The sequence below is a fragment of the Drosophila willistoni genome (genome assembly GCF_018902025.1).
Source record: "Drosophila willistoni isolate 14030-0811.24 chromosome 2L unlocalized genomic scaffold, UCI_dwil_1.1 Seg196, whole genome shotgun sequence".
Lineage (NCBI taxonomy): Eukaryota > Metazoa > Arthropoda > Insecta > Diptera > Drosophilidae > Drosophila > Drosophila willistoni.
The window spans coordinates 5801954-6046762 of record NW_025814048.1 but is presented as its reverse complement, the minus strand read 5'-3'; the positions used below and the strand labels follow the sequence as shown (position 1 = coordinate 6046762).

Sequence of the window (244809 nt, the reverse complement as noted above, 5' to 3'; positions counted from 1 at the left end):
GGGATTTCTTGTGGTAAACATAAACACCGAAAAGAAAGACTCGAGGAAATTAAATGAAATCACATGCAACACACGTTTTGCTCGTAAATGTGCGGCCAAAAAGACAGAGAAGACACATCAAAAGCGGTGTCATGTATGGGGGTGGAGGGGGGAATTTGGAAGGGTAACGGTAAAAGGGGAGCACAGCTGGTACAGACTATCTCTTTTCCTCTCACGCAAACTAAGCCGACCCTATTTTGATGGCTCATAGCTTTCTTTGGTTTTACGAGTGCGAGTTTTTACTTTTTATGCCCTTTAAGCATAGGTTACTAAATGGGTATATTAGTTGGAGCCCAAAAAGAAACCAGACCAAAACCATATGTAACTTTGCACAGGGTATTTAACAGTCGACTCTAAATTAACGTATTTGCACATACATTTTGAGCATAAAACATAAAACGCAATAACAACATTTTGTGGCGTCATCGCCAAAAATTTCGAACTGGTTTGTTAGTTTTCCTTTTGATGTCGTCATCATCGTCATCATGATCTTCGGTAGCTATTAGCAGTGCAGTGGGTGTCTTAGTGAGCTAAAAGGCAAAAACAACAAATCGAAATTAGTCAATTGATGCAATTTCCGTGCATCTTCTCTTTCTAGCAACAACAATAACAAAAAACCAGCTGCAACTTCGCGTGCCAAGTGAAAAGATGATGCAGTCAAAGAAGAAGAGACAAGGCGACGCTTGTAGGAGAATGTGATGGTGGGGTGTGAATAAGGTAGATAGGGGGGAGGCATACGCGCGCGCATTTGCGCCAATAACCTAGTTTCAGTTCTTTTTCTCTGTTTCTAGTTTGCACTTTGCGCATACATACAACATATACATAACATGTACATATAACCAAGGAGAAGCAAAGAATGGGAGGAAGTGCATCGGCTGATATTGTTGTTGTAAATAACAAGTTTTTCTAGTGATGACATACTTTTTTCAGTTTTGCTTCCTGCAAAGCCCCCTCCCTACTCGCTCCCTTTGTTCACACCACATAAAAACAACTAATCAAAGTCTCTCTCATTCTATCTATCTCGCTCTCTCAACTGCCTGACATACTTTTCATAGAAGTTTGAGTGGAGAAGAAGAAGACGATGAGTAGTGTAACATTAAAAAGATTTCTTAATTAGATTTCGGGTTTTTGAAAGCTCTTCTTTGCATACAAGGCAGCAACTACGCCCACTCGTAAATCTAGGCAACTCTTGATGTTGCTGCCGTTGCTGCTGCTTCTGTTATCTTTAGTAATTTATCTTGGGCATAAAGTTAGCGGTTTTACATGGTTACGTGCTTAAAAATCATTGCGTTTCAATGGAAAAACATCAAAACGCGGAAAATTTCAGTGTCCAAAGTGGGCTACAGTGCCACAGAACTACAGAACAACAAAAACGACAAAAAAAAAAAACAAAAAGAGAAAAAGTGAACAGCAACTTGAATGTGTGTCAACTACAACAACGACAACAATTCATCGTTGCTTATGTACAATTGCAAAAAGCTTTAGACTCTCTCGCACCCACACACACACACATACACACTTACACTGTATACAATACATGCATACATACTCATTCGATATATGTATGTATAGCTTATATTTACTGTACTTGCGCTGTCTTATATAAAACTGGTTTTTGTAGCCGCGTCGCCCCTGTCATCGTCAGTTTTTATTATTTTTTTTTTTTCTTTTTTTTGAACACAATTTACATGCGTTTTTTCTAGTTCGCGTTCGATTCGTGCGTTTCCCCTTAAACTTACAGACAAAAATACAGGGAGCGGAGAAACACTACGTCAAATACAGGGAATGTTAAGCGAATATTGGTCGGGAAACTAACTAACAAGCAACAACTAATATTATGAAATGAATGTTTTCTTTCTTTCGTTTCTTCCATTTTCCGTTCATTCGTGCGTTGAACGTTGGACGGTGCGGTTCGCTAAGCGCTTGCAGCACCTTTGGAAATATTTCAAGAGAAATAAAATGAAATTGTGTGTTCAAAAAAAAAAAAAAAAAAGGAGAGCGAACAAAAAAAAAATAAATTAAACATACTCACATATAGAAGAGAAAACAAGCAAAAGAATCTCCGTTGTTGCTAGCGTCGAAAATAGTCGGGCTCGGAATAGTGGCGCGACGTCTGTTGTTGTTCTTGCTTATAGTGTGGTGGTGGTTTGGCTACTTGGTGGTGGTTTTTCTAGTGAACTTTGACTGGAAACTATAAATCATGTGAGCAAAAGGCATACACAAAATGAGAAATAAAAATTTAAAGACAAAAAATAAATACAAATTTACAATGTACAAAAAAAATAAAAAGGGGAAAAGCCCGCGTGCATTACGTAAATCAACGGTGTGAGAACGAAGCCAAGGAGAACAAAAGAGAAGGCAAATTGAAGAAGAACCAGGAACTCGGCACTCTGGATGACACATTTTTGTTGAATTACGCAACTTGCAAATGGCGCAAAGTAAAGGGAAAAAGAAACTTGCTCTATCTCGCTCGTGCACAGCGAATTTCGACATGTTTTCTAAGACCTTTTTTCTTGTGCTTTTTGCTTTTTTTATTATCGGAAGAGACGAGACGACGGCAGCAAATCGGAAAAACATATATACATTCATATATATGCAAGTATATGATATATAAGTATGTAGATCTGTCTGTATGTATTTGTTCACCTAAATATTCGCTGAACGAGCGGACAGAAAAAAGCTCTGCCGCCAACGTCATATTTTTTATGGAACACCAACACATAGTCGCGCTCTCTCTCTCTCTCTCTCACACACACACACACACAAACGCGCGCAAATTCTAACGAAACATGAAAGCGCGTTCGTTCAGTTTTGACTCTTGGTCGTCGTCAAGTTTCATTCGTCATTTGCAGCTGAACAGCGAACAAAGTTGGCCGCGTTTTTTGGATTGTTCGTGGTGTACGCTAGTGGTGCTTGCTGCTGCTGCTGTTGTTAAGTCTGGCGAAAGGAATGAGAGGGGAGGCAAACGTTACAAAAGAAAAAAAAATCTAATGGAATTTTTTCATACGTTGTGCGCGCGTATGTGTGCGTCTGTGTGATTGTGTGTACTGGTGCTTGTGCAATTGTTTTTACAAGTTTTTCCAATTGATGAAGGAGAGCAAGCGGCGTGTTTATTGGATTTCTTCAATTATTCTATTTATCAAAACGTACTGCAACCTATGTGGGAGCGAGACGAGGACTCACTGTGCTTTTTATATAGTCAGTCTTTTTCTCTCTCCTATACAAATTGCGGGCGTATCAACATGTTGAAGCCGCCATCGCGACGGACTTGTAAGTCCTCGTCGTTGTCATAGAAAAAGTGTTTATCTGATTTAGAATGTTATTAAAGTGTGACTATATACCTAAGCTGCAATATGTTCATGTAAAAACAAAAATAAGAAAAAAGAAAATACAAATAAATAATGCTTTCTCTTTCAACAGAAACAGTTTTCTTTCCATTGTGTTTGCTGCTGTGTTGCCCCCTCATAAATTTATTACACACATTTTATGATTCCACACGCAATACATACATATATACACACACACACAAAACACTAAATGAAAAAATTGTATTTCTAGCTCTGTCACACTTACGCATATTCTCTAAGCTCCCTCAAATGAGCGCTTTTTTCCAGCGTAGCAGGCACAAAACCGTTACGAGTTTTTGTTGCTAAGTCAGTCAGTCAATGATAAAGCGAGAGAGAGAATGAGTTAAATGAGAACAAGGGAGAGACAGAGAGAGAGGGAAAAGAAAAACTGTACGATGAGCGGTTAGAATTGGGGGAATAAAACAGAAACTTACGTAAACACGCATGTGTTTGTGTCATATACATGTGCACATTTGTATGTGTGTGTATGCATGTGTTGGAAGATAAGGTCGATTTCAGAAACTAGAATTATGAATCACGCAACAATTTGTTATAAGATTAAATGCCATTTTCGTTTCACTCGAAATTGGCAGAAAACTAACAATTACACAGCTCACTCATACAATTCTAGTCATGACTAAGAATTGCAATTTTATTTTTTTTGGCTAGCATCGCGATGATGCTGCTTTTTCTGAGAATGATGATGCAATTTTATTTACCATTTGAAATTATATAAATTGGCAGCGTGTGTGGGGTTTTCAGGTGAGTGCGTGTATGTGTATGTGTGTGTGTGTGTGATCACTCATTAAACGAAGCATTCAGTTGGAAACGTATTTGCATAGTCTATTGCAGTGGAGGCGGAAGAACGCTAGATGAGGGTAAAGAGGAGGTGACGACTGGGAGTAAGAGACGAGTTTGAATGTCATTTACTACTACCATATAAAAAAAAAGAAAAAATATTCCCCCATTGTGTTATAAATTGCCTTGAAATGACGAATACAAATATCGTACATATGTATGTACATATTTATATTGTATATACTACAACTTTTTGTTGTTGTTGTAGTCATGTATAATTAACCAACCACAAATACTGGAATTTTGCATTGAAAACTTGAAGTTTGTGTGCAGTTACGTGAATCGTTAGAGCGAAGTTAATTTTTTTTCCGCTGACCTTGGCAACTTAGCAACTTCAAATACATAGACTGCTCTGATCTCTGGCTCTCTCCCTCGCACACGATCTTTCTGTCTCTATGACAAAATGACGCCATTTTGCATCCCATAGTTAGAAAATTAAAAAGATAAAACTAGATTTTAATAAACCCATGACACATTTTAAAGATCTTTAGAAAGCTTTTTTTTTTCTTGAAGGAGTTCTTAATGTTAAGCGAACTGTATTTGGGCCCTTTGATCTTTTGCCGCTCTGCAGAAACGCTGTAATTATAATCCTGTTTCAGTTTAACTTTTCGTCAAGATTTTTTTTGGGGCCTTTTCTTTGCTGCTGGCTTCTATTCTGATTCTCTGTACAAATGCTCACATTTTGGCATTTAAACAAGAAGTTGGCCTTGGGAGCAGCAATAACGAGTTATGTTCATATGTGTATGTGTATCTCTGTAGATGTAGATTTTTTGGGGTTTTAAATTTTTGGATTTTGAGTGGTTTTCTTCGAAGTGTGTGTTTGGTCTGGCAGTGAGTTATGTATAGCAGAGACCAGCCATTTGATAAATGGCTTTGAAATGCCTTCAGTTTTAGTTCCAGTTAAGTAATAACATATAGAGAGATACATATGTATGTACATATAGCATAAGACTGACAACTTGAAGGTGAATGGTCATTGAAAATTGTTGCTGCTATTTGTTATTGTTGTTTATCATTGACTAAGACAGGTGCAAATGCAAATGCCAAAGTGCATTATTACGTTAATTGAAGTGACCCTAACTAATTTAGACTTTTTTTCTCCACGTAATAATAATTTATAGAAGGCCAATAGGTTGAACGGGTTTATAAAAGTCGCCATATTATCTCCCGAAATATTTGAAGTAACTCTTAAAAATTTAAGACACCAATATTTCGTATCAAAAACCATAGGCATACTAAGTTTCATAAAAATCGGTTAAATCATAACAAAGTTATACACCGTAATACGTTTTACTAATTGCACCATATGGAGGAATTGCAGTTCGTATGCATGTAAAAGTAATCGGAACAGCCTGTTTGCAAAAGTATATCAATTTGGTGTTATAAATAATAAAAACTATTTTTAAAAATACTTTTCTAAGTGCGAAATTGGCGCTTACTATTAGCTTATTACTGAGAAGATTAAGAAATTGAGTTTTCAGCCAACTATATAAGCTGCCAGGGATTTCTGCTTAAAATAATCGCTCGGTAATCCCAACATTTGATAAAGATCCGTGGCCAATTAGAGGAAAATTCGAATTTCAGTTTCGAATTCCAAGTTTCAATTGTAATAGAATTTCCAATGATCTAAACACAATGACGAATTTGAAATGCCCAACAGCAATGTAGAAAAACCTCAAATATATTATTAATGTGAGTAAAATTGTCAAGTGACTGTATAACTTGTAATGATGAATATTTATTTCTAGTGTTCGACTAATTATGAAAACTATTTGTACTACAAAAATCCTTGTAAATGATGAATAGTTCCAGAATGAGGAAAAATGAAATGAAATATCTTCATTAATGTGATCTAGTGTATACTTAATTGTTATTAATCACATGACAGTTCCGTTCAATTCAATCACTAATTATGCTGTGCCCTATTGACCGCAGTTACTCCCACATAGTTTCCCCCATTTCTTCTTCTCTCTCCCTCTTTTTCTCTCGTTGCTGTCTAACCGCAACGATTCCAATCACCAACCACATGACATATGCTATATATGTACATATATAGCTTTCAATTATCCCTCCCTACTATATAGTCATTTGTAAAAACAATTCAAACAAAAAATTTAAAACAATTTAGCTTATGTCACGTCTGCTGGAAACATTTTTTTTTGCTTTTTTGGATAAGAGGGAATCAGAGAAGAAGGATGAACGGGAAAACTTTTAGAACAAAGCGCCACAAATGTTTTTCCCCCCTTTCGTTTGGGTCTTTAATAGTCTTTTGTCACGCTTGATCTGTGGCTATATGTAAGAGTAATATGTGTATACATATGCATATAATAGATATGTATACTATATCTAAAAGTGTGTGGTTTTATTTAATACTCTTATAAAAAGGGTATATTTATTTTGATTAGCAATTGGTAAACCATATAAGTATGAATCGTCGAGTATATTAGGTATATATATGCATGTTCTTGATCAGCTAATTACGTTCGTCAGTCTCGTTGAACTTCTAATAGATCCTTAGGGCTTTAGGAGTTGATTAGAGTCTTATTTATACTGCGAAAATTGGTAAATATCGTTTTAAGGCGGATCAATATACTATATTATATATGTAGCTTCCATAGCAATGATTGATGTCTAACAGAGTTTTATATCAATAATTTCTTTTGTTACTCAATTTCTTTGGAATAATACTTAAGCATATTTAAATTTTATAAAGATCGAGTGACTTTATAGTACAGATTCCATAGTATCGCTCTTATATATACTAATAACTATGTCAGTATCAAAGCAACTGTTTTAAAAGGTTGTTAGTTTAATAGACATATTCATAACTTTGCCATGTTTGATCCAGATCAAATGCTTTGGCAGATATAGACATCGATATGGAGGCGTGAGCCGATCTTGTACATAATATTGTAACACTCGGCCGCTACTAAAAATGCTCTTTATGAACTTTATGGTCAAGTAACTTTATATTATTGATCAATTTTAGGGGAGAAATCGATCTTGGTTATCGAAATTAAAGCGGTTTTGAGAAGAATCAAGTATTTTACCCTCATTTCCTCTCCCGTTTATGCTCTACAGATCGAATAACTATATCATATAGCTCTAATGGTAAAAATTGTTCAAAAAAAGAAATGAGATATCAATAAATATGTAATTTTTCAAGCAAAATTCGTAAAAGTAATATGTTAAACGCATATTAAACAATATATCAAACCATATTGAATTTGGTGACGATCAAATATAGTATCATAGTATCATCATATATAGTATACGGAATGTACCTCTATATATGAACCTCTGATATAAAAACTAAGATAAGATTCGTAAGATAATATTAGCAAAATTGGGTAATTAATGAATACACATTAATCAAAATTGTTCTACTAACTTGGATTTAAGTAAATAAAAAGCAAACATGCAACCCAAGGAACTAAAAGGGTATACAAACTTCGGCATGGCAATAGTTAGCACGTCTCTTTGGTTATTTTTTTGCCTTTTGCTATTTATACGTTTATTTATTTAGCTCAATAGTTTTAATTATAATTAACGCCGCATTGCAAATTGAAGATGAGATGTCTGTGAATAAAACAAAGAGAATAGAAGGAAATATATACATCATACCTATAGAAAATGGTGATATTGTCGATGGGAATATATGTGTAAGTATGTATGTATGTATACTCAATATGTGTGTCAAGTGTCGACAATTTCTATGCAATTTAAATAAGTTTAAATAATTGATCAAGCCGAATTCAAGCTGATGTCGCTGATGACAGGCACAACGGAGGGCCCAACCCAATCCCAGTCATAACCCTCCCGGTAAGCATTTGGGACATGCCGTGCGGCAAACGCATCACAGCGCCAGGGCAAACACAACACATGAACGAACCAAAGGAAGCGTGTGAAATCCCATTTGGCTAATGGCCAACAGCGTTGAGAGTCGTCAACGACGACGACGACGACGACAACAGGAAAAATCAACCTGTTTCAAAGTTACCTGAAACCCAAAACCAAACTCTTTTCACTTCCCGCCTTGCTCTGGCGTTTGTCCATGGCCCTAGATACTTGGCTCTGCTCTGCTCTGTGACTCAACTGGTGCAAGGTGCGAGGTGGTGCAGGGTGTTGTGGTGCATGGCTGCATGGGGAGGATGAGGAAAACTTGATTCGCCAACTGATTTTCCCACTAGGAAAGTAGGGCACAAGTACAATTCGCGAAAAACTGGTTTTTTATTCTGGTTGTGCTTGGTTGTGTTTCTTTTGCAATTCGCTGCTGGCTGCTATTTTCCTCATGACACGTTGGCCTCCTTTTTTTTTTGGTCGTTTCAGCTGGGCACTCCTTTTTCCACTTGCCACAAAACACAGAGAGCGAGAGAGAGGATCAGACTCTGGGGCTCTTTCTTCTTCTTCTGTTCTTTTCAGGAATTCGTTTTGCGCACGCAAAAATTCGTTATACAATTTCCAATGACTCCTTCCAGTGCGGGGGTTGAAACAGGGTGTGCCTATGGTAAGAGGTCATGGGGGTGTTGGGTGGTGGATACCAAATTTTTTGGGGGATGTGGAGTCGGTTTGCTTGTCGCCAGTTTGCCAGTTGCGTGCCATTGTGTGCTATCATAAAACTTAAACAAGACTGCCTCTGCCTCTGACTTCGGTGCTTGGGCCTGGGTGGTTTTTGGGTGGTTGAGTGAGTGAGTGGGTGGGTGGTACGATGATATCAGCGTTGACGTTGACTCCTTACTTGTCCGCATTCTTTAGGGGTGGGAATCGATTACAGCTCCCCCCCCCATCTACCGCCCTTTAAGCCATACCACATCTGGCTACCAAAAATATATAATCAAGTTCTTCTTTCCAATATATTGCTTATACGCCACGTGAGAGAAACTTAATTATTTGCCCTGTCCTGTTCTGTCCTTCTTCTCTTTCCCCGGCATCAACATAAATCCGATCAATCTCTATTTCTGGCAAATTTATGCAAAATGCAAAATGCCAACTTCTCGACTGACGATAACAAATATGTATTGTATACATACATAGATGCTCGCTGACCCACATAAGTCTTTTCACATATTTGAAATTCCAATTGGCCCAGAGTTATCTATAGGAGGAGGATTCAATTCAACCAACAAAACAGAAAAAAAAGAGTTCAATAAACCTCCTCCCAAAAAAAATGTAGGCTACTCTCGTCACAATTAACATTGTGGGAAACAAACAAATTCAGATCAACAACGGAAATAAAGTTTCTTGTACAGTTTTAAAAAAAAACGTTTCGGCATACAAAAATCTACAATTCAATTTATTCAATTCGAATTGAGATTTCATGATGAACGAGTTGTGTTTTTTGATTTGTAAATGATTTCAATAAATTTACACAAATATGAAACCTTACGGGAAAAAAGCAAAATAAATTTGCAATTTGTATTGATGTCAGTTTTAAATTGATTGACAATAAAGATTTGAAGAAAGTTATCGCATTGAAATTTTCTACTTAGAGACTTTATTATATCTTTTCAAAACTAAAGATATTAGTTTCTTTTCAAGACATCTGCATCATACAGTAAAGTTTTAAATGTTATTGAACGTTTCGGATCTTATTTTTAGAAGTTAGATTTCGGTTTTTGTGATAATGATCCTTTTTATCCTTTTTAGTCCACATCATTTTTGCGTACCTGAAATATAGCCAATTCGTGTAAAATTGCATTAAAATGTTACATTTCATATTTTAATGAAAAGGAAAACATTTAAAAAGAAATATCAATGATAAATGAGACTTGTGTTATATGAGTTTAATGTTTCCAGGTTTTCAAATGTTAAAAAATAGGAAAAGCTCATATCAAAACTGTCGGAATGTACTTTGCAAGGACGAAAGACTAATCTAAGAAAGTCGACTTGTATTTGTTAAAAGAAATAGGCCGACAAAGGACGTTATAGAAGTAGTTTTACGTTTTTGTTTTGATTCGCCAAGAAACTTGCGAAGTGTTGGCTGATTTTTAAAGCCATATATTCGTTTTAGGTCGACTTTCTGCAGGACTTTCCCAAAAACTGATAATAGATGTCAATGGTAATCAATAAGGACTGTAATTTCTCATACCCTAATGCAGTTTGCTCACAGATTATCCTTAATTCGGTAAAACTTGAATGGTGATCCTTTAAAGAAGTGTTCAAGAGAACAATCCGGGTCGAGAGATCTAAAAATCGTCATAACGTATCGTAAATGACTTTTATCAGTAAAATGCGATGGATAATCGATTGAGGACATAACAAGAGAAAGATACGATTTTCAAAGATACCACAGATATCTCCAGATAGTATAGTACGTTATTAATGGGCTAACAATCGAATTTAACCAGCTCTGGTTCCAGAGATCTATAAGAGAAAGAATTTCTTGCTCTTTATGAACCTAACGTTCAGAGACTTTAATAACTCAAGGCTATGCTATGACGATTTTCTTTGGGATCCTTTGGAAAAGTTTATTTAACTTTGAAATATTTCAAAACATATTGACTTTTTGGTTTAGCGAAAAAATAACGTAAAGAGGCGCTCTAAATAGAAACCAATTTTTTTAAGATCTTAAAATTATAGATTTTTGTCGATCTATTGACTTAAAATTCGGTTTGAATACATATACTTTAAAAATTTCTGTTTGGAAGGAAACATCAAAAAATAAAAATGTTAAATTTGAAATATTTTTAAGAAATTTTTAAGTCAAAAAATTTGCCAGAAAATCAAATCAAATATTTAAGTGCTATAGATTTTAGGATATTGTTGGTTTAGTTTAGTTTTTTGTGATAATTTAACAAATAAAATTGTAATTAAATTATACTAATGAAACGTATTCTATGTTCTTGAGATAAAATAGGTTTAAAAAACAAATTAATGAAATAACTTATAGTAAAAATAATCAATGTTCATTATTAAAAATATTTTTAATAACTGCTAAAACTCTTCGCCGATAGAATTCGAACCTTTTGGATTGGAAAAACTATTTAATTAGAAAACCTCATTTCAAATTAAATAATATCAAACAAATTTAAACATTTTTATATTTTACATTCTTTATATATTTGTATTTTGTAATTTTGAAAGACGTTTTGATGGCTCTATAACTTTGCCCTTCATTGACGACTTATTGATTTGGCAAGAGACCAAAGGTTGTCATTCAATATCTCTCTTAGACTACACCTTACACTTATTACCTGTTTCGATGAGTGAACCCGAAAGAGGAATTGGTTAGTGGGTGGATGGGTGGTAAGTTGCTTCTTTGGATAGTTAGCCACCTTCCCCCCACAAAGTGTATCTATTACCTTTTCTCTCGGCAGGTCATCAAATTTACGGTCTTCATTGTGCAGCTCCAATATTGTAACAATAAGTAGCAATTTGTGTTGGTGTGTGTGTGAGTGTGTGTGTAATTTATGAGCTGGAATATGAAATCTAGGCGCCAGGCCGCAATACGTTTTGGTTTACCTGAATTCTCTATTTACTGACAAAATATTTCAGCAATTTTATGGCATGCAAAAATATATTTATTACAAAACATGTTGCAAAAGGCACAGAGGCATATAGAGTTGGCAAACAGAGAACCACGCCGGAAGCCTCGGGCATCAGAAAAGGGCCACATACATAGAAGCCAGTCAGGTGGCCATTGAGAAAATTTGCATGTGTCTGGGGCCCCCTCTACACCCCACGGCTCCCCCTCTGACTCAGTTTGGGTTTCGGGTCTTGGTCTGGCATTGACGTCAAAGACTTTTCCGTTTACAAAGAGCCAGGCTAGTTGATTAAAAGCGCCACTGGGCTTGGTCTGACATAATAAAATGGCAATCAGTTATACGGGTCAGCAGCCCAGAACATGGACATGGTCTCTCTCTCTGCCTCTCTGCAATGCACATGTCGTATACGTAATATAACTTTGCCAACTTGTTTGTTGGCTTTGTTGGTACAATAGGTACATATATTTTTTTTTGCCAGGCACGTGAATGGTTGGAAAATATTATATGTCTTCAGCTAATCAAACGGTCGATTTGATTTAACGTCTTTAGATTACTTACAGTCGTCTGATTAGATTTTTAGTTAGTCAATGCTAAAGATAAGGTCTTTTTGGTCTTTCGATTAGAATCGCCACCAAAATTTCAGTGCAATTTTAAAGGTTGACCTCAACGCTTGTCTCAAAAAAAATAATATTTGGCTTGCCAGGATCAATTGAAATGGCAGTTCTTCGCTTCTTAGTGCTGAGCCTCAGCCTTGTACTGCTCGGCCATTCGGTTGGAGGAGATGAATGTAAGCAAGGGCAAACACACATTTTTGTGATCAGAAAAAGAGAGAGAAAAAGAGTTTTATTTAGTGAAAATGTGATGAAGATAATTAAAAGGTTAATGCTGATAATAGCTGCAAAAATTGTGAAAAATTTTCAATAGTTTAAAGTACTTTGTACTTCCTAAAAGTCGGAGATATATTATTTGTCTTCTAGCAAATGAAGAGACACTTCTTGAAAGATCCTTTTAGACTCTAAAATTAAGATATATATTTAACGAATCTTTGAACATAAATTTTGAATTTAAAATCTTTGAAATTTATCTGAAATTGAGACATCCATTCAATATGTAACCTAAATGAAGAAAAAACACTCTTTGAAGGTACTTTTATTTAGAAATTTCAACACACGAACCTCAAATACATATTTATCATACCTTAAAAACATTAAGAAAAAACTTTCTTCTATTCAGTTTGTAAAAATTTCTAAGATAATCATTTAAAATTTTTAAAACAGAAATATAAGGCGTTTTTTAAAGAATTTTTAAGATTTAAAGATAAATTCCTTAAATACTTTAAACATTTAAGATAAACTTTCATATATGTATCTAAAAATATCAAAGAAGCTAACTTCGGCTATGCCGAAGTTTATATACCCTTGCAGTATACTTGGCAATAATATTTTTCCTTTTTGAAATTTCTTTCCCTGCAACTCAATTCATCAATACACAAACAAAATATTATTTCTCTTTTTACCACAAGTTTTTCTTCTTCCATCATTTTCTAAGCAAAGCACGGCACGCATACACATACAGTTCATGTAGCGTTGCGTCTGTGTGTGTATGCGTGTGCTCTGTTGATTTGATGATGGCAGTAGTAGGCAGCAAGCAGCGCTGCCGGCAGCGTTTGAACCGATTTATATTGACTGTAACTTGTATTCTATTTATCGGATCAGATTCAAATTTTGGGATCTGAGATTTTATATCTATTACTATCATATTGGTAAATTTCATGGGGATACTCCAATTTTTGCAAAAATGTTTCTTCTAGAGCTATATGATATAGTGGTCCGATCCCAAAGATTTTCATACTTTATCTCACCCGGGTAAAAAAAAGCTCCCAAAAAAAATCCCGATAGCATCCCGATAGCTCTTAAGATGGCTGAGTAAAACGCGTACGCACCGACGGACAGACGGACAGACGGTCAGACGGACAGACGGACATGGCTATATCGACTTAGCTTCTCATGCTGATCAAGAATATATATACTTTATGGGGTCGGAAACGTCTCCTTCTGTGCGTTACAAACATCTGACCAATTTTATAATACACTCTGCAAGGGTATAAAAAAACAGATAGAAATAGTCTTTTATCAAAGAATTTTTTAGATATACAGTAGAATCTGGTTATAACGATTATAGCGACTAAAGTTGGATGAGTGATTGGTTGGTCCCAATACAAACTTATATGAAAGGGCCTCCGGTTAGTACGTCTTCCCGATATAAAGACGAAAATCGTCGGTCCCTTGAGCGTCGTTATAACCGGATTCGACTGTATTTCTACAAATTTTCGAGTCAATCATACACAAACAGAAAGAATGAATACTTTTAACAAGCTTATTTGACTTTGAGACAACCATTTAAATATTTTAAAAACAGAAAGAATAAGTGATCTTATCTTTTTCTTTGGGAAATTGGATATTGAAAATTGGGAAAATCACAGTAAAATCCTTAAAAATCATTTCGACTTTTAAGATAACCATAACCATTCAGATAATTTGAAAACAGACAGAATGAGGGCTCTTCAAAGAGCTTCTTAAGGCTAAATTTATTGAAATCAAACAATGGAAATTTTTTGTAACTCTAAGTTCTAATAAAAAATCTCCGAAAATTCCATGACAAAGAAAGTGTCAAATATAGAAGGGGAACTTTCTTAAGACCATTTTTTCTTGGTATTATAAAATTTTTGACAGGAACTTATAAATATTTAGTATACATATATACTAAATGCATGTACCTTACTTCAGCTTGATTTAAAGTACCTCAGTTGGGGGTTTTTACTGGAATTTACTAATCCTTAGCCGCAACCTTGGGCAAAACTCTTAACTTGTTTCGAGTATTAAATTACTCTTTGATCAAGTGTTGGTTCTTTACATCGGGGTTAAAAGCAAAAAAAAAAGAAGAAAAACTTGAGAATCAACAAACAAAATAAATTTCTACTTGGAATTTAAGTGTTTAATAGGATGAATTATCGGAAGGGTCATAAAAACGTGCTGGCGATAAGCACGTCAAGATTATCAATAATCATTGGAGCACTTACCTAGTCTCTTCTAACTAATTGCAGACCATCAACGTTCCAATATTCCGATTGAATCGCATAACGTCGTTTATGAGTATGAGGGAAAGGCAGCCTATTGGCAGGAACAAGCTCAGGATACAATTTTGGCCAAATTGGCAGCTGTCGATGCTGCTCACACGAAGAAGGCAAAAAATGTGATCTTATTCATGGGCGATGGCATGTCTGTGCATACAGTTGTGGCCACCAGGAATCATTTGGGTGACAGTGCCAAGCAAGTGTACTTTGAGCAATTTCCCACCACAGGATTCGCCAAGACATACTGTGTGGATCGCCAAGTTGCGGACTCGGCATGCACATCGACTGCCTATTTGGGCGGAGTCAAGGGAAACTATGGCACTATTGGAGTAAATGCCAATGTGCCTCGTTATAGTTGCACCGAAGCCTTTAAGAGTGAGAATCAAGTGGACAGCATTGCCAAGTGGGCTCAGGATGCGGGCAAAAATGCTGGCATTGTGACAACCACCCATGTGACTCATGCCTCGCCATCTGGTGCCTTTGCCCACACCGCGAATCGCTATTGGGAGAATGATGCTGAAGTGGCAGCGGCCAATTGTAATCCCGAAGAGACGATCGATATTGCCCGCCAACTGGTCGATTGGCCAACTGGCAAAGGTCTTAAAGTTATTCTGGGTGGTGGCAAAAGGAATTTCCTTAATACCACGGTCAACGATGAGGTTGGCTATCCTGGCCATCGCACTGATGGACGCAATTTGATAAACGACTGGTTAACCGATAAGAAAGAGCAGAACGCTTCGGCCAGTTATGTTTGGAGTCGCAAGGGTCTTAGCCTGGTCGATTTGGATAATACCGACTATTTGTTGGGTCTCTTTGCCACCTCACATCTGCCCTACGATGGCGATCGTGTGAGAGGTCACTCCGAATTGGCCGATCCATCGCTGGCCGAGTTGACGGAGGCTGCCATTAAAGTTCTGCAACGCAATGAGAATGGTTTCTTCCTGTTTGTCGAAGGTGCACGCATCGATATGGCCCATCACTCGAACTATGCTCGTCGTTCGCTTGAAGATACGGCCGCCTTCGCTGATGCTGTGGCCAAGGCACGCGAAATGACCTCCGATGAGGATACACTGATTGTTGTAACTGCCGATCACGCTCATGTCATGACTGTCAATGGTTATCCGGTGGGTTAACCCTTAACTTAGATCTTTCTCCTTTCGCCATCTAACTTGAACTGTTTTCTTTTTTAGGAACGTGCAAAGGACATCACTGGCCTGACAGGCAGCAATGGCGATGATGGTCGTCCATACACCATTCTCTCCTATGCCAATGGTCCGGGCTTCTATCAAAGTTTCAGCACGGCCGAGGGTCGCAATGTCCTAACCACCAAGACCACGGACAATGTCAATTTTAGATATTCCGCCTCGATTCCCTTGTCCACCGAAACCCATGGCGGTGATGATGCCCCCGTCTATGCCACTGGGCCATATTCCCAATTCTTCAGTGGCACCTACGAGCAGACCAATATTCCCGCTCTAATGGCCCGAGCTGCTAACATTGGACCCTATGCCGATGTTGAGCCCTAAATGAGGCGAGGAGTATGTGTTTATCATTTCTAGTTGAAAGAAATTCAATTAAAAAATGCAACAGATCTAAATGACTTTCAACTGTGGGGAAGGGGGATGGTCCATTCCAATTCAATTCCTTCTAATTGAATGGCAATTGACGGGATGGTGCAACAGCAGCAGCGCAATTTCCTGCTACAGCTGCAGCTGTACTTGCAACTTGGTTGCCACCTGCTGTCTGCTGGCTATTGCCACTGATTTTATGCCTTACACTGCGACTTCAAATTCAATTAACGGCCAACGGGCCAGGTGAGATTCGTTTCGAATCGTACAGGTAGCCTCAATCGGTCAATCAGTTGTCAACAGTTCGGCTTCCACTTTTGGCTGGCAGCAATCAAGTCTTGAATCAAGAACGTGTAAAGGTAAATTAATCTAATTTTTTTTGGTCGATTTAAACAAATTTTCAGCGAACATTTGCAATTGCCATTGGCAATATAACTTGCAATTCTAACCACATTGATCTGAAATAGTAAACTAGACCAAAACTAACTAATAAGTAGTAATAGGCTCGTCAATTGTCGAATCAGTCTTACTTCCGATATATAGACAGAACAGCCCCAGAAGAACATCAGTTTTTGGTCCTTCGAGATAGTTTCAAATTAATTTTAATATGCAAATAAAACTTATATTAACTTAAAATAAGTCAACACTTAATCGTTTTCGAAAGTCCAAAGTCTGAATTATTACATGAAACTCTCAAAAGGTTTTAGCACTAAAATGTAGGAACAAAAATAATTGTTTTTTTGGTTTTGGAACGTAGTGGATTAGGGTATCCCTTAGAAAAAATGGGAACATTGCACATATCGGCGATTCTCCTGTGTCGACAGTTGTACGCATTCAAAATAAAAGAAAACCCTATATATAAACACCTTTTCATTTTGAAAAATGGAAAAACCTAAAGTTTTTGCAGTTTTTTCAGTTTATTTTCTAGAAAAACGAAGTAACTAGTACGCTACAAATACAGAATTTCCAGGAGAATTGTCCATATTTTCAAATACATTTATTTTTGTATTCCCTGGAAGTGTCAAATTCATCTTTTGATCATCTTTAACTATCGCCTAAAAGGTCTACAAGACTAAACCGATGGTTCTTTCAATCTTTTCAATCTTTTTAAATATATTAGACAAATATGGGATAAGAAATTTTTTTTAACAATTTGGAGCAAAAATTTTGACCGAAAAACTTATGTTTTTTATTAAAACTAGCTATTTTGTCATTAAAGAAAAAGTTTATTGCATATTAGTCTATTTTTTAAAAGAATGCATTATATTTTTAGAATTCAAAATTTGTTAAAAATCAAAACTGAATTGCATTAGTCTATTCCTTGAACCACCAAGCGTCGTAAAGGATCCTCAATTGAAATGGCACGAATTAATATTGATCATTAATTATAAAAAACTGTATTCTCTAGCTTAAAATCTCAACTATTAACAGTTTTAACTGGAAAATAAACTATATCTTTCTATCTGACATCTCAAAAATTTTCATTGGAAAAATATTTACGATATGTGCAAAGTTAGGATCTGAAAACGGTGTACAAAGAGTTAAATTTCTTGAAAATTTTAAAGATTTTTCAAGCTCAGTTTTTAAATTCTAGAAAATTAAGCAATTATCGGTATTGAAAAATGTTGTTATAAAATTTTGAAAAATTAAGTAATTATTGATTACATTACAAAAATATGCACGAATTGAACAAAAAAGTTACATTTTTAGGTTTAAAATTTAAATTTTGAAGTTTTTAAACAAAAACTTTTCAATAAAATTGTTTAATTTGTTTAATTTTTAGAGCAGGAAAAAATTTTTACAAACATTTGGAGCAAAAAAAAAAATTAAATCGATGAAAAATTCTGTACACAGTCCTGTCTACTTAAATTGACTCTTGTGACGCTATCATATTTCAGTCAGTTAATGTCCTTAGCCAAATATTTAGCCATTGCTAAGTATTCGAGAAATTCAGAGGTAAATTTTCAACCAAATTAAGTTAACGATGCGTAAATTTTCGACAAGTTAAGGTATTTATTCCCTTTGAAATCAGTTGAGTTATCTATAAGTTTGTAGGTAGTTAAGGAAAGGAAAGGAAGATACAAAAGCATATCTTAAATTATTAAATGGACAGATAGTTTTGGGATGGCATACACACACACTAACACACACATATGCTATGGACATCCTATGGGTATCTACTATAAATGCAAATGTTTTAGTTAAACTTCTCCGTTTTGGGTTGAAAAGCATTTAAATTCATTTTCGTAGCAGGACGTAGAGGATTATTTAGAAACAGAAGCGGAGAATGGTGGACTGGGGGGGAATGGAAGGGGCTGTGTGGCAAATTTCAATTAGAATTAGGCACCCAACCGGAGTAGAACAGCGGCAGGTGTCACTCGTTGTCGTCATCATATGTGAGGAGGAGAGATTGGAGATGAGAGTTTAGAGATTGAGTTATGTTTTCCAATTTGCTCTTCGTATGTTTGGTGCAATTTTTGGCCAATTTCCGTTGCCCATTTCAATCTAACGAGATTACTTTTTAATTTGTATACCAAGAAGCAAAAAAAAAAAAGAAAATACGCAGAGGAGGCGGAGGACATTATGAAGAAGAAAAACTTGTCTTCTGCAAGTGGCCAGTGCAAGAGCCTAGAAACTGGGTCACCAGCAATACATACATACATATGTATGTGTGTATGTATGTACATGTATTTATGTGTGTATCTACACTCTAGCAACAGCAACTGGGCCAGGGATGGAGTGAGGAAGTTTCTGTTTCTCTATTACTTTCTATGTGTATGTACATATGGGTAGATAAAAAAAAAAAAACAAGAAATAATATGTATAAAAAAAACAAGAAAAAAATACTCTGTGGCAACAGCATATACAAAAGAAACAAGAAGCAAAGGAAAGGAAAAAAAAATTATGCTCCCAAACTAATGGCGCTGACTCAGCCAAATGAAAAAGAGAAGCGAAAAAAAAAAATACTGAAAAAGCTTTCGAGCGCTACAAAAACTAGCAAAGCAAAAGCAAAGAAACAAATACATACACACACAAGGCTAAACACGTGACTGTGTGCTATGGCGTTGGCGGTGGCAGCGGCAGCTACTGGGGGAGGGAGAAAGCTTTTTAACGAAACTCTTGCTCTCTCTCTCTCTCTCCCTCTTGCACGCTCATTCTCTGTAAGTAGTGCGCGCGCGTACTTCTAACTACATTCAAACGCAATGAAAAAAGCTGCCGCTGCTGCTGCCAACGGGCTTTTTGTATCTTACGGATACACAAACACACATACACACACATAAGCATAGCATTTATATACCAAATACTGGGCAGCGGCAGCAGGGGAATTTTGCGCAGCGACGTCGACGTTAAGTGTGCCACATTTTTTTATGTTGTTGCTGCCGCTGCCCGCCCTTGTCGCCGACGTGGTCGTCGTCGTCGTTGTCGTCGTTATGGTTATGGTTGCCAAGCGGTCATACATACAGATACATCAGATACAGATACAGCTACAGCTAACAGTCATAGCTACAGAGATACAGATACTCGTTGTCGTTTCGAGTATGACAAATTCATGTGAATTGGCAAGCAACTATGACTCTGGCTATGACTGCAGCATTTCAATTAATGCTGAATTCGTGTCACACACAGACACACACACACATACACACCAGTACAGTGAATAACACATTCTCTTACAATAGATACATTTGTAGTTGTTGTTGTTGGAACCAAAGCTCCCTTATGTGTGCATTTTATCGACATTTTCGTTGCGGGCCTTGTTTACTTAACCCAAATGCCAGGTCCCAACCCATGTCGACGCCTCCCACCTTCTCTGGTCTCCATCGTACACAACTTTCCTCTAAGGGGCCTCTACTTATGTAAGCCTGGGTGCGGAAATGGGCTACATGTATGCTTATGTATAATATATAAAGATATACATATATATATACATACATATGTATATAATAGTCCCCTCCACATACACAGAGAAACACATCTGCTCCAATAAAATGAGCTTTTTTAAGTGTGCTTACTCCCACTCCGCGACCTACGCCCCTACTACTCCACTTTATCTCTCATTCTATCTTTTTATACAGCCCCTCATCCCCCCACCACCTCAGTCAATCGCTTTTATATATACACACAAAAACAAATGGATATTTTTTTAAAATTTTGCCATTTATACATTTATTTATATATATATATATTTATATTGGATTCACTTAAATAATAATTTTACTTATTTCGATAGTAATGGGTTTTTTTTTTCTTCAGATTTACTTTACTTTTTGTCGTAGCTTTATCGGTTTCTTCAGATGAATGTGTAGTGTATTATCGTTTTTTTTCGGGTGGGGAAGGGGGAAGGATTCTGCTGGTGATAAGCCATGAATGCCTGTACATGGGTAGCGTGAGGGGCAGGGATAAGGGACGAGAAGGCGATATGATATCCGCCAATGACATTGAGTTTAGAATATTCGTTTTACAAATTCCATAAAATTCAATATATATTATATATAGTTAATAATAATAATTATTGTTAATTATAAAGTTTGTATTCGTTTAGAAAACAATTAATGGGTTTTTCAGGCATTGTTGTTGCTGTTGTTCTTGAGTTCTTCATATCGTTTTGTTTTTCTTTTAGTCTAAAAACATAGGAATAAGCTTTAAAAGTTACTGATTTTCGGCTTCCATTTTGCATCTCTGTCTATATATATATATATATATATATATATACTCAATTCAAATCGATTTACATTTACGTATTTCTATATATATAATTTGTTTGCGTTTTTATATATATATATATATGTATGACTTTGTTTTTAACTTTACATTATGGATAATATATATTTGTTTAACAAGCATTTTTTGGAAAAGGAAACTAAAGAATTGTGTGTATGAGGATCAATAATTGTTTGTTGGAATAGATTTTAAAGCCAGTTTCAAGTGTATTAGGTATATGCTAAAAATATGAATAAAAAATTAATTAATTACACAAAAATCGTTCATAGGAAGAATATCAAAAATATTTGCGAGTTTACAGTTTAAAAAATAATTCGAGAAATCATTTAAACTCTGAAGGCAAAAAAGAAAAATAATATATATATATGTATAAAAAGAAAAGACTAAAAGAATCAAAAACTATATGTATACCTATACGTTTGTGTCATACATAGATGCTATGACTTGCTGCTGAGGACATTTTCTTGACTTTACACAAATCATATATATATATATAATATAAAAAGAGAAGGGGGGGTCGGGTCGGTCTTTATCATTGTTTGATTTTTGTGTGTTTTTCAGCTATAAATATATGTATCATCTATCATCCATCATCTCACCCTATAAGAGAGGAGTTACAATGCAAATTGTTTATGAACATATGATATAAATACATATATATATATATATCTCAATTTATATATATATATGTATATGTGTGGCGACTGCTGCTTGCTTGTTTGGCTGTTGCAACATATTTACATTTGAGTTTGTTTTTGCTAGTTTTTCTGTTTTACTTTTTTTTCCATATACAACATCATTTTCGTTTTGCAATTTTTTTGGTTGAAAATATTTCGTTTCAGTTTTTTCTTTTTTTTTGTTTACATTTTGTTTTTCTCGTTTTGTTTTTGTTTTTTTTTTTGTTTTTTACACATAAATCCATCCATTTATCCCTAATTCGTATATTTCTTTATATAATACAATTCAATTCAAAATTTGCATCGTTTTTTTTGGTTCTCGGATTTCTTCTTTCGATTGTTCTTGATTCTCCTCGAGGCCTTGATTTCTCATCCGTGTTGCTGTTGCTGTTGTTGTTGTTGATGTTTCTTTTTCCCCTTTTTCTTTTGTTGTTGTTGTAAATACCACTGTTTACTTAAAAAAGAAAACGCAAAATACCAATCACTAAAAAACTATAAACACACACACTTCATTCAATTGTGAGATAATTGGCCGGCCTTGGTTGTTCTTGGTGAAGATGAAGATGATGATGCTGGTAATGTCTACGTCTCTGGGCACAGACCTCCAGACAAAAGCGTCGAACTGTAGCGTTTTCTCAGTTAATATTGACCACCTCCTGATTCTCGCCATCAACAACGGCCATGTTGAGCTGTTGATTCACACCCGATTTGGCCAAACATGAACGGGCCACAGATTCGAAGAGTCTAAGAGAGAAATATTTGATAAAAGGGATAAGAAAAAAAAAACCGTTTAAAATTTAATTGGATTTGCTTACACTAAAATATTTTGTACACTTATGACCAAAATTATCGCATTCTCCATTCATAATTGTTAAAATTTCGTAACTAAGATATCAAAAATGTTGGAAATGAAGGAGAGGATGAAGGATGAAGGGGAGGATGGATTGGAAATAGGGAGAGGGTAGGTATATAAAAATGCCTAACTTAAAATCCTCTAAAATCAAACGATTTCTTGCGATATATAATTTTGAAAACATACAGCTAAAATATTTTTTAAAACTTAAATTAAACGAAAACTTTCTTAAGGTTTGACTTAATTAAATTTATACGGCATCTTTTTTTCTAATTTCATTTAATTCTCCATTACGTTACAAAGGAATTTAAGAAAAAATGTTAAATTGTTCTCAAAATGTGTTGTGGGGTTCATTGGTAATACATACAACTTATAAATATAATTGAGTCGAATGAGATCGATGTTTCTTATATACACATATATATTAAATATATATATATATATCGAGTCTTCGTTTATGCCAATGTAAATTTCTTAGTTTATCCTTAGCTTTCTAATTAACACAGGTCACCCTCTACTCTACTCACTTGGTTATCTCCGGTGCACAATGGACGAAATCATGATCCCAAAATTTGTAAATCGGATTCTTGATTAGCTCAATGAAGGTGATTAACAATCCCCATGGATGTGGACGATTAACAATCAAACGCTCGAGCAGAACACGTGTAATTTGCTCCTGAATGGCCTCTGAATTGGCTTCGGCAAACAGATGAAGGACCGCACAACTAAAGTAGTGCGTATGACTGTTTGGATAACGCAATTGATTGGCAATGGCATTGAGGAACAAATAACGTCCTTCGGTATCCAGATCGACAGCTAAATTCTGGAAAATATCCATGTGTGCGCTATGGGCAATATTTGATGTGTTGGGTACAAAGTTTTTGTTTCTAAAAAAAGAAAAAATAATTATAATTGGCTTGAAGTTGAAGCAATAAAAGATTTTACTCACCTGATGAGAGCTATGGCCTGTGTGCCCACATACATGACGAGAGCATTCATTAGGGTCATGTTGTAGCGCGTTGCTGGTTCACTTGTGACCTGCAGATGACCACGCAATTCCGATAGGAAGGTGACCGGCGCTCTGGCCTTTAGATATGAATCCAGATCCTTCTTAAAGTTGGGTGGCTGAATGTTCATAATGTAGCTACTAAGGACCTTGGGAGCATTGCTGCTGTCCGAGAGCATGTCCACCTTAAGATTGGGTGTGAAAGGATCGGGTAGTCGCATATTCCGTGGAAAGGCCGACAATATAATATTGCGCATTTGGACACAATTGGGTGGAATGGTGTCACAGAAGCCAAAGTGATAATCACACAGGAATTCAGGGAAATCATGGAGCAAAACAAGAAGAACGCGCAGCGTTCCTTTGTAGAGCAATTGAACGGGTTTGCCCAATTCGGTATTACGCAGGAATGGGGCCAAATACTTGAAGAGATCCTGCAGCAATTGGGCATACAATGGCCAACCTTTTTGTCCGGGTATTTGGACGAGAATCCGTCCCAGGAAGACACGATGGGAAATGAGCTCCAGCCAGGCAAAGCAAAAACCAGGAGCCACACTTGGATTCAGCAGGTGATAGGTATAGGCAAAGGCCGACACAATGCTATGCATCAGGGACTCCATAACGACATCAGCCGAACATAATTCCATAAAGAGCATCATGAAGAATCGATGATAGCCAACCTGCTGGAAACCAACGCCACGCATCTCGTGATCCTTGAGCAGTGTGCCCAATACAATGCCCAATACCTTATTGAGCAAGTTGATTTTTGTTGTCGGATTGCCAGCTTCGCCAGAGTGACGCACCAGCATGGCAATTAAATGGACAAATGCATCGATCCATTGGAATATCTTGTTCTTGGCCTGATTAATGGGAAGTGTTGGCTCGGCAAACATGCGATACACAACATCCGTGCAAATGTGTGTGGCCTGACGGAAGAATCGTGTAATCAGATCGTCTGTCTTCAGTATGCCATAGGTGTTCATCTTTTGGACAAAGGCGCTGAAATTGCGAGCATCTCGATTGGTCTGTTGATTCTGTTGTGTATAAAGAGCTACCCAATCCTTGAGTAGAAATTCGGTCTTCTCTTGCAAACCAGGTGGATCATCTGTGTCGCATGACTACAAAGAGAAAAAGAAGCAAGTTTAGTATAAGGAAACATCTAAATAAAGACAAACTACTCACCCTTACATGATGCATGCCAGAGTGTATGTAAGTGGAGGCTCCAGCCAAGTAACGTTCGCTGGCGTTGAATGGACTGTAGTCGTTGGTATTATTGAAATTGCCCGACCACAGTGTCTCGATGGCATTCACTATACACTCGGGATAACGATGCCGATGCTGAGTCAATCTGCCCAACAATTCGACAGTTGCCATGAATTCATTATCGGAAACAATATTAATGGCCCGATCTTCCATAATCAAGCGCTCTAGCAGAGCAATGCCAAACGATATGGCCACATAATTATTGCCATTCTCCATGCAATCTCGCAGCATGCCATCGAATTGATTAAGATTCACAAAATGTGAAGTGATCAGGGCACGAGCCGCTTCCACGTTGTAACGAACTTCTTCGCGTATATCAAAGAAACACTTTGTGACGGCCCGCTCAGTGTTGGGGGCACCGAAGCTGTTGTGCAACAAGCTGAGAATTCTCAAGTGTATGTCCCGATAGAGCTTCATCTGCTCCATGTGATCTTGCACATTGACCAAACCCTCGGTAAGGCCCTCCACTGCTCGGGTCAGGAGATTGAAAGCGGACTCATGGTCACGCAAACGACGAGTGGCCATCAGGGCATTAAGGAGCATATGCATCTTGCTTGCCTGCAACTGAAGAGTGGGCATATTGATGGCTGTGTTCATGAAGGCTTCCATTTTACCAGCCACCTCGGCATAGACCATGCTGCTCTCATCATTGGCAAACACATTCGGTGGTGGCAGATCCTGCGGCTTGGGTGTGAACAGAGCAATATCCCTATCACTCATCTGTTGAAATCCCGGAATGCTGCGGGCAAATTCCGAATAGACCGCAAACAGGGGAGCCGGGGCGGGGCCCACCTTTAGACGCACTGCCTCGGGCAGGCGCTCCTGCTGGTAGTTTAGAATTTGCGTATCCACAAACCGATTGCCTTCTTCGCGGGCAATTTTGCGTGTCTCAAAGTCTGTGGATAGACGTCGATCAATCTCAAGGGCTGACTTCTCAGCGGATGTCTTTTGAATGAAGGCGCAGACCAATTCAACATTTTCATTGGCTAGCTGAGCACAGGCGGCCTGAATTTCTGGCACACTTGGCATTCCAGTCAATGGTGAAATGAAGGCCTTGTGCAAATTTTGACTTATGGCCCGAGCAATCTCATCTTTGCCCGTTATCATGGCCATGCCGGCAGCTAGATTACGTACCATCTGGTGAGCAGCGGTCCGCATGCGATTCTCATCCGCATCGAGAGCGAAATCTTTGCGTATAATCTGTTCGGTGGTGGCACAGGCAATCCTTATGCTGCGATCTACCACCGGCTGAAGCCAATCGGTAATTGTGCGCTCCATGGCATTGACCACAATGTGTTTGATGCCGGGATTGGCGTGCAGAAATGGTATATTGGGTGGTAGGACCAACTGCTGGGCAATCAATTGGAAATTGCTCACATTCACATCAACATAAGAGTAACGCGGCTCGGGTGGCGGCAAAATCACTTGACTGGGATCTGCTGGAAGATTGGGTGAAGCCACTGAACCCGAATTATTATTTGCTCCACTCATCATCATGGCTGCGGCGGCAGCTGCTGCTGCCTGTGCGTCCACATCGGTGGGCGGTGGTACTTGCTGCTGCTGCTGCTGTTGAGGTGGAGGCGGTGCTTGTGCTTGTTGTTGCTGTTGAGGTGGTGGTGGCTGCTGCTGTTGTTGCTGCTGTGGTGGTGGTACCACTGGCGGTGGTGCTACTACGGGCACTGGCTGCTGCTGTTGTTCTATCTGCTGTTGTTGTTGTTTGGGCTTTGGCTGCGACATTTGCTGCTCAATAAGCAAAGCTCGTTGGGGATCCTTCAGGTAGATCACTGGCTTTAGCTTGGCCAGCTCCAGATTGAGTGTCTTGCACAAAACTTCAATTTCAAATTTCAAATTCAATTTTAACTCTGGCTCCTGATGCAATTCACCAAGAACATACATAATGCCCATGGTCCAGGGATTGGGTGAACGGAAGATTCTCGATTTTGCCGATGATTCGAGAATCTTTGCCACAAATGGCACCACAAAGAGTAACTCTTGCTGTCCCTTATGATAGGCCTCGGCAAGCAGGGATTTCAAATCCAAATCCAATTGCAAAATGGGTCGATTCCGTCCCAATGTCATCATGCCCAACCAATGGCCCAGATTCTTGAGCAAACTGCGATCTGAGAAATTGATGACACCCTTGTCCGAGCGTAGCAAGACTTTAATATTGCGCAATGTCTCCTTGGTCACAAATCGATTGATTTCACCGTTTTTCAGAGCATCCAGAAAGTTGTAGTAAAGCGTATGGAAATTAAACTCCATGGAAGCACGCTTCAGCACCAGATATTGAGCCAACCAAGGCCAATACTCTTTGGTCATAATCTCCTTGATCTCATCACATTTCTGGGGTATATTCAATTGGCTAAGATTGTTGAAAATGAAAGCTGTCTTATCCTGCACTGGCTCCGGTGGCACAGTCACCTTCTCCTCCTGATTTGCCACCAGCAATGTGTCTATATTTGTGGCATTGGCTATGGATTTCATCCGTGTGGCATGGGAGACAACAAGCGAAGTCTTTTGGCCGATTGCTACAGCGCCACTACCACCAGCGCCCGGTGGAATTGTAGCCGGGGGCATTGCATTGGTCCTATAAAGTGGTGGTTCTGCAGCCCCTCCCGCTCCTGCAGAAGCTAGCACCGATGGTATAGTATTGCTTAGACCAATTAATTTCTGTGGTGGAGGCTCCTGGCCATGGATACCATATTCCACATACTGAATCAGATGCGGCGGAAAGTCATTGAAGTGGGGTATGGAACGGATATGTTCGCAATATTTGTTGTACGTATGCAAACGGGTCTTAAACCGATCCAGAGCTGTGACTCCAAAATAATAGAGTTTAGAACCATCGGGTTTGCGTAATGCATCCAAAACACATCGTAACGATAGACCCAAGGCCACAAAAGTCGGCACTAGATTGCGATCGATAATGCCGCCAAAGAGTTGGGCTGTGATTTGCAATTCCTTCTCCGGGTACTGGCAAAAGAAGCGATACTCTTCAAACAGATTCCGAAGCATGCACAGAAACACATCCTGTTCCCGGCGACTGGAGGACTCTTTGAAACGCTGCAATATGTCCAAGACCTCATCGATGGAAAGCGTTGGATTTGGCTGATGATTGTAGATACGTTGGAAATATGAATTGACCTCATCTTCCACTTCCTTTGAGACAGGTATTTGTAGATCACCCATAACTGGATTGTTGGGATTTGGTGGCGTCGGTGTGGGTTGCTGTTGTGGATTTGTTGGTGGTCCAGACGGGAGCATTCTTCCCAAATTTGGTCCTACTTGAGGCGGTGGTGCCGGTGGCATTTGCATAGGATTCAATGGATATGGACTAGCGCCTGGATTCATAAGTCTTGATGGAGATGCTGGAGTAGTAGAAACCAAGTTATCTAAATGAGATACGGATACACGGATAGGATGCCAAATTACAACACACGCACACACACACACTCGGACACAGCGACTAGAAACTACATATATATTAAAGAAGAGATGTACTTACTCAGCATGTTGTTAAAGTTGAACGCTCCATTTGGACCGCCGCCCAAATTGAGTCCAGATAGATTGTTAGACATATTTGTAAGGGGATCCATGCCGGGTCCAAACATTTGCTGAGCATTTAAATTTCCTGAGAATGATGGCTGCTGTTGCTGCGGCGGCGGCACTGGTGGTGGACCAGATCCTGGTACAATGCCTCCGGGTAAATCCATACCCCGATGGCCACGTAGGATATTTGGCGGTGGCACCGGCGGCACTAGACCCACTTGTGGACCTCCTGGCTGCTGTTGTTGTTGCTGCTGCTGCTGCTGTTGCTGGGCACGTGCTTTAGTTGCCATTATAGCCATATTGGCTGTCATTTGCATAATAATCTCGGGCATTTCCGGCTGCATGCAGCTATTGATACACGACTGCAGGCAATTGATCATTGTGGTCACTGTTTCGGGCAAGAGTTGAGCCTGCTTGGGTGGCAACTGATCTTCTGGAATTTTCGCATTGGCCACTTGGGGGCATCGCCTTTGCATTACTTTGATCATTGCCTGCATAAATGGTTCGCCATGCTCTCGAATCTTATCGCTTAGCCATTTCTCTAGCTTTAAATACTCTCGCCTCGACGCAAGGCACGCCAAATCGATTATAAACAAAAAGGATCGAGCATTAAGGAGCGACGACAGCGCCTTCAAATCCTGGGCGAGATCAAGGATACGTGATAATTTCACCTGATCAAACTCACCGCCCCTAAGATACCATTCGGACATAGCATTCATAATATTTGGACGCAGCACGAAATTCGTAGAGCTCCAGGCGCTGGCCAGTATCACATTTGAATTGGGATGATTGCCCAAAAAGGTGGGTATCAACTGATTAAAGAGATCCTGACGCAACGGCGTCAGCGGGGGACTGATTTGCAGGAGTGCCAGGAATAGGACATCGGGGCAATTCTGTGCTGGGAATTTGAAAAGCTCATGGACCTGTGTATAATAACCCTTGTCGGCAATAGAGAGCAGTAGTTCGATCAAATGCATGGATTTCCATGCTGCTATCTCCTTGTTGTCAGCATCGGGTGCCGTTTTCAATACATCCAATGACGGCTGACTGAACACATAGTCGGCAAAGGAAAAGAGATCAGGATTCTTTAAAATTGTCGTTATCAATGACAATTGACCCTCAATATTTGCCCAATAGCGATAAATGCATTCTGGATGTGGAAAAACTGGCGATTGGGTTGCCAAACGAAAAATGGTTAACAGCAAATCAAGGCCAATACGATCTTTCAGAATAAATTCGGGATGATCGAGTTCTGAAACGGGAGGGGGAAAACACAAAAATATTCATTAGGCACATTTGGAAATTCACAAAGGTAATAGAAGACCTACCCATGCAAACATCTTTCCAGTTAAGCTGGGGCACAAGCTCCTTGAGTGCCTGGACAAAAACATCCGGCTTCCAGGTCTGTGTTGCATCGGTCGTCTCCTTTTTGTCCTTGGCACTCTTATCACTGGAACCAGTGGATAAGCCATCAGTAGCTCCGCCTTCATTGTTGTTGCTACTGTTGCTGCTGCTGCTGCCGCCGGCATTCTGTTGCTGCTGTGTCTGATTTTGTGATGATGCTGCTCCAGAAGCGCTGTTACCAGCATTGCTACCTCCTTGTCCTTGGCCTGGCCAAAAATTGCCTGGTGTCGGTAAATTTACATTACAATCGAGCAGCGATGAGTGCCGCCGGCACATGAGACCAACAATTTTTGCCACATCTTTAGGCTGTAGGTCGGCTCCACGTTCCCGGGTAGTGCTGCCTGATGAAATATGGTTCTTGCACTCTTCAACGCTTGATGTAAAGTCGTAACCGATTTCAAGGATTAAATTCATCCAAGATGTGTCCATAATATTATTTTTACCCTGTCAGAATAATTATGTAAGTATTAAATGAGCACAAAGCTGCTGCTAACTGTAGACAAATCTAATTACCTGGCTTGAAAATATTATCTCGCATAAATGGTCATAGATATCCTCAATTCCAACTTCATTCAAAGTATCCGCATCTGTAGTGACGGTGGTATTATTGTTGCTAGTTGTGCTGCTACTGGCCGTCGTTGTTTCAATTCCAGGTCCAGTCTCCGTCTCTGCATCAGTTTCGCCTGGTGATGCTTGCACTGATCCTACAATCGACTGCGTCGCCGTAGTTTTCGTTGTTCCGTATAGAAACGGGGCCAATATTAAGGGCACCGTCTGTCGCGGAAACTCTTCACGTAGTTTATTTAGAAATTGTCCCTCCAGTTGCGGTGTGACAAACTCGTTTAAGCAACTTAGCAAATATTGCAATAAATCAGATGAGATATCTTGCAGACCACTGGCTGCAGCCGATGCTGATCTATTGTTATTGCCCAAATATGAATCAAGCAGCTCTGGCAACGAACTGCGTAAGTTATCACGGGCCGATTGCTGTAACTCTGGATACGAGGAATGGGTCACAGCCAAGGCAAAAATGCACTCACAAAGTTTATTAATGCCAGTCAATCTGGATACTTGACCAATTAGCTCTGTTGGCTTAACGGTCTACATAAAATAATGGGAACAGTTATATATATATATAAGGATGTACATCTTTTTAAAAATCTTACCTTTTGGTTGGCGGCAAAATGCTGATCAACGGCAAAACAAATACTGGACACAAATGAAGAGCTCTGCAATTGACGCTCCAAAATTGCTCCAAGCAGTTTGGCCTGCCACTGGGAGGTGCTATTCGGTTTTGGATCACTAAAGTTGAGCACGGTGAACAGATGTCGCAGTACGCTGCGGTCCGCCTCGAGGCCGAAATCTTGTATGAACTAAACCACAGAAAAGAAATTAAATCAAATATTTTTGAGAATTTATGATATAGATATTCAAAAGTTCGGTTTGATCTGTATCTATAGGCAAAAGTCCGTTACCTTTGCATGTATTTGCATATTTACTCGGGCAGCAGCTTTTGGTGCTGCCTGTGAGCAAGGACACAGACACATTATAAAAAAAGAAAATAAAAACAAAACGAAATAAAATGATCGAAAATAATATCGTCTTTGTATTTTTTTTTTTTTTTTTAATTTTAATTTTTATTTGATTTTACATCTCGCACAACTACAAATTTTGTCAGGTTTTGAAATGCCTGTTGAAAAGTGTTTGAAAAGTCGCCATCTCCTACGATGTACAACACTGGATTTTGGCCTGAAGAAAAATTTCTATTTCATCTTATTTATTTCCCTTTAGAGTTTTTTTTGCAATTTGTTTTTTTTCGTTTTAATGTTGCCGCAGTATCTAGATGGCTTACGTTTGGAATATTGAACATACAAATAACTTATCGCTTGGAGTTTTCATACATACATATGTCCCCTTTTTCGTTTTATACCTTTTTTTTGCATCGTACAAGAGCAGAGAAAGGGGCAAAGGGGGTTCAACAAAAGAAAGGATATTACAAAAAGCAAACATATTTTAATTAGCCTTACCTATACTTTGTTTAACCTGTGTATACTTATACGAAATCCAAAAAAAAAAAACGAATTTTAATTGGTTTTTTTTTTGTAGGGGGCAAAAACCCCTTCCTTTTTTTTTGCTTTTGCGTTTCGCACTTTCAAGTTCAGTTTTGGTTCTTTTTGCACAATTCCAATACAAATTCGATAGTTTAAAGGTGGCCAGAGGCCTGATTATGGTTTATATTTAACAATTTTCCTAATTTGATACATTCTAAATAACTTTTAACTTAACAAACAGCAACTCGCGCAACGCCGTGCAGAGAAATTTTCGGATACCAAGAAACAAAAAAAATAAGAAAAAAAATTGTAATGGCGTCGGCAAAAATGCATGAGCGAGTGAAATGGCAATAGTGCTGATATGGCCAAAGCTTTACAACACTGGAAGCTTGCCCCTACCCCCTACAAATGAGCTGTGCAAAATTCTCCAACACTAGGACTTGGATGTTATTGTTGTTGCCCAGTACACTCATGCAAACATATACACTTATATATTTAAATAAATACATATATGGTATATGTATATATGGCTATGGACATGTGTGCGTTATTTTTATTTAAATGCCAACAACAACAAAGGAAACAAGGTTAATAAAACACGTTGGAGCTGGGTCTTTTTTTTTGTTTTTGGGTCACGGAGAGATGACATACCTGCTTTATACTTTCGTTGGTTTCATTAAAATTTCGCTTGTTCACGTATTTGACCAAACTTCGTATGTGAATTAGCGGTATCGCCTCCTGTCTCATAATTCTACGTATCAAATTGTCAATTGTTCAACGGATTTCTACGTCTCTTTTCTCTTTCGCTGTCTCTTGTCTTGGCCGTCTGTGTGCTTCAATGTGTGGGGATGTGCGTATGTGTGTGTTCACGTATGTGTGGGTCGGGTTGGACTTGGACGTTAAAAAAAAATTGTTGCTTCTTCTTGGCCTTTCCGTTTTTGATTGCGGCGCAAAAGAAATTTATTTAGTATAAGTTTTTTTTTGTGTTTGTTGTTGTTGTTGTATTTCTTGTTCTTGTTTGTATGTTCGCTATAAGCAGGGCCCAGTGGGCCCTCCAGCATATCTACATAGCAATTGACTGCATTTATTATATTTGTCACAAATTCAGCCACAAGTGGAAATCACAAGTCATTCTCATTTTCACTCGCTTTCTCGTTTCGATGTCGTTAACACTATATAATACAATAACTTTTTTCTTAGTTGTAGCTCACGTAATGATTTTTCGCTTTCAATTCCGACAACAAAATAGACTAGGGCTGCATAAACATCGGTTGCAAGTTATCGATAGTTAGTGTTCTATCGACGCAATATCGATAGTTTAGCAGTACTAAATTACACTGAAAACAATTGCTTTAAAAAAATTATAGAAATTGTATATTATTATTAAAAAACAAAAAGATCACATACCGAAGCTAAAGTCATATTTTCTTGTTCATTGCTCGAGCTTAAGTATTATCAGTGTAAGCAAATAGTACACATACCATTTAATAATAAGAAACTAAAAGTACGGAATTTTATTCTTGTGTTTGGGGATCTACCTATTCTGGAATAACGAAAAATATTTAACGAAATGTCGACTTCAACAACAAAGTTAAAAGAATTGTTCTTAAAGTTTTGCTGGATCACCCCAATTTTGGTCAAAGCTCACTCTACTATCGATAGTAACAATACTATTGAAATATCGATATTACTGTGGGTGGCATGCCAGCTATACCTCTCACCTCATCCCTCACCCACACATTTCACTCGTGGTACACATAACACAAAAATAAAGCTCAATTAGCTATCACAAAATTTTAATGTGTACGGCAGTTAGCTCGTCAATTGTTAGTACATTATACAGGGAAAATGTACTATTACGTCGACAAGTGCTGTCACCGATCCTACCCCGCACCATTCAATGGCTTCAATCAAAAATCCGTTGCATTTCCGGAACAGCCGTTACAAAGGAGGCAAATCCAAATTCAACGCCAACAACTGAGGCTGATTTTCAATATATTTATGAGTCGACTAAGAGGAAGTTTCAATGTAAGAAAAGAACGGATCAAAAAATCATGACAACTTAGATTAGGACAGATTAATTCTATTTTTTTCTGAGGCTCTATTCTCAAAAAATCGATCTCAAGTCTTTATAATCTTTATTTGAGAATAGTACTCCAGAAAAGTATTGAAATTTCTTGCAGAGAATGTGAATCCTTATACTTATATCCCAATATGTGTTTCTTTTTAGCTAAAAAATTGCCCGTTAATGTAGATCCGCACGCTGTATTTGCATGCAACGAGCTGGATTTATCCGAGGTGGTCGTTTACGGCTTTGACTATGACTATACGTTGGCCTGCTATAAACCAATTCTGGAGGATTTGCTCTATAATTTGGCCAGGGAAATGCTAGTTAAGCGATTTCATTATCCGGAGGCAATTTTGGAATTGGAATATGAGCCGAATTTCGCTGTGCGAGGACTTCATTATGATGTCGAGAAGGGCCTTTTGGTGAAATTGGACTCGTTTCTGCAGTTGCAATTGGGATCAGTCTATAGGGGGAGGACAAAAGTGGAGGCGGATGAAGTATTGCATCTCTATCATAATCGCTTGTTGCCCATCGCCTATGTCGAGGGTCCCAATAACAGCTATAGGGTATGCAAAAATCAATTAAGTTTGGAGCAATAAATTTGATCGTTTCTTCTAATTTAGCATAATACCAATTCTAAAATGGTTCAACTGGCCGATCTATTTTCCGTACCAGAAATGTGCCTACTTTGCAATGTTATCGAATATTTTGAACGGAATCGCATTGACTACAATCCGGAAATTGTTTTTCATGACACAAGAACTGCAATGGGTTCTTGCCATCCGATTATGCATGGAAGAGTAATGCATGATACGGAAAAATATATTGAACGTAATCCCAAGCTGGTCAAATATTTAGAGAAACTACAGCAGGCGGGAAAGAATCTCTTTTTGGTCACCAACAGTCCATTCTCATTTGTGTAAGTATAATGCCAGATAATTTGTGAAAACGATTTTGAAAGGTTTTCCTTAATAATTTTGATAGGAACTGTGGCATGTCCTGGCTGGTGGGTCCACATTGGCGTGACTTCTTTGATGTGGTCATTGTGCAGGCCAGAAAGCCAAAATTTTTTACAGATGAATCACGGCCCATTCGTTTGTTCGATGAGAAAACTCAATCGCATCTTTGGGATCGAGTTTTTAAACTAGAAAAGGGAAAAATCTATTATGAGGTTGGCTTTTAAAATTAGCTCACATACCTTTTCACAATATGTTAAATATTTCATCAATTTTTAGGGTTCAGTACGTCAATTACAGGAGCTAAAAGGCTGGCGGGGACATTCTGTTCTATATTTTGGTGATCATCCATATAGTGATCTAGCGGATGTAACATTAAAGCACAGTTGGCGTACAGGAGCCATCATAAGTGAATTGGCGGTATGCGCATTTAAAGTTATAGTAAATGAAAACACTAAACCAAAACTTCTTTGTTTAAACAGCATGAAATCAAAACTCTAAACCGTGAGGACTTTAAAATGAGCGCCAATTGGCTACAAATGTTAACTCAATTGATTGAAGAAACCCAGGACAATGAAAGCGATGGAGCTCAGATATGTCTGTCTAGATGGATGGAGGAGAGGGATCAGCTAAGGTAAGCCCTTAATTAAGGTATTTTATATTAATAAATTCTACTATTTCTTTTATTTTTGTCATTTCAGAAACAAGACCAAAAACGTGTTTAATGAACAATTTGGTAGTGTTTTTCGCACGTATCACAATCCCACGTATTTCTCGCGACGTCTCTTCCGCTTTGCCGATATTTATACCAGTGACATAACAAACTTGCTCAAATTCTCCACCTCGCATACCTTTTATCCACGTCGCGGTGTAATGCCACATGAATATGCCTCGCATTTTATTTAAAATGTGTGGAGAGAGGGTGACAGAGAGTGTAGCTTTTTGTTTTTTTTTTTAGTTTGTAGTATTACAAAAAAGTGCCAGTTGCTCGAAATTAGTGAATTTATTAAATATATATCTCATTATAATTAATGTTATTTACATTGTTGTTGTTGCTCAATAAAATCGTTGTAGTAATTTATGAAAATATCACGTATCTCTCGGGCTAAATTTTCTAAAAGTTTTAACATAGTTTCCAACTCTTCTTTATCTAATTTACATTTTTTCAAGGCCATTAAATCCCATAGGTAAGTCATTTTGCCTAAATAGTTTAATGAATGACTGCCTTTCTGGACTGAAACGGCAAGTAATTGTTGTCTTATAACTTTCTCCAAATTTAGATAATCCTCAGTGTCCAAAGAGTAGCCATCTAAGGGGAAAATAAGTAAACTATTAAACTCTCAAATAATTAATTATTATTATTAATACCTTCGCGGGCCTTAAAGCAGGCCTCAATAAGCTCTCCAGCCATATTCAGTTTGAGGCTATTGTGATCCAATAAACAATTATTAAGTTGGTAAAACGATTTGTAAAGCAATTGTCTCGACGATTTGTCATGGATGTTCTCTAAAAGCTGGAAAAATTGTTGATACCAAGGAAAGACCTGTTGGACCTTACAATGCGTACAATCTATGGCCACTTCCAAGTCGGATTCCAGCCACCAATTCAAATTTGTAGGAGCAAACCATTTGCCACAACTTTCGCACTTATATTGATGATAATTCAACTAAAATGAGTTGAGTTAATGAAGAATGATTAACAAAAATTGGTAAATATGTACTTACATATGCCTCATCGTAGTCTGATTTCATACACTTCGTGCAACGACATTGAAATTTGTAAACATCTTGCAAATGCTCTGTGCGCTCTTGTCTTAAGCTGTTGTTGTAATCCTGGGTATAACAATTGAAGATCTCATCGCCCGCTTTGATATTTTTACTGGCATAAACGATTATTTGGCGACCATCGAATTTGGTCCTTATGGAAGGATCACATGCATGATTACATAGACTCAAGTATGGCAGATTCATTGCAGTTGTCAGCTTTATTTGGCTCAATTTGTGAAGACAACCCAATTTTAGTCGCCAGGTTGATTGCCAAATGCTTGGCTCTAATAGAGGTAAATCCAAGCTAAAGCTGAGAGCATAGCCCACATGTCCATTTACTAGTAGTTGACCAGCATGTCGCAAAATAAGAGCAGATACAATGATTTTGGAATCTTGTCTTTTGTTGAGAGGAAATTGCTCGAAGAATTTCGTATGCTTTTCCAAATAGACTTGGAGTAAGTTAGCACTCAAGGCATAATACATTAGCTCATTCGGTGAAACTTTATTCAGGTGGCTAATCATGCCGAGACTTGTTGCATATTGTGGTCTTAATGGGTCAACTTTGCTGTGGCCTTTCTGATTTAACTCCAACAATTTCGTCCATGTCTCTAAAGTGTTTGAGTCTTGCGTAAAGTGGGTTAATATTTCAGGTAGGTAAGTGAGTACCAAACGCATGGCCAAATGAGAGACCCCGAGCATCTGCAGCAGATTAAGCCTGTAGGCTGCACATTCGTATTGATGTATATACAGATGACTTTGTCGGCATGCTCGCGAACAGTATATTACCCTGTGATGGCAATGCGGACAGGGTATGGGAGCACACATGAAGCTGGTGGCACATTGATGGCAAATGATGTTATCCTCGATGGGCACAAAGGCCGAGGCCATTTCCTGGAAAATAACTTCATGCGCCGCAATGTTGTTCTTGGCTATCATATAGCGATTATCACAATTGGAATCTATAATGCTATCAATCAGATAAGTCTTAAATGTGATAGATCTCCGAGTTCCACTTACATTTCTTGTTTGTCCAAATGCTCCTCTTTTTGAGTCTGCTTATTTGCAGTGTCTTTAGATTCCTGTAAATCTGTAAGAATCTCTTCTAGTTCCAGCAATTGCTTTATATAGCCATCATTTAAATCTTTTTCTCTTAGACATTCGAGATGTCGTTCCAAATCCTCAATATTTTTTAATTTAGCTGCACAATATGCTAGTCTTATGACAATTTTGTGTTGCAATTTCTGGTTATAACCAAATTCCAAAGCATGGCAACAATCGTCATAGGCCTCTTGGTAGTAGCCAAATTCCTGGAGTGCCATGCCTCTATTGGCAAATGCAAGACAGAGCTCATCATAAGCACTTTCGGCTTTAAAAATTGCTTTGGTGTAAAGTCGGCAGGCCTCGAGTAAACGATTCTGATTTGACATTGCTTTATATATGCGATTACCCTCCTCTCTAAGGAGTCGCGCCTCCTCTTGACAGGATTGATGGTCATGTCGTTGGTTTTGCTCTTCCTTTTCCAGATGAGCCAACAATTGTTTGGTTAGTTGTTGAAAATGTTGCTTCTTGGTAGGTTCATGCAAAAGTTTAATGGTCGCTAATTCATTCTTATAAGGACCCTTGAAATCCACCAGCTGCTCTTGCAGAGAAAATACTTTAGCTAGTTGGTCCATTTAATGAAAAAAACAAAACTGAAACACTGAGAGAAATAATCTTTTCGTGAATTAGTTGTGCCAGTAGTTCTTATCGATAGTGATGAAATAAGCACTAATTTAGGTTATCGATAACCACACAGTTTAAAGAAAATTCGCGCGCGGAATCGGTTATCGATAACATTACATTTTATAATTTTTTGCGCCATTTGTAATACGCATATTCAAATGCGACTAATGGCCATTTGTCTATAATTTGGTTATAACATGGGGACCCACAAGTATTAAGTTACTATTTGTCATGAATTTCGATGAATTTCTTTCTTAGCCATTTGCCTATAAATTCACGTGCCGAACCGGCTTCAATTTAAATAATATTCGTCAGCCGAAGAGATAAGATCGGCATCAAAAAAAAAAAAAAAACAAAAACAAAAGGAAGACTACTAAGCAGACGAAGTAATTGTTTTATTGTGCATATTTTCTTGGGCAAACAAAGTGATAGTGCGAAATTGAATAAACACAACACTATAGCCTGGTGTCAAAAAGAAAAAGTCATATTTAAATTACCTAATTACTGGACAAGAATCAAGACAAGTAAACAATTTAAACATTTTTAAAACTTATTGCGAAATAGATTTTTATGGGACACATAGATATAGACGAATGTATCACAATGTCATTTTTATTCTATAAAAAACCAGATCGACAATGTTTCAAAAATATGTATTAGGATGAAATCACGATTCATATCTTCTTGAATTTATTGTATTCATTAAATTGCGTGAGCAAATTTGTTTTCGTTCTTTAGTTCAAACGTGAGCAAATTTGTTTTTATTCTTCAGTTTAAACAAGGGTCAACAAGGTTGTTTTTTTTTTTTTTTTTGGCAATAATCCATGTGTCATTATCACAGAAAACAAAAATATTCCACTGGAAAATAAGATTTTACCAGAATTATGATTTCTATTTTTCTTGTTTTGTCATTCTTCATAACATCTTGGACTAGAATATAGAAAAAAAAAATAACCAATTATTTATACCTTTGAACTGATTGATAAGGAAAAAAAAATCACTTTGAAACCGACTCAAACTGGTTTTGCCATCTATAATCACAGATTGTCTGTGGACCATACGCTTCTATATGTTGCCTAGATTGCCAGTCAGATTCGACCTTAAACCCATGATAAGGAGCCAGGCTTCGATGCTCATTAGTTACCAGTTGTCTTGAAACCGGATTAAAGCGGTTCGACCACATTCGAGATTTTTGTGTTTTCTTCTTTTCAATTAAGTAAAAATTACAAATTACAGATCAAAAATTATGTCAATGGTTAACCTTTAATCCTAAAATTGTTATCAAAACTCCATACTGTTGGTTGTCATCTCTTCGTCAATATCATCGTTTTTCTCATCATTTTGGCCTCTGGCTTCCGTTGTCTTGCGCACACTGACGGCAATAATTGAATCGGACTTTCGATTTTTGGCCATACGTTGTTGACGATTCTCTTCCCATTCCTTACGATGCATTTTCTTGCGATGGGCATGCATATTTGCATTTGAGTTGAAGGTCTGGGTGCAATGGGGGCACGTGTACAGCACTTCACCCGTATGGGTGGTCATGTGTTCCTAAGGGAAAAAGATGGAGAATATTATAATCCATAAAAGGATATAAAAATCTACATACTTTTAGTTCGTTGGGTCTCTTGAAGGCTTTTTCACACATGGGACACTGATGAGTTCTGGCCGTCTTATGCGTATACTTAATGTGATGCTGATGGGATTGTAAGCTAGGTGAGATTTTCAAACAATATTCACATTGCATGGGTTGCAAATTCTCCTCCGTGTGCATCATTTTAATGTGACGGGCCAAACCGTATTTATTGGTCAATATGGAGTCACAGAGGTCACATTTGATCACCTTTTGCGGAGCACCGGCATGCTCCTCCATATGACGGGCTAATGCTTCGCGACCTCGTATAGATTTGCCACAGATTTCGCACATTTTGCAATAGAGATTCAAGTGGACAAGTTTCACATGCTGCTGCATGGTATAACGATTGGGAAAGGTCTTGCCGCAAGTGGGACACTCATCGTTCCAAAGTTCCTTGGGAATGTGGGTGAGCTTGTGGCGATCACACACTTTAAGGCTGTAGAAACTTTTCATGCATACATCGCATTGATAGAGACGACCTCTCTCCTTGACCTCATGCATACGCATATGCAACTCTAGGCTGCGTCTTTGACCCATTACCCGATTGCAGATGTGGCACTTGAATAGTTCAGGATTCTGATGATGCTGCAAATGATCAACCAGAACACCACGCTTGTAGAACTTTCGATTACAGCACATGGCATAACCGCGTTGCTTATGCTCTTGCCGCATATGAACTAAAAGTTCGGAAAATCCTTCTTGTGGCTTGCTGCAAATGCTGCACTGAACTTTGTAATGTTCACGTAGATATTCGTTAAATTCTCGCGACTTTTCTATGATGGTTACTCCAGTGGCTGTCATGGGTCTCTTGGCGACTCGTCCACGCACTGAGCCACGGGGTCGACCACGCTTCTTTTTGGCAACTTTTTTGACTTGTTGCTTTTTGGATTTTGGCTTTTGCTCTATCTTTAAATCCTCCTCCTCCTCCTGTTCTTCCTCCTCGGACTCTGTATTATTGTTGACGTCATCGTGCTCAAACTCTTCTTCGTTGTCGTGCTCATCAACATCATCCGCCGCTTCATCATCATCATCCTCTTCATCTTCTAGTACATCGGCCATGGTTAAATCGGCCTCGGGATATTCAATTTTAATCTCATTTAAATTGATCTGCTCCAACACAGCCTTAAGCTCCTCTTCATTGGCTTTGACCTCAATGGCCGAGGCTTTGCGAGGACGTCCACGTCTGCGGGTTTTCACTGCCTCCGCCACGCTTTCCCTGGGTTTCTCCTTCTCCCTCTCGGGTTGTTCGCATTTTACCATTGGCGCGTTCGCCTGCAGAACTTTGTGGGCTTGCTCCACTTTTTCATAGAAATTATGAAATAGCAACAATTGCTCCCAACATGGGCCACACACAAATGAATCGTCCAAAGCATCATTGTCAATCTAGGAAAAACATGGACAACTAGATGAGCAATTTGTTGTTATATTTTTCACAGCGCAATTGTTTACCCTAAGCCAAAAATGCTTTTCAATGATTTCTTTCAATCGCATCATTTTGGCCTCATCTGAAGCCAAGTCGATGTGCCCAATGCTGTCATCCGCCTTCTGTTGTGTGCACAAATAGCACAATTTGTTCATATTTCAGCAAAAAAAATAAAGAATTTTGGTAAAGTTATCACTCGTTTTTGTTGCCATTCAATTAGAGATGGAACTAGTCCACGCTTAGGGTGACCATATAATTCTTGAACGCATTCCGCTATCATCGTAATATCGAAAGCGTTAGAGATGGTAAAAAAAAATAAACAAACAAACAACGAATCAGCTGATTGGCTTGTGGACTTTAGCAGATTCACCGCCGTCCACTGTCTTTGAATTAATTTAAACAATTTAATTTAATTTGTTAATAAGATGTTGTTGACTATTGAGCAACACCTCAAATGATTCGAAGATTAAGTAAATGTCATTCTGTGTCTAGCCTTCGCATAGGCAAGGAATGAGTAAGTAAAATGTCTCCACTTCCATTGTTTTTTGTTTTTATTGTTTATATTGCCCAATCCTGGCACAGATAAGGCGGCTGCTAATCAAAGTAAACATTTTAAGCCTCTACTATATTTACCCCTTTATTGTTGTTATCTTTTTCAGTTAATTGCGACAAGGTCTATATAGTAAACCATTGAAATCTGATTGGGACAACGAGCATGGACGGTCAAGTTAATCGGGTGCCCGATGGTGGGTTTGGGTGGGTGATAGTCGCCGCCGTCGCCATCATAAATGTAAGTACCAAAAACACTACAGAATCTAGACTCTAGACAATAATAATGATATGGTTTTAATTTATAGATGACCAATCAATCCATATTGTCGGTGTTTGGTCAACTTTTTGGTGGTGAACTTCGTCGGATGAATGAGGACACATTCACAGCGGCTTTAATAACCAATCTTAATAGCTTGGCTTTAAACTTTTCGGGTCTGTTTATTGGTCCGGCCATCAAGAGTTTCAAGCCTCGCAATGTGGCAATCTGTGGTTGTCTTTTTGTCTCCTTGGGCCTTCTTATATGCTCCATGGCTACAGAGAGTTGGCATTTCATAGTGGGCTATAGTTTCTTCGTTGGCTTCGGTTTGGGTCTCATTTCACCCTCAACTTTTATGGCCATTAATTCCTACTTTAGCAGTAAACGTGGACGTGCCGTGGGTGTATCATTAGCTGGAGCCGGAGTGGGTCAGGTCTTTATGCCACATGTTGTGCGCTATTTTCTGGATAACTATGATTTCCAAATAGCCGTTTTGGCCATGGCTATGGTTTCATTGACCGGGGTAAGTAAAAAGAAAATGATTTCTATTTAGTATCATTAATCGTTGGTTTTCGGTTTTGTTTTTAGATCTTTGGTGCCATGTTCTTGAAACCTTTAAATCCTCCGCTTCAGCATAACAACCGTAAGCATATACGCCTGCTGTCCGAGAAAGATGTAGAAAAATGCCAAGTGACTCCACAGGCTGAGACTGTGCATCAACCATCTGAAGAATCGTTTTCCAAGAAAATGCTATCCCGTTTAGTGCAAGCTCTGGACTTGGAATTGCTTAAAGATTTCGTCTTTTGGAGCATCATAGTGGGCATGGCCCTAGTCTATACGGCAACTATAAATTTCACTATGATCTTCCCGAGTTTCCTAAGGCATTCTGTTGATCTGAATAGCCAATTGGTTGCCACCTGCATGTCTGTGGTGGCCTTTGCGGATATCATTTGTCGTCTTCTTTTGCCTTGTTTGACCGATTACCTTAGAATACCCTACCGTGTGGTCTTCCTGTTAGGCACACTGGGCCTATTTGTGGCACGCATGTTCCTAGCGGAGACCAAGGATCTAAGGGTTATTATTGCCATGTCTGTATTAACCGGAATGATGAAATCTGCCACTGTCATCAATAACAATCTAACCATTTCATCGCATTGCCGATCGGAAAAACTGGCTGGAGGTTTGGGTCTCAGTATGATGTCCAAAGGATTGATTGTCATCACAGTTGGCCAGCTATTGGGCTGGATTCGTGACTACTTCGATTCATATGTGATATGTTTGTATGCCCAGAGTGTGATACTATTCCTGGTGGTGATTGTGTGGTCTCCGGAAATTTACTATCGTTATCGCAGGCAAAAGAGAACCACAACCAAATCCATAGAGACTACTATTGAGGCAGGCGTGGAAGAGGTTGCCAAGCTCAATGCTTAAAATGAAGATATAAAATGAGTTTGGAATTGAATGGTGGTCGGGGGAGAGGGGGTTTATATGTCAAAGATGTGATAGTGAAATGGAATCTCATGTGGATAGCTCGAAATTTTTCCTACCTTGCTAAAAAACTCTCACAAATGCCAATTTATATATCTAAAAGTCAATTATATTGTATAACTTTTGATCTTCCAACCAATTGAAATAGGGCATCCACATTGGACTTTTGAATTCAAGTTGAGATTCAATTCATTGTATGTTAAATGTAAACACTTGTGTGCTATGATTAGAAATGGATATTTTAGTATAACCAAATAGTATTTAAGTCCATACTCGACTATTTATATACCCATCTGCATCTATATACATATTAGTATTCCCATCATAAATTAATCGTAAATTAGCTTTTGTACTGCTCAAAATGAATAAAAGACATATACAAAAAAAAAAACAAATTAAATTCACACTATGCCGAATTTCTATATATTTTATTTTTATTGAAAAAGACAGTTTAGAACTTTTTATGATCCCAGATTTTACGCAGCGACAATAAAGGAGCTTTCACTTCGCTCCGAGACTTCGGGCAGGCCTGTTTCGGTATTGAAGAATAAACGACGCTCGATTCCATCTTCGGTGATGATGCCAATGCGTACAACACCGCCGGAGCTACCATCGTGGTAAATGGCATGTTGGACGGCTGCAAATATACAGGAATTAGTGTCCAGTTCTTTAAACGATTACTGCCGGCTTACCCTTCTTAACGAACTCAACGCACTCCTCCTTCTGCATGCCCTCGCGGTAGTGTTCACGAACAAAACCATAAATGAATGAGGAACCCGAACCGCCAATGGTGCAGGCTTCGCGTGTCAACATGCCACCCAGTGGAATGCTGTAGACCTGACCTCCACGCTGTGCATCCCAGCCAGCCACAATGATGCCGGCCATCAGAGAATCACGATAGTTGTAGCAAAAGTTACGGAACTCAGAGGCAGCTTCCCAAACTTCGGCATCTCTGTTGGTCTGAATTTCATGATAGTTCAATGAGTAGGCGACAATATCGGCAATGGCCTGAGTGTCGGCAGCGGATCCACTGCGACAGCAATAGATTTTGTCCGTAATGCGTGTTAGTTTGTCTGTGACACGATTGGCCACATAAGCTCCAGAGCTGGTACGGGAATCGGCTCCAACAACCACACCGCCATCAAACTCCACGGCCATAATTGTGGTCTGGAATAGGTATCAAGTGGGTAAAGTTATAGTTATCTCTGAGTGCAAACTGCCACAATTCTTGTACTTACTCCAGTGCTGACGGGTTTGTCGGTTACATTAAAGTCGTCCATTTTGGCTTATAATTTTTACAAGATGAAATTTATTGCAAACTATATTAACAATACGAAAAGCCGAACGAAATGACTGGCTTGTTTTGCGTAAGTGTTAATAAGTGCTAAAAAATCAGGGTTGCAGAATGCAGTGTTGCTCAACTTGTCATAACATGGCTCCATCTACCACTATGCACAGTGGCTCCGTCTATCACCATGTTAATGTTGTGCAACCCTAAATTTCTTCAAAACAAAATCAGCTGTGCGGACATGACAAAGTAAAAAAAAAAACACAATTGTCAAACAACAAGGTATAGAAACAAAACACAAATCTCTGATAATGCTATTTAAGCGATATTAATAGCCATTCACATTCATAGCTCTTAACCCTCAATACACATATAAACAAAGATACACAGAGAGAGAGAGTGGGTACTCGTAAAAGATAAATATATATAGGAGCGATAAGAGAAATCAAAACCAAAAAGGTGCCAACAACAATATGCTGTCTTACATCAAGCGAAAACTCTCTGAATCGGACAGCATTGGTGGAAACAACACCGTCGCTGTCAGTAGTAACCCAACATCGGCCGCAGAGATAGTGCGGAAAACGAGCCAAATGTCTTTGGATAATGAAGCTATTGCTTATGGCGAGGATGCATTACTCCAAGAGCTAGGCTATAGGAATGCCACTGACCTACAGGAGACTATTTATGGTAGCTAACCAATTGAAATGAATGATTTAAAAACAATTATGTAATAACTTGTTGATTTTATTTCCGCAAGATCTCCTGCGTACAATTCGTGATCCCGAGAAGCCATGCACACTAGAGGACCTGAATGTTATCTATGAGGATGGCATTTTTGTTCTGCCACCCACGCGCTCCAATGTATCTGTTGTGAGTTTTTTATCTTTTGCTTTTATCTATAGTATTTAAACATAACTTTTTTTAGGTACGCATCGAATTCAATCCCACAGTGCCCCATTGCTCTCTGGCGACCCTAATAGGCCTGTGCATAAGGGTTAAAGTGGAACGTGGGTTACCGCATAATATTAAACTTGATATTTACATAAAAAAAGGAGCACATCAGACAGAAGAAGAGAGTAAGTTCCCAAGCTTCCCCTTTCGCAAAGAAACTAATCTAAAAACTCCTCATTATTATAGTTAATAAGCAAATCAATGACAAGGAGCGCATTGCAGCAGCCATGGAGAATCCAAATTTACGAGATTTGGTTGAGAATTGCATTAAGGATGAGGAGTAATCATTTCATCATCTCGATCCATCTTTTGTACATAGAGTCTTTAATTTGATTAAGGGATTAGAATAAGTGTTAAATTGCCTCTTTGACTGGAATAAGTGTAACTTTTGTGTAGCATTAAACAAAAAAAAGCAAAACTCTTTTAATTGATCTACATCTAAGGCTTATCAAGACAATTGATTTGGTGAAATTCCCCATATGCTTATTTAGCTGATAAGGCTAACCAGCTCAGACACACATTCATATCAAAATTTGTATGGTATTTGACCTATCGACAAGTCCGGACCGTGTGCAATGTGTGTTAGCCATTACGTCTCTCGAATGAATGAATTTCGGTTTTTAAAAATGGGCGGCAGCCATCATTCTTTTCTACTTCTTTCGTAAATAGATTATGACGTTGAAATATTAGTTATCAAATTTATAAACAAAATGAAACAACAAAAGCAAATCTGAGCTGTTTACTTAAGAGAGTTGTGATAGTATATGGAAAAAAAAAAGAGAAAATTCTATTATCTAGCAAATGGAATCGGAGGTTTTTCTAGACCTTTAAGAGAGAGGCAGGGAAACTATCCCGTTCAAAAATTTCCATTGATAGGTAAAACTTTTCAGTTCTTTAACTATTTAACCTATCTATTTTGGGAGTATCGTCCAGTTTAGAAATTTATTTTCATAGGTAAGACAAAAGTGAAATTAATCTGTTCTTTAACACTTAAATCGATCAGTTTTGGTTTGGTTTGGTTTTATATAAAAGATGAGTTGATGTAGCCATGTCCATGAGTCCTTATTAACTTCTCTACCTCAATTAGAAAGCTACTGAATTGAAACTTGGTATTTAAGATATTATTATCTAATTGAAATCAAGTTTGACAATTCGTCGGATCGAACAGTATAAAATAAAGCTGCTTTATAGCTCGAACGAAAAGATAAATATTTTAGTACAAATATCTCCTTTATAAAATACAAAAATATTTGGAAAATCAAACATTTTCTTGGGAAATTATTTAAAAAATAAACGGAGGATGCAAAGTAAGTTTCTTTTTCCTTTATTATATTTACTTATATTTCTTTTATTTAGACATGATATAACGATCAATAGTGTTCTAATTTGTTTTGAAATGTAGACTTTAACCCTGTAGCAGATTGAGACGTAGAAAAAGTATGTAGTATAATAAGAAATAGATTGGCATTAACTCAAGTAGATTACTTATGATCGACCATGTCAGTCATTAAATTTTGAAGGTAAATTCTGGATTCAGTAGCGGATTTATGATACGACCAGTCCACCCTCACAAAAACTCAGGAGCACTCTAAGGCCGCCACTAGTGTAGGCCGTAGGGCCAATTCGGCCCTTATGGACAGCTTTAATATACCATTTTACCCTATGGGTGGTATAACAATTTCTTGCCACTTTTTGGGCGTTGAACATTGGCCCATTCGAGAAGTCTAAGTTCTCAGTTTGCGTCGTCATTATAATAATCTATCGAACATTACTTTGAATGTTATTTTCGCTGGCTCATCATGCGTATACGTAATTATTATAAAAGAGTAGAGTAATTTCAATTCAATTTAATTTGTACTAAAAATCATAATACCAGAGACAAATATTTTAATTTAACATTTTTTTTTTATTCTGCCCAAAAGGTGTTTTCTTGTATTTTTATTATTTGTATTTTGAATATTCTCTCATATGTTTTTTTTGTTCATATATTCCGAACAGATCTTTGTGTAAAATGTTATTATGTATAGTTATTGTTGCTGCGCTTTTGTTCTTAATATTGAGTTTTCATTACTATTTTTCAAATATTGTTAACAATTGTACACACGATCCTGAGTGTGTGTGTGGGTGTGCGTGTGTATATAAATATTTCTTTTAAACAATTTGCCTATTCCATCTGTCTATATTTGATTTTTGTAACATTCAATATAATTTAGGATAGATATTTTTATATATATGTTTAACTATATAGCAACAACAATTTACTTGTATGATAACATGAAAGAAATAAAATATTGCAAAAATATTTTCATTGTAAACTAAAAATAAATATGTATGGAAATACTTAAGACTCTTAAATGATGACATGGTTATTCGTTTCATATTTTTTTGTTTTTTCAGGGGGTTCTTGAAAATGTATTTTATAAATAAACATATTATAGAAAAGGAAAAGAAAAACGCATTAATTGAATACAAATTCATTTCTAACTGGGGTGGATAGTTGTTTGATAGTTGGTGTCATCGTCAAACAAACATTTTGAGATTGATCTTTAAGAAGGATAAGAGGATGACGACTAATTGATGATGATGTGCCTGGGCATTATATATAGTAGTAGGGGGGTAGGTAATATCTCTGTACTATATCTCTGAATGGTGCTGCGGAATTCATGCTTAGGCTACAGCATCAGTGGCGCATTCCTCCTCCACGGTGATGTACATGCCTTCCTCCTCATAGGCCGAATCGTGCTTGGCCAGAATTCTAAGAAGAGGGCGGAGACGCAACCACCATTGCTTTTTGGGGATGCGTTGACTGGAAAATAACAAGAAAAGTTACATTAGAATTATCTTTCACCTTTGATATGAATGGAAACTCACTCAAAGTTTGTCTCGGCAATGAGATCCACCAGTGGGCTAAAACGATATTGGCGGGATACAATGCCCAGCAAGGTGGCTGTTTCGGGTGACTTGCAATTGACCACACCATTGGCATCGATATTGGCCTTGATTTGAGTGGCCAACCAGTCCACGCATTTGGCGGCCATCTTAGTGCCCATATTACGATCGAAGGGAGTGGGTGAGCCGCCCTGTTGCATATGGCCCAAAATGTTCATGCGGCAGGTGAAGAGACCTTTGCCCTCTTCCGAATACAGACGATAGATGAAATCTGTTGTATAATTCTCGCTGGCCTTCTCATTGCGCAGGATCAAACCACGCGAGACACCCTCAGCCATCTTGGAGGCCATGTGATAGACATCCTGTTGCAGATCCTTAATGGAGAATTTCTCTTCAAAAATGTAAGCAGCATCAGCGCCACCAGCCAGGCCAGCCAAAGTGGCCAAATAGCCGCAATAGCCACCCATTGTCTCAATGACAAAGACACGACGCTTGGTACCCTGGGCCGATTGACGAATACGATCACAAATCTCGGTGATCTCGTTCAAGCCGGTATCGCAACCCAAGGAGAATTCAGTGCCAGGCACATTATTCGAAATGGTTGAGGGAACCACAACAATGGGAATACAGAATTCGGGATAATTATCACGCTGATCGGATATCTGTCCAGCGGCATGATAACTCTCAAAGCCGCCAATAATGAGAAGACCCTGGATTTTGAACTCCTTAAGGCGTGCGGCAATTTCCTTGAATTTGCCCTCGGGCAGGGTACGTTTGGTGCCCAAAAAGGCGCCACCCTGGCCAACCCAACCGGACACATCGGACCTGGAAGAGAAAATCAAAGTTAATCGCTTGAAATGGATATTGGTTTTTCTTTTTTCGACCACTTACCATCCCAATTCTCTAACATTTCCAGCAATCAAACCTTCGACACCATCGCTAACACCATAGACAACATCACCACGATAAATGGCATTGCGTACAAAACTCCTGACAGCTGCATTCATGCCACAAGCTGGGGCACCAATATGCATCACGGCTAGCCTATAGCCTTCAATGCCCTTGCCATCGGCATCGAAGCACTCCTTGGGTGGCTTCAAGCGTGTCAACATTTTGTATGTCTCCAGATTCCTTTCAAATGAACGGCCACGCAATTTAACAGCATCCGCCCAGCGGCGCTCTTTCATGGCCTTGGCCACGGCCTGAGTGCGTTCAACACACTCCATCAAGGGGACACGCACCGCCTGATTGCCATCCAATGAGATAACAACTGGCACCGAATCCTTGGTGGCCTCCATCAAAGCCAAAGTGGCTTCGGCACCCATACGACAGGCCTACAATAAATTGAAATCCAATTCCAATTATACATATTAAAAAGGAATATCTTCTATCATTATTAGACTCACCAAAATACGATCAAAGGCGCTGGGATTGCCACCACGTTGCACATGACCCAAGACAGTGACACGGGCATCATGATGCAGACGGTCATCGATGACCTTCTTCACATCCTCGGCAGTAATGGGATTACCCTCACGATCCATGGCACCCTCGGCCACAATCACAATATTCAAACGTTGACCAGCTTTACGTTCCTAAGAATATTAAATAAATTAGAAATTAAAATGTAAACAAAATCAATTTTTTATATAGATACGATCAGTGCTGGATCTAGGACCATTAAATGGAGCAAAGCTTGCCCCCTAAAGTATGCAATAAGTAGTCTATGAATGGACTTCTTTTAACTATACAGTCGTGGCTACAAATTTATAACCATTTATATTTTTTTGACTTTAGTTCATGAAATAATTTTTGCTGTAATTTATTGGTTATTGGATTCAGATGATGAGCCGTTAAAATGGTCTTAGTTCATATTTAGTATTCTTTATAGGTAAGAACAAAGAAGAAAGAAGAGAAAAAAGAAAAAGTCCGTTTTTTGGTGGGCATATATTTAAGACTTTTTTGCTAAAATCGTTAGTATGATAGGTTGAAGTGTGAACTCTTTGAAGTTGTAGATCTATCAAAACTAATTGTAAGATAAACTGCATACCACAAATTTATAATTTAGCCCCAACTTTCGATTTGGAGCCAATTGAAAATCTGAATTTTGTATGGAAAGTTTAGGTCCTTTAGGCGAGGCCATTTTGCGATACTAGTTCGTACTAAAGTACTTTTTTCCTTGAAAAAAGTTCCTACTAAAGAAAGTGAATTGAATTTCCCGTCAATTGACATATATTATATTAAAATAGGATAAAAATTAGATAGTTTTTTTGCCTATTAAATAAGGGACACTGCCTTCTATTCATTCATCTCTTTCTTTTCATGCGTATGAGCTTTCCGAAGGCCACTGTTTAGATTGGCAAATTATTCCATTTAAGTAACTTAAGCCGAAAAAATGAGAACTAAAGTCAAAAAAAAAAAAACGTCATAAATTCGTACCCGCCACTGTATAACTAAATTTTAGAATGAACTGTGAAAAAATAGCTTTAAGTTATAAACTTGTTGTTAATAATCAACTTGTGCAGCCTATTGCATACTTTAAGGGGCAAAGCTTCTACCATTTCACAGTCCTAGAGCCAATATATGAATGAATTACGTGTATTTTTTGTTTTTTAGCTTAAGCAGTACGAAATGTTTATGTTGCGTAAAATAAAGTAACAAATTGTTTAATGTAAAAATGATGGTATTAAAATTTTGTAAATTGTTTTAGTATGTGGTGGGTTGGGTTGGGTAAAGTGAGGAAACATTGAACAGATTTAGACACAGAAAACCAAAATTACCCCAAAATAACCTTTTTTTTTGTTGCTACGAAAATTTCAGAATTAAACCAATTAGTAAAAAGCGAGATTTTTTTTCGAAATCAAAACAAAAGAACAAAGATTAAACGAAACCAATTGCTTTTTAAATATATTGAGAGAAAGAGAACCACTCGCTGACCTGTACAAGTTTCTGACATAGTACATCCTGCCAGTCAACTGGCACCGGTTCTTCGGGAATTAACATAAAATCTGCTTCAGTAGCTATAGCAGCTGAAATGGCTAAGTAGCTAAAAAAAAAAAAACAATAATAAAAAATAAAAAAATTCAAAACCACAAAAAAAGGAAGGGAAAACACACAAAAAATGAAGATAAAATGATATTATATATAATAAAATTAAAGATTATTAGGGTTAACTTAAGGTTAATCACAATATGATCAGTTGGTAGAGGAAAGGGGATAAGGATAACATGATTGAGGAGGGGTAAGAGGAGGAAACCCGCCCATTAAAAATAAGAAAAATTTCTATCAAGTGCAATTCAAATGACAAATGTTGCGTGTCTCGTAAGCAAAAGCCGATCTGTCTTCTCTATAGCTCTTGTAAAATATATTGTATTGTATCTGTGTGTGTATGTATGTGTGTGTGTGTAGAGTATTTATGTGTATGTATATAGAAAGTATCATAAAATCGTTCGTCTTGCCTGAGCTAATTGATTGCATAGCCTATCTGGCCAATCAACTTTTGGTGGCATTTCGGGTATGAATATAAAATCAGCTTCGCCAGCCAGGCCACCCACAAGTGCTAAATAACTGTAAAAATATATATTATATATATATACAAATACATATACACATACATAGATATTAAAAGGGATAGATAGAGTAAGTACATAAAGGCAAATAGGGACATAAAATTGAAGTCAAATTGAATGAATGAATGTGTGAATGAAGACAAAGAGAAAGAGAGATATAGAGAGATCTAGAGAGAAAGATATAGACATTCACATTCAACATTCAATCATTCGCCTTGCCTGTTCCAATTTCAGCACAAATCTATCGGCCCAATCTTGAGGCGGTGGATACTCAGGCAGAAAGACATAATCTGCCTCAGATATAATGCCAGCTACCACAGATAAATAACTGTTTGATCAAAAAACACAAACATTGAAATTTACTTAACAAAAAAACCCCTAAAGAATCCTTTTTTTACTTAAAAACTGTAACTAAAATTGTTTGAGAGACAAACCCAACCAGGGAAAAGTGAAACTCTTTTCTTACCCACAATGACGACCCATAACCTCCATAATGAATGTACGTTGATGTGAATACGCCGTACTCGAAATGGCATCAATGGCCTCGATGATACGATGCAGAGCCGTATCCGTGCCAATGGTCATGTCCGTGCCACAGAAATCGTTGTCAATGGAGCCAACCTAAGGACAAAAGAGGAAATGAATTGATTTAAAATCGGAAACATTTAAAAAATTATATTAACTGACTTACCAAACCAACAATATGCAACACATTGAACTTCTCCTGCTGCTCGGGAGTAATGGTACTATTCTTGACGAGCTCCTCCAGCAGACTGGACCACTCCTGACGGAACAAATTGGCACCAGTGAGGGAACCATCACCACCGATGACCACCAAATTGGTAATACCACGTTGAATCAGATTATTGGCTGCCTTCAAGCGGCCGGCACGTTCACGGAAATCTTGACAACGGGCCGAACCAATGATTGTGCCACCGCGATGAATGATCGAGGACACTGATGCCCAGGATGCCTCCTGAATGCAATCACCGCCATCAACCATGCCCTGGTAGCCCTCGCGAATGAAATAAACCTGTGGAATAGGTAAAACTTTTAATTGGCAATTGAAAATAATAATATCGCATGGGTTCAAGTGCAAGGCGAAATCAACTAGTCGAAACTGGACAAGATTTAATTGCTAGTTGAATGCCAAATAAAAACTACAAAAAAAAGAGCTATAACATCTCCAAAAATTGAGTCCAATGAATTTCAATTAATTGTCAATTTGTCTCGGCTAAAATTTTGCACTCGTCGAAAAAAATGTTCTACATATATGTACATACATACATATGAATTATATTAAAATAAAAAGAAAACCATATCGGCAAACGCTATCTTTTGAAGGGCCCTACAACTAGATTGTAGTCAATATAAATAAAATACTAGTTAGATTATGATTAATGCTAAAGCTAACTTATCTTTGCCGGCACTCAAAACTACAAAAATGCTAAGCGAGTTTCCCCCCATATAAATAAAATGAAATTTAACATGACATATTTGTTTTACAGGGCAAATGTTTATGTATGGACATTTTCAAAGTTTTTAAAGGTTTTTACTATAAACAACAACTAAAAAATATGAAATTTCACGATATTTAGTTAAAAATCACTAGGATAAGAGGATCTATGGCCTAAGGCTATATTGATTTTAAAGGTTTTTACTAAAAAATATTAAATTTCACTACATTTCGGCACTGGGATGAACACTGGTGTTGTAAGCCTTTTCAAAGTTGTTTCACTCCATTTAATTACGATTCCCAACAAGTTTTAGCTTTGAGTATATGAATTAATCGTTTGATAATTAAGTTCGATCGAAGGATCGAATTAAAAGAGAAAAATTTGACTCCTTAAGTAAATAATAGACAATAAAAGAAACATAGAAAGAAATATTGTAGTGCTTTGTGTATAAATAATATATAAATAAATAAAAAAAAATAAATAAAATATGATCCTCGATGCAAACATTGTTTACGTAAAGTTTTTAGAGTTTAAAGTTCTATACTTTATATAAACAATCAGAATTTTTGCAGTCTTTTGCCTACTTTAGAGAAAAATTTCTCCTTTCCTTGATTGCGTTCTGTTCTTAGGAATCAAATATATATAAAAACTTCTCATTTAAAAATTTCTTCTAAACCAAAATTAAAAAAAAGTTCAATGAAATTAAGATAGGTTAAATATATACTACTATATACTACATTTTCAAGGATGATGCAATAAAATGATTGATTTTGAATAACCCACAATAAAATTTTGTTTAATCAAATCATAATACAATAATTATTGCAACAATTCATTATAATTTAGATTAATAGAATGAATTTATTAAAAAAAATTTGATTCATTTAATTTACATAAAGTTATTCTTGACTTTAAAATTTAATTAAATTCATTGTGAATGTGTATTTTTTTTTTTTTTTTTTGTACACATGTACAAATTTCTAATTTTCACTTTCTAACCCGAAGAAAAGTTATTTTTCTAAAGTGTTTCTAACTACAGCTAAAAAAACTAACTTATTCAGTAAAAGCTAATAATACATAATTTTTCTACTTTTCTGCCATAAACTAAACAAATTTTTTTACCATATTCAAAAATGTGTAAATTTGCTGCTTGAAAAGTTAAACAAATTTCAATAAACGAGTTGAAAACGTTTCTTGAAAATATTGTAACTGAAAAACGAAAACTACAAAATAATATTTCTTTTGACTTGTAGGACTTAAATTAAAAATTGTATTTTTAAAGGTATAATCGTATGCAAGAAATTTGTCTGTCACAAAAATAAATTAAAGAACCTTATTTTACTTTACAAGCTTCAAAATTATACAAAACAAATATATGGGAATTTTTAAAGACTTTTCTTAGATTCTTAAATTATAATTATATTGCATCAAAAAGTAAGATAATTCCTATTTCCATAATATAATTAAATAGAATTTAATCATTATCCAAGTCTGGACAGAATTGAAATATACTAAATATTACAAAGTAAATTTTTTACAATTTTCTTTCTGATATATATAAAAGAAACAAATATGATGCAATAACAGAAACTTTAACTAATTAAATTGATATATAAACTTGAAACATATGACATTTAATAACTTTTATCTTATCTAGTTACAAATTTCTTGTCTGACTGTTTAAAATTTGAAACGAAATAAGTCATAAGTTAAGTTAAATTTTAGCGAAAATAGTAAATGAATTTAGTTTCAAAAGTGATTACTTTGACTGACATTAGTTTAAATTTACATTAAATTGAAGCTAATTTGTTATCAGCCGGTTTTTGTTTTTTATTTTTGTTGGCTCTCTTTTAAATATAATATATGCATGTATATTTCTTCTAGTGTATTTGTAAATTGCCCGAAAATAAACTCAATGTCAATGAGCACGTTCATATATGCGCGACACTCACATGAATAAGTAAAAACCGCTTTCATTTCTAGCCAAACAAAATGTCTCTTTCTGTAGATTATCTAACTGAAAATTCTCAACTTAATTGGCCATAATATACACATAAAAACATTGATACCTATATATAAATATAAGTATTTATACTATATAAATAATATCTGTGTGTCTGTGGTCTCCCCACTTAACAATTGAATCATGCCGACAAAGTTCAATGTCTGATCTACTTAAACAGTTGTCTAGGGCCAGTAACCGATAAGGAAAAAGATGGCCTTAACTAAATATATATATACATATGTATATGTAGTACATAATTTTCTTTATGATTTTCGTCTATATGTAGCTGCACTTGACAGAGGTCAAAATTGACTTACCTTGCATCCCAAATAGATGGCCATACGCACGCAGGCTCGTACGGCGGCATTCATGCCTTGAGAATCACCTCCGCTGGTAAAGACGGCCAATCCCTTGTCCCGCTGCGAACCCCGGGCCAGGAAACGTTGATTAATATCAGAATTCATGATGACACTTTGTAATCAAATCAACACACTAAAAACACACAGCAAAAAACACACACGACGCGTTGCACGTTAACACTTTCGATTCTTAGATATAGCTCTCAAGAAGACAAAAGAGTTTCTCAAAACTCTATATATCTTTGCCAATATCTAATTGATTTGATGAAATCTATATGTGTGTTTTCTTTTATTTTCTTTTTTATCCGTGGTCCGTGTGTCTGTGTCTGCCACAAGAGACGATTTTCAGTAACTGGCTGCCAAGCGGTATTCGGGCAGCGTTTCGTTTGGTATTTTTTTTTTTTGTTAACGTTTCAAGGTGACCTTTACAAAGCTTTCTCACAGCAGCAACAACGCAACTGATACGCCTACTGATGCAATGAATGATTCAGGGGGACGATGACGAGGGCAGAGAAAGGACGGCTATTCCTTTGGAAAAACACCAACAACAGAAAATATTTGTCCACTGAGGTGAATGATTTGAATATTATTTCAAGTGATAATAGTTAGCTTTTCACTTTTCTTTTCGTTTCCAGTTGTAGAGAACCATGAAAATTAACCCACTTTCCCAGTCGATGGGATTTTTTCTTATTGTTTACGTTTGGTTCGTAGCAGGGTAACGACAGCTGTTTGGACAGCTGTTCGTTGAGCTTGAAGAGAGAAAGCTTTCTGCAGCTTTCTAGCAGCAGCTAGAGATGTGCATTTCGGAAATCGTGAAATTAAATGAAATGCACTTTCTTAACATTCGATAACATTTTAGGATAATGCGCTTACGTGCCCTTATTATATCTTGTTAGAGAGATTTACTATAATTATGTTTTGAACTTACGTGATATGGCCTGCGATACGGTCTCACATGATCAATCACATCCTGAAAACTACTAACGCATTTGCGAAGTTCCATTCTTTCCTTTTCACGTTTCTCACATTGTTCTTTAGTTGGATTTTTAAATTTTTTGCTCTAACAAACATTTAAGACATTTCCAATTTAGTTATAAACTAAAGTTATTTTTTTTACTTACATGTTTTTTCATTATCCCCACATGCCATTGATCGTATTTAGAGTCCGTAAATTGAATAGATCCCGTAAATTTTTGACCATCCCAAGATAATGATGATGATCCCACAACATTAAGGGGACTATCTGCTGTGGGTGACAAATTCATTTGACTAACCTTATTTAATTTCTTTAGACCCAAGGGACGATGATTCGAAGCGTTTCCATTTTCACTGATTGCACGTATAATGCTCAAAAGTTCAGGAACATTTTGCCTCACATAACGATTATATAGATCCTCATCACGATTACTTAGACTCAGCAAATATTGATATTTTAAATGGGGATCCTTCAACATGGAAAGATATATCTTGATTTGAAGTAGCTCCCTTGTTACATCATTCTGATTACTAGATTTGTAGCGATGCAATATCAAAGATTTATCAAAGACCTATGGGAAAAATGTGAAAAATAAAATTTCAAAGTGTTACCAAATTAAAAATTTAGCTTACCATTTTAATTGGCTTAAAAGTCTTAAATCCATTTGTGATTTGTGTTGTATAGACCCTGACATTTTTTAGTCTCTGATTTGGTTGATGTTTAGAGTTTGATTTTATCTGTACCCATTCGTTAGCACTTTAAGATTTTGTTAATAGGATTTTGTCTCATGAGATTATTTTTTAGGCTTACCAGTTTTTTAATTTATTTATTACTCGAAATTTATTAGAATGCATGCCAATGTTTCCATTAATTTTTAAAATTTTGCACTTGATTGCATTATTCGTTAAAAGAAACCTACAAAGAGAACATTTTACAATCTCTGTGGAAATTTATCAATAATATAAAGGAATGAATAATAGTTTTGAAATTTTTAACAAGGGCAACCTTAATCGAAGCGAATTGACTTTGATGGAATAAAATATAAGAAATTATCTGGGAAAGTGAAACATACTTATAATTTTTTAAACCCCCTTGAACTTTAATGCTTTTAAGCAAGAGGGATTGGTCCAGCGCGGTATTAATAGAATTTATCGGGGTTTTAATAAAAATCAGAAGATTAATTTTCAATATAGTTAGTACATTAATGAAAATTGATCAAAAACTATCACATTTACAGATTCGCAAAGATAATGGTTTTTTAGAACATATTAAACATAGAATTTTGATCATTCTTTTTTTAGGCTGTAACAGGCCATTTCTAATCGATTTCAGTAAGTAAAGTAATAATTCTTAATTAAATTGGATTTTATTTAAAAAAGTGGCACTCAAAACATGGATATTTAAAAAATTAATTAGTGGTAATTATAATTTCGAACTGAATTTAAAAAAAAAAACCTGGCGAAAATATACCATAACTTAACCTTTTGAGATTTTCAAATTTTAGAAAGTTCATGTTTAAAAATAAAGCTATTCATTTTTCAAATACTGCAGGTTATTTAATAAATTATTACTTCAAGAAATTAAGGTTTATTGGAACACTTTGTTGCTTTTTGAAATTTTTTTGTCCCAATTGAAAGATAACTTAATAATTATTAGCTAATAACTATATATTATTATTAGCGTGACTAACACTCAAACTTAAAACTGAATTTAAATGCACTAAAAATAAATAATTCTTCAAACGATTAGGAGTTTTAAAAATTTTGCGCAATTTTTAAAATAAATTTATCTATTTTGCCCAGATTATAGTTTGGTAAATGATCGAAAAATGAATCTTGGAAAGTGCAGGCCCTCTATCGGCGTTGTGTCCATAGGATTTGTTAGTTCTTCTATACATATGTCTGCGTTTAAGAAAAAGTGAAAGGGGTTATAGGTGTGGTTTTCGGGGCCAATTTCGAAATACTGTTTTACTTTGTAAATTAAAAATTATGTGGTAATTCACAAATCCTTCTTCATTATATCCCCGATGGAACTACCTTTTAAGTATTGCTTCATCGGGGAAAACTGTCATCTACACTCTTAACAGGATTAATAGATGCCATCATAAGAATTTGAGAACTGTACATAAAAACATTATGCTCTAAGATTAGAAAACTAATTTCCAAAGATTTGTGGGTTTATTATAGAGTAAAATAAGTAATTCCAAATAATATTCACATATAAAATTTGTCAACCATCATTCGTAATATACCCACTTTTCCAGTTGGCATAAATAATAGGCGTGATCAACAAATCCGTTGATGATTTGAAAAATTTGTCAGTATTTTTCGCACTCGAGAACAACAATATTATAGTTTGAGCAGTACTTCATTGAGCTAACGAAAAGGATAACATAAAAATACTTTTGTAGGAATATGTGATACAACCTTTCGTAAAAAAGGCTTAACTTTTGATCAAATTATCATCCAAAATATTGAAGGCAAAGGACATTGTACATTATAAAACCCTTTAACATACTCTCTCGCAGTAGTCAGGAGACTTTTGGACATATGTACGCACTTCAAATTTAAACAGAACCCGATTTGATCCTGTTGCAAGATGCTCTTAATTAAGATTAAAGTTCTTGACAAAACGAAAAATTTTATGTTGTAGAATATTCAATATGCTCCAAAGGCTGTTTCACTATATAATTTACTCCAAACGTTGGTAGTTTGTTCCATTTGTATAGAATAATATTTGGATGTATAGAAGTAAACCTTACGTTTTTTTCTGAAATCCTGCAACTGCTTCTTAAGTTCCTTCAATTGATAATAACTGTCAAACTGTTTACCTTTTACCGTATCCTTCGGGGTTGTTTACCTTGCCTTAGGTAGAATAAATATTAATACTTCACTTTGTGTTGTTTTTTATTTTAGTTTTATTTATTTTTTTTGTTTTGGTTTTTCATAATTAAGAAACTGTAATTTCAATAAACTTAAATGGTTTTCTTTTTCCACTCATACACATCAATCTTTGCCTCTATTATAATATGCATACAATTTATGTCTATATCCTTTTTTTTTGGTTTTATCTTCATTCATTTTATGTATTGCAAATTTCCGTTTTCTGTTATATGACCTTTTACTTTTTACTTGACTTAGCGTTGCGGCAAAAAAGTTGTTATTATTATTATTATATCATTCACATTAATAATTTGTTTTTTTTTTAGCATAAATTCAATTGCGAAAATATACAGTTACTCGTTTTTATACACACATATATATCATATATATATATATAAAGGGTATATTCTTTATATATATTATATATATTTGCTGAATTTTTTCCTGTTTTTTTTTTTTTGTTATTTTTCTTTTTTGGACAATTAGTTTTTTTTAATACACATGCATAGATTTTTTTTTGTTGGTTTTTAGTTTTGTATTTAAAATGAAAAATTCGAGTAGATGCATTTTTTTTATGTTTTGTTTTGTTTTGTTCTTTTGATTAGTATCATTTTTGTTTCTTATTCTCTTTTGTTTGTATGTTTTGGTTTTGTTGTTTTATATGAAGAAGCTAGCATATAACAATTTTGAAGATTAGGAACAAAAACATTTTCGAAGAGAACTCAGAGATAGTTACTAGAAAATTGAAAGAATTGGAAAAAAAACGTATGTAAAGAAAGCCAATCCCTATGGCTGTTCACATTTTCGTAGAAGTAATAGAAAAAAAAAAACAATTTGATTTCAAACATTTTGAGCCATACACACAATAAAACTCGTGTTCCTGCTCTCATGATCGGGCTCTCTTTAAAAGCTCTTGCCTAGTTAGTTTTAGTTTAAGTTTAGTATGTATTAAACACACACATATTCAAGGTGTCCTTTCTGCTATCTATTAAAACCAACAAAACGCAAATTGACAAATCAAGAAGACTCATGATCAATTGATTGTATGATGTATGTGTTTGTATAGTATGTATTAGATTTAAGCATTTTGATAATAACTTTTCATAGAGTTACATGAGTACGATGTTTTTTTCATAAATTTTTTATATATTATTTAATAGCAAAGTCGTATAGACAAAACAGAGATTACATATATTAAGACCTAACATTCTCATCTCTGTTTAGACTCTTGTAATCCTTACTTCATAATAAAGAATTGTAATACTCCAAGCATCGAGGCGATGAGAGTCAATAATATTTGTTCTATCCTTTTAATCGTTCAAACTTTCTACTATATATCTTTGCTATTATCAAAGACAATTCTGGACAATCGATCTTCTACTACACATTTGGCAATGTTACAATAATTTGTTTTTAAAGTTTGTTTAAGTTTAAAACATTCATAGTTATGCCCAATTGTTAGATCGTTTAATGCATTAGCTTAGAATTAAGGATAGACAGAATATTTTTGTTTGTCATTTGGCCATTATATATATGTATAATCTCTTGATTATGCTATACTCTTTGATTTATTAATAGCAAAGAAAATAAAATCTTGTAACTTTTATGTTTGTTTAGTTTATGTAAGACATGTATAAAAAATAGCACGAACAATATTATTATATATTTTTGTTTTTGTTTTTTTATAACAGATATTAATCCATATATCCATATATATATATATATATATACATATGTATATATGGTAACAAACCATTTATTTATTTTTGCTTTCAATTTTTTTTTGTTTCTTTGTTCTTATCTGAATGTTTCTGTCTGGCTGGTGAGTGTAACCAAAAAAAAAATCTAATGGGAGCGGGTTGGGTGGATAAAAGAAATTTGAAATAAAATTTTAGGTTTTTGGTTTTATTTGTTTTTAGAAAAAGAATTACAAATAATACATAAGAGTTGTTGTTGTTGTTGGTTGGTTTTCTTTTGGTTCGCTTGATTTATCAGATGGTTCCAGCCGCTGCTTCTGCTGCTCTCAAAAGGAAACGAACGAAAACAGAGAAGGAGGAGGAGGATGACGACTGATGACTGCACCTTTTTTTTTTTGTTTCTTGTTTTTGGACACACCTTCTGGGCATTTATCTCCAATTGAATTAAAAATTAAATTTTTCATTTCTTAAATAAATAAAATGTTCATGTTTTGTGTTGTTGTGGTTAATATTTGCAGTTGTTCTTCTTTTGACATTGACATTGATTGATGGATTTGATTTTTGCATTTGGTTTTTGATGGATTCGGGCCTAAACATTGGAATATTTAGTGATTTAACTAAGCAAACAAAATTCACTCATCTCTCATTGTTCTTCTGCCTGGTTGGTTGTTGTTGTTGTTGCTTTTGTTAGCAGCTTTAAGTTTCTCTTTTTTGTTTTCTTCTCAAATACAGAATATTTATAGCATGGATTTATATACTTTTATATATATATATATAATTTCATTAGAGAATAGTTTCTCCCTTCATAGCAAAAAGGAAGTTTTCTTTCGCAAATGGCATAGGTAGAATTACAAATGACTGACTTTGACTTTGCAGCTGAACCAACAACTGACTTGTGGTTTTGCTTTCTTTTTTAATTACAATTATTTAGCCTCCTCTCCTTTCATATGCCATTTCATATTTATTTAAATATAAATATTCCTTTAGACGCCATTCTTTATTTGTTTTAAAAATCCTTCTTCTCTGCTGTGTGAATCCTCTTCTGTAGATGTTGTTGTTGTTGTTGCTGTTGTTCTTCTTCTTTGTTGTTGTTGTTGTATTATCGACTTGAAAAGTTTCTTTCTTTTGTTTTATATCATAATTTGTTTGTTTTCTTGTATTACTGAATAATATTTGCATAGTCAAAAAGGAAACATTTTTTGTTTTTCTTGTTGGTTTTTTTGTTGTGGTTTTTTTTTCTTTAGTTGTTTGGTTAGTTGTCACCGCCCTCCTGTGGTTCATCACCATCACCCTGGGTATCGGAGGTCCAAAGAGTCAGGTTATCCCTCAACAATTGCATAATCAGTGTTGAGTCTTTGTATGAATCTTCATTCAGTGTGTCCAGCTCGGCTATCGCATCATCGAATGCCTAAATTGGGGAAATTTAAAACATAAATACAAAATATTTAGTAAATTTTCATAGTTTTTCTCATAGTGAAAAGTAAAAGAAATGGTAAATTTGTTGGCAAGCATTTTTCAATTTTCGTTTTTTAAACATCAAACACATTGGCTGGGTTTTAGTATTAAAAAGTTGGCGGCGCTTAGGTCTTAAGTCTGAAATAGTTACGATAAGCTTATTATTAGCGGAATTTTATCTTATTTAAACTGGTTTTTAAGCACAAACTGGAGGAATTTGCTGTCCGTCATATTTAAATTGTTTTTAAATGGTAGTTGAATACGAAAAGTGTATTTTACATGAATTTTTATAAACTTAATTTAATATCTACAACTTACAGTAACTGTGAAACTTGTTTTTAAAGTCAATATCAAGTAATTGGTTAATTCATTTCATCGAGTTGATTTCTATTAACTCCAAAAAATGTTGTTCTTAACGGATATTTCACCAGCAAGGTAGATACATTAAACATTTATGTGGTACTCATGCGGATTAAATAGAAAGAAAGAAAGCATTCAGCGAGTTTTCAGGTTTTTTAGTAGTTGAGGCTGTGGGGCAACATCTAAGTACATATTAGTTAATCGTATCATTACAAGAACAAACAAGAATATCGAACAATAGAAAAATATATAATATATATATATATATTGTTTGTAAAACAAATCAACTTGAACCTGTTTAGCTAAGTGACAAGCCCTCGCTGGTGAATTGATTATTTCGTAATAGAAGACGGAAAAGTTGAGTGCTAGACCTAATCTGATTGGATGCGTTGGCTGCATTTTCGTTTTAGCAATATCAAATGCCTCTTGATAGGCTTTTTTCGAATCCTCAACGACGGCTTAATAAGTAGTCAAAAACAAAACAAAACAAAAAAAATTATATATATATATATATGTGTCAATAAAATTAAACGTAAATTAATAGAGAAACAGAAATTTCTTATACAATTAGTGTGTGAAAACAAAAAAGAGAGAATGTGTTGTAGTTATAGAGACTTAGATTTCTAAAACATTATTACTGCTGCTGCTTGCCATACAATTTGCCATTTCTTTATATAATGCTTGTTTGTTATTAACCTGTTTAGCCAATTGGCAAGCTTTATCTGGAGAGTTTAAGATCTCATAATAGAAGACAGAGAAATTAAGTGCCAGACCCAAACGAATGGGATGTGTTGGCTGCATTTTACCCTTGCTTATGTCAAATGCATCCTGGTAAGCGGTTTGCGAGTCATCAACAACGGCTAAATTGAAACGATTGATGGATAGGTTTTTTTTGTTTTGATTGTAGGTTTTTGTTTATGTATTTTTTTTTGGTTATAGGTAAAGGCAAATGGCAAGTGATATATATATATAAAATATTCTCTCATTTGGTAATACTTACTGTTGCGTGCATCTCCTGTGGCAACCTCAGCTAAATACCTGTAATAATCACCCTTCATCTTAAGATAGAAGACCTTGCTCTCTGGATTGCTGGCTTTTGGAATAAGGTATTTGTCCAGGAGACCCTATAAATAATGGTAAAAGAAAAAATAAAATTAGTAACCAATTATAATACAATACAATTTAAATTTCAAATCAAGGCCAAAAATCTTGCTCCATACTATAGAATGAGTCGATTTGTTTCGCTTGTTCTATAATTGACATTATTCTATTTGTACTCTTTTTAGGTAATTAGGTTATCGGGCCCAGTTTTTATCACACATGAATGGCATAGTTCAAAGGCATGGTCGGAAAGGCAGGCACCCCAACAACCCATTTTAATTATCGATTAACTGGCCCTTTATTTTATTATTTATAAAACAGATGAGCGAGCGCGCACCCATTAAAGACCTCGAATTACTTATAGACCAACGGATTTTAAATTGTGCTAAAGTATTTACTAAAACCCCATAGACTTTCTTTACAACACAAATTGTGGTTGTATATATGTGTATGTATAATGTATGGAGCTAAACTGACTTGTTACCAATGGAAAATTTCATTTTAAAAATAGATTTATTGATTAGAACAACACAGCAGCAAAAGTAGCAGCACCAGCCCAACAAACACAAGAACTCAACTTTTGAAGAGTTTATGTATTATATTGTCCAGGCCAACTCTCAAGCATAAAATAAGTATAGTAATTACCCACCCTAAATAAATCATAGACTTGTCCGGGTCTGCGCAAGACCCAAAATTATTATATGTATGATTTTTCAACGTTTCAAAACTTTTCTTTGGCTCCCTTTCTCTCCCCCCACATTTACATTTCATTGTACTTACCAAAACTTCATAGCAGATTTCCCTAAGCTCCTTTTCTACTCGCTCTCTGTACTCGCGGGCGAGCTGTTGTTTACGGGCGGAGGCTTCAGTTTTCTGCTCAATGGAGGAAATGACGCGCCATGATGACCTGTTGTTGTTGTTGTTCCATTAAAAAAATTCGTATAAACAAATTGATATGACTTATATGAATGATTTAAAAGGCGCGAAGGGAGGTGGGTACTTACCGGCGTGCACCAACCACATTTTTGTAGGCAACCGAGAGCAGATTTCTTTCTTCATTTGATAGCTCAACGCCTGTCTCTGTGACTGATTTCATAGCCTGGGCCATGTCATCGTAGCTATATATACATTAGCAGGTGGAAAAAAGGGAGAGAGATGGAGAGAGAGAGAGAAGAACAAGTTGATTATGTATATGTAAATGGATGAACCTTTTGCTTTCTGTTTGCTTACCGTTCTGATTGCTCGGCCAATTTTGCCTTCTGGACCAGTTCTTCCTTATCAACTGTCGACATTTTTGCTGTTGTTTTTTTAGTTACTTGACCAAACTAATATATGAATCTATTTGTAGAGGTGTAGGTTTTTGTCTGTGTCTGTGTCGGTCGGTGTTCGTTCCCCAGAGGAAAATCAATTTACAAAAACAACAGAGAGAGGAGGTAAACCGCACAGTTTGGATTAAGCCGCTTTCTGTAAATATACAATGTAAGGGGAGGAAAATGGTTTTTTAATTAAGATTATTGTGTCAAAAAGGTCAACGATGCAACAGGCAGACTTATATGTACATATGTCGGTACATATTATCGATTTGAAAAAAAAAATTAAATTTTTATATCGAAAACTTCAACCTTGCAGATGGTCGATAAAATAAAAACAAATTCTACGTACAGTTTTGCGGTAGATGTCGAGGAGGAGGAGAAAGAGAAGAAAGAAGGGGAGCGATATGATAAAAATAAACCATGAATAAAAAAGAAAAGTGTATTTTTCGAGTGGAAAGGCGCGCCTGCCTCCCTGCCTGATCTCTTAGCCTTCTCATCCTCCGCTACCCCCCTTGTGTGTAATGAAGTAAGCATGGACACATATGTATGTATATACAACACATACATACATATGTATGTGTGAGCCAAAGATAGATATTTATGTGGGAGTGTGAAGCGTACGAGTGAGATGACCAAATGAATCTTAACGGGTTTTCAATAACTTCTACGCACAGTCTCCAGAACTTCTTTAGCGATACAAAAAATAATTAGATGCGAAACACTTTTAGTAAGAGAGATGAATTATCAATGTGGGCACTACATATTTGAGTAATTACTGAAAGGCGTCTCGTTTTTAGGTCAATTGACAAAAAACCAAAACTAAACGAAGCGTAACATAACCTAGGCCCAGTGTAGTATAACTACAGCCCCCCTTCATCCTTCTCTCTCTCACAAACGCTCTATCATTCCAACTCTACACACAGGCGCACATACACCGTATATTGGGCTGGTAGATAACGGAAAAAATTAAATTCGAAACCGTTTGTAGAATTTCTATGCGTTCTGCGTTCTGATGTGATGACGGCAGACATTCGTCGAAACGGCTCCCCTTCTTTCTCTCTCGCTCTCTCTCTCATGTACCCAAAGAGAGTGCATATACACATGTATAATATATGTATGTATGTATATACATATATGGAATTGTAAATCTACCACACCGGGTCGTTCCTATACTGCGAAAATTCACCATACCGGCCCCATGAGCCGTACAAATGATTATGATTTGTGGGCCACAGCATGCGCAGTAGTCAAACTCAAAGAAGGAAAACCAATTCACTACCACCCACCCCCTCGTTTTCACCAAAGAAAGGCAAAATTCCGATACACCTTGCCGAGAGTAAAAGCCAAGATTTGGGTGGTGAATGTGGGGAATGGGAGAGAGAGAGAGAGCGAGGGGGCTTATAAAACGCGTCACTGTGTGTGTGTGTGTATAAATATAATCCCCTATTCTTCTCAATGCAAGAGTGAGATAGAGCGAGTGAGAGAGAACGTGTGGGAAGAACTAACTCAATCAGACAGATGGGAAGTGAGCGGGAGCATAGTGGGGACCAAAAAAAATTTATCTACCACACATTCAGACTATGTTGAGTTCAGAACACACGTAACCGCGTGTCCCCCTAGTAAATGTACAAATGTATGACTACTGCACGCGTACGTGTGTGTATGTGTATATGCGGTGCGCCTATATATGTATTCCCAATTCCCACATACATTCATACCATACATTATAGTATAAAGGTGGTGAATTTCCAAAAATCCAATAAAACTATATTTTCAATTATATATATAAATGACCGCTTTGAAGCAATGTTATTGGTTAACACCCCATTTAATAATCCGGCTTATTGAAACGGAAAAAACAGTTGACAACCATTCAAAATCATAAGTTCTTTTCGTTTCGGCCATGCTATTGCCGCCGCCGCCTACAATTTAGCCGAGAACTGAAACCGACGGACATCTATAAAAAAGAAAAAACGAATCTCACCGTATCACACACACACACACACACACTCATTGACTCACACACTCTCACACGTTTACATATACGCAGAGCAAAAAATACCCATACTCATGCAAGGCGGGCATATTTTTGCACAAATTCACAGTTCGTCTTTTTGCGTAGTATTTTTATCGATCGCTGCTTATGGCAGAAGAAGAGCAGAATACTCAATTTTTTTTTTGCGGCACCTTTCGGTTTTTAATATAATTTTGTACATGTCATAACTTTTCACATAATTTCAATTCGATTTGCAATTATTTTCTTTTTGTTGTAATACACGTGTTCCTTGCAGAAAAAAATTGTTTTACAATTTTTTTTTCACACCTATGCAGCAGCTACATACTTAGATAGGTAGGCGTGTATATGTGTGTGCGCGCACACAGATACTTTTTTCTTCGCCCCACACAAAATTACTTACATTCGGTATCTTTACTTAGAAACGACACGACACTACCAACGAACGAAAGATGAACGACTAAAAAAAATTTTTTTGAATCTCACAAATGTTCGATATCTCCTTGTGAACAAGTGTTGCTTAGTTCGCTTTTTTCCCGTCAAATCTAGCTTTCATCGACAGCAGCAAGTTGCGCAGACAAAATTTAAGAAAAACATTTACTTAAGTGATGTTTTTACCGAAATCCAGTTAGGTGCTAATATTTGAAATGCTTTGTGAAAACTAATCTCTTTTTCAGTAAAAACACAAAATATTTGAAGTTGCTTTTGGGGAGCAGGCCTCAAAACAACGGCAGTCAACAACAAATGCTTCGAAAGTTTTTTTTATTACCAATTGGTAATAATTGGTAACCAATTGGTAATTGGTAATTGGTAAATGGTAATTTAAAAGATAAATTTAAAAACTATTTTGAAATAGTAAGGCTAATGATTAAGATCAAAACTACCCTGTTTTTAGATTTCCATTTCCCAAAAAACAGTCAAATGTAGCTTTTTTTTTTGCTTATCAAAAGTTGGCATCACTGTCATGAACCTTCATGCGCATGTTCGAAATGTATCGATAACGATAGTTAGGTGGAAATGAACAGCACTTGTTGCCAGGTGTGTCAGCTCTGCTACTGCAGTTCGTTAACTTTCAAATAATTTATATGAAAGCTCAATGCCTTATGCTTATCAGCAGCAACTGAGAAGAAGTAAAAAAACAAGTTAATGACTAACTGAAGCAAATCTGTAAATGTCAGCACGTGATATTTATGAAATTAGTCTATTTACACGTTCCTTCCAACTACATTTATTTACTCAAATATGACGCATCAAATACTTGTTGTTCGTCAATTGTGCGCAATTGCCGTTTTAATTGAGTAATTTGAATGTGCCGCCATAAAGACACACAAACACACACACACACAGAGCCAAACAACAAACTACTATGTGTATACAATTCTTAAATTTGGAATATATGACGCATACAAAGAAGGCCACACAGTAAGGGAGAGCTGGGAAAATTTAAATTCCAACGGTCTTTTCATTGTTATTTCCACAACCTGTTGAGAAAACCTTTATCTCCGCACCCTAGAGATTACGTCCATTTCCCAACTATGTATGTGGACAGGTTGAACTGCTCTAATCAGTAAATTGTGCGATAAGCGAATCACTAAATTGCTTAAATATACAATTGTTAATTCCATTTAATTTTGCTGTGACATTGGATTTTTTTTTTAAATGCAACAGTCACTATTGCTCATCTCGCAATAATGCGTATATATGGTCATCTTAGTATTGACCAATTTATTGAATTAATCATTGTACCAATAATTTTAGTAAGAGTATACGAATTACGTCATCATCGGCGTCCCACACAATCACTTAAACCATATGTGGGAATGAATTTCCTTGGCACATCTCTTACACACACACACACATACACACACACACATAGAATTTCCCTTAAGAATTGTCCATATTTGAAATATTTCACAGACATGTGCAGAAATCAATAATTATTTATGTACATTTGTTTAATTTACATTGAAGTAAGAAAAATGCCGAAGCTCTGCAATATGGCGGCTTGCAGCCCCAAATTTTACTCACTGCGATGATTCTACTTAAAGTACTTTTACTTGGGCAATTATCAATACCATTAATCAGTTAAGCACATAAATACTACTTGCTTACACTTCAACACTTAGCTAATTAATTAAATTACACATTAATTAAATTCACCTTTTTCCGTTTTTCTGTGAATAACACCGTGGCAACACTAAAATTTTTACAAGTGCTGCCAGACGTTTAGGCGGCAACATGCAGCTCCAATAATGAGCTTACGGCCAGAAATGTTTACACGCTAAAATGTGGTTAATGAATTAATATTGAAACAGAAATTGATTTAATTAAATACGTTATATTAGGCTTGAAGTTTGGAGCGCAAGATTTCTCCGATTTTATAGAACTTGCATTTAAAACTAGCTAGTTTTTCTTGGCATACAATGACGCAGAACTGTCCAGAATGGAAAATAACTATCGATGCGTATTTTACTTTTATTGTCCATCTCTAAGCGGTCGCACGTGTTTACCAGAGAATTCGAATTTACTAGGGAGAATTTTGGATTTTTTGAAAATAAAAATAAATAGCAATGCCACGCTCCAAACGCGATAAGAAAGGTGAGAATATAAAATTATTTTGTAATCTAAAATATTTGCTAATATCTTCCATATTTAGTCTCTTTGACCAAGACAGATCGTAAAGGATTGGCTTGGAAACAGAGGATCATTGATGACATACGTTTCTGTGTGGAAAAGTACCCTAATATCTTTGTGTTTCAAGTGCAAAATATGAGAAATAACTTGTTGAAAGACTTGAGACAAGAATGGAAGAAAAATTCGCGTTTTATATTTGGCAAAAATCGCATAATGCAAATCGGTCTAGGCCGGACAAAGGCGGAGGAAACAGAAACTGATCTTCATAAGGTGAGAACGAACATAATACTCAAAACTAGTTATTTCTTAACATGAAATTTAATGTTTTTAGCTCTCAAAGCGGCTCACCGGACAAGTCGGTCTCCTTTTCACAGAGAAAACCAAGAAGGAGGTATTGGAGTGGGCAGAAAACTATTGGGCTGTGGAATATGCGCGAAGTGGTTTTGTAGCCACCAAGACAGTTACTTTACCAGCAGGTCCCCTGGAGGAATTCACCCACTCAATGGAGCCACATTTGCGATCATTGGGTTTGCCCACAAAACTGGAAAAGGGCGTGGTTACCATATACAGTGACTACACAGTATGTGAAGAAGGCAAAGTGTTAACTCCTGAGCAGGCTAGGATCTTAAAATTATTGGGAGATCCAATGGCTAAGTTCCGTTTGACTATGAAATGCTCTTGGACAAAGAAAGACGGCTTTGAGTTGCATGTTGAGGATTCCGTTGACGATAATCAAAGCGACAGCGCCATGGAAGAAGAGCCAGAGGACGATGATGAAAAGGAGGAAATGGAGGGTGATGACGAGTAGCTTAAGATTAGCTTGTAAATTTAACATAAAAACCAAAATATAGTTGAATATATTTTATTCAGAGATTTCTTATGTTTTCTAAGCGGATGATAAATTGCCACTACCACTGCCTCCACCGCCACCACCTTTTTTAGTGGGCCTATATGCTATAACATAGCGTTGTGCCACAGGCAGAGGTTCCGCATATCCATTCATATATGATGAATCCTCAAACAGCACTTCATAATCTTCGGTAGCTGTCTGGGGCAAGCGATGCACGATTGCCTTGTAAAAACATGTGGTCTGCGGATATAGTGCCATAACAACAGTGTCCTTGGGAAAGAGAGCATGTCCGTCTGTCTCGGGATTGGCCCGCATCAATGGCAAAGGTATTACTTTTCGTTTGCTCAGCACATGCCTATCTTTTTGCTCCTCATCAATGTCTATCACATCGTATTTGTTCTGTCGGTGTAAAAATTGAACAACCTCTGCTAAAATCCAATTTTCCTCCTCGTCAATTCCCTTGGCAAGGGCAGCCACATTATCACCCACTTTGGAAATATAATTGGATTCTGCAGGTATAGCTCCACACAGTGCTGGAGCCCTTTCATTAGGTCTGCTCACAAAAAGAGGCAATGTCTGTGCTGATAATTGTACCATTTTCATTAGTGCTCCACGTCGGATTGCTTCCTTGTTGCCAGCATTGCGAGCTAAAATTACATGCGTTTACATTGCTTTCTTAAATGTTTCGTTTAATGTATGCTTACCTTGTATTCTTCTTTCGTTACGTATGTTTCGGATGTCATTTATTTTAGCCAAAGCTGATCTAATCGTCGCCTCCTCTTGAGTTGCATCCACCATGCTAGCCTTTAATAAGGTTTTCAGCTTAGGATTTGTGACTTGCGATCGAACTAAATTTGATATAGAATTTTCCGCCCGTCGCCGCTCTTCGTCGACTTTGTGTATATGATGTTGAATATCTTTCAGTCGATCCTGAATCTGTTGAGCTGCACTCTCTGCTGTTAAAGGCATTGTTAAAAACACAAATTTTAACAAAATATAATAAAATTATTGTTTGGCTTGGGCAATGTAATTGTGATGACAATGGAGTGTACTGTTTCTATCAGGGCTAGAGCATCATGAATAGTCAAAGTTATCGATAGATTTTTTTTCTGTTTTTTTTTTTCGTCGTTTATTATTGTCGTAATGGTAATGTTGGTATATGGTAATGTTAATACTTAGAAAATTAAATGTAATTTTTTTTTTTTATTCTAGTAATTGTAAGGTATTTAAACAATTTAAAAATGTTAAACAATACTTTCAACTATCGATAACAAAAGCTGTTGTCAATACTATGTCAAGAGTTCTCCATCTCTAACTCCTACCGGCCCAGTTGAAATAAAATATTTGAGAGAAACGATTTAAAAAGTTAAAAGGCGAGGCGACTTCTAGTCGCAGAGTTTAATAGGTAAGTTCTTACTTAGTAGACGCAATGCAATGAAGACAAAAAAATAATATTTAAAGGTAGAATACGGAAATGGACGTTGGAGCTAAGATGACCGCTACCCAAAAAATGTACCGCAATGTGCCAACACCGGCAATGCCTCTTGGCCTGGCAGTGAGCACACCCGATGGCGGTTTCCTTTATGCCGGCAACCGATGCATAAATTTTATAGCAAAACCTCCCGGTCCGTGCCAGGTTAAGACGATGTCGACACGTATAAATGTCAATGCTCTGGATGTCAGTCCATTGTGGGGTAAACCAAATGAGAAGTCAAAACCATTTGCAATTTTGGCAGAAGACCTGAGTGTTCAGGTATGGGATTGTGAACTAGGCGAAGCCGTGTCTGGTCACAAGGCCCACCAGCATCAGCAGGAGTCGGCACGAAATGTGAGATCTTATGGCAACCACGTGAAGATTGTATTAATGGGTTATCTATCGAATGGTAACATTTTGTCTGTCGATGCCAATGATTTGGTCATTTACTGTGTGGCATCTAATACGTACTGTCGCAGGCCGAATTTTATTTCGCCCAAAAATCATTCGGTTAACCTTTTGAAATGCTCGCCCTACAGTGAGCATGTTTTTGCCCTTGGAACGGTTATGGGTAATATTTTGGTTTGTGATCTTCGCAAGATGACCATTTTGCACAAGTTCCACGGCCATAAGTCAAAGATATGTGGTTTGGCGTGGCGTGAAATTAAACAGGATCAGCGTGAAAAAGATAATAAAATTGGTCAGTTAGCTCATCAGGTAGAGCAATGGCGTAGCCGCAATGGACAGAATGTTGACAAAGCTCCTTCTGTCAAGACTTTGGCGGCCGAGGAACCTTCCAATGGACAGAAAAGCGAAAAAGCCTCGCCTTCATTATTAGTGAAGGCCAATGCAATCGAGGATGCATCCGAAGCCTTTGATATTTATAATTTTGATCATCTTAAGGATGAGTTTGGAGCTCCATCGGATAAAAGCTCGACAAAATCTTCAGAGGATGTGAACGAGTTTGTTGGAATAGAGAAGCCAGCCGATGATAAATCTAAATTTGACTTCATGGAGGCCTGCAAGAGCATGAAAGATGATCTCAATGCTCTGAAACTGGGTGATGAGGTGTCTGACAAGGTTGAAGTGACTTTGCAGGATTGTCAAGAAGCTAAACTAACGGCTGGTTCTCCACCTCGGAGCGATGACGAAGACTATGATGATAGCATATCGGGAACTTTGAAGGATGGATGTGACTCCTCAGAAGGCAGTATGGAGGTTATTCAATACAGCTCCTCTAGTGATGATGCTGTAATTGTGGATGGCGATGCCGCAAAACCAAAAAGGGAGGTTCTGCATCATATATACCATCAGGCCGAAATTCATGAGACTCCACCCGAGGCGGTGGAGCAGGATCAAGACCAAAAGTCGGCCACACAATCGAATGCCGCACAAATGATTCGCCAAGAGAGTTTTGACACTATATCGTCCATTTCGATAGCCTCGACCCAACAAACAGATATTCTGCTCGTCTCGATTGATGCAGATGAAATGATTATGGTTTCGAATTCCACCACAGGTGCCTTTTGTGGCAAAAGTTATACCAAAACAAAGGGATCAGGTAAGCTAGCCAGCTCAACGTTCTTTCAACGGCAATCTGTTTTCATTTGTTTTGTATTCCATTTCCAGGCAAGTTAACAAATGCTCAATGGCTAAATGATAATACCATTGTGACAATGGGTCGTAATCAATTGTTTTATTGGTCCTTGATCTATGATGAAAAACTACTTCGCTATAAAATTGCTAAAAGTCATGATTATATGTGTTACCAACGTGATATTACTGCCTTTTCGTGCTCTCCGATTAACGGACAGATTTGGATTTACATGAGTTCACGCACAATTGCAAATATAAATTCTGCAAATGGCCTAATAACTGATACCATTGGCACTGTAGCATTTGGTGTTCGAGCTTTAGCCGAATGTCCAGAAGATATGAATAAGTATGCTTATCCCCTCTACTTGATGTGTGGTGTATTAATTAATTATTTTAATTATAGAATTGCCCTAGGCTGTTCAGATAGACGTATAGCGTTTTTGGATGTATTTAAACTCTCCACGCGCAGCCTGGTCATTGATGTGGTTACTGCAACCAGTCCAATTTACTCTCTGGCCTGGAGTCCCAATTGTTTAAGTTTGGCCTTTGGCACTGGAGATGGTGTTGTAAGTAATTTGTCATACATCTATGCAATTTATTATTAATTGAAACTAAAAATTAAATCAAATTTCAGGTTGGCATCATCGATGTAGAACGTATGAGGATTAAGGAGCTATACCGTTCACCACATAAGAGCGAAATCTATGCACTAATATGGTCCAAAAATTATATTTACTTTGTGACAAATCGCTTATTCTGTTACATCGATATGGATAAGGCCAGACGTGGTAAGGCTAAATACTTTTCACATTTCTCGCCTTGGGCTATTAGCTTGATTCTGGGCATTACGTTGACCATAGTTGACCTTGGTTTGGGTATCGCGTGTCTGCTTCTTTCGTATATCAGCCAAATGTATTGTTTCTCTATGATAATCCCAAACATTCCATGTAACATTGATCCAATTGGGCACAGACAGATCATTGGTGACTACCATTTCGGTTTGGCCACAGAAATCTATTTGTTTGCTTGGCACCTCAACGAAATCGCTTAATTCTTGCCTCAATAGCTCTTCATCCAAATGAAATAGCAAAGCCAAATTGGCATTCTGAAATATGACTTTACGAAAGGCTTCAATAAATTGCTCAAAACGCAATTCAGCGTAACGTGCAAAACGATGATCCCGAAAACCAAATGATATATTCACATTCATGCAGAGTTTACGTTGTACATGGGCTGGCAAAATGAGGCCATTGGTTATAGTCAAAGTTAATGCACAGAATTCATTGATATCAGCACGAGCCAAATTGCAAAAATTTCCATCTGTTTGATGCATCTTAAGAGCAGCCATGCGCTCATCAAAGCTAACTACACTATCCGATTTAATGCGCTGTCTTATAGCCAGAATTTCCGCCACAGTGCTTTCAGCCAAAGATTTAATATCCATGGGAATCAAAGACTCTAAATGTTCACGCAATTTGTTTAGCTCGACAATGTGATTTAAAAAATTATTCAAATTGGTCCAAACTTGTGACAAATACACAAAGTGGGGCTAAAAGAAAACACAAAAATTAAACTAAATAGAATTACAGTTTCTCTTGAGGCAAACTTACAAATATTAATTCCGATTCAATGGCCGTACGCATGGACAGAGTATCATTAATTTTCGCTATCACACATTGATAACGTTTCTGTTCTACATTAACCAAATATTTTGTATTCTCATAGCTCAGATGTAAGGTATTGAGGCAACGATAAAACATGGCATACATCAAAGAGAACTGATTGAGTCGCTGTAAACGTTCAAGGGGCACACGATAGGATAATGTCATGTCGTTTGCATCAATTTTAATGTTCTCCTCTACTGCCATTTGGCAGAAGGAACGCATTTGGCTAGCTTGCTTAAGGGCAGTATGAAAAGCTTCCTCGGTATTGGTTTGAGCCATCTCAAGATCTTCTATAACTGAAAAAGGGTAAACAAGAGATAGTTTTATATTATAGTCAAGTCTTTCTCTCTCTCTCTTTCTCTCTTACCATATCTTACATTCTGCCTATCACCTTCTGGTGTATCATTATTAAATATAACAATACCACCAACTGTGGCAGCCAATCTCTTTAAATATTCCATACGATGATATTTCTTTTTCAACACATAATTCTGTAAATCGCTGCGACCTATAACGCTATTTAGTGCCTGGGCGGTTAGCTTCAGGAGAACATGATTTTTGGGTGAACCGAGATTGTAGCAGGCCACAATGAATACTTGCATTTTGGAAAACAATTGATCCAATTGTAATTTACTACAAGTCTCTGGATGTTGAAGTATATCTTCAATTAGAATATCCAATTCCTCTTGGAATTTCTCTTCATATTGCTCTTTTACATATTTCAAATCGATAGTTTTGCCCTTCTTCATGATCCATGACATTTTCATAATGGTCATTGTGGGATCCGTTGGATCCATATAATCTTTGATGATGCCGTCAATGAATCTATTTATCTCACAGGCGCGTGGCTTATTTAGGTCACATTTGAGAAGGCCACGTCGTAAGTCGCGAGCAAGTAAATGGACAACATAGGCAATGAACTCCTCTTCCACATCCAAGTCACGTTCTTCTTCGAAGCGACGCATTAGCCGCTGAGTTATATCAATTAGAGTCTTATGTCGCGGCATTATTTTACAGAACAGGAGAAATTGGACAACTACTTGAAATAACAATGAAAATTTATAATGTATACAATGCGTTTTTAAATAAAAATTGTTTACTTCAATTCCAAAGGTTGCCCTTGACAACAAAAATCAATACCTAATCAATTGTTCTCTCTTTTCTTTTTCTCGGAATAGAAGTCGAACATTTAAGTTATATCAACAAGCCGAGTTTTTTCAACATTTGTGAAGGATTCCTTCTTGTGGGCACAATTGATGGCTTCCTGGAACTATATAAACGTAAAGATTGCCCAGAATTGGGTTATACATTCAGTGGTCGAACGGCTTTGATGTCACGCTATATAACCGATATTGCCTGGAATCCCAAGGAGCCACAGCAATTCGCTGTTGTGGGCAATGATAGACCAATTTATGTTATGGAATTTTCCAAGTCGGAGCAGAATATAAGAAAATTGCATGCATTCCATGCCAGTGCACCAAAAGCTTCAGTAACTTCTCTTAAATGGAGTCATAGGCAAAGTCATGTTCTCGTAACCTTCCATATCGAGGGTAAGGTTTGTCTATGGAGCACCAAAGAGCCGGAAAAACCACCATTAACCATTAGCTATCATTGCCCCATGTGGGGTGGCATGTTTTTGCCGACAAGCGATAATGTTATCATGTGTTTTGGCAAGGCTATATCTTTGGAGTTGGTCAACATTGACGAGGCCAATGAGAAGAGAGTTATACAATCGAAATTCGATGCATTATCGAATGTTAAATGGGCAACCAAGTCTATAAATCAACCCATTATTCCAAATGCTTGTCTATCAGCAAAAGAGAAAAAGCGTCAGAATCGCGATAAAAAGAAGTCCGAAAAATTGGAAGCAGAAAAAGAGATTAACGAACTTAAGGATAAGGGAACACATGTCGAAGACATGATGACCAAGTTAAGCCTGGACTCGAAGCCTACAAAGCCTATAAATGATCAGCCGCCACCTAATGTTCTGGGTGTAAGTAGAAGATAATGTCTATAAAACATATCTACAAATTTTCTAATATATCTTTGTATTTTTCATACTTTTAGCATAGTCGCACTTGTCTCTATTTAGTTCAAAAGGAATTAAATCGTGATGCACTAGAGAAATTGTCCATTGTGCTTACTGAGGACTCAAGTAAAATTGATCAATCGGTTTTTATATCAAAATTATTTAGCACCAAAGTGGTAGCCAAGGATTTAGTAGTCTCAGAACGTGAGTAAAGTTATTAATTGAATTGAAATTTCAAATTATTTGATCTTTCTCTTTGTATTTATAGTGACCAACTTGAAGCAGACGAATAAAAAGGATATAGGTCCACTCTGTTTGGCCGTTTCAACATTTAAATTACGTGAGGAATTGGAACAACATATGGCCAATCAGACGCTCAATGAATGGCATCTATCTCTGGCTCCCAGTGTATCGTTTGTGTGAGTTTGCAATGACATTTGCATTAAACAGACAAAATATGTATATGGTTTTGTTTTTATATAGATTCTGGCAGGATTGTTGCCGTTCATATGCCAAGCAAATGGAGAATATGGGTTATATCCTACATGCTGCCACATATCTATTTGGCATTGGCCTACAAATGGAGGCAATTAATTTACTGGTGGAGCAGGAATATTACAAGGAAGCTCTGCTACATGCCCGCATCTGTTTGCCAGCCACTGATCCGATTATCAAAACTATTATCAATAAATGGTTAGAAAATTTGGAGAAATATGGCAACTATGCAGGTGCTGCTCTCATGTATGTTATTGAAAATGAAAACATTTATTGAGAAATTTGATTAATTTTTCCATTTCATTCTCCACAGCTGCGTTCTGGACAATGAAATGCTACGTGGCTATACATATCTACGCAAATATCACAACTGTACTCCTGAAATATCACGCCTAATGGAGGATATAAAGCGTATTGGTCAGCTAAATGGTGTCCTGGATGGCTGCCTTTTTACTGGGGATGCCAAAGAAGTTAATTCAACCGAAAATTAAATGCAGGCTAAAATCAAAGTATTAGAAACTTGAGCGAAGCAAAAGTGTTTTCCACCTTTTTTTAATTTCGTTTTCGACTACCTCATTAACAAAACAGAATTCATAATCATTGCCACCCATTTAATTTAACATATTGAAAACAATTTCTATATAATTTGATTGAAGCATGAAATGTACTTCTAATAATTTAAAAACCTTATGAATTAACCCGTTTAACCGTTAGGGATTTTCGGATTTTTATGTTTTTCAACTGAATGCCATATTATAAATAAGTATTCGAAAAGTAATCTTTTGTCATAGCATAAACTCTATATGAATTTATAAAAATCTGATTGAAAACAGAAAAAAAAAACAACAAAATAAACAAAAATCCGAAGCACAAATCTTAGTTAGATTGAAAACTTACAACAACAACAACAACAGAAAAAAGGCACCAATTGATTTCCCAATGAAATAAAGAAAAATAATACAATGTCATTAATTAGAACTGGAAAACAAAAATTATCTATACTCTAGCACAAATGAAAGTGCCTATTGATTTTGGAAAGAAGTTTGTCATCATTTATATAAAACTTTATTTGAGATTTAAATCTTTCGAATAATAATATTTGTATTACTGATAAGTGAAATTTATTATTGATTTTGAGATTGGCATCTATTGATTGATTGATTGATTGATTGAAATAAAAGACTAGAAAAATGCATTAAAATTGTTTACAAGAAAAGTGATTTGTTTTTAAAAGTACGTAAATCTTTGATTTTTTTATAAGAAAATAACTTTTTTATAATTTTTCGAATGCTTCCTGTATTAATACTGGATGGATGGAATTCAATTTTGCTTCTATATGGGTACAATTTATAATTGACATTAAATTTGACGTCTTATAACTAAGACTAATTTTCAATTTGTTGATAAATCAAATTACGCTGATCAGCTTAATTTGAAATAAGATACTTTTTGGACGATTTTGTATAAATCTATGACGCATAAAGGCAAATTGTGTGTTTAAAATTTGCTGAAGAGTATAGAAAAAAACTTCGATTCTAGTTGGACCCCTCTTTCCGCCTCTGTTATCAGACAAACAAAAGCCGTGTTTTTGTTATTGTTGTTTTTATTTGACCGTTAGGCCTCATTTTGGTTATATGCAAATTATATTTGAGCAGCAACAGCCACAGCCAAAACCGCAGCAACAGCATGAACATCTTCTCTCATCAGTTAGAAATTAAGTTTTAATTGTTGGAACAATAAAGTCCCAGAGAGCTGAACTTGCTACATCCCAAACAGCAGCAAGACTTAAGAAAAGAAACAAAACAACCCAGAGAAACACACGTTTTTCAGACAAAAAGAAACATTTCATAGACCTAGTTTAGGGGATCGACTTTGTGATATCTCGTAAGAGGCTAGGCCATACCTCGAATGTATGAATTGGGGCATAAGTCCATAAATTTTATATGTTTTTAGGTTACTTTTGTCTCTATCACCTGTTGTGGATAATTCGTAGACTTAATCTAGACTTGACCTAGATGTTTTAGCTGTTTTTTTTTAATTTATTCTAAATAAACCAAATTTTTTTTTAGATGGACAGTGGTTTAATATCGCATTTTTTGTGTACGTTTGCATCAAGAATAATTATATATCCATAGGGATATTGAAAGGGTCTATATTTGTTATATAAAGTGAATTTTTCGAATACCTGTTGCCTACTTTAGAGGGTAATTTCTCCAAAATTCACTTTATTACATCCACTACTTACTATAATCGATTCGCGGAATTCATTTGTTCAAATCATGAACAAATCTAGAAAATTTCTATAGGGAGGGTCCAAAAAAAATTCCAAAATTTTCGGCTCAGTAATTTTAGTAATTTTCAATGAAGAACATTTTATTAGTATAAGGACTTATCAAAATGACCTCTTAACAGACTTACTTTTTAAAAGTGATGAAAAAAGTCAAAACTTTTGCGATAAATTGAGATTTCGTGCTTAGATATCCGGATTCTTCCCCCGAATCCATCAATGATTCAAATTACTTATGAATTAAGAGTATCTACTTATTTTCAAAACAATTTGAAGCTAAGGTAGATGATGATGGTGTTGTAAAACTCTTTTCAATGTGTATGATTGTAATAAGAAGCATTTTTTATCAGTTCGAAAATTAGTGTACTTTTGAAAACTGAATTCTTCAGTTGTGTATTGCATTTAGACTCTAAATTCTATATGCCATTGAAGGTATTCACTCGCTATTCGCTTATTGAATCATTCAAATTTTTACTATTTTTGTTAAATTCATAAATCAAATTACATTTATTTATAAAAGTCTCTAAGCCTTATAAGCCCAATTTGCACCCCTCTGGCTATAGGGTATCAACAGAAATAAGATTTAAATAAATAAAGAAAACAACAACAACAACAACAAAAACAAGCAAACAGAGAGTCTCTTAAGAGTTAAGCTTATGTTGGCTAGCGATTCAGTTGCCAAACCGACTTTGCCGCGAACACTTCTATACGCTGTGGCACGTTCGTTGCCTAAGTCATTTCCGAGGCTTGTGAACGAATTGAATTTTCACTTTTAACAGTTTTTGACTTTTAAGAGAGCGCGCGTTTGCTGCCGTTACCGTTACACACTGCGTTACGGTTATTTATGAGTGTAAGTGAGTGAACCTGGTGAAGATCAGCTGAAGAAGAAGAAAAAGATGATGAAGACACAGAGAAAGAGTGAGAGAGAGAGACTCTATATGCCTATATACAACCTCTTCTCACGTCTCATCAACTTTGACCCAGACTAAACCGTTGGAACCACTTAAAATACAATTAAAACCAAACAAAAAATTTTTTAATTTCTTTGTGGTTGTAAAAACAAAAGCGGGGAAAACAGAAAACAAGTTTAATTCTGACACCGAGTAAAAGTGTTAAAAAAAAACTGAAAATTAAAAGAACAAGTGTGCGTGTTGGTGGCTTTTGTAGAATTATTAAAGAGGCAAACTCTAAAGTTAACGCGACGCAATTTGCATATGACTCAACATTTAACAATTTCCAGTGTGTGTCGTCGAGTCTTGTGCGTGTGTGTGTGTTTATATATGAAATTTGTATACCCTTGCAAAAAAGGTGTGCAATGATTTGGAAAAGATCTTTGCCAAAGAGAGAAAGAATGTAGAATTCAAAAACAGAATTATTGATCTTTATGATTAACATGTATATGATTATACACAAAGTTTGAATAATAATGGAATATTTATTTTAAAAATAAGTGCCAGTCTTTACTTTTAGATCAAATAAATTAAGTATTTATACAGTTTCCCATGGCGAAGAGAGTCTAAAAAAAGGTTCTAATGCTATGCACTCATTAATATCATTAGGTAGATTTAAATATGTTGAGAAACGTTGAAAGAAATATTGTTTTTCTATTCAATTAATGACCTGCAAAGGGCCAAAAACAAAGAATTCATTGTTCATTGTATTTACATAAAAGTTTGTTGAACTTTTTAGAAATTTTGTAGTCTTTCAATGCAATAGAATTTAATTAACCAAATAAATGGTACAAAATGAAGATTCGGACTATCAGAATAACAAACTTTTAAAAATAAAACTTCCTTAAAGGATTTTAAAATAACCTATGGAGAAGATTATTAGAAAAATGTAGTCTTCTTCTTATAAAATTTCTTATTTAACTTTATTTTTTATATTGATGCACATAGATTAACCACTGATCAATAATATTTATTTTAATATTTTGGCCACTAAAAACTTAAAAAGTTTTAAAGAATTTTTGAAGTATTTACTTACTAAAATATTTTGGAATTATCACCACATTTTATAGTACCTTTCTACAACAATTTATAGTAACCATAGATTTTATACTATTTGCTCAATTTAAAATTTTGAGTGAAACTTTTCATGTGACTCAAAAACATAAGTGTTTTGTTGAATTAGAAATATTTTGGCTATGGAATGATAGGTATGTGTGTATATATGTATATGTATGGTAGGATATGTAAAATATTATTAATATTTTCCAAATTGCTATTTACCAAAAAGTAAATGGCCACTTCAAAAGAGTTTAGTTCTATGGCGAAAGCGTCAATTTTCAATCTCTTCAAAATATTCTTAACTCTAGAGTTTTACATAAGAAATCTGTTTAATAATATTGTGTTTAAGCTTTAGGTTAATCAGATAGTTGAATTTTGAGATATTGTGGCAGTAAATTTAAAAATTTTGGTATTTGAAAACTCACTTGAACTGACTTATACAAGAAGTTTTCTATAGTAAATCTGCCTTTCAATAAGTATAGAAGATAAGGGCTTCAAATTATTAGGAGATATTCTTAAAAGACTTAGCTTTAAAATGCTTAATAGTTTTTTATCTTGTATCTTATAATAAAAAGCTAAAATCTACAGATTTCATAAGTATTTTCTACAATCAAAATAAAGGTTTTATTATATTTTTAATCTTATAATATAATAAAATCTTTATTTTAATAATAAGATTATAAGATTTAATAAGATTAATTAAAATAAAGTTTTTATTATATAATAAGACACAAGATATAATAAAACATTTATTTTAATTATAGAAAATACTTATAATATCTGTAGATTTTTCACTTTACTATTTACAAATTTTGCTTACTTTCAAATGTCTCAAATCCGATTCAGTTTTTCATACAGTTTTTCATATAAACAACTAAATTCTTAGGATTACAAGTGGCAAGAATCTTTCATTGCTTAGCTTTAATATAAACAATTAAATTCTTAGTATGAGTAGTAGAAAGGAATTTTCTTGCTCTTTATAAACTTTCTATTCTCCAAATTTAGGCACTAAAAGGAAACTTCTTTTGGCTAGATATTTGGTGAGAGTATAACAATTGCGGTTTGGCTTTTACTTTGTGGTTGTATGTATTGTATTGTCTCCACACCCGCTGAAAACCCCATTTTTTTATGTGCTTGAGTGATAGTTTTCTACCTACCATGTACCTCTCTACCCATTGCCATACCCATAACCATATTCACATTTATATGTTCCTTTTGCAGTCATCAATCCAACTCTTTTTCCTCCTCAACGGCAATGCGGGCAACTCAAATGGATTAGAGCGTCTGCCAAAAAAAACTTCAAATATTTAAGTGAAAGGTAAATATTTGTTGCATTTTTCAAAACGCATATATGTGTAACGGTAATTCCTGTTCATTTTGTTTCATTACATTTGATTTCATATGTTGGAAATATACATAAAAATATTTGTTGTTTATTTCATAATGGATATTTTCAACAATTTGCATAACATTTCATTTCTTTTTCTGCTGCTATTGCATTGTGGTTCGAATTGTGCGGATTATTCAGGCATTTCAATTGTTAATATGCTATTGAACCCGCCTCTGTCTCTGTCTCTGTCGCTGGCCACGCAACTGCAAGATAATAAAAGAAAAAAAATAAACTGAGAAAAATTAATTTAATTTTTATACAATGCAAGTTGCTCGATTTATTGTTGTAGCGTTTTATTTATGCTTCACGTTCACAAGAAAATTATGTTTGCTGTTTTTTTTTTGGCATCTGCATAATTTCGTAATGTTCAATGGGCGTGGCAGTCAAGGGCGCGAACTAAATTCATTTCACATACTCGGTTTTTATTTCATTTTTGGGGTTTGTTCCATGTTGGAACTAATTATAGCTCTTAACTAAACTCGTTTCATCAACCTGCCCCAAAAAAAAACAGAAAAAAAGAAAGAAAGAGAAAAAACCAAACCGGACAACCCGGCGAGAATTTGCCTCTTAGTCTCGGTTTCAGTCATTTAGTTTGTCCAAGCAAATTAGCAATTAAAAAGCAAAAGAAATATGTTAGTAAGACCAACAGAAACACATTTAGCTTGCAATTCTTTCCGGCCCACAATTGTGGGACAGGAAAAGGCTACCAACTCAACCAACTCCCCAGGGGGAGAATGCCCTCTGAATGCCAACTGAATGCAAATTAGGGTAAACAAAACCAAAGAAAACTGAAATACTACCTTAAGGTAGGCATATCCGGCGCCTCTTATGGCCTCTTCCACATCCACCCACATCCACATATTGTACACACCTTATCCACCTCATGCCTTACCAATATATGTAAAAAGAGGCGGGGACCAATCATCATAATCATGATCACATTGCTGGCGCACCTGAAATGTCTCTCTTGGCATTGATGGGGCAAGTTAATTTGGAGTTCGTCGCCACAATTTTGATGACGATGCCAATTGACACTACAAACACCTTACAGAGTGTGCATGTGTGTGTGTGTGTGAGTGTGTGTCTATTATGGGAAGATTACCGTATCGGACTGACTAAGCTGTTAACTGCTAACTTGACTTAAACGTCTGTCGTTCGAGTCGACGCAATGTGTTGGTGTTTTGATGAGCTGCGTCGCTTCTCAATGGGATCGTCAATTAATTTAAAGTGCTCAACACAACAAATTTTTTCTCTATAAATTTGTATACTTTATTACGAATATTTTTAGCAAATTTTGAACTGAATGTAACTTAAGAGAAGTTTGCCATGAGAATGAATGCATTTATCAAACCAAACCACTATTAGTACGACAATTTTCAATCAACATAAAGGCTTCAATTTTATGTCGCATTCACAATTCGACAAGGAAATTTGCATTTTTTCGAAAGGTTATTTAACTGCCTTCAATTTGAATTCAACATAGTTATATATTTCATATCAAAACTAAATAAATTATCAAGATGAATCAAACCATGGGAAAGTATATATATGTAGAAATAGTATAAACAAAGTATTAACAAAGTATTTTCATACGATTCATTCATTGATTGCCAAAATGTAAAACGAAATCAAATGACTATTTGCTTCTTTATATCCTATTCTTTGAAATATATGAAATAAAAGTTTAATTTTTAATGTTTAACAATTCGAAAAATTAATATATAATATTAATATACAGCTGTACACATATACATATGTATATATTCTTGATCAGCATCTAAAGTGGAGTCGATAAAGACATGTCTGTCAGTCCGTTCGTATAAATAGCTAGATTTTGGAGACCATAGTAGTTAGAGCCACCAAATTTTTGCTAAGGACTCGTGAAAAATACACCCAGATCATAATGTGTATAATATACATTGTATATGTATGTATCTACGTAGTTTGAGAAATTGTAACATAAATTGTAAATCAAAGAAAAACTGTATATTTTGAAATTATGTAATTAAATTCTCAGGTGTTGGAACAAGAATATTTAGAGAAATAAGAAAAGATAAAGATTCTATGTTTTTTGGTTAGATTACGACCTTTTTGAAATTTAAGTCAAACCTTGCATTTAATTTTTTAATATTGTAAATTCATTAGGAACTATTAAAAGTTGTTTATGTCATATATAATATAATATAATATTCAAAAGTGATATTGAATAGTTTTTTTTTTGAGTGACCAAACCAAGGAAATAAATTAAATTGGGAGCATATGTGTCCTAGAAGACTAATATTAGTTTATTTAATCTTTGTTTAGATTAAAGCCTCTGTGTGGCCTTTCATGCGATGTCTAACAGGTGAAACTAACTTAGGCCTGCCATGAAATTGTATACATATAATAGTCATCAAAACCGGTGAGGGATTTGGAATTTAAGGATTTACCATCCAAATATGCAACAGGCAATCGAATAATACATTTTTATTTGATATAAACAAAGTGCATTCAAAGTGTTCTATTCGAAAACATAGTTTAGGTAATTCTTTGAAGTGTTTTCAAAATTTCTTTATAATGAAATGACAGAAATGCATATTTATTAAGAGCAATTAATCGTTTTGCAGCCTACTTTAGGTGTCACATTTTCACCATTTTATATTTTCCGATTCGCTTTTGAATATGGTTATAGCAAAAAGGCATCAGTCTTGAGAGACTTGGTATAGGAGGGACATAAAATCAGAAATCAACCAAATTATCAAAAACTTTTGTAAAAATCTTTGCCCAAGTCATGCCTTATCTGCTGTGTGTCTATGTAGTGGCCAAATTGTCATTTCAATTTTAATATATGCTTTATTTCCAAATTATTACATTAAGCTTAAAGCTAGCTAATTTTTCTTTATACAGATTTTAAGTCTGTGCAGCTGAGATATCATATTTACATACAATTTATTTTGAACAATATTTGAAATACTTAGATGCTAAAGGAAAATGGATGAAAAACATTCAGTTGGAATCTATGTGTCATACATTCTTTACAAACTATGTATAAACAATCTGGCATATCATATTGCCAGTTTCAATTTCTTTGTAGTTATGTGTAAGTAATTAATTCACTTTGCTCTAAGCAAAAAGCAGCACAGACAGAAATTCATTTGTCATGACATCAAAAACACAAACATAACTGACTGAAAAAAAAACTGTTGGCAACTGTTTTTCAATATTTGATTTCCTTCTCGCCTGTTTCTCATTCTCAAGTGCATATATTTTAACACTAATTTCTTAACCGAATCTTGTCAAATAGTTTTGCTCGCTTCTGGGCCAACAGAAAAAGAACTCGAACAATGTATTTTAGGCTATTGTTAAATAGAAAAGTGAAAATCTTTCTATAGCTAATGTGGCACAAGCCGTTAGATAGACAAAGAAGAAGAAGAAGCAGCAGCAGAAGCAAAGGCCGAAAACAAGTTCGTTGCCCAAGTCTTTTGTTCAAAATAAAAAAAAAACAACCAATATACATACATATATAGAAATGTACATATATCGAACTTAAACTAAAAACTCATGACGTCTCACCATTTCATATTCTCATTCTCATTTCAGCATTTAATATTAGCATCTCCATCTGGGCAACGGACATCGGGGCATAGCATGACTAGGCTCAATTAGGCCAAAACAAAAAAACGAAATATCTGCGGACTGAAAAATCATTCAAACATACAAAAACCAAAAACTAGAACTAGAACTTCTTTAACTAAATCAACGCATCGCACCACTGACCTCCTACTGCCAAGGCCGGGGCTGTTGGAGGAGAATTCCTAACCAGCTTATACCTTACCCTCCTACCACTCCTCCTCTCCCCCATCCAACTCTCTATTGCTCTCTTTCGTTCTCTCTCTCTCTCTCTCTCTGTATCTGTCGGTCTGGGAAACACGAAAAATGAATTATCAGAAGGCAAGTGAAAAGCATTCGCCATCGGGCAACGGAAATCGGATTCAAACATTTTGGAACGATCGCATTATGGAGCGTTTCATCAAGGCGAATCTATTCATTATATGCTGTGTGGCTGCCGGACTATTGCTGGTAAGTAAACCACCACCAACAACAACAACAACAACACCAACAGCCACAACTACATAATCAACTTAGTTGTTGGTTATAAGTGATATATGCTTGTCATATCTTTAAGCCATGTCGTTTACCGTTATCAAAAACTAAAATTAAAAAAAAAATACACATTAACAACCACACACACACAGAGACATACACACATTTAAAATCGAAAACATTTTTGCTCTATTAAGTGAAAATGAAATTATGTTTTTTTCCATTTTGCACATGCTCAAAAAATTTCCACATGTTAATACCCGTTAGACATAGTTTAACTAGCGACTAGTGGGGTAGATTAGCTAAAACGAAATCTAAGAATAATTTTAGTAATGAACTTATAAAGTTTTCCAAGATTTTTGATTCAGTCTCAAAAAGAATTAAACATTTCATAAATTTAAATACATGGCTTAATATTAAATTGTCCAATGATCGGGTATCTGATGTCTGTTTCCTATAACTTTTTTTAAAGGAATTTTTACCAATTTGGCAGCCTGATGGTTGAAGATTTGAGGAATAAGAGTCCCTACTATATAGGTATATTCTATATATAGGTGTGTGTTTGAAAACCGGATTGCCGGATTGAGGTCTATGAATAAAAACACAATGTTTTATTCATTTTTCTTTTTTTCCAAAATATTTCGATCTATAACGAAAATCTTGTATGAAGAATGTCGAGAAAGTTTTTTGATCTGAAAACAAACTTTTTAAATGGTTTTCTATACTTCAAATGGAAATAAACTTTAATAATGTTGTTTCAGATTTTATTGAATTGAGTTCTACCTTTTAATCTAAAAACTCATTTATAAAATGTCTTCTAAATGTATTGTCTATTCTGTCGAGTTTAAAGTTGTCATAATCATAAAAATATAGTCACTCAAAATTTCAGAAATATTTTCGTAACCTTATGATTTTAGTAAGAACTAATTCAAATATATATTTTTGGCATTACACTATTTGATAAATGCTTTGTTTTTAACATGATAAATCTTAAGTATAAAATTTTTTCTATCCTGATCAATTTGATAAATGTGGAATTTAGAATATATATGCAGGTTTAGGTGAATTTTTAAACTTAAAGAGAAGTATCTGATAATGCCAGTCAATGGCAATAAATAAAGATTGCAATCAGGTCAAGACTAATCCAAAAGTATGCGTTAAAATGAGACACTTTAATATAGGTATTGGGATTTGCAGAAAGAACTGACAATCTAAGCAAATATTTAAAAATATGGCAATAATTCTTTACCAAAGAAGATTTCTATATAATTTACATTCGTTTTTGATTTGACGCCCAAGAAAGATAGTTAACTTTCCGTTAAATGATAAAAGTTATATTAAAATTTCTTTGACCAACTAACAGGTATATCAAAAGCCAGTCAACTTTTGTGAATTGTAGCGTATTCGTATCTCATTTTGCTTCTTTTTTTCTGGTTCATGATGAAGACGAGTTGTCAGTCGGAGACAGCGACATTCAGTCCGTCAGTCAGACAGACATTGCATTACAGTAGTAGGGGAACCGGCAGTGGGAGCTCATTAATTGATTGATGGATGATGGTAGAAAAAGAAAAAAAAAAAAAAGTAGAAGAAAAAAGACGTGTCTTTATGTCTCTTTATCTGTACAATTTCTGCATTCATTTCGTCTGCTCTGCTTGATTTATTTATGTACATATGTTTTCGCTTTTGACGACGAATGTCGGTTAATTTCCATTTCTTTTGGTTTTCTGCATTCCAGATTGTCTATTTGGGGGCCTTTTCATGTGAGGTATCTTGGCTATTGGAGGCCCATGGTGATTTGCCATTTGCTGCCTACACATTGTGTTCACTGTACTTTGTAATGTTTGTGGCAACAACAATATTGATCCACGGTCTGGTCAGCGGTTTATGTTGGCCTCTATTCGCCTGGTCGGGTGTGATTGGTTTGCTGTCCATACCGGAATTGGTTTTTGTCATGCTAATGACCACACAACATTGGGTAAGAGTAATAGTAATGGATGGGTCTCTAGCCCCATTCCCAAATCATTCCTTTCATTTTTTCCTCTTCGTTTAAATGACATTCTGTCTACCTATTTTTTAGGGTCTACAATCGGTCCACGGCTTAACAGAGTTGACCTCATATCTTATACGTTTGATTATCAATTGTTTTGCCCTGATTTGTGTTATACCAACGGGAATCAAATGGCGTCGGGAGACTCAAGTGCTCAGCCAGCTGCAAGGATTGGCCACACGTCTCTCATTGCAGACACCAGCACCAAGTGTGCCCATGTCCAAGGCGGATTCACGTCGCTCTAGCCAGAGAATGGGCGGTGGCTTTGAGAATGCTGGCTATCAGATATGTGATGAGACCAAAATGCCATTGGGTCCTGGCCTTTCATTGAACAATCAACAGATGGGTGGCAGTCAGATCTTTGGCTCCCAGAATGAATTCAATGCCAGCATGTTCGCTCCGGCCTTGGCGCAACAGTTTAACAATGCCAGTCAAATGATGCAACAACAAAGATCGGGAGTGGGCTCAGGAAATGCCTCAAATCGGGCTCAATCTCTGATGGATTTACGTTGCACTTTGCCGGGCATGTATAATCCCCGGCATGCCTTGGATCTGGATGATAAGAATGCCAAATATTTTAATATAACCATAGATGATCTTAAGAATAATCTGCAAGACTCACGTCGTCGTCCATCGCCACCATCGCTAATTGGCTCGACTAGCAATGATCCCATCTATTGTTCCATAGAGCCCAAACAAATGACTCCACCGCCCACCAACCAGCAACGTCCACGAGGCTCTCACAAGCAGCCACCGCCAGCGAAACTCTCGAGGAACTGCATCTCGCTGGAGAATCTCGATGGTATTAGTAAGGTGCAAAATGATTTGGCCAACTATGGTAACAATTTGCTCCAGAATTACACCCAGCAGCAGCAATATTATTTGGCCATGCTGTTGGATCAGCAACATCTTCATCAGCAGCATCAATTGCAGCAGGCAGCGGGCATTTATCGTCGTCCCTCCGCTTGCAGTTCCAGCAATGGCTTTGCCGGAACTGTTCTCGCCCAGCCTCTGCATCGGCGGGGATCACAACAGCAATTGCAATACTATGGCGGCTTTGGTTATGCCAACTATGCCAATCCTTATATAACAGCGAATAGTAAATTGTCATTGGGCAATGAATCCGACGACTATAGAAAGTATCGAGATGTGGCTCTATAGGTTCTACAGTTAAAAATTGTTCAAGTCAAGTTGTTAGTTTTATACAGAAAATATAATTTAGTAAGTAAAGCAAGTTGCTCCCATGATATATTCCTCGGAATTAACAACCAAAGAGCCAAAAAACTAACTCAGTCCAAGTTCAAGTTCAGCAGAGAGAAGACGAACGAGTAGCGAGAAAAATACAAACAGTTATACAACTAAAAGTTAAAGGGAAATGATGGAATAAAAGAGGAATAGAAAAAGTTTTCCGCAAGTTTCAATATTTCCTTCTTAACTTCTTTGTTTAAGTTTTAACTCATTTAAAAGTAACGAGTAGCGAGTAAAAAATTAAAACGAATAGCGAGTCCTAAAATTAGTCGAAAAGAATATTTAATTTAAGATTGAGAGAAAAAACAACTTGGACTTTTGAAACTTTACTCTCAATTTTAGATTAACCTTTAGCTAATAACGAGTAACGAGAATAAAATCGATATAGATTTAGTTTTGATATTTTGAAAATACTCTTTAATTGTTTTATTTAAGTTTAAAGAATTCTGTAAATACAAATGTTTTATATAACACATAACTTCTCTTTATTTGTTCACTCAAAGTCTAACAAATCTGACAAGGGATTATCTGTGCTTAATGGAATGGATTTACTGGAACTACTAGAACTACTCGGGATGACAGTTGCAGTCACATTTGGTTTAACCACTTTGTGGGCTGTTGGTTTAGCACTTTTGATGCCAAACAGATCATCATCATCATCATCCTCATCATCGCTAAAAAGGCTTTTGCTAGGCTTTAGGGTAACATTTTTTGTGTTGGGTGTAACTTTTGCAGTAGCCGTTGACTTAACTGACACTGGCATAGTGGGTGCGGGAGCAGGAATTGCCGAGGCAAACAAATCATCATCATCATCGTCGCTGTCATCGAACAGAGTATTCCGAGATTTCACAGAAGCAGTACTCTTTTTCTGGGCTACCGATTGTGGAGCAGGCTTTACACTCACTTGATGGGTCACCTTGGCCAAAACATCAGCATCATCATCATCGCTGTCATCAAAGAGTTTACTTTGGGATTTTATAGGAGGAGCACTCTTCTTCACCTCATGCTCTTTGGTTATTTGATGGGAAACTTTGGCTAAGCCATCATTATCATCATCATCGCTGTCATCGAAGAGTTTACTCTGATGGAGAGTCTTTTTAACTTCAGGCTTTTTGGTTATCAAATTCGAAGCTGGCATAGGACTAATTTTAGCGACCTCAGTGGTAGTTGGCTTGACTGAACCAAATAACGAATCATCATTGTCATCATCGCTCTCCAGAAAATTGGGTTTTACTTTCACAGGAACTTTTGATGGTTCTTCTTTTGTTTTCTCTACTTGCTGTCGTTCTTCGTCTAGCAATGACTTGGCATAGTTCTCTTTTCTACCCCTTCTTGTCGAGGGACGACGTTGAGCTGGACCCCGTACACGAGTTTTATTAACATGTTGCAAAGTATTGTCCGAGCTGGCAGGTTCGGACATTTTCTCTTTAGGCATTTCAGTTTTCTTAATCAATTTCGGCCCTAAACCTGGCATTAGAGCCTGCACATTAATATTTATGTTGGGCATTACCAGTTTTTTAACCGGTGAAATCGGTGGTACTATTGGAACATGACGATCTACTTCATCTGCTTGAGGCAACGGATCTTCGTCAACAATGGGCAAATTCGGAGTACCAGCTCCAATTGTAGAGCCAGCTCTAGCTGTCTCACTGAAATCGTCATAGAATATGGTATGAATACGTTTTGTATTCCCATCAACATCCACAGATGCTGTTGTTGTTGGTATAAAATGATCATCAACATTTTCATTATCATCAGCATCATCATCTGGTGGTACATCGCTGAATATACCCGTATTCGATGTGGTTGTTGTTGGTTTGGTTGCACTTGGTATCTTTGGTAAAGCTGGCTCAAAGAAATCCTGATCTTGGACATCAAATATTTTCGAGGCACTTAAACTACTCAAATTGCTGTTAGCCAAACTCGAAAAGAATTCCGTATCATCGGGTGGTTCATCAAAGAGACTTGTATAATTCTGCATGATTGTTTGTGCAGATGCCACCTGCGCGGCATTATAAGATGGAGAATTTTCCTGATTTTGGCGATTACTTGTGACTTCAGCTATCATAGATATAATGGGATCTTCTTCTTTTCTCTCATCTGCAATATCCGGCGGTGGGGAATCGCTTAAAATTGGCATTGAATCTATTGGAATTTTAGTAAAAAGTTCCCCTTTTACTAAATCGTCCTCTAAATCAGAGATAACTTCTGTAGGGTGATCTATTTGTGGTTTCGCAGAATCAACGGGTGGAACAGCAAAAATATCAGACGAATCTTGATCTAAACTTTTAATTGATTTCTGGAAAAGATCATTACTTTCTGAATCAATTGGTGGATCTGTAAATGCATTCTGCGAAACGTCCTTAAAAAGTTCATTTTGATCACCTCCATCGTTTCCTACTGATTTATCATGTTGTTCATCTTTAGCTTCCTTGTTCGTTGGCTGAATTTTGGTTTGATTTGTTTTCAGAACTGTATTAATCTCATCATCACTAAAATCATCATTAAATAAATCTGTTACATTTATAGATTTAGTCATGGACTTTGCTTCTTTTATCACTTCTGGTGGTTTTTCTGCACTAACAATCATTATAGGTTCCATTTTGTCTTCCTCCTCTTGATATTCTTCATCTTCTGGTGGCTCTATTTCATTTTTAGGTAGTGGTTTCATAGTTTTTGGTGTCCCAAAGATATCTTCATCGTCTTCAATATCATCAAAGAGACTTTTCTTCATAGATACCGCTGGCGGTGACGGTGGCGTTGTTTCAGGCTCGAATAGAGCAGATTTGGATTTAGCTGTTGGTAGAGATTTCTTTGTAAATATATCATCTATATCTAACTCATCGTCATCATCATCAAAGAGCGATGTTCTCTTTGTTATTTGTTCTATGGGCTTTGTTTTTGCCTTGGCCTTTGCCGTTAATGAACTTAAAAAGTCATCATCAAAGTCATCCAAATCGTCATCAAATAATGATTTGGGCAATGGTTTCACAGTAGAAACTGCAGGTGTTGCTTCAGGAGAGGTCTTAGAAGCTGGCTGCTTAAATGCAGGACTCGAGGGTGGACTATCGTCGAATAGGTTCATTGTCTTGCTTTTAATCTCAATTTTTGGGGTGTGTGCCTTCTGTTCTTCTAAATCTTTTTTTGGAGATTCCTTCGCAGGCTTTTTCTCTATTGCAGTGGTCGTCTTGCCCTGGGCCTTGTCTACGATTTCCGTCATAAATGAATTAAACTCATCATCATTGAACAGATTGACCGGCATGCGCTTGATGGGATTTGAAGGTTTAGAAACAACTTCCTTGGGCAGTTCAGTGGGCAGAGGCTTTGGAAGCTCTTCTTTTTCAAACACTTTGGGTGGTGGCGGCTGTATAGCAGCGCTACTCGAGCTCGAGCTTAACGAGGGTCCTCCATCTGTTGCTGGCAAGTGGGCAAAGGCTGGCGAAGATCTCATTGACGACGATGTGGAGGGCGCATCATCACTTGGTGGCGATTGTCTAAGGGCTGCAAATAAATCGTGTTCATGGAGCTGCTGCTTGGTTTGGCTACTTATAATGGGGCGTGGTTGAGTCCTAGGTGCCTGTTCAGGAGCCGATTTTGGAGGTGATGGGGTAGTTTGTTTTACTTTCTCAATTGCTGGGTCTCTTCTTAAAGGTGCCACTGGATCTCTTCTTAAAGGTGCCACTGGATCTCTTCTTAAAGGTGCCACTGACGAGGAGTCCGATTGCGAAAGATTAGTCTCCGTTTTTCGGAGCTCATCCTTTTCATCGGATGAGCTGGAGGAAAACTCCTCGGATTGTTCATCTTCGCTGTTTTCCCGGCTTTCATACAGACCAGCATATTTATGCTCTTGCCATTCCTTAGAGCCAATTATGTAGGGTATAGGTATGGCATCATAGGGATTCTTGGGACGATAAAGTGTGCTAAAAGTATAAAAATCAAAACTTTGTAAAATAAATTTGTTTTTTTTTGTTCATAGCTAAACATACGTTTGCTCTTTGGATCCTTCCAAATCCTCATCTTCATCGGAATCAGGAACATCTAAAGTTACCGGCTCAAAATTCTTGCGAAGCATATTTAAATTATTTTGAAGAAATTCTTTAGCCATTTCCTGGGGACCTTGCTTTGGTGGCAGTGGCTAGAAACCAAAATAAATTTATGATAAATATCGACCAGGTCTAATCTGCCGTACCATTTTTTCCCGTGTCTCCGGCATTAAGAAATCATCATCGTCCACTTCTTCTATTCGATATTCAACAAATTGTTGTCCAAATTGTAGTGAACGTAAACTATTGGTGGCATTATTCAGGGCAATGTCTGTAGTCCGGACACTGGTTTCAAATTCCCTCAGCTTTTGGCTTGTGTGTTCTCCTCGCTCCTTCAAATTCTGAAAAAAACAAACAAAAGAAAAGCTGAAAACCCGCAAACTTTAACGCCCACAATTAAACTCACCTCGGAAATTCGCTTCATTAACTCTAGCAGAGCACAATCGCCAGCAAAGTTCCATTCTGGAGCTTGCTCTACAATAGCATTTACCTCAGAGCTAATATTCATTTTGAAACTTCGGAAATCAAAGTTTTTTATTATTATTTGTCTCTGATTGTCCGTCCCTGTGATAATAAAAAATAAAAACAAACGAGTAGTGTTGGTGAAATCCGTCATTCGCCTGAGCAGTGTTAATAACAACTACTGAAAACAGCTGAACGGTGCTGCCAGAGTTCAAATTATTTTGTGGCAACGCTGCACGTGTTGCAGTTCGATCTTTACAGTTTTACATTTAAAATAATTTATTTATTTAAATAAAGGCCAAAGCCTGTTGAATTTGTGCGATGGCTATGCTAGCAGAACCTCGACGTCGGAAGCGTTATAATTTATGTCCGCGCGGCAAGGCTTTATACGAAGGTAAACTAATGCCAATCCTATCCAACCTTAACTATGCATTTGAAACCTATTTTTTTTTCATTTAGATGATAACCGCTTTGGAACCAAAATGTTGGAAAAAATGGGATGGTCCAAGGGCCATGGACTGGGAGCTAATTTGGATGGCCAACAGGAATTTGTAAGAGTTCGATTTAAGAACGATGCCGAGGGCTTGGGATTTGAGGCGCGCGATGATCAGTGGACCACGCACGAGGAGGGTTTCAATGGTCTCCTAAAAGCCCTTAATGGTGAAGCAAGTGAAGAGGAGAAAGCTGCAGCAGCATCCGCCTCGGAGGAGGATGAATCCAGACCAGCTTTTGGATTTGGCTTTAAAGCCAATGAGGCAGCTCCAGCTCCTGCACAAAGGAAGCAACTGAAGGAAAAAATAAGCGGCGTGTCACTAGAAGAGAGATCCAAGGAGAGTAAGGCTCGTGTTCACTACAAAAAATTTACTCGTGGCAAAGACCTGTCGCAATATAGTGAAAAAGATTTGGCAAACATATTTGGCAAAAAGGCCACAGATGACATAGAAGAGCCAATAAAAGAGCCCACACCGCCACCTCCTGAGAAGAAGGACACAGATCCGAATTTTGCTGGCGTTCAAACTGTCAGTACCGGACTATCGGTTCACGATTATTTCAAACAGAAAATGGAAGCTTTGAAAAATCGTACAAAAAATAATTCAGATAACACATCCCCCATAAATGGCAAAGAAGAGCAGAAAGAGGATGATATAGTGGAAGAGGAACCAATTGAAGAGCTTCCCAAAAAGAAGAAAAAAAAGAAGAATAAAGAACGGGAATTAGCTGAAGATATAGAGATAAACGAAGAAGAAGCACTTCCCAAGAAAAAGAAAAAATCCAAAAAATCGAAAGAAGAAAAAGAGGATACTAAAGAAAATGTCCAAGAATTAGATGATGAAACCACCGTTACTAAGAAGAAGAAAAAGAAAGAAAACATTGAAAAGGATGAAGAAATTATCCCAGAAGAATCAACTAAAAGAAAGCAAAAGAAGAGGGATAAATCTGAAATTGAAGATGTTAAAATAGTTGATGAAACTGCCAGCGAAGAATCATCTAAGAAAAGGAAAAGGAGCAAACCTGAAATAGAAGTACAAGAACTTGAAGAAGACACCAAAAGTCCTCCAGCAGCAGACGACGATAAACAAAATCAAGAGCCTCCTCTGAAAAAGAGAAAAAAATCAAAGAAAACCAAAGACGAATTGGTCGAAGAAGAATTGCTGACAAAAGATGAGGAAATACCTGAAATAAAAAAAACTAAAAAAAAGAAAACAAAGGACTCTAATGAAGATACTTTGTCAGTAGCGGAAGATTGCCCCACGGAGGAAACAGAAGTGAAATCTAAGAAGAAAAAGAAAAAATCCAAAAATGAAGACAAAACAAATGGTGATGTTCTACCGACCGATTCGGTAAGTGCTGCTATAAGCTCCGGCGATATAAGCGATTCATCATCTACAGAACCGGAAGTTGATGATTATCTAGCCAAGCAAAAGTTACAAGAAGAACTTAAATCATTTGATATTATTAAAATCTCTTCATTTTGTGCAGAACAATTTCAACTCTTAAACATGAGTGCCTTTACAAATGCCACATTGCATCAGATACCTGGATACGGTTGCAGTGACAATCTTCAATTGGAGGTGGAAGATAATGAATTCGATCGAGAACGTCTAATAAATCTTTGGAATAATACTAGCTCAACATTGTATAAGAAAACAAAACGCGCCTATCCCAATATGGTTAATTCGACCACAGTACGAGCTGTAAAGAAAAGAACTGTCTTTGCGGCCGTATAGATTGGCCTTTTCATTTTAAGCAAACAAAATAATTTTTAATTAATTTTTTTCGTTTTGTACATAAACAGCTTAATTAGTTTTTTTATATATATATATATTTTTTAGTGGCTTAGTTATTTTAATGTAACTGTAACAATTAATAATAGTAATAATAAAGATTTCAATGAACTTAAATTCTGCATTTTGGGCGACTCACAAGCTTCAGTCTTGTTAAATAGAACCAAAAAAAATAAGTGCTGCAGGTGGATGGTCGATATAATGTTATGTTTTCTATACATATGTATGTCTCTCTATGTATGTAATATCAATTTGGGTGGAGAGCAGGGATATAGAGGAGATCCTTAAAGGCTAAGCTTAGAGGGAACCTAAAACGGTGTTGAATTACGATTGGCCAGACGACGCGAACGTCTCAAAGGTTTATTATCCTGTATAGAACTTCGACGACTTTTTGATTGATTTGAATGATTGTTGGCCATATTCCGATTAAATGCGTTCAAATGCACATGAGAATCCCACTGAAAGTAGAAGAAAGAACAATTTTAAAGACATACATTTTTTTCCTACTTAAACAGGAATTCTTACCGAACCGGATACAATTTCTGAACGCACTGGATGCCAATCTAAGTCTCTAATAACATTACGATGTCCTTCAATAGCCTCTTTAATTTTTCCGGTAAGTACATCATAAACTACATGAAAAGAAAAAATGCAAAAAGTTACAAAAACTGTTGCTTTCCATTGCCACTTTGTTAAATCACTCACTTATAATACGTCCTGTGGCACAGCCAGTGTATATATAACGCTGTCCAGTTTGCTCCAAAGGTGAGAATTTGGCCCTTAGCAGGGTTTTGCTTACACGATGTCCACGATAGGTCATTATGCTAGTATCACCATCTAAAGCCTTGTGTGGGTTATAGACTAAAACGGAAACACAGAAAGCTAAGTAAATTTCTAAGAAAACATTATAATTATTCATTCTTACATTCACGTGGCACTCTATCCCAGCGATAGTCCCATGTGGTCTCCAGTTGCTGTTGTCTTGCACTACAACGATGACGCAAATTGCTTGGCTGTCGCATATCCCAAATTTTAATGCTCTGATCTTTAGAGTTACTTAATACATAATAGCCATCATTACGCGAATCTATATAAGTAATGCCATCATAGTGGCCAATAAAGGACACAACAGATTTCGATAGACTACGACTACGGAATGATGTACGCAAATCGTAGACCTTTAATAAACCATCATCACAACCTATACAAAAAAATTGATAAAATAAATTAATAGCAATTTAAGTGAACATATAACAAAATGCTTTAGTACTAACCAGCGATTATCACATTTGGATTATTGTCATTGACAAAACTAACAGCATTCACATCTGTTACGGGCATACGATGAGTTCTAACTATTTGAGTGGCTCTGGTGCGTACATCACCAACAATAACAGAGGCATTATTGCTGCCACCTATGATCGTATCACCTGAAATTTTAGATAAAACACTTTTAAAAGCCTTCGAGTTGGTATCAAGAGTGAAACTTTTCAAGGAAATGCATGGGAGACTCTGTTGATGTTGTTTTTTTCAGTTAAAGGTATATATTACCTGTGGGAGAATAGCGTAAAGAGAATATGCCCACACGATTGCTTGACATATCATTAACATCGATCCATTGACAATCATCACCAGTGCCATTAACAGGCATAATGAAAACTGACAGAGAAATCAACAAGTTAAAACAATTTGATCAAGTTGAAGGATTCATTCGAGATACTAACAAGATCGCGACCAAGTTGAGTAGGCAAAATGTTGTCCGTTCGGACTGAAATCAGCATCAATGATACTATATTGAACATCACGGGCATTAATACGATTCAATAGATGATATGTGCCCTTGAGGCCATCATAGATCCGTACATAACCATCTTGGCAGGCTGTCATTAGCTTGCTGCCATCACGATTGAATTTTGTTACAAAAATCTTTGAGTCCAAGGACATTAAACGTGTGGATTTCTGATTTGGTATATACATGTTGTTAATATAACGCTGCTGATTCGAAGAAAATGAAGCACTCCCAGGCGCGGCCACACCGTTTTCGCGCTGTTGCAACGCCTTTAGTAAATTCCAATGTTGCTGTTGCTCCCCTGATGACGATGATCCACTCAAAGCTCTTATCTCTTTGAACATGTCTGAGCCCTAAGAAAATTGCAATGTTATCTCTTGCATTAGATTAAACACATTTGGTGGGTTAATGTGTATTGTATTTCATAATTACCTGAAATTTCTCCAAGTTAGGTTTCTTTCTTATGACTGGCAGATTATTTGGATGGACGCGTGCTGGAGTTCTAAGTTCCATATCGACAGCATTTACTGTAAAATTGATCACATTAAATCCCATTTCGTTGTCCGTGGAGTCGAAACCATCGTCATCCCCTCCAATTAAACTAAGATGATTTCCCATTGAAAATTTTTGCTTATTTTATTTCAACTTTGACTCTTTATTATTATGATTGTTTTCCTCTGAAAGCACAAACACACACAAAGTAAAACAACTACACACACATTGAAAATTGAAACGCATATAATTATGTTAGAGATGGGAGTTACTTAATATGTCATAAAGAAGTGTGACAAAGTCATGAATGACTTAAGTGGCATATGCCAACATATTTATTGACTAAACAATTATACGAAACATTTATCTTATAAGATATTGGGAAGGTGTTTTTCCTGTTGCACTTTGTATACAACGTTTTTTTATCCATGTGATAAATGCCATCTCTACTCAGCTGATGGCTTATCGATAGTACGATACTTCTAAGTAGAGTGTTGAATAACGTTTAAGTTTAAAGTCGATTAGTTTTGCGGGAAATTCGAATTAAAATGCTGCCTAACTTTGGCCAAAACTGTTGAGCCACAGGCAACTTATACTTAACAAATCTGCTTTGGTGCGATCTGTGGTGGAAAAGAGATAGGCAAATAATAATTTAATTTGTCTTAAAAGTATATCAAAGCGGTTTATCCATTAGCAATTAAAACTGCTCACATTTATCAACTTAATAAAGGCACCTGCGAATAAATTACTACATCTTAATGGTCAAAATTCACTTCAGTAGTGCTGCAAATCTCTCAGTAGAGATTAGACCATATCAAAATTTTGGTTTCGGAATTTTTTCTCAATGCACATATAATCGATATTTTATCGACGTTTAAATATAAATGAATCCCGTTTATGAGCGAGTCACTCAAAGCGAAACAAATTGTTTCCGGTGATAAGAACTTTAAGTTCATTGCGAACAGATAGCCATACAAATACGCAATCCTCAAGAGCAGACTGTATAAAGACCGTATATTTATATGGATTTTTTAATGAATATTAAGCTTTTTCAAGCCTGAAGAGACGGTAACACTATACAAAAAACGAAGCTCGACTCGATTCAGTTAACAAGACAGGTAACAGGTAACAGTCTCAAACCGATCGCCGTGAACAGAGTAACGTATTTTGCGGGTTGTTTTCGAAAAGCGGTCAGTTCACTTTAATTTTTATATCAGTGTGAGTGCACTCTGCATGTATACTGTGTATGTGTGAGTGAGCGCGCATATGTATGGATGTGTCTCTGTGTGTGTTTGGTAATGAAATTTTTTTATTACATTCCCCTGAAAAAAACAACAAAATATAAAAACAACTTGGTTTAAAATGTGGTTTTAAACAAAACATAAAAACAGTGAGAATTAATCAACAACAAAAATCTTAACAATTTCAAAAATGTTTAGCTTACACAAAAAAAAAATAATAATAAAAGAAAACTATAAAACGAGAGTGCGTATGTGTATGTGAGTGTGGCTCATACCACTTCATAGATAGACATGTGTGTGACGTTGTGTGTGTGTGAAATTTATCATAAATACTTTTGCACAAGTCGCGCCCCTCTTACTCCCCCTTCAGCCCAACCCAAAAACCGAAAACGAGAAGAAAGTTGTTTAGCATAAAAAAGCTGCGCAGCAGCCGATGCCGCCGTCGTAGCAACAACAGACGAGAGCAGGAAACGGCAAATAGAAACAGAAAACAATTGCAATAAGTATGTCAAAAAGGGCCCCCCCGGCCCCAACTCGCCGCCCACTTCGACCGCTCACCATCGGCTAGAACTCCGAATGCATCCGACGCCTATCGCGTGTGTATAATCAAGGCAAAAAAAATAGAAGAAAAAAAAATTAATCATAATAATCAACACTGGAAATAATTTAAGCGAAAACAAAAACTAGAGCGAACGAGCGAACTGACTGTAACAGACAAGCGCAGCCGCAACGGCAACGTCAGCGGCAGCAAAACCAACAAAAAAGTGAAAGATTGCAAGCACATCTCTCTCTCTCTCTCACTTTTCTCTATCTCTCACTTTACTGTGCCCCCCAACTACTCCCGTTTCTTTATAGACATACACACACGCACATACACACACGCATATGCAACATCTAATCAACATCCCTTTCTCACTCTGACCGCACCTGTCAATGGGCCTGCACCAGCTGGAAATATTACAGTAATTTCGGTCACCCATTTGCCCTATTAGGTTTAGACCTACGATGCGTTTACCCTCTAATTGATAAAGCCATAAAGAAAAGGTTCCACACCAAATAGAAATGTGAAATAATAGTTATTTATGATATTATTTGATATTTGATTTTGATAAAAGTGATTAAAAGAAATGACTCAAAGAAAAATTGTTGAGGGCAGCACACATCCCAGAAATGTCTTTTAAATCTTTATGGCTAATATAGAGGCCATAATTATACGATTTTAGTTTTATAAACTTTTGTATAAGATATAGGTAACTTATTGCTCTATTTGAAGAACTTTTTGCAATCAGGGCTTTTAAAACTAAGCAGCTAACATAATTAAAGAAGATGCCATTAATTAAAACTATTTTGTTTATTTAATTATTTATTAAAGTTTTTGCCACCAATGTTTTCTTAGTTATTTATTCAAGTTTTTCCTTCCAATGTGCTAGTCAGTTAGTTATATATTCAAATTTATCCTATTAGTAGAAGCTTGATTTATAAAAAATACTTTAAAATTATTTTTTTACCTTTTATGTTTATTCATCTTTTTTGAATTTAATCAAATCTTGATATTGATGCCTCTAGGTGTGAAAATAACATTTTTCACAATATTTTCCAAGATAGTTCTCAAAAGCTTAACCAATTTCATTAACTTTGAAATTAATACATAATAAATATTGTTGGATTATTTTACCAAAATATCTGTGGTTATCAAACTTTGTGATGTTGTATTTAACGTTTTTCAAGTCGGAAGTCACCGTATATAATGTAAACTGAAACCTCGATATTACGAGTCTAAAGGAAAAACAATTTTCGTTTTATCCATTGGTTCGCTGTAGGTACTTATTATTAGTACTAGTTCTTTTTAAAGGCACTTACATATACATATGTAGATCTTAGATATATAGCGCCTTTCCATTCGCTGTACCTGATCCGGGCCTCTCACTATCTCATCCACGAGGATGAGATCAAAAAGATTGCCCTGATAAATATGTACATCTCTGATTTTGCAAAATTGGCTCACATAAATCAAATTGTTTCGTTTGAATATTTTTATTAGCACGAACAGACGACATACAAACATTTACAAATAGTTTTCCTTGATGATTTCTCCCTTGCGTCGTTCTCGTACAATAAGACTGCCTATTGTTATGGTTATTTCAATTAGCACGTATGTTCAGGTACTTGGACTTTGATTTGCTTCAAGTAAATAGAAAATGTGTAAGACAATGAGAGAAATAAAATGAGGTTAAAAAAAGTTGAGGAGAAATAAATTGAAACGTTTCATAAGCGAACAATTTTAAATATCTATATGTACATGTATTTATCTATACAAAAATTTGTTGTTTTTCAATCTTCCAATGACGCAATCATTTGCATTTTTAGATTTTTTGCCCCCAACCAGTTTTTTTTTTTATCTCTCTAGCCATATTGTATATCGGTATATCTAACATCGCTGTATGTCTATCTCTGTCTAGTGGGCAATTTAAAATCATTAAAATTGTTATTCATTGTTTTGTTTAATAATGCTGGGTTGCAACTTGCCTTTCTGCTTCTTTCTTTCTTTCTTTTACTGTTAGTCAAAAGGAAAATCAAGCAACGAAACAAAAGACTTAAGCAACAAACTAAAAATTGAAAATCATTTCATTTAGCTTATCAATTTATATTTAAATCAGTTTTGAAAATGAGCCACTTTCGTTTCCAAACAAAAAACAAAAACCTGTATGGAGAAAGGGAAGGCAACAAAAGACCTTGGATTTAGTTAAATATATATACACATATGTACATACACATGCATACATATGAATATTAGATGTATTTAGATATATGCGAAATTTTATACCATTTAGTTCCTTATTCTTAACACGGTCAACGTTGGCTGAGCAGCAGCAGCAGCAGCAGATGCTAACTTTACTACCTTGTATGATGTAAGTCTCTCACGAGACTAGCGTTTTGTCAACGCTACGCCCCCTACTTAATTCCCCTACGCCCCAAACGTCGACTCACCTCTCAGACTCTTGCTTGCCTTTTCTCTTACTGTCTTTTCATGTCCAATTACAATTATCATTACACGCTAATTATGTCAAAAAGTACGCATATATACATAGTTTAATTGGACTATTCAATCACTCGATGATGGTGATCGCATCAAGAGATCACTGACTTTTTACGGCAAAAGCCCCAATGTAGGCGTCTCCATTCATGGTTGGACACAAAACAAATTTTTTTGATCGATTTTGTGTGTGGGTTAAACAGCAACAAAATGACAAAAAAAAAAATACGGCGCCAAACGAAAAGAAGAACTACTACTTTTGTTTGGACACTTTGGAAATCGATTGAAGATGACAAAGTGTTGAAAGAATTCGCATAGAAAAGACCACACAAAAATGCCAAAGTGCTAAAGTGAGGAAGTCAGTTCTATTGTTTTTAGATTAAACGGTTTATTTACCGAATTCAGTGATAAGATCACACATTTTAAATAATTTATAGTAATTGTAATGCATTATTGGTAAATAGTCTTTTGACTATCAAAGATACAATTCTCTTAATAAGCTCGCTTGAGTTCGATAAAACAAAGGTTAGCCAAGATTGAAGCAAAGGTTAGCAAAGGTTGATAATGGGTCTTCAAATGGATCTTCGGACTTTTTAGTATCTCTTTAACGAACGAAAAATATGTAATATTTTGAAAATTAGTTTTAGCCAAAATTGTGGAAATCAGTTTTATAGGTATTGTTGGAGATATAGATAGCAAAATAAGATAAAGGATGTCGACTTAACTAGAAGGCTTTTATCAAGTACTAACGGGCATAGTTAAACTTTATATAGTTAAAATATTGTAAAATATGATTTTTCAACACAAAACGATACTCATGCTCCAATAGAAATGTGGAATTCAAATATGTCACAAATTATTTAACTCGAATGTAGAGATTCTCCAAAGGTTTTAAAACATACTTTTTTGCAGACTTTTCCATGTTTCCTAGTTTATTAGATACTGCGTATTATACAAAGATCTAGATATAACCTATATTATTCAAGACTTTAATGATTATCGTGATTGCTCTTAGTCTTCTGGAAACAAGTCATAACAGCGATGTCACCTACTTGATCTCGCTTTTAAGTCTATATCTGTCAGAAGACTTAATTGCCTACAAGTAAAAAGTACTGAAAACAATTTACGTTTCTAGATTATTGTTAATAAAGATAGGATCAATATCAATTTCATGATCTACCATTAGAAGAAATGTAATTTATAATTAGTTAGTTTCATCTGGTTAGATTATGACCTTTTTGAAATTTAAGTCAAACCTTAAATTTAAGCCGGCTCGAGGTCAATCTATCAAAAGAAGATTATTTTAAAGGCAACACAAAGAGGTGAGCAGGTTGTCTGTATAGCTAATTTCTTTGCGAGTTAAATTATCTATCTATTAGGTCAAGTAATAATAAATTTAACATAATAACAAACGAAATATTCAATTGATTTATAAAGATATGAAAATTGGCAATACACATTAGAGTCTAATAGGATTAAAACCAATGTAGGTAAGTTGTCGATATATTCGTTCATTCTTCTAGACGACGAATAAAAAACAGTTTCATTCTTTGGATTTTCGAAAATATATTCCAATTCTCAGTCAAATCTTGCATTTAAGTCGGCTCTATTCTCTCTCATCTTCTAGGAAAGTCATGAGGTTTGGATTGTTTTGGGTTTTATATTTACGTACATAGTTAATTTTAAATCACTGTAAATACCAAAACAGTTTGCTGTCTGATTAACACATTAAATTAGGTCTTACTAAAAGTATTTTCATTTCAATGTTAGATTTCCAATAAAGTTCTAATCAGTTTATCACATCTTTTTTCCCACTCCCTCTTACACATAATGACAATTGCCTCCCAACGCTCTATCTCTCTCACACACAGTCGGTTAGGCTATTTGTTATGCTCAATCGTTGAAGCATCAAAAACCATCAAAAGCGGAACTAAATTTTAATTTACAGTCAATCAAAATAATTTGGTGTTACAAAATCGAGGCTTTGTTGTTGCTGGCCTTGCTGCATTTGCATTTCCCCCGCCGCCTCTCAGACCCCCTTGCCCGTTTCTTATTGCATACAAATTTCCAAGTGAGAAATGCATGCAAGCCAAATAGCAACAAAAGCAAAAACAGGCGGCCAGCAACCTTCAATAAAACAAAAAGAAATAAAAGAAACAGAAAAAAAATAGTTGGCTATGCCGCAACTCGTGGCTAATCATAAGGCAATCGTCATCGCCGTCTACCGTCTCCCCTCTCCATCTCCGTTTGCCTCAGCTCACCCACCACTTAACGTTCATTAAACTTGAAAAGAAAGCAAAACGACTCGACTCGGTCTCGGGATGTCTATGACTTTTGTCTGTTTGGAAATGGCTGATGGAAACGGTGTTGGAATCGGAATTGGAGTTGCAACTAGCGAGTTTGTGTGTGCAACATCTGCAATCAATTAATATTACCTGCACTTGCTTTTTGTTTTTGTTGTGCTTGTGTTTGTGTGAAAAACCAACACAACACAACAATTGCAACAATTAATCAAAATGGCAAAAGGCAACTTGGTGGCACAACAACATTGAAGGAGTTCATGCAACAAGTTCACTTACAACATAAGGTCATTGCCTAGTTGAAGACTAAAATACAAAAACAAATTAAATCCCTTCACAGAAAATAACCAAAATCATGATGGTTACTTAATTAAAATTCATTAATAATACCTACTTGAATTTTCTTAGTTTTGTTTGAATCATCTTTAAGCTGAAGAAAAGAAACTGCAAGCGGAATTTTGTATACCCTTCAGTTTCGAAACCAATATTATCATAAAGCCAAACAATTATGATCGAAATTTTGACCATAAAGTTATAGGACAACAAAGAGAGCCAGTTTCTTCCATAGAAGAATGACTTTAAACATGATAATTAGCCGTGTAAGTTTGTCGAATTCGTTTTCAAATAAATTTGTTCATATGATTTCGTTTTAATCCGTTTACCACTTATTGTTAGACTGTGAACTATTATTATGATATTTGTAATCTTTTGTTTTTTATTTTCAATTTGAAAACGTCTTGTTTATCGAACCGATTCGGATTAGAGAACAGGTCTGAATGCTTTTTTATTCCAACAAGATCTTATATCGTTAAATATTGTTTTCTTTTTCCAAACATAATGGTTAATTACTTCACTTTTAGTGAAACTAAGAGATCATAATATATACCAACAAAATGTGGAAGAATTTGTTCATACAATGTTATTGAAATTAGCTAATTTTAATAATTCGCCAACAAAATAAGACTTAATTTGAGTTATGTATTACACCAAGGATTACAATATGGAATTCTTTCGATTAAATACCGTTCTGTACACTTATTATATCAAATGAGAATGGAAAGATTGTCCAAATTAAATGAAGAATCAATTAAAAATAAAAATGTAAAAAATGGAAAGCAAAATGTAGCCTCCTTTGTTGATATTTCGACTTAAATTTAGCATTAAACATAATTACTTTGGTTTATGATAAAGCCAAAAGGTTACAAACGAACTTCTAAAACCTACATCAAAATATTTTAAATATATTGCCAAATTCTAGCCAATATTAAAAAAAAAAATTTTTATAAATTTCCCATTCTGCACTTGCCTAAAGTGAAAAAGTTAGGAGAAAAGGAAATACACCAACTTATTTCTAAGATTACCAATCGTAAATATAGCTCATTACAACTAAGGCAAAAGTAAAGTTAAAAAGTAAAAATGCATCGACCTGTTAACTATAAGGGATTTTTTTACAGTTGTTTTCTTGAGAGACCGTAATAGTTATAAATTATATTTTTATAATTCAATAATATTCATTTTATTTGATTTGATTCTAGTTTATTTATTAAAACTTTTAGTGCTTTTACTTATTGGCTTTAGAAATAAAGTATAAGAGTTGGAATAACAAAATTTTTATAGTTGATGTAAAATTTTGGTCTACATTTTTGTTTACAAATGTTTTCATATTTAAATTAACCTTTTTAATGAAAATTTTATACATTTTCTCGCTTTGTTATTGTTTAAATTGAACATGTGACTTTTCACTGAATTTTTTATATTTCAAAAGACCGCTACTTCCCTTTATATTGAATTTATCTAAATCTAAACTTAATCTAAACTTTGAATGACTTTTAAAGGAACAATCGTCGTTTTTATCAACTACAGAAATATCTATGATTACGTTTTAAGTGGAATTTGATGGAGAGAAATGGACGAGGCCGTCAATTATATAAAAAATCTTAAAAAAGTGTTTAATTTTAAATATAACTAGCCAAAACTTTTTAATTAAACGTTTAATGTAAGCTCAAATCTTAAGAAATTCCATAGAGCCGAATTTATGTTGTTTGTTACAGAATTTTAGATTAAATAAAGAATTCGTAACTTTTTAAGGCAAACTCCATATACCCTTTTTACAAGAGTATTTAAATGAAAGTTTTTGTTGCTGTTGTTGTGTAGATCTACGCCTTCACAATTTTAATCTGTAGACCAATTTTGGTATTTCTTTTTTTTTGTTTGATTGGTGAATAAAACTACCGAAAATGGAAAATTTCACCTACGTGAAAAATAAACACAATCAAATAAAAACCTAAACATATTAATTAAATTTTGTTGTAAACTAATTTTTCAGACGAAAATGTGGTCACCATAAACAAAAAGACACAGACGACGACGACGACGAAGAAGAAGAAGAAGCTGCCGATCAGAATACAAGAAAAATTTGTACAAGCAGCAAGTGAAATTCCTGGGCAAAATAAAAGGAAAAGTAAAGTGAAAAAGAAAACCAGTCAATAGCAACAACATAAATCTAGAGACTAGACCGCAACCAGCCCCCCATTATCATCATCATCTGCATCAGCATCTGCATTCAGCATCATCATCAGCATGTATCGGCCAAATTTCTACGAGTCAACTTGTTTGCGATGCAGCGAGACTGTCTATCAGGTGGATCGCGTGGGGCCACTCAAGGATTTCACATTCTTTCATTCCGGTTGCTTTAAATGCGTACATTGCGGCACTAAGCTAACGCTAAAGACATATTTCAATAATCAGCATAAGCAGGATGATAAAGAGGTGAGTGTGAAACGTAACGGAAGATCATGGAGGAGGCAAAAAAGCACAAAAAAAACGAAAGACTTAGGCGACAAACTTGGCAGCGGCAGCAGCAGCATCAGACCGCATTAAAATTATTTGCACAGCTGCCGTTGTCGTTGCCATCGCCTTTGGCGCTTTTTTTTTTCTTGTTGATTTTGTTTTTGTTGCATATGCATAATAATAAATAACTTTTGTTATTGCACTTAGCCAAATGTGTGTCACAGTTGCCACCTGTGTTGATGTGTGTGTGTCTTTGAGTGTGCGTTTCTGCGTGTGTGTGTGTGTGTATATAAGTGATCGTGTTCGCGTTTGTGTAGGAGAAGCTGTTGCAATTGCTGTCTATCTCTCTTCTCAGTTTCTTTACTCAGTCAACCAGAATGACTAAACGAATTGATTGAAATGGAAATAAGAACTAGATTTATCTTAACATTCTAATGAAGTAACATCGAAAATGTGGAAAGGCATGCAGTTAAATAAATACCGATAGATTTTCAATAAAACAAAAGTAAAATAAATAAAATCACTACGAAAGTTTAGGAGTTTATCGGCATAAAAACAATTGTGGAAGCAATTGAAAAAATCAAAGAAATTTAACATATTTTTAAAATCTTTAAAAATGAAATTTGTCATGAATTAATAATACCGCCCAGAATTTAGAGGGTGGTTTGAGGAAATCGTTTTATAAATATATATTTTAAGTTTCTATATTTCGGCCACTCATCGGTGGTCGTCTTCAGGGCAACTAAAAAAGGAATACAAAAACAAACTGTTTTTCATTTTTTCATTTATACAAAAAATTGACCTCGAGCCGGCGAAACATATCACAAATATTTCAGGTTTCTTTGATGATTAAAACATGATTTATTTAATTCAAAGACCCAAAAATGACTTTCAATTGTATACCTCATATATGATCACTTTTTATTCCGGCAAATGAGTCATGTATGATCAAAAAAATGATCTCATTTATAATCATTTTAATCAGATAGAGGACTCATAAAAAATTCACATAAGATCTGAGCTGGATATGTTTATTAAAACAAATTACCATATGTGTTTGAAGTTCCAACATTGAAAAAGTGGAATAGCACTCAATTACAATTACATAAATACCAATAGATTTAATATGAAAATAAGATTGATAATCAAAAAGACCTAAAGCGACTACAATCTGAAATAGGTGGTAACTAACTAAAACTAGCTTATTTCCAATTATTAGAAATCGACAGAGAATCAAATTTGAGGTTTAAGATTTCATTTATAGCTACTGAATTATCGAAATTTTTAAGTAAATAAATCTGCTTTAAAACATATAAAACATCAACATTTTATAATAATCGTATAATTATAAGCCTCTCAAAAATTTAGTATGACTACAAAATTAATTTACCAAAACTTATACTAATATATTGATTACTTAGTTGGTACTTTAAAAACTTAGGTAAGGTATATAGACAGAGTAATGTCTTAACTTAAATAAGTTTCTACAACTAAATTATTGCTCACTTATAAATAAATAACAATGTAATTAATATTTACATTGTAAAAAAAAAAACTATATATTAAGTTTAATCCCATAGATATTGGTAAAAGTTGTAATACCTCCACTGTACTTCTTTCTTTCTTTATTTTAAAATTAAAAATTGATTTCTGGTTTCAAGTCGCTTTTTAAATATCAGTATTAGACATAAGCATTTACCATCAAATATTTAAAATAAACGAAAGATTCTGTTTCATCGTAAACTTTTAAGAAAATAAATTCGTGTAATCAATGGAAGTAAACTAAATTTTGTCAATTTTTATAAACTTAAGTCATTCAGGTATCATAATCCATTAAAAAAATTTACTAAGGCCTCTAGTTATACAGTTTTGTAAGATTTGAATATTTTTCTAAAAGGGAAAGTTAGGTTTTCATTTCAACATTTTGATTTTTGTAAAAAGAAGATTCATTTTAATGAATTCTGAATGAAAAGTGACTAAATAAAGTTTTTTCTAATTTGAGATTTTATCTTAAAAATTTTATGTTTTCTCTTAATGTAAAAAGTTCTACTTATTTTGCCAATCTCCATTAATTTGTTTATGTTTTGTCCTCAAGGTCTATTGCAGTTCCCATGTACCAAAGAGCGGACCTGGTCATCTCGATCAGACTTCAGTGGGCATACGTCAGGCCTTGAATGCGCCACGAACCAATAAATTTGTGAATGAACAAATACGTGGAATACGCAGCGAGATCGATGGTAAGTAATAATAACTAGAGATACACACGAGTGTATATGTATTTCTTATTCCCTTTGATTAGGTGCTCCATTGGGCGGATCTCGCCAGTCCACACCAAATGGCTATGGAAATGGACGTGAGGTTAGCTCACCATCACAAAATGAATCCGATTACAAATACGGAAGATTCGATGCCAGTGCCTTGCATATAGCACACGCATTGAAACAAACGGAAATACAAAAGGCCTACAATAAGGCACGCGAGAAGCCAATTGATTTCTATTTGGTAAGTCCAAGAGATTATATCAAACGGGGAGGGAATGGAAGTGTGTATAGATGAAGAAGATTCTCTCTAACTGGCCGCAAATTAAGAAATTATTTAGTGCAGAACATCTAATGAAATTTAAGTGGCGGCTAGCGGAGAGTTAAGACTGTTTACTGCTTTATAAATACATATACATACATACATACATATATATACTAACTACATACTTAGACTATGCGGGAAGTCTCCAAGCTTCAACGGATTGTGCAATGTTTTGCTTTCATGGCTGGCTACTTGAAGAGTTTAATTAATGCAATGGTAATGTTTGTTGTTAGAATAACTCATGATTATGTAGGCTACTGTGCTATTTACAGCAATTGAGTAAACGTCTCTCTGTGTGTGTGTGTGTTACCAAGTTGCCTAAGCGAAGAAAAACAACAGAAAAATTTAAATGAATAAGTTTATCTGCTTGGCTAGTGATGCTTCAAAACAAATATCTTTTATGCCATTTTCATACATTAGACAAATTGTTCAACAAGTTTAACATAAAATTTATACATATTTTTTTAACAAACCCTAAAAAATATTAAATTATTTTTAAGTTTGTAATACTTTGCTAAAATACCACACAAAAATTGACCATAATTGTTTACAAAAATAGCCCTAAAATAGTAAAAAGAAACTTTATTTTATTCATTCTTTGACTTAATACTATTACTATTATATATACTTTATATATATTATATGTATATAGTTGGTTCTTAAGACTTTAAAAAGTATAACAAGGCTGTAGTAGCAGCTAGGGACATCCAATTTTAGTCAGTTTTACTTTTTAAGTCGATATATACACCTAGAAATTTGAGAAAGTTTCATGAACATTTTAACCAAATCTGATAAATATGTTCAGAGATATAGCTAAATTTGTCGGAATGTGTGTAATGGACTCCTGAAACTTGAAACTTTTTTTCGCGTTGCGTTTTTCTTAAAACCATGTTTTTCAAATCCGTGCCCATTATTCTTAAAAAACTACTAAACAAATTTTATTAGTTTTTTTCAAAATATTTCACGACAATACGCAGTTTTAGTCAGAAATTTTTTTCTGTTGCATAGTTTTTTTATGGTCGCTGGAGTATTAAATATTCAGCTCAAAAACCAATATTCATGTTCAAGCTTCCGCCATTTTCAATATGGTCTATGACAAAAGCTATATATTGGTATCTAAATTGAAATTTGTGGACACCGAGGACGTTGTTTTTTGTGAAAGAGTTGCAAGAATTTTACAATATCCTTATACATCTTGTTATACCCTAATAAAAATACTTTTACTTCAAGATAATTAAACTCCAAATAACCAATGTTAAGCAGTTCTCCTTGTAAAAAAGTTCAAAAATTACATTTTTTTCGGCTTCCAGTTGTTTACATTTATCCCCTTAAAGAAAGTATTTTTCCATCTGGCATAACAAGTAAAAACTATAACTTTTTTGTATTAGGTTTATTAAAAAGCAGCACAGAAAACACAAGGGATTGATAAATATAATATTGGATTGGCTATTAACATAAATTATTGTTACTTTTATGCTTATATGTAAACTAAACTTCATTGAAAAGTGTAAAAAACAAGAACTAAATGTAAATAACTTTTTGCATTAAATAAAGCTTTTATTAAGGACTCGCTTTCATTGAGGAGCTGGAGAATTTGGCTAACTAATAACTGAAATCGATATCGTTAGATGGTTGTAAGATCGAAAGTGATCCAATAGGTCATCTCTTCAATCTACATATCCAGTGCGTATGTATGTCGCACAACTTTCATTGAGTATAATCCCTGATTTATATGTACATACGTATCTATGTGGCACTATTTTTTTTAAAGTGTAGATTACATTTGATCTCTTCTTCGCTCTTTCTCCTGTGCCTTGGCTTGATTATAATTTATGATCTTGCATTAAAATTGGCAGCACTCTCGTTTATCAGCTGACTTGAATCTTTTGCTGCTGCTTTTTATCCATGACTTGGCACTTGTCTCCATGACTTGAATTGTAATCTCCGTCATGATGTGGTGAAAGCATTATAATCGCATTTTACGTAAAGCAAAGCAAGCAAAAAAAAGTCAAATTTAAATTGCACAAATTCCTCGCAATGCCAAAAAAAAAACCACAAAAATAAGAAAAACGAAAGAAAAATAAAACCGATTTTCTTTCACTTTCCAGAATGCCACACGCAAAGCTACAACTAAATGTTTGTTAGTCTCTCTGTGTGTGTGTGTGTGTGTGCATATACATTTTTTTATTGCCATGCTCAATTTAACAAATTTCGAACAGGTGTCTGTGCGGCAAATAAAACACACACACAAAAAAAAAAACAAAAAGAAAAACCACAAAAAACTTTAGAAATATGTGAAAAATTGCATGCATGCAATCATTAAAAATTTTGCATGTTTTACACACTACCAAGCACACACCCTCACACACACACACACACAGAGAAACACACCCCCGCCCACCGTTTCGCATGTACCGAAAACGCCTCCTCACCACCTCCACCCACTAAGAGCAGGTTTTCATTTTTGGTCACCATATTTTGACCACTACTGTGCTTACAGTGCTTGCTGTTTGTCTGTCTGTCTGTCTGTCTATCTGCCCCGTTTGCTTCCCTGCCAGCATAGATTTCCATATACGGATATGACGATGGCTAAAGTAAGTGCAGCAGCAGCAACAGCAGCACAAACCACCAACCACCAGCACCACCACCACCATTGCGGCCACAGACAATGCCGTCACCCGTTGCCACTTGTTTTTCCTGTCTGTCATGCGTTGCACAGTGGTATGCAATAGGTTTTATAGGTTTATAGGACGTTTATATGATTCAGTGAATATCTTTAAAACGTTGCTCAAGAAAAATAAACGGATTCCACTATCGAATAACCTGAAGTCAAGGTTATTATACATATACACGTCTTCAATTTGGAGGTTCACTTATATTTTATTTTAAATTCCTTTCAAATCTTTTCAACAAGAAAATATATTAAACTTGCAAGACTTTATTTATGTACATTATTGTAAGGTTTATTTGATTTTTACCCTGAGCTCTATAACATAGTTAAAACAACATTCCGAGCCAATAATATGTAGAGTATCCTGTCTCAAATTATTAATATTAAATGTGCCACACTGTATACATGTATTTACATACATTGAGTGTGAATATTCTCGAAAAATAACATGAATACAATTTATATTTCTTCAAATCGAATTTGTTATAAATAACTTGATGTCACTGTGCCAACATTTCCAACATATGAATTATTTGTAATACCTGAAAACGTATTGTTATTGTTTCCTTGGTATTATGATTATTATACTCTTAAGTTTTGACTGCCTAATTATTGTATGAATTTTGTTGACCATTTTTCTTCATTTGTTTAACCACTGTGCACCTTGGACTTGCTTGTTGTGTGTTTGCTGCGTTTGCTAAATCTAAAATTATGCGCGCTGCTCACACACCAAAACAAAGTGAAAGTAACCGTTACAAAAAAAAAAAAAACAACAACAACTAAGCGCAGTTTAGTTTTTTTGTTGTTATTGTTGTTATTGTTACTATTACTGTTTGATTAGTGCGACCGGCGCACTAGGAGAGTCATTCTTGTCGAGACTTGTCTACTTTTTGCTCTCTGACTTCGACTTTAACTATTTTTCTTTCTTTCTCCCTCTCGCCCTTATGTAATGCACGCTTAAACACCTTGTAATAACTGTGTAATTTGGCTAGACTCTCACGCAGTCGCCGCCGCCGCTGCCGCTGCTGTTGCCGTTGCGTTTGTCGCTGTCGTCGACACCGCAGAGACACTTCCTCATAGTTGAAAGAGCTTTTTGTGGTGCCAATTTAACAATTTATGCCATTTTCTTTCTGTTTATCTCATTTTGGTTTGGTTTTAGTTTTGGTATTTTTTCTTTTTTTTTTTTTTGGTTATGGCTTGCGCAATAATTAATTTCAACATTTTTGGACTTTCGTTTTCGTTTCGTTTTGATTTGGTTTGCTTTTTTGTCATCATCATCATCATCATAGTCATCCTCATCATCCATACAAACATAGCTGAGCACCCTGTGGGCGTCATAACTGTAGTCGTCTCAGTTATAGTTATGGTCATATTTAAAATCTACTCTAAGCCGCTCACGCAATGCCAACGTCGCTGTCGGCGTCGCTGCTCTGCACTGCGCAGAGTGGCCATTGTCAATGAACCATTTAGTATGGTTGTTATTGTTTTTGTTGTTGTTACTACTGTTGCTTAATTTTTTTTTTGTTTTATAGAGTTATTGTTTGAACTTGACATTGAATTTTGGTTTTTAATTGCATATTGTTATTGTTATTATTTTTATTGTTTTTCTGTTGTTTGTTCCTTTGCTGTTTTTCTCTTTCTTTTGCCCGGAATATTGCATGGCGCTAAAAGCTTTTGACAAGCCGGAAGCTATAATTTACCAAAAGAGCAACAACAAAAAGTAGCTTAAATTGATTTAAACTATATTATTTGGCCAAATGTGAAAGGAAATGGAATGCACACAAAACATTTGTATGCAATTTGACTTTGAAACTCCAAAATAAGGAATTTAGTTTTATATATTTAACACTCAAACTTATAGAAAGTATCCGATATTTTTTTAGACATAGTAAATCGAATATTTTGCAAAAAATATAAAAACCTTTTTTATAAATAATCAAATTATTCGAAATAATACTTTTAAAAAGTGGTATACTTTCCAAAAATTTAAGTTTTTTTTATCATCTTTGTCAGAATATTTTTTGCGAAATATTTGAAAACATACAATTAATATTTAATTTTAATTATGCTATTTAAAAGTAGCTCATTTTTATTATTCATGTAATAAATATAAATTAGGGTTAGACACTTTTTTCACATGTTGGCTTAGGCCAACACATCTTGGTTTAGACCAAGAGTTAAACTAAGACTATATAATTGTTGTTAATAAGTAGTTAGAAAGAAGGAAACAAGCAAAACATTCATCAAAACATGATCAAGGTTGTACACTTTTTAAAGTCAGAAATTCAATATTTGATGAATTTTGAACTGATTAACATACAAGTTAAAAAAAAACATAAAATAGTTTTTCCCTATTCTCATGCTATATGACAGTATCGGAAGATCTAGAGCATTAGGGTCTAAAAAAATTGATTTTTCAATGAAGAGACTGAATTGTTTTTGCTTTATATGTAAATGTCTTAGTTTTATGTGTAAATAGATGTTTTATTTAAAAGAATTATACCAAAAATTATGTCTAGTAATGGAAATCTTTTCCTATACAATGCTGCTATCCATAGTACACTACTACAACAATTTAAGCTATGTGTATACACCTGTACCTTGCCTTACCTGTTGCCATCTTAGCACGGCATAATCTTTAACCGGTTTTTAAAAAAGACAAAATAAATAGTATTCACTTTTTTAAATCTAGCAATAAGAAACTTTTAAGGACATAAGGACCTTGTAACAGAAAGAAACCTTGAAACCCGTTTTCTAGAATGAGATGTAAATTTAGTGGTCTATTTAGTGTATTAAAACAAAACACACAGGCCGACATATTTGAGATCATTTTTAACATTCTATACTATACTTTTGGGTGCCCAATTTCCAATCCCAAATCCCCTGTTTTAGTCAGTATAGGTCTCTAATGCATAACCGAATTATTCATACGACAACTGGTACAACTTTAATTTGATGCTATGATCAAATCAAATGAAATTTATCAACTATAAAAATTATTTGCATGACAAAAATTTTCTCTGATAATAAGATAGATTTGATTAATTAGGTTCTACCAAGTTGATTCTTACTTTAAAAGTTTTTGATCTAGAAAATATTTCAATTATAAGAACATACATATATATTATTTGTTTATATGTTTAACAAATTAGATTTAGTAATAATTACAAAACGTATCTATAAAACAATGAGCACTTTGATTAAGTTATGCATTTTTAAGACGTTATATATGTTCTTCATAAAATCTTAAAAATCTCCCTCAATTTTTGAACTTCAAAAACAGAAAACAGATTTAAAAATCTATAATAGAAATTCTGTAAGTTTTTCCTTAAAAACTGTAATAGAAATTCTTTAAGTTTCCTATTGATTAAAACGATGGAGAAACTACTCTTTGGGGGTTATCGAAGATGCACGCAATGCGTAGCCAATGGAGTGGTAATGGGAGTGGGAGTTGCCGCTGCAATTGCAACATGCCTAATGTTGGATATTTTTATATCTTCGTTTTTTTCTGAGTTTTTGCAAAAGCCTCATCTCAAGCGTGGCATTATAATTAGCCAAGTTAACAAGCCAAGCATTGCAAAAACAACAGCAACAAAATTAGCCACTGCAAAATGCATTTTTTCGTCGTCTTCGTTTTCTGTTTTTCCCCTTTTTTTTTTGGGAAAAAAGCTTTCTCTAACCTCTCTGACGTTTTTGTTTGCTTGTTTTTAGGCTCGCGAAGAGCAGGCCCACTTGGAGATGAAACATCGTAAAGAGGAGGATGATTTATATCGTAAATTTGCACGGAAACGTGAGGAAGAGGATCGTAAGATACAGAATGAATTCCAAGATGAATGGGAACGAGAGCTTCAGCGTTTGACACATAAATTTGAAAAGGAATTGGCCACCTCCAGACGAAGTCGAGATGAGGCCAATATCCTGACACTGCGACACGAACAACAAAAGGAGGATCTGGAGAAGAATATGACCCTGCGGAGAAGTAAGAAAAAGGAGAGTATCACACGCAAAATGCTCGAACATGAAAGATATGAGACAGCTGCCCTGGTCGATCGACAATCGAGTGAAATGTTGGAATTGATTAGTGCCCGACGATCCGAATATATGCAAAGTGAAAGCATATTCCTTGACGATGAATTCAGTGAAGGAGCCGTGCCCATAGAATATCCATTGAATGCTCCTGTCCCAGCTCCACCAGCTGTATCAAAATTCCAGATCTATACCGATCCCATAGAATTCGAGGATGTTGATCGTATTGCCATTTCGGTGGCCCAGGAAGATCAGAAAACATTTACAGATCTGGTGCGTCAATTGGTGGGACGTTGCACCACAGACATCGAGAAGGCACGCACCATATTCCGCTGGATAACGGTCAAAAATCTAAATGCCATGCACTTTGATGATGATCTGCGAGGCGACACACCCATGGGACTGCTGCGTGGCATTAAATATGGCACCGAGAGCTATCATGTGCTCTTCAAGCGACTCTGCAGTTACGCCGGTCTCCATTGTGTGGTCATAAAGGGTTACTCGAAGAGTGCTGGCTATCAGCCGGGTGTCAAATTCCAGGATTCACGTTTTCGAAACTCATGGAATGCTGTCTATGTGGCCGGCGCCTGGCGTTTTGTACAATGCAATTGGGGTGCCCGTCACCTGGTCAATGCCAAAGAGGCACCCAAACAGGGCCGTGGCAAAAATGATAGTCTACGGTAAGAATGAAAACTCCTTTAAAGAGAACTCGTTGACATTACATTTTTTTTCTATTTCAGCTATGAATATGATGATCATTATTTCCTTACCGATCCCAGGGAATTTATCTATGAGTTCTATCCCCTGCAGGAGGAATGGCAATTACTGAAACGTCCGATTACCTTAAGAGAATTTGAGAACTTGCCATTTGTGCGTTCTCTATTCTTTCGCTATGGCTTACATTTTGCCGATGAGGGTTATGGCGCTGTCGTCTTCACCGATGATACTGGCGCCGCCACAGTGCGCATTGCCATGCCCACGGATATGCAAAGTTGCCTCATCTTCCATTACAATCTCAAGTTCTATGACAGCGATGAGGAACTCTCTTATGACGGTGTCTCGCTCAAGCGTTTTGTCATGCAATCGGTTATTGGTAATATTGTGGCATTTCGTGTTCATGCCCCATGTTCGGGTGCCTTCCTTTTGGACATTTTTGCTAATGCGGTAACACCCCAGGAATATCTCACCGGGGAGCCCATGAAATTTAAGTCCGTGTGCAAGTTCAAGGTGCGTTGGCATATACAATTGCTGTGTGTGTGTGTTGTGTCATAAATCATTTGTTTCGTTCCATTTTGTTACCCAGATTTGCTGTGAGGAGCTACAAACAGTTATGGTTCCATTGCCAGACTGTGCCAGCGGTGAATGGGGACCAACAAAGGCCACGAGACTCTTTGGACTTATACCCATTACGCATCAGGTTATATTTTTAAATGATATTTTATCATCTTTTATACTCTTTTGTTGTAGAATTTTATCAAATCTTAATTGGTTAATTTCCTTTAATAGTGAATTTTAAAAAAGACTGCGTCACAAAGCAGAAACTTATTAAGGAAATATTTCAGATACTACTTATCATATATTAATTATTATTAGTATCTAAAAAATTCTACAATGAATTGTCCTTGTTGATGGTTTAACTTAAGGCTGTGAAATGGGGTGAACTTTGCCCCTTATAGTATGCAAAATGCTGATAACAATGTGTACGTTGTAAACAAATTTTTAACTTTTCGAATGCTCTTTAAGTTAAAAATTGTCTATAAACTCTTGTTTACTGCGAGAATTATAGTTAATAGGCGCAGAAACTTGGATTATATATTTTAAAAAGCCCTTTTAAACTGCCTATAGTCTACTTTAAGGGGCAAAGATAACCCATTTCACAGCCTTACTTAAAGTAAAAAGCTTACAAATATTTCTAGTTTGACTTCTTAGTCTGAACTAAACTCATTTAAAGAAGTTCTATATAAACTTTTTGACTGTTTTGGTTTTACAGGATCCTTTGATATTTGCTGGACGCAGTTTAGATCTACAATTCCGTATGTCTCGTCCACTCACCGACTTTATGGCCACTCTACATAAGAATGGCATTGAGGAAAAGAAACTGGCCAAATATGTGACACACAATACCCTGGATGACATAGTTACTTTTATTATCAAGTAAGTGCCTGCCCCCGATACTACTTATTTAACCCCATTTTCAATTCTTGTTATTTCATGATTAAAATAATTTTCTCTCTGTTGCCTGCTTGCAGTTTCCCCGAGGAGGGTCAGTATGGCCTCGATATTTACACACGCGAATTGGGGGCCCCACAGCATCAACAACATCATCATCATAATAACAACAATTCCTCATCCTCATCATCGGGCGAGAAGCATTTGCTGACGCATTGTTGTAAATATTTAATTAACTCTTCGAAGCGGAATTGAGTTTTGCTTTTTGACCACAGAGAGAAAAGAAATAAACGAGGAAATGCAATATTAATTATAGTCTATATGCCTAAGCAAGATAATAACAAAATGAAACAAGAAACTAAATAACAAATTATTGAATTATATATTTCCAATAATATCACAAAAGAATAATAACCCTTTTGAACAGGTGCTAAGAACAACAACAAAACACAGCTCCCTTTTAATTAATTAATAACAATTTTTTTGTATCGAAATCGCAACTGAAAACCATGTAAATACTCTAGACTCTAATCATTAGATCTTAATGCAGCCTAAAAATCTAAATCAAAAAAACAAACCAACTTAATTATTAATGCTTAATAATTTATTATATAAAAAAAAAACGCAATGTTTTTTTCTTCTTATATCTATATATATATATACAAATTGGATTTGAAATGTTTAATGTTTTTGTTTAAGCGTTGACCCACTTGCTGAAAAATCATTTAAGTATCGAAAGAATATTAATGATAATGTGAATAATAAAAAATATTTGATATACAACACATTTAATTGCCTCAAGTGGTTTGTTTGTACAAAAAAACATGTTTAATAATTCTACTGCTAGCAAATGTATGCCACATCTGTCCATAATGTCCTTAATAGTCCTGCCAGGAGTACTGGTTCATCAAGAGTTTTATGTTTCTTCTTTAATATTGTGTCCGCTTGGTTATGAAAATTTTTGTGCCATACTTTTAGGGTGCACTCAACATTTAGAGTGAACTTTGTTTTTCTGCGCAAGCCGACAACACAAATTTTTGACTATTTTTAAGAATCATGTTTTTATTATCATTATAAATATTTATCTGTTGAATTTATTTGTTTTAACTGTCAATTTTTTACAAAGACCAGCAGCTGTGGCCAAAGGGTTGGACGCTAAATACATCCATACTTAGGCCTGGGATTCGAATCTGGATTCTGGTTCTTCAGTTGCCTTGGCTCTTTAGATAGAATTATCTATTGGGTGAATACCCAACGAGGACTGCAATCATGTTTTTATTTACTGTCAGTAACTATATTTTCCATTAAGAGTGCTATTTAAAATTAATGAATGAAATCGAGGTTTAACTTGTTAAAAATTAACTGAAAATTGGTAGATTAAGAATTAAAACTTTACAAAACACTGTAATCTTATTTACACGCGGAAATTTGTATCAGTATAGTCGAAAATCACAAATAATTTAGTTATATCAAGATATCTTTTGGCAAGATGAATGTTAATAAGCATTGATAGACTCTCTTTTCAAACATTTTGCAGCAAAATTAATTTCATCTGGAAAAAACTACCAAGATCTCTCAATCAAAAAAGAACTGTTGTGTCCTAATAATAATTATATTACTATACTTTACCCAAGACAAGCATGTTGGCCATACTCTCATACAGTCATACTGATAACAAGAAATTCAAAATAAATTTTTAATACTGCAAAGCCTAGAAGTATGCAATGCTAATTTATATTTCATACATCTTTATTGCCGCTGAAATTTCATTTTTCCCATTTTTCTTTTAAATTTGTATTTTCTATTTCCAACACATATGTACATACATATATTAAAAACAAAGCAATCTTTCTTTATATTTTATTTGTTCATTCTTCTTAATATACAGAGTTGTTTTCATTTCTTTGTTTCAAAAAAGGATGACTTTCCTTTTGGCCTAGACGTTAAAGAACATGGCCGCACACATACACATAGTGATTAGACGTATATATATATATAGATTATATATATATATATATATTTATGAAGATATTTTCCGTTTTTACTTAAAACTTAGTAAAGAAATCAAAAGAAATTTTTGTTTCCATATATATATATATTATTTTTGGGGGTGGTGGCGCTTCTTTCCTTCCATCAGCATCATCATCGTTGCTCTTCTGGCTCTCCTCCTCCTTTTATGTTGGACTTTTCCTTTTTGTTGTTGATTTGGGTGTAAATTTTAAGCAGCACATCTTTTCTTAATATTCATGTTGTTGTTGTTGTTGTTAGTATCGAGTTATTGTTAATGTTGTTGTTGTTGGTGGTGTTTATGTTGTTGCCCACTTAAATGTTTCGTCTGCCATTTTCGTGAACGCTATAGAAAAAATTCAGGGAGAGAGAGAGAGAAAAAAGTTGTTGTTGGCATTTAATTAATAAAGTTTTTAATGAGCAGAAAAATAGAGGGATAAAAATGTATCTGTGTATATGTATGTGTTATATGGAAAGGGGGCGAGATAACTTGGATGAATATGGAATGTAAATATAATAGTAGACACATTTTTTTTAGTACTTCGATTTGTTAATATGCGCACTGTGGAGAAAAAAAACAAACAAACAAACAACAAATGAAGAGCTTTAAATACACGCCATAAGAAGACAAGGGATTTATTGTTAATTTTATTAAAGACCAAACAACAAAATCACTAGTCTTCCATACGGAATGCATTCCACCACACACAATTTTTGATTTTATTTTGTTAACCCAGAGTTAAGTTAGAGAGTTAAGAGTTAGTTAGCAGTTGGTAAGAGAAAACAGATTTTAGCAAGCACACGCGATGGATCGGATGGGAAGGGATGATGATGATGATATATATGTATTTGTATGTGTATGTGTATTGTTGGGTTAAATGGAATTTTGTTGATTGAGATTTTGTTTTTTTTTTTAAGAAATATGATGAGATATGAGATGGCATACTTGTTGTTGGATCGGTTTGATTGATTGAGATTGAGAAGAGACTTGATTTTAATTTGATTGCGACACCAACCTCTGTTGCAGCAGATACTGGGCCATTTGTATTTGCTTGGGTGTGCCCGATATGGTAATGATGCGATCATTTGAATTGGGCAGGGGCTCATCGATTGTAATATAAGCACTCGATTCGTTCCTGATGCGACGTATGCGGCCACCTCCTTTGCCTATAATGGCACCAGCCAACTGAAAAGACAAAACGTAAACTTTAGTTAATAGGACTAAAAGAAGTAAACTAATAGTCACTCACCTCCTTTGGTATGGTAACCTGTGTACTATTATTGGGATCGTGTCCTTGAGGAATATTAGTTGGAGCATTTGAACTGCCATTGGAGCCGCCACCACCAGCATTGCCGGCTCCACCGCTGGCATTGAAACCACCGCCTGAACCACCATTATTAGCACCGCCTCCACCAAGGGATCCACTGTTAGCATTGCCATTGCCCAAGCTGCCGCCGCCTTGTGTCTGGCCAAAGTTACCCAAACTGGGTAGACTATTGCCGCTGCCGCCTTGATTTGGATTGAAGCTACTCAAGCTTGGCAAACTGTTGGTACTCTGATTCTGACTGAAATTGGTGCCACCGTTGCCTCCAAAATCGCCACCGCCGAAGCCATTATTGCCAAAATTATTTCCACCAAATGGTCCGCCGCCGCCACCAAAGCTATTGGCACCAAATCCTCCAGAGCTACCGCCATTATTGCCAAAGCCATCGACATCACCGCCACCGCCGCCTCCAACTCCATTGTTGGCCCACGGGTTGATGAATGGATTATCACCACGTTGTCCGCCGCCACCGCCTAGATTGCTAGATCCTCCATTACCACCGCCGCCGAAGCGATCCCGGCCACCACTACCACCGCGACCTCCACCACCGCCGCCTCCTCCGCCATTGTTGCCAAAGCCGGCTCCCCCGTTGCCAGATCCGCCGCCGCCGCCGCCTCCATTGCGGTTATTGCCGCGCTGACTGGGACGAGTGCTGCCACTGCCAGTTCCATAGCCACCATATTCATCGGCATAGACGCGATCAAAGTTCATGGGATCATAATTGTGAATGGCCCCCTTAATGGGCGTGTCCCGTGTTAGGGTAATAACCTCACGCACCGCCTCAATGACTTGACTCTGCTTGCCGACAGTCTGGACAACGCGATCTGTACTCTGTGGAGCCACATTGCTAAAGACCTTAAGGAAACGGCAACCAATGCGCTATAAAACAAAAAGAAAAACAAGAAAATAATTAGTTGAAGTTATTGCAACCTTAATTTCTTATCATTTGTATTACAGCCCCCTAGGTTATGCTATATGAAAAAGATATGATTTGACATGATTTTGTCCAAAAATTCATCGAATATTTTAGGAAAACCCTTGTGGTATCTATTACTATCCTAAAAAGTTTAACAAGTGTCTCTAAACCACGATCCAGCAGTATTCATTTGCAGCCCCTTGACTTATGCTATGCAAAATATATTGAAACTCGTTTCTTTGAAATTCTCAGGGTGTGTGATTTTTTCCAAGAATTTCACAAAAAAATGAAACCAAAAGAACACCCAGAAAGTAAGGGCGCCTTTTTAAGGCATCAAGAACAACGTTTGGTCAAGGTTCATATGAAGGTTTAAATCAATTTTGACCATGACACTGACCCCCCACTGCATAACTGTTTGTGTATGTGTGTGTGTGTGTGTGTGAGAATCCTTAGTAAAAGCAGCTGCTGCTGTTGCTGACTGACAGGACGAAAAAAAAAAATGAAAAGGTATCAAACAGAAGCATCTTCTCTACCTGCGTCCACATTTCATCATCATACCGAGGCAGCTGCGCGCGGCTTTGGTTGCGCTTCTTCTTCCTCTTTGCTACCCAAAAAAAAATGTAAAGTGACAGGAAGTGCCCCTCTTCTCTCGACACCTCCCTCTCTCTTGTGCTACCCCTCTCCCATCATCAGTGCATGTGTTTGTCTGCAGCGGAAGTGTAAATGTGAAATTCGATAGCCACTTAAGAGGTAGAGACGCGACAAGAGAGGAACAAGGAGAGGAAAGAGTGAGTGAGTGAGACCGACAACAACAAACTGATTTCCTTGATATGCCTATCAGGCGGGCTTCCTGTCGAGCCCCCACCTATTCCCCATCCCCATCAATTTTTCCTTGCTGCTGGCTCCTAGTTTCCTTTTTCCCTTTTTTTTTGGAGTTTATGCCTCGACGATTGCATCATTTCTAAGCCCATTGCGTGTTTTCTCTTCCTTTGTGTGTGTGTGTGTGTGTGTGTGTAAAAATGTGTGTGGCCAAATGACCAAATGCTGCGTCATGTTTGTAGTTTCCACCATGTCCCCAACTAACCCCCTATAGGCGACAACTCGTTGCGTTGCGTGTTGTACTGAGCCCCCAGACAACAATGGCGACATCAAAAATTTAACTAAAGTGCTTCTTCTGCGCCCCCCATTCTCCTTGTCCTTCTGTTATCTCCATTAAAAATGGAAAGGACTATGGATGGGTGGGGGAAGAGTGGAGTGAGTCATTGAATTTTATTATTAAATTTAAACATGACAACATATTTAGAATATAAAAGGAGACGACTCTTTGTCTCTATCGCTATGTGTGTGTGTGAGTAGTATGCGTGTGACACACATAGATAAAGTAAGAAAGAAGAACAAAAAAAAAGCTTAGCATGCTTTTGGGTTGACACTTGAGAGAAACAGAGAGAGCGAGCTTAAAGAGACCCTTGTCACAAAATAATGCAAGAAATTTAAAACTTTGTTGTTGTACCTTGAAAAATTATTTCCGTTTTTGTTTTCTTTTCAAACTTTTTTTTGTTTTCAATTTTTTTTTTAAATTTCTATTTGACACAATTTCACAGTTTTGCCACACGAAGTGCACCGAAAGAATCTAGAGAGTTGGATGAGGAGCGGTTAACCGTTCACGACCAGCTTCAATGTTGAACTAATTGGGTTCAACGTTTTACAGTTACCATGTAAGGATACGACGACGACGAGGACGACATCGACGACGATGTAGCAAGGCAGAGAGAGAGAGAGAGAGCCCGGCGACGCTGCAGAGCAGGAGATAAAGAGAGCATAGCGACAGAGAGAATGAGAGAGTTAGCAGCAGCAGCAGGCTGAGACAGGCATTTAATACTCTCCTGTTGTTGTTGTTGTTCCTGCTGCTGCCTGTAGGATACGCAGCAGGCTGCTGTATAATAGATGGCAGCTGCTGCTGCTGCTGCTGTTGCTGCTCAGGGGAAAAAACGGAACCGGTGTATTTTTTCGCCTTAACAATTTTTTCTTTTCTTTATATTTTTTTGGCATTTTCATATATGTATGTATATATTTTTTTATTGTTCTTTCATATTTATTTATTTATTATTTGTTTTCTTGTTGTTTCTTTTTTAAATTTTTTTTGAGACAAAACGCATGCGCAGGAACTTGCCGCAAAATAAAATAATAAGCAAAAAACCAACAACTTCTTGACACTACTTTGGGGGTTCACATAAATTTCTTTACAAGTTTGTATGTATTTTAGTTTGAGAAAAAAAATAAAGAGAGCAAAACTTTAATTTAGGCAAAGGGAAGAGCAAACGATTTGTCCACCATAAATTGATAAGCAAAAACAATCATCTTAAGACTTCAAAAATACCCTGTAAAGACAAGCACTAGGACAAGTCCAACTGATGGTATTTATAAAGTAGATGAAAACTATAAAATTCACATTTAATGATCAGAGAAACAGAGAGAGACATAGAGGGGGTAATCCACTCTCCCATTCCAACTACTAATAAACTAAATGTACATAAATCATTAAAAACAACAAATTGAAGGGATTATAATTTTCTCTAGCATATTAAGCCAAGAAACGTGAGGTTTAAGCATTTTGCAATTACAAAAGTTTGCAAAAGCTAAAGTTGCGATTAAACTGAAAATGCAAGCCACTTAATTTTCCTTATTTACTTAATTGAAAAAGTTTTCGTTTAAATGTTTACCCACTGTTTCTCCCACAAAAAAACAAAAATTATAAAGGAACAGGAAGCAACAACTAATTTGATGTTGAGAACATACGCAAAACCTAAACCGGATATTGATAAGAAGGCCTCTCCTTATCTCACCCTCTCTTTTGCTGGCTCTACACTCGCTCTTTCCGTTGTCTTAGACCTCCCCCCTCATCGTTTTTTTTTTTTGTTTCCTGCGGCATGTCTATTTTCATTTACCTTCAAATAGAGCAAACTAAAACTAAAACTTCTTAATCAACGTGATCAAAGTTTTTCCAGAAATATGTCAAGAAAACAGATGTCCTTAATGAAGAAGAAGAAGAAGAGCAGCAGATAGATAGTTAGCGGTACAAGAGGGGAACGGGCGGCCGGCATTCTTACAGCTGCCTTCTAGGCAAAGGAATGTCACATATACACGAACATACCAGCATGCACACACACATACATACTTAAATGTGTTCCTGTAGTGTGAGTAGCACCTGTTAGGCATTCATTAAAAGAGGGAGAGAGCCAGCAACAGCGAAAGATAGAGAAAGAGGCAAAGCAACAATTGTAAGCCTTAGGCAGCAGCAGCAGCAGAAGGTAGACGACGACAATGAGAATTAAAAGCAAAAAAGGAAAAAATAAACTGCCATTGGCACGCTGCATTTTGGTAAGGGCAATTTTTGGATTTACTTTGGATTCACCCAAAAATACAATGAAAAACGACGGCTGCACGCCGCTTGCACAGGATCAAAACGAGAGCGAGCGGGGGATGGAGAAGAAGAAGAAGAGTAGGAGATGAGCCCAACAGCTGCTGCTGCCGCTGCCGCTGCTGCTGCTCATTATTATTATTTTTGTTACCGCGCAGATGCCATCGGATGGATCAATGGCACAGGACAACAAAATTTAATGGATAACACATACTTTGTAACATGATCGAACACAAATGCACGCGTGCGTGAGTTTTAGAAAAATTATGAAAATGTGTTCAAAAACTAAATCCATCTGTGTTCATTTATTTACTTCAAGGTGAACGAAGCATTTCTATATATAGTAGGAGGATATCCGCTAAGTAAGCTAAGAACTTTAACTAAATTCAAACAAATGGCTTAAGAGTCTTTCTTCGATCCTTCTTAACCCTTCAATAGGTTCTCATCCTAAAGGTTAAAATAAAGTTACAATTTTCAACCCACTTATTTTCTTTATGTTTTTCTTTTTGTTTAATGAAATTTAGTTTCACAATGGCTTATATGCCAAGCTACGACAACAATGTTAATCTGTACTGCTAAGAAATATGTGAACAATTTTGATATTAATTTCGATATCTAAGCTAGTTATTGATATTGACAATAGAGCCTAACAAGCTTTTATAACAAGGACAATTTACTAAGTTCTTAGCACTATTATCTTTATTTCACAGTGTTTTTTTTTATGAATTTAAGAAGTACAAATTGTCCTTGTTTTTTAACATTTTATAATGTTTGTCACTTTAACATTTTGTTCATGAATTTTTCTAATTTATTTGATATTTTCAGAATCAAACTTATATGGAAATATTCAATATTTTCAAAAACCTGAGGAAATATTGTGGTCTTTTAGACGCAAACTTATCCTTATAGTCCTCTATATTAGATTCCAATCTTTTCCATCATTTTAGAGCCGGGATCTCTGTAAAATTCCGTCCTCGACGCCCATTTCTAATCTTAACACTTTTGGGAAAAGCGCCATAAGCCACCAGACTTCTAGTTCATATAAGAAAAACAGTTTCCTAAAGAAAGATGTGCCAAGGCTAGACATTTTACCATTCTAGGTTAGGTCAAGCCGATGGACCCATGGATCGATTGGGGTCCCTAGTGCTGTCGGATTTGCAGAATACCTAACGATAGCTTATATTTGTTCCCATATCCGTTTGTCTAGCGAAAGCCAAGAGTTCGTAAATAGTTCGTTTGTGCCTCATCCTGAAGCGAGTTCAGTTGATAGGCTCCCATCGCAGTCAAGGCTGAATATAACACTATATTTATTGCACCCGCTGCAGTTAAGTAAGTTTAGTATGTTCCCGTGAATAAGTTAATACAGACAGTAGGATCTTATCTTCTAAGTAAACAACTCAAAGACCTTGATGATTTGTTAATTTTGCATATTTAAACATTTGCATTTAAGTTTTTCGAAACATTCATATTATCTGATGTCCTTTTTCGCTCATCTGTCCCACATATACACAATTCGTTGCCAAAGAAAGATAACCTCCTGTTGGGCATTAACCAAACGACAAAACCGGCTTTATTTTTTTCTCAGAGAGAGAGCCAAGAGAGAAACAAGACCAAAGACCTTTTCATTCACAAAGGAAACAGCTGCTTAGCCAGTTGGCCGCAGCAGCAGCGCAACAAAGCTAAAAAGAAATGGAAGAGACAGACAGACTTCCTTTTTGAAACACACTGAGAAAAAAGGTAGAAACGACAAGCAGCATATGTACGCGAGAAGGAGAAGGAGGAGTGAGTAAGTATGTATGGCTCCATCTTTTAAAAGGCTGCATTAAGATCATCTGCTGGCAGACGAAGGAAAGGACGCGACGAGGACGACAGCTGCAACAATTTTTATATTCAAAAAGAGAGATGAGAAGAGGACGACACTAAGAAATTTATAATAACAAACGAAGACATTGCACATCCACGTTAAGCAAAAAGATGAAAAAGAAGCTACCAGGACTAAGGATGCTGTGCGCTTTGTTTGCCGCCTAGGACTTGTTGACCTCCATAGCGAGGAGCATACAAAAATATGAATATGCATGAGTTGGTGGAGACATAGATAGAGAGAAAGAGAGGGGAAAGGGGGCGAACTGGCACGCTGCAGACAGACAGACAAAATGGAATTGCTTTACGCTAAAAAGTATGCAATATTAAACATACTAAAGCGACAAGGAGTAATAGTAGAAAAAGAAAAAGGTTGAAAATGAAATATGCACATACAAACCAATTAAAATGCAGCCACTTTTGGCACAGAGACACAGACGTCAACGCCGACGACGACGACGTCGACGACTACAACAAAACTCAATTTAACTCATGGCTAATTAATGAGCCAGAGAGAGACAGATGGATAGAAGAGACGGCAATTGATTCCAGGATTTGTGTGCACAATTGAAAAACGCTTCAAATGGTCATGATGAAAACACATTCCACCAGAAGGAGGAGGAGGACGAGAAGGGGGAGTCTGAGAGGGTTGTAGTACCAAGTGCGTTATGAAAGAGTCGGCAGCAGCGCCACTCACCGAAGTAGATGTCAGCTGCAGATGCAGTCAGTCTCGATCTCTATAGCATGTGTGTGTGTGAGTCCGTGTGTGTGTGTGTGTGTATACCTGTCGTATCCAACAGTTAAATTCCTTCCCATGAAACTATGTGGCTCAGGTCTTACGTGTTTACCCCCAGCTCTAGGTATGTATAAAAAGTTTGTGAATCTATCGAAGCGCAGAATACACACACACACACAAACACACACATTGAAATGTTATATGTTTGACGGGCTTCAACTTCACGTGACTGAAAGGAATGAACCGAAAGGAGGCAGAGTAGAACTCTTTCTACCTTCTGCGGCTCCTTCCTCTGGTAAAACGTCAAAAACATGTCTCTTAACTGAATGCGGGTTATACACACACATACATTATTGTATGCATGTGTGTCTACATACATATAGTAGGACAATTAGGATATGTAATTCTGCTGCCTGCTCTAGCATAACATAATAATAATCATAATAACAAGAGAATTATTTCTTTAACGGCCTTCATTACAGACACTGACACACACACACGAAGAAACACTTTACGCTTGGCTAGTTGAACAGGACAAACAAAACGCAATGTTAATGACATCTTGACTTCCTTTAAGTCTAGTTTAAATATAGAGAATAGCTCTCATTATTGAAACTAGACAGAAAGCTGTATGGAATCTCGATAATTCAAAATGGCAAGGGAACAGAATTTTTTACGAATTACAAAGGTTTTCGATTTACCACCGGGCCTTCTGTCGACATTTTGTAAGCCACAAAAGTAAAGACTTTTCTACTTTGGCTATTCATGTGGCTATTAACCCTTTATTTGACTGCGTGCGGGTGTTCCCATAATAAATTCCATTCTGTTAAGAATTGAAGTTAATGTTGATGGATCAATTCCGAATTGTTTTGCCACATCAATTTCTTTTTTGCTCCATTATCAATATAGTTGAAATTATGTCTTGTTTTTGTAAAATTGATTGTGTTTTATGAGAACGTTTGCATGACAATTTTACGAATCGTCTTTACGCTTCAAAGAAAATGAGCCAACTAATATAAATCCAATAAGAGAACACCGAAATTTCGCACATGAAGGCGTCATGCATAATAGTCTGCGAGACCTAATCAAGCATTACGAATTACAAGAGGTTTTGAAACGAAATCGCAAATTATAAGAGGTAAGATCATCGCGTAGACAGAAAAACTTCGAATTAACGAGGGAACCAGAATGTATGGAGTTTTTACGAATTAACAAAGTTTTTTCAAGGGCAGTTTTTTACGAAATATTAATGTTTTCGATTTAGCATGGTTCGAATTATCAAGACTCGACAAATTATCGAAAATGTCAAAAGTTTCCGTTATATTGACAAGCATGGAAAACTATCTTTTAAAGTGAAATTCTAAAAATCATCTACATAAAAATGTACATAAATTTCATCACATCATAAACATTGTACCATTTGTTTTTAATTCGTTTAAAACAAAACTTAAAACCCCATAGTGTTATTATAAAATTGTTTAACAGTCGACCATAGATTTGAAATAAATAATTTAATAACATATGCTCTTGTTCTATCTTGCTAACAGAGACTCACATCTTTGGTTTTATTCGGTTAATTCGGTGAATACTTAAACAATAATTAAACATGTTTAGCAGAATGGTATTGGCCAATGAAAAAGTGTTAATTCGAATTTTGCGCACTTTGTTTAGTTTTTTCGACAGTTCAGACAGATAGATTGAAGTCAATACGAAGTATATTTAAGACCGTCAAAACTATATTTTCTCTCTTTTAAAGATCTTTCAAGGATCTAGTTCCTAAAACTAAACATTTCCTATTACTTCTTAATTCCAGTTCTTTAACTAGTTCTATTAATCCTTTACTGAAATTTTATTTTCCCATGCTGTATTTAAAATATACAATCTTAACCTTCACCTAGTTAAAATCATAAGACATTAAAAGTTTTATAATTGCATAATCGAGTACTTAAGTAGTCTTTGATCGATTATATATTATTTTATAAGATATTAAGAAGGGGCCACAAATGAAATGGGTTTGAATAAACCATTCCTTAAAAGGACATACGGATTCGGTCTAATTCCTCTTAACTTTGTTCTGATGAGCGTTTTGCAGGTCTATGTGGCACACCTACGTTCTCAAAGTCTAAAAATCTAACCTTAAAAGCTGGTTTTGATGAGGTCTTTTCTAAAAGAACATACGTGTTACCCTGATTCCTTTTAGTTTTGATTTCATAACCTCATTCCAGGAAGATCTCGCACTTCCCTTCTAAAATTCTAACAATTTATCCAATCATAAGTAATTCGTTCTTTACCCTATTATGATTTTGAACTTAATACAGATTATAGTACTATAAATCTACTTAATATGGTACTTACATCACGTATCTCCTTGATCTTCTGGCCACCTTTGCCAATAACGCATCCAGCCAAACTCTGATGAATCAATAGACGCACATCAAAGTCTTCATCGCGCTGTAAATTGCATTTAAATTGAAATTTTAGTAATTAATTTCATAATTTCTGCATTCCTTTGTACTTACCTCCTCAAAGTATTTCAGCATTTCGGTAATTATCTCCAATGTCGACTCGATATCCGCCGAAATTTGTATGGTGCTGTGTTCGGATATTTAACGTGCAGAGAAAATTTGTTGGTGTGATTTTTGTGTTGTTTTAATTTGTTTTTTTTTTTTTTTTTTTTTTTTTTTTTTTTTTGTGATGAGAGATTTATGTGGAATCAGAATAGAAAAAAAAAAAGAAAAAAGGGAAGGAAAAACCATATTTATATTGAATACACATTAATTACAAATGCATTAATTTTATACTTTAAAACTGAATTTAATAACTACTTATAGAGAGACAAAGAGGGGTAAAAGACAGCGAAAGAGAGTGACAGACAGAGCGGAAGTAAGTGACAGACAACAAAAAAAAGAGAATTTCTTAGAAAGAGAGAGATTTTTGGGTTGAAGTAAAAATATTTTGATTTTTTTTATTGGTTTTTTGGAACAAGGACACAGAAACACACAAAAGACAGACGGGCGGGGATTGGATTGGAGAACCTTCCAACAAAAAATATATAATTGGAGGGGGGAACAGCAAACGGCAATAATTTCCATTTTTAGTAGGTACTATAATTTATTACATTTGAAAAGTTTAATTCAAGCCGTGCAAGACTATTCTGTTAAATCTTGTTTAATTGATTGATTGATTGGTTAATCGATTGAGTGCCAAGAATTAGTATTGCATATTAAGTTTTAGTTAAGATTTAGTTTGTCTTATCATCGTCATCGTCATATATCCATATATCACAATAATCTAGCATCAAAATTACAGGACAACGCAAAAGAGAGCAGACAAAGAGAGAGAGAGAGAAAAGGAGAAATAGAGAGAAAGATCACGGAGTACGAGAAAGTGAGAATTAAAAGGGATATGGTGGTGGTGGACTCGGCAGATTCGGTCGGGCCAACAACAAGAAAAAATATTGTTTTTTTGATTTCCAAAAATATAAATCTCAAAGAGCATAAAGGAGGAAGGTGTTTATATAAAAAAATATGGAGATATCTCAACATTGGCTTTGTTTGTTTTTGTCGATCTCCGTTTCCGTTATACAATTCTTGGTTTTCTTAGTTTCTAACCTAAGGCTAAAGATCTCTGTAAGTTATATATTTGGTTTTTGTTTTTTATATAAGTAGTATATATATATTTATATAGTAGAGTAGGTAGATATGTACGTAAAAAAATTAAGAAGGTATTAAAAAATGAGATTTTTCATATTATATGGTTTACCGTTCGGGGCCTTGGGAATCATCGACAGACACTGTGGCTTTATACTGTTGTTTTTTTGGAGACGAAGAAGACACGGGCGGGCGGGCAATCGGTTGGTTGGTTGGTTGGTCATTCGGTCGTTTGATTGATTGATTGATTGGTTTTTATATTTTTTGGTGGGCGTTGGTTGGTTGGGCATTATCGGGCGGTCGGGCGGGCGGGCGGTCAGTCGGGCATTTGTTATTATTATAATCGGGCGTTGAGAAAATTATTCAGTTTTCATAGTTCGTTAACGCCATTTGAGGGAGCAGGAACCAAAACCAAAAGTTTTTTGTTTTTGTTTTTTAAAAAGATTTACAACAATGGGGAATATATAGTATGTGAGAGCCCATCATGGAGTTTTCAGATATATATATATAGATATAGATATATGTATAAAAAGAGATATAAGATATATTGTTGGAAAAAAAACGGGCAAACGGGCGATCGGGCGGGCGTTCGGTCGAACAATCGTTTTTGGTTGGGTTTTTTGTTTTTATATTTTTTATTTATATAGTTTTCATAGAGTTCCGGGCGGGCCAGTAGTAGTTCAGATTTCAGATTTATATATATATATATATATATATATATAAATACATATATTTCGGGTTAAACATAAACCATAGAAGACGAGACCCAGAAGACACGTTGTGCAGAGTGATGAGTGCGGGCAGACGGGCGGGCGGGCGTGACGATATACATATATACAGAATATATATATATATATGTATATTTTGGTCGTTTTTCAATTCAATTCGATTTATAATAAATGGTTACATAATGGGGCGTAAGAGAGAGAGAAAGAGAGAAGAGAGAGAAAATTTTTCATTTAGTTAAAAAAAAAAAACAGGTTAAAAAAGCGTGTAAAATTGTTTTCCTTTTTTTTGTGATTTTTTTTTTTAACAATTTTTTGGTTTTTTTTTTTAAAATATATATATATACAAATATTTGAGCGCCTAAATATTACTTTTTGAGAATTGAGTGAAAGAGAGACAGACAGAGAAAGAGAGAGAGTGAGAAAGAGTATAAGCAGAGTGCAGAGACCCGCCAAACAAAGATAGAGAAAAAAGTTAGTGAGCAGCATGTTCTTCAGGTTCAGGTATCCCAACCTAGAGATAAAGAGATTTACATATGTATATATATAAAGAGAGAGAGAGAGAAAGAGAGGGATTGAGAGGGGGAGAGATATAAGGGGTGGTGGCGGGAGAAGGATTTTAAGGGGGGGATATTTGTGGGTTGGAGTTTATTCTTTTGTTGATTTTTTATGGTTTTTGCCAAGACATTAGAGAGACACACTATTCTTCAGAGGGCTGAGCTTGGTCGCTGGAGGGGGGTAAAAATGTGTCGGGAGAGCATAATTTATTTAAGAAACTGTTTTTAAATCTTGTTTTTTTTTGGTTTTTTTTTTAAGGTTTAAGTGAAAATAAAATAATACTAGACGCTTCAATTTTTGTGATATCATTTACGCACTTCGATGTTTTATATCGAATTTTCGTGGTTTTTTTTTCTATATATTTTTTTTTGTAATTTTTTTTTTTGTATTTTTTTTGGTATTTATTAATAGTACCTGAGTTCGCATCTTTTGTATATGCTGTCCACCTTTGCCAATAACTGCGCCAGCAATCTAAAGAGATATAAATTAATGAAATATTTGTTACAAGTTTCTATTATATTAGGACTTACACTGCTTGGTATTAGTATGCGTACAGTCTCCTCATTACGTCGATTCCGCTTCTGATCTTGGGCTGCATCACCATCACTACTTTCACGTTTCATTGTCGGTTCAATGATGTTCCTATAAAAACAAACAATAAAAAAAACTCAATAAATCACCTAGTCGACACGGCAGTAGGTTAGATAACTTTAGAGGCAACTGGGCAACTGAAATTGGAATTGGATCAGTTAACAATAAGTCAAATAAATATGAGACACACACACAGCTGCCGCCGTGTTTCAATCATTGTGGGTTGACAAGAGTCAAGTTGTTGTTATTGTAAGCCGCAATTATAAAACAATTCCAATAGACAACAACAAAACACAGTTTCCATTTCAAATTCAACTGGTTGTTGGGCTTTGCTGTCTGTTATTTTTTTTTGCTCTGCTGCTCACTTGTCTCAGTTTTATTTTTCTGTACAATTGGAAGTGGCATCTACCCAACTTGACTTGCAGCAAAATGTTTTGCCGCCCCCTGATCTCCGCCTTGATTTATCCATCTATCTATCTCCGCGTCGATGCTTCATCTAAGGAAATACCAAACAGCCAACGCTTGTAGAAAACAATATTTATTTTGTTATACCCTATAGAGTGCACTTGGGTTATATTAAAATTGCCAAAGCGTCGGTAAGTGCTTTAAAAAATAAACGAAAGAGCTTACTAAACAGAGATCTTAGTGGTAGCATTATAAGAGTCTAAGAGTCGCTAGATGCTTCTAATTAAAACTATCTATATATTATGAATCACTGTAATGCTTGAAAATCAATGATAACACATAGCTAATTTTAAGATGCTACAAAGTCCTCATAATGGAATATATGAATCCCAAAAACTAACATTGACAAGCTTTAAACATTTGCTTTCAAAGGTAGATACCTTAGTCCCAGAATCCTCCACATAATATCTAATTTTTTTTACTCTTACCCGTCGAATTTTGACCCATTTTTGCCGTGCTTTAACTCATTTTAAGATGTTCAGTGAAAAGTAATTCGGACTAAAACTAATAAAACTAACTTACAAATTGTTAGTAAAACATAACTAACATATTCTAAAACTTTTTGAAAGATATTATGTGTTTAGATTATGACCTTTTTGAAATATTAGTCAAACTTTGCTTGTGAAAATCTTTTTTTGCTTCAGTTATTGCAATTCCCAACTAGTTTTAGAAGAAAATTATAGAATAAGTTCTATCATCTATCAGACATGATTATTTATATTGAAAAAGCCAAAGAATATATAAATTTCAAATCCGACAAACTCATGCCAAATCGATAGAAGCTATACTAATTATATTTGATGCAAATTAACAAAATTGTAATTAACAAAACTTTGAACTTTGTCAGACTTTTCAAACAGAAAATTTAAACCTTTGAAAGATTTTTAGAGTTTTTATCTGTGCCAAATTCCAATAAGATCAGGAGACTGTATAATAAAGCTACTACTTTGGAAATAGAAACGCATTTATATTGAAAAACAATTCGGAAACAAAATGGGGCCTATCTATATATATATTATAAACTAAAGAGTATCTTAAAGTCTGCCTACCAATATAGACAATTTTACTTATTTATTTTACATTTTTTAACAAGTAGGTAAAAACAAAATGTATGACAATTGACGAGCACTGTCTACCCACAAGCCCAAAAAGGCAAGTAAATAAATCCCTCTTGTTGACTTTACTTCTTTTTTTAGCACTTCAGCTCTTTTTTTTCAATTGTTAAGTTGTCAAAAATATGTCCAGCAGCAGCCACAAGCAATTCCAGCCTCAATGGCGACAGATTAAATGGTGGCGCAGCAGCAGCAAAGACAATGGACTCTGACTCAGGTGAATGAATGTTGTGTGTGGGAGAAAATTTAGGGCTACAATTTATAGAAGAGATAGAATTGCTTCACTGAGGGGGGAGATCACTTGCTTTCAAGTGAATGGAATTGGCTGCTTATGGTAGCAAATTTTTTAAATTTGGATTGTGACGATCAAATATCAAATTTCCTAACCAAATATTCAACGAGATTAAAGATGGTAACACTGGATACTTCGAACGAGGAATCCATCTCCCTACCAAATATTGAGATTAAAATTGTTAACAATCGATTTCATATAATTCCTTCTTTGAGGTGTTTTATAAAGTAAACTTGGACTCGGTATAATATTCTTAGAGTTCTTGCATCAAATTTGATAATAAATAAACTAGCAAAAGTATATATTCATTGTACTTTTGGGAATTTGAATTAAATATGATTAGGATGACGATGACATACAAGATATACTGAAAATATTATAAGATTCAGTCTTATCACAAATTCTTAGACTATTTTTATTACCAAAATGCTTCTTAACAACATTTTCAACTGCCAATTCTTAAGTCAATTCTACTATTAGAAGTTGTTTTGAAATTTTATGACATGAAATGGGAATACATATAGTAAAATAATGAAGCAAAGATTAAATATAAGATATTTCAACGAAGTAATCCCAATCACTAGACGTTACATTTGACTATAGTTATTCAGTTAATGCTTCTAATTAGTTAATCTACAACTTTTTGCAATACAATAGCGGAATAATTTAAAGAACCCAAGTATTTATATTTTGACTGTCTTCTAAAACGACTTAAATACCTAAATTCTAATCGTTCTTCTGCTAATTAGTTCTATATAATCTTTGTAAAATAGTTTTCTTCTTTTAGAAGTAATTGAATTAATTTGTTTAGAACAAATTCAGTTTCAAATTGAATTATTGTGTATATTTCAATCTCAAACTTATAGTTTTATATTATATATGTTAAGTGTTTTCAAACTCTTTTAGAGTTTTAAACATTTACCTATTTTAATTTTTAGATTATCACAAAATGGCTGTTGATTTTTTTATAGTTTTGTCACTTAATGTCAACTAAATTTCATATTGTCTTTGTATATTTGACACACACTATATATGGAAATATAGGATATGATGTGGATTGGTTATATAATAATATTCACTTCTGTTCACAATAAACAAGAATACAATTTAGAAATCGAAAGAGACCACGAGAAGAAGCTCCTACTTGATGAACTGTATAAAAACTAATGAATACATTTTCCCAGAAATCGCCACTATTTATACCCGAAAGGTGAAAATCCTTTGAAAAAGTTTTCTGACCAATGAGGATATGTTATAGACAGAATTGGTTAAAAACGGAAATGGCCTGACCAATAGAAATCGTACAAATGTATTGAATGTATAGTGACAGGACACATCGTAAAAGGGGAAATGTTAAGTTATGGATTGAAAGGATCACTAGGCAACCAGAGTAGAGACCTAAAAGCTAATTGTCTCCAAAAAATTGACCACAACAGAAAAATATCCAAATAGATAAGGGATAGAAAAATATAGAGACAAATTGTATGTAGACAGAAATGCATTATAACCATTCTGCATACATATAGAGGGAGTGAGAGAGAGAGAGAGAGAGAGAGAGAGCGAGAGGAAAAACGAGTATGTGGAACAATATTATATAATATCCTGCCTCCTCCTCCATATCAATCCACATATCCCATTATCATATACATTTGTATATAAAGTTGTGTACATACATATATGAAAATTATATAGTAATTGCCTTTAGATAGTGGGTGTTGGGGGAATTAATGAATTCACAGTTTAGTATTAAGGCTAATAACCAAATAGAAAGCCCTCCATCAAGTCTTTTAAAACAATATACATATAGCCACCATATCTGAGGACTATGCATAAAGATGCGACTGCAGGTCTCTCTCACTCACTCTATATGAATTTTAAATTAATATTCAGCTGAATGTTTTCACATTATGCATATTTTAAAGGGTCCCTCTTCAAGACAAAGTCAGATAGACCCTTTAACTATTTATAATAATAGGTTCGAGGTTAGATTTTAGTAACTCCTACTACACACACTGCATTTACTTCTCATATCTCCTTCTACTCTTTCTTAGACTAAATAACCTGTGTGAAATGCAACAAATTGCTTTGACCTGTAGTACACAAAGCATTATAAATGACTGACGTGTAAGATCCTGAATACTATAAAATGGAAAGAAAAAAGTATAGACTACCCATAGAATAATAAATTCCATCAAATTAGTGCAATTTTCGATAAAAAAATGTTGTACAAAACTTGACAACTCACTTACAGAAATTGATTAGATCCGGAGTTATCCGAAATTCCATCAATTTCAATTGTGGACTAAGGCTATTTGAGGATATTTAGAATAGAATACTGGAAAAAGTCCTATCTTGAGTATAAGAAGCAGATTTTGCATTCAAATTGTCTTTTCAACGGATTTTTTTCAAAAATTACAAAGCTCTTTTATTATAAACATTCTGTTTATCACTCAAAGCTTTAGAAAATAAAATATTACAAATTTAAACGTTATACATTCAAATACAAACAACTTCTTTTGCAATGTTGTAATAGCAATTCTGGAGTTCTGTTTTGTGATAAAAATTATTATATGCTACTGTGCCTTCGCTGTTTTTATGTGATATAGTGGACCGATCTGTCGGAGTCCGAGATATTCAAAAGAGATAATCCTGCAGTATACAGTGGCAGACGTGCAAATTTTCTGGGAGGAGGGCCATATTTATGTGGCCTAATAATGAAAATGACAATACTTATCATCAAAAATTGTTTTTCAGCCTGATTTATACACTTTTGCATGCGCTTACACCAATTGTCGAAGCAGATTTCCACTCCCTTTGAGATACCTGCAAAACATGGTTTTTTAACGCCTCAATAGTATCTTCTGGGGATGTTAAACACGACCAAAAGAAATTATTGGGGGTCAAGTTGAAGCTGTACGGTGGTTGACCCATCAAATCGACGTTTTGGCTGGTCAGAAAGACGCTGGTTAGAGCAATGATCATCTTACCTTGTTTATTTTTCGAATATTTCGGAAGATAGTTTTGCCGAAAAAACAGGAGACCATTTGCTTTAAAGTGTTTCTACCACGAACAAATTTCTAAGGATTCGACTTGTCTTCGAAGACTCACACGGTCAATTGCCGTTGTGAGAGAAAGGATAGCACCAAAATGTTTACGTGTTAATTCCATTTTTTGGCAGACAATTCAAAAAACAATTCATGATTGAATGACAACACATTCTGGTAAAAAACAAAAATGTCAACCATTCCAATGGAAATATCAGATTCCACCTGCCTAGATATAAATAATAAAGCAGCCTTCATAGAACTTGTCTCGTTGAGCTGACCAGAAATATAGGAAATGAGGGAAATTCGGTCCCAAAAGTATGCAATAGGTTGGCCAAGAATTTGAGTTTTGAAAAATTCTGCGGATGAAGAAAAATTCTAAAATCAAGCATTGCTTGAGGACAACTTTTCTGTTATAAGGCATACGAAAAGCTATAAACCTTTTGCATATATTGAATACTTTCAGCCTATTGCATACTTTAAGGAGCTTATTTTCCTCATTTTACAGTACTAGATCCGCCCATATGTATATTTTACGCGTCGCACTCTTCTTACGGAAATCCTTTTTCCAAGGCAAATTTTTCAAATTTGAATATGAAATTTAGCCTGATACAAAAGCACTACCATAAAGAGACCTGTGTCCTTTTCATTTGCGAAGGAAAAATATCGTCAAGATCCTTTGGTACTTTCTTTGAAATCAATTATAGACATAAAATCAAAGTATGCCAAAGCAATTGACACGTTTCGGATGTAAGTCCAAGCAGCAGGTGGACGGGCTCCCACATACACCGAACATTCCATCACAAATTTATCGATGTTGGCCGCACAATTTGCTTTTCGGATTTTTCTTTAAATTTAATAGAAAATTTATAATACTTTATGTTGCATTCTTAATTGCGTTGTGCCTGAGAGTTTTAACAGCCGTTCAAGACAGCGTGGCAACCCACAAACCACCCACAACCGAAACCAAATCAAACCACCATTTGGTCAGAGATCTAATTATAGGGCAATTGCCTGACTTAAGGCTCAAAAACCACCAGACATTGGACATTTTAGAAAGTTTTTGCTACCTCCTCTTCTGCTTCCCTTTCCATAAAACGGAAATGAGTAAAAACCGAAGACTGAAAACCAAATTGATTGCAAGAAAGAGAGCTAGAGAAATATTGAAAGTTAGCTCTTTAATCAAATATTTACAGCTTCCCTCCCTCGATTTGCCTCCACCCACTTTTCATTGCTTGATATATGTATTTTGTGGGGTGTTTTTCTGAAAGTGACATAAATGACAGGTAAGCAATTATGTGAAAATCATTTGATTGCTGTCCACATTTTCCTGTTCAAATAGCTTTTGACAGGAACAGGACCACGACCAGGACCAACAGTGTTTGGCGGTAAGCACACGCGCGCCCAATGAAACTCAGCAACAACAAAAACATGAACATGACAACAATAAAATACAAAAAAAAAAAACAAAAAAAAAAATAATAATAATTTAAGTTGCGCTCCAAAAGTTTTTCGTTTTTGTTTTTTTCGTATAAGGTCCCCTCCCTCAGGACACACACATACATGCACAGGTGGGCTCTGACCACAAAAAAAACCGTAATACAACTCAAGAGGAGAGCAGCAAAGGGAAGGGGCATACGGACTATGCGGTGAGCGCGGTTTTTCTGTTGGAAAGAGAAACATATTTTTGCCCATTGGTTCTATACTAAGCTAAAGATGGCTTCGTGACACGAAACAGTCGTAAGATCAGACAAGTGCTCTAGTTAGAAGACCAAAATATTAAGTCCTGACAAGAAAATTTAATCAAAAAAGGAATAAATAAACTTAAACTACTTTAATCTAATTATATCGACTTTTTAAAGAACTGTAACTAACATTTTGGTTAAATAAAGTTCTGAGCTTACATTAGTCACTAAGAAAATATTGTAGATGAATAAGAATATATTAAGAGAAGGTGAAACAAATTTGAAACCTTTTTTCCTTTGGACTCTTCTCTTCATCTGCTTATCTCACCCAACTTATTAACTTATGATAGATTGGACCTCTTCTGATTATCTGAAGGCAATAATATCAACATTATCTATCAATTTATTGATATGTTGCCATATAAATTTAACGAACTTTCATTTACTAGGAGCTCTAATCAGCTTGATAAGCTTCATTAGTCGTGTCACGTTGTCATCACTGATTCAATGAGCATACGTACATATGTAGAGAAAAAAAAAGAGTTCTGATGCAGAGACACGCCTACCGATAGTTTCTTCCCTTTAGGTATACATACATATGTGTGTGTGTGTGTAGGTACCTTTACATATGTACATATATGCGCATTTCCAACTCTATAATTTAGCGGAAAAACAGCTAATGGACGTCCACAATGTGTCCAGTCCACCTAACAAACCACGCAAACTGGCTACGAAATAAAAAAAGAGGCAAGGGTACGTAAAGAGGTGGAATGTTCAAAGGGCGGGAGAAGGGGCGGTTGGGTAGGGCGGGTGGCATAGTCGGAAGGAAGTAGGAAATGCACACACAATTGACAATTCTCATATTGTCCCTTCACCCTGCGTCCCTGGGAAAAATAGATAGAATACGTTCGTTCGTCCTTCCCTCGCCACTTTACTCCGCTGTTTGTGTGTGTGTGTGCCTGTCTGTGTGTGTGGCCACTTCAAGGCTTTTTATGGACATGTCAGCGCATGGGCAAGCAGGTTGGCAGGCAAGCCATCGCGTGTCTCCGTTTTGCCGCCTCCTTCCGTCCCCGCTCTCGCTTACTCTCTATCTCTGTCTCCCTCATACTCTTCATCGACATCATCATCCACCTCCTGTGGCTTTGGTCCCTGCGCTAATAACTAATGTGCTTATGGCGTGTACGTGTGTGTGTGTGCCTGTATGTGTGTGTATGTGTTGTTGGTTGCTCTACCGACTTTAGTAAGAACTTTGTCTCTTCTTTTTCTTCTTGGTCCTTATCCCCTCTTAAACTCCCCCACAACACCCACAACCAAAATTGTTGTGAATTATTAAAAGGCTTCGATTGAAAAGTAGTTTTTCTTTTTCCCTATTTCCCTCCTCTCTTTTCTATACCATCTATTTTGGCTTGCCTTGTTATCGTCTGGCCTTCTTTTTTTTCTTTCTTTCTCTATCTCTTAACACTAATGAGTCTCACTCTGGAAGCAATTGCATCTTGTCTGGTCTAAGCAATCTATCTAGTTAATTAATTAACTAGTAAAATACGAGACAATATGAAATTTCATTTTGTTAATGTACAAAAATCAAGGTTGGCATTTTTAGTTGATATGTATATTTATTAGAGGCAGGGCAAATAACAAACAACACAACACGTTTTCGTTTTTTTTGTTTAATAAATTTGCATAAAAATACAACAACATTTGTCATTTCGTCTGAAGATGAAGCAAAAACAAAAGAGCAAAAAAAAGGCTATCAAAATACTTGAAAGCGGAACATGTTTTTAACGTTGTCACAAGCAAAAACGACGATAAAAATGTAGAAAAATATTTAGAAGCAACATCCGCCAAGAGGAGGGGCAGTTGAAAGAACAAAAAAAAATAAGCCGAGCGGGGGTAACAATTGTTCTCACGTGATTTTTTTTGTTCACTAGCTCTTTTTTGCTCATTCTTTGCTTAAAATGTCATAATGAAAATAGATCCTAAAATTTGTTTGCTGAGCAACTGAATAAGTGAGCGCAGTGAATTAAATAAGTGAACAAAATGAGTGAGTTGACACACTTAAGATGTTACATCTAGTTAGAATTTTCAAAAATAATTTTTTTGTTTGTGATATTTCGAATAATAAAACCCTATAGTTTTAAGAATATACTGTTAAAATTTTTATAACGATATTGAAAGTATTTTAGGTTTTATAGTTGTCTAACGCGCCGTGTGTGTTTAAATATTGTTAAATGCATACAGAATATATGTAGAAATTTTAAAATTAATACATTAAAAGGGCTTTTTAGAATTTATTTGTAAAATTGATTTTTTTGTTTACCTTTCTGACTAGATGTAACCCTTCAAAGAAGTGAAAAAATTAGTGAATTGACTAACTTCGAAAAAAAGGAAACAACAAATTCAAATAAACTTGAATAACTTAATAAAGATTATAATTAAATAAGTTTATTTTAGTTCGGTTTAATTTAATTTGGTTTTAACTATTTTCATGTTGTTTATCACCAGGAAAAAATTATTTTGATGGATTAGAATTCATGAAAGGAGATTTAGAAAATATTTTCAAAAAGTAAAGATTTTAGAACTAGAAAATTCTGTAATTTTTAAGGGAATCATTTCGTAAATTTGAGGATCTATAGAAATTGAACGAGTACTTCGAAAATTCTCTAGTTATCCTTCATAATCTTTTTTACTATTACATAAACGTAATTAAGAAAAAACTACTCGCTTAATCGCATTTCAAATTATAGTTTTTGAATCGAAGCATATTTTTTTTACAATAATCATTTCAATGAAAAACATTATTTGTTTGGGTTAAAAAAACTTTATCGAGATTTTTTAAAAATATGTACATATGTAATTGATTAGTTTTATAATATGATATTTTGGAATCCCATTTCAAATCAACAAACAATCCTGACGTCATATATGTAACATGACAAAAAGTTACATTTAATTTAGTTGCATCTCTAATTACAATCATGACGTCACACAGAACAAACTGAAAACTAATCTCTCAACGAAAAGAAAGAAAAAAATTAGCTTTTCCAACTGAAGGAACAAACACAACACAAAAAATAAAATAGAGAGATTTGACCCGTATATATATTTATTTCTTTCTTCCCAAACAATAATATATATGTATGTATATAGAGAAATTGATTGAAAAATTGAAATGCGGGCAACACAGCCTAAAAACCAAAACAGAAACAACAATAAAAAACAAGATAAATTATAAAATATTAAGAAATTATATATATACACACAAATACATATGTAAGTATAGACGAGAAGGTGCGGCACTTTTTTGTATCTAGGCCGCATCTGGGGAAATCATAGGAGCCAATAGTAATAGCAAACAAAATATTTATGTTTAGACATATTTTGCAGCAGCTACCCATTTGACTTTGTATTGAGTCCATGCACTTGGTGGCCAAATTTGAGACATTAAAATTGTGAAATAATAAAACTAATAGTATAGTTATACATCAAAGTAGCCAAAATTTATTAATGACATTGAAGAATTTTATATTGATGTATTCAAGATTGAGATATTTAAGATATTGGCAAAAATTTTAAAAACAATAAGATGCGAAAAATGTCTTTCATTTAGCAGTAAATCTTGTTTTTCGAAATAGTCACATGTTTATCATAAATTGTTTGGTTTTGTTCTTGAATTTCTTTATAAATTTGTTACATTTGTTTTTCTATTTTTGGTATTATTTCACAAATTTTTGTTGAATACATATTTATTTTATATGTATTTCAAAGTTTAAATCCATTTTCTGTAGTTTAAGTTGCAAATTAAAGTTTTTATTTTGTAGATATTTAGTTTTTTGGCCAAAATATAGCGCACCTTTTAGAATAAAGGCTCTTAAAATTATAAATTAATATTAATTAATTAATTAATAGATTTTAATATGTCCTTGGAAACTTGAGATGAAGGTTTAGTATTCTTGTTATTAAAAGATTTTTTCTAAATCGACATTGAATTTTTTTCTTGTTTGTTACAAATTCAGCCGTTTATTTACTTTTGCATCTAATATTTTGGTTTAAAATTAAATTTGCAAAATGAATAAGGGTATTTAAAAGTCGAGATTAGAATTTCAATTTCATTGTTTGATTGCATTGAGAACAAAGTTGTCAGAGAGCGACAACGACAACTGAAAAGGGATAAAGTACTCTATAGATAGCGACTTACAGTTAGAGATCCCCCCCGCCTATAAGAGAGTAAAGGTTAAATCATCTTCTCATCAATCATTTTTGGCGGAATGCCGATAACATGAGTATTGAATGTCTTCTTCTTCTCTACATTTTTTTATTCTGCCATAAAGCAGCATCCATGTCAATGTCAATGAACGCACGACGCAAATATCTTTGAGATTGCCTCATCACAAGACAAATTAGACGCTGCTCTCTGGCCTCCCACCACCCTCTCTCTCTCTCACTCTCTAACTCTGCCACTCTGTTAGTCAATGTGTCTCTTTGTCACATTCGTACACATTCCAAATATGACAAATAAAAGCGAATTTTATATATTTTTTTTTCGCAACAAAAGAATTAACAGAAACTGAAAATTGGCAAAAAAAAAAAAAACAAAAGTTATATTGCAGCTCCACAACATCTTTCCCCCCACCTACTCTCTCTCTTAATCTTTTGCCACACTACTCTCTCCGTCTCCCTCTTATGGCTGATTAACAACTGTTATGTCTGGCAATCGCAGCTTCAGCAGAGGCTTCCAATAACAACAACAACAACAACAACTCCATAGAGCAGCATACACGAAGAATATGAATAAAATATAGGTTAGGAGCCTCTTTTTCCTAATAAGTCTCTAACGGAGCAATGAACCCAAGACTTGTTGGTTTTTGCTATTGCTTTCGGTTGTTTTCAGTTTGGCCAGAGAAGAAGCGTGGGAGTTTTTTTTTTGCTTGAAACTATCGTATTTTTTGTTTTGATTTTTATCTTGGAAAAAGCAGAGAAGAAAAGAGAGAAAAAACAAAGATATGTAATTATATTTATGCGCCGGCACATGCGGTTAATTTGCCGCCTCTCACTCACTTCCTCTCTCTCTCACACAATCTCTTTCTCCTCATGTTTTTCACGCGCGCGTAAAACAACAACAACGACGACTCTGTATCCCGTTTTTTTTCTTCTACTTTTTGGCTGCTAGAAGCCGGCCTATATTGGTACAAGCGAGAAAGCAATAGAGCAGCAAGCATTCTTCTATGGCTTGGTGGTTGTAAATGTAAATAGGGGGAGAAGCGCAAAAGCAAGCCAAAAGAAAACAGGGTGATTGGAAAGGGGGGTGGGGGAGGAATGAAACTGCAAAAAATTCCCCAAATTGTATGTATGGGCACAAGCGAAGAAAAAACGATGTTCACAGTAATATGCACAGAAAAACGCACAAAATTCACTTTTAGACACAAGCGCGCACACACACATTGGCACATGTCCCTGCATTTTTATTTGTCTCGCAAATTCTTTTTTTTTCCTTGCCTCCTTTTTTTCGCTTTTGCTTGAGCGTCGCCTGGGCAAAACTCACCTTGGTATACTTTGTAGTTGTATTATTAATTCTTTCGCTGTTTTGCACTTTCAGCACTTACAACACTTTGCTTTTTTTATTGGAATTTGTGGTGTTCAGAATAAATATTTAACTTTTATTTTTAATTATTTTCAAGGCATATAAACACACAAACGAGCGGAGAAAAAGTTAACAGACTTGAAAAATGTGTTAACAGAATGCGGTGATGCCAGATGCTAAATAGGGGCTTTTTAACATACTGGCAATACTGGCCATACAGATATCGATAAATAGTGGTATTAGTAGTTTATCAAATTTTGCAACACTAAACCAATAAGCGTCTGTGGCGAATATTCAATTCGCCTGGGGCGAAAATATTCAATTTCGAAATATTAACAAAACGTAAACAAAAAGAATTAGTTTAATAAAACGTAAATAATCATGAGTCAAGGACCGTTAGATGTAGAAGAAGCTTTCAATCGTCATAAGAATATTGTGCCACAAGTGAGGCAGGCCTATGAACAGGCTATAACAGATATTTTTGCTGATTTAAGGTAAAAAGAGGAATGTTTCATATTTAATGGATATCTAATAATTTCTTTGTTTTTGCAGTGCCAAGGAACTGGAACCCTTTGCTGAAATTCTTGTCCAGCAGGACAACACTTGCCTGGACACAGCAACTATTATTGAGCAGCTAAAGAATCGTATGACTGGCATCCTATGCCGTCTAAATCAACAATTCTTTGACATAAATGGTGTGGACAACAAATTGATTACTTTAGAGGTTCTAAAAGAAAAATTCGCCTGCCATCAGGGCAAGAATTGGTTGGTCTATTTACAATTTCATCCTAAATTCTTTTGAACCAACTCTTTTCCCTCTTTCATTTTAGGAACGTCTACAACATTGCTCCCGAAGATTACACACGTCCGGTGCGCATGCGTCTCATTGACTCCAGCATTCGGTTCATGGAACGTCAATTGGAGTCCCAACAAAGCCAATTGGAGTTGGCCCTGACCAAGTGCCATGAGAATCGTCAAATCTTACAAAATCTTCAAAACGAGCGTGTCAAACTAAAGGCCATAATGGAAGAACAATCAAGTGTATTCGATGAAGCAAAACCCATTTTATTAGAATTGGACAACCAAATGATTGATTTAATATAATTATAAGACAAAGATGTTGATTTGAAAGTGTTAAACTAGTAGTTACCAAAGTATTGATTAAAATTATTTATATTTTATGTATAAAAACTAGTTAATTGTTTTCTAGGTTCATATTCGTTTTTTATATTGAAATTGTTGTAATTATGATCCAAAACTATCCAAATTTCTTGAACCACCTTAAGGTTAATAAGTGTGACTATAATTTAGATTGAATATACAATTGTTTGGGTTGATATCCTAGACCAATTATATAGCTTTATTATATTCTACAAAAAAGCCTTATATCGGAGGAAAATTCGCTTTTAGGCATTTTCTCAATCAGGACAGAGACTGAAGAAAGGAATTACTATATCAAATAGGTATCAATGTAGGTATCAACCTACAAAGCTCTCTTCTTAGAAGCAGAGGAGAAAAAAAAGTCAAAATTAAGATTGAGAAATGTATTTGAAAGATTAAACATAAAAGACATGTTGTTTGGGCGGTTAAGTGAAAGTCCTTTGATACGGATGTGGGGATGGCAATCGAAAACCACAAAACGAAAAACTATTGGTAAAGACAAATTGTTGTTGTTTCAATGCGAAAAATTCAAAAAACATTTCAGTTCCACTTTAATTGCTGATTCTAAATATGGACATACATAAGTATTTATTGTTTTTATTTATGAAACTTTTGAAAAAGACGTTTCCCCAATGGTACCCCCAAAATCTCTTAGTTAGGAGGCAGGCCTCCGATCCTTCTTTTTGGGGGGTCACAAAGTAAAAGTAAGGACGTTCAAAAAGTAATATCATCGACCAACTAACACTAATGGGACCCTTTGCAGTATTTACAAATACAATTTTTGAGTATTTTTAAGCCTCCAACTTAATATTTTCCTAAGATTTAACGTAATGCGGGATTTAAAGCAAGCACCAGGGGGTGTTTTACCAGACATAACAAGAACTACTTTGCGAAGAGCTCTATTCTTGATAAAGCCAATTGCTCGTCGTATTTTTCAGTACCTCCTTCCTGACAATCACGTTTTTAACCAAGGGCTTAGCCTGGTAAGGGCAGGGAAGGGCAGCTGCCCCGTACCCTATAGTGCTAAATTGTATAGATACATACATACATATGTACACTTGGTACACCCAAATCTCTCTCAGGACGCCAACAAGTAATATCATCGACCAACTAAGGCTAAGGGGACCCTTTGCAGTATTCAGAAATACAATTTTTAATGATTTTTAATTCTCCAACTCATTCTTTTCCGATTTAACGAAATTTAGGAATTAAAGAAAGGATATACAGCCCTGGTGCTCTACAAGACAAACCAAGAACTACTTTGCGAGCAGGACTTTTTTTGATGGAGCCAACTGCTCGTCGTGTTTTTCAGAACTTTCTGCCAATCACGTTTCTAACCAAGGGCATAGCCAGGATTGTGCAGGGAAGAGCAACTGCCCCGCCTTCTAGAGTGTTAAATTGTATATGTAGATGTTTGCAAAAACTCATTTAATTTAAGATTACATTTCTTGGCTCCATGCCTCCTAATTTGCATCCTAGCTAGACTCTTGTGTCCAACCAACCAAGTCTAATTGTATTAGTTCTCTCCCAATCTCAAAGATTGGGTGTATTAAATTCGATTTCTATAACGCTATGTGATGCTGGAGCCATGAGATTTGTAGATTGGCGGAGCAGATTTGATCGGGGGCAAAAGGTTAAGTTCACCTGGGCATACAATTCCCATTCTTGAATCTGCAAAAGAGTCAAATTAACCTTCCAAGTTGGTAATTCCCTAATACATGACTTAACTACATACATATGTACATATGTATGTATGTACGTACATATATCTTTATATACCAAAACATATAGATGTACATATACATATGTATGTATGTGTCAAAAATTTAAGATGCCCAACGAATACATAGAAAGATATACGAATGTAAGCACACTTCTTCGCCCTTTCTAACATCTTGAAAATCTAAGATCCAACGACTTGGCTTCCCATATTGCTGTATGCTTCAAATTCAAGTCCTAGAAACAAGTGCTGCCCATTTTGTTGAGCTTCCCTTTCTAATGTTCAGTTCAGTTGCCTCTCTTCTAACCCCCAGTAAATTGGAACTAAAACGGGGGTCCTTCCCTATAGCCGTATCCGTCGATTCCGTGTTGCACCAAGTGCTGCCCATTTGACCAGAATGTCGCCCATATATAAAGCTGACGACGCACCGATTTTAAATTCTTTAGAATTTCGGACGTCGTACGGGTCAGATGAAGTCTCGGAGAAAAATCAAGTAAGAGAAATAAACTAATTTTTTTTTATTGTAAAAAATTTATCCGGTGAAAATATGAAACCGAATTAAGTGAATTTTGTTTTAATTAATATCAAATTACGGAATACGGTTTTATATATTTGAAAACAAAATAACAACAATTTTCCATAAAATTTCTATTAACAAAAGCTAACTTTAGTTTGAGCAGAAAATAACAACAATTAACAAAACTAATTTACTAACTTCAGCTTTTTCTTGACTATATGGCATTAATAAATTGCGTATACATATTTTTATTAAAGCCCTAGTCGAGAAAGATTTGTCGTCAGAAGTGTGTAAAATTAAGTGAAACGACACAACAGAAATATAATAATAATCTACAAATATTGAGATAAATACGAATATTTTGTTATATTTAAATCAAAATTATTTGTATTTATCTTCAATTATTTGTATGTACATCACAAAAAGGAAGAAAAAGAAAAAAATTAAATTCAAACGTATTAACGACAAAAAAGAAAAAACGAGCAACTCGCATCTTGCATATAGTCATCTCTTTCATTCGCGTCGCTTTTGTATTCCGTTTTGCCCGAGCTTCGCCCGAAGCTAACTTAGTCGCTTCGCGAGCCTTCGGCTCTTCAGAATGTTCTTGAGCGTGATCGTGTGCAGTCGTCGTACGTGTGAAGTGAAAATAAAAGTGAAAGAAATTAATTATTTGTCCAAATTTAGTTCTGGCTGCGGTTTGTGCAAATTACTTATTTTTTTGTAAAGTATTGCACAACCTACAGCCTGGCACTAAATGGAGAAAAATCATCAACGAGAAAAGAGTTCAAATGAAATGAAAAGGAAAAGTTTCATAAACTCGAAAATTTTTTAGGTTCGTTTAGTCTGCAAATTGTAATATACGAAAATAATTGCACACTTCACGGCCGGAAAAGTTCAAGTTAAACCGCAGAAATTTCCTCAAAAAATGTACTAAATGTGACCAGAAATGGTAAAAAGTGTAATTTATAGGCTTCGGGGTTGTTGCAAAATGGTTTATTCTAATAACTCCCCATATTGCACCTTTTCCGGCCTCTAAATTAACTTTTGAACATCCCGGGTGGGGAAAAAGAAGGAGTCAATGACCACAAATTTTCAAACATTCTTTGGACGGACTTGTCAAATATGTTTGGATATAAAATTCAACAATTGGACAACATATTGATCAAAACCGGGCCAAAAATTGTTGGAAAATTCTTCAAAGTTGTTGGACTTGACAATTTTCTTAGAAATAGCGAAAGAAAACGAACAAAAAAAAAACACAAGAAATCCGTTAGCTTCGACGCCAAACGCCTCAGCAGCAGCAAGTCGGCATAGATGTGTAAGTTAGAGCGAGACAACTATAGATGGTTTCAAATACAGAAGCGATTTTTCCTTATTGCGCTTTGTGCTGTTCATTTCGTTTTTTTTTTTGTGTTTCGTTTTGTTCTCGGTTTTTAGTTTTTGACAGTGGAGCGCCTGTATCTCAAAAATAGTTAAATTCCACTCTTAGTAGCTTTTTATTTAATTGACTTTTAACTACGTTACAACTAATGAATAAACAATTAAATATTTCTAGAATCACAAAGCTCTGGTTAAAATTTAAATATGATTTTTTTTTTTTTTTTTTTGCAACATTGTTTAAATAGATTAAATGGTATTAAGCAAATTGAATTAGTCGCCGCTTCGTTGGCTTGGCTTGGCTTGGTTTATTTGCACGTCATTTACCGTTTGCTTGCCCTGTTACTATCACCCCCAAACCCCCTCCCCACAACAACAGACTTTTCGTTTACCTCTCCGCAGAGAAAAGACTTGGCTTTTCTTTTTTCTTTTCCTTCTAATGATAGGCGCAAAGCCATCACACAACGAAAATGAATAGAGGCGATGGTCAGTGATTTGGAAAACTAACAACAAGAAGAGAAGAGGAGCAAGTGCATCATATTCTTTTCTATAGCTGTTGCCTTGGCCAAGAAGACCTAAGAAGCGCACGCGCGCCGTCGTCTAGTAGAAAAAGTCAGCAAGTGTGAAATTGAGTGCAACTAACATGGCATAATTGTGTGAAGGGTGGGAAGAGGGAGATAGACGGACATACGTGAAAAGGTTTTGCGCCAATTGACCACACTGTAAAGAACCGTTTTGACTGCCGGCCAGCCTCAGACCAACTTTGACAAAGAGCGGAAGTTCCATAAACTAATTTACCGCAAGTCTTTCTAAAACAGAACATTTTTTTTTTGTTGTAAACATATATGAAATAAAAACAATTCAATGATTATTAATTTCTCAGCTTGTTGTTTCTTCATTCTTGTATTTTTTTGATGACGGTTCTGAGAACTTTTCTGCCTTGTGTGTGTTAATAGCAACAACAATTACATCAAAAATGTTTGTTTTGACAACAACAATAATAACAGAAGCAGCAGCAAAAGCAGATACAACAATAACAACGACTAAATTGCATAATTGCTTTGTAAAGAAGTTTTTTTTTTCTACATGTTTTTTTGCGCGCTCCCACAATTTTTCATTTTTAGTTAAATAACAAAACCGGCTGATTGTTATCTAAGCCAGAGAGAGAGAGAGAGAGCGCTTGGAAGAGCAATATTTAAGCACAAGTCAAAGCTATTTGCTCTTTCTTACATTTTTCTTTGAACAGGTAAATCATCAGAAAGAGAGAGGGAGAGAGAGATACGGAATTCAAACGGAGTTTGAAAGTCATTGTTGTCATTAACTTAACGTATGAACTCATGAATACTCTTTCTTTTTTGGAACAATCGTGTCATGAACTGTATGTATAAACCTTTCCCTCAGAATTATTACAATTTTGTTGAATTACTCACAATTATTCCAGTGTCGGTTTCCATCATTTTGTTCTCAATTTATTTGTTATAAAATTACAAAAGTACACAATGTAGATTAACAAAATGCGACTTTAACATTAAAAAACTCGTGCTAGGTTTTAAAAAACAAATAAAAAACAAATTTTAGTTTAAAACGAGAGAAGTGGGTAAGCATATTTAACAAAAGTATTAAATGTCTTATGTTAAATGATTTAACAATTATTCGTAAACGATTTTAAATGGATTTTGTAATTTTTTGACTATTCTCTGTATGGTTTGTAGAAATTTCAAAAGCACTAACATTTGCTAACAAGGCTGAAGTATCCAACATTTTTTCAACTGACAGTTTGAGAAGCACTGGACCTACCAAACAATTCTATGTTAGTTGTCCTCTCTTGCTCTCATGGCGCCTGCATGCATTCCGGTATTTGCTCTCTTACTTCAACTTAATCGAAAGAGACAAGACAAAACGATTATCTTCTATCGAAGTTTGAAATTAAGTGGCTCGAGTTCGAAGTGGTCGCATAGAGTTCGGTCTGGTTTCGGGTGGTTCGATGTGGTTCGGGTGGTTTCGGCGAGCGGGCAAGTATTTACGGCGAGGGAGCAAAAATTTACGGCGAGAAAGGCGAAAAGTTTTGTTATTGTTTGTTTTTGTATTTTTTTTTTACTGTGGTTTTTGAATTCAAATTGGAAGGTTGTGCGGTCGGAGTTTTTCGTCAAGAGTAAAATTCGTTTCTTACTTCGAAAAATAAAATATTAAAAGAAATAGTTTAAAAATATTTTGCAAAGCTTTGCATTTTCAATAACGTGATTTGAGAAGTGAGTTAAAATTAAATAGCTAATATCTAATTACGGCGGCTTAAAAAACGACGAATAAGAAATATAATTTGCCTTTGCGCCGAAAATAAAGAAATAAAGAAATAAGTAAGAATAGCCGATATACAACTTGTTTTTACCCGCCCCCTCTTTTCGTCGTGAAGTTTAGCTTTGTTTCGTTTTTTATTTGCCATTGTCATTTCGGTTTTTTGATTTGTTGAGTTAAAGTTTTCAACGACAGAGAGAGAGACTTAAGAGGGGGCTCTTGGGGCCATTCTGTGGCTTACGTGTGTGTGTGTATGTGTGAAATAAAGGCCAAAGTGTGTTAACACAAAAAAATACAACAAATGTATATAGCATGTGCCGTTTTGTTTGTGTGTTCAATAAAAAATAAAAAAAAAGTAAAAAAAAAAAAAAATTAAAACACCGTTTTTTCTAACCATTTTTTCCGTTTCGTTTCGTTTCGTTTTCTTCTTGTTAACAAATTTTTCTCCCGAAAATTAGTTATGCTCCATCAACATCTTGAGCTATGGCGTTCTTTAGGGCTAATAGCCTTACTTGTATGTGGATTAGCCCAGGCTAAAGGTAAGTTAAAATGCAAAAATTAACAAGAAAAAAAACTCCTGAAGCTTTTTTGCAAGCTCTCTGTATTTTTTTTTTTGCAAGCTTCACTTTATGATGTCATGCACCATGAGACACGAAAAAAAGGTTAACAAACAAAAAAGGCAAATAAAAATTAAAAATAAAATGCCCCTTTTTTGTGTTGCCTGTAATTGTAAGGTAATAGGGAGGGTATATAAACCAATAAGATAGAATAGATTCTCCTAATTTTTTTATTTAAATAATTTCTCCAAAGTTTAGTTGTTTTAAATAATTACTTAATGTACTTACATTAGAAGTTTTCAATAAAATTGCATTGTTTTCAAGTAATTGAAAGTTAAATTTTTAGTTTTCATTGTTTCCAACAAAAATTTATTTTTATTTTACTCAATTATTAAATAATTCTACTTATCAATTAAAAGTTTTTTTGAAAATGTAGATTTTTCTCAATTACTAAATATGCCAATATTCTGTATAAAATAATGTTAAAAAATTTAAAATTTAAAATTGAAAAATTAAATTTTTTTCTCTATAAAAATTCGATTTTCTGGAGTTTTTTTTATGTATTTCTCAAATACTTGCCTACTGAACCACAACTGGAATTAAAACAATTGAAAATATATTCTTAAAATTTGTTTAAAATTTTCTACATTTTCATTGTATGAAAAAAAGTATGAAAAGTTGTTACATTCAAATTTTTCAATAATTAAGTGGTCTTAAGTTTCAAATTTCCACTCCACATATATTTATGAATTTTATATTTTATAATTTATACCCAAAGTCAAGTAAATAATAATCTAGTCGACTTCTTAACTTCTAAAAATCCAAATTTCTTCATTTTCGATAGCTATTTTCAGTTCATAATCATCTCTCAATTCTTAGTCAAGCTCGAATGGCTATGGATTTAGAGTATAACGCCATCAGTATTAGAGTATATAAGCCATCGTCCCACTCTAACAACTGTTTTAATGACTCGAATTAACAAACATATATACAAGTACATATATATTTGGGAAATGGAGTAGAAGGCCTTCACTTAGCCATCACTTTACTCTAGATTCTAGAGTCTAATGAGTTTCCATTTACAAACTTTCATTAAGGAAATTTATGGCAAATGTTCTTACTAAGCTGTTTTTTATTAGGGACCCCCCATATTTGGCTCACGTAGAGTTGCAAATTGTTTGGATAGTTTGCTAAACATGAGTATATTGCTTTATTTAATTGACTATATAGTATATTTATATATATATTTTATGAAGATGTTCAAACTTAAGATAGTTCATTTAGAATTAAGTTTATTCATTGATAATAAGATGGAAAATGTAAGGGCCTTAACTTAATGGGCTAATCTCTATAAAAGTTCAAGGAAATAATTAAATAACTTTAGTGTTATTTAGAGGAATTAGAATTGAAAGTTATACAAAAGTAATCAAATTCAAAATCCTTGTCCAAATTCAACGGATTTAAAGCATTAGCTGCAAGTTAGTTTTATTGTTTGCTGTTTTCTTTTAGAAGCAGAAAAAAACAATTAAAAAATGATCATGAATATTCTTTTTTATGTTTTTCAGACTATGAAGAGTATGCAAATGACAATAAGAGAAGAAATTGCTTTTAATGTATCTCATACTCATTTGTTTAATGAATTTTAGGCACTTTGATATTTAGTTTCATCTATTTTTCACTTGAAATAATGTGAAATTTCTGCCTAAACTAAGAAAATGACTAAAAGAGTCTAAAAATAAATTAAACCTTTTTATATATCCATATAGGGTATTGAAAATTCGTTAATTTACCCTAAATGATATTATATTGCTATATTATTGTGGTGTTAAGGTGACCTCGTTTCTATGGTCATTTAAAAAAAATCACATAAATGGTTTTGCTCTGTTTTCGTGGAGGGGATGAAAACTAAAGACTTAGGCAACGAACTTGCTTGTGTCTGTGTGGGTGGCTTAGGGCCTTGTCCATGATTCACTCGACTCGAACTCAAAGTCATCTTTTTTTTTTTTATATATTTTGAAAAAAAAAACCACTTCAGACGTTAGTCATTAACTTGGAAGCCGCCGCAACTGCAGCAAGTTTCCTTTTACAGCCGTAAAAGAGAGACAACAAAAGCAATAATGAAAACAGGGAAAGAAACAACGAAAAAGACACAAAAAAACAAAAACAGAAAAATGAGAAAAAAACAAAAGCGCGCGGCAAAAAAACAAAAGACCCAAAGAAGCAGACACCTACACAAACATTGCCCCATGAGCAAATGTTGCTAAGACAAAGACAGAGATATAGATAGAGACAAAGAGAGGAGAGACAGAGCGAGGGATCTCTCCCTCATGCGATAGCAACAAAGGGATGTGCGGGGGGTAAAGTAACATGACACGCTGAAAATTGAGAACCGTCGTCGCTGGGCAAGCTTCGGATAATATCGTTTAAAAATAAGGGGGAACAACAACAACGACAACAACTACAACATATTCTTTCTGCCCACATACTTCCATTCCGTCCATCGATCCGCCGATCCATCGATCGATCATCACAGTGTGGTCGCCGGTCGTCGTCTCTTTCCATCTCTCTCTCCATCTCTCTTTCTCTCTGGTCAAGCATGTGGGCCTCTTGCCTTATTAAAAGACCATCAGAAAGTCAGAAAAGAGCATTAAATGCTTCCAAGTTGTGCCTCCTCCTTCACTTTTCCCTTCTCCAATTTTTATTTTAAACTTGGCCGCAAAATAAAAGTAATGCAAAATTTATTTTATAAAAAACAAAATGCGACATCTTGATGCTCTTTTTTGTGCTTGCTATTTAATGAGACAAAATTAATGATTAAAACTCTCAAACTTAAGTTTCGTAATGCCTTTCTTTAAGTTCTCTTATGTCTTTAGAAAATCAATTTATATTTTATTCGCAAAATGTCTATTTCCACTAATATATTTTAATGATATTATTTAGAATACATATGTTGTAATTCAATTGTCCTAAGGAACATAACAATTTTTCAGGGATATATGTATTTATACATATGTACTTATAAACTGGACAACAACAGATTAAATTATCCTATATTCTAAAAAAAAAGTTGTTAATGATAGAGTAGAAATCAAAACTATTGACTTTCATTAATCCGTGTGTTTAGAGAATAATTTGAAAAGGTTAAGTTAAGAAATGTTTAATTTATTGTGCGACAACCAATTAGGTCATCCTACAAAATATCAAGAATGCTTAAAATTTTAAAGATTTGTTTTCTTGGATAAGGAAAAAGCCAATCGTAAATTTCAATTTCTAGAAAAATTCTTAAAAATTCGATTTTTTCGAGCTTTTTATGGACTTATATACGCTTATTGCAATTTGACATTTGTTTCTCTGCTGTTGTGTCCATGTAGGCAATTAAATTTAACAAAGTCATATTTAGATAATTAAACAAAGGCACTAGATGGGCCAAACTATCCAAAATAGAATGCATATAATAAAGCTAGAATTTTCACCATTATTTTTCGGTATAATTTTTTAACAAGTTCTTTACAAAATGAGAAAAACCCTTCCAGAGGTTTCATTTCTGATATATTTAAATTTCTAGTCTGGTTTATTTTTAAGCATTTGCCTTATAATTTAACAAACAATAAAATAAATGTTTTTTGAACATTTTAAGAACTAATTTATATTAAGGATAAACAAGTAAAACTTTCTAACTTCAAACAATTCCAAATGGTCAACAAAAAGTTGTTAGTTTTACTAAAATTATTAAGATTTGTCTTCACGTTCTTGTTAGAGGGTTTTCTTTCTACTGTATTTTTAATGATTTCTCACGTAAATCATTGAATAATTCTAAAAACTATCTAAACGATTGATAGTAAAAGTGAATTGTTAATTTTTCTTCTTAATTAATATGGCAAAAATGCAAATTCGCAACAACTTATAGTTTATTTTGTAAACTATCTGCGTGAAACATCAAAATATAAATTAGTTGTATTCTCCTTTTCCTTCTAAGTATTTTTTTTGCCATTGCCAAGAGACCAGACATCGTTATTGAATTGATTGTGTAGGCGAACTGGTGGTCGAATGTCTTGAATTAAGTTGCAGACTAAAAATACTTACTACAATTCTATCTATAAAAGTATATATACATATATATCTATATGTAACTACCAAGCATAGAAGATGCCCACAGTCTGGCCTGTTCTGGCCTGGTCCAGTCGGTTTTTGGTCTTGTCTGGTCTCTGTCTCTATAATTTACGAGGCGTTGCACAGGAGGCAAAAAGAAGACTTTTGGTCTTCGTTTTCATCTTCTGCTTTCTTTAAGATCATCTTCTGTTGCTTTTCTTCTTTGTCTGCAGAAGAAGAGAAGAAGCACTTTGAAAGCCAAATTATAAGGTGCCAGCGCCCAAGCTTCAAGAGGGCGTGGCGCCCATATACATACATATATACAAATACATTTATATACATCTATCCATCTTTCTAGCTGAGTATACATATTTATATATATATTTTAGCTAAAGCGAAACTTGTGCTAAGCATTTAGGGAAAGTAAAAGTTCAAGTTTCATTTTTTGGTAGAAATCAGCTAAGAGTGAAAGAGAGAGAGAGAGAGAGTGAGAGAGGGAGAACTTATTCATTGCAATTCTTTCTTTGTTGATAATCATGATGTCATCATTATATAGAAAGAAACTTCAACTGAATTGTTCTTCGCTTGAGTGACCACAGTGTCAGGCTTTAGCTGGCCGCCCACATGTAGAAGCCGTCCTTCCTCCCTCCCTCCCCCCAACATCCCCTTGAAAACTGACAAATCATCGAACTGTGATTAACTTGTTTAATTGCTGTGAGACTCAAAGCAGCAGCAGCAACAACCAACACGCGACCTTGTAGAGCCAGCAACAACAATTTTTTGCCTGAAAAAATTTATGGCCTGAACCAACAACCAACAACGAACAAAACGAACGTATGAGGCAAACGAATGACTTAAGAAACAAACTAGAAATATATATACATACTACATGTACATATATTTGTGTGTGTTGGTACTTACAGTTTGTCAAACAATTGTTTGCACAATAATTTATATTAAATTTCATTACATTTACCTTTGCATATGGAATAAGCATTTAATTTAAGGTTCATAATAAATTTTGTTAGAAATTGAAAATACAACAATTTTTTTCAAAAAAAAAAAAACACATTTATTGCAAAAAATAGCCAAAGTTTTCCTGTCTAGACTTAAATGGTTTTATAAGTATTCCAATTTTCGGACAAAAAAGCATAACTTTTTTAAAGTTAAATTGGGAATATTTAAGTATAAAAAAATTGGCAAAAAAACAAGCGTGCCTGTTTCTGTTTTTGAATTTGAATAATCTGTAGATTTTTTGTTTTTGTTGCCAAATAAATTTGACTGAATAATTTATAATTACAATTTGTTGCAAAAAACAATCATTAAAAGTACTTAAATAATTTCAAAGTATTTTAATTTTATTCTTTAATTCGTAAATTTCGAAATGAATAGACACAAATATTGTGAAATAATTGTTGCTATCCTTTGACATAATCTTCTTTACGTACATATATTGATCTCGAACCATCTTAAGTGCAAGGTTTGACTTAAATATCCAACAAAATTTATTTATTTAGAGCAAAAGAAAAATCTCTTTAAAGAATAAAAACAATCAAAATATAAATTTTAAAATGATAATTATAAAAACTTAAGTATTTATTTCATATAAATTATATAATAAAAATTCATATAAATATATAAATTTTAAAATGATAATTATAAAAATTTATTTCATCTAGATTTCACAATGTTATAACCTTGTGTATTCTTTTTTTTTTATAATTGTTATAAAACTTTTTTGAATTTATTTTGCGTTTTAATAATTTATCAAATTTGCAACATTTGTTTATTAAAAACCAAGAAGTATTACGGAAGATTCTGTTGAGTTATGATATACATACATAAGTAATGTCGTTCTTGTAAATTAAATTAAAGAATACTTTAAAAAAAATTCCTGTTATTAAAACAAATACAAATATTGTGCAAGACAAAAGAAAACAAAATTTATAAATACTTTTTTTTTTTGTTGTAAATTTTTAAACAATCTAAAGAAATTTTGCATTGTATAAACAAATATCTGAGAGACTGTATATAAATTTATATAAATATATAAATTGTGTGGTATAAAAATATAATAAATCATTGTACCTTCTAGGACAGTAAATCTTTACTCTTGGTAAAGACTCTGAATGGTACTGAATTTCCAGTTCTTGCCCATTTAAATAAACAAGAGAACAGAGAGAAGTAGAGAGAGGGATGGAGGGATAGAGAGAGACAACGACAAGAGGCATAAGTTAAATGTCTGAGGATTGTCGCATTAAGACAAAACATTGACATGACCATTGTAATATGGAGGAGGCGAAGGTACAACCGAACAGTGCAACATTGTTGGAACAATAATAATGATGCAGCGAGCCAAGAAGTACCCAAGTTGGGTGAGTTTCGAGAGCCTTGTAATATAATAAAGAAATTGCCGAGACCGATGGTCCAAAGGAGACAGAGAGACATCCAACTCCAGGTCCACCACATCCACAACATCCACATCCACATCCAATTCCAATTCTAACTGCAACTTGAAGACAATTTCTTTGGCCATATTATGCCAGCGGGGTTCGAAGCTTAGACCCAGGATGACCACTAAACAATGATCATGATCATCGTCTTCATCATCATCACGATGATGTTGATGATGATGATGATGCCACACAAGGCAAATAAACCGCTTTGCCCCGTGTTGCAAGTATAGTGAAGAGATGCGAAGCAAAGTCAGAAGGAGTTTCAAGCCAGAAGGAGGTGGATGACGACGACAACGAAGAGGAGCAGAAGACAGGAGAAGAAGGAGTTTCGCGCTTTACATTTTTGCCTTATGTGTGCGAAAAATGCCAATTTTAGAGCAAGTTCAACTTTATTCTCTTGCCATCTCTCTCTCTCTCGTTCTGCTTACGTGTATGTGTGTGTGTGTGTGTGAAAAATTGCCCGTCTAGACAAGCGCAACAGGCCAACAACAACAACAACCACAACAACAATCAAAGCCTTTTGCTAAGCTAATAAAATCAAGCCTCTTGATTCGGCTTCTCAGACTCGTGTCTGTGGTCAACATGGGATGTACATATCCCCTCTCTTGCCCCCCTCGCCAACTTCCTCTTGGTCTTGCCTCGCTTGCCATTTAACCCATTTCCAAATGTGCAATAACTTCGATTTAAGAGATAATAAGCTATAGCTAGATATATTAAAAAAAAAAAAGATATTGCTCACCAAAAAACTCAGTGGAAAACTGTGAGAAAAATTTTGTGCTTTAAGGGAAATCCATGCAGGAAAATAATAATAAAATTGCAAATGTGTAAAATATAATTTTTCTTTTTTATTATTATTAACGGTTAACTATACCTAAAGGTATATAATATCAGTTAACTTTTCTCTAGGCAGCTTTCATGTGGTCATTCTGGAAATGCTTCATTCAATGGATAATTTTTTGACCTCTTTTGAAGGCATGCAGATGTATAAAAATTTAACTTAATTAGCAAAAGTGTCATTCATAAACCCAATTTAAAATTAAGACAAGATTTTTAGAATCAAATTTTGTATTATCTACAAAGGACAATTATTTCAAATTTTTTTTAAAGGCGAATTGCTTGAGAACGATGACCAAAATTGGTACCTTTGTATCTAAATTTTCCATTTTTTTTTAGGGATTATAGAGAATCTAGTTTTAAAATCAAATCAATAAAAGTTCTACTTAAACTTATATTAATTATCTACCCAAACGTACATGTCTCGCATTTCTTTTGTTGTCGTAAGCCCTCCTAACAGCTTCTCAATCGATACCCTTCTTCTGGGTAATGTGTTTTAGTATCGACGTTTTCAGAAGTGGGATATAGAATTGACCTATCAGAAATGCTAGAAAAGTGTTGAAATAGGTGAAATTAGTACTTAAAATTAGTACTCAATCCTTTGTCATACTTATGAATAGGAAATGCCAACGTGAAATTAGTACTTTGGCATTTCCTATTCATAACTATATGACAAAGGATCAATAGAGGTATGTTTTATAGGTATTTCTGATTACTTTTTAATCTATTAACCTTTTTGTATGACAATTAATTAGAGTTATTTAAAACCTATTAATATTATTTAAAACCTAAGGGAAGAATTTAATAGAAAAATCTTGTTACTGATCTTCTTCGATGTAAAAAAAAATCTTTGTCAAATCCATCTTTTTGTTAATTATCTCATTTTGAGTAGTTTTTAACTAAATAAATAATATTTTGTGAGTGTTGTAAAAAATTTTTGATAAAAAATATTCTGTAAAATTACCAAACAATAGTAGTAATTATAAGAATGAAAATTTTATAAAACATATTGTATAAAATTGTTTACGACACACCAAATATTTCTGACAAACTTTTTTTCCAATTCAAGAAATTTTTGTGTGTGAATATGTACTTACTTTGTTATTATTTTATTTACCAGTTCAATATTGGCTTAAAAATATAATGATTAATTGTCTAATTGTACTTAAGATCAAAGTTTGTAATCGGCAAATTAAAATTTGTTCAACCAACTTAAGTCTATGTCTAATTGAAATATAATTGACTATCAATGCCTAGGCATAAAAAATCGGAATGATCATAAATCCCCATAAATCCAAATGACTCAATTAATTTTTCCCAAGAATCAGAGCCTAAAGCCTAAAGAGAAGTGACTACTAATTCTATGAATGGAATCAAAACATAGTTTTTATTCATAACAAATTTAATTCAGATCGTGTGACTATAAACTTCAGGTCGTTAATCATAGTTAAGCCCAAGAGGTTTCCTGCTTGACACTCAAGGTCATAAGAGGGTTAAGGTTGCCCAACATTACATGGACTCATGCTGTGAGTTAACTGGAATAGCTGACCAAAAGGGAAACCAAAGAACGGGATGGGGCACTTTGGCGGCTTTGGGTGTAGATTAAAAGCCATCGATAAAAATCGAATAGGTATCGAGGCTCTCTGTGAAGGCATTTGTCATCAATTCTTTTAGGGCCCTTAACTTTTTTTCTTTCTATTTTTGTTTATTGAATAAAAGTCGAGACAACTTTATTTGAGATTTTGTGGGCTTTAATTATTACTTTGCCAGAAGAGTTGGCATCAACTTTGGCAGGGTTTTATTTTTGGCTTAGAGGCCTCTTTACCGTTATGCTGACCATTTTGGCAACACAAAAAATCGGACATACTCCAACGTAAAAAATATATATGTGTATATGTGGCGGCCATATGTATGTGAAGGAAAACGAGGCCTAAAGAGCTTTCAATTTGGTTCGCTTTAGCTCTGACTCCAGCTCTTGGCATGGACATGGCTTGGACTTGGAGTTGCACAATCAATTCACCGCTCCCAAGGCATTTCAATCGTTGCGTTGCCAAAAGACTGACTGACTGAAGAAAGGGGGGAGAGAAAATGACTAACTGTATTTACTAACGGGTTTGGCACTCACTCTCTCACTCTCCCTTCTCCTGCACCTTCTCTGGTTCCCCTTGATCTCCTTCTTTTCAACTTTCCGCTGGCATAAAGCATGCGTATTACACAAGACTAATTGTATTAAGCCCAACATGGGGTAACTGCAACCAAAACAACAACAACAACAACAACAACAATAACAATAACCATAACAAGTAACAGCAACTTGAACAAACTGCAAAAAATACGCTGAATAGCAAAAAAAAAACAATGCAGTGAAATCCAATTGCATTTTCTATGCGAATTTCTAACATTTTTTGCGAATTTTGCAAAGAAAAAACATTTTTCACGAAAAATTAAAAGTGCAAAAGTTTCACTCAAAACGTTTTCACTCAAAACGTTTACAAATTGTTACTATTAGTCACAAACTTTTACAAACTGACAGGAATTTTAGGAGAAAGGCTCACAAATTGCTCAACAACAAATATATAAAGACTTGGAAGAAGACTTAAAAGAATATTATTCATTTTAGGAAAATTCCGAAATTTAAGTTTAAGAAAATGCATTAGGAACCAACAAAAAAGTTTAAAAGAGTAAGGAAAGGGAAATGATCCCTAAATAATTATTTGGACTCAAATTCTAGAACTTTTTGGACTTTCCGAAACGTTTTTATGTCATGATTTTTAACATCACGAAACTTATTTCTGTTTGTAAGAACTTTTAATATATGTAACTACGATTAATGGTTTTAAGAAACTACTTTAGATCAAGAGTTTGGCACTATATTTATAACTAAACCTAAACTAAAAGGTTTTTCAATAAAGATAACTTTGATCTTAAAGTGAATATATCAGACAAGCTTCCTTTGTTGGCGCTAGTAAGACTTGTTAGCAAAAGTGGGAGAGAAAAACTAATAAAAACTAAAGAGCATGAAATTATAAGCATGTAATTTTATAGTTCGATATATATTTTTAATTTGCTTTATTGACATTATAAATCTAATATATTGGTAAAATAAAGTATATAAGTATATAGAAATAACTTTCAGATAGCTAATATAATATAATCTATAGGTTCTTTATTGTTAGTAGTAAAAAGAAGTAGTAAGTTAAGTATGACATTTATTGGGGCACTTCAGTTTATGAGGATTGAGGCTAAGCTCAAGTAAGTCGTAATTTTGTCGTGAAATGGTAAACATTTGGGCAAAAACTCCAACAAATTTATGTAAAGTAGTAATGAGAGGTTTAAGACACAATGGCAACGACATTAATTATCTACTAATCCGCATTTTAATTACATAATTGAAGCAATATTTTGATTCAATTAAAGATTTATTCTGTATTAAAAATTTATCCTGTATAAACCAAACAGGAACAAATTAGAAACTATAAAGAACTTGTTAGTAAGACTCTCTTTAGTAGAGCATTCATCTATTCCGGGAAAAATGGAATAAAAAATAGTCTTCTTAATCCTAATTTTTAATTACCAAACTGTTTGGCTTCTAATGGTTTGAAAATGGTTCTACTACTTCTCATCGAATTGAATTGTTTATGGTTATATACACATGATTGTTTTAAAATATATAGTTGCTAAAATTAGAGATGATAGATTTATATTAAATGGAATTACTTGTTTACTCTTTGAATCCAAGTAATTTGGAGTACTAACATATTTACGTTACATTTTCGTCAAGTTTTTGTAGTATTCTCCAATGAGTTGAAAACAAAATTAGATAAGAGTGAATAAATAAGATGATATCATTAGATTTCAAGAATTAAAGATATTTGTATAGCCAACAAGAAGAAAAATGCAGAGTGACATAACTTTTTAGAAGAAAAATTAAATTTAGAGAAGAACTAAAATAGTTTAAAATAGTTTATTTGCACTTAAAACAAAAGACACTCTAAGCTAATACAGTACCATCTAAAAATGTTTATAATAAAAAACAATTGACATACCACTTAGGATTTAGAACATCATAATAAAGATTGACATACCACTCAGGATAAATCCTAAGTGTTTTAAAGATTATCATAATAAAAAAAACGGCAGTCGATTTATGTTTGAAAAATACTCAAAATTGACAAAAGACATCAGAATTATTTAAAATTCAAAGTGTATTGCAACATAAAATTTCAATCAAATCTAATGTAAGATCTAAATAATGTGTCCATACATCATTTAAATGAACACTTTTTCTTGGCCAACAAAACAGCAACAGGCAGGCCAAAGAAAAAATTCCAGCAATTCATCTGCAAATTTCCGCTCCGATTTCTTGGGCATAAAAAAAAAAGAGAAGAAAAAAATTGTCAACTGTCGTCGGCAAAAAAACTCCTTAGGCCAATATATTTATGAGGCTGGCACCTCGGGAGAGTTAGTGGAGAGTAGAACAAGAAGTAAACTTGGCTATTTTATGCGTGTGAAAGCGACGACCCCCCTCCCTATCCGTTGCCTTCTTCCAGCTCAGTGAAGAATATAGAGCAAATATTATGTAAATTTTTACGCTTAGCTAGAAAAAAAAGAGAGAAAAAACCTGAATCTCTAATCCTGTGGGCGCCAAAGCAGCAAACTCACCGAAGCAACCTGCTGTTTACCGTTAGATTTTGGTAGCCAAAGTGGTCACCAAGTTGTTACGTTACGTTGGGTTTTTAATTACCAAACTGCGTATAGTTTGGCTTCTCCTTCTACTATGTACATCTCATCGAATCGAATCGTTTGAAATGCAGCCGACAACATTGGCCCATAACGGAACAAGAACAGGATCAACTCCTCCTCAGTCCCAGGCCCCCAACTTATTCTGGCTCCAACTGCGTCTTCACATGGAAATTAATAAGGCAAAGCGAGTTCTTTTTGCGAGGAGTTTTCTAGTGCGTAAAAAGAGAAAAACAAAGTGTAAACTTGTCTCTCCGATTCTCCCTCCCTCTTGCTCTCAACTTCACCCCCTAAGGCGGTATGCGGCACGAAGAAGATGAGTTATGGCTTTGCCACAATTGCATAATTTATGCGAAATTTATTTAATCTATTAGACAAGCTCTGACCCGCAACGGGGGAGCTCAAAAGTAGCACCAACCCAAAGGAGTGAATATAGGGGGAGAGAGAGAGAGAGAGAGTGTGGAGTGTAGTGCGTATGATAAATTACTTGTATAACTGCATGTGGCAAATTTATCATATTTATTTGTTAATCTTTGCCTAAAGTTTCTACACGAACATGGAATATGGCAAAACACATTGATGACCAACGAATGGAAAAGTCTTTTGTTTGATTGGATCAAAGGTTCTCACACATAGCATCCATCTATGTAAGTCAGCTGTCAATATTTTAAGGACCTTGTCTTCATAGAGAAGAAGCTTTAAAAAAGATTCCTCAACAATTTATATAAGGTGTCGGTAAAGTTCTAAAAAGTCAATTAAATTGTCATTCAGAATTGGCATAAACTTTGTAAAGAAATCTATGAAGGAGAAACTGCAATGCATTCATTCTCCTTAAAGCTATGGGATTTTACAATTAGACCATGAAAGGACCTTGTTTTACATAAATAATGATAAAGATAATCGGTTTTCAATAAGTACAGTTAAACTGAGAGTAATAATTTATTGATAAAATACCTTTTATTTGTTAAAATTGTATCGTTGAACTAATTACATTCCATTTTGATGGTGAATTCACAAGATGTAAAAGTTTTAGTTTTAGTTTAAACATCTTGCTTTAGTATTGTTTTGGGGATAGTTTTTATAGCCTTGCAATAAAGTGACATCGAAGAAAGAATCTCCATTCATATTAATGTATAAATATTGTTAATTATCGAGTTTTTATTCCACTGAATTTGATTTTCGATTTTATACTACATGATATTTGAATTGAACCTCATGAGACTACTTTAAAAACTATTTATTTAATCTATTGAACTTTTAACAATTTTGCATATTTTGCTAAGTTTCTTGTCTTATTTAAATAAAAGATTTGAGCTTTTCATACAAATAAAAAGAATATGAACAAAAAAGGTCGAAAATTTCAAAAGTTTTCTCATTGCCTCAGACTCTCTATTAATACAAAATTTTCAAAATTTGTTTGCCTAATTTGTAGACTGCTTATTAGCAAAAAAAAAAAAAATTAAAATTGGTATTATAAAATTATAAGGCCAATAAACTATAATGGAAAGTCAATTTAACAATTAAAAGTTGTTTAAAAAAATCATACTTATAATGACGGCAGAGAACAAAAGAAACAAATTGACTTCCTCAAATTAGAATCGCATGTTAAAATAAATGTTGTGGCAATAATTCAAAAGAAATTATCCCAGCATATTTAATAACTGGAACTAAATTTAAGTATATAGAAGATAGTTGCCATAAAAAATTTGCCCTATTTTTTTTTATAGCACTTTCCTTGTGCCAAAAGACAGCAAAGTGAATTTTACGAGACTTTCCATTTAAAATTGATTTAAAATATTTTAATGTGAAAGAGACTTTAATGGTTTTCCGTTCCTGTTGATATCTAGTTCAATTTTTATGGATTATTTTTTAAAGGTTTAAATTCACACAGTTTTCTTGCACTTTCTAATAATCCCACACACACAATGATAGTTCATCTGGGTTGCAACCTCATTCCTGCCTTGCCCTTGTAAGAAAAGCGAAATCCCATAAGAAGGAAAAGGAATGAAAACAGAAAAGAGAATAAACAATTTGCTTCCTGGATTCGAATGTTCTGATTGTGTTGCGGCTAAAGCAAATTGCAGAGATTTCAGTAAGATTTGGCCAAAAGGCTTATATACCCGACTTTGCCTTCGCCTTCGCCTTCCCCCGCATTGCTTTTCAATTATTCAAATATTCGTACCCTTCTCGCTCTCTCGCTTGGTCGTTTTCTCTCTGTAATTTGATGTGGAAGCGCATGCATGGGTTCTTCTTCTTCTCTGTTCTCTTTGATAACCTGCTGGGGGCCATGACTGAAGCATATCAAAAGACTTAAGACACGAACTGGATGAGTGAGATTTGACTGACTGACTAAACTGGCTAACCAAAATGCCAAAACCGACCATAATTTAGTTAGTTTTCATTGCAAATATGTGTTTTCCGTTTTTTGTTTTTGTTTTCTGTTTGGCTTACAAGTCTGGTCTAAGGCGAGACTAATTAAATGGCAAAAAAAAAAAAACATTTAATTAGAGTGGCAAAAAAAAAAACTAGACACAAACGGAAAGACTAAAAGAGAAAGATAAAAAATGAAAGAAAATTAAAGCCTGACATTAAATGAGTTAATGTTAATGGGTTGTCATTAAAGCAAAAAAGGGCTAGCATCAGTTTCTTCTGCAATGTCATTGACTTTTGTGCGTGCTGGCAAAAAAAGTCAGTGTGAATGGTAAATTTGGTCATGCCATGACGACAAAAAAACGAACCATAAATAGTTGCCAAAATACAAAAATACAATATGTTTTGCATTTCAATTGGTGCGGCAGAAGAAGACCAAAAGAAAGAAACTCGTTCATTGACTCATTTCGAATCTATTCAAAGCCAAAATGAACTGAAACTTTTGTTTTGTCTGTAGAAAACTTACTAATGATGTTGCATAATGTTAACAAACAATGAACTTTTGCTTGGGATTGTTTAACAATTTTTTTGTAAATAACAATTTAGTCATGACTCTTAAAATTTGTAAGCTTCAAGCGATGTATTTGTTGAAATATGTTGAAGCATGTTTTTCAACTATAAAGTTTGGCATTCCAAGAGTAACTTGACTAATATTCACATGAAAAGTGAAAAAATATAGCTGAACTATATACATATATTTCAGCTCTGAGCAAGTCTAACATTAACATATGTAGGTCCAATTTCAAGCCAAAAAATGTAATGTTTTGCCAAATATATTAAATATGTTGTTAATCCGTGTTAAATCATTAAAGATTAAAGATAAAAGAAATAAGATCAAAGCTTAAGCTTGGATTGGTATAACTATTCCAAAGAGTGGTCAAAGAAATTGACATTCCTCACAAATTGAATAAAATGTTATTTTCTTAACCTTTAAATTATTATTAATATTGGAAAGCTAAACTTCTATTTGTCTTTTGACTCCTTAACTACAGTTTTTCCGTCTAATTACCGAAGTGAGTAGATATTTTATCTAATTCTTTTTTTTTTTGTGGTGTGAACAGAATTATTTATACGTTTGTAAGAATGTATAAAGATATATTAATAAAAAACCTGTTATAGAGTGTTCACAGGCAATATCTTAACAATAGATATGGTTGTAAAGAGATGTTTCTAATGTCTAAGGAGGTTTTAGAAAAGATGCTGCTTCAATTTAAATTGCATACTTCAAATTGTAGAATTTGTTTTAAAACTTTTAAATTTAAATAATGATTGTTCACATTGATTTAAATATATTTTTCAAACGATAGAAGTTAATAAATTCAAGTTTTAATTTTTTCTTTGAAAAGTGTAAATAAAAAAGTAAAACTAATAACAAATCGTTTGCTTGCGATTTATGTATATTGACTTTCACAGAAGTTCCATTTGTTTGACCTGACTAAAACCTGGAGGTACTAGAATATAGAACTTTTCGATTGATTGTTCCTCTTGTCCTATGCATGCAAAAATATTTAGTATGGTGACAATTTTCTTTGGATTTGATTAGTTCATAGTTACCACTATGTTGACAGTAGTCAACCGAGTACGGTTTCTGGTTATGAAGTTAGGGAGAGAAACTTGATTTTTGGTTTTTGTTTATGCAAGTGGTGAATTGTTTACATTGAAAAGTGTCAGAGGTTTATGGTAAAGTAAAGATTGAGTAGGACGAAATGCTTATGAGTTTTACGTGGGCTGTTCAGTATATTATATATATAGATTAAAATATATAAAGCTTTTCCATATTATTAGTAAAATGTAAATTTGTGTTGGTGTTCTGATTGGCTTAAAAGGTCAAATAAACGTGTCGATAAATCCGTACTGGATTGGCTTTTGACGTCAAAAATAAATGTCTCAGTTAAAGCATTCACAACAATCAAAACAGGTAAAAGAAAACACCTAAAATTAAATTAAATATTGAGTTTTTACTTTTTTAAGTAAACTGACGTAATGAAATTCCCAACTCAAGCTAGTTTACCTTACTCTTTGAACTAACCTTGTAAATTTATATATAAACTTTTAATTATGCTTCATAAAACTTTGCTTAGGCAATTTGCAAAAAAAAAAAAACAACAAAATAATAAAATGAATTGTTATTTGCTGTTAAAATGACGCCACAACTTTTATCTATTAACGATCTAAAATAAAAGTTAAAAAGTATTAAAAGTTAAATTTGCTTTTAATTGGCTAAACTATAGTAGATATCTATTTATTCTTTTCTTTAAGTATCATAATTAACAATTTTGATTGCTTATTAAGAAAAGATGCCATAATATGACCTCATAGAAGGAGAACTATTAACTAGTTGCATGTGTGATCTATGGAAAAGAAAGTTAAATGCAATTGAAATAGTTTTCTTGTAATAGTTTTCGTCGCTTCACTTTGTCAAAGGAGAATGGGATAAGTATTTTATTAGACTATTTTCCAGCTGCTGTCGCTTAAGAATTTTCTGCAGAATTTCAATTAAAATGTCGCCCAGACATTGCTACAGCTGACGCGTCGCATCGTTCCACCATTTGCCGGCAATTAAAAATAGACAGAGACAAAAAAAAAAACAAACACAAAAAGCAACAAACATAGACAAATGGAAAAATGGAAAATGTTTGTTGTAGTAGTTGTATGAGAAGGAAAATGCTGTTAATAATGCCGCTTGGCATGTCAAAAACGGTTATTAACATGGCCAGATGGTCAGCCAGCCATGCGATAGAGTCTCCCATCTCATTCTCTCTCTCTCTCTCCATCTCATTTTCTCTGTTGTCAGCCTTTCAACAAGTTTGTTTGCCGATGACCGCTAAGAGATGATGCCACAAGTTAACCCGGAGCCATAAACTACGCACTTATCAAGATATATATAGGGAGAAAGAGAGAGAGAGAGAGAGACAGGAATGTGTCTAGTCTTGGCCATAGTTTCTTCTGTTATTGTTGTTGTTGTTATGCTGTTACCTTACCCAAAAACCCAAATGGACAATTATAAATCAACTTGTTCTTGTCGGCATGCATGCAAGCAAGTGCGCAAAGGCAGCAGAAAATAATAATGTCAATTGCAGGTGTGGGCCAAAAACACGACACTTGCCAGCCAGCCATCCAAACGACTAGACCCAAACCAAATATGGCCAACAAACAACTGCAGATAAATGCCTTGCAGACAGCCAACACATTTTTTGGGCACTAAAAAAGTCCAAAGAGAAGATGAAATGAGAAGAGAGAACTCCTTTTCCATCTTTCCATGTGGTTAAGTCAAGGCAAAACCAAAAAAACACACACACATTTTTAACCAAAGTAAATGTAATAAATTTTGCTGGTTCTGCTTTATGTCTGGCGGTCAGTTGGTCAGTTGGTTGGCGCACAACTCCTTCCTTTGATCATGTCCCAATTCCTGTTTTACCCTCTAAAGATTTATGTCTTGACCCTCAGATGAGATGAGATGAGAGAGAGAGACTTCTTTATAGTGTGAATAGAAAATTCTAATTAGCAATCGGGTTAAAGGTTCCAAGTCTCTTCCAAAGTGCCTATTGATTAATAGTCATGGCCAATTTGTTCTGCTCTTCTCAACGTCTTTTCGTTTGTTTTTTTTTTTTGTGTGTGTCATCAATTTGAAAATTAACAAAAGTGCCAAACAATGAATTTTTCTTTGTTGGCATAGCCAATTAAGCGTGAAGAAAAGAAAAAAAGAAATGAAAATTCCTCTTTGATTTTTCTTGGCGTCTTTAATGATTCATTATCATTGGGGGGAAAATCGAAAATGCAATTATATGCCGCAAAATCAGACACTTTCACGCCAAATTGATGAGGACTAAGAAGGAAACTGATAGACAATATTATAGAAATGGAAAGAGAAAGAAACCAAGCAGCAGCAGCAGCAGCCGCATCACATGTAATTACAATCAGTCTTGGTCCAGGGACGTAGTAAGAGGGGCTAATTGTGAATGTTTATTATCTTCATGAATCATAAATCAAAATGATTTTATAGCTTCTAAATATTAAAAAACAAACACCGTCCATAATTAGCTGGTGTAAGGATCGTAAAAAAATATAGAAATGAAGATAAAGTTAGTCTGGGTCAGTCGTTTCACAGAGGTTAGCAACAAAAAAAAATAGTGAAAAACAAAAAGACATAAAATCTTAGCAAAAATACATATGTTTATATAGCCAACAAAATTCATAAAGCAAATCTCCGCTTAACTTTAGTTAATTTCTTTTTAAACACTTACAAAAAAACGTAGGAAAAGATTTTCTTTTCACATATGTACATATGTACATACATAAGAATAGAAAATAAGTTTTTGTCCATTTTGGGCTTAAAACAATAGGTATAAATAACAATATCAAACATTCATTCATATATATATTCATATTCATTCGTATATATTGTTCTTTCCAAAACTCTGTTGGATATTTCTTTTTTTCGAAAATGTAGCAAGCAGTGCAATTCCTCATGCCCAAAGGGTGTTTTGTTGTCCTTTTACATTTTCTTCAAAAGAAAAGAAATTAAATTGGCACATCAATTATAAGTTTTAAGTTAAATGTTTGTTAAGTTTTTGTATTTATAGAAAGAATGTAGTTCAAGGTATCGAAGTGTAAAATATATTAAGGCCAAATACTTATGGCTTTTGTTATAACCTTTGTTCTTTTAAATGTGATTGAGTGTACTAAAATTTGTACTTTCTCATCTCAATATATTTTTTTCGAATCACAATTTAGTGTACGTAAGTTTTTTAACCTTAAAGTGTCAGATTGGGATAAAATCTTTAGGTAGTCGACTTTTAGTATTCTGTCATTTTTAAGAAACGAGTTAAATTTTGATATGTAACATATTTAATCATCTTGCATATCGAAATTAAGTTTGTTTTTTAAAAACGTCAGAATACTAAAAGTAAACTGTCTAATGATTTTATATCATATTTATTCATCTTGTTTTATATCGACCACTATATAATGGTCGTACAAACAACTTAAAATATTCAAAGAAATTTAACTTTCCTAAAATATTCAAATAAATCCACCAATGATAAAACATCAAAGTTCAAATTATACCTAGAATTTTCTGTGTTCCCCTCTTAAAATAATTATCTACGCCCATTTACTTGGAACTTCTTTCTTTTCTCTCTTTTATTCTTGCCACTGTCTACTGTCTAACTGGCCTTGTCTAATGGGCAATTCTATTAAATTTTATTTTGCTTATTAATTTAGTTGCTAATTTCTTAGCTCGATTATATAGTTTAGTACAGTTAGATAGACGCATTTTTATTATTATTATTTTTTTTTTCTCTCTCTGAGCGCAATTCGCTTTCGTTCAAACATGCCTCTTAGCGGTTCTTGGTAATTTTGCCACCTTTCTTCGTGGTGCTTGTTGCTGTTGTTGTTGTTGCTGCAGTGGCAATTGTTGGCATTGGCATTGCATGCAGTTTTGTGCCTCCCTCGGCAAAGCAGGCAACAGGCAAGCAACAACAACAACAAACCTTAAAAGCGGAAACTAACAATTTAAACCAAATGCCGACACCAATGTTACCGCCTTCTAAGCGCCAAGTGAAAGAAAAATGTTTGAATAAGCCCAGGTCGGTGAGTGAATGATTGAGCGAGCGAATGAATGAATGAATGACTGGCTGACTGGCTTACTGTGTGAGTGAAAGAATGACTACGTGACGCAGAAATTGCTTAAGAAAAAGCGACAAATTGGTAAGCCCAACAAGTTGCATGGGCATAGATTATAGGGGGTAAAACTTATTAGATGGAACTATTTATTTAATTTATCTCAAATACTTTATACTATGCTAATAATTAAATTACCTTGTACTAATTAATTAAATTCTTATAAGACCTAACTCAATTTCATTAATTTTATTACATAAATACTTTTTTTTTGTTGTATGGAATATTTTAACAAAATATTTAATTAAATTTTGAAGATATTAGTGCAATTTTAGTTTGTTTAATTTGCCTATTATTGAATTAATCTTTCATTACAAAATGTATGCATCTACTAGTTTTTAAATTGGACTTTTTCGAAATAAAATGAAATAAATACATTTTTTATTAGGAAAATCGGAACTAGTTTGGTTCTTGGTTTTGTCATAAATCAAGTTGACATTTTAAATGCTTTGAACATGGTTCCTTTATTTATTTATGGGATGACCTACGCCCCTGAATTTACAGACTTTTACTGTTACATCACGTAAATGTCGTGCCAAACATATCTGTGTACAAATGCAGAGAAGCTAACAATGCTAATGAATAAGATCTTTGCTTAACCAAATGGAGGTGGTAAACCTAATGAAGAACTTAAGCAGAGATGGGAAATGCTAAACACAAATAAACAAGGAAGTATGTACAATTAAAAAATAAATTTAAAGATGCATTTACTGCATCCAAAGAAATGGTTTAAAAGGGGCTAAGAAAGGGGGGTTGGTGGGATGTGGGAAAAAGTGCCTAAAGGATGTTGTCTATAATGGGAAATTCGTTATAAATAAAAGAGCATGGTTATAGAGTTGCATCAAAGAATAATCATTTCGGTTTTGATCTCTTTTTAAAGCATATAATTATGAATAATTATTACATTAATAGACATACTAATGACTGTTCCATATATAATGAAGATTGGGCGACAAAATCAATTACTTCCCATGGAAACGATCGCCCTAAGATAAATTTTCCTTAAACATTTTTGTCTTTTATGCGAATACTAAACTGGGTAACTTAATTTATATATAAAACTATTGAGAAGAAAGCCAAGTTAAAAAAAAAGACGTATAAAAATAAAAATATAACACCCATTAACAACCAGCAAAAGTTTTATATACAGCAAGTTTTTCAACAAGCACCTAGACTAAAGTGTTAAAACAAGCTATAACTACATACTTTAAAGGATCTTTAGTCAAGTTTTTTAATCAGATGATTTTCAGATGATTAAAAAATTGTATGACAGAATTTCTTTTTAATGATGTATTGCATTATTTTAAAAATCTTCTATACAAAACGCAAAAAAAAAGCCGTGTGATCAATTAGTTGACTCTAGCTAAAATTGAACTTTGTGGTATAATTTTATAATCTATAAAACTTATTTTTTATGTATGTACAAACAAGTTTATAATTGTCTACAAGAAAATGCTTAGAAAATTTTAAGCAATTGTGCTAAACAATTAGAACTAAATATTAACAAAGCTTTACAAATATTAAAAAAAATTTACTTCAATAGAGATTGCTTTAAAAATGTTAACAAAAATGTATTATAAACTAAAAAAAAAACATTTACTTATTCATATTTACTCTAAGTTTTCATAAAATGCAAAATATGAAAACTATGATCTAAAATGTTAAATTTAACAAAAATTCGAAAATTGGTTTGTAAATCATTAACAAATATGTATATTTCTAAAATATCATAAAAAATTAGCTCAAAAATATTAACCAAAACGCTTCAAATTAATAAATCATTTCATGATGCATTAAATAAAAGCATATTGCACGTTATAAAATATTTTTAGTTACACATTTAAGCATTATTCGTTACAGTTAGTTGAAGAAATGAAGAATTTTCCATCTGAGTTCCCAAATAATAAATCAAATTATTTACTTCAATTGCTAAACTACCAGACCAAGACCAAGAACCTTTCTTATAAGTAATTTGCAGTAATTTTTAAGGCGCTGAGAAGAATCCGCACCACTAGAGCAACCACTACTTATCAATTTGTGAAGTTTTACGCAATGAGATATTTTATTTTTAAATCATAAATAAAGCTTGTCTTCTGGAGACCAATAAAAACTTTGAACAAATCGAATGTTACATTCCTAATTCTAATCGTTTTGATTAAACTAAACTCTCAGCTGCTTCCTTTTATAGCAGTCCGTGTAAGTGATCTACTTTTTCAGCTTAAATTTAATCCATTTGACATCCAGTCAGAACATGGCAATTAATAAGAAGGAATAAACCAAAAAGGAAAAACCTCCTCATGGTCATCATCAGGTGGTTTCATGGTCCAGCCCAGTCATGCTTCAATTTTTCCATCCCAAATGATCCAGAGAGAGAGGAGAGAGAGGGAGTAGGAGGCAGGTTGCTGCTGCAAGTCAGTCAGAAGTTGCATGCAACATTTGCATTTACATTTACAACTGTTGACGCCAGTGCCTGAGCATTAAGTTAAAGCAACTCAAAGTCAGGCACTGAGACTGAGTCAGAGGCAACCGGAGGCATCTGAGGTACCAGCTTCAGTGGAGTCTTTAAAGTCTCATCTTTGACCAGTTTACTGTTCTTGTGGCTTAACGTTAGTAGTTTTTTTTTAACTTCTTTTATTTTTCATTTTGTGGCTCTCATGTCGAAAGTTCTTCTAAACTGTTGTGTAATTTAATTAGCCAGCCAGCAAGCCAGCTGCGCATAATGTTCACGCCAGAGTCAACAGAATTTACCGTTCTGAGATGAGGAGGATGATTCCTCCTTTTTATTTTTTTGCATCTCATGTATGACCGACCGACCAACCGTTTGTTTGTCGTTAATCAATAACGAATATTCCATTCTCGTTTCGGTTTACTACATAGTATATTTAATTTTCATTGATTGGCATCGCATACACAATTTCCGGCTGTTCTCTCTCGCTCTCTCTCGCTCTCTCTCGCTGTCTCTTTTTACAAAGTGTCGATGATGAGCTGAAAGACGAGACCAGATTCAGTTAACGCAATCCATAAATGGCAAATATCGGGGCAACGTCTTCGCATTTTGCCTCATTTCAAACAATTAGCAAATAAATAAAAAAATAGAAGTAGAAAAAGAGAGAAGAGAAGAGCAGAGAAACGAATGACAGGATAGAGATAGTGGCTAACTGACTGACTGACTGAAGTAGACAATTTGAGCCGCATACAATTGACAGCCACTGTATGTACAAACGAGTGGCAAATGCCAAAGCGTGCGTATGAATTGAATTTGCTTTGCTGGAGTATTAAATCCATCTTAAAATTTGTAAATTGCACTCGGGACTTGCTACTGATGCTCGGCAATGTATACAAAAGATAAAGATTTTAACCAACAGATAAATCAGTTACAAAATAAAAGACGTTACTTGAAGTTAAGTTAGATGAACTCTTTTCTATTTTGATTTGTTACAAAGAGATTCTTAACCTTCTTATCGTGGCTTTTCTCAAAAGTTGTAAGCCATCAATTAGTCTATAAATCGAACTGTAAGTCAGATAAAGATCAGATTAGGCTGAAATCTTCGGATTATAAATAAGTACCAATACTTGCTATTAATTAGTAGAGTTTATGAAAAGTTGTCGACGGCAATTAATTCGCATTAATGTCTGAATTTTTTATTGGTAATTTGACAGTGATTATTTTATAACTTTTGTCCATCTTACAATGAATTTATAACAAAATATTTATGTGGGATTTGTGCCCACAAGAATGGGAATAGTTGTTATATTAAGTATATTATTTATTAAATTAGGTAATTATAAACGGAACAATGGGTTTTTGACCAATTATGTATTGATTCATTTAAACACACGTCGTTCGTCGTTTATCTCTAGACTCCTCGTTTTCAACTCTGCCTTGCCACTTCGTCTTCTCTTTCATTGCCACCTCGTCCATCAGCTGCTTCGGGAGTAGGTCTGGCCTTACACCGTTACCATACCATCCCCACATTTATTAATTTTAAATTGATACACTAAACAATTTAATAATTGTACAATTATAGATTTCATCTATCTAATATTACTATCTAATTCGATATGTCAACACAATTTAAAACTGAAATGAAACTTTTCTTTAAAAAAAAAAAAACGATAATTCTAAATTCCATTATTTTTTGGTTTTAACAGAATATTTTAAATTTAAATTGTATGATCAACTAACATTGTTTATTGCTCGAGATACAAGTTAGAAAGTGGAAATGTTAAAATAAAAATAAACATGTACTATAGATTATAGAGTAATTTTGAGAACTTTTTTACATAAACCTAAATTCATCATTAAGGTTTAATTTATCTAAGAGTGCATGTATCTTACGTTTGATAAATTTTTTTTGGGGCACAACTATGAAGATTATAATAGATCTTAAGGGATCTATTAATCCCAAAACATTTATGAACTTTAAGAAACAAAACAAAACATTTATCAATTATCTAAGGAAAACTAAGTACTAAACTAACTTAGGGCTTCACCATTTCATACTAAGTAGTAACTGAAAAAATATCAAATATTTGCAAATGGTTTTTGCAATTTTTAAAAAATGCTTCTTAAGCATACTTTCAGGGGCAATTATTATTAAAAACTAAAATTACATAATCGTACTCCTGTTTTTCTTCCTCAAACATTTCAATACAAACAATCTGAAATTACTGTTAAAAGTTTAACCTTTCATATGTATAGATATTTTTATAATTTCCTAATTGCTTTCCCTCTTGATAAATTCAAAACAAACATAGGTAAAAAATGTGCAGCCTATTATGTTTATGTAAATTTGTCTTGCAATCTATCAGCTTTTTCTAATGGTTTGTAAAGATATTAAAAATTTTTTATTAAACATTAATTTACAAGTTTTCTTTTATGTTTTTTGTTAATGTTTTTTCGTAAGCTTCAATTGCGTTGCGTTTTGCATTTGTCCCTGATAGAAAACGTGTAAGACATCATTTTAAATGCATTAATGCTCACCTTGAGCCTCGGTTTTCAATATGCCAACTAAATGGCTTGACAATTATCACATTTGTAGTCATGTTTTCCCCCCCTCCTCCCTCACTTTGAAAGACCGAACCCAATTCAACATCTACTCCACCCATTCGACTTGTGGTGCTTGAAAACGACTAAACAAGTTTGTTTATTAACTTCACGAAGCATTTTTTGATGAATTTATGAGGCAAGACCAACAACAACCAACAACAGGAACAACATTGACACATTGACACTGAGTTTGGCCTCAGTGAAGATGCCACATGTGGAAACCATTAAGCCACCCACTTAAACGGCGCTGACCCGTTGTCACATATACATAAGTATGTGCATATATCGGACTCCATTCCACTTCACTTCACTTCACTCCGCCTCTTTTACTTACTATTTCCCCTAGCTATTTGTGTGGCTCGCCTCTTCCTTGATGCCTTACCTAAAACGGGGTATATTCATTTAGCAACACGTTGAAAACATAAGTGTACATACATATGTGCATATATGGCACGTACGCAATTGTTTATTAAGTTATTTAATTATAACAGTTAAACTAAAAATTGTATGTTTTCCAATTAGATTATATCTGTAGTTAAGAGTTAAGTTCCATAAGAAATTCTTTGTCATCCTTAAAAAAATATATATACAGATATTTCATATACATTTGACTAACTAAAATGGATCAACTCTTAGAAAGTTTCTTCTTTCATATATATTTGGTTATTTACTAATGATTTTAAATGTAAGAACGGCTTAGGACATTTTATAGTTAGCATAAACTTAATTGATTTTGGCTGAAATGTTTTAAAAACCCTTAACTTTCAGCCTTAAGTTGCGTGAAAGATTCGACCCATCGAATGTTTATTAAGAGATTTTCCGGAAATTTATTTATATATTTTTTAAATTTAGATACGAATTACATAAGAACAAGAGACCGTTCAAAATCCTTCCCTAAACCAAGTGTCGAAAATTTTCGAGCAATTGGATCACGCCTCCTCTTTGTGTGATAATTTAAAAGAAAAAAATCTAAATTCCAGTTAATTCCTGAGATTTTACGAAAAATATTAACCAAAAAATATCCCTTTCAGTGGTTTTCCTATAAGTCTGATTATATGTACAATACACTTATATTGTAGGATCTGACGGTAAATCTATATTGAAAAATTTTAAGATTCCAGGGATAGGCAATCTATAACACTTATGTAGAACTAACTGGTGTCTAGTAAAATTCTCATTAAATTAATCATTACTTTTTAATAAGGTATGTTTTATTTATAAAAGTAGTATGAAAAGATTGTTGAAATATATAACATTAAGTCCATACGTCACTTGTCTCTCATATATCTTCCCTTTCCGAATAAATCGTTTTTTTTGAGCAAGCAAATACGTTTACTTAGTAGCCATATCATAAAACTAAGTAATCAAAAAGGACTGATATGATTTCTGATCTTAATTAGATACCAAAATTGTCTTCGAACTCATTTTGATACTTAATTACTGATTGCTAATTTGGCTAATTGGCAAAGGGTATTCAATATTCTTTACATCTAACAAACTGACCATCTGTGATTTTTTTTTTTTTGTTTTGAATTTTTCTAATTTATTTTGTATGCATGGCCGTTAAGTGTAATTGGTCATTGAGAGAAGGAGAAAGAGACACTAAAAAACAAAAAAACAACCAACTAACGTCCAATGCGGGGAAAAGGAGTTAGAAAGGAGGCATGTCAAGAGTAGGAGAGTGTAGGTAAGGAGAGGGGCGGTAGACGTTAGCTAACCAGACATCTTGCTAAGTAAATTACCAGTATTTCCTGTGTGTATGTTGTGTGTTTATTTCTGTTTGTGGCTCTTAAGATTAATGATAATCGTGCGTCGTGTGTGTCAAGTAATTTCTTTTTCGATAACAGAGAAAGACGAAGAAAGAGAGAGAGAGAGACTGGGGAGAAAGGGGTAAATTGGAAGAATTCCTATAAGAATGTCATAAAAATGTGAAAGTCACACACACATAAAATTGGTCTTAAAAAAAAACAAATCGTTTTTACTCAATTTTTTTTTTTTTTGGCCAACAAGAAGAAGAATCTCTTTTTCTTAGGCTCGATGCCAACGGGCGTCTAACACTTTTTCCAAAAAATAAATAAAAACCAACCAACTAAACAGCCAAAGAATCTTGTCGAGAAAACGTGACTGGAATCCCACACACAACAGACACAACGTTGAGTCACTTGAAAGAGAAGAGAAAGATAGGGTAGGGGGAGGTTTGGGAAACAATTGCATAATCTAGCCAAAGCCAAGGCAAAATGGTCATGGCCAATTGCAATTGGAATCGCAATTGCACTTGCCCGCAATGACACAACTCCAAACTTGAAATGCTACAAGAGAAACAGAAGGAACGAGAGGTAAGGAAAGGAAAGTAAAGTTTGTTGAGAGTTAGAAGTTACTTGCCACACAGCAAGTCTGGGGCATGATGCCTCAAACAATTGTTGAAAATTGCCAAATGCCACCAAGTAGTTTGCTAGTGCTGGATGGCTGGTTGGTTGGTTGCTTGGTTGGCGGTAGGAGTTAACGTTAAATCGAAGTTAGAACAGTTGCTGTTGGCATTGCTGTTGTTGCATGTCTTTCCCACCTTTCTTCTTACCTGACTGTTGCCACCGCCGAAGCCGCCGGGCGATGAGTTGATGTTGCCATTTGCATGGCCAATGATTTCGTTGATTTTGTCTTGGGCTACCACTTTGACTTGGCTTAAGCTCTCTTTATACACTATTGAAAAATGGCATGATTTTCTATGTAATCATTCAATATTACATAATTTCTCATAGGATTTATGGTGGTTTATTAGTGAAATGATTTTCATAATTTATTTCATAAAAGAATTATTTGGTGCAATACCGAATCTAAAGTTTTTTGACGGAGTTGCAGTTTAAAGTGTTTTTAATACTAACTCAAATACGATATTACATTAATATAACTTACCTTATTTTTGGGATTTTTTTTATTTAATGTATTTAATATTTAGTGTGAATATTTATTATGTTCTTTTATTGCCAAGAATTCTTGTTTTGAAACTTATAAAAGAAATTTTTGAAAGTAGATCAAAGATACATATATGTAATATATATACATAATATATAAAAACATTAAGATAGTTGTAAGATAGATGGATGCCCAGTAGCGACTCTAAGGCTTCGATAAAGGGGAAATGTCCCCCTAAAGTATGCTATGCGCATATCAAAAATTCGCTAAAAATAATCTTGGATCAATTTTATACAATTTTAAAAGTACAAGACATATGATAAGTCATGAATTTGTTAAAAATAATGAACACTTTTGCAGTCTATTGCATACTTAAAGGGGCAAAGTTTCCTTAATTTAAATCCTTAAATCCGCCTACGACAATTCATAGCAATTTGTTCAAGATTTAAGAGAATAATTGAGAGTTTATCGTTACTTTAGGGTAATGATAAATCGTTGAAACATTATTGGATTTCTATATATATTTAGGGTAAAAATTAAGATTAAAATAGAATCTTTGCAAAGAGGATCTTAGAAAACCATAAGCTTCAATCAAACTTTATCATATTGGGAATATTTTGCCTAAAGTTATTTGAAACCCAAAAAATTTGATTAAAATACAAATATTGTGAAGCCTTCTAACCTTCGCTAAATTGTCTCTTTTGTCTCAAATTGCAAAGGACAAAAAAAGTTGGGAAAGGGTATAAAACTTTTGTCTATGCAAAGCGCTTGACTTCTGTTGTAGTCGGTTGTTATATTGATTTGTGCATTCATTTGATTGTCGTGGTGCGGTGACTCGCCAAAAAATAATAATAAAAAAAAGAAAAACATAAAAACGAATATTTCTATTTCCTGAGAATTTGCACTGCGGGTCATTTTGCTTTTGTGTGTCTGCCGCGCTCTGTGCTCTTCTGTCCTCTCCCCCCCACCCTGTTTGGCTAGTCCTAATGTAATTTCTTTTTAAATTTATTGTTAATGGAACTTTATGCTTTGGCCTGAGAAATGAAGAGGGGAAAGAGTCTGCTTGGTTTTGCTCCTCCTTCTCTGAATTCTGGTTAGCCAGGCTGCATGATGTTCATGCATGTGGCACGTTTTGCCTGCCGATTTGTCAGGTTCACCCAAAAAAATGCTAATGCCCAGTCGAACAAATTGGCCAAAAGCCAAATGTGGGTTAAGTGTCTCTTTTTAAGACAAAAGCGGCAAAAAGGTTCTTGTTTGATTCTCACGATTTGGTTTTGGTCCATAAAAAATGGTGTCAAATAAATTGTAATCAGTTTACGAACAAATTGAGAAAGAGGGTGAGAGATAGCAACATAAAAATTCAATAAGCATAAAACTTTCAAGCAAAAAAAAAAAAAAAAACCATAAAAATTTATATCCATTCGAGTGGTATGTGTGTAGGTACTTGTGGGCGCTAATGTCAGCCAGTTGGATAGTTTGTTTGGCTGTTTGATTGTTGGCAGTTTAATTACAACATTCAAGACAAATTCAAGTTCTTTTTTCCGTTTGCTAGATTCTCAATGGCCATTTGTCATGTCGTTGGGTAATCAAGAGATAGAAAAGTCGTTGCAATTGCATTCACAGATAGAAGATGGCATCCTTAATGCTCTTTCTCTCTGTCAGTAAGATGGATTTCTTTTTATGGACGACATTGCTGTCAATTACCGGAAATTGTCGTTGTTAGATTCAGTCTCAGTTTCCACTCTCTTTGTTTGTAGCGCCACTTGCCGAGGTTGGTCGAGGTCTCGAGATTGTCTTGGGCCTACTACACCCACCTTGAAATTTCTACTTGGATTACATTCTTAACTGGTGCATTTCGTTTTTAATTGCCTGCGGCTTTTTGTATTTCCGCATTTGTATACGTTTTTTCCTTTTTCTTAATTTCATTATCGTGTGTTTGTGAAACCAACAATGCAGAGGTTGGGTCTCAGTTTACAATCGTGGGTTCATTTAATGATAGTGGGCAAATAAACCATGAAATGAGCTAGAAGATTGCAATTATCAATGCACAGGCATTCATCATAGATACAATTTGTACATGGCACTTGACTTGAATGCTGAAATGGGTTTGATTAGTTCCAATGACATTTAAAGTATTGCGTTAAAATATATTAAAAATTTAAATAAATATAGAATTAATTTTTAATTTCGTTGTAGAAATTGCCTGAAGCTGAGATAACGGAAAGGCAAATAAATAATTTGAAAATAGCTACACAAATTTGTTTATTTTTCTTGGATTTTCCCTATAGATATGTATTAGTTGATTTTTGCCAGTTTTATAAATTACTTTTTTTGGGAATTAAATACGTGATTCAGAATTCCTTAAAATTAAAGGTCTTAATTTCTGTAATTGTAGTTATGTTTTAAAAGTTATAACTTGTATAAGAATAGGTATATTTTTAAAATTTGATACAAGATGTTAAAAGATTAATTAAAAAAATTCATAATATATCAATATGATTTCTGTATGGTTTCATTCACACACTAATAAAATGAGTTTATTCGAATTGATTATTATTATGGATCTAGGAGAGGACAAATGAGGGGAATTTGCTTACAAAATAATGCAATAAGCAGTCCAGAAATGCAATTTTTTTTAATAAAAAAGTTGCTAAATATCTTTTGGATAAAAAAATCCTAAAAGCCATACGAAAAGTTTAAAATTTGTTGCAAATTATGAATACTTTCTCAGCCTACTGCATACTTTTGGAAACAAATTTTCTTTCATATTTCGCTTAGATACGTCTTTGCACATATTAGGAAAATTATTCTATATTTTCATATATTTAACTAATTACTTTGAAAACTAATTACTTGAAGCTTGAAAATAATTATTTCTTAAAGCTTTCCGAAAAGAATTTATAATGTATCTTCAATCACTCTATGGATATCTTCTGTGAAACATCAAATCAATCTGAACATAAAAGATGCAACAACAAGTTTCACTTGCCACAATTTAATTGCTTGTAAATTTTTCATAGTAAAATTGATGGAAATTTTGCACATTAGAACGAAGATTAAGTACTTAGTGGGAAATTATTTAAATTAGCTTTGGCTAGTTAATGCTGATGTGGCGGCTGCTGCTGTTGCTGCTGCCACACAGTAAATCCTAGGCCATTTAAGCTACGGCTCCGGCACCGATAATTTAGCCTCATCTAAGCAAAGTCCAAAGAAGTGAAGGAGAACCCAAATCATATAGATAGAGAGAATCATCAGGCACACACATGTTCGATGGTAATAAGATTTTGATTGCCATGTCCAGTCGGTAGACTGAAACCAAACCAAACCAAACCAGAGCACCGGGTAAGCTTGTCTGTCGAGACTGGGGTGAGACTAAAAACAAAAAAAGTAGCCCTGCGAGTTTATTAAGATTCGCGCGACTCAATAAGCGATCAAGAAAAACAAAAGACTTAGGCAACAAACTGGTCAGCCAGTCAGCCACTTCACTTCCTTCGCCACGATGGCAATTATGTTCGTATGCATTTTAGTGTCTCGTACGCCCGCCTGTTTCTACAAGTAGGAGCAGCAGAAGGCGGAGGAGGAGGAGGAGTTGGCCATAGCGACATGGTAGCCCAGTTAACCAATTTTTAATAGCAACATTTTCAACATTTTTTACATTTTTTCTAACATTTTTGTTCTAATTTCATCATTGCAGGCTCTCACAAAGTCCATTGCTCTGAGGATCAAATGCGTGTGGATATTGGTTTGCCGCTAGATGAGAAAAGTAATTCCACTCTGCCATTAATCTACTTGGAGGGTCTCAAGGGTTATCCGGATGTACGCTGTCAACCGGAAATTGATGGCTCTTTGGCGGTCTTCAAATTGTCATTAAGTGATTTTTATGAATGTGGTGTAACGCGTATGGTCAATCAGTTGACGGTAAGTCAAAATCTAATAGTTAATAAAGTACTTAATCTAACTCTCCAATCTTTTGCTTCTTAGGGCAAAAAAGTCTATTATCACAAAATCATTATTGAATCATCGAATAGCAAAGAGATTGTCAGTGTTAAATGTATAACGACAAGCAATTCGGGTCCAGTTTATAATGTTATGATGAATGCCTCAACAACTAGCTCCAGTTCCAGTGGCAGTTCCGATTTCAGCACTATGCATGGTCTAGTCAAACGCGATGTCTTGCCAGCAGGTTTCCAGGAACCAGAGTAAGATTTCTTTATTTTTTTTTTTTTTTTTTGCTTTTACGATCAATCTATGCAAAATTGTATGGGATATTAAATGCCCGCCATGGGGACTAACTAAGTGTCCACAACGCCTAAGTCTAGGCTCTAGATCCAAGTCCCCAGAATCTGGGCTGTCCCACAGGGCCATAAATCAAAAAGGCAGAGCCATTACCAAAGGGTAATTAAGCTTCAAATCGATGCCCGGCGGCAATTTAATTATGAGGCGTGGCAATAGGGTCTCCTCTTATGGTTCCACTTCTTCCTCTTTACGTACAATGTTTGTTTTACGAGTTGGGAGTGGTTGCGAATCCTTTGCTAAATCTTAATGAGTTGTTCAACTTGGGTGGGGAAACGACACTCACTAAAAATTCAAATGTTAATTTCGAAAATTACTAACAATAAGTATATATCGTAACTAGTTCTTTAAATGGCTTAAAAAGCACAGGAAGTGTAAGATATATTAGATGATAGAAAATGGGTAAATTTATTAGAAATTCAACTAGTTTTAGGATTAGAATAATGTGCATGAGATATCTAATTATAAAACTAGTCAAGACAGTTAGCCATCTTTACAGGGGGAATGGCCACATCATCCACATGGAATAAAGCGTATGTGTTCAGATCCAAATAAGAGAGGGGAAATTATTTTGGAACAAATTCTTTACAACCTAATATTCTAACGCCATTAAATTAGGTCTTTAGGACTTCCGTTTCCTCAATGTGTTAATTGTATTTGGGTCGAAATTATAAGACACAAGTGGGTTTATGGATTTAAAATTCCAACTAAAAAGTTTAGGATACTAAAACATGGACAAATTTGAACTAGTTCCTTACCTTAAAGAATTTGATTCAAATGTTAACGTGCTAATGAACATGGGTTTTGAAATTGAAAAGATATCTATGTCTATAAAAAGATAGAAAATTGAAATTGTAGTATTATAAGTAGTAGTAGAATAATTATTATTCCATTTACTCAGGAAGGTCTAAACCTGTATACTTCAATAGCAAATTTTTTTTTTATTATTATTAATTTATTATTATTTCGTATTATAATTCTAAAAGGCAGTTCCATCGGAAATAGTGTAAAATAAGGTGGATTAAGCTTGCTGTAAGATATAACTTAAACATTATATAATTCAATTAGATTTCAAATTATTAGTAAATGAAAAGAACTAATTGAAGAATACTTAAATGATCAGAGCAGAATATCTGCAAATTTAAAATGGAGTTTAAAGAGAAATCAATATATGTCAAACTTGAATTTAAACAGGAGATAGTGAATAATGATTTTATTCTTGTTTAAATAAATTAACTCTTAACTTATAGACAACCTAGAAAATAATCTTTATTTTTTTACCATATATTTTCGAAATAAAATTTTAAAAAATAGATTTTTTCCCGAAATATTATTAATTTTTTCGATAAGCTTTTCTTAATATGTAATTTAACATTGTTCAAGTATTTTATCTAACATTGTTATAAGTTTGATTTATTTTAAGAAACAATTTTAAAAATTCCATTTGCACTTTTTTCCGACAAATATCAATAATTTTTTCAATAATCTTTAGTTTAAGTATTAATTAATTATCTAACATTGTTAAAAGTGTGAGTTAGTTTTAGCAAAACCCATGAAAAAGTTGTTAATCATTATTGTTGATCAAGAAAGATTTTTATGGAACCTAAATAGCTCAAAATTAATGATCTTTCTTAAAGAAAAATCTAAAAAGAAATTGATATCCAATATATAACTAATAATGCTAAGGGTCACTTATTTAAACATTTTTAAAGCAAGATCTTTCTTAATTTACTTCTTCTTATTACAGAGATCTAGAGATCACCACATCTCTGACCAAACGTGCGCCAGAACCCCGTCTATCAATTGGTGTGAGTCAAGATGGACAAAAGTTTACCAGAGATTTGACAGTGAAATCGGTGAGTTAATTAAATAAAACCTTAATTATTTAACCTACTTTAAACGCATGAAATTTCTATATATCAGGGCACTCCATTAACCATGGAAATTAATTTGGACGAGGATTCGGCTCCAGTTTATGGTTTGGGTGTAAATTATCTAGATGTAACCGATACACACACTTCCTCAGAGACTTTGATTTTCAAAGGGTAAGTCTAACTAAGGAAAAGTTCTTAAATTGTCCGAGACTTACTCGAGTTTTCCTTTAAATTTTTAGCTGCACAGTGGATCCGTATTTGTTTGAAAATTTCAATACGATTGATGGTGATATTTTGAGTGCTAAATTTAAGGCTTTCAAATTTCCCGATTCATCGTATGTGCAATTCCGTGCCACGGTGAATGTGTGTCTGGACAAGTGTCTGGGCACTCAGTGTTCCAACAATCAGGTTGGCTTCGGTCGTCGACGCCGGCGTGAGATCAAATCGGCCAACAAGGTCTATGAGATTTCATTGGCCATGTTCCTGCAGGTGAACGATATTGAAGGTGTCAATAAAAGTAAGTTTACTTAGATGACATATTTAAATAGTTTAACTTATATTAATATATATTTATTTTTAGATGAAGTTCTGCAGCTGGAGGAGAAGCTACGCGAATTGAAGCTGGCCAATCAGCGTTTGGCAAGGAATAGTCGTGGCAATAATTTTGCTGCCGCCAGCTCGGAGCCAGCATTTGTGGTAGATGAACGAGAGTTGGGCCATTTCAGTTCGGGAGCGAGTTCCAAAGAATTTGCCCTCATAGCGTCAATAATTCTGGCTCTCAGTTGGCGTCTTGTGTAAATAAAAAACGAAAAAAAATATGTAAATCTCAATAAAAAAAAAAAAACAAAAAAATAATAATGGCTGGAAGCGAAGAGAAAAAAATGTGTTAATCAGGTTGCGAGAAATTGTGCAGTGGCAATAATTAAACCCAGAAAACAGAAATAATAATACTAATATATATCTAATATATATATATATGAATATATATATAAACTTATTACTTTATATAACTGCCATTTACTTAACGTAACTTAACTTAACTTAAGCTAAAGAATTTCATTTAAACTTGGCAGAGATCAACAGAACAAAGCAACAAGAGAAACAAGAGTAAAAAAGAAAACATTTTAAGCACCTACTAGTCTTCTAAGTATAACTATTAAGCTAAATTAATTAATAACTAAAACGAAAAACCGATAACTAATTGAAATATACTAAATAAAAAGAAAACAAAAAAACAAACATCATTTATACTTAGTCTAATATGTTAGCATTTCAAAAATCGATCTATATATTCGTGTATTTTCTTTGTATTACTGAGGCTTTTCGCATTCCACGAAAACTAAAAAGTCAATATCTCTATGAAAATCCCACAACTGGAAAAGTTGAGGAAACGATTCTAGATTCAGACTATTCTAGAGTTTCTGAAGTTGATTGGAAAATATTTGACAAAAATGGTAAATTAATAAATTGAAACTAGCTTTCCTTTTGATCAAAATTAATCCTCACAGTCTTTACGTTGACCTCCAAAAAACCATTGCCATTTGTGTGTAAATCAACGGCATCATATTACAAGGATTATGGATGGCTGAACATTAAGCAGCGAAATGATATCATTAAATCACCTCGTCCATATCTCAAAGAATTACGTGACATTATGTATGAGAATGCGAATGCTGAGATGTGCCATCAGCCCGAAATGTTAAATGTGCTTCAGTTTCTCGAGTGTCAAGTGCGAAGGCATATGCGTTTGGAATTGGAAGTGCCTAATTATCCAGTTGAACCTAAATAAGACTCAATTTTAAAATAACCGCCAAATAGTGTACTTTTGACTTTCGATTTGTTATCGACGTGGTGAATAAAAAAGACATTTATTTCCAAAAATGGTGTCGAAATTGGTTTGCAGTGTGCATTGTCCTCGGTTTCAAGAATCTTTTTGTAAAACACAAAATTCTTTATTTCATTTCTGAAAATTTTTTAAAAATTATTTTCGCTCCTTTTTGGTTCTGAATGGAAATTTAAAAAAAAAACTTCAGATTCGTAATAAACGGACACCAAGAAAGTCAGAATACGAAATTTCATGAAAATTTATCCATGTTCCGCTTTGCCACCCTTAAATCAGGCCGAAAGTACCTTTATAATAGCACAATCACTGGAAATAATTTTAAGAGACACTTTTCTACTAAAAAGATATCTGTTCAGGGAATTTTTAAGGCCTAACATCATTCAAATCGGTTCTGTTTGAAAAACAATGGGTCATACATATGTCCATAAATATTTAAAAAGCCCCAATTGCTTTAAATTGTTAGGAAATGCAATTTATTTCAAAAATACAGGGTTCCTATGTTCTTCTTAACCCTACTTGCCCATCATTTATGAACCTAGCAAGGAACTAAGGGGGGTTCTTAAACAGGGAAGTCGAGTTAAAAAATGAGATATCAAATATTTGCATTGAAGACCGTTCGCTTACAGGGTAATTTTTTCTTTTACAGAATCAGAAAAATATATAATTTTAAACCGTTTTTTTATAAGGTTATCTTGAAAAATTATCGTTTGTTAACTGATTTAAACCCAACTGTTTGTTAAAATTTTGGGCCCCCTAATTTTAAATCCTGGCTACGCTCTTGAAGCTGAGTGGCCTGTTGCAGCTGTGAAATCAGCTGTTTCTGTTATGATGGTGAATAAAATTTGCAACACACCGCAATACAATTAAAGTGAACTCAACTAAATATAAAGTTTTCTGTTATTTTTAAGCTAAATATTTGAATAATTTGGCGATTTATATGGCCAAAAACGATGCCCAGGCCAAAGTCGGGAGTGAAAATCGTGGGGCAAAGTCGTAAGGCTCCATTAATGGCTAAAACGCCACGCTTGACACCAGGCGAAACGGAGTTGCTGCGAATTTATAAAATTGATGATGATCCTGAGAGAGGTCCTTGGCTGGATCGCCTGTTCGGTTATATGAAGCAACGCGGTACACCGATACGCAAATGCCCGAAAATTTTACGTGATCTCCTCGATATCTATAAATTATATCAACTTGTGAAGGCAGGCGGTGGTTATGCTGAGGTAAAGTCAAGACCATCTCTGCCATATTTTTGACACTTACATAAATATTTGCTTACATATATTTCAGGTCACCAAGAAAGGCCTGTGGAACGAAATCGCTCTAAAACAAGGCATAGATATCAAATTGGCCACAAGCGCCACAACAAGACTTCGTATACATTATTGCCGAACTATTTTGCCCTTTGAATGCCATTTTGATCGTGATGGAGTTGATCCTTTACAGGTGGAGGCGGATGGTAGGAAGCCCAAGAGTACAGGTACACTAACGCTCTTTTAAGTTCCTCGAGTTGGGTTGACCAAACTGGCCATTTGTGAAAAATTAAGCTTGTTTTATTAGCTTTTAGTAAATAAGTTAGCCTAGTAAGTTATATTAGCTTTAGTTCAAATAAATCTAAAAGAAAAATGATTGTTTACACTAAATATCTAAAATATGTTTTTTTAAAATAGGTGTAAAAGGGGTTAAAATTACAAATTTATAATTGGAAATTAATTTTAATTGCTTAACATTTTACTTTTCTTGTTGATGCCCGAATTCAACAATGGATGGCGCCAGTGGGAAGATGTAGATGTAGATACATGTCAAATTCTACATGTAAGGCAACAACTGTTATCGACTATCGATATTTTTCTCACAGCTGTTGATTTGCACTGCTCTTCATTATCAACAAAACGCCAGCCAATATATATCCAAGTCCAGAACAGAATTATTAAACAATTGCACCGCTAATGAGCAGAATACTAGCCGATACACCCACAAACCGTTCCCCCATCCCCGTATATTTAGCAACGTGTCAATTTCACGGTACGCTAAATTCAATTTAAGGTGAGACATACACACAGAAAATAAATCAACAAAATTGATGTGATTATTCGCTCTAGAATATCTCGAATACATTTGTGGACAACGGAGGCGATGGCTAAAAACTCGAAATGGAAAAATGATTACTCCAAATAGCCTAGGGCCACGGTCAAAGGGCTTCCAAATTGTTATATTCACATCACCAACAGGACCAGCAGCACGACCACCGAAACGGAGGACTACAACGACTCCAATTCCTATTATTCCTTGCCAGCAAAGCTAAGCGGGAACGTGAACATCTCCCACCACCAAAAAAAGTAATCTCATATTTCCTTATACACCACCCCCGCCCACCCCTTTTGGAACAAGCCCAGTTCGAAGATGCGTTCCCGCAAAGTGCTGTTAGTGATTGGTTTTTTGATTACGTGGACCTATGTCACCTATTACATATTGCTACGCAGCACTGGGACTCATATGACCTATTTTCAAAAGCAAAAACTGGTTCATTTGGGCGATCAAGCGAGAGAGCAAAGTCAACATAGTCGCAATCTGAATAGAAATGTTATAGAATTTTTAAAAATTAAATATTTAGAGCATACACAACAACAAATATCCTCAACAACGCCCCGAATTAGCATAGTGGCAGCTGAGATATCCAATGAATTGGTGGACCAACAGCAGCAGGAACAAATAGGAGAGGAGGACCCATCAAAATCTCGTAAAATACCCACTCAGACATATCTCTCGAATGGTGAACCAGTTATACCCATTTTGGTATTCTCCTGCAATCGGATAACGGTGAAAAAATGTTTGGACAATCTAGTGCAATATCGTCCCAGTGTCGAACAGTTTCCCATTATTGTGTCACAGGTGAGTTGAGATAAATTCTTATCTCTTTGAAGTAATCTTTACATTTTTTTGCTTCCATTTTCTAGGACTGTGGCGATGAGCCGACTAAAGAGGTGATACTCTCCTATGGAAATCAACTAACACTGATAGAGCAACCCGATTTAAGTGATATCAGAGTTTTGCCAAAAGAGAAGAAATTTAAAGGTTATTATAAGATAGCCCGTCATTATGGCTGGGCCTTAAATACCACATTTCAAGTGGGTTTCGAATTTGTGATCATTGTCGAGGATGATTTGAATGTGGCCCCAGATTTCTTTGAATACTTCTTGGGTACACATAAATTGCTCAAACAGGATTCCAGCCTGTGGTGTGTATCCGCCTGGAATGATAATGGCAAAGCAGCGGTCGTAGATGCATCCAGGCCCGAATTACTATATCGAACTGATTTCTTTCCGGGCTTAGGCTGGATGCTGACCAGAGATTTGTGGAGTGAATTGAGCGTAAAGTGGCCCAAATCGTAAGTCAAAGAAGAAGGTCTTGCAGTATTTATGCTTATATATAATTATCTACCATTTTAGCTTCTGGGATGATTGGATACGTCATCCTCAGCAACGCAAGGAACGTTCTTGCATTAGACCAGAAATCTCGCGTACTCGCACCTTTGGCAAAATTGGTGTTTCCAAGTAGGAACAATCTTAATTCTTATATGAAAGATGTGTTTATTAATATCATCTCTCTTTTTAGTGGCCTATTTTTTGACAAATATCTTAAACACATTAAGCTCAGTGAGGACTTTGTAAGATTTAGTAAAATTAATATGACTTATCTGTTAAAGGTAACTAACGATAATTTTACCTTTCTTATTTGTTTAATTAACTTATTTATTTTATATTTTAAAAGGACAATTATGATAATACATTTCTTCGTCAAGTTTATACCTATCCAATTGTCACCTATGATGAATTGAGACGTAATTTAATAGCAGCCGATGGACCAGTGCGAATACAATATACCACAAGAGACCAATATAAACGTATGACACGGCTGTTGGGTCTAATGGATGATTTTAAGGTAAATATTATGTATAGTTCAATTGAAGTCTTCAGCCTGAATAGTCTGAGAAGTTTGAGGACACGTCGTTTTTTTAAGAGTCAAACTAGACAACTATCTCACAATTAACCAACTGAGGAGTACAATTAAAATCGTAATATATAAACAAAATCTTTCCATTGGCAATCTTGAAATATTTGGTATGTCGAAGGAGACTAAATTAGAATTTAGTTAAAACCTTTGTGAATTAACTATCATGAAAGCTAAGTAAGAGTGATTCGACAGCTGAAATGTTCTGGCAAAGGGCAGATTAGATTTTAGTAAAAGCGTTAAAATTTATATATTTCAGCTTTCTAGCTGAGGACTTCTCTCTAAAGCTACGTGACTGCAAAACATTCGAAGGTTATCATGGAAAATTTAAAGTTTGTTTGTTTTGCAGTACGTTCACGTATGAAATTGCTTCATTGCATGGCGTGTTTTGAGCTAATCACTATAGTTATTCAATATTCAAGCATTAAAATGACGCGCACTTAAGCTAGCACACCGAAAAGAGTCAAGATCTACAGTTTGCCAAAAGTTCAAGGATCGCCAATTAGTTTCGTTATTATACTTTTACTTGTCTGTCCCTTAGTCGCATGTTTATCCCTCAAACTTATCCTTCCTAAATTAACCATCAACTTACATTTTTAGCATATAGCTGCTTTTAGTTTTTAGTTCAAACAATTGAGCACAAAACTAGCCAGACATCGACAAAAAATGAATTTCATTATTCACTGCTACTTTGAAATCTGTGTTTATTTTTTTTATAAGCGTGTCAAATTGATTAGCAACCAATTGCGATATAGAGCCAGACACTGTATATATTTGTTTCTACAAATGCTGGCAACTCAATTCCCTCGAGAATGTCTGAAAAAAATTTGTTTTTTTAATGACGTGTCTTCTGATTTTCTGCGCTTGAAATGATGTCGTTGAAATAGTTTTGTAGTTTCATAAAGTGTATAAAATTACACTGGGAACTAATAGAGGCAGATTATGAAAATGAGGAAAAGCCAAGCAAGTTGTTTGTTCTAAGAGATAAGGTAATGCAAATAGCTTTTATATTAGAACAATGAAACATTTTAGGAATGAAGAGCCACAGAACGAAGTGATGCTTTCTGTGTGGGATAAGGTAATGCAAATAGGCTGAATGAAAGGTTCAAAGGTCGAAAAATTTAAAGAGTTGTTAAAATCTCTTCAAATTATTATCAATCATATAACTTGAATTGACTTTCCAATATTTTTAAAATATTTTTTCCAGAGTGGTGTACCACGCACTGCCTATCATGGGATTGTATCATTCTATTATAACAAACGCCGAGTTCATTTGGCACCGAATGCCAATTGGAAGGGCTATGATTTATCCTGGAGCTAACATCACAAAAATTGAAGCGTGGCAAGGAAATGCAATACCAAAAAATAGTCCTACATATATTAGACATATATATATAAACTATAATTAATTTGTTATATCAATTTAAATTGGAACTAAGGAATCTCCTGCATAATGATATTTGAAACAAAGAGTCTCCACTAATGTAAATAAGTCACATATATTTTATGTTTATAGAATCTCTTTCTTTGTTTTTTTTTGTTTAACATTTCTTTGCAATTTAATTTAAGTTTAGGTATAATAATTTTAGATTTTAAGTTTTGACATTGCAACTCGAATTGGAATCTAAAACAACACAAAACAAAAAATGTAATTGTGATTTTTGAATGATTTAATTTATGACTAACGAAAAAACGGAAGAAAGAATCTACCCAAAACCCACAATGTAATATAGTAGAATCGGAGATCTTAAACTATTTGTGCCACTCTCTCTCAAGCCTAGTTATATACATACACCCCGCCCCCGAAACTCCAACCACTCCCACACATTTAACAAATATTTATATAAACATATTTTTTGTGTGTGCGTATAATATAATAATATACAGATATATATATAATAATAAATTATATAAAATTAATATATTTAATTATTCATCTTCATCAAGATGTTCGCAATCAATGTCACTATTTTCAGATTCTGAGTGTTGTTGCTGTTGTTGGCTATTGGATAAGGGATCGCGATACGAGTTAATGGAACTTCCAGAGTTTGGCTTTAGGAAATTTGCATTACTATCGCCAAAGACACGTTCCAATTCGGCCAGGCCATTGGATGATGATGATGATTCGGTTTCCGTTTCCAGTGGTAAACTGGCATATTTCATCTGCAAATATGCCTCACTAGGATGGCCGTGAAGTGGTTGCATTCCCGTGTAATCCACATAGGATTTGCAACGTGTCTTCGCCGTCATTCCTGCGGCAAAGGGCATGGCAAAGTTCAAAGGTTGACCGCGAGCCAATATCGAATTGCGGGCACTTTCCATTACACTGGCATTCGGTTGATATGGACGCATGGGTCCTGTAATCGCGGGACTATGTGACGTGGCCATGGGTGCAGCAGCTCCACCGCCATTCAACATAATGGATTGTATGGGTGTTGGTCCCGCCGGCGTTTGACTGAATAGCCAAAGTCTGTCACCCACTACCATGGGTCTGGCCAGTCCACCAATGCCCAGTTGGGCATAGTAATGGGAGGCCAATGTCTCCACATCGGAGGTGTATTTACGTTTCCATTTGGTGCGACGATTCTGGAACCAGATCTTTATTTGTGTTTCCGTCAATTGCAATTGCTTTGCCAGTGCCGTTCGCTTGGCCACCGATAAATATTTGCCACGTTCGAATTCCGTTTCCAATGCCTTGATCTGAGATGCTGAGAATGCAGTTCGAGGGCGTTTCTTTCGATCATCCTGAAGAGCTGCAAAAAAAAGAAGAAAAATAACAAAAAATAAGTGGCTTATCGACATTAATTGCTACCGACAGCAAATTGTTCGTTTGTCGATCTCTAAATTTAAATTTAAATTTACATTTTTTGGCTGTGCTTTGGTTTTTTTTTTGTTTTTGTTCGTGTGCATCAATTCATTTAACTTGAAATCTAATTGGTCATTTGACTAAAAACATTCTTTTTGTTTGACCGCAAACAAATTGCCATATAAATTGCCAAACCCCTCACCCGGCCCCCATCCTCTCTCTGCATCACCTCTGATAGATTCCCTCGAGATTTCTTTGTGTAGTTGCTTTTGACATTTGCATCATTAGCTCGCTCTGTGACATCCATTCAAAGCTTCATTATTTCTTATTATATCTCTTGTTTTTTGTTTTGTTTTTGTTTTCGTTTTTTTAAATTTCACGAATGACAGACAAGATCACTCAACCGTAAACATCAGTGGCAATTGAAGGGAAAGTATCTATAATTTGTAAATATTTAACTAATACAAATATACATTAAGGTATATCTAATCTAGAAAGTCATTTGTTTATTAGTTTGAAAGTATTCTAGTTTAAAAAACATATATATTAGTTTTAGCTTTTACTATGTGAAGAAAATATTGAAAAGTCCTTTTTTTTATCATTCTTTTCTGTACTGATGTTAAGTTTTCCAACTCCATATCGTTTTCATTCTTTGTTGCATCAAATTTAATAATATTTTCAAAACCAAATGCGTTGCATGACTTTTAGTTTGCTTATTATAATTTCGGATAGATTTTACAATATAAAGAAATGCCTACATTTTCTTGAATTCTGTAGAAAATGAACTCATTTTTTATCAACTTTTAAAATCAATTGAATTGTACGAAATTCCTTATCAAAGCTTTTGTCTCCTTTCAGATGGTATGTAAATTTAGGCTTTTAATTACTGCAGACATTTTATATATTATATTCAGCTAGATCGGCCCAGTTAATCACTTAGCTTAAAGGCAAAAATATAAATATAATAATAGTTCTCGGTTTATTACATCTAAACCTCAATATCAATTTTATATAGCTTCTATAGGTTTATATCCAAAAGTAAGCAAACGCTTTTCAATCATAAAACATAACAATCATTAGTTTAATATACTCATTAATGATTGTGTAAAATTTCATAAAGATCGGGCGGAAACAATCGGCATTCTGGTCTTTAATTCATTTTAAATACTTTTCCGCCTTCTCGTATATTTAAATGATAGATTTAAACAATGTTGATCTTAGCAAGAAGGAATCCGTTTCTATAGAATTCTAATTACAGATACAATTTCTAGAATGTGTTACTTAGGTAGGAAAAGTTTTATATCGAAAAGACCTAATTACAACATTTATCTGGAAACCAAAACAAATTTGGGAAATTTAATTAGACCGATTCAGGCCGATTTTTAAATGTAAATAATGTGTAAACTGCTACTGCTACTTCTTTTTACAAACTTAAACGAGTAATTGACTTAAATGTGATAATAAATGCATATACAGTGGTGGTCAGTGGGTTAGCACGTTTTTGTTTTTTTAACTTTGAATTTAATTTTCTCAGCTCCCAAGAAATTTAATGAATCATTCAATTTTCAATTTAGCTTACTGATTTGTTTTTGGGCTAATCGAAATACAATTGTTCAAAGTATTTTAACATTTGTAAACAAATAAACTGAAAGAAGTACTTATGTATATACATTAAGTGCTTTAGCTCTTTTATACGTTGGCAATAATATTTTTAACATTTTGAAACAAAAATGTCAACGAAGTAGAAAAAGTAAATTTTTTTTTCAGTTTGGAAAAAACCGAAAAACTAAATCCAATGCAATCCAAACCAAAAAAAAAACTTCTTTCTCGACCTTAGTCAAGATCTTAGATTTTAGTCAAGATACAAATTTGATTAAAACCTGAAGCGCTTAATCAAATATGTTGGAAAATACTAATAAATTTGCTGGATCCTTTGATGATGGAATGCATTTAACAACATGAAAAATTCGAATAATTTTTGGATTTCTAGAATAATTTTTCTAAATATTTGTTTCGATTGGAAATTGAATCAAGCACAAAATTCAATAAAAAAAATTTTTAAATGTTTAATATTGTCTACAGAATTGCCTACAATAATTTGAAAAAATTTCGAAAATGTCTAATATTGTCCACGGGAGTTACCCCTGTTGGGATTTTGAACTGAAAATTTTGGGAATTGTCATTACAATGCATCAAATTCCATTTAAAATATATCTATAGATGAATGTTAACACCCAAAAACCCTTGTCTTCATATGAAACGGACTGTCTATATAATATATTTTTCTAACTCTTACAAATTTTGAGCGTTAACTTTTAAACTTAATGATCCTCTCCTAATGTTTATAATGAGAGATAGAACCCTATAAAACCCTTGGGATACTCTTGTTATACACACCATTGCCATCATCCGAAGTCAAATCGTTGTCACTTTTGCCATCTTCCAGAGTGTCTTCGTCCAGGCAACTTGATGTGGCTGGACTTGAGACACGCGATGAAACAGAGACATCGATATCGTTATCAACTCCAGATCCACCCAAGTCATTTTGTAATGGTGGCGGATGTTGCTGTTGCTGTTGTTGTTGTTGCTGCTGATGTATTTGTTGTGTTTCATCGATTACTTCATAATTATGAGAACATGATCGAGGGGAACGCGTATCGGGTTTGGCCAAAATCTGTTCAATTGAAAAACTATGCGGATACCGACGGACAACAGATTGTGAATCCATTTTGTATACGATTCGTGTTCGTTTCGTTTCGATTCGATTTGGAACGAAGCCAGAGATCAGTGAACACAACAGCACGCGACGAATGTTTTCGAAAAACTAATTTCAATATGCCCAAGAAAGAATCCTTAACAAGATGCCAGATGAATTTGCCTCAATGGGCGGGATCTATGTAGATACATATATATGTGTATCCGTATGGGCACTTTCTATTGGCTCGTATGCAAAACATGTGTGTTTTATTTTTAAGATCTGTTCAGTTCTGTCTTTTCTGTTCTGTACCCCATCGCTGCTGTGTGTGTGTGTGTGCTGTGTGTGTGTGGGGTGTGGCCTACGTTTCTGTCGGCTATGATTAAAAGTCATAATTTTTGGCTAATTGTCTACAAGTAGAGCTATTTAATATTTCGATGGCGTTTTGCTAAATATATTTAATAAGTTTGCCAACATATTTATCATACCAAATGATTAATGAATGAGGGGTAAAAATATTGGGGCACGTTTTTTTGAAATTATCGGAAAATGTGTATATTTTGTATGATTATATACAAAATGATGTGGTCTGGGGAAATAAATTTATAAATTTATTATTATATGAATTTATATAGAGAAAGTAATATCATTGCGCAAGGTGAAATTGTTTTCAGTTCCTTAGATAATTGCTTCCTCAATTAAGAGTGTCCTAATATAATGTAAAAGAATATAGTGTGATCTCTGAAAATTGTATTGAAAATTCAAAAAATATTATGAAGACATCAAGTAATTTGGCACATAGATATGTATATAACTTTGTCAATAGGTAACTCAAGCTAGAGCATATTAAGGAATAGTTTCTTTTTTTTACTGAAAAATATAAAATCTGAAGATTTTCCATCCATTGAAACAGATCGATCAGACGGTAAAAAGAACCTCGATAAGTTTGTCTTTCATTAAAAGACTTTGTTGATATTGATATATCAAGGAATATCAGAAATTTATGCCTGAGGATGGTAAGATAACCCGTGGAATTTTATAGAGTAGTTCAGACTAAAGCTTATAAAACTTACTTACTTATGTAACTAACTTACAAAACGCTAAATTTATACTTTTTTTTTTAAAATGTCTAAATTTTCTGTTCGAAAAATCGAACAATAGCCAAAAATTCTTACTAATTTCAAGAGCTTATAATATACATATTTGACAACATATGTATGTCTATGTTGTCTACTTTTAAATTAATACAAAAATTAGCTACTTTCAACTATATATTTTATAGAGATAAATCATCGAATACATTTCGTAATGAACTTGAATTTCCGAAGGTAAAAAATCTCATTAAAACGACGTTTTTAAATGCCACTTTATTAACATATTTGTATTTAATGAGAATAAAAAAATCCTAGCTATTGATCTTTATACGGAATTGTTAGCTTCAACTGAATACTCTATGTATAGCATTTTTGTTCATATCTGAGAAAGGAGATGACAATAAAGTGTAACCTATTCTTGTTCATTACGTTTGCTTTTTTTTAAGTACTTTGCTAAATTGTGACTACTGTTTTTCTGTTATATTAATATCACAGGTTACTTTTTAAAAGGTTTAAGTTTCCTTTTTTTTTAATTAATAAATTTGTAACCGTTGTTTGACTTTTTAAACAACAGATTTTGACATGTTTTAAAAACGTTAGGAAATCTTTTCAATGATTTAGTACTTAAAAATGAATAGGTTTCTTTTAATATCTTCAAATAAGTAAGTTAAATTAGCTAGTTAGTTTTATTAGCTGTGAAATAAAAATTTCCACTGAATACCGTAAATCGATAAATTGGAAATCAATATCCTTGTGTTAAGATAAGCAGAAAAGAAAAGATATACTGCTTATCCATTAAGCTAAAGTTTGTTGTCGTACGGTTTATTTTTTTTTTGCTCTCTAAATAGTTATAGTTTATTATATGGAATATATATTTACGAAGGTGTATCATTATTATTCATATTATTAGGCCAAATTTCTATTAATTCACCTCAGGCTGTATATGTCATATTTGAAAGATTTATATGCTCGTAATCATAAAAAATTTACATTACGGGCATGATTCTAGTTTATACTATACGTGTGACCACTGAAATTAGAGGGAAAATTCGCGCTCACATTGGAAAATTTTCTTCTAAAATCATAGTATACATATGTTGATATAGAGCAGGTTATTTGGGTAAAAGATTTGTAAACGATCCATGTCCAAGCATTTTGATTAAATGTATTTGGAAAATTAGGATATACAGAATCTACTCACTTCTTCGTCCCCCCTCTGGAAGACCCTGTATGTTGATCCTGCACAAGTTCCATTAAAATTTTGACAAGCAAATCTTTAAATGTAATTTATTACTAATAATTTTTTTAATTCCTTATACAGTCGAGTCTTGATATTTTGTAACCCTCTAAATCGAAAATTTCGATCGGAAAAAATTTAAACCCTTGAACTAAATTCTTTTAATGGAAATCGTGATAATTTGAACCAAAAACTTATCCCCTTGCCATGTCGAATTATTGGGACTCGATTGAGTTAGTCTTATATTCTTAATTGGTATAAAAGAAAAAATGGAAAATTTGTGTAGGATCGCGGTATGGTAGAGGTGATTTCGAGTGAGAACGGGTATTGATGTACTATCGATTAAAAACGATATACGATAGTGAGGAGTGGTCAGTCAGTCCGAAGAGAGTCAGTCGAATAGAGCAAGCTAGAGCTGGGAATCCATCGATAGTTGCTCCACTCGATATTTTTTCCATCGATGGAAAAAACCATCGATACTATCAATGGTACCATCGAATATTTAAACGAGTTATTCAACATATATATTTTGGTGTCGTTTTTCAATATTACACAGTTTCAAATATTCATATGTCTATAATCATCTATACGAATTATCTAGCGTATAATTTAACTATAAGTTAGCCCTTTATAAATTAATTCAACCAAAAATATATTAAAAAGACTTAAGCTTGTAATTTCTGAAATATTCTTAAATAAAAAAACAAAATGTATAGTTTCAAGATAAAAACAAAAGAGTGACGTCCTAAGTCCAAAAAACGAAAACTAAAAACTCTTTAAGCACAACAAAACAATGGGCGATTTCCAAACTTACTGCTAATAAGAGGTTCTTATTTTAAAAAAAAAAAAAAAAACCAAAAAAAACCTTACAAAAACTTGTCCAATTTACAAGAGGAACTGCCAGGGTTAAATAGGTACTTTGATAGAATTAAAGTACGTAGACCTGTATGTAAAGAAAGGCAGAAAAAACAATACATTGCAATTTACTTACACCCATGTTGGACCCAAAAAGAAATTCGATATATCGACATCGAAAAATTTCCATCGATTTATCGCACTCCATCGGTTCCATCGATAATATCGATGGTGCCATCGATGGTTTTCCCAGCTCTAGAGCAAGCCGGTAAAGTTGCGTCTCGAAGTGTGAGCAGTGAAATCAAAAATAAAGAGAAACATTGTGAAGTAAATTATAATTTTACTACTAAGCTAATAAACTAATATATACAATAAAGCTGATGAAAATAAAACCCGGTGTGTGCAAATTAAATCTGTTCGACTCGGTGAAGGTTGAATCTCCACAGCTTGCGAGGCTCGTCCGGGAAAAAGCTAAATTCTACAACTTGGGGGCTCGTCCAGGAACCGTTTGGCGGTAGGACTATTCATCAATCATCAAATTGTTGCAGTCTGAGATCCGTTATTGTACATCAGTCATTAAATTGTTGTACAAAAAACGTTAAATCCATGGGAAAAATTGTGAAATTCAGTCAATTCTTGGAATAAGTCGTACACAAGAGAGAGTGAGACAGCAGCAGAGATTCTTGGCAAACGAAAAAAAAAAAAAAAAAGCACATCGAGCGTCCACTGAAAATTTTTGGCGCCATGTGGTAAGAAAAACAAGAAAGAAATCCATAAGAGCGACAGAGACGGCAACACGGCAACGAACCAGAGAGACAACGACATGATCGTGCGAAGCTGAACGAGGCACCAACAAGACGAGACCTAAGAGAGTAGGCAACGAGGCACTGAGTGTGCAAACAACGAGGCACAAAGAGTGTGCGAACGAGTCGAGAGAGCAACATTCACACCGACGGCGGCATCATCCCCAGAAGTGTGCGTGACGTGATGAGAAGAGCAGGAAAACGAAGAGGCAACAAGAGAAAAACCTAAGAGAGGAGGCAACGAGGCACAGAGAGTGTGAACAACGAGGTACAGACTGTGCGAACGGCGAGGCACAGAGAGTGCAAAACCGAGACGAGAGAGCGACGCTCACACCGACGGCGGCATCAACCCCAAAAGTGCGTGTGACGCGACGATCGAGAGCAGAGCAGTGACGAGGCAGCAAGACACAAAGAGTGTTCAAGAGAGCAGCACTCACACAGACGACGGCATCAACCATCGCAAGTGGAAGTAGCAAAACGTAGAGTGCGTTATTGAGGCCGACAAGACACAAAGAGTATCCAGAGAGCAGCATTCATACAAACGACGACAAAGAATTTCCAGAGAGCAACGCTCACACCGACGGCGGCATCAACCCCAAAAGTGTGTGTGACGCGACGATCGAGTACAGAGGCGTACGCAGCGATTTTGGCTTACGAGAGGGACGGCAACAGAGTCGAGATACAAGAGCAAGTATTAACTGAGCAAGAAAGGACCATAACCAAAGAGTAAAACATTTGTATAACATTGTAGATTGATATCAATTAACTTAACTCACTAACGTTAGCTTAAGATACATGATCAAAATTTGTTATATAATTTGTTTGAATTTAAATTATGCTACACGACGAAATCTTGCAACTCACGGTATCTGAGCTTAAAGAAAAGTTGAAAGAAAATAACTTGAGTATTAAGGGAAACAAGGCAGAGTTACAAGTAAGACTAATATCTTTTTTCGAGTCAGGAGTTGAGGAAGCATCCTTCTACGAGGACTCACTAGAGCGTAGCTTACAAGTAGTAAACGATCAACAAGAGGTACAGAGTATAATGGCGTTTACACTAAGAGATATACAAGATTCGTTAACTGTATTCGATGGCAGCCAGCAGCAAGATGTCGACAATTGGCTTGCAGATTTTGAGAACTGTGCAGAGACAGTCAAATGGAACGATTTACAGAAATTCATTTATAGTAGACAATTGTTAAAAGGGGCTGCGAAATTGTTTGTCAGTAGCGAAGACGGTCTTACCGATTGGATTAGTCTAAAGTCAGCTTTAGAGAGAGAATTTTCGGAGAAGTTGTCCGCAAAACAAGTACATAAGCTACTCGAGAATAGAAAGAAAAAACAGAGTGAAAGTTTAATCGAATATTTTTATGAAATGAAAAGTTTGGCGAAAAAGAGCACATTAGACGAAGAAAGTGTTATAGAATATATAATAGAGGGTATACCAGATTCGAAGCAAAACAAGACTGTGTTGTATCAAGCCAGGAATTTTAGAGAATTACGAGAAAACATGAAAATGTACGAGAAAATATCTACTGAGAAAGAGTCAAAATGGTCTAGAGCATCAAAATTCGAGAAGAAGCAGCAAGATATTGCTATAAATGAGCCAAGATGCTACAAGTGCGGAGGAAGAAATCACATAGCGAAAAACTGTAAAGAGAGCGAGTTTAAGTGTTTTAAATGTAACAAGCCAGGTCATAAGGCGAATCAGTGTAGCATGCAGGGAAAAATGTTCGAAAAAGATAGTCATAAAGTGCAGCAACTTACTCAGAAATTATATAATCGGGTATTTAAAGATGTTCGTTTTGGCAATGAGGTTATATCAGCGTTTTTTGATTCAGGTAGTGATATCTCGACTATAAGTGAGAGCGCTTACAAACGAGTTTACCCAGTTCCCTTGAGTTCGGATGTGAAAGAGTTATTGGGAATAGGAAGTAAGAAAATCTATACCAAAGGATCTTTTGAGTTAGATACGGCTTTAGATGGTGTTCCTATTAAGATGTGTTTCCATGTAGTGAGAGATAGAGATACATTATATGATGGGGTAATCGGAAATGACGTATTTGAGGTCGTAAATGCTACAATGGGAAAACAAGGATTAGTGTTTTACGGGAATACTCGATCATTTGGAGGAAATCAAGTTATTACTCGTTACAGTAATCCACAAGATCCACCCCCAGTACGCGATGTAAGTCCCATAGAAGAGTTGCAAAACACGTTCGGGCAGATATTGACTACGAGAGTCGAAAATTTTTCGTCAGAGATAGAGCTTTCTCATTTGAGCATTGAGTTGAAGTCTAAAGTCCTAGAAATCATTTCGGATTATAGTCCGGTGAAACCAGCTAACTGTCCAGTGAAAATGAAGATTATACTTACTGATGAAATACCGGTATATCAGAAACCAAGACGCTTATCGTATGAAGATCAGAAAAGAGTCGATCAACAGGTCAAAGAGTGGTTAGAAGAAGGAATAATCCGCCATAGTGTATCTGAGTATTCTTCTCCAATTGTATTAGTACCGAAGAAAGATGGAGAAAAGAGATTATGTTGCGATTATAGAAGAGTAAATCAGAAAATTATAAGAGATAATTTTCCGACGGCAGTGATTGATGATGTATTACATAAGCTACAAGAAGGTAGAGTGTTTACAACTCTTGATTTGTGTAATGGCTATTTCCATGTGCCAGTTGAAGAAAACTCAAAGAAACTTACTTCGTTCGTTACTCAAAATGGGCAATTCGAATTCAATTTTGTACCGTTCGGCATTAATAATTCAGCAGCTGTGTTTACTAGATATATTTTTGCAATGTTGAGACCGTTGATTAATGAAGGCATATTGATGTTGTACATGGATGATATTATTATTCCAGCAAAAAATGAGTCTGAGGGTATTGAGAGATTGAAAAGAGTTATAAGTTTAGCAGAAGAGTCGGGATTAAAGATAAAGTGGAAAAAATGTCAATTTCTTCAGCGTAAGGTAAATTTTTTGGGATACATCATAGAAAATGGCACCATCAAACCGTCAAAAGAGAAGACAAGTGCCGTTGAGAATTTTCCAGTTCCTCGGGATGTGAAAGGAGTCCAACGTTATTTGGGTCTTACTTCATATTTTCGCAGGTTTATGAAGGATTTCGCTACGATAGCTAGGCCGTTGACAAATTTGTTGAGAGCTGACGTACCTTTTAAAATGGGCATAGAAGAGCTAGCTTCTTTTGAACAGTTAAAAGCGGGATTGAGTAATCCACCGGTTTTGCGTCTTTTTAATCCTAGAAGTGTGACAGAAGTTCATTGTGACGCGAGTATGTATGGGTACGGCGCGATTTTACTTCAAAAAGATTCGGAGGATCAACAATACCATCCGGTAGAGTACATGAGCAGACGAACTACCCCAGCTGAGGAAAAATATCACTCGTACGAGTTAGAGGTACTGGCTATAATTCAAGCATTAAAGAAGTGGAGAATATATGTGATGGGCATCAAGATAAAGATAGTAACCGATTGTAATGCTTTTGCGATGACGATAAAGAAACGTGACGTTCCGCTAAGGGTGGCCCGATGGGCTATATTCTTGCAAGACTTTAATTTCGAAATTGAGCATAGATCAGGGGTAAAGATGAAACATGTCGACGCATTGAGTAGGGTATATTGTTTACTGTCGGGAGATTCTTTGAAGAGTAAAATACAATTTGCACAGAGAAAAGATGAATGGATCAGCACGATTCTGAAAGTGTTAGAAAAGGGAGCGCACGCCGACTATTACGTGCAGTACGGAATATTGTATAAAGATCCCATTAAGGAGCTTATTGTAATACCTACTAGCATGGAGCAAGAGATAATATTGGTTGCTCATCGACAAGGGCACTTCGGAGTTAAAAAAACGGTTGATCTAGTGGAAAGAGAGTATTATATACCTAGTCTGTGGAGCAAAGTAGAGGTAGTAGTGAGGTCGTGTATGGAATGTATCGTGAGCGAATCGAAACAGGGTCGAAAGGAAGGTTTCTTGAATGTTATTGATAAAGGAGATGAGCCCTTAGTGACTTTTCATGTAGACCATGTCGGGCCGATGGAGTTAACCAAGAAACGATATAACCACATATTGGTAGTAGTCGATGCTTTTTCGAAATACGTATGGTTATATCCGACGAAAAGTACTGGTTCGGAAGAAGTTGTTGAGAGATTGCAGAAACAGTCAGAGTTGTTCGGTAATCCAAAGAGGATCGTTAGTGATCGAGGTAGCGCTTTTACGTCTCACATTTTTAAAGAGTATTGCGAGTCGCAAAAGATACAACATTTAGTGATTGCGACAGGAGTTCCGAGAGGAAACGGGCAAGTAGAGCGAGTTAATCGGATTGTTATAGCATTGTTGACGAAACTGTGTGCCAGTGATCCCGGAGCATGGTATAAGCACGTAGGTAGGGTGCAACAGTTTATAAACTCGTCACCACCTAGAAGCACGAAAATATCACCCTTTAAGATATTAACTGGTACTGAGATGAGGACTAGCTACGATTTAGAACTAAAGAGTATGTTAGAAGAAGAGTTATTAGTTGAGTTACAAAACAATAAGTCCGAAATACGTGACACAGCGAAGAGGAACATAAGTAAAATGCAAGAAGAGAACCGTAAAACGTTTAATAAATGTCGAAAATCTGCAAGTGAATATGAGGTTGACGAGTTGGTGGCCGTCAAGCGGACGCAGTTTGGTTCTGGCCTTAAGCTCAAGGGCAAATATTTGGGACCTTATCGGGTTGTTCGGAAAATGAGGCATGGTCGCTATGCGGTTGAGAAAGTAGGAGATGGAGAAGGTCCGAAGGGTACTACCACCGTGGCAGAGTATATGAAAAAATGGTGTCCATCATTCGGGGCGAATGTGGAGGTCGGATGGCCGAATGTAGGATCGCGGTATGGTAGAGGTGATTTCGAGTGAGAACGGGTATTGATGTACTATCGATTAAAAACGATATACGATAGTGAGGAGTGGTCAGTCAGTCCGAAGAGAGTCAGTCGAATAGAGCAAGCCGGTAAAGTTGCGTCTCGAAGTGTGAGCAGTGAAATCAAAAATAAAGAGAAACATTGTGAAGTAAATTATAATTTTACTACTAAGCTAATAAACTAATATATACAATAAAGCTGATGAAAATAAAACCCGGTGTGTGCAAATTAAATCTGTTCGACTCGGTGAAGGTTGAATCTCCACAGCTTGCGAGGCTCGTCCGGGAAAAAGCTAAATTCTACATTTGTTCACCTATCTAGAATATTTTTTATTTGGGTTAATTTGCCAAATTAGGTTTAGCAAAAGGCGGACGAAAAAAAAAATATCTAAATTTACCTAAAGCACACTTGAGCACAGTTGAACGGGCAAAGAACCACACAAATCTTTGGCCATATAAAACGTTCATTAATTCGAAATTATTAACACATAACTCAGTTGGGCAAGAGTTGAGAGGGAAAAACCAAAAACCTGAAAAACTAAAAAGGAACAAGATTCAATAGACGAATGGAAACGATGGCAACGATGAGAAATGATTTGCCGTAAAATCTTTTTGGTAGTTTTCAATTGGACGAGAGCCAAAAAAGAAAAAACAAAAAGTAAAATAAGAAATAAAAAATCTTTGGGTACAGGGTGTTTTTAGCATTTTGCATTTATGCACAATTTAAAACAAAATATTGTGAAAATACGTTAATTAGTATGAAAAGAGAGAGAGAGAGTGAGAAAATTATGTGGAGAATCTTCCCCTCAGTCGGGCCCATTTAGGACGGCCTGTGGCTGTCATTTTGATTTAATTTAATGAGTATAAACACTCCAACTGGGTGTATCTACAAACACACACACACACACGGATCTATAGAACTATAGTGTGGGGAATTTGCCTCAGAATTCAAATCAAAATGACAACTTAATTTTCATAATTGCACTTAATGAATATTCGACTATTGCTTGCCATATTTTAAATTCCGCTGCCAGAGACGAGAACCAAGACGAAAAAATCACTGAGCTGTAGACAGACTTGGCACTTGGCATTTCTCATCAATTAACAATTTGTTGCAGAATCATACATATATATGTATATACATACCAATTTTTATTTTTGATTCAATATTATATAAGATTTGATCAGATTTTCCATGGTTTCTTTTCACTCTCGCATTTAACGGTAAATGGTGTGGAACGGTGTCAGAAGAAGATGCATTTAATTAATAACCATGAATGCATCTTCATTATAAATCATCACTTCACTTTCATTGCACTGCCCTGCCCCATACACCACACACTTTCCCTCAATGTCGTCTCAAGTGTTTGTCAGGCGCACGCACTATAAATCACCGAGTCCATCCTCCTGAACGCCTGGAGACTCAGTCGCGTGTGGATGAATGTATGACTATGTGTGTGTGTGTGTTTTTTTTTATTTTGCTGGAGTCGTCCCTTTTTTTGTCAACGCATTTTACTAATGATACAAGTCAAAGTCAAGCTGGAGAAATCGATCTTACTAAGGGAGTAGAGCATAACATCTGTATATATATTTTTTGTTGGTTTAGTTTTGACACTCCCACGCCATTTTGGTCTCACATTCCCAAACTCTGGGATCTCCAATTACCTCAAATTGCCCCAAAAGGTAACATTTTCACTTGTGTTTTAGTCCTTTTATTTCCATTGGATCATTGAACTCTTTTCATTTTGTGGTTGTGATTGTGAAATTTCAGCATGATTCATTTCTATAGAGTTTTGTTTGTTTGCAGCCGCCTTGAGGGCGGCTAATTGGTGTGATCTGACTAATTTTGGTTCAGATTTCAAACCCCAACAAGAAAATTGAGTCTTATGTGAAAGATAAATAGAGTTAATGACTCAATAAAGGCGTGATATGGGCCATTTAGTTTTATTTGAAATTATAAGTATTTTAAATCTGATATTTTACTTTACAATTGTTGCTTTAGAAATATGTAAAAATGTTTTCATTTTCAAATATTAACTAATCTATTTTAAAATTATATTATTATCATCAGATAATTTTCGAAATTTATGTAATTTTATCAAGGATAATTATGGTATTAAAATCTAAATAAAATTGTAAGAGTGTATAGACTAGAGTGCTCTTAGCAAAAAATATGATGTTCAAGTACCTACTTTACTTGCCTGATTTAAGTCCTTATTGATTAAGATCTAATTTAACATTATTACATCTTGAAAAGATCGAATATATTGCAGGTTGTTTAAAGAATTAGGATGAAAGAAATGTCAAACAACTTGTACAAGTTCAACAAAAATAATCAATTAGTACCGTTAAACTTCAACAAGTTGAAGGACCCAAAAAAACCATACAAAAATTTAAATTTTAATTAAAGTTTAAAATATTGACACTGCAATATTTTAAATTTTAGAATTTGTGTCCCGTTTGAATTGTTGGCCTCAAGATCTGAACTTTGCCTTAAAATGCATCAGAAAAAAAACCGGCTAGGGCTAAATTTAGAAAACTTACGGTAAAGTATCTTAATACAATGACCTGTTCAATAACATTATTGAAAAATCGAAGAAAATCAAAACTAAGAAACGAATAATTTCTTTTGGGTTGTAAACTTTAAAATTTAAATGTAAATTTGCTTGAAAACTATCGTTAATTTGTATATTTATAAATCTATATTTTATACACCAACAATGAGATCTCAAATACAACCTTGACATAAAGTAAAAAAAACTTAGGCATATGTTTAATTCCTTGATTAGCATATATATGCAAGTTTATAAGATATTAAACTGTTAGTTTACCTCATTCAATAGAAAATTGTACTCGAATTACATCTTATCTATAGCAGAAGCCTCATTAACGAACGCCTTCTGCCTTAAATTTCATTCATAAAAAACAAACCGAAAGAAAACAAAATATTATGAAGAGCTCCCTAAAAGACATTTAACACCCAAACGCAGGGGCAAATGCAAAGCCAACCAACGCCTCTTATAAAACTGACAGATATAAATAATAATTAAAGAAAAAAAAATGGAAAAAAAACAAAACCAAAAACCAGAAAGAGAAGGAAAGAAAACTGGAGAAGTGCATATTATTAATTTAATGTGTGCGTTTCTCAGTTCTGAGAAACATCATGATCATGGTGATCATCAGGAGATTTCTGGGTGTACAATTTTTATGTGTTTTAAGCAAGCAGCCAGACAAAACTCATAAATTACAACCAATTATCAAATTAGATTTTTACAAAACATGCAAGTTAAATCATAAGTATGAGTTGCTTTTTTATATGACAAAAAAAAAAGTGGAGCATTCACGAATGGGAAGCTGATTTCCGTGTGGGTTTTTTTTCTCTTCCATTTCCACCTCGAATATCGAAGAAATATATGGTAGGTAGTTTATTTGTACAATCAATTTTCAGTGATTCCATGTGCTGCTGATGATGGAGGCAATTAAATGGGGAGAAAACTTTTGCAATTGGTGAAAAATTAGCAGACAATGTAGACCCTGACAGCATTAAGCAATTAATTTGCTGTAATTACTTTTTTTTTTGGGCCACAACTACCAGATAGGGCCAGAGGCAGTCAGTCAGCCAAGTCAGCCAAGTTGGAGACAGCAGCCAGTCAGCTCTAGTTGACATCGAAGTCGGAGAGGGGAGTGAGAGATGGAAAAAATTCTTGTGTTTATTGTGTTGCCACCTCAACGCATCGATGGTTCGGATGGATTTCTTCTCTTTTTCTTTCCTCTCTTCTGTGGTAGTTGCATTTTGGCGACGGCATTTTAATGAGCCAAGGATGAGATTCAGCGACTAATTGACATGGAGTCTCTCCACTTATTCCCCTCGTTCGTCACGTTTCCTTCCCCATCTTCTCTCTCTCGCTCTTTCTGTGTTGTGATATCAAACAGTTTTACGCACAAATTGAAACTGATTTAGATTTATGATACAAACTGATGAGCATATGTTTTAATTAATTTTTCAAAAGAAACTAAAATAAAAAGGGGTAAAACGGATAGAGGGACAAGAGTTCTGACTATAAATGTAGAGTTAACATTCAATTAAGGAATTACAAGTATTGTTTGATTAATACAAATTCCACTTGGTACGTTTAGGGATCTGCCAACAATTTGCTTTTTAAATTGAGTTAATCTTTAGATTAAAAGGACATTTTCGCTCTAAATAAACAATGCTTGCACCCAAGAAGGTGTCTGTTAAAAAAAGTGTCCCAGGTGATTTCTTACTTTTTCAAAATCCGTGTTGACTGTCAGTTGGAAACTATTTGACCGATTCATTTCAAACTTGGTACACATTTTCTGCATATAAAACAGCTTCCCCCAACGTATAGTTTACATTTTTTAAGAGTGTTTTTGTGAATTTTTCGAGAAAAATGGAAGTTTATACTTTAGATGGTAAAAAAAATATAATCAGAGAACGCTGGGGGATTATTTGATTTGTTTTTTTTTTCTAACACGTTCTGGAAAAAGCTCTGTCACTAGCTGTTTTTTTTTTAATTTTCTCATGAAAAAATTACAAAATATTGTTAAAAGTATACCTAATAGTGTACAATAGGTTTAAGTAAATTTGCTCAATCCACATTTAAAAACAAAATTCACCAAAAATGTGTTTTTTACACTGATAATCTTACCCCGCCCTTTATATATAGAATATAGAAAAAGTATCGATAAAAACCCTCACAATATATTTTTATGGTGAAAATTATGAAACGAAAAATAATTTAAAAATTTTTAATAAGAAAAGTCGTTTTATATATGGCAATGCAGATTAAACCTATGGCAAAATGCTGGAAAAACTTGCAATTACGTAAATTTCTGTGTATCGGTTTGCAGTTTTATAATGTTAACTCAAGCCAAGATCAGATACACCTACACCGTACGGCATGTCTCGTACTAACAGTACTAACAAAGTCAGATCTCTTTATATAGGCAACATCCCGTCTAGCTTTTTCCCACTTCCACTTGTTGCCTTGTTGTCAAAATTAAGATCAAATACTAATCCATTTGATACAGCCAATTTGACATCACATGGATTTCCCCTTTCCTTTTCTTTCTACTCTTTTTATTTCTATATATTATGATAAATGCATAAAGTGAAACAACAGAAAAGAAAAACGAAGGGAAAAACATGATCCAACCTAACACCAGACTAACAACGTGTCATTCCTGGGGGCACCACACATCTGTATGACATTTTTTTGTTTGTTGGTTGCGTTGCTTTTGGAGGCTCGCGACATCTTTCTCGGAGACGCCGCCGCCATCGGTTGCCTCTTCTGCCATTTGAGTGAGATTAATGCGGTGAGGAAAATCATAAATTAATTAGACGAGAAAGAGGCTGGAGTATATAGGGAGAATTTTATATGTGGATCTCTTTGAGTTCTGGGATGCTTATTAGTGACATTTAGCGGCAATTTATTGTCATAGAGAGTCGTAGGATGGAGAGATCCATCCCCATAGCCACATACAGGTGTTGTCACTGATTTTGCTTAATTGGCTTTTATTATTAGCCTATGATGTGGCAACTAAATGAAATATCCATATTTTTATTTAAAAAGAAACTTAAATGCAATACTTCCTGTTTTATTTGGAAGAGAAAGCGAGAGAGAGAGAGAGGGAGAGTGTGTGAGAGTTGTAGGAGGAGGCCATGGCAGAGGAGTTGGTTGGCGCCTAATGTTTGTCGTTTAGTAGCAATTAGTGACACGCCTTTTGGCGCCAGTTAGCTAAAGAATGTTTTTACTATGTTCAAGGGTCTCTCCTAGGGCGGAGAGAATGGAAATTTAGGAATTCCACTCTGTCGTCAGTGTGGCGCGACTATTGCATCCTGTTATAATTTTCGTTTTTCGTCTAGTTTTGTCTGAGAATGCACACTGTTGCATGATAAATTCAAATGAAAAGTAATTAAATGTTTTTAAATATAAAATTAAACTAGTAATCAATCAGCGTCATAAGCAGGAACATCTTGGAGTTATTTCCATGTGAAATCAGTATTTGAATACCAAGTAATAAATGCGGAAATAAATATTTTAAAATAATACATGTATCGCATCAATTTGGTAGGATTCTTCACAAAATGTGTACAGGAATATTTTGAGGGTAAAGAGACAACAACATCAAATGCCATTGATAGAACACGCATGAATCTGATTGACATGGAGAAAATCAGGACCCAATATGAGCCCTAATCTGAGTTTAAGGCTACACTTGGCAAGACCAAGTATTTAGGTCACCTTAATTGTAAATCTAGTGAGTTTATTGAGAAGTTATTATTATTATTATTATAACTATAGGATATAGTCGTAAGCTATCAACCTAACATTATTTTACAAGCACTGGCAACTAAGGCCTTCGGCTTATTATTGAGAAGTATCACCAGACGTTTATATGGGAATCAAAAAATAATTCTTTTAAAATTCGTTTAGAAATAAAACGAAGGAATTATTAATCAGAAACTAATCTCTCGCTACTCAGCACCTAGAGAAACCAACGAGGTTAAACAGTCGTGAAACAGTAAACAGTTTTAGGTCCTTACACATACTGGATTAAAATGGAGCTTGGATCTAATTGTTTTTGTTTCACTGCAAGCACAAGTTAGGCCACTCTGATCTATTTATCCTTCGAATTAAATTGCATACAAGCAGTATCAAACATTTGGTAGTTTCTATCCGTCGCCGAAAAGTATGCAACAAATTAAGATCATTGTGGTGCTTTTGAGAACAATCTAAATTTGGCGGTAAATTTTGAATTCGTCAAAGATGAAACTGCAACAAATAAATAAATTTCAAGGTTCAATAAAAATGTTTTATCTTTTTGCAATATATGAAAAGGTAAACTTAAGCATAAGGGAAGAGAAAACTTAACATAGATGTAAAATAAAAACTTAATTTTTGACATGAAATAATGGAATAAAAATTGGGAAAGTTTTCTTAACCGCGTTTAAAATTTAACTTAATATAAATGGGTAGATCCGTATGCACCCTCCTAGCAATAAAACTATTTGTCAATCAGATTAGCCACTGGTTATATCTAGACGCTTGACAAAACGTCTTTTGCCAACTTTAATAATTTGCAACGCATTCTTAAAGACCAGAACGGCAAAATCTGTTTAATTTTTTCCAGAATTCGCTATCTGGTCCTCTACTATAAGACATAGAGAGTTCTCTAAACAGCTTCAAGTTAATCGATTAAGTAAATTTTACTTTCTAGGTTGTTTACGGAATTGAAAACTGTTATTTCTTAGAAAATCTACTACAAATATTTAATCCGAACACAATTCCCTGTCGTTCTCTCGCTTGGATTAGAACATCATTGTAAGTTTTGCTCTGAACATTTACTTAGACATATCCAACATGCTCAAAAGATTAAAATTACTGTTGACTCTGAGTTCAAACATACAAATCTGTCGGTGTGTATATAGTTTGCTAAAGACAAAATCAATATCTATTCTATATTCTAAAATATATAAATTCTATGGTATTTAATATCACAACTAATACAGTTAGAGTTTCCAATTTAAAATTGCCTTCAAAGTTTTTAATCTTGCTCAATTATAATTGATAAACAATAAGTCTCTTTATTAATTCCAAATTTGGCTTGTCTAACAATGCCTGCTTCTTTTGGAACTCTCTTTCATAACTCCATAACTCTAGATCTTAGATTTAGTTATAAAGGAGATGTCCATAATTATTTCTAAAAATTATTTGTGGGATTGTATTGGATTGGAATTGTTATTGCTACTTATATTTAGTTATTAAAGGCAATGACTACAAAATTGAGTAATAAATAATAATTATTTAATTCAAAGTGAGAAATAAAATCTTTTGTCTCGATTGTAATGCATTTTGTGATCAATAGAAAAGTAGTAAATGTAATTGAATTTTCTTCTAGAGTATTTTAATTATAATTTAACCCGAAAATGGAACTTTGCAAAAATTTCTAAACTTGTTTCAACTTATTGACCTCCTTTAACATTGAGCCAAATTGAACAAAATATGGGAATTTGATTTATTTAGTTCTCAGTTTCTGTTTTTGTTGTTTGCAAGGTTAGACGTACGCACAGCTGCTTACACACACTCTTTGTGTGTATGTATATATGTAAAAATAAATAAATATATATGTATATATAAAGTTGTTCACTAACATTTCATCAATAAACAAATATACAATACGTAAGCACATTGGCAACATGACTGGCTGAATGTTAATTTAATCACTTGGATGTTGTGCGGAAATTTCTATTAGTCGAATTTCAAGTACAATTTTGTTTTTTTTTTTTTGTTGTTTTTAATGAAATTTAAGGTTACTACTTTTTTTTTTCCTCTCTACAATAATAATATATAAATAAAAATACATATCAATTGAACTTGAAGATGACGAGAGTGCTTCAAGTGCATTCAAGTGGCGGAAGTAGATAGAGAGAATTAAGTATACGCACTGTATGCACCGCACACTTGCATATTTGCCACCAAAAAATCAGGGTTAAGGCAACATGCCTCATGGCACGTCATCATCAGCCACATCGGCATCATCTCGCACATTTCTGAGCGCAATCAATTCACTGTTTCACATTGAACGACAAAGCCACTTTGAGACATTTTTAGCCAGCTAATCTCAAGGATGCAATTGGCTTGCCAAAAAATCATTGTGTAGAACTGGTTAAGGTCAGGCAGGCAGGCAGGCAGGCAGCATCAGTCGAAACGATGTCGTCGTCGTCGTTGTCGGTGAGAGCTCGGCAACAATCATTGGAGATGAGTTGAGAATTTTCGCTTTCAGTTCAATAAACACAATCGTTGATTATGTCATCTACACAATAACAATAAGAAATATTCTCGACTTTTTGTTTTTCTTTATTTTTTATTGTGATAATTTACAATTGCTTATATTTATAACCCGAACCTGCTCCAATGTATTTTACAATGAACTCTTCAACCTTTGTCACGGGAGCGGTTCAAGTGCAAAATGGGGGATACAAGTAATTGGCAATTGATAAGGAAATTACCAAAAAGTTTGCCTCTTTTTTTATACTTTTAACTCATATTATACTTTAACAAGTTAGAAATTGCTTTTCATTGACAATTAAAACTACTAAAAGAAATTGTTAACTTTGAAAATTCGAATCAATTGTAAATTTCAGTAAAAATAGAAATAGCTTAGATGTAATAAATAGTTGTTATGTCTAAAAATCTATAATTACTTTGTATAATTTGCATATTTATAAAAATTGTTAGTTAAAGTGTACTGAAAACAAATTTTAACTACTTGTGAATTCGATGAAACATTTCTTTGAATACAAAATTAAGGTTAAATGTTCTCTAAAAACCCAAAATCAATTTAATTTCTAAGAAACTACTTAACTGTTTGTTCAACTCACGTGAAACACAGTTTTAACTTTTATATATTTAAGTAAATATTTAACTGCTCGTCTATCAAATGCGTAGTGCACTTAAGTGACTAATCATGCTGTGAGCCAGAAGCTTGAGGAATTTCGTGGCATTGCTCACAATTTGTGACATGATGTGAATAATAATATTAACAATATTAATTATGCATTCAAACATTAAAACCAAAGAATTTTGTTTACTTTATTTGTTGTTATTATTACAATTCAAATAGAAAATTTAAATATTAATAAGATTGAAAGTAACGGAATAAAAAAAGAAAATTTAAAAGGATATTAAAATATCATATACGTATAATTAACCTAATTTAAACTACAACTTTAGTTAAGAATATTTTTCCACATACAAATCACTATGCCAAAATATACCAAATAAAGTCGACTTCTTCCATTTCTAATTTTAGACGACAATAACTATCTAGTTATCTTTATTTTTTGAACTCAAAGTTATTTTATATTAATTCATAAACCTTAAGAAAATAGGAATTATTTCTAAATTAAGTACATTGTGTAGTAATCGACAAAACATTTTAAATTTAAAATACAAATATAAAACAATATATACAACTACTGAGAACTCAATTTTAAAGGTATTTTACCTGATGCGTGCCTAATTCAGAAATAATAAAACGTAGCAAAAAAAGAAGTAGGTATTTTTCGAAATGCATTGTTTGAACTTAGGGGACCTACATATAATATAGTGCCCGATCCATCCATCTGAGATATGTGAAATGTATATGCATATAAAAGCCTTTATTTAAAATCTTTGCTCTGCATATTTAAGAGTAAATGTTGTATTTATTTTATGTGAAAAAGTTAAGTTTGTTTTAGTTGTTAGTAATATATATTTATAATAATTAGGTATATAAAAGTTTGTTTTATTTGTTTTGGATAAGTAAGTTACTTAAATGGGTTAATGTTTATCGAGTATATATCATAGATGTATATATATATATGCATATTTTGGACAAAATAATGTGATAAGTATTTGTCCCACTTAATTATTGCGCGCACCTTATATCAATGATGTTTGATAATTCATTTTGGCAACTTAAAAGGATCATGGATTAAACCTCTTAAAAACAAAAACATTGTATTAAAAGATAAGCTTTTAGAATCCACATTTGAAACACTTGCCCCAAAAATGTTGAATCTTTAGAAAACTAATACCTATTAAATACATAAAGAAACTCTTAAATGCAAAGGGCCCAATTTAAACGTTTGCCAAGTGCACTCCTGATCTCAATACTTTTTGCATTAAGTACTTGAACTGGTTGCTCATTAAGAAGTGATATGTGTACTTATACAAAATATATGCAAGTATGAATATTTGCCTTTTGGTTTGTTCCTGTTTGAAAAGTGAATTACATTTAATTAACATAAATTAAAGGGAATTTCTTTTTATGGCCAGGAAGTTAATTAACTGAAATGTGAAATCTGAAACTCGTGCAGGCTTTAGATCATATGATCCATTTACAATTACTCCGATATATAAAATTAATGCCTTTGAGTTATGCAAGTCTTCCCGTTGGCAGACAACTTCTTTGGTGCGACAATTAGTTTTAGGCCAAAACGAGTTTGTTGCCTTCAGCTTTAACCGAGTGGGCGGTTCAATGCGTGGCGAAAAAAAAAAATCCAAAAACATTATAATACCTTGGAACCGCAACATATTCAGAGAGTGAGTGAGTAAGAGAGAGAAGTAAAAAATCGCACGCATGCCGTTCGAAAAAGTACTCGAACAACCGCAAAAAATAATAATAAAAAGAAATCCCAGTAACAATGCTAACGGCCGCTTTATGAACAATTATGAACCGCAGGCGAGTGCGAGACTTCAGTTTGAAAAATTAAAAGCTAAAGTTGGCTAAGGGGTTTGGGGTTTTGACTTGATTTGAGTTGATTCAAGCCGAGTTTGGGGGCGCATGCGTCACGCTTTGTCACTGCGAAAACTTGGCAAATTATTATTCAATATATTATTCACATTTTTTTTTTTTTGGTGTTGCTTTCTCAAGCAAGGCAGACTGGTTGGCAATTGCTCTATTTTGGCCTAGTTACCTACCTTCGATTCTCGAGTGGCCGGCCAGACGCAGCTAAATTTCGCTTTCAATTTTAAGAGATTATGCAATAAATCACAAAAAGTGATTTGGCAAGAAAACAAAAATTGTTCAAGTTCATATTTACTTGTTGTTTTGTTTTTTTTTTAATATAATTTATTTATTTATATTGGTTTTTTATATAGTAATATATATATATATATAATAATTAGGTATATAAAAGTTTGTTTTATTTTGTTTAAGCTAAAAATGAAAAATATTTTTATTCTTTCTTTTTTATATTTTGTGTAAATTTTTTGAAAAATAATCAATTTAAAAATCATAAAAAATTTTCAATGTTGTTGTGAATACATACATATATAAAAAATTAAAATGAAATTTGTCTTGCTCTCACCTATTTTTCTTTTTTTTATGATCTGGTTAAAACTATTAAACCTGAGACTCTAATTAAGTACAAATTTTAAATTGATATATCGAACATATGGCTTACACTTATTTTCCCAATAGATATATCCGTGTTGGTGTTTGATTGTTGACTGATCATGAAAGAACTATTAAAAGTTTATAATGGCCATTTTGATTTAAACTAAACACCTAGAGAAAAGTAAAAGTTTCTTATCACGGAAGCAATAATTTTTGAATTTCATTAGGCTCTAATTTTTCGGTAATAACAAAACTTGCATAATTGAAATTGAAACTTAATTATTAATATTAACTAACATAAAACGTTATTTATTGTATTTGTTTAAGAAACGATCCTTTTCTTTACTCTTTAAGAGAAAAAATTATTATGTAAAACATTTCTCTTTTAAGAGTTTAGAACATTTTTTGTGATGTCTAAAGTAAAAGAATCTATAAGGATATCTAAATAATGTTTCAAGTAACTTTATAAATCGGTAAAGGTTATGATTATATGCTGTATGATCTGAATATAAGGTCAGCTTAGGTTAAACCTGCTGGGATCTGTAATAATGCTGGAGTTGATTCTAAATATATATATACAACTAATATATGAAAGACAAAAATTTTAAATTTAAAAAAACTTCTAAATATAAGTAAAAGTTTATTTGTGAAATTATTCTTTGTAGAAATCTTTCTAGATTTAAAAAATTTTACCTATTCTAAAGGTTAGTTGAAATTATTAACAATTTTCTTGATAACTAATATGAAGTAAATTTAATTGGCAGTGATTTGTTAACGATTATGATAATTTTGAGAGCAAGAACAAATTTCATTTCTTGGTAACTTAATCTACTAATTAACTTAATTGGTTCTAAATGATTTTTGTTATGTGTTTGTTGGGTTGGACATCATCACAGTGTACAGCCATTCATTTTCTTTTTTTTTTTTAAATCGAAACAAAAACAAAAAATAAAATAATATTATGAATTAAACAACAATCTCATTTGTAACGATTTCTTCTTTTCTAATTTACAGGTGACACTGTTTGGCCAAATTTACGGGCCCTCTGGCCAAAACCTTTGCTACCATCGGGTCCGATGGGAGTGCGTACCAAACTTTCGGCAGTCCGTTGGGCAAATGACCCAGAACGTGAACGTGGCGAATTGCCATCCATAAGGAAGCTGCCAGTCCTTGAACGTGGCTGTGCTCCATCGTAGTCCAGATTCTGTTTGTAGTTACTCAGGAAACTGCCAGTCCTGGAGCGTGGTGAACCCTCGAATTCGGAGCCAAATGAACAACGACGATCATAACCCGAATCGGTTGATATGCGACGACCACCAATATATTGGGCATTATCATAGTTGGCCAATTTACTGGTCAATTGTTGGAAATTATTGGAATAACGACGTGGCCATACCTGATAGCCACCACCACCGCCGCCCACCAATTGATCGCCGGAATCACTACGTTCGCGTTCCATTTGGAAGTCATTCGATGGACGACGATAGAAACCATCGCTGGCATTGGAGAAGGTCCTTTCGAATTGCATGGAACCATTGGAGAAACGACGTTCGCCCGAGCAGCTGCCATTCGAGCATACAGAAGTTTTGCGATAGTTATTGCCATTGTTATTGGCTTGAATGTTGGTTTCACCAAAATCTGAGACGCGTCGCGAACATGGACAATTCTCCGAGCAATTCGAATCACGTCTCTGGGGAGCACCAGTCTCTGAGCAATTGCTAGGACGACGTACTGGCTGTTCGGCTTGTACGGGATTCTGATAATTTTGCTCCGAGCAATTGGATAGACCACGTTGTAAATTACTAATAGGTATAGTGGGTGCTGGATTGGTTGGTGATGGCATCTGCTCTACAATTGTTGATCCTGCTACCGTGGCGGCTGCTGCCGTATTGGCCGATAAAGTTGAAGTATTACTATAACGTCTCGGTTGATAGGCATAGAAACCAGAAGCCGAACTATCTTGACTTCCTCGTGGCATTTGATAATGCTGATAGCCCAATTGATGATGATGATGATTGTTGTAGTAGGCCTGTTGTTGGTGTTGTTGCTGCTGCTGCTGCTGCTGATAATAATTCGGTTGAAAATCGGAATTATTTCTCTTCAATTTGAATCTTAAATCAGGCATAGTCTCATGACCTGAAAAACTACCGCCACGTGTTCTCTCACAATTATTGGTTTCATTATAATAACGATAATTCTCAACCATACGAGCCACAGGAGCAGCAATCTGAATGACAGCTGCCTTTTTGCCAGTTTTCTTTTTAGGGGCCACCATTTCATAGACCTGGAAGGGACCATTCAAGTGTCTAGCATCACGAGCCGACGATGATTCCAAATACTCGACCAAAGCGCATTCCTTTTGCTGTAATTCTGGATATTTATTCATAAATTGTCGCACATCAACGGGTATGGCCATGCCGGGTTTGAGGATGCGTATCAAAGCAATCTCACCGCATTTGGAGAACAAATCGGATACTTTTTCAATTGTCAGCTTATCCATGGGCAAATCACAAGCCACTATGGTACGCGAGGGCATGGTCTCATCGAAACTGGGCAGCGGATCAATGCGTCGCACCTTGGTGCCCACATCGTTGAGTTCAATCTTTTTGGATTTCCTCTTGACGGCATTGCCCACCACTTTCCATTCGCGTGTCAATTGGCGTACACGCTTGAAGCTCGACACCAACTTGAGACTGACGAAACCCTCTTTATTCCGACGCACATGCTTGAGGAGAAAGGCATCTTTCAGTATGCTCTCGTTGGAGAAATAGAATTCAACTGCTTCGGAAATTTCCGCAGCCAATTCATCACTGGGCACCATTGCAGGGTCCAATGTATCGATTTCATTCAGAGTATCCACCGATTCGGCTGGCTCCATCTGTATGGGTTCTGGTGCTTCTTTTTTCATGGTCAAAAATGAACGATGAACACGTTTGGGTTCGGCCACAGGGGAATTGTTGGGCGCCACAGCTGGTGGCGGAGATTGATCCAAATGGAAATTTGGATGCAAATAGATATTATCCATTTGATGTTTACGAAATTTCTCCAGATTCTCTTCACTCAGCACAGCTGGTGGTGAGTCTTCCGCATGGGTTTCATTTATAATGTGATTATCCACAGCCAAGGGTTTTAGTTCATCATCTTCTTCGGATTCTTCAGAGTCTCCAATTGAGGAACCCATGCCCACATCCAATAATTGTTGATCCATTGGCGTCGGCGACATGGGTGGCGCAGTGGGTGAGGGTAATTCTTCGGCTGAGCTGCCACCGCTGGCACTGCTGCCCAATTGACTGTCCAATGAGGCCATTTGTTGGAGCAAGGCTTGAGCCGAACGTTTGGCATGATAACGCAAAAGTTTCGATGGCAATGATGAAGATAATGGTACTATGGCTTGTGAGGAACTTGAACAACATGGTTGCTCCTCCTCATCTGCCGTCTCCTGTTGGGGGTTCGTTTCCTCTGCTGGCGGTTTCATCACCGGCACCGCAGTCAATACGGGGCAAACTATAAATTTGTGACCCTCTTCACCCGCTTGGGGTGATGATTTTACCTCATATTCCTGTGATTGGCTCATTTTTACCGTTAAACGTTGATTAATGATGTTGCTCTGAGTCTGAGTTGTAGTTGTAGTTGGTTTTTTTGTTTTTATTATTGTTATTACTATCACTCCAGCAAAAGAGTCTTTCTCTCTCTCTGTCTGTCTGTCTGTCTGTCTCTCTCTCTGTCTGTCTCTCGCACTTTCACTTTCAAGTTCAGGCAAAGCTTTTGAGCTGCACTTACACTTGTAGTAGTTGTAGTAAAGTCAAAGCTTTAACTGCATTTGTGTAATAATCTCTCCTCTTGTTGCTCTCCCTTTCTCTCTCTCTCTCTCTGACGTTCATTGACGTTCGTTTAACCCGTCAGCTGTTTTGTTGCTGTTTGCGTAATTTTTTTTGTTTTTATATTGGTTTTTTCTTCTTTCTCGATATTTGTTGTTGTTATTGGTTTATCTGCAAACGTGCTTGGAATATATATATTTTCTTGTTGTTGTAGTTGTTTGTTTTGGTTAAAAGTATTTTATAACATTTTCTAGGCCGCGCTTGACACCATTTTAATTAAATAATCGTACAAATAATACAAAAAAAGCGTTCCAATTGAAAATTTTGTATGCGTTTTAGGTAATTTCTTGTTGTTGATTCCGTTGAAACATTTATTGCTCTTGTTGTTGGTTTTGATTTTGTTGTTGCCCGTTTCCTAATATATTTTTTTTACATATAAATTTACTGTAGTTTTGTTTTATTTTACAGGTTTTTATAGTTTTTTTTGATTTAACGCGAGTTCATGCAACGCTGCAACGCGGAGATAGACTGAAATTGCAAATTGATTTGAGGTCGGTTAAATACCCTCTGCTTCTCTGTCTCTGTCTCTGCCTCTGCTTTCGTTTCAATTTTTTTTTTCATTTTACAGCAGCAGGCGGTCGCCGGCGGCGGCGTGAGCAGTCCAAGTACGCACAAGTCCGATAACAGCAACAACAATAATAGCAACAACAACAACAAGTCAGAGAGCAACAAGCAGCAAAGTTGACAGACAAACAGACAGTGCCAGATAAACAGAGCGGGGGGATTCATGTAAATGGGGTTAACGTCGCTCTCGGATTTTTAAAAGGATCTTCAATACTTTTAAAATTTGGCATAGAACAAGAAGATGATAAGGTTAGGTCTGACATTAGAGATGTTAATCAGTTACTTATAACTAAGCTTAATTATTTAGTCCTTTCCTTTTCATTCCTGTAGATAAATATTCTTTTTTTTTTATCGATGATCATATAATTTACCAAAAATTTGAAAACTAATATTTTTTTTGAAAATTTTGCAAATATATTTTAGTTGGGTATAGAAAGCTGAATCTTTTTAACCTAAATTAATTTCCCAAATAATTTCAAAATCGCCAGTACTAATGATTTTTAAAAATTTTGATGTGTGCCTTGAGGCACTTTTGACTCTTTGAGAGTTACATATATGTAAATAAATCTCGCCTGTATTTGATCATGTTCCACAACCAACCTAATTTTTTTAGGCATATCCTGATGACACTTGTCTTAGAATTGTCTTAATCTTAAAATTGATCCTTTTATATCATCTGAAGAATTAAAGGATAAATACAGGTTATATAGACATTAGAGAACACATTATAAAGACTAATAAAATATAAATAAGTTAATTTTAAATTGGTGGCAGATGTATTCGAACTTTTCCTCTTAACTTAATATCCATTAACATCCATTAATATCTGTTAAAATAAAAAAGTAAAAAAACATATTTTTTGGAATTTGTTTATTTTCTATTAAACACAAATCTATTTTTATTTTTGAAAAATAACGTATACGCATGGTATGCCCTTTAAACTTATACTTATAACATAAGAGATAATATTTATTTGATCCGTGATGTAATGTAAATTTGTTGAAAATAATAATACAATACATACATAGACTTAAGATTTATATAATTTGTATAAAAAAAAACATTTATATATATTTCTTTTATAGGTACATACATACATATGTGTAGATAGAGATATGAATGAAATGATTTAAATGATTTTAAAATTAAAAGTGAAGTCTCAAGCTGTCGAATTTCAGAAAAGTTAAGATTTTACTCAAGCTATCCAGTGTATAGAGTAACTATTTTTTGAATGTCTAGATTTGTATAGTGGTTTAGGATTCATAATGGGTGGAATTTTATGGACGAAAATGTTTATATATTGTTTTTTATTACCAAAATTTTTGCTTCCTTTAAATAGCACTTAGTATAAGCAAGTTAAATTTCTTAAATGAAAAAGATCATATCAAATATAACTGTAGCTGTATTTTTTATAGTCCGTTTGCATAAATGTTGTCTCTATCAACTTGTAAGGAAAACTGGCTAAATACTTGTTTAAAGTTTAAACAAATTGCTTCTAAATTCAAACACAACTAATTGGTCTGAGCTAAGAGTTCTTTTTAAATGAACTAAAAGAAACAACACCCCTTGATAACACAAAACCTTGCAATCTTTTTATGCAATATGCCACCCCTTCTGGGAATCCCTCTAAATCCCAGTCTACGTCACTGTGTGGCAACAACTTATTGGCATCTCGCACACACGAAAAAGCAAAACTTGTTGCGTTGGCAGCAGCAGCGGCAGCAACAACAATCATACAACAATTTTTGCTCAATGCATTTAATGATTTTTTTCACTCTTTTTTTATTTCGGCGTTTTTTTTTTTTGTGTGTGATTTTATATCTTATAAAATTTTGTGTTCTACGCACTTTGTGTTCCGAGCTGTTTCCGATTTTGTTTTTGCAAAAAAAAAAAAGATTGAGAAAGTATATTGTTGTTGTTGTTGCTTGTCTTTTGTATTTACGACGACCTCGTTGCATGCAAAAATAAAAAAAAATACAACAACTAAATTACTATTCAACATGCTCTCAGTCTCTCCTCCAGTGTGTATCAACAATTTATCTATAGGTGGAAGTAGGAAATGCAATCAAAATGACAATTTCTGAGGGTCAAACAAATTTATTTGCAAATTGTCTAATGGAAATGTGTCTGGAATTGGTGTGAACAAGGAGAGAGTGCAATAGATTGAGTGGGCAAGGGGGGTGGGCTTAGTTCCGCAGCATGATAGACAGATATCATTTATCAAATTGTTGATGGAACTGTGAACATTTTTTCCCAAAGAACTTTAACAAAAATTAATTTCTTAGTCGCATTCAATATTGCATGCGGAAAATTTCAATGTTTTGATAATGTTATTATGCTATCTTTGACCTAGATATTGTTTTTTATTAATTCATCTTTTTTTTATTTTATGTAGACTTGTACAAAATTGATAAATTATTACCCTTTAGTAGTACGAAGTTCTTAAAGCTAAATACGGTAAACAAATTTTTACAATTATTATATTATATTATTATATATCGGATTGAACACTTTGATATACATAATTTTACAAGAAATTTGAAGGCTGACAATATTGATGCGAAAAATCAATGCGAAAAGGTTTTAAAAAAATGGAAGAAGGGTTTTTTTTTTAATTTCTTTAAGTTTTAGATGTTTTACCAACAAAAATTTTAAATTTTTTGATCAGTTTGGTTATTTATTTATAATTGTCATATATATAGGATACATATATTTTTTTTCGTGAATATCTGAATCGTATACTTTAATAGAATTTAATATAGAGTGTACAAAATTGCTAAATATATACAATTTTTAAAAACAGATTACAGACTTCAAATGAAAACAATAATTTATGATTTGGTTAAGTTTTGGAATTTTAAATATTATAAGAGAGAACATACTGACAATGTTTAAAAAAGAAAAGAATCCAAAATACCACAACCAAAAATATGAATACTAGTTACTTACTTACATATAAAGTTGCTTATTTCTTAAAGTTGCGGTATTTGTTTGTTTATTATACTATTAAAACTTGTATTAAAATTGAATTTAATTTATAAACAAAAAAATCATTATTATCTTTTGAAAAATTGTATCCGCCCTAAGGTAAAAAATTCCTATGAATATGTAAGATTTTAAATCAGCAAAAATGGTGAGCAAGTTGCCTGTGTAGCTGGTCATCCAGAACCAGCAAATTATCATCATTTGCTCAAGAATCCAGAGTTGTTATGGCCATACTATATATTTAACGCTAAAACAAGTTAAGAATTCCAACTACAAAAAGCCATAATAGATGTTCAAAGATAACAAAATTTATTAGAATACAATCAAGATAGGAAAGTAAAACTAAAAAAAAATGTATTTTATTTGACTTATTCGATTAGTGGTTGATATTAAATCAATATAAAATCAACTTTTCAAATATATTAGTTAAAGTTATTATGAACATTTTGCTTAATGCAAAGAAAAACAATATAATTATATTTTTGTCGTTTCTGTTGAATTAATTGGACCTCACTGTGTCTCACCCTCTGTCTGTTTGACTGTCAAGTGCAAGTTCAAGTGCAAAAAAAAATATATATATGTATACATTTTCATTCATATGCAAAATATTTTGCACAAAATTGCAATGAGCGACAACGACTGCGTCATTCTTATGAGTTTTGTTTTATGCTTTTGTGTAGCATTTCTTTTTTTCTGCTCTCTGTGTTTTTTTTATTATATCATTTTAATCCTTTTAGTGGGTTTGGTTTTTTTTAGTGGGTGTCATTGCATCAGCTCGATGAAATGATCTAAACGGCATTTTCTAAGCCAATTAAATGTGTTGATGCAATTGCAGCTGAAATGTGTCAACCATACGGGTCGTATACTTAACATATGTTAATATGTAACCAGAAACAGAAGCTAAAGCAAATGTTTGCGAATATTATATGGGAACCAAAGACAGACTACATCTATCGAAAGCAATTGAAATTCAATTATATCTTATTATTATTATTATTTATTATTATTTGTTTTGCGTAGGCTTGAACAGCTCTTAAACATAATTTACCGCAGACGCGTGCAAAATGTCATCAGAAGGACAAACTTCAACTCGACTACAACAATTGTTAATGTGAGCAGATCAACTATAGATATACAAACATACAGACATATATATTTATAATAAATTGTATATATAGAGATAGATGACCCTGAAACGCATGAGAAGCTTAAAATGTAGGCGAAAAATAAGAAAAATAAGAGAAAAAAAAGCAAAAAGTAAGTGCAAAAAGTAAATAAACGCTAAATAAAGACAAATAAATGCGTGAACAAAGCAAATAAACTACAATAGCAACAGAAAACCAGCCAACAAATGCCTAGCAATCAGGCTTAAAAAGCCTTTTTACAAATAATTTGAAGTTCGAAATCGGAATTGAAATTGAAATTACAATTGGAGCTGAAAACACCAGACAGAGACCCAACTAAAAATTGAATTGACCTACCCCAAAGTAGTTTGTTTCTATGCCTTACCCTGTAGTCAATTGGTTAGAGGGTATATTAGCTTGATTGTCACTTGTTATAGGCAGTTGTAAACCTGTTATATTCATTTATTTGTTGTATTTGCTCTATTAATTGGTAATAAGATATATTCTTGTTAAGTTATAGCAACATTGGGATATTTGTTGTCTATCGTTGGGAATTTAAAAAGAGAATTTTTTATTAAAACTCAACGAAATTTTAAATTTCTTTTTTATTATCCATTCGATTAGACATTTTTCGTTCAGTTTTAGCTCTTGTTCGTTTAGAATTTTGGTTGAAATTTGTGAATTGTTGTAAGTATTTTTCTGTTCTCGTTTTTATTCTTTCTTGTGTTTTGTATCTTCTACTTCTTTTTGGTCTCTTCTTTTGTTTTTTCTTTACATTCTTTTCCATTATTTATCGGTTAACATTGTAAGTGTCTGTCAACATGTAAAAAAATTCATCAATTTTTGTGATTATTTACATGATTAACAATTAGTAGACCGACTAACAAAAGGTTGAGATAAACATAGTATGTTTTACTATTTTAGCTATTTAACTATAATTTGGCTTTTAAGCAATATGTCTCCCAGCAACATGGATCAATAGCAACATGTTGAGTTGGCAACATTTTGTGAACATATTAATAATGTGTCTCGAATTATGAAGTTCACTGAATTTTATTAAGAAACTGCAAAAAATATTTTGATATTAATATTAAAAAAAAGTATTTATTCTAAATAGGAAATTTACTAATTTAACAAACAAGTTTGTGATAATTTAAATTAGTTAATGATGTTCCACTAGTTTTAGGTAGTCATACGGAAAGAGGAAAGTTTTTTGTTTTCCTGTTAAATTTCTATGACTTAAAATAATAAGTTTTTGGTTTTCCTATTAAATTTCTATGACTGAAAATAATAAAAAATTCTAAATAGATTTGAATTTAAAAAAACGATTTACTTTACGCCGAAAATATAGTTAATATTCTTTCCGAGATTATGTTTAAAATGTAGTTTTATATTGAAATCTATCGACGGACTCTAGAATTTTAAAACCAAATTCGGTAAAAGTTATACCACGACAATTTGAACTAGGAAAAGGCCATTTAGAAAGCCTTGGGTTATTAAATAAAGTATATTAGCCAGTTTTTGTCGCAGAAAAAAATTTTAAGATAACATATTCATCAGAAAGTTATTTTTCTAAACAAATTCCGAATAAATCTTACAAAACTAACTTACCTAATAGGTTAAAAATACAAACTTTAAAAAAGGGTATATCAGAAATTCAAAGAAAATTAAAAAAAAGCTTCAATTTTGAGGAAATAAAAACACTTGGAGGAGGTTTTCTCAATTGGACATATTTATTTGAGACACACTGCAGAAATAAGTTTCTATAAAAATGTTCTAGCAGTTTGTACAGAAATTAGAGCAAGGCCGAATAAGAAACTATCGAGCATTTGGCAGCATTTTACTAGTAACATTTAATTGGCATCATACCTCAACAACAACTATAAATGTAAGCAAATTTAGACAGAAAATCATAAATTGGCTTGCCACAGGGTAACACTAAGTCGATGCCTCTTACTTTCGGCATAGAATTTTTTTGCTCTTTTGCTAATTTCCTGGTTTCTTTGATCTGAGTTTTGTGCCATTTGATAAGCCCGACATTTTGATGGACACGCCTTTTTATACATACATATATATATGAGCATACGTTTTTTTTTTTGGAGGCTGCCAACCAGCAAACAACAAATACAAATTTTCCATTAAATAAATCATTAACAATAAAAAATTTTGATTTCATATTATTATTGTTATTGTTTCTGTTGTTGCTGTTGCTATTGTATTTGCAGTTTGTCTTTTACCACAAGGTTATGCGGTTTTTTTTTCTTCTCGCTTTTTTTTTCATTTATCTTAATTTTTTGTATGTATTTTTTGTTTTTGGCACTATAATTTACTTGTTGGCAAATCAAATGAAATGAAATGCTTGCTGCTTGTCGTCAAATTGGCAAATTACTGACCAAATGACCTTATATTAAGTATACGCCTTGTATACGTTCAATTTGCGGGGGAGAGAATTTAGAGCAATCTAAATTAGATAAGATAAACAACTTAATATAAGTATTGGGTATCGAGAAAGTTTATTGGTGGTAAACAATTTGTTTTTTTTTCAGAAAAAGGCAATTTACCTTAGAGGGATATAAGCGCTTTGAAAGAAATCAAAGTTTATTTTTTTAGTTAATGATATTTAAATTAAACGTTGCTTTGTTTGGTAAGTCTATCTATTTCTATGCGATTTTAATGCAAAATATCATATTTAAAGGGAAGTTTAATTCACCATCATTTCATAGTTCAAATGTAGTTATACTTTATAATAAATTACCGTCGTAAAATAAGCCCAAAAAATACATGGAAAATTGAGTTCTTTAATTGGCTTTATATTGGATCCTGGCGCCAAATGGAAAATTTGTGGTAAACAGTTTATCTTATCTTTACCTAAAAGGTTTTTATGGTCCAAAAAATTAAATTTCCCCAAATTTTTGAGTATTTTATCAACATTTACATAAACTTTAAAGATATGCCTTCAAAAAATTTAAGCTACATTTCAATAGAGTGACAAACTCAACTCTTTACGAACATTATAAAAAAAATTTAATTAAATCAAAATTTAAGTTCAAAAAATGAATGTCTCAAATTTGTTTCCGCCACTAGAGGAGGGGGGTGAACACATGGGCCAACTAAAAAAAAAAAACGGAAATTCTATATAATTTTAACATACCTACATATGTACCAAATTTCAAGGCTCTAGCTCTAAAATTGGACTTTATGCCAAAAAATACGACTTTTTGACCATAGTGCACTGTATATATTCCTGAATCAAATTTAGGAATCAAGAATTTTATAAAAAATATCAAAGAATTTGTTACATAAAATTGAAAGTTATTTAAACAGTTATTTTATTCAATTACCAAAAAACAAAGAATTAATGATGTCCTACATAGAAATTTGTGTTAAATACTTACTTAAATTTGATAAAATATATTTTATACAAATTTAGTTAAGATTTCTTAACTTAAACGAAACATTTTGAACCTCATTAGAGGGGCAAATCGATTGGCAATTAAGATCGCATCATTAAGGAACCTTTTTTCCTTAGCTTTAACAATTTGGCATGCTTTAAAGGCCTCAACAAAATTGATAAATTATGAGCTTTAAATAAAATGAAAAGATTTATGCCATGAAAATTATATGGAATATAGGTACATATCTCTTATGGAGTAAGGAAATTGGGTCATGAGAATCAGCGGGGATGGCATAACTAAAGAACCCCAAAAAAAAGAAGAAAAAAAGTAAGCAGATACCGCGAAAGGGAAAACAGGTTCAGGGCAAGGCCAGACCAGGCCAGACCAAGCCAGGTTTTGGGCAAAGGCGTTGCAATCACCTGCATCACCTGTGTAGTTGTACATGTGCAACCTGGTGGCACATCCATATGTGAAACCAGTTTTTGGAGCCAACAAGTGGATGCCAATGCCCAAGTTTCGGCACTTCATTAAGAAGGAAGCCATGGGTTAACCTTGACAGAGACTTGAACGATCAGACCGGCGGCCAGGAACTGATGAGGATCATTCTCGAATGATGTAACAGGTTGGGTCGGTGGTCTGACCTCCAATGCTAACTGACTGACTGACTGACCGACTGACTATATAAACTATATATGTATAAATGTAAATATATTTAAATTAAAATCTACATTTAACTTTTGCTTTAGCCGCTCTTAAGACAGAATTGGGTTAGGAATGTTGGTCGGAAAATGCAATGGCTATAGGCCTCAGTTTCGGGGCTGGGCCGACAAACGAATATGTATTTTTTTTTCTGCTGCTGTTGTTGTGCAATTAAAATCACATTTTGTGAATGGCTTTGAATTGGTTTTGTTTCTTTTTTATTTTTTGCGGTGCGTGCAACGCACGGGCAACGCCTCTCTCTCTTGTCTCTATGTTCCTCTATTTCAGGTGTGTGTGAGTGTGTGACTGTGTGTGTGGGTTGGTCTTTGGTATGTGCAAAATGTTATGGCCATAATGAATATAAGACTGTCAATATGACCATAATGTAAGGCAAATGTTTGAACATTTATAGCTAACAAAACTTTGTCTAGCATATTAAGGAAATCGAGAACGAAGAAAATGGCCAAAAGGGAATTGGCCATAAAGGAACTTTATTTGAAAATTATTCAATACATATTTCTTAAGCTTTTAAGAAACTAACAAGCTTTGTAACTTAGGCAATAGTTTCAATTGTAGTTATCTTATATTCTAAATTTGAAAATTAAAAGTTATAATCTTCGATTTTGACTTTTTAAGAATGGTCGATTTGCGGTTTTTTTGAGACTGGTTCTTAATTATTTTTCATTGAATAATTAGAGGTAAAAGGCTTATTAGTTTAAAGTTGTCTGTATACCATATTCTTGGTCTTCTACTAATCGCTGAAAACTTTATTTGGCAGAACGCTAACAAAAAATTATATAGCTTGTTATTTAAGCAATCTGAGTTCAAATGTTTTAAAAGTGTATTTTTATGCATCACGATTCATGGGCTCAGGTTATGACACAATTTTCAATTGAACCCCCCAAATTTCTTTTTGATTTGTTCCTGTTTTCAAATACAATTTTTTATAAATTTTTTAGTTTTGAAATGAGTGAACTTTTTCACTAAACTTGCTACTTTTTTGGTCATTCACTTGTTTATTTAGTGGATTATTTTGTCTTCGATAATTCTCGCGACTATCACTTTCAATTGCGCGCAACCCTAGAAAAATAACAAGCATTGGATCGTAAGTCGAAAAGTAAATTTAATAAAATATTTAAACTTATTGAGTTAAAAATATTATTTAGGGAGTGAGATACAGCGTGAGATTTACAATTTTGTCATTCGCAGCAGGATTTAGAGGGATGAAAATTTTAAGAAGTAGAATAGTAAAATATTGTAGGGTTTCAGATATATTTTAACATATCACAAGAGTCAGCATTGTCTTTAGTGCCCAGCACTATATTTACACATGTTAGCATAACTTCGGGTTTTCACCTATCCGTGATGGCACTCACTCGATCGGATATCAGGACCAGCAAATTCATACATATACATATGTAAGTTTATTATTTTTGTCATCCTAATGCCTCAAACATTTTGATTTATATTCTAACATGCTTTTACTTAAGAAACCTTATAACTCCAATAACATCCAATAACCAAATTCAAATTTTGCACCGACTTTGGTACTAGTACTAACCAAGAGCTATAAGTTTTGCCCCATTGCTCAAAATTAATAGGTGTTTCGATATAGGGTCACGTTCGATACCCATATATACAAATATATATAGATTTCTCTTTTGGCAAAAATTGGTCTGTAAGAAGGAAAAATATTATCAACTTAGGTTCTAATAAGTCAATTCCAATCAAAAATTTTATATTTTCAAGCAAAGACTTTCATTAAAGTTTAGGCAAATAGAAAAAATCATTTCTCTAAAAATTTATATAAAAATTTAAATTTATACAAATTTTTTATGATATTTAACGTCTTAACGAATTATAAATAAATTCTAAATCTGTAGTTAAATTTTGTAGTAGGATGACTTAAAAGTAGTATGTCCCATTTACTATGTCCTCTAGTTTTCTACTCATCGACTCATCGACCCAACTAAACACACTTTCCTTGATCTATCCGGTTTCTCAATGCACTTCCTTATTGCCTGATCCAAGGCTTTGGACTTGTTAGAAGTAAGTGGAACCTCGTTGAGATAAAACCGAAATGCTACATATGTATATATATAGATTGTAAGTAAAAAGGTTGTTTTTAGAACAAAAGTTTACTTGTCACTTTACTTTGTTTGAGGCATTGGCCTTTTTTTGTTTTGTTGTTCTTTATTTTGCATGTTGGCCTATCAAGATTATTTAGAATCAGAATCTTTGTCCGCCTTTTTGGCGTGACACATGCACAGAATGCAATCGCAATTGTCTATTCTATGTGAATATATATATGTGTATAGTTTCTGTGCTTGATTAATCTGCATAAACGAAAATGAAATGGAGAATAACAGCAACTGCAACAACAGCTTTGAGCGGCCTTCACAGGAAAACGCGACATTAAATTATGCGCCTAGGCCTATTATTTTATGCAATTGATAAATGCGTGCAGCAGCCGCTCACTTTTGTTGCTATTGCCACGCCTACTTCTAGTTGAGACTCGGTATGGTTAAAGCGCCTTAGCCCACTGCTCGAACGAAAGTTGCTGCCAATAATAAAAACGAAAAAACCTGCGACAACAGCGAATACTTTGTGTCATTCAATTTCAATGTCAAGGTTGACAATTTATAATGCATTTATTGACTTTCAATTAGTTGGCTGCATCCTTGTGCTTACACACACACACACACATACGCACACACTGACAGACATCTCAGACAACATGTTGCCTTGTTGTTGGTGGTGTTGTTGTTGCTGTTGCTGGTGTCTGCTGCAATTATTTGTCTACACACACTTAAGCAAATTAGCTAATACAGCACAGAAAACCAAAGTGAAATGAAATGTTTGTCCCCCACCCATCCTCTCCCACCATCACACACCTTGTTGCAAGTAGATACATTTGTATCTACATATAAACATGCCTCCCACTTGCAAATAGATAAACTTACAGTCCATAGATATATATATATATATGTACCTAAACACATATCCACACACACATTTCGTTTCATTAACAATTGCATGTGAGGAAGGAAGGGATGGTGGCAAAAGACCAATTGAAGGCAAGTTAGTGGAGCAAATTAATCAAATTCATCATCAGACGGCTAGGATAAAATTTCAATAGATCTGATATATTAAGTGACACCAAAAATATAAGTACTTAGGAATCTGAGGAAGGAAGGGATGGTGGCAAAAGACCAATTGAAGGCAAGTTAGTGGAGCAAATTAATCAAATTCATCATCAGACGGCTAGGATAAAATTTCAATAGATCTGATATATTAAGTGACACCAAAAATATAAGTACTTAGGAACTGGACGTCAATACATTAGAACAATATTTATTTGTGTTCAGTCAGCTTCAGACAGCATTTACAACGAATTTCCACTTTAATTCTATATCTAATTTGTGTTTATAATAGGTATTAAATATTATATAACAAATAATAAAAACTAATAGTTTTTCAAAACTTTTTTAATTTTAAAAACAGATAAAACTTTGTAACTTAAATAAGTTTTTCCAAATGATTTAAAAATATTGAGATGTCTGTCACTTTTGTTTGGATTTTCATAAGCATTGGACATAGCCTATTCGAGTATAAATTTTGCGGTATTTTTTGTATATTATGTTATTCTTTTTATTATTCCCCAAACGAAATTTACTCATATTAATTTTAAAATTTGAAAAAAAATGTTTAATTATTTGTTGAAGAATGTGATCCAATAATTTTGTGTTATATCTAAGCATTTTGTTGTATTATATAGTGTCAACCGAAAAAATATTGCAAATTGAACATGGTTTTTTAAAATTTTTGAGATAATATTTTAATAGAATTGTAAATTTTACCTTACCTGACGGTAGATAAAAAAAAAAGTTAAGAGTTTAATCATCTGCAAATTTTTTTAATGTTTTTTTATTGTAATATGAACACAAAACTTAATAAATTTTTTAATTTAAAAAAAAATGCAGTAAAAGACAGTAAAAGTCTTCATTTTCCACTCTCCCTTTAAATTTGTTTATATCTACCAAATGTATGCATTTTTCATTAGATTTCACATTATTACTATCAATTTAACTCATAAACTTGTTGAACGTATTTCCTCCATAGATTTAACCCACTGTGCCTGTAAAAACGCACTTGCCAATAAATAAATTTAACGATTTGACAAATAGCAGGTAATAGACAAATTTTATTTGTCTCTTTGAAAAGAATGGATACAATTTCGATACAATTTTCTGTCAAGGCTGGGCATAAAGTAAATAAATCATTTGAAATGGACATAAGACATAAATATCGTCATATGTATATACTAGTGTGTGTCCTTTATCGTTTTAAATATCAAACTATTTGAAATTTGTTCATGTTTTTCAGAGTTTTTTTTTTTGGTGTTGTTTATTAGTCATATCTGAATAAAAAACTCATTTCTCTCCTGAGAATTGTGCTGATTCATTTGATTCATGTTTGCTTATTGCCTCGATATGGTCACGCCAGCAACAACAACAACAACATTCAGCATCATCATTATCATCATAATGTACATGATCATGATCATCATCCTCATACTGATCATGATCATTAGCAGTACAAAAACCATCATGACCTCAAATGTCAGACTTTAGTTTGTTGTTTCGACATTTTGGCATGATTTTTGCGTCTATTGTTAACCTTGGCCTTAGAACAATCTATGTACAAGTGTAGGTAAAACACAAAATATAAATCGTTTTTGTTCGTTGCTGTTATTTATAATAATCTAACGGCATTTAAACAGCTGTTAATAGGCAAGACCCAACCCAAACCAAACCGGAGACTCATTTCTAGTTGCCACTGACATTGCAAAAAAACAGAAAAAAAAACAAAAATAAAATTATAACAAACAGCAACAAGCAATAAAAAAAAATCAGAGGCACACTAAAAATACATTAAACAATAACAACCGTTATACTTAATGTCTGGGGCGTCGTCGGTTTACAGATTAATTGCACATTGATTACAGACAATTGCAATGCCACAGCAAGAGACAGAGATGGAGATAGAGGTGGAGAGTAACGGAAATGCAACAATCGACTCTCAAAACGCTCTCAGAATTCTAGCAAAATCGTAAAGCGGAAATCTCATTTCCACAGAGGCGAAGGTAACTTTCAGTGTCATATAAATAGATTAACAACTTATACAGTAAATATATGTATAAGTATGTATGAAGTGTATATCACTAAATAGTCAAGTAAGTTAGTTAATCAGTCAGATTTCATTTGAGACAATTTTTAAAGATGTTAGACAGAGATGGAAAAAGATATTAGTAGATCACTTTGAAGTTTATTTATTTTTAAGCCATTCGATTTTTTATTTTTAAAATTTTACTTGTTATTAGAGCTTTGATATGGATGAGAAATGAATACGGACCTTGGTTTTTGAGATCCGGTCAAGTAAATTTTAAGGTTAGATTTGGAGCTTCATTTCTTAAATTTTAAATATTGTTTTTTCATTTTCCATAAAGTTAAAGTAAAGAAGATAACTAAATCAGTTCTTTTTTTAAATTTGAATCTGATTTCTGTAGAGGTATCCATTTCTGATTTATAAAGATAAATGTTTAGACCTCTGAAAATATTGTACAAGATTTTTAAGGTTCAATAAAATCGAAATATAAATAAGCGTACAATTTTAAATATTACATGACCCTGAATTGTTTGATATATCATAGTAAATAGATATATTTATAAATAGAACTCCGTAATTTATGGATTTAGGACGACCATAAACGTGACGAAAAGTTTCGGCAAATTTATCCCCGTCTACCCCCACTGACAACCCCAAAGGGCATAACATTATAAAAACATCTTCATTCCAAGATGATATTTTTTCTTTTAAATAATTTTCTTGATTTAAGAAAACGGCTTAATTTTTCATTTAATTTAAAACGAAGAAACTGTAAATATGTGTCAGGTTTACGACGTAATCTAAAAGACCGTGTCCTAAACTGATTCTTAAGTCCGGAGGGGTTCCGGACCTCTTGGACCACCCCCTAGATCAGTAATCGGCACTGCCCATTCCACGGACTAATGCCTAAATTCGTCCCTGCAATGATCTATAAAAAAGAAAACTAACATAGTTTTCCTACCCAAAAGTTTACCTTAAAAACTTAAAAATAAAACTTTAATTCTTATTGTTAGTACAATTTGGCTCTATAATACTTGATTGTTTTAAGTTTGACTATATATGTATATGACTATGCTAATTTTGTGGGTCAATATACTTGGTAATAAAAGTCAAAACAAATTCATTCATTTAGTGAAAGTTAATGTTAAAAATCCTACTTCATTTGGTTGTTCAAAAATATTGAAAGGTTTCCAATAGAGATTATTACTATAATTAGTTTAAGAATAAAATATTTAGTAATATTTTGCAGCAGTAAAATTCCAATTCGACATCAGTAGATCTTCAGATAAAGTCTTTAGGTTGAAGTGGATTAAAATAAAAGATCGAAGAAAGTAAATATAAATATTAAAATTGTAAACGCAAGTTTGGAATTTAATAGTTTTACCTATATAAAACTATTTGTTAAATAATGAAATACGTAGATATTTTAATGGCAATACTCATCTGAATTCTTTAACATTAATCCAATCATTAAAGAAAGTCATAATTTAAAAACAATTCGCAGAAGATTCTATTTTTTATAGCTCATTTATCTATTTCATTATTTAACCAACGAAGAAGAATTAAAAATTGCATTTCTATTTCATTATTTAACCAACGAAAAAGATTTAAAAATTGTAAATTAAAAGATCATAGTATAAAAGAATCGTAAACAATTATAGGGCCTTCGTAGACTCTTCTAATTCTGTTGCTAGAATATGTGTTTTCTAATAAAAAAGTATTTCATTAGTCAAAAACCAATTCTTCTACTCTCTCAACAAAAAAAAAAAATGTTCATGCTAATTGAATAAAATTGATTTTTCTATGCAAAATTAACACCAAACCATTTTAAGCCACTCATAACAAGTTTAACAAATGAAAAACATTATAAGAAAATTAAATTTTAAAATTCTTAAAAAAAAAGTTCAATCTTAATTGTTTTATTAAAGTGAATTTCAATAAATACTTAATGTCTAGATTTTATACAAATGTATGATTTTCTTTTTTTATAATATATATATATATATAATTTATTGTTAAACATGTGTAACACACTCTTTAGTTAGCGAACTAATACAGCTTCTTTCAAATTAGAAGAAGGAGGCGGCAGCGGCATGGGCGCGATTGGCTTCTGCTTAGAGGCAGAGGCAGAGGCAAAGGCGTTGGCGAAGGATTAGCCAATGCCCTGCCAATAGGAACAAATACTACGATTTTAATTGCTTTTTGGACAATTGTTTTTCCAATTTACGTTCACGCTGATGGAGAAATTCCCGTCGTAACGGACTTGAACGCATTTCCAGAATGCAATTTAACTTATTACTGATCTGCTCGGCCATATGTAAGTCAGTGTCAAAGTCATAGTGCTTAAAGCGTATATTGCTGGATAGAAAGCTACTGTTAGTTAATGTAGAGTGATTTGGACTACTGGGTGAATGGGCAATGCCGGCACTACCGGAACCACTTCCACCCGTATTCAGAGTGGTTACACTGCCATCCAGGGGTACGGATGTGCAATTGCTGGCAGAGAATGTCGAGGAGGAGGTGGAATTGGATTTCAACCAAATGCGTAACAAAACCTTATATTGCCTTTTCTCGGCGATTTCACAATGAACCACCAGATCGATGGGTGTGGAAATGGGTTTCTTTTGTGACCAAAATTTCGTACTCTTCAATTGATCGATTTCGATGCGTTCACCAGAAATGCCCAAAGTGACTTCCGATTTGAAGAATCGCTTGTCAATTAAATTTAAGCGAAATGAACGATGTATGGGTGCCTCCAGCATATCGATATGATTCAATAGTCGTTTCTCATAATCTCTTACGCTTTCTTCTTCTTCTGCTACTCCTCCTCCCCCGCCGCCACCAGCTAATCCTCCACCTGGATCAGCTTGTCCATTATTTAAGCTAATGTTGTGTAAAGCCTTAACAGCAGCATCAGCCAGTGATGATTTATCCTCCTCCGATGTCATCGATTTATTACCCAGCTGACCATGATAATCCACACGGGTAACTGGAGCCAATGGCCTACGTTCGGCCAATGTTAAGTGTGAGAAACCGAATTTCGA

At 34.6% G+C, this 244809-nt stretch overlaps 28 protein-coding genes across 41 annotated transcripts in view; 14 read left to right on the top strand and 14 right to left on the bottom strand.

Moving 5' to 3' along the window:
• The first annotated feature begins 12407 nt into the window (after positions 1-12407).
• LOC6640588 (membrane-bound alkaline phosphatase) lies at positions 12408-16452 on the top strand. The gene is made up of 3 exons (XM_002063211.4): positions 12408-12515; positions 14832-15985; positions 16052-16452. Exons 1-3 carry the CDS (start codon positions 12443-12445, stop codon positions 16385-16387), a joined length of 1563 nt encoding a protein of 520 aa, XP_002063247.1. The 5' UTR covers positions 12408-12442; the 3' UTR covers positions 16388-16452.
• A 5567-nt stretch (positions 16453-22019) lies between these two features.
• Positions 22020-33181, bottom strand: LOC6640589 (CCR4-NOT transcription complex subunit 1). 3 transcript variants are annotated; one of them, XM_023181980.2, is made up of 9 exons: positions 32603-33181; positions 31067-31273; positions 30414-31001; positions 29825-30344; positions 28453-29748; positions 24867-28339; positions 23631-24802; positions 23209-23568; positions 22020-22572 (listed from the first exon to the last, which is right to left on the bottom strand). In XM_023181980.2, exons 1-9 carry the CDS (start codon positions 32696-32698, stop codon positions 22464-22466), a joined length of 7821 nt encoding a protein of 2606 aa, XP_023037748.1. In that variant the 5' UTR covers positions 32699-33181; the 3' UTR covers positions 22020-22463. The 3 variants fall into 3 exon arrangements, with proteins under 3 accessions (XP_023037748.1, XP_002063248.3, XP_002063249.3); XM_002063212.4 differs by having other exon boundaries at positions 24867-28315; positions 32603-33180; XM_002063213.4 differs by lacking the exon at positions 32603-33181 and adding an exon at positions 31376-31435.
• Positions 33182-33656: 475 nt separating this feature from the next.
• Positions 33657-36012, top strand: LOC6640591 (5'-nucleotidase domain-containing protein 3). The gene is made up of 7 exons (XM_002063214.4): positions 33657-33979; positions 34182-34585; positions 34643-34938; positions 35004-35190; positions 35255-35395; positions 35458-35609; positions 35677-36012. Exons 1-7 carry the CDS (start codon positions 33751-33753, stop codon positions 35879-35881), a joined length of 1614 nt encoding a protein of 537 aa, XP_002063250.1. The 5' UTR covers positions 33657-33750; the 3' UTR covers positions 35882-36012.
• On the bottom strand, positions 36010-38471 carry LOC111519861 (SET and MYND domain-containing protein 4). The gene is made up of 4 exons (XM_023182167.2): positions 37759-38471; positions 36700-37708; positions 36344-36641; positions 36010-36284 (listed from the first exon to the last, which is right to left on the bottom strand). The coding sequence occupies exons 1-4, from the start codon at positions 38412-38414 to the stop codon at positions 36010-36012; spliced, it is 2238 nt and encodes a 745-aa protein (XP_023037935.1). The 5' UTR covers positions 38415-38471.
• Positions 38472-39700: 1229 nt separating this feature from the next.
• On the bottom strand, positions 39701-41727 carry LOC6640418 (transcription factor grauzone). The gene is made up of 3 exons (XM_023182047.2): positions 41549-41727; positions 40073-41482; positions 39701-40014 (listed from the first exon to the last, which is right to left on the bottom strand). The coding sequence occupies exons 1-3, from the start codon at positions 41675-41677 to the stop codon at positions 39745-39747; spliced, it is 1809 nt and encodes a 602-aa protein (XP_023037815.1). The 5' UTR covers positions 41678-41727; the 3' UTR covers positions 39701-39744.
• A 120-nt stretch (positions 41728-41847) lies between these two features.
• LOC6640419 (monocarboxylate transporter 12-B) lies at positions 41848-44202 on the top strand. Its single transcript, XM_002063217.4, has 4 exons — positions 41848-42036; positions 42182-42312; positions 42380-42853; positions 42919-44202. Exons 2-4 carry the CDS (start codon positions 42238-42240, stop codon positions 43759-43761), a joined length of 1392 nt encoding a protein of 463 aa, XP_002063253.1. The 5' UTR covers positions 41848-42036; positions 42182-42237; the 3' UTR covers positions 43762-44202.
• A 16-nt stretch (positions 44203-44218) lies between these two features.
• On the bottom strand, positions 44219-45198 carry LOC6640420 (proteasome subunit beta type-6). The gene is made up of 3 exons (XM_002063218.4): positions 45057-45198; positions 44511-44985; positions 44219-44455 (listed from the first exon to the last, which is right to left on the bottom strand). The coding sequence occupies exons 1-3, from the start codon at positions 45096-45098 to the stop codon at positions 44295-44297; spliced, it is 678 nt and encodes a 225-aa protein (XP_002063254.1). The 5' UTR covers positions 45099-45198; the 3' UTR covers positions 44219-44294.
• A 315-nt stretch (positions 45199-45513) lies between these two features.
• Positions 45514-46475, top strand: LOC6640421 (MIP18 family protein galla-1). The gene is made up of 4 exons (XM_002063219.3): positions 45514-45793; positions 45864-45976; positions 46032-46182; positions 46244-46475. Exons 1-4 carry the CDS (start codon positions 45580-45582, stop codon positions 46339-46341), a joined length of 576 nt encoding a protein of 191 aa, XP_002063255.1. The 5' UTR covers positions 45514-45579; the 3' UTR covers positions 46342-46475.
• A 1741-nt stretch (positions 46476-48216) lies between these two features.
• On the bottom strand, positions 48217-58282 carry LOC6640422 (ATP-dependent 6-phosphofructokinase). Of its 3 annotated transcripts, none has more exons than XM_015178722.3 (12): positions 58123-58282; positions 57945-58068; positions 57458-57883; positions 57265-57396; positions 56295-56396; positions 53207-53548; positions 52982-53136; positions 52405-52513; positions 50353-50541; positions 49838-50280; positions 48929-49771; positions 48217-48863 (listed from the first exon to the last, which is right to left on the bottom strand). In XM_015178722.3, exons 1-12 carry the CDS (start codon positions 58164-58166, stop codon positions 48725-48727), a joined length of 3048 nt encoding a protein of 1015 aa, XP_015034208.2. In that variant the 5' UTR covers positions 58167-58282; the 3' UTR covers positions 48217-48724. The 3 variants fall into 3 exon arrangements, with proteins under 3 accessions (XP_015034208.2, XP_046866122.1, XP_002063256.1); XM_047010166.1 differs by lacking the exon at positions 52405-52513 and adding an exon at positions 51884-51992; XM_002063220.4 differs by lacking the exons at positions 52405-52513; positions 57265-57396; positions 57458-57883; positions 57945-58068; positions 58123-58282 and adding an exon at positions 51884-51992 and having other exon boundaries at positions 56295-56897.
• A 3796-nt stretch (positions 58283-62078) lies between these two features.
• Positions 62079-70336, bottom strand: LOC6640423 (14-3-3 protein zeta). 3 transcript variants are annotated; one of them, XM_015178720.3, is made up of 7 exons: positions 70295-70336; positions 66038-66271; positions 65812-65925; positions 65588-65714; positions 64707-64830; positions 64403-64566; positions 62079-63299 (listed from the first exon to the last, which is right to left on the bottom strand). In XM_015178720.3, the coding sequence occupies exons 2-7, from the start codon at positions 66097-66099 to the stop codon at positions 63144-63146; spliced, it is 747 nt and encodes a 248-aa protein (XP_015034206.1). In that variant the 5' UTR covers positions 66100-66271; positions 70295-70336; the 3' UTR covers positions 62079-63143. The 3 variants fall into 3 exon arrangements, with proteins under 3 accessions (XP_015034206.1, XP_002063257.1, XP_023037738.1); XM_002063221.4 differs by lacking the exon at positions 70295-70336 and adding an exon at positions 68538-68602; XM_023181970.2 differs by lacking the exons at positions 64403-64566; positions 70295-70336 and adding exons at positions 64001-64164; positions 68538-68605 and having other exon boundaries at positions 63033-63299.
• A 270-nt stretch (positions 70337-70606) lies between these two features.
• LOC6640349 (mRNA turnover protein 4 homolog) lies at positions 70607-71633 on the top strand. The gene is made up of 3 exons (XM_002063222.4): positions 70607-70732; positions 70791-71038; positions 71100-71633. The coding sequence occupies exons 1-3, from the start codon at positions 70705-70707 to the stop codon at positions 71574-71576; spliced, it is 753 nt and encodes a 250-aa protein (XP_002063258.1). The 5' UTR covers positions 70607-70704; the 3' UTR covers positions 71577-71633.
• Positions 71615-72679, bottom strand: LOC6640350 (SAGA-associated factor 29). The gene is made up of 2 exons (XM_002063223.3): positions 72323-72679; positions 71615-72265 (listed from the first exon to the last, which is right to left on the bottom strand). Exons 1-2 carry the CDS (start codon positions 72585-72587, stop codon positions 71655-71657), a joined length of 876 nt encoding a protein of 291 aa, XP_002063259.1. The 5' UTR covers positions 72588-72679; the 3' UTR covers positions 71615-71654.
• Positions 72680-72931: 252 nt separating this feature from the next.
• LOC6640351 (protein rigor mortis) lies at positions 72932-79990 on the top strand. Of its 2 annotated transcripts, none has more exons than XM_023182111.2 (10): positions 72932-73023; positions 73084-74653; positions 74722-75034; positions 75092-75254; positions 75323-75476; positions 77531-78345; positions 78420-78585; positions 78650-78800; positions 78865-79122; positions 79190-79990. In XM_023182111.2, exons 2-10 carry the CDS (start codon positions 73093-73095, stop codon positions 79365-79367), a joined length of 3759 nt encoding a protein of 1252 aa, XP_023037879.1. In that variant the 5' UTR covers positions 72932-73023; positions 73084-73092; the 3' UTR covers positions 79368-79990. The 2 variants fall into 2 exon arrangements, with proteins under 2 accessions (XP_023037879.1, XP_023037878.1); XM_023182110.2 differs by having other exon boundaries at positions 73080-74653.
• LOC6640352 (cilia- and flagella-associated protein 206) lies at positions 75260-77479 on the bottom strand. The gene is made up of 3 exons (XM_002063225.4): positions 76720-77479; positions 76299-76648; positions 75260-76237 (listed from the first exon to the last, which is right to left on the bottom strand). The coding sequence occupies exons 1-3, from the start codon at positions 77357-77359 to the stop codon at positions 75494-75496; spliced, it is 1734 nt and encodes a 577-aa protein (XP_002063261.1). The 5' UTR covers positions 77360-77479; the 3' UTR covers positions 75260-75493.
• A 1863-nt stretch (positions 79991-81853) lies between the features above and the next one.
• On the top strand, positions 81854-92334 carry LOC6640252. 3 transcript variants are annotated; one of them, XM_023182064.2, is made up of 5 exons: positions 81854-82013; positions 84394-84490; positions 88490-88621; positions 90381-90620; positions 90723-92334. In XM_023182064.2, the coding sequence occupies exons 3-5, from the start codon at positions 88559-88561 to the stop codon at positions 91851-91853; spliced, it is 1434 nt and encodes a 477-aa protein (XP_023037832.1). In that variant the 5' UTR covers positions 81854-82013; positions 84394-84490; positions 88490-88558; the 3' UTR covers positions 91854-92334. The 3 variants fall into 3 exon arrangements, with proteins under 3 accessions (XP_023037832.1, XP_002063262.1, XP_046866120.1); XM_002063226.4 differs by having other exon boundaries at positions 88142-88621; XM_047010164.1 differs by having other exon boundaries at positions 81854-82017; positions 88142-88621.
• Positions 92330-96579, bottom strand: LOC6640253 (WASH complex subunit 2). The gene is made up of 4 exons (XM_023181991.2): positions 96390-96579; positions 96130-96324; positions 95927-96075; positions 92330-95860 (listed from the first exon to the last, which is right to left on the bottom strand). The coding sequence occupies exons 1-4, from the start codon at positions 96489-96491 to the stop codon at positions 92434-92436; spliced, it is 3873 nt and encodes a 1290-aa protein (XP_023037759.1). The 5' UTR covers positions 96492-96579; the 3' UTR covers positions 92330-92433.
• Positions 96580-96636: 57 nt separating this feature from the next.
• On the top strand, positions 96637-98885 carry LOC6640254 (protein PXR1). 2 transcript variants are annotated; one of them, XM_023182094.2, is made up of 3 exons: positions 96637-96839; positions 96905-98286; positions 98426-98510. In XM_023182094.2, exons 1-3 carry the CDS (start codon positions 96767-96769, stop codon positions 98441-98443), a joined length of 1473 nt encoding a protein of 490 aa, XP_023037862.1. In that variant the 5' UTR covers positions 96637-96766; the 3' UTR covers positions 98444-98510. The 2 variants fall into 2 exon arrangements, with proteins under 2 accessions (XP_023037862.1, XP_002063264.1); XM_002063228.4 differs by having other exon boundaries at positions 96638-96839; positions 96905-98885.
• An 18-nt stretch (positions 98886-98903) lies between these two features.
• On the bottom strand, positions 98904-101181 carry LOC6640255 (DDB1- and CUL4-associated factor 11). Its single transcript, XM_002063229.4, has 8 exons — positions 100952-101181; positions 100455-100872; positions 100282-100389; positions 100005-100160; positions 99656-99931; positions 99436-99591; positions 99256-99362; positions 98904-99188 (listed from the first exon to the last, which is right to left on the bottom strand). The coding sequence occupies exons 1-8, from the start codon at positions 101135-101137 to the stop codon at positions 99039-99041; spliced, it is 1557 nt and encodes a 518-aa protein (XP_002063265.1). The 5' UTR covers positions 101138-101181; the 3' UTR covers positions 98904-99038.
• A 971-nt stretch (positions 101182-102152) lies between these two features.
• On the top strand, positions 102153-122415 carry LOC6640256 (hillarin). 2 transcript variants are annotated; one of them, XM_002063230.3, is made up of 9 exons: positions 102153-102306; positions 109913-110355; positions 112472-112613; positions 112676-112878; positions 119342-120336; positions 120397-120883; positions 120960-121073; positions 121647-121810; positions 121906-122415. In XM_002063230.3, the coding sequence occupies exons 2-9, from the start codon at positions 110167-110169 to the stop codon at positions 122078-122080; spliced, it is 2469 nt and encodes an 822-aa protein (XP_002063266.1). In that variant the 5' UTR covers positions 102153-102306; positions 109913-110166; the 3' UTR covers positions 122081-122415. The 2 variants fall into 2 exon arrangements, with proteins under 2 accessions (XP_002063266.1, XP_023037775.1); XM_023182007.2 differs by having other exon boundaries at positions 102165-102201.
• A 1256-nt stretch (positions 122416-123671) lies between these two features.
• Positions 123672-149943, bottom strand: LOC6640443 (heterogeneous nuclear ribonucleoprotein K homolog). 2 transcript variants are annotated; one of them, XM_002063231.4, is made up of 9 exons: positions 149749-149943; positions 137551-137662; positions 137435-137491; positions 135850-135893; positions 134607-134679; positions 134443-134538; positions 125083-126036; positions 124849-125018; positions 123672-124178 (listed from the first exon to the last, which is right to left on the bottom strand). In XM_002063231.4, exons 2-9 carry the CDS (start codon positions 137641-137643, stop codon positions 124148-124150), a joined length of 1518 nt encoding a protein of 505 aa, XP_002063267.1. In that variant the 5' UTR covers positions 137644-137662; positions 149749-149943; the 3' UTR covers positions 123672-124147. The 2 variants fall into 2 exon arrangements, with proteins under 2 accessions (XP_002063267.1, XP_023037893.1); XM_023182125.1 differs by lacking the exons at positions 135850-135893; positions 137551-137662; positions 149749-149943 and having other exon boundaries at positions 137435-137485.
• A 117-nt stretch (positions 149944-150060) lies between these two features.
• LOC6640445 lies at positions 150061-151140 on the top strand. Its single transcript, XM_002063232.3, has 3 exons — positions 150061-150281; positions 150340-150552; positions 150618-151140. The coding sequence occupies exons 1-3, from the start codon at positions 150169-150171 to the stop codon at positions 150889-150891; spliced, it is 600 nt and encodes a 199-aa protein (XP_002063268.1). The 5' UTR covers positions 150061-150168; the 3' UTR covers positions 150892-151140.
• A 5537-nt stretch (positions 151141-156677) lies between these two features.
• Positions 156678-193004, top strand: LOC6640446. Its single transcript, XM_023182126.2, has 8 exons — positions 156678-156811; positions 157313-157393; positions 189297-189520; positions 189584-189801; positions 191643-191751; positions 191819-191940; positions 192009-192286; positions 192350-193004. The coding sequence occupies exons 2-8, from the start codon at positions 157315-157317 to the stop codon at positions 192565-192567; spliced, it is 1248 nt and encodes a 415-aa protein (XP_023037894.1). The 5' UTR covers positions 156678-156811; positions 157313-157314; the 3' UTR covers positions 192568-193004.
• LOC26530302 lies at positions 193004-193650 on the top strand. 2 transcript variants are annotated; one of them, XM_047010163.1, is made up of 2 exons: positions 193004-193223; positions 193278-193650. In XM_047010163.1, the coding sequence occupies exons 1-2, from the start codon at positions 193031-193033 to the stop codon at positions 193556-193558; spliced, it is 474 nt and encodes a 157-aa protein (XP_046866119.1). In that variant the 5' UTR covers positions 193004-193030; the 3' UTR covers positions 193559-193650. The 2 variants fall into 2 exon arrangements, with proteins under 2 accessions (XP_046866119.1, XP_023037936.2); XM_023182168.2 differs by having other exon boundaries at positions 193162-193223; positions 193343-193650.
• An 820-nt stretch (positions 193651-194470) lies between these two features.
• Positions 194471-195206, top strand: LOC111518373 (AT-rich interactive domain-containing protein 3A-like). Its single transcript, XM_023174894.2, has 2 exons — positions 194471-194835; positions 194903-195206. Exons 1-2 carry the CDS (start codon positions 194563-194565, stop codon positions 195110-195112), a joined length of 483 nt encoding a protein of 160 aa, XP_023030662.2. The 5' UTR covers positions 194471-194562; the 3' UTR covers positions 195113-195206.
• A 284-nt stretch (positions 195207-195490) lies between these two features.
• On the top strand, positions 195491-199141 carry LOC6639911 (alpha-1,3-mannosyl-glycoprotein 2-beta-N-acetylglucosaminyltransferase). Its single transcript, XM_002063235.4, has 7 exons — positions 195491-195658; positions 195715-196504; positions 196570-197000; positions 197062-197166; positions 197228-197318; positions 197384-197554; positions 198831-199141. The coding sequence occupies exons 2-7, from the start codon at positions 196016-196018 to the stop codon at positions 198942-198944; spliced, it is 1401 nt and encodes a 466-aa protein (XP_002063271.1). The 5' UTR covers positions 195491-195658; positions 195715-196015; the 3' UTR covers positions 198945-199141.
• A 411-nt stretch (positions 199142-199552) lies between these two features.
• On the bottom strand, positions 199553-203226 carry LOC6639912 (ventral anterior homeobox 2b). Its single transcript, XM_023174839.2, has 2 exons — positions 202827-203226; positions 199553-200376 (listed from the first exon to the last, which is right to left on the bottom strand). The coding sequence occupies exons 1-2, from the start codon at positions 203155-203157 to the stop codon at positions 199553-199555; spliced, it is 1155 nt and encodes a 384-aa protein (XP_023030607.1). The 5' UTR covers positions 203158-203226.
• A 21408-nt stretch (positions 203227-224634) lies between these two features.
• Positions 224635-227896, bottom strand: LOC6639913. Its single transcript, XM_002063237.4, has one exon. It carries the CDS (start codon positions 227523-227525, stop codon positions 224955-224957), a length of 2571 nt encoding a protein of 856 aa, XP_002063273.1. The 5' UTR covers positions 227526-227896; the 3' UTR covers positions 224635-224954.
• A 15772-nt stretch (positions 227897-243668) lies between these two features.
• Positions 243669-244809, bottom strand: part of LOC6639914 (stress-activated map kinase-interacting protein 1) — a 2224-nt gene continuing 1083 nt past the window's right edge. Inside the window, exon 2 of the mRNA XM_002063238.4 lies at positions 243669-244809. This exon is cut by the window's right edge and continues 774 nt beyond it. Coding sequence (XP_002063274.1) covers positions 243949-244809 — 861 coding nt within the window. The 3' untranslated portion in view covers positions 243669-243948.

What these genes read in the sequence shown, in the direction of transcription:
- LOC6640588 (XM_002063211.4), top strand. Translation starts at nt 12,443, where the DNA reads ATGGCAGTTCTTCGCTTCTTAGTGCTGAGCCTCAGCCTTGTACTGCTC. An exon ending in TTCGGTTGGAGGAGATGAAT is followed by an intron (nt 12,516 to 14,831) that starts GTAAGCAAGGGC and finishes AACTAATTGCAG; the next exon opens with ACCATCAACGTTCCAATATT. An exon ending in TGACTGTCAATGGTTATCCG is followed by an intron (nt 15,986 to 16,051) that starts GTGGGTTAACCC and finishes TTTCTTTTTTAG; the next exon opens with GAACGTGCAAAGGACATCAC.
- LOC6640589 (XM_023181980.2), bottom strand. Translation starts at nt 32,698, where the DNA reads ATGAGACAGGAGGCGATACCGCTAATTCACATACGAAGTTTGGTCAAA. An exon ending in CCAACGAAAGTATAAAGCAG is followed by an intron (nt 31,274 to 32,602) that starts GTATGTCATCTC and finishes TCTGTGGTTTAG; the next exon opens with TTCATACAAGATTTCGGCCT. An exon ending in CTGGCATGCATCATGTAAGG is followed by an intron (nt 24,803 to 24,866) that starts GTGAGTAGTTTG and finishes TTCTCTTTGTAG; the next exon opens with TCATGCGACACAGATGATCC.
- LOC6640591 (XM_002063214.4), top strand. Translation starts at nt 33,751, where the DNA reads ATGTGTACGGCAGTTAGCTCGTCAATTGTTAGTACATTATACAGGGAA. An exon ending in GACTAAGAGGAAGTTTCAAT is followed by an intron (nt 33,980 to 34,181) that starts GTAAGAAAAGAA and finishes GTTTCTTTTTAG; the next exon opens with CTAAAAAATTGCCCGTTAAT. An exon ending in GAGGAGAGGGATCAGCTAAG is followed by an intron (nt 35,610 to 35,676) that starts GTAAGCCCTTAA and finishes TTGTCATTTCAG; the next exon opens with AAACAAGACCAAAAACGTGT.
- LOC111519861 (XM_023182167.2), bottom strand. Translation starts at nt 38,414, where the DNA reads ATGGACCAACTAGCTAAAGTATTTTCTCTGCAAGAGCAGCTGGTGGAT. An exon ending in CATTTGGACAAACAAGAAAT is followed by an intron (nt 37,709 to 37,758) that starts GTAAGTGGAACT and finishes TCTGATTGATAG; the next exon opens with CATTATAGATTCCAATTGTG. An exon ending in CAGACTACGATGAGGCATAT is followed by an intron (nt 36,642 to 36,699) that starts GTAAGTACATAT and finishes AACTCATTTTAG; the next exon opens with TTGAATTATCATCAATATAA.
- LOC6640418 (XM_023182047.2), bottom strand. Translation starts at nt 41,677, where the DNA reads ATGAACAAATTGTGCTATTTGTGCACACAACAGAAGGCGGATGACAGC. An exon ending in AAAAGCATTTTTGGCTTAGG is followed by an intron (nt 41,483 to 41,548) that starts GTAAACAATTGC and finishes TGTTTTTCCTAG; the next exon opens with ATTGACAATGATGCTTTGGA. An exon ending in AGAGACCCAACGAACTAAAA is followed by an intron (nt 40,015 to 40,072) that starts GTATGTAGATTT and finishes TTTTTCCCTTAG; the next exon opens with GAACACATGACCACCCATAC.
- LOC6640419 (XM_002063217.4), top strand. Translation starts at nt 42,238, where the DNA reads ATGGACGGTCAAGTTAATCGGGTGCCCGATGGTGGGTTTGGGTGGGTG. An exon ending in CCGCCGTCGCCATCATAAAT is followed by an intron (nt 42,313 to 42,379) that starts GTAAGTACCAAA and finishes TTTAATTTATAG; the next exon opens with ATGACCAATCAATCCATATT. An exon ending in CTATGGTTTCATTGACCGGG is followed by an intron (nt 42,854 to 42,918) that starts GTAAGTAAAAAG and finishes TTTTGTTTTTAG; the next exon opens with ATCTTTGGTGCCATGTTCTT.
- LOC6640420 (XM_002063218.4), bottom strand. Translation starts at nt 45,098, where the DNA reads ATGGACGACTTTAATGTAACCGACAAACCCGTCAGCACTGGA. An exon ending in ACAAACCCGTCAGCACTGGA is followed by an intron (nt 44,986 to 45,056) that starts GTAAGTACAAGA and finishes TACCTATTCCAG; the next exon opens with ACCACAATTATGGCCGTGGA. An exon ending in CGTTGAGTTCGTTAAGAAGG is followed by an intron (nt 44,456 to 44,510) that starts GTAAGCCGGCAG and finishes GTATATTTGCAG; the next exon opens with CCGTCCAACATGCCATTTAC.
- LOC6640421 (XM_002063219.3), top strand. Translation starts at nt 45,580, where the DNA reads ATGCTGTCTTACATCAAGCGAAAACTCTCTGAATCGGACAGCATTGGT. An exon ending in CCTACAGGAGACTATTTATG is followed by an intron (nt 45,794 to 45,863) that starts GTAGCTAACCAA and finishes TATTTCCGCAAG; the next exon opens with ATCTCCTGCGTACAATTCGT. An exon ending in ACATCAGACAGAAGAAGAGA is followed by an intron (nt 46,183 to 46,243) that starts GTAAGTTCCCAA and finishes TCATTATTATAG; the next exon opens with TTAATAAGCAAATCAATGAC.
- LOC6640422 (XM_015178722.3), bottom strand. Translation starts at nt 58,166, where the DNA reads ATGCATTCTAATAAATTTCGAGTAATAAATAAATTAAAAAACTG. An exon ending in AATGTTAGAGAATTGGGATG is followed by an intron (nt 49,772 to 49,837) that starts GTAAGTGGTCGA and finishes TTTCTCTTCCAG; the next exon opens with GTCCGATGTGTCCGGTTGGG. An exon ending in ATTGCCGAGACAAACTTTGA is followed by an intron (nt 48,864 to 48,928) that starts GTGAGTTTCCAT and finishes GTTATTTTCCAG; the next exon opens with TCAACGCATCCCCAAAAAGC.
- LOC6640423 (XM_015178720.3), bottom strand. Translation starts at nt 66,099, where the DNA reads ATGTCGACAGTTGATAAGGAAGAACTGGTCCAGAAGGCAAAATTGGCC. An exon ending in AATGTGGTTGGTGCACGCCG is followed by an intron (nt 65,715 to 65,811) that starts GTAAGTACCCAC and finishes CAACAACAACAG; the next exon opens with GTCATCATGGCGCGTCATTT. An exon ending in CTTGCCAATTGGCTAAACAG is followed by an intron (nt 63,300 to 64,402) that starts GTTAATAACAAA and finishes TCCCCAATTTAG; the next exon opens with GCATTCGATGATGCGATAGC.
- LOC6640349 (XM_002063222.4), top strand. Translation starts at nt 70,705, where the DNA reads ATGCCACGCTCCAAACGCGATAAGAAAG. An exon ending in CTCCAAACGCGATAAGAAAG is followed by an intron (nt 70,733 to 70,790) that starts GTGAGAATATAA and finishes TTCCATATTTAG; the next exon opens with TCTCTTTGACCAAGACAGAT. An exon ending in CAGAAACTGATCTTCATAAG is followed by an intron (nt 71,039 to 71,099) that starts GTGAGAACGAAC and finishes TAATGTTTTTAG; the next exon opens with CTCTCAAAGCGGCTCACCGG.
- LOC6640350 (XM_002063223.3), bottom strand. Translation starts at nt 72,587, where the DNA reads ATGCCTTTAACAGCAGAGAGTGCAGCTCAACAGATTCAGGATCGACTG. An exon ending in TAACGAAAGAAGAATACAAG is followed by an intron (nt 72,266 to 72,322) that starts GTAAGCATACAT and finishes ATGTAATTTTAG; the next exon opens with CTCGCAATGCTGGCAACAAG.
- LOC6640351 (XM_023182111.2), top strand. Translation starts at nt 73,093, where the DNA reads ATGGACGTTGGAGCTAAGATGACCGCTACCCAAAAAATGTACCGCAAT. An exon ending in GCTCCCAGTGTATCGTTTGT is followed by an intron (nt 78,801 to 78,864) that starts GTGAGTTTGCAA and finishes GTTTTTATATAG; the next exon opens with ATTCTGGCAGGATTGTTGCC. An exon ending in TATGCAGGTGCTGCTCTCAT is followed by an intron (nt 79,123 to 79,189) that starts GTATGTTATTGA and finishes CATTCTCCACAG; the next exon opens with CTGCGTTCTGGACAATGAAA.
- LOC6640352 (XM_002063225.4), bottom strand. Translation starts at nt 77,359, where the DNA reads ATGCCGCGACATAAGACTCTAATTGATATAACTCAGCGGCTAATGCGT. An exon ending in TAGGCAGAATGTAAGATATG is followed by an intron (nt 76,649 to 76,719) that starts GTAAGAGAGAAA and finishes ACCCTTTTTCAG; the next exon opens with TTATAGAAGATCTTGAGATG. An exon ending in TTGAATCGGAATTAATATTT is followed by an intron (nt 76,238 to 76,298) that starts GTAAGTTTGCCT and finishes GTTTTCTTTTAG; the next exon opens with CCCCACTTTGTGTATTTGTC.
- LOC6640252 (XM_002063226.4), top strand. Translation starts at nt 88,478, where the DNA reads ATGAATTATCAGAAGGCAAGTGAAAAGCATTCGCCATCGGGCAACGGA. An exon ending in TGGCTGCCGGACTATTGCTG is followed by an intron (nt 88,622 to 90,380) that starts GTAAGTAAACCA and finishes TCTGCATTCCAG; the next exon opens with ATTGTCTATTTGGGGGCCTT. An exon ending in TAATGACCACACAACATTGG is followed by an intron (nt 90,621 to 90,722) that starts GTAAGAGTAATA and finishes CCTATTTTTTAG; the next exon opens with GGTCTACAATCGGTCCACGG.
- LOC6640253 (XM_023181991.2), bottom strand. Translation starts at nt 96,491, where the DNA reads ATGAATATTAGCTCTGAGGTAAATGCTATTGTAGAGCAAGCTCCAGAA. An exon ending in TAATGAAGCGAATTTCCGAG is followed by an intron (nt 96,325 to 96,389) that starts GTGAGTTTAATT and finishes TGTTTTTTTCAG; the next exon opens with AATTTGAAGGAGCGAGGAGA. An exon ending in GAAGGATCCAAAGAGCAAAC is followed by an intron (nt 95,861 to 95,926) that starts GTATGTTTAGCT and finishes TTATACTTTTAG; the next exon opens with CACACTTTATCGTCCCAAGA.
- LOC6640254 (XM_002063228.4), top strand. Translation starts at nt 96,767, where the DNA reads ATGGCTATGCTAGCAGAACCTCGACGTCGGAAGCGTTATAATTTATGT. An exon ending in CGGCAAGGCTTTATACGAAG is followed by an intron (nt 96,840 to 96,904) that starts GTAAACTAATGC and finishes TTTTTCATTTAG; the next exon opens with ATGATAACCGCTTTGGAACC.
- LOC6640255 (XM_002063229.4), bottom strand. Translation starts at nt 101,137, where the DNA reads ATGGGAAATCATCTTAGTTTAATTGGAGGGGATGACGATGGTTTCGAC. An exon ending in TTTACGCTATTCTCCCACAG is followed by an intron (nt 100,161 to 100,281) that starts GTAATATATACC and finishes CTAAAATTTCAG; the next exon opens with GTGATACGATCATAGGTGGC. An exon ending in GGATAGAGTGCCACGTGAAT is followed by an intron (nt 99,592 to 99,655) that starts GTAAGAATGAAT and finishes TTTCCGTTTTAG; the next exon opens with TCTATAACCCACACAAGGCT.
- LOC6640256 (XM_002063230.3), top strand. Translation starts at nt 110,167, where the DNA reads ATGTATCGGCCAAATTTCTACGAGTCAACTTGTTTGCGATGCAGCGAG. An exon ending in ATAAGCAGGATGATAAAGAG is followed by an intron (nt 110,356 to 112,471) that starts GTGAGTGTGAAA and finishes TTTGTCCTCAAG; the next exon opens with GTCTATTGCAGTTCCCATGT. An exon ending in GGCAAAAATGATAGTCTACG is followed by an intron (nt 120,337 to 120,396) that starts GTAAGAATGAAA and finishes TTTCTATTTCAG; the next exon opens with CTATGAATATGATGATCATT.
- LOC6640443 (XM_002063231.4), bottom strand. Translation starts at nt 137,643, where the DNA reads ATGAAACGTGAAAGTAGTGATGGTGATGCAGCCCAAGATCAGAAGCGG. An exon ending in TACAAAAGATGCGAACTCAG is followed by an intron (nt 135,894 to 137,434) that starts GTACTATTAATA and finishes AAAAAACAACAG; the next exon opens with TATAAAGCCACAGTGTCTGT. An exon ending in TGCTGAAATACTTTGAGGAG is followed by an intron (nt 134,539 to 134,606) that starts GTAAGTACAAAG and finishes TGCAATTTACAG; the next exon opens with CGCGATGAAGACTTTGATGT.
- LOC6640445 (XM_002063232.3), top strand. Translation starts at nt 150,169, where the DNA reads ATGAGTCAAGGACCGTTAGATGTAGAAGAAGCTTTCAATCGTCATAAG. An exon ending in GATATTTTTGCTGATTTAAG is followed by an intron (nt 150,282 to 150,339) that starts GTAAAAAGAGGA and finishes TTGTTTTTGCAG; the next exon opens with TGCCAAGGAACTGGAACCCT. An exon ending in TGCCATCAGGGCAAGAATTG is followed by an intron (nt 150,553 to 150,617) that starts GTTGGTCTATTT and finishes CTTTCATTTTAG; the next exon opens with GAACGTCTACAACATTGCTC.
- LOC6640446 (XM_023182126.2), top strand. Translation starts at nt 157,315, where the DNA reads ATGCTCCATCAACATCTTGAGCTATGGCGTTCTTTAGGGCTAATAGCC. An exon ending in GAGATTTGACAGTGAAATCG is followed by an intron (nt 191,752 to 191,818) that starts GTGAGTTAATTA and finishes TCTATATATCAG; the next exon opens with GGCACTCCATTAACCATGGA. An exon ending in GAGACTTTGATTTTCAAAGG is followed by an intron (nt 191,941 to 192,008) that starts GTAAGTCTAACT and finishes TTAAATTTTTAG; the next exon opens with CTGCACAGTGGATCCGTATT.
- LOC26530302 (XM_047010163.1), top strand. Translation starts at nt 193,031, where the DNA reads ATGTTAGCATTTCAAAAATCGATCTATATATTCGTGTATTTTCTTTGT. An exon ending in GAAAATATTTGACAAAAATG is followed by an intron (nt 193,224 to 193,277) that starts GTAAATTAATAA and finishes TAATCCTCACAG; the next exon opens with TCTTTACGTTGACCTCCAAA.
- LOC111518373 (XM_023174894.2), top strand. Translation starts at nt 194,563, where the DNA reads ATGCCCAGGCCAAAGTCGGGAGTGAAAATCGTGGGGCAAAGTCGTAAG. An exon ending in CAGGCGGTGGTTATGCTGAG is followed by an intron (nt 194,836 to 194,902) that starts GTAAAGTCAAGA and finishes CATATATTTCAG; the next exon opens with GTCACCAAGAAAGGCCTGTG.
- LOC6639911 (XM_002063235.4), top strand. Translation starts at nt 196,016, where the DNA reads ATGCGTTCCCGCAAAGTGCTGTTAGTGATTGGTTTTTTGATTACGTGG. An exon ending in AGCGTAAAGTGGCCCAAATC is followed by an intron (nt 197,001 to 197,061) that starts GTAAGTCAAAGA and finishes CTACCATTTTAG; the next exon opens with CTTCTGGGATGATTGGATAC. An exon ending in ATATGACTTATCTGTTAAAG is followed by an intron (nt 197,319 to 197,383) that starts GTAACTAACGAT and finishes ATATTTTAAAAG; the next exon opens with GACAATTATGATAATACATT.
- LOC6639912 (XM_023174839.2), bottom strand. Translation starts at nt 203,157, where the DNA reads ATGGATTCACAATCTGTTGTCCGTCGGTATCCGCATAGTTTTTCAATT. An exon ending in GACTTCGGATGATGGCAATG is followed by an intron (nt 200,377 to 202,826) that starts GTGTGTATAACA and finishes TTTTTTTTGCAG; the next exon opens with CTCTTCAGGATGATCGAAAG.
- LOC6639913 (XM_002063237.4), bottom strand. Translation starts at nt 227,525, where the DNA reads ATGAGCCAATCACAGGAATATGAGGTAAAATCATCACCCCAAGCGGGT.